This window comes from Aulonocara stuartgranti, assembly GCF_965226115.1.
Source record: "Aulonocara stuartgranti genome assembly, chromosome: 22".
Classification (NCBI taxonomy): Eukaryota; Metazoa; Chordata; class Actinopteri; order Cichliformes; family Cichlidae; genus Aulonocara; species Aulonocara stuartgranti.
The window spans coordinates 11929934-12181177 of NC_138957.1; the positions used below are offsets into that span (position 1 = coordinate 11929934).

At 42.1% G+C, this 251244-nt stretch overlaps 9 protein-coding genes and 3 long non-coding RNA genes across 33 annotated transcripts; 8 read left to right on the forward strand and 4 right to left on the reverse strand.

The window, feature by feature from the left end:
- Window positions 1-3972: 3972 nt before the first annotated feature.
- Window positions 3973-67156, reverse strand: rims2b (regulating synaptic membrane exocytosis 2b). 14 transcript variants are annotated; one of them, XM_082520758.1, is made up of 40 exons: window positions 66915-67156; window positions 66499-66668; window positions 61382-61414; window positions 61143-61244; window positions 60675-60885; window positions 53179-53348; window positions 51932-52112; window positions 51020-51254; window positions 50495-50776; window positions 42157-42224; window positions 41919-42038; window positions 41709-41808; window positions 41478-41601; window positions 41329-41375; window positions 41128-41216; window positions 41007-41042; window positions 40094-40224; window positions 39780-39951; window positions 32993-33152; window positions 32169-32192; window positions 30446-30514; window positions 30059-30194; window positions 28265-28372; window positions 26629-26676; window positions 26450-26515; window positions 26298-26357; window positions 20077-20186; window positions 14490-14999; window positions 14281-14322; window positions 13307-13345; window positions 12941-12967; window positions 12729-12751; window positions 12540-12637; window positions 10925-11071; window positions 10575-10756; window positions 10020-10155; window positions 9201-9313; window positions 8901-9002; window positions 7576-7715; window positions 3973-4727 (listed from the first exon to the last, which is right to left on the reverse strand). In XM_082520758.1, the coding sequence occupies exons 2-40, from the start codon at window positions 66651-66653 to the stop codon at window positions 4539-4541; spliced, it is 4785 nt and encodes a 1594-aa protein (XP_082376884.1). In that variant the 5' UTR covers window positions 66654-66668; window positions 66915-67156; the 3' UTR covers window positions 3973-4538. The 14 variants fall into 14 exon arrangements, with proteins under 14 accessions (XP_082376884.1, XP_082376885.1, XP_082376878.1 ...); XM_082520759.1 differs by having other exon boundaries at window positions 41919-42035; window positions 66499-67156; XM_082520752.1 differs by having other exon boundaries at window positions 66499-67156.
- A 3240-nt stretch (window positions 67157-70396) lies between these two features.
- LOC309698385 (uncharacterized protein) lies at window positions 70397-80128 on the forward strand. Of its 2 annotated transcripts, XM_082520784.1 has the most exons (3): window positions 70397-70475; window positions 70563-70706; window positions 78831-80128. In XM_082520784.1, exons 2-3 carry the CDS (start codon window positions 70667-70669, stop codon window positions 79787-79789), a joined length of 999 nt encoding a protein of 332 aa, XP_082376910.1. In that variant the 5' UTR covers window positions 70397-70475; window positions 70563-70666; the 3' UTR covers window positions 79790-80128. The 2 variants fall into 2 exon arrangements, with proteins under 2 accessions (XP_082376910.1, XP_082376911.1); XM_082520785.1 differs by lacking the exons at window positions 70397-70475; window positions 70563-70706 and adding an exon at window positions 73922-74087.
- Window positions 80129-83227: 3099 nt separating this feature from the next.
- jtb (jumping translocation breakpoint) lies at window positions 83228-96779 on the reverse strand. Of its 2 annotated transcripts, none has more exons than XM_082520787.1 (6): window positions 96494-96779; window positions 95887-96141; window positions 95755-95807; window positions 93714-93796; window positions 89015-89094; window positions 83228-84685 (listed from the first exon to the last, which is right to left on the reverse strand). In XM_082520787.1, exons 2-6 carry the CDS (start codon window positions 95973-95975, stop codon window positions 84529-84531), a joined length of 462 nt encoding a protein of 153 aa, XP_082376913.1. In that variant the 5' UTR covers window positions 95976-96141; window positions 96494-96779; the 3' UTR covers window positions 83228-84528. The 2 variants fall into 2 exon arrangements, with proteins under 2 accessions (XP_082376913.1, XP_082376912.1); XM_082520786.1 differs by having other exon boundaries at window positions 93714-93799; window positions 96494-96772.
- Window positions 96780-103255: 6476 nt separating this feature from the next.
- LOC309698383 (ubiquitin carboxyl-terminal hydrolase 37-like) lies at window positions 103256-110281 on the forward strand. 2 transcript variants are annotated; one of them, XM_082520781.1, is made up of 18 exons: window positions 103256-103330; window positions 103430-103602; window positions 103697-103782; window positions 105285-105365; window positions 105564-105619; window positions 105918-105990; window positions 106100-106183; window positions 106686-106741; window positions 106986-107042; window positions 107137-107268; window positions 107360-107483; window positions 107569-107720; window positions 107826-107925; window positions 108066-108142; window positions 108320-108428; window positions 109039-109096; window positions 109265-109422; window positions 109509-110281. In XM_082520781.1, the coding sequence occupies exons 3-18, from the start codon at window positions 103747-103749 to the stop codon at window positions 109512-109514; spliced, it is 1359 nt and encodes a 452-aa protein (XP_082376907.1). In that variant the 5' UTR covers window positions 103256-103330; window positions 103430-103602; window positions 103697-103746; the 3' UTR covers window positions 109515-110281. The 2 variants fall into 2 exon arrangements, with proteins under 2 accessions (XP_082376907.1, XP_082376908.1); XM_082520782.1 differs by lacking the exons at window positions 105564-105619; window positions 105918-105990; window positions 106100-106183 and having other exon boundaries at window positions 109509-110279.
- Window positions 110282-110744: 463 nt separating this feature from the next.
- Window positions 110745-122741, forward strand: LOC309698387. Its single transcript, XR_014274082.1, has 4 exons — window positions 110745-113527; window positions 114010-114159; window positions 119133-119200; window positions 119328-122741. It is a non-coding gene; the product is annotated as an uncharacterized lncRNA (long non-coding RNA).
- A 2567-nt stretch (window positions 122742-125308) lies between these two features.
- Window positions 125309-143896, reverse strand: LOC309698381 (ubiquitin carboxyl-terminal hydrolase 37-like). 2 transcript variants are annotated; one of them, XM_082520776.1, is made up of 20 exons: window positions 143683-143896; window positions 143051-143200; window positions 131803-131871; window positions 131531-131703; window positions 131351-131436; window positions 129768-129848; window positions 129514-129569; window positions 129221-129293; window positions 129028-129111; window positions 128472-128527; window positions 128171-128227; window positions 127945-128076; window positions 127730-127853; window positions 127495-127646; window positions 127290-127389; window positions 127073-127149; window positions 126787-126895; window positions 126119-126176; window positions 125793-125950; window positions 125309-125706 (listed from the first exon to the last, which is right to left on the reverse strand). In XM_082520776.1, exons 5-20 carry the CDS (start codon window positions 131384-131386, stop codon window positions 125701-125703), a joined length of 1359 nt encoding a protein of 452 aa, XP_082376902.1. In that variant the 5' UTR covers window positions 131387-131436; window positions 131531-131703; window positions 131803-131871; window positions 143051-143200; window positions 143683-143896; the 3' UTR covers window positions 125309-125700. The 2 variants fall into 2 exon arrangements, with proteins under 2 accessions (XP_082376902.1, XP_082376903.1); XM_082520777.1 differs by lacking the exons at window positions 131531-131703; window positions 131803-131871; window positions 143051-143200; window positions 143683-143896 and adding an exon at window positions 131086-131166.
- A 3388-nt stretch (window positions 143897-147284) lies between these two features.
- On the reverse strand, window positions 147285-170745 carry LOC309698382 (ubiquitin carboxyl-terminal hydrolase 37-like). Of its 3 annotated transcripts, none has more exons than XM_082520778.1 (19): window positions 170573-170745; window positions 153861-153929; window positions 153589-153761; window positions 153409-153494; window positions 151825-151905; window positions 151571-151626; window positions 151200-151272; window positions 151007-151090; window positions 150450-150505; window positions 150149-150205; window positions 149923-150054; window positions 149708-149831; window positions 149471-149622; window positions 149266-149365; window positions 149049-149125; window positions 148763-148871; window positions 148095-148152; window positions 147769-147926; window positions 147285-147682 (listed from the first exon to the last, which is right to left on the reverse strand). In XM_082520778.1, exons 4-19 carry the CDS (start codon window positions 153442-153444, stop codon window positions 147677-147679), a joined length of 1359 nt encoding a protein of 452 aa, XP_082376904.1. In that variant the 5' UTR covers window positions 153445-153494; window positions 153589-153761; window positions 153861-153929; window positions 170573-170745; the 3' UTR covers window positions 147285-147676. The 3 variants fall into 3 exon arrangements, with proteins under 3 accessions (XP_082376904.1, XP_082376905.1, XP_082376906.1); XM_082520779.1 differs by lacking the exon at window positions 170573-170745 and adding an exon at window positions 170189-170275; XM_082520780.1 differs by lacking the exons at window positions 153589-153761; window positions 153861-153929; window positions 170573-170745 and adding an exon at window positions 153144-153224.
- Window positions 170746-174873: 4128 nt separating this feature from the next.
- LOC309698388 lies at window positions 174874-181969 on the forward strand. Of its 3 annotated transcripts, none has more exons than XR_014274083.1 (3): window positions 174874-175205; window positions 176157-178335; window positions 180471-181969. It is a non-coding gene; the product is annotated as an uncharacterized lncRNA (long non-coding RNA). The 3 variants fall into 3 exon arrangements; XR_014274084.1 differs by lacking the exon at window positions 174874-175205 and having other exon boundaries at window positions 175519-178335; window positions 180471-180601; window positions 180690-181969; XR_014274085.1 differs by lacking the exon at window positions 174874-175205 and having other exon boundaries at window positions 175519-176245; window positions 178222-178335.
- Window positions 181970-186616: 4647 nt separating this feature from the next.
- LOC309699411 lies at window positions 186617-188754 on the forward strand. The gene is made up of 3 exons (XR_014274330.1): window positions 186617-186760; window positions 187028-187089; window positions 187306-188754. It is a non-coding gene; the product is annotated as an uncharacterized lncRNA (long non-coding RNA).
- Window positions 188755-194799: 6045 nt separating this feature from the next.
- Window positions 194800-208098, forward strand: LOC309698208 (uncharacterized protein; the record flags this gene model as incomplete). Its single annotated transcript, XM_082520508.1, has 3 exons — window positions 194800-195728; window positions 205181-205254; window positions 207911-208098. Exons 1-3 carry the CDS (start codon window positions 195019-195021, stop codon window positions 208096-208098), a joined length of 972 nt encoding a protein of 323 aa, XP_082376634.1. The 5' UTR covers window positions 194800-195018.
- A 2459-nt stretch (window positions 208099-210557) lies between these two features.
- On the forward strand, window positions 210558-214417 carry rpl14 (ribosomal protein L14). Its single transcript, XM_082520558.1, has 6 exons — window positions 210558-210650; window positions 211304-211405; window positions 211491-211585; window positions 211761-211860; window positions 213966-214019; window positions 214322-214417. Exons 1-6 carry the CDS (start codon window positions 210648-210650, stop codon window positions 214379-214381), a joined length of 414 nt encoding a protein of 137 aa, XP_082376684.1. The 5' UTR covers window positions 210558-210647; the 3' UTR covers window positions 214382-214417.
- A 2671-nt stretch (window positions 214418-217088) lies between these two features.
- Window positions 217089-236935, forward strand: LOC309699445 (SNF-related serine/threonine-protein kinase-like). The gene is made up of 8 exons (XM_082522454.1): window positions 217089-217330; window positions 220968-221336; window positions 221676-221894; window positions 222912-223158; window positions 231005-231146; window positions 232307-232519; window positions 232837-232971; window positions 234238-236935. Exons 2-8 carry the CDS (start codon window positions 221214-221216, stop codon window positions 235553-235555), a joined length of 2397 nt encoding a protein of 798 aa, XP_082378580.1. The 5' UTR covers window positions 217089-217330; window positions 220968-221213; the 3' UTR covers window positions 235556-236935.
- Window positions 236936-251244: the final 14309 nt, after the last annotated feature.

Genomic DNA, 251244 nt, shown 5'->3' on the forward strand with positions numbered 1-251244 from the left:
GCTGTTTATTTGTAAGGTGACGTTAGAGCTGTGAAACTGAATCAATTTAATCATTAAAGCTTAAATCACTGCATTTTGCCACAGATCAAAGTAAAATGAATTCGATTGATTGAACACAGGTGCTGAGCTGTCAACTGATCGGTACTTGGTGTTGGCTTTGATCAGGTAGGGGAACATGCTGAACTGATGTGGTGTATCCAAATGCATAGTGAGAGTGCACTGACAACACCTAGCAGAGGCCCCTAAGACTCCTACCTCCAAAAAGCTTTGATTGCATTCCAAGGGAGTCTGGGGACACAGTCCATGTGGATTCAGTGGACTCAGCCCTTTGTCACCAATACTGTTCATAGTTTTTAATGAACAGAATATCTGGTTTTGCCAGATGGTGGACAGTGGTCTCCGCTTCATTTGCCTTGGGATTTTATCTATGCTTTTTGCAGATGATGTGGTTCTGTTGGTTTCATCAAGCAGGTGACCTGCAGCTTGAGCTGGAGCAGTTCGCATCCGAATGTGAAGTAGTGGGAATGAGAATCAGCACCTCCTTGTCCAAGTCTAGGAGTGCCCAGGAGTCCAGGTCAGGTACGAGTTAATTTCCCAGGTGGCAGAGTTGAAGTATCTTGGGGTCATGGTCACAAAAGAGTGGAGAATGAAGTGTGAGAGCTACCAGTGGATTGGGGGCAGTGTCCGCAGTGACGTGGCTGCTGTATTGATCTTTTGTAGTGAAGAGAAGCGAATTTTGATTTACTCGTCAATCTATATTACTACCCTTACCTATGGTCACAAGCTCTGGGTAGTGACAAAAAGAATGAGATTGCAGATATAAACAGCAGACACTTGATTGCAGTTGTTGCTGCTATGGGTGGCCCAACCAGTCATTAGTTATAGGGAATCAGTCCCACTCATAACCACTGTTAGCAGTATCAAATGAATCACCTACAACCACTTTCCAAGTGCCTCACTACAATACTACAGAGTACTAGAAGTGTGGTGCGCATCAAAATATTTATATTTTATACACAGTGTATGCAACGACTGCAGCCTTTAAACTTGTGATTAAAATACTGTCTGCAAACATCAGTCCAGATGTCACCACATTACTTTTCTGATACTTCTAGCTAAAAGAACAGGGTGATTAAAATAATAGCTGTCAGTTCTCTCATTATTTATATTACTGCCCTCTGCCAAGATTGAAGAGGACACTATTGATTTCATTTTGTTTATTATTATTTATCTTTAAAATCTGATCGCTTAGATTTCTGAATCTAAAGAATGAATGCATTTAAATTAGGAACTGCACACCTAGCTTTTAAAAGTCTGGTAAAGTATGAGTACCGTTTTTAAGTGTTGTAACACCCTGTTAAAGATCACATAAGAAACACACCACATCTCATTTTATATAGTACATTGTTGAAATTATAAACTATATATTCCAGTTCCGCTTATCAGTCATTTTTCACTGATATCACTGATAAACCAGTTGTGAAATTCACCTGGAAATGTTTTTAACAAACTGTTTCTTGTTTTTGTACAATTTATCAGCAGCTGTGGAGAGATGTATTTGAATATCTTCTGTTCCACTTTTCCTAACCTGGAAATCCTGACAAGGACACAAACCTCAGTGCTTATCATAGACGTTACATCCTCCGTGCAGCAAATCCACAGAGAGATCAGTGATCGGAAATCTACCCCTTTATGGCAGCTAAAGTTTGCATTCTTTGAAAAATGCTGGATCATATATGATTTGTCTGAGACCTAAGCTTGTGGTGAACATGCCCCATCACACCTCTACTGACTTCACCAACAGTACAGAGATTCTGTGCTTAAGTAGAAGTACAAATACTTCTGTTAAAAATACACCAGTAAAAGTTGAAGTACTGATTTAACTTCTTTACTTTAGTAAGTAAAAGTAAAAACGTACAGGCTTTGAAATGTACTCAGAGTAAGAAAGTAAAAAGGAGTATGTTTCTATTTCTGTGCAAAGCTAACTGAATCTTGTGCTAACATAGTGATAAAATATTATCAGTAGATGGAAAAGAAACTTTAGTCGAACTTTTTTCATTCCGATTATGCTCAGCCTGAGTCTGAGGAAAAAGAATGATAATAAAAACTATATATCTATTTTCTGTTGCCAACACTGTAGAGGATGACTTTGCCTCTAAATAGGAAAATGTGTAAAGACGGGGGAACCCTGAAATTGGTTGTAACAGCTCGGTGTGGGTAAAGGAATCACAACTCACAATAATTTTTATTTCTATTCTTTTTGAATCTCCGCTACATTTGTTGTCACCTAACTCGGTGCACGGTGGCTGTGGTTTCATTGTCACTGTTCTTTACTTTAAACCTATCACAGTACAGTAAACTAACCAGTTTATCTTGCACTAACCTGCAGCAGTCCTCCTTAGTTTGATAAGTAAAAAGTAGTCAGTAAAAACTACTGAAGTAGAGATAACTGAAAATTGTACTTATGTTGCTACAGTAATGAAGTATTTGTCCTTTGTTACTTCCCACCTCTGCAAAGGATAACAGTTTGCCGCTTCTGGACTGTGCTGTGTGCATTAAGGAGGATGGAAGCTTCAACACTGAAGTTCACTGGAGGCCCAAACACACAGACAAGAACCTCTGAAACACAAACTTGTCCTAATAGGACATTGCAACACCAAGCAGAAAATCTTCAGCTGCAACTTCATTAACAATGTTAACAAAGTGTGGAGTGATTTCAGAACCATCCTGGGCCATAAGCAACAGAGCCTGTAAGGGACACAAAAGTGGGCAAATGAACTGGATCACTTTTTCAGTAGATGTGATCTGCCCCCTGTCAGGTTTGGCCCCACTGTGTAACTTCTAAAACCTTATGATGCTACTACAGCCCATGGGCTCAAAATTTGCCAGACACCAAATATTTGAACACTTCAGAAAGGAACGACTACGACGCTTTCTAAGATTTGAATAAGTACCATTACTTTGTAGCTAGTCACCAGGTAGCACAGCATTATATTCCAGGTACCCGAAATTAAGTAATCCTACAAACATTGTTTAGTTTCGGTCTTCATTTTTTTTGCCAGAAATTTTAGTCGAGTTGCCCGTTTTAGTTTTTTTATGTAAATCCCTCAGTCAGAACATGGCATATCATGTTTGGATCCAGAAGTGGCTAGTGAAATCAGACCACAAGAGGTGTATAGCAACACAGTGAGAATCGGTTTTGCAAACCAGTAAAGGCTCTCATCCCACGATGCTTTAAATCCTTCACCCGGATGCAGCTGGATCCAAACCTGAACTCCTACTCCAGCTATCTATTCAGTTCAGTTTTATTTATACACAGCTAAAACACAACAACAGTTCACCAAATGGAGAACGCTGACCCAGTCTTTTAATCCGAGTCAAACACCAGGGAGCCAAAAATCATGACTTTGCATCTCCATGACTTTGCATACAGGTAAACAGAGAGAATACAGAAAAGATAACAGACGTTATAACTCACCTGCTAATTGGAAGGTGAGTCAATCATTGGCTGCTCTAGTCTGCATGCCAAATATCATTGGGCAAGATACTAACCCCAAGTTGCTCTCTGATGCATTGGCGTGTGAATGTTAGATAGAATGCAATCAAGCAAAGAAAAAAGTGCTTGTGTGAATGGGGCATGTTGCAGAAAGCGCTTTGATTGCTCAAGTACAGTAGAAAAGCATTTAAGAACCAGTTTATGTAGCATTTACCCATAGAGTAGTAGGATCTTTTAGATACACCAGGGTCAGCGGTGCAATAGAACTTGTAGAACCTAATGAACTCTTGCTTCAGAAATAGTGAGTCAGCTACAGGCGAACTTTTAAAGACCCCAAAACATTTTAATGTGTAGAAGCTCACAGTCACCTTTGTAAAAATCACAGAACCAGTGTTCTCAGTAATATCATCAGAACCTTGTAAAACCAGAGTTATGTACCTAACTTGATCATAATGTCCTAAACAGAAACACAGAGATTGTTTAAGAATCTTTATTTTGAAGTTTTAGACAACATTCTCATGTTCTCACAGTCTGGCATGGTCTTACATATTTTCATGCTCTCACATGTTGTCATGTTTGTGGTTCTCATGTTCTTTTGTTTTCACGTTTTCATGATTTTACTGGTTGGTGTGGTGTTTTTCTTCGATGGAGTTTATGTTCTAATGTTTTTGTCATTCCATGCATAAACATAAAGAAGCCCCCTCTATGTTCCTGTGTCTCCATGAATACTATCACATAACTCAATCTTGTGGGTTCCTGACGTGTCTTTAACAGTCGTATGACTTCCAAGGAGCTGCTGTGATTAGCTGGCAGCTGGAGGTCACATGGCCACTCCTTTCTTTACCCAGCATCCTTTGTTGAGTGTCTCCCCCCGCAGTGGGCGGATCAGGAATAGCACCTTCCTCATCGTCCTAGTGACATCATCATGAATTGTCATCTCTGTGATGTCATCATGCAGCATGCAGCAGCAGAGGATTCTGAGACTTTGTTTTAGGGCCCATCCTGTAATGTGTCTATGACCAATCAGCCATGCCTCCTGATGCTAAGACTTGCTACCTTCTGTCTCCTTATTGGTCAACGGCGCCAACGCAGGATCCACTAATGAGGTGGCAGGAAACAGTTTGAACCAGCCAATTACCATATTGGACAGGTCCAGATCATCCAATAGAATCTGGGCAGCGCCCATGAATGATTTATGGTCCATCCGACCGTAGTCACCCCAGACGATGATCTGCAGAGAGAGGAGAGGAGGAGATCCTTAGTGACATCACACACATGAAGGTGTGTTTTTTTTCTTTGTAGATGACACTGTGAGTGTTGCAGCATTTTCCATAATTTTTTTTTCTTTGCCGTTTTCTTCATTGTTGTAGATATTAATTGTATCTTTCTGAGGTTCATTATCTAATGAACCTCAGAAAGATACGATTAATATCTACAACAATGAAGAACCTGACTCGAGACACCGAGTCAGTTTTTATGAACCATGGATACCAGTAGGTTTCCTCTGTTCTCAAAGTCCTCATGATCTCGGTCCCCATGTTCTTTTTAAACCTCCCAAAAGGCTGATTTTGTTTATCTAGACTTGTGACTTCTTCAGTCTCAGCTGACTGCAGTACGGGATCACTAAAGGTTTTCACTTAGGCAGAAGTTGTCCTTCTCTTCTGATTTGCCTGGAGCATTCTTTAAAGCCTTCCCAGCTTTGACAAATGTCCAGCTGGGATAATCACATTTACTTGGGGCCTTTTTGAAATGATTTTCTTCTGCTTCCCTGGCCACTGTATCTGTGGGGACGGTGTTTGCTCTGTGATTATGGTACACATCAACCTAAATATCCCCCGTTACTGATCTCAAAGTCTAAGAAGGCTAACTTGTTATTTTTCATGTGGCTCTGAGGCGACCATATCCTGGTGAACTTGATGTGTTTGTCCACTGAGACATTCTAACGCACTTTGGCAAGGATTGCCTAAAGCTAGTACCCGAGCACAAGCAAACAGCATGTAAGATGGCTGAATACAGAAACCACCAAGGATTCGGCCTCAGATGCAGACAAAACAGGATTACTTCTAAAAGTCTGCAAATTAGATCTTCAGTTAAGAGCCTCTGAGCTACAAAAGCAACAAAAATACACCAGAAGGCCAGCTGCTCAATGAATGGGTAAGACAAACATTTTTTTAATAATTTCCCCTAGGATTCAATAAAGTATTCTGATTCTGATTTTACCATCAACATGCTAAAATCAAAAGGGGAGTAGAGCCGACAAAGACTTACTATGGTTCTAGAGAATACCCTTCGAGAGGTGTTTGAATTCACTGAGAAGGCTCGTCTAGCACAGAATGTCCTCAGCGGCCAGAAGAGAGAAGGATGCCACACTGAGGGTGTGGACAAATCAGTGAAAGATTTGTCAATTTCTGACAAAAAATGTTATCAAAATCTTGTCAATTTGACAACTCACACAAGCGGAGAAAAACATCCTTGCAAAAAGGTTGAACTTTGCTGTGATGCCAAGACAAATCCCCCTAGTGGAACTGATCACAGCCACAGAATTAGCAATTCGAAGCAACAATATTACAGATGTGGACGAAAGTTTCGGCCTGTCTCAGCAATGCAAAGCCCCCAGCATCCAACATCAGCACGGAGGAGGGGAAGTAATGACAAAATTATCATCCTACCAGCAGATAAGGGTTAGTGCACGGTTTAGCTAAACTTGAAAGACTATCATGTGAAAATTTTGTCACTACTCACTGTGATAAAAATACTTATGAAACTCTGAAACGAGACCCAGGTAGTGGTTACAGGAAGATGGTGACTGAAGCAGTTGTTATTGTCACATACAATGTTCACTACTACAGGCAGAAACATGGGTATGCCATGAGTTACCCAATTTCATCTATTGTGGCCAACTTTTATATGGGGGAAATATAAAAGAGGGCTCTGTTATCCTACCCTGGAACACGACAAAGTAATTAGTTCAGGTATGTGGAATACACCTGGGTTAAAATCAAATCTCAGGATGTACCATAATTCACTGATTATGTTAACCTCAGTGGACAAACACATCAAGTTCACCATGGAGGATATGAAAATGACAGGCTAGCCAGCTTAGACTGTGAGATTTCCATCAGTAATAAGGGAAATTTAAAAGTTATTGTGTACTGTAATCCATTACATACAGATCAGTACTCATCATCCACTTGAGCACAAACTGAGTGTGATCAGGACACTAGAGCACAGACTAAACACCATCCCCACAGATGCGGTGGCCAGAAGAAGATCATATCAAGAAGGCCTTGAGTAAATGTGGTGATCCAGGAGAGAAGGACAACTGCTCCCTAAGCGAAAACCTTTAGTGATCAAGTGTCGGGAGTATTGGAACAGCTGAGATGCATTTTCTCTAAACACCACATCTCTCTCTCTCTGGGGAGCAGCTTTTGCTCTGACTTATGATTGCTGCACTGTTGTGCCAAAGCAGGTGGTCTCATTAGTAATATGAATGGAGCTTTGAGTGCAGGTAAGACATCAGAAGGAGTATCCAGAGTGCAGGATCGCCAGTGAAATGAAGGCCAAAGTAGATGGTCTTCAATTCTGGGAACAAGGATTACTCGAAAAGCACATAGTATGAACTGAAAGCAGGGCGGAGAAGGTGTAAATATACATACAGGGAGACCAAACGCCAACTGAATAACATCAAAGGCATGTGGGGGGGGGATGAAGTTGATTACCGGCCTCAAAGTGATCAGCAGCTGCGGGGGCAGTCTGGACAGAGCCAGTGAACTGAATCTGTTTTTCAACAGGTTCAATAGTGAACCCTCTGTTGTCCCTGCTCAAATAGTATTAATCTTAACACCCCCTCCTCCACTCAACTTGGACGTTCAGAACGCCCCACCCACATTCTATCCTAGATTCCTCTTCATACACACATTGCTATGACTGCTAGCCAGATGAGGAGTGGAGTTGCTTCAGCCTCTTTGTGTAGAGGCTGGAGCAACAAAAGAAGGGCTGCAGGCCCTGATCCCAGGGTCCTGTAATCCTGTGCTGTCCAGCTGTCTGGCATCCTGCAGTATCAGTACATATATAATTACCTGTAGAACTTTGCCCTCAGGGTTTTCTTCAAACTGCAGCTGTTGCTGATAAAGAGGGTCAAGGGTTTTCCTTGCCAGACGAGTTCTTCTCTTCAACAGACACTTTCCATTATCCATTAGATACACCTTCACATAAGGAGCTGCAAAACACACACACACACACACACACACACACACACACACACACACACGAGCTGTTTCACAGATCATAACCCATGACTACTAAACCTTTGTACTGCGATGGTTGTGTGCAGTAGTATTCAAGTGTGAAAATTTGTGGACTTCGCTTAAAGGTCGGGCCTGTGCCAGGAAACCAGCTAATTTAAGGGAATTCTGCAAAGATGAGCAGCCAAATATGCATCCAGAATTATGCTAGAAGCGTAATGATGGCTAACAAAAGCATTTGGTTGAGTTGCAACTTCCTAAGTTGCAATTTTCTGTCTGTGTGGATTATTAAAAATCCAAAATATATTAAAGATGTATGCTGTTCAATAATTCCACATTGGAAAAAATGTGGAATGATTGGAAAAGTTGGAAGAAACATTAAAAGAATTACCTTGACACAGAAACTTGCGACCAAAAATTACATGAAAGTAATGAGCGCTACTGAGAAAATTAAAGCATCGAAGAGGTTTTAATTTTCTGGTGATGCGTAAAACTGAAAAGCCCTAATACTTGTTAGCACAACACAAGTAGTTGTGCTAGCTTTCAGCTAAGCCCTTATATTATTAATGAGGAGCAGAAAGCAGTTCATCTTTGAGGAAGAATGAAGAACTCCAGCACTGCATGATCCACAATACAAGACACCTCCAAAAAATGTATATATATTTCTAAACTATTTCAGATTTATTAATCAGAAATGAGTCCATAATAAAAGTGTAGTCACACATCTCTGCATCACCACAGCTCAGGTTCATGGAGTTTCTTGTCTCAGATCTGTCACAATGCTCCAAGTATCTCAGATTAATATAGGTTCTGACTTTACATTTAACACTGACTTTAATAAACACCTTGTAAACAATGGCATTGTGAGCATTTCCACAAGTAACACAGTTAATGCGGAGCTTGAGTACGTGAAAGGTCAGGTTCTGAGAGTAAATCATGTTTGGGATCTTTTGCTCTTTGTACAGCTCAGCTGGAAGACAGAATTCAGGTTGTAACAAAGCAGCTCTCATCTGGATGAGAGACTGAATGAGATACAATACACGAGGCAGGAGAGAGCTGAGAGCAGCATGGAGGAACTGATTAAGTTCACGTTCTTACACTAGAGTGTACTAGGTAGAGTGTATTTGTAGTCAAGTGTGCATTGTGTATAGCTTTGTCACCTGGAGTGTTCTTGTTGCCTTGTTTACCCACAAGCCCCCGGGCTCGGATAACCTCCACGTCCAGACGCTCCTTCCTGTACACCATCCCGATCTGGATGTCACCTAACCAAAAGAAAGCCAATCAGAGGAGAGATTTTACTGAAACACAACCGCACGCTTTCATGGGCAGAAAGTGGTATTGTATTTTAATATGATTTATTAACACACACATTTGTCCAGATTACATAAATCTGAATTAATGAGTTTGTATGTTGGTAGGTTGAAATACATAAAAACAATGACATTTTTATTCATGCTAACCCATGGGGGGCGTGGCCAATGTCTGCCGTCCAGCCAGCTGGGCGGGGCCTAATCCTTCAAGGAAACCAGTGAACTGTTTGTCTGATGCAAGTTTTACTCCTGGAAATATAAGCCTGACCAGACAGAAAGAAAAAAAGAAAAAGAAAATATCCGACATGTTAGATGGCAACCCCAGGGAAATGGGAAGTGTTTAAGTTCAATGTGAGAATAAATACACATTAAAGGGGATTGACAGATTGAGGGGTAGAAAAAATAGGGAAAAGGGTGAAAGGGAAGACTAAAAAAGGAGGGAGTGACTAAATGAGCAATTAAAAAAGGAGGTTAAAAATTGCACTCAGGAAAAACTAAATTCAAAGTTCAGAGAGAAAAAAGTAGAAGTAGAACTGTAACTATGTAGAACTGCCTTCTTTCATCTAAACAATACTGAGTGAAAACAAGAAGCCTTCATTCCACTTTGTTCTAGCTCCTCTGTGTTTATATAGCACAGGTGCAGCACATCATATTTAGTCTTCCCTCTCCCTTAGTTTGTCTTTTGTCCTCCCTTCACTCCAAAAGGTCATAGCAGATGGCTGCCTCTCCCCGAACCTGGTTCTGCTAGAGGTTTCTTCCTGTTAAAATGTGGTTTTTCTTCCCTGCTGTTACCAAGTGATTGTTCACAGGGGGTTGTGTCATTGTTGAGTTTTTCCCTCTGCTATCACAGATTATTGCTATCATAAAGTACCTTAGGAAAACCCTTGCTTTAAATGAGTGCTGTATGAATAAAGTTTAACTAAACAGAGAATACAAGATAAAAAGAGTAGAAAGAGGAGTGATTCGTACGCTCCAGGTTTTGGGTCCTCGGCATCTGGGTCTCGACTCGGCTGTCTGGTGAAACGAGCTTTAAACTCGATGGCCAAACCGGTTTCAACACTTCTCTGAACGGGAAGTCTCACCACCTTCTTCTTCTTCTCTTCCTCTGTAAGGATGGAAGAAGAAAGAGAAAAGAAGCAGAATAAGTTGTTACAAGAGCATAAACAGCCAGAGACTAATCAGAGCCCTGGACAGGGTGCTCTGTGACTCATATTGGTTCTGTTCTGTTCTGTTTTCACTGGTTCAACTGGTTCCGTAATATGTTTGCTCAATTGCTTGTTAGTACCTAACTCATTTGGTCATAGTTTATTTTTTGGCTGATGTTCCTCTTTGGATTTTCATTCTGATAGTGAGTTTTTATTGAGACACTCTTGCAATGCTACTCAGATTCCCAGTTTGGCTAAAACACACTGTATGTCTGAAGATTCAATTCAGAGAAAACTTTGTTTATGGCAGAGTCCATGAAATAAAAGAAAAACAGCAAGAATTGAGGTTATATTTTTTAATGGTTAAACTAGGACTGACCCTCTGGGTTGAGCTGGGAGGCACTCTGACTCTTCTTTCCAAGTCCAACCATCCCCATCATCCTTGCACCGAAGCTTGAGCGTCGCTTCTTGTCATCATCGTCATCATCGTTTCTCCCCAATGAGCAAATCTCACCACCGACACTTGACGACTTGGTGAGAGGAGTGGCAGCTGCAGACACCCTGCAGGAGGAAGGACCACCACAATAATAAGTGAGGGAAAAGGGCCAAAACACAAGAGGCAGGGCACAAACACATCACAATAGCACAGAGAGGAAAAGGAAATGGGTAGTGAGGTAGCTGTTGCTATGACAACTGATTCCAACAGGAGGTCATCTGTTAATTTCTTACTTTGAAGGCTCAGGCTCCTCCTCCCCTTCTTCCACTGAGTTGCTCTTCTGCAGTGTATCCCCGCCTTCTGATGCCCCCACTATTTCCTCTGTTCCCTGCGAGCCCACCCCCAGCTCTGCTGACTGGCCCTCCAGACATTCAATCAGACTGTGGCAGCCAATATGAGAAGAGAAGAGTAGCATGCAGACAGAATCATGCAGAATGGTAAATGGACTGGTTCTTATGTAGTGCTTTTCTACTTTACCTGAGCACTCAAAGTGCTTTACCGTATATAACAACCTTCCAATAAGTAGGTGACCTACACCACCTTCTGAGCTACAACCACCCCATGGTGAAGGTAACACATGCTAACAAAAACGGGACTAAGCATTATGTATTTTCACTGATTTGAAACCAGCAGCAGAGTTAAACATTCAGAATGATGTGTTGTGGGAGGATTTACAGGACACATGCTTATGAGCGTGAACTGTGATTGTACACAGGATGAGAGTGAGCGGTTGATTTTAATATAGTTTACTCTGTATTATTCCTTTCTGACTCCAACAATCATGTAGGTGATATTTGAAACACATGTCAACTTAATATTTCATTTCCATTTGTGACAATACTCAAAATTTTGAGAAACTACCTGTATTAACAAATACAATCCGCTAGACTCTATTTAGCAATCTGACAATCTTAAAACCAGCAATCTGACCTCACAGAAAACATTTCTGGTCATTTTGTGTGAATTTTTGTGTTTTTAACAGGGATTCTAATCCAAACTGACCCATTAACACCAAATCCACACATTAACACAAACTGAATAATCAGCAGATGCAGCAATAGACAAAGAGGGTCACCTGCCCTATGAGCTAAACTTTCTGTTCTTATAAATGGAGTCTGGTAGAAAGTAAAAATTTCAATTCCTGTCTGAGAGCAGATAAAGAGGTGAACATTTTAAGTGTGTTGACTTAAATACACAGCAATTCTTTCAGACAAAATACAGTTTCTGTGTCTACTTGGGGGTATGCCCTAGACCCACCTGCAGCAGGACATACACTGTGCAGTTTGTGACCTGCACAGTGGAAGAAACAAGCTGGCATCTAGCAGTAAACAGTTTACTAAGTGAAACAGCACAAAGATGGAATATGTTCTAAATACTTTTACCTAAAAGCCACAAACATATTTAAAAAAATACTTGTTTGTTGCCATTTTCTTTTCCTTTTGCCCTCTGTTTCATAAAAGTGAATTTTCATGTTGCTTTAGATATCTTTCTGATCAGTAGACAAAGTCAACACCTTACCGTTAAAAATATATTATTACTTTGAGAAAAAAAACCCTACAACCCCACATTAGAAGAGAGCAATAAAACATTGGATGCCATCATCTGTGATTCATAATCTGATGAAAAGATTCAGAGAAATGTGTGCCCACAGAGAGCAGCTGCAGAGCAAACCCTTACATATTACTGAAATCCCTGCATGGATTCAGAAAGCTAAGACTTCCACTGAAAGGTCAGAGAAACAGGAGCCAGAAATACCATTGTGCTCCAACCAATCAGAAGCTGAGATTCTGTCTAGAAATCATGGACACTTTATTCTGTCTTGTCATCCAAGAATGGATTCCTGCTTACCCGATCTTGTGGACAGATTGAGTGTCAGAGGCGTTGGACATAGCTGAGACATCACTGATATCACTGTCTGATGACTTAAAGGAGAGATTGTCCTTCATCTATAGATGGAGGAGAAGAGGTAAGCAAGCTGTGGCACACACGTAATGTAGACACATATATATAAATAAAAGTAGTGTAATGTTTGTTTACCTTTGAAGGGTCCTTCAGTACACCTGTAGAGACAGAAGAGCAGCATTAGTCATAGTCTAGGTTGGTAATGTGTGATAGCAGGAAATGACAATAGATTTCACTTTTTTCTCTCTTCGGACAGCTTCAGGCTGCTGATTTCTGACAGCACAGAAGTTAGTTTCAATTCACAGCAGGTCAGAAAAAAAGATGAAGCTGACAGAAAGTGTGTGTACCTTCTCTGCCGGTTGGTAACATCTCCCCTTATAAAAAGATGGAAACAGAAGAATATCAACGAGAAACCACAGACTCCTCAAAGCACACAGAGCTGGATAGATTGACAGAAGACTAGATGGATGGAAAAACAGATGAATGGATGGACAGATGGCTGGTGGAGTGCTTTATGAATACATGGATTAGTCTGGTTCTTATATAGAGCTTTTCTACACTGAGGATTCAAAAGTGCTTGCGCAAATGGGTGAATGAGTCTAAAAACCAAATCCAAAACCAATCCACTTCAGTCTAACTAGATAACTAACTAGATAACACGAGCTAAACACTACATTTCTATATGTGGGTGTGGCTTAAGGTGGGCATAATACCATTGGCTGTTTTCTTCTGTTGGTCCTCCCATGTGACCTCTGCATAGTGCGGACAAAGAGAGGTGATTGGTCAGGCTACACTAATGCTCATACTCTAGTCAGATGACCCATCCAAACCAGCACCAAACCGCAGTGATATAAACACACCTGAACAGCAACATTTTGAGCAGGTTACAAATCTGAAATTTATCATCTGTTCTTGTCTTCTTTAAGTTTCATGTGGATGTTTCACGTCTCATCCAAGAGGCTTCTTTGGTTCTAAAAACCAAATGGTGGAGAGTCGCAGCTATTTAACCCTAGCAGGGGTTGTTGTCCCTTAAGAGAGTTGCTGACACACTATTAAGAATTTACCTCATCACATGAGCCAAGGTGTTAATAAAAAGAGATGGGTCATTAACACCCAAGGGAGAAACCAAAATAAGAAGGAGGACAGGACTAATAGTGGGTCATTGACTCTCTCAACAGCCCCCAATATTCAACTCATTTCCATTTTATTTATATTATGCCAAATCAAAACAGTTACATCAACAGTTACCTTCTTTATATTGTAAAGTAAACCCCTACAATAATACAAAGAAAACAGAGTGTAAAACTAGGGTTTAAACACCAGGGACTCTCTATTTGATTTTTAGAACTAAAGAGGCTGCTTGCTTTTCAAGTTCCTTACACTACAATGAATTGGATGACTGAGAACCTACACAGACATCATCTGTTGGTTTTACTGAGCCTTTGGGGGCAGTTACCAAGAAAATCTGTTTCTGACTGGAGATAAATGTTTAAAATTTGAATCATCATAAGATGCTCGTGATGGATCCTAGCCTGAGCTTAAAACCCCCCTCTCTCTTTCTCCACACAAAACTATAAATTTTCATCACCTAAATGCTGCGGCTATACTTATCTTCTTACAAACCCTCATAGTTTACATGGTGAGGATCACCTGACACTTCATTAGATCCACCAGTGACTGGACTTGCCTTTTCTGGTTCCTCCTGGTGTTGCTGAGCGCCTGTCCGGCTCTGACATGCAGGGTAATATGTGATGGCGTTATGTAAACAACATGAACACGTGAATCAATAAGTAATGATTATGATAAAGAATGTCTGACAGACATCTGACTAGAAGAATCACGCTAATTGTTCTGTTCTATTGGAGATGCATTGAATGTTAAACCTGATGTACACACCTGGAGTCTGTGGGGGTGGGACTGGTGATGGGGCGGGTGAAGGGGAAGGCGTTGGAGTTGGAGGGGGTAGGGTGGGTTCAGGAGGTGGAGGCTGAACTGGAGCAGGTGCAGGGGGTGGAGCAGGGGGAGGTGGAGCTACCAGTGGAGTTGTTTGTGCAGTTGTGGGTACAGTTGTGGATACAGCTGTGGATAAAGTTGTGGGTAAAGCTGTGGATAAAGTTGTGGATACAGCTGTGGATAAAGTTGTGGATACAGCTGTGGATACAGTTGTGGGTACAGGAACAGGTACCGGTGTGGGTAAAAATAGTGGTGGTGCTGCTGTAACTACAGGTGGGAGCACAGGTGCAGGAAGTGGCTGGGGTTGGGTGAGTGGGGGAGGCGGGGCTTGGACCCTTATAAGAGGAGGTTGTTGACTGACAGAGGGAAAGTGTTGTTTATGGACAGGGGCAGGGGGGTGATGATGTGGAGGGATTTTAGTTGCTGTTGCTGGAGCTGCAGTCATGGTCAAAGCTGATGGGGGGAAAAAAAAAAGCTGTGAGAAGAATGAAAACAATGACATGATGAATGACCACACGACCTTTTCCAGAAGCAAAATCACAGGAGTGACCTACTCAAACGGTATCCACCCTCTAACACCTGTTCTTAGAGGGTGGGTTCTGCTGGATGGATGCAGATCCTGATGGTAGCATACATATTCACTACCACTAGAAGGAACTCAGTCATGTTGAATTTCTCTATTATTATGCAGGCTGAAACCTGAGCCAATCCCGGCACAGAAACCTGGACCTGGTCAAGGGACTACATCTCTCAGTACTAACATGCTTTCACCAGAGGAATTGTCCCCCAAGAACCTTTGTGGAATCCTGTTATAGTAGTTTCCAGTAAAGGAGCTTGGGTCAGAGAGAAGTTCGGGAGAGACAATGTTTATGCCCCCAACAATGATACTTTGAACACTCTGAAGGTCCAGGAACTTTTGGTTGGAGCGTGCACTGCTATACACTATTTATTGGAATAGTTTTGTAGCCACAATTTTAAAATAATTCAAAACAATGTGCTGTTTTTGTCATGAGGTGGTCTACATTAACTGGGGTTGTTATCCTTTATTTTTGTTCATCTGACTGATTTATATTCTGTATTCACAGGACTTTAAGGTAAGGTGAAATTAGTCTTTATTTCACTGGAAAGTTCCTGACTGTGGAACAGTAATGTGAAGAGCTAGTCAAGTTTTTATTTACACATCTCAGCACTCATCTTTTATCGGCAGTGCCACTGAATCACTAAATTACTACCACTACAGGGGGCTTGTTATTAAGGAGTTACTACTCTAAGTAGGTAAACTTTCAGTTCATTACCTGTCTGCGCAGAGTCTAAAAAACAAACAAATCCATGTTAGATAGCTATGACCCTCAGTGGTCCATATGCGGGTGCTTACTGACTCCTAACCAGTGTTGGTCAAGTTACTTGAAAAAAGTAATCAGTAACTAATTACTGATTACTTCCCCAAAAAAGTAATCCAGTTACTTTACTGATTACTTATTTTCAAAAGTAATTAATTACTTAGTTACTTAGTTACTTTTTAAAAAGACGATTTACAACCTGAATAGGTGATAAAGCGATAGATATTCCAGCCCAATTCTACTTTTTCTACATAATCCATCATACAAAATGTAATAAAAATGGAAAAGTCTCTTTTTAAAACTTGTTTTATTCGTTTTAGTCTTTTAACTTTATGCATCAAGCAAAAATGTAATTATATGCAACATTCTCTGACTGGAAGAAATTTGTTTAACATTTAAACCTATTTTCTGCACATCCCAGCACATAAAATAATTTTTTTGTGTTTACACTCACTCTTTCAAATAGATGCAAGTAAAACACAGCAGAAAATAAATAAAGTCAAAGACTCAGCGGTCCTGTTGCTCTATTTTCACCTGTAAAGCAGGAGTAGGATAGGCGGAGGTTTACCCTGGTGCAGGTGTGCTGCGGTCAGTTGAAGAATCCGCGAGTTTCTCTGTGAGTTTCCCATTACGTCGTTGCGCACTCGGTGCTTGTTTGGAAGTTTAGGGTTTTTTTTCGCTGTAAAAAGAAGTTTTCTTCCCACGCACGATGGACGCTAATGTTTTTGTCACTTTTTATGGAATCAAACTCAAAGTAAGGTCAGTACTTCCACGCTTTAAACGCTGCACGTTCATACTCTCTCCCACAATCGATATGTGATCCACTGTTGATCTGCACACAGCTGTTGACACTAACGTCACACTTGCTTACGTCACTGTCATGAGACATTCTCGCAAAAAATCATGGTTTTAGTAACGCAGTAACACAGCGTTCCTACGGGAAAGTAACGGTAATCTAATTACCGTTTTTGCAATAGTAATCCCTTACTTTACTCGTTACTTGAAAAAAGTAATCGGATTACAGTAACGCGCCCATCTCTGCTCCTAACTATGTCATTTTCATTATTTGTCCCAGAAACCAGTGAACACTCTGTAGCTAAAGTAAAAATCTCAATGAATTTATTCAATTAATCATCTGACATAGATAGGAAACCACTGTTATATTCTATTCTATTCTTTTCTATAAGTATTTTACAAATATTATTTTATTAAAATGACAAAAATTCTTTACTGCCAGCATCTCATGCTTGAACTTTTCTGTGACACAGAATTCAAAACCTTTTGAATCAGTTAATTACGTTTTTTAAGTAACAATCAATTCATTAGCTTACTGCTGTTGTTCTGTGTCAGTAAATGTGCAAAATTCAGTTTAGATAGCTCATGGAAGGATAGGGTGCAGGTATTTAACAAAACCAGAGAAGAGACTGAAAGCAAACAGTTGCTATCAGCATTTTGTCAAACCCTGAATATTTGCTCTGGTTTCTTTTTAATGGGTTTGGGATTTCCCAGCTTGTGTCTCTAGGCATTTAATATAACACATATAGGTAGAGTCATAATTTATGTGAGACAGTTTTTGTAGCTTTTGTCTATATTGTATGCAACCACAGTGCAGACTCTCAGCTTTAATTTAAGCAGTTGTGGATTAACTATTTAGGTTTTCTACAGCTATCTTTATACACAGTTCTCCATTTTCAGAGACTCAAAAGTAAGTGAGGAAGCTGACAAGCTGTTTCATCACCAGGTGAGACCTGTTCCCTAATTTATTTATAACAAATAATGTAGACACAATATCTTGTTGATTTAAAGTGTTTGATTTACATTTTCACTGTAAATATGAAAATATTGAAATATGAGGCCCTGCCTGTATAATTGTATGAAATTAATTAAGTTAATGAAGATCTGGAGTTGAATTGGATTGAATTTGTATTATTTCACTAAAACTTTCAACATGAGGTTCAAATACATGCCAGTGTAAGTGAAGGAGGACATTGTTAGGCTGAAATACCCAAATGAACCAGTCAGGCAAAAACTTTCTTAAAAAGACTGAATCCACCGAGCAGCAACACCAAAAGACCACAGAACACAGAAGACCATGATGACAGAGTCTAGTCTAAGACCCGACTTGACAAACAGATGTAGACAAACAGGCACACTCAGACACAAACATGCATTCCCACCCTCATGCACACATATCCCAGATGGCGATTGTGTGCTGTTCTGAAGTGGGAACATGGGAGTGGGATGGTACCAACGACCCTCTGCCAGATAGCAACCGGTGTCAGCACAGACCCTCCCGAGAAACCTCAATGTCTACATATATTCAAAACTGAGTGATAATTGACACCAATTTATCTGTCGATCTCAAGCTCCTGTCTCCCATCACTCATGAACAAGACCCTGAGATACTCAAACTCCTCCACTTGGTGTAGAAACTTGTCCTTGACTCGGACTGGGAACTCCACCCTTTTATGGCTGAGGATCATGGCCTCCGATTTGGAGGTGCTCATTCTCATTCCCACCGCTTCAAACTTGGCTGCGAACTGTTCCAGTGCGAGCTGGAGGCCATCACCCGATGAGGCCAACAGAACTACATCCTCTGTGAAAAGCAGAGATGAGATTCTGAGACCACCCAAGTGAAAGACTTCTGCCACACTTCGATGGACACGGTTGAATGCCTTCTTCCATGACCAGGACAAAAACCACATTGTTCCTCCTGTTTCCGAGGTTCGACTAACAGCAGCACCCTACCATAAAATATCCCAGAGAGGCTGAGGAGTGTGATCCACGTATAGTTGGAACACACCCTCCGGTCCCCCTTCTTAAAGATGGGAACTGCCACCCTGGTCTGACAATCCAGAGGCCCCTGATCTCCATGCAACGTTTCTCCACAATGCAACATTGTAGAGGCATGTCAACCAAGACAGCCCTACAACATCCAGAACTTTCAGGAACTCAGGGCAAACCTCAACCCCCCTCCAGGGGCCGTGCAACCATGGAGTTGTTTAACTGCCTCAGTGACCTCACCCCGGAGATAGATGAGTCCTCCCCCTCGTCCCCAGACTGTGCTTCCGCCATGGAAGATGTGCCAGTGGGATTAAGGAGGTCGTTGAAGTATTCCTTCTACCACCTGACAATCTTCTCAGTCAAAGTCAGCAGGGCTCCACCCACACAATACAGAGGGCAGGTTTCTCTCTTCGAGGCACTCCAAAATCTTTTTCCTCTCCGAACTTCTCCTACACCCATGTTTTTGCTTCAGCCACTGCCCGACCCACTTTCTGCTTGGTCTGCCTATGAAGTCCCACAGGCTAACCAAGCCTGTTAGGCCTCATTCTTTAGCCTGGTGGCTCCCGTCACTTCTGGTGTTCACCACTTGGTTCAGGGGTTACCACCACGACAGGCATCAACCACCTTGCGGCCGCAGTTCAGTACAGCGGCTTCAGCAATGGAGGTGCTAAACATGGTCCATTTGGACTCAATGTCCCATTCTCCCTGGGAATGCTGTTGAAGCATAATAATAATGCTTCAACAGCATTCCCAGGGAGATAATGATTAATAATCATCATCATCATCATTGTTATTATTGTTATTATTATTATTATTAAAGCAGCTGTGGTTTTGTGTGTGCTACAATAGTTGGGCAGCTGGAGAATTACGCACATTGGAAAGTCAGTCAATAAAAGACGTGTTAAACTGCAATGCTACTGTTGTTGGGTCCTTCATTGCCACAATGGCTAGATGTTGATCTACTTAATTCTGATCTGCTGCTGAGTCTCTTTCACTTTGCTGAAAACACAAAACACACACCTGAATTTTACCAGTCTGAAGTCATAACTCTCATCAATTACTGCAGCATTCACGACTTGTCTCATTTGCAAAAGTGCTACAATTTTTATCCACTTTTATCATCGTCATCTGTCTGTGATTGGACTAGGCACCATTTGCAGTATTCATTATTTATTTTGTGTGAAAGAAGTTACACTTCATCCATATTCATACCCATTAGGAAATTATCTCAGACCTCATCTTGAAATTTGTAAAACCTCTATTTTTCTCTATTTTTTTAATAAGTCTGCAGGCTTGCCTTTATATAAAACAAAGTTTTGTTATAGGTGGATGGTGATGGGTCCATCAGCTGATTGGTTCAGAGATGCTTGGAGGTGCTGTTTGACTAATATCTCAAGTATACGCACTTCTGTCGAGAGCTCCTTTGGGGGGGACAGCAGGTAGCTGGCGTCCTCGGCGACCACAAATAGGCGTCCCCGTTGGGCTTGTCAAGGTGGAACCGCCTCCAGCATTAGCCCTGATGAAAAAATAAATAAATTCTTAAAAAGAAGAAGAGAAAGAAATTAAACAATCAAACCGCCATCCTGACAGGAGAGATTTAAGGTCAGATGTCAGGGATGACAGTCAGTTTGAGGTTCCCTCCATAGTCACAGATAGAGTTTGATCAGCATTTAGTCTGGCACTGTATTCAGTCAGTTAATGAAAAGTCTGCAGTCACTCCAGATGTTTTTGCTTGAGAAGCAGTAACAAGCAAAAGTTAGAGTGGACTCTTCTTGCACATGCAGCCACACCCAACTGTGATGTTACAGTGTCCTGAAGCATACCTGTACATCACACAACCAGGTAGGAATGTAAACCTTTGGACGTCATTAATTCTGTATAACTGTTGGAAAAAAATTATAACATGAACAGAAAGAATTCACACTTGAAACAAAGAGTGCAAGGCCCCATCACTGCTGAAAACCTGTTTGTAGCTCTAATATCTCTAAGACGTTACAAACAAATCTGTCTCTGTGAAATACAGATACATACAGCTGACCAACATCAGCTGCCACTGGGTGTGTTCAGAGCTGTGATAGAGGCAGCACTGTGATCGCAGACAGAAACCTCCCTGCTTAAATTTGGTACTTGTATGTTGCAGGCAATACGCCTGAGTGCCAAGCCCAGTTTGGAGGAAACTGAACATCCAACAGTTAGGTGTCAGAAAGTGAACAGAAATTCTTTAGAAGCACATGCAACACAACCATCAAACAAATGAACAACAACAACACAGACTAACTTGCCACCCAAAATAAAACAAAACAATCAGAATATAAAAGCTGCGGCCAAATATGAAACGTTCAGGTGTTGGTGATGTCACTGGGACATATGGTGGGGCTAAAATAAAGGCGAAAAATAAAACTGTTGTGGTCACCATTGAGTCAGAATTCATGCTTGTCTAAAACAAACAACCAACCAAATTAAAAAAAAAAAAAAAAAGAAAAAAAACATGCCCCAAACATGGAGATGGAGCTGCTTTCTAATTGGATGGCTGAGGGTCACCTGATCAGGGCAGGTGAGGGGGGAGCAGACCGTCCAGACCTCATGTGTGTGGAGTCAGATCGATCGGTTGAGTGTGAGCGTGTGTAGATGGGTCGGTCGGCTGAACGAGATCGGCTGTAGTAATCTCTCCGGTCCATCCCACGACTGTACCTGGACATCACCATGATAACTGTCACCTAGATTACTATGACAACCACTGCAGCTGCAGGACAGGTCAGTTATCCACGTCGCGCTGACGACCAGATCTTTGTCACATGTGGTGGACTGGGAGTCATGAAGTATAAGGCACTGAAGGCTGATGAAATGCCACCAGAGAAGAGGATGCTTTTATTTGGCACTGAATTTCCCAGAGGGCTTCAGTGAGACAGTAGAAAAACAGTGTTCCCTACATCTGCTCTACACAGTGTCAGCAGCCTTTCATTCTTAAGTCTCTTACACCTGAACTAGAAAATATTTTTTAAAAAGTTTTATTTGCTTTTGCTTATCTTCTGCTTGCCCCTTACTTACTTTTAATTTGAATTAATGAGGGCAATCACTTTAGATAAAATAATTATTGTGGGAGATGTTAGCATTGATGGCAAGTTTAGCAACAAAGCACTAAAATAAATATCAAAACCTGCAGTTCCTTTGAGGTCCAACAGAGGCTCCAGCAGTGAGTCAGTCCTCCCGTATTAAAACTTTACAACAGAAATAAACATAATTGCAGCCTGATACAAAAACTGGTCTGGTCTGTATAGATAATTTTCCCCTTCATAACCCCTTCATATGAGGAGGATGTTTTCATAACTCACCCGTTTAAACTGGCTTAAAATTTCCATTATTAGTGGCGTGGCCTCTTTGACTAACAGGTGGATGGCTGTAGCTGCTAGCTCCCTGCTAGACGTCATCTCAGCAAATCAGTCTCTGAACAGGACTCTGGACCATGTTTGTGATGTTGGAGCCTTTTGGAGCATTTTTAAATTGTATTATCTGACCAATAATATGGCTGCTGCAAGGTTAATGTAATAACAGACTGTCTAAGAAGTTTCAGCCCCACATTTGGTGAAATTCTAGGATTTCATTTTGATCTTTGATCTTAGTAATTAACAGGTATTTATGTCTAAGTCAGGGGTGTCCAAACTCCGGCCCGCGGTCCATTTTTAATTGGCCCACAAGTAATTTTATATATAGAATAGACTATGGCCCGCACTTCAACTTTTGCTTGAGTGTATTGCACTTCTTAGTCTGTGAAGGTTCTACATCATCGTAGTCAGATGACCTGAAGAAGCTTCTCGGATGAGAGGTGAAACGTCTTCAAGCAACTTAAAGAAGTCCAGACGCTTTTCTTTGCAAGCTCCTTTGATTGCACTTCTTAGTTTTAACACCAGGAGGAGCTACTGTTGATCAAGGCAGTTGCTCCACCAAAAAGGACAATGGTAAATGGTAAATGGCCTGTATTTATATGGCGCTTTACTAGTCCCTAAGGACCCCAAAGCGTTTTACATATCCAGTCATCCACCCATTCACGCACACATTCACACACTGGTGATGGCAAGCTACAGTGTAGCCACAGCCACCCTGGGGCGCACTGACAGAGGCGAGGCTGCCGGACACTGGCGCCACCGGGCCCTCTGACCACCACCAGTAGACAACGGGTGAAGTGTCTTGACAATCACAGAAGAAATTTAACCCAGGTTACTAAATATGGCAGAACCAAAGAAGCGAAAGGTAGAAAGTGAGTGCAGAAAATTTCAGACACGGTGGGAGAGTGAATATTTCTTCAAAGAATTCAAGGGGAAGTGTCTGTTTGATCTGCACTGAAACTGTGGCAGTTATGAAAGAGTATAATGTACGACGTCATTATGAAACCAAACATCAGGCCTATGCATCCTACACTGGTGCTGAGCGAGAGCAGATATTAAAGCAAAGGGTAGCTCTCCTGTGGGGTCAGCAACAGTATTTTTTTCGTGCTCAAATTGTCCAGGAAAAGGCTCCAATAGCCAGCTATGAGGTCGCCCAACTCATCGCAAGACATGGCAAGCCTTTTTCAGATGGAGACCTCATAAAACACTGCCTCGTTAAAGTCACCAAAATAATGTGCCCGGAAAAAGTGCAGAACTTCAACAACGTCAGCATGTCCAGAGATACAGTTGTGCGACGCACACGCACTGAAGACTTGTCAGCCAACATTAAACTGCAACTGTCTGATAAAGCTGTGCTTTTGATTTTTACTCCATCGCATGTGATGAGAGCACCGATGCCACAGACACCGCACAGCTGCTAATTGTTTTGCGGGGAGTGGACGAGAGCACTTTAGGTGAGTAAAAGATATATTCCACAGTACCCGTGTGTTAATGTGCGCATCAATTCTGTCACTACCCTGCTTTTGCAGACCACTTTCTTATATGCGTTTTTTAACACTAAGAGTACACACCGATGTGCACAGCGCACGCACACGCAAAATCAGCTGATCTCATCTGATGCACATCTGCTTCTTGATCAAGTGACATTTGTCCGGATTTTTGCCACGAGTGGCGACCAGCACCGCAGCTGGATGGCCCGATTTACATACCCGGCGCAGCTGATACTCACCAGAATAATTTACTAAAATTAGTTATTAAGTCTGTTATTAAGTCCAGTTCAGTCTGTTAATGTTGATAACGGTTTCAAACAAACGTTAATAGGTGTGTTGCTAAGCCTAATAACTTAAATAACAAGCTTGAAATGTACTCGTCCCATTTTCCCCTTTATTGTTTTTTCTCTGTAAATCTTCTGTCCAAGAAGAAATCTGAGGCTGCTGTTCTGAGAATGAGCAACCAAAGCTTTTTCTGAATAAATCAATAAAGATCCATTTATGGAAAGCTGTGATGAAGGCAGTTTTGTCTTTAATTATATTCAACAATATAACATATTTGACCACTTTTAAGTGATTTAATAATTAATTAATTAATACACTAAAGTTAAGGTTATATACCTAATTTCTAGTAAGTGGCCCAGCCCCTCCTATATTTTTATGTATGTGGCCCTCAGTGAAAAAAGTTTGGACACCTCTGGTCTAAGTGATGCTCCTGTACAGTCTTTGAATGCAGCTAGATAACCGAGCTAGCTAGAATTAGTTTATAAATGAGCACTTCATCCTTGAAATATGAAACAAAAAGACCAACAAAAATAAAACAAAAATCACAAAATAAAAGAAGGTTCAAGTTGAGTCCAAATGTGGACTCCAGAAACCAGTGGGTAAGAAGACAGCTACATCATAAACATAACTACTCTCATAATGTAAATAAACCAAGTCAAGTTTTAATTGCACTGTGGATCTTGTCCCGACATAGATCATAGAAATTTAGCATTTATGTCCTGAAAGTCATTGCACTGCGTCATCAGAGCACAAATGTTCATTTGACATTTCCCCGAAAAACATCATGATGATCCTTAAGATTTCTGGGAAAACATTCTGTGAATCGATGACACAAAAGCTGAACTTTTTTGGAAGGTTTGAGTCATGTTACATGTGACATAAAGCTAACATGGTGGCGGTAGTGTAATGATCTGCTGCTTTGTTGTTTCAGGACCTGTACAACTTGTTGTAATTGATGGAACCATGAATTCTGCTCTCTACCATAAAATCCTGTAGGACATTAAATCTCATTTAAATGAGATTAAGATGCTCTGAACTTGAACAGGCTGTTCATGCTGGAAAATCCTCCAATGTTGCTGACCTAAAACAATTCAGCAAAGCAGTGTGGGCTATGATTCTTTCACAGTGATATAAAAGACTCACTGCTCATGCAATTCTTGCTGCCAAGGTAAGCAGTTATGAGGTTTAGTGGAGAAAAATTGTTTGATCGGGAACATTTAAGTCTGACAAATATCCCCACCCCCCTCAAAGTACATTATATAACTTGCTTCATTCACACCCTTTCACACAAGCACTTTTTTTTCCCTGTGCTTTCTATCTAACATTCACACACCGATGAACACGTCAGAGAGCAACTTTGGTTTCTGTGTCTTGCCCAAGGATATTTGGCATGCAGACTGCAGAATCCTGGGACAGAACCACCAATATTGATTAGTAGATCGCCTGCTCTACCTCTTGAGCTACAGTAACTCCTAAAAAGAAATCAGGGGCTGATACTTTTTCATGACACTGTATAAAGTGTCAATTCACAACAGTTGGCTTAAGGTGCTTTATGCTGTAAGGTTGAGATGCTACAATATTAGAGAGAAACCCTAATAACCAGACAATGCCTGGTGAGCAAACACTTGGCAACAGTAGGAAAGAAAACCTCCCTTTTGACAAGAAGAAAACTTAAACAGAACCAGGCCCAGGAAGGGGTAGCCATCAGGCCTAGGACCAGGTTTGGATTAGGGAAACAGGCCCCCCATTTACTTTTAAGATAAGACTCAAAACTTTCCTTCATAATAAAGCTTACAGTTAGGGCTGTATGCTAAATCAGCTCGCCAAAGACTCAAATCAGGCCCGCTGGGTGGCTTTCAAAAATGTGAAGAAGGACATAAATTTTGGACATTAGCTGTATTTTGTCTGTTTGAGTCTGTCAATTAACAAAATGTTTCCATTCCATCAATCTGGGCAATGAGGTCCCAGAACTTTTTCTTTTATTTTACACATTATCTTACAATTTAAGCCCTAACAGTCGTGTTGACAGAATTCTTTCATTTACTTTTTTTTTTTATAAATGTAGAAAAACTGAGATTTGTTCTTGAAATTTGAATCCCTTTTCTTACATTAAAATATCTCAGGGATAAAATGTGTAGTTAAGTTTATTACATTATTACATAGTAAGGCGAATTTCAGTGGTCCGGCCCACTGAAGATCAAAGTGGGCTATGTGTTGCCCATGATGAAAAGTTTGACATCTTTAAATTAGAAGGAAGTTCTTCATTCTCCACTGTTGCCAAGTGCTGCTCACAGGAGATCATCTGATTGTAGGGTTTTAATCTCTTGTATAGTTTTACCTAAAAAATATAAAGTGATGTATTTAAAAAAAATGATCTGAATTTAATACATCTGTTCTTTACTGCCATAACTACTGGTCTGAATGTCCACCTTTCTAATAGTCAAACTGTTTAAATGTTCATCCATTTACCTCAGTAGTTCCTCATCGTAGGTGTCAGGCTCATAGGGAAAATCAGGGATGAAGTCCTGACTGAAGAACAGAAAGACGTCAGAACTGCAAAACATGATGAGTCTGAACCTGCCATCAACCTCTAACACTACATCCTAATTTCCAAGGCTCACCTGTAGTCATCACAGCTCCCATTGATGATGTGGTTTGTCCAGCTCTGGTTAGGGCCATTAAAATATCTTACACACAGAAAAGGATTACAAGACAGAAAAATACCCCACTTTCTTAGATCATTGCTTTTACTGTTGGTACTATGACTACTGCCACTGCTGGAATTCTGATAGAGAAGTACCTGTCATGGGAATCAAGTGAGTTGGCAAGCGACATCCTCCTCAATGGCCTTGTAAGTACACAGGGAGAAGCAGTGTCCAGTCAGAGAACCAGTCAGACCAGTACAACTGCTGTTCTACAACCAGTACTATTAACTGTACCACTAAGTGCTCTACAGGGACACTAAAACTAAATACTTATTATAACCTGGACCATAACTACTACTACAATCAATATAGGCAGTATAAGCAATACTACAACTCTAAGCTGTAATGTCAAAACCAGTTCAAAAGCAGAACTAAATGCTGCAGCACAAAAATATCTCTGTAACCCAGTACATCACCCAGTAAATTAATTTACTCCAACAAGATCTAACTGCTACTGTAGCCAGAAGCAGAACAACTAGTAGTAAAACATCAAAGAAAAGCACTAAATCTACTTCTAAAACCTGTACAAGGATCAGATGTCCAATCAAGTATGCAACCTGTTTCCTGATTCAAACCTGTTCAGCAGCAGCAGACAGGTGGGGTTTACCTGACTCTGACACACCTGCTGCAGTCCGACACCATGTTTACTGGTTATTCTTATTCTTATTATTAGTTTGCAGATAAACAATATTACATGATGCAGGGTGCATGCTGATTAGCTGATGTCCAGATGACTCACATTGGGCATGTTCCTATGTGTTACCTAGGGATGGGTACTGGTATCGGTTCTGACATAAACGGTAGTAACCAGACCGAAAAGCAGCGCACATTTTGGTGCTTTATTTTGGTGCTTTTTTCCCCTGAGATGTCACACACTTTGAATTCTAGCCAATCATTTTACCTTTCCAAGGATAGTAGGCGGGCCCAGGTACGTACGTTCTTTTAGAGCAGAGCTACAGATTAAAAATGCCCAAAGCGAAGCGGTCAAAAGTCTGGCTGTACTTCACAGCAAAAGATGCAAACTCAGCAGCCTGCAACAAGTGCTTTAAGCTGATACTGTGCAAAGGAGGTAACACCTCACCTGGCGACGCATAGCGGGGGGTTTTAAAGCCGAAAAATGCACCGTATTTGATAGCTTGCTGCAAGAGCTCACACCGAGCACATCTACTACAGGTGTGGTGCCTGTTATTGGACCCGGAGTTAGCAACATCCCCCAAGAACCCGAAGAGTACAGTCCTGGCCCCTAGCCCTGCCAGTGTAGCAGAAATGATGAGGATGATGATGCAGCAGCAGCCGTTCTTCTCTGCGTGAGTAGCTTAATGTTGTTCGTGTGTAATTTACGTTGAGTAGGCTAACCACGTTATTACATTAATGCATATAAGGTGAACTAGCAAACACCGTCGTAGTTACATGCGGCTGTCTTCTTGTTTGATGGCAGATACTCCCTTCACCCTGGCAAAAAAGGCTAAAATGACCAAAGAAAAAGAGGGAAACAGCTAAACATGAGAGGTTTTTGGACAAAGTTTGTGTGTTTTTTTTTAATTGTTTAAGCGCGGCTTCCAGCCAAGCGTGATGTCATAAATCCCCTATAGCTGCTGAAAAGGCTAACATTGTTATCTTTTTACAAAAAAACAGCTGAACATGAGAGGTTTCATGTTTCAAAAATACCGGTTTGGTACTGGTATCGGATAAAACCTAAACGATACCCATCCCTAGCGTTACCATAGTTACCTGTTCGGGGTGCTGTATTGGCTGGCATCAGAGAATGCTCGGCTCAGTTTGGAGCCCCGCAGCAGCCGCACCGCGTCCTCCCGATATAACGGGTAAAGAGGGTTATTGCTGGCAACCAGATGTCAAAGGTCAGAATGGCAAGAACAGAAAAGTCTGGATAAAATGAGGATGATGCCTTTAGGAAGACCACTTCCTGTCTGGCTTCAAAAGCTTATTTGTTTAAAAATTCAAGTTCAAAGTTCAAGATAAAAACCTGTGAGTCATATTAAACCTTGAATACTAATGATTACACTTTTAAAGCAGTAAACCAGTGACAAAAAATGCATAGCAAAAGAAACTGCCAGGAAAGGGAAGATAACAACTCATGTGAGTTTTATGGCTGCCATCATGCCAGACCAACATAACTTTAGCTTTGCTAATGTAGACATGAGAGCAATTTTGGATGGTGCTACAATTCTAGAGTGTGAAACAGCCGCGGACAATGCAAAGATTATTAGCTTTCTTAGAAAACATCTAAACAATAGGGAAGGATGTTAACACATTCTCCACACATGGTCGAAGTCCCTGAGGTGACCAACAGTCTGAATGATATCAAGGACAGTCTGGATTTTTGGAAAATGCTGAAAGAGTTATGAGAGCCAAAGTACTTGGTAGAATCCGTCTTGATCAAGCTCGTTTTATCCAGTCAAAAATTCTGTAGTCATAGGAACACTAATATATTCCTTCCTCTTGAACAATATGGATTTAGCTACTAATGTTTTGGGTTTATTAGGCTTCTATTTGATAATGGACTGGTACTTATGTAGTGCATTTATACTCAATTTGAGCACTCAGAGCACTTTCTATTACAAGTCTCATTCATCCAGTCTCACACACACATTCATTTAGTGCAACATTTGCTGAACATTTGGACTTCAGGTTGGCTGTAGCTTGAGAGGTAGAGCAGATCATCTAATAATTGTAAGGTTGGTGGTTGATCCCTGTCTGCTCTAGCCTGCATGCCAAAGCGCGTCGGGCAAGATACTGGAACATTCCGACGCGATCACTGCAGTCTGAATAGTAGGTAGAAAGCACGTCATAAGAACCACTTCGTTTATAATTTACAAGGAAATTTCAACCGACTGGAGTAGCTGGGGAATGAACCACCAACCTTTCGATTGCTCGACAACCTGCTCAACCCGATCCACAGCCGCTGATAATATAAAAACACTGGCATTATTTCCACAGCATTTTGACTCATGTAGACATACTGCACAGCTGCTGTTACCTGTTGGAGCAGTGATTTCCAAGGGATACAAATAGGACATATGCACTATAAGATAATGCTGCACACAGTAAATGATCACCTGGACAAAGTCTGAAGCACTTCATCAGACTCGATATCGCTTGAGAACAGCTGAGTTTTAATAGCCTAAACACGGTGTTACTTATTACAAACTTAATATTTGCATACAGTCACTCTTTTGGATAAGCTCAATAAGGATAGAGAAAGATGGAAATACATATTTATAACTTTATGGGGAAAGACCAATAAACTCACAATAAATTATCTCCAATAAGCTCTCACATGCAAGAATCTTTTGACGTACATGATAAGACAAATACTGTAGTTTGATTGCAGATTAAAGCATCAACTTGCTGTACTCCCAAATCTTCTCTGGTGGCATCTTTCCCTTTCTACCCTCACGTCCCATCTTGTTTTTCTAATTTTAGCTCTTCAGGTACCTTTTTTAGTTTCTTCTTCTGTTGTCATGTTTTGGGCCCATCTCAAATCCCCAACACACAGATACTTACCTGTGAGGAGGCGGCTGGCTCGGTGACCGTGACCTCATTCTGACCATGTCGGAACGGGAGCAGTGATTGGGAGAAATCACTTGCTCTGGCACTGAGAGGGTGGAGCTATGGAATTCGCGCCCATTCTGTCTGTAGTCTGCACACAGAGAAACAGAGCAGGAGTTCAACCATCAACCCTGACTCAGTTATTTTGTAATTTCAAGTTATGCAGTCACATTTATGTCATAATCCTCAAATGGTTTACCTTAAGCAGTTTGAGGAACTTATAAAATGATTAGATTCCCATTGTCTTACAGCAGCATGTTTTTAATCCACTTGAGCCAGTTAGTATTCTCTCCTGTATCCTTTAAAATGAGACTGCAGTGAATGATGGGATATGGAGTTTACCTGATATCACCCCAATGCCGTCTTCACAGTCATAATCTGAAAACTCGCTGTCACTGATCCTCTGAGACCCTGCAGATGGAGAGAGGGAGGACATTTAAGCCTGTAAGCAGCTCATCTGTAATCTTCTACAAGAAGGTCAACAAATCTAACACTCCAGACCGAACAGCCAGAGGACAAACCAGTTAACGCAGGAGCAATAAAAGACACATTCATCTGATATTACACACAGACTCCCTTAAACCTTTTACAACTCCTTGACCAGAACCTTTTCATCCACATCCACATCAGCCTTTAACAAATGCGTGAAATTTAACAGCAGTCAGAGTTTCGGACTGAATGCTGAAATTAATAATTTTCTGGCCACACAAAGGCCAGCATGTTTATACACAAATAAGATTTCTGCATTAGTCCCAAAAGTGAAGCAGAGTGGTCAGAGTTTGATGATAGGTGGCTGCATGAGAGATTAAGGTACTAGAAAGAGAACATTTATAGATGGCATCATGAGTGTGTATCAGTGTACCCAAATGAAGTCAACTTCCTGTTAAAGCATAAAAACATCCAAACAAAAGATCCAAGGAGGAAAGTAGAGATGAGTGTGTCACTTGCTCTCATCTTTTAAAGAGAAATGTGGAGCAATAAAACCCATCCAGCAAAGATCAGCTGGAAGAAAAATATAAAGAGCGATAGAACACCTGTGGGAATTTGAGCAGCACTGACCTCCTCCGTCCTGAGTCCATGCTCACGACTTTAACATGAGTCTCTCTGCAGAAATAAAGCTGGACATAACAACTGCATCACTGTTATAGAAATGATGCAGTGATCACTTCTGTTCTCTGATTTATTTTTCTGTTGTGAACTCCAGATCAGCGATGGGTCATATTTTGTTCCACGGGGCCATACAGTGCTATCAATAACATAAATGAAGTCCAACTCACAGGATAATTGAACTAAAACACAGTTACAGGTTACAATGGCAATACTGACAAAAAAAAAAAAATCTGCCTTCGAAATTAAGCAACATTTTGACCAGCTGTCTGATATGTACCACTGGTTAGGTCATTGTAGCCGTTCACCTGAGGATTTCCAACCATAAAACTCCTCATAAAACTGTGTCTTAGTTGTTGTTTTTTTGTTTTAAGAAGTTGAATTAGGCTGACCATATGTTCATATATTCAACATCCTACACCTAGAACGTCCAATTGACTCCTCCTGGTACAACATCAAAGATCTCCCACAAGAAGATCCAGAACTCCCTTGAGAGATTTACCAATAATCCATTGAACAGTCTGTCCAGAACCTTTTCATGCACAGTTTGACATGTCTTCAAGTATTATATGGAACCCAATAACCTTCTGGATGCACTCGCTCTAATCAATCATTCCAGGATCCAGGCAGCTAGTTCTGTTCTAGTCCCTCAAAGATCAAACCCTAATCATCAAGTTTTGAGTAGCTGAGGTACAAATATTTCAAGAACTACGTCTCCCATGATTTGGCTACATAATATCTTTCATGAGAGCTTTCTGCCTGGTAAAATAACATTTAATTGCATCACTATGATATGATCAGGCAGGGCTATATTTGTGCAGCAATTATCAATCAATGACTTATTAAAACTATAAATACTAAATAGCACTTGAAATGGATAGCTTAGCATCACACAGGGAAATGCCATAGAGCTCACTCGTGCATGCACACACACACACACACACACACACGTTTTTACCTGAGTTATAGTAATGACCTTTGTCTAGCAAAGCGTTGTGGATGATTTAAAATGAAGAAAAACAAATGAAACAAAAGAAGAAGAAGAAGAAGAAGACGTTAACAATAAAGCATAATAAACAAATAAAGAAATTAATGAGAGGACTGGTGTTGGATTGGATCTGCCAGAGGCCTGCTCTGCTGTGACTGGTTGTTAGGTTGTTGGACTAAACATTCACTGATGAAATAAGCCCAATCCAACATTCTTTCATTTTGAGCTCTTCTACAATTGACTTCAGGGGCATACACGTAGGAAGAGCCCAGCAGCAACGTGGCAAGCAGAGACCATCGTGTTAGTGAAGCAAAGTGACTGTATACCGAGGTTTTTTCTCCCTTTTTCTTTGCTACTACCCGCTGACTACCAACAGAAACAAAGGCTACCATTGATAGACATGTTAGAGGGTTTCAGCAACCAGAGGCTGGACTCTCCATTAAGTCTGCAAAAAGATGAATGTCAAGTTTTGGACTCCTTCACTCATTTGACTTTTGTCAATTTTTCGTTACAAATCTCAGAGTTCACCTTTCTTCTCTGACTCTATAACATGGTAAACCAGTTTGAACAAAACTTTAGCAACCGACTCATTTTCCAGTGATCAGAGCATGTATCAACTACAGTGAAATTACCAGTCCCAGCAGAGGAGAGCATCCCTCCAAATGATCCATCAAATAACATGTTGTTGTGTGAGGTTGTGACACAGGTTTGTTGTGTGTGTGCGCGTGCGTGTGTTTGTGTGTGTGTGTGTGTGTGTGTGTGTGAGTGAGAGAGAGAGAGAGTGTGTGTCTTACTCTGCAGCCTCCTGCTGCTGTGTGTGTGCTCAGCTTGCAGTCCCCTCCTCTGCAGGTAGGGGGAGGCTTTGGGCAGTGGCAGTGAGGAAACGTCATGAAGCTGCAGTTTGTACCAGTGAGGCTGATCGTCGAGCAGAGCAGACTCCATCTCTATCAGGATCTGACTCAGGAGAATGGATGCAAAACATACAGAGAACACTAAGAATATACAGAGTATGTAGAAAGGAGAACAAATAAAGAACTGGGAGCAAACACATGGACCTGTTTTAACATTTTCAGTGCTAATTAACACTAGAATCACAAAGGGGGTCACTTTGACCCCTTGGAATTTTCAAATTCTGTTAAATTAAAATTCCATCATCTCAGACTTCATGACTTTTCCGAAAATGTGTTTAATCATCTGTGAATTTAGGGGTGTGTGGGACAAGAAAAAAAAGATAAGATAAGATAAGATAGAACTTTATTAATCCCTCGGGTGGGTTCCTCTGGGAAATTCGACTTCCAAAAAAAGCACAGCAACGACCGAAGTTACAGTTACAGAATTGTTATATATATATATATATATATATATATATATATATATATATAAAAACACCCAGCACGCCCCTGCGGGCGGTTTATCCTTCAACCTCGGGTCCTCTACCAGAGGCCTGGGAGCTTGAGGGTCCTGCGCAGTATCTTAGCTGTTCCCAGGACTGCGCTCTTCTGGACAGAGATCTCCGATGTTGTTCCCGGGATCTGCTGGAGCCACTCGCCTAGCTTGGGAGTCACCGCACCTAGTGCTCCGATTACCACGGGGACCACCGTTACCTTCACCCTCCACATCCTCTCAAGCTCTTCTCTGAGCCCTTGGTATTTCTCCAGCTTCTCGTGTTCCTTCTTCCTGATATTGCTGTCATTCGGAACCGCTACATCGATCACTACGGCCGTCTTCTTCTGTTTGTCTACCACCACTATGTCCGGTTGGTTAGCCACCACCATTTTGTCCGTCTGTATCTGGAAGTCCCACAGGATCTTAGCTCGGTCATTCTCCACCACCCTTGGGGGCATCTCCCATTTTGACCTCGGGACTTCCAGGTTATACTCGGCACAGATGTTCCTGTACACTATGCCGGCCACTTGGTTATGGCGTTCCATGTATGCCTTGCCTGCTAGCATCTTGCACCCTGCTGTTATGTGCTGGATTGTCTCTGGGGCATCTTTACACAGCCTGCACCTGGGGTCTTGCCTGGTGTGATAGACCCCAGCCTCTATGGATCTTGTGCTCAGAGCTTGTTCTTGTGCTGCCATGATTAGTGCCTCTGTGCTGTCTTTCAGTCCAGCTTTGTCCAGCCACTGGTAGGATTTCTGGATATCAGCCACCTCCCCTATCTGCCGGTGGTACATACCGTGCAGGGGCCTGTCCTTCCATGATGGTTCCTCGTCTCCCTCCTCTTTCTTGGGTTTCTGCTGCCTGAGGTATTCACTGAGCACTCGGTCAGTTGGGGCCATCTTCCCAATGTATTCTTGGATGTTCGTTGTCTCATCCTGGACTGTGGTGCTGACACTCACCAGTCCCCGGCCCCCTTCCTTCCGCTTAGCGTACAGCCTCAGGGTGCTGGATTTGGGGTGAAACCCTCCATGCATGGTAAGGAGCTTTCTTGTCTTTATGTCAGTGGCTTCTATCTCCTCCTTTGGCCAGCCTATTACCCCAGCAGGGTACCTGATCACGGGCAGGGCGTACGTGTTGATGGCCCGGATCTTGTTCTTACCATTCAGCTGACTCCTCAGGACTTGCCTGACCCTCTGCAGGTACTTGGTGGTTGCAGCTTTTCTAGCGGCCTCTTCATGGTTCCCATTCGCCTGTGGGATCCCCAAGTACTTGTAACTGTCCTCTATGTCTGCAATGTTGCCTTCTGGTAGTTCAATCCCCTCAGTTCTGACTACCTTCCCTCTCTTTGTTACCATCCGACTACACTTCTCCAGTCCGAACGACATTCCAATGTCATTGCTGTATAGCCTGGTAGTGTGGATCAGTGAATCGATGTCTCGTTCACTCTTGGCATACAGCTTGATGTCATCCATGTACAGGAGGTGGCTGACAACTGCTCCGTTCCGTAGTCGGTATCCGTAGCCAGTCTTGTTAATGATCTCACTGAGGGGGTTCAGGCCTATGCAGAACAGCAGTGGGGACAGAGCATCTCCTTGGTAGATCCCGCACTTGATGGTGACTTGTGCTATGGGCTTGGAGTTGGCCTCTAGTGTTGTACGCCACATCCCCATTGAGTTCCTGATGAAGGCTCTTAGGGTCCCATTGATCTTGTACAATTCTAGGCATTCCAGTATCCAGCTGTGGGGCATTGAGTCATAGGCCTTCTTGTAATCAATCCAGGCAGTGCACAGGTTGGTCAGTCTGGTCTTGCAGTCTCGGCTGATTGTTCTGTCTACCAGTAGCTGGTGTTTTGCGCCTCTGGTATTCTTGCCAATTCCTTTCTGTGTCCCGCTCATGTATTGACCCATGTGCCTGTTCATCTTAGCCGATATGATGCCTGACAGGAGCTTCCATGTAGTACTGAGGCAGGTTATTGGTCGGTAGTTGGAGGGGACCGGTCCCTTCTTGGGGTCCTTGGGGATCAGGACCGTCCGGCCTTCAGTTAGCCATTCCGGGTGTCTCTCGTTAACTAGCAGCTGGTTCATTTGTGCTGCCAGACGCTCGTGGAGTGCAGTCAGCTTCTTCAGCCAGTAGGCGTGAACCATGTCGGGCCCTGGTGCTGTCCAACTCTTCATACTGGAGACCCTTTCTTGGATATCTGCCACTGTGATGGTTACTGGACCCTGTTCAGGGAGGTCGCTGTGGTCTGCCCTCAGATCCTCTAGCCACTGAGCATTGCCGTTATGGGTTGCATCCTTCTCCCATATGCTCTTCCAGTATTGCTCCGTCTCCAGCCTTGGTGGTGCTGTTCTCTTATTGTTCCCTTGCCACTGAGAGTACACCTTTGCTGGTTCTGTGGAGAACAGCTGGTTTATTCTCCTGCCTTCTATCTCTCTGGTGTACCTCCTCAAGCGGCTGGCCAAGGCTGTGAGTCTTTGCTTGGCAGTTTCCAAGGCCTCAGGTATGGACAGCTTGCTGTATTTCTTAGGCACCTTATTTGTCGCACCTTTCTGCAACTCCGTTAGTTGGCTAACCTCCCTCCGTGCTACTTTGATCTTGCCCTCTAGCCTCCTTCTCCATGGAGGGTACTGCCCCTTGTCGCTGTTCAACTTGTAGCCAAGCATCTCACTGATCACTGTTGCCGTATTGTAGATGACCTTGTTAGTGTCGGTAATCGTGGTTGTAGGTATTGCCCGTAGTGCTGCATTAACATCATCTAGCAGACCTTCTGAGGGTACTTCACGTAATCTTGGTAACCGGCTACGGGGGATCCAGGTTTCAAGCTTGGCCATGATCCTATTTTTCAGGTCAGTTCCTCTCGCACTCAACGATCCTTCTCCTATCGCACTTGGGGCTATGTACCCAATCTCGGGTGATGATATCTCCCCCCTGACCTGGCGTCCTGACTCCTCCTTGCCGTAGCATTTGTGTTGTACCTCGTCAATCTCTAGCTGTGAGAGCAGTCCCTTCTTTCGAATGTTGGAACACTGAGCTACTAGTTGTTTCGCCGTCATTGTGGATGTTGGGTATCGAAGAATCCATAGGTCCCTCATCCTATTCATGTAGCCCCTTCCGCCAGGGTTACTTGCGTAGTAGCATTCCAACAATGCCCTGTTTTCGTCTCTTGCCCACCGATGCCTTCTTGTTCCAGTAGCCCACTTTTCGTCAGGGTGCCCTGGTTCCTCAACACCTGACGCGGACCTTGTTGATCCGGGCGACGTCCGAGCCGGCATGCCTTCATATTTATCTGTCTCGCTCATGTCTGCGGTAGGCTTGCTTAGCATAGGGGGTCTAGCCTTAGGACCCTTACTGGATACAGACGCCCCAGGCAGGAATCGAACTTGCGATCCTCTGTTCCAAAGGCGTGTAGTCTAACCACTACGCTATCCAGCTGCTATATATCTATATCTATATCTATATCTATCTATATATATATATATATATATACACACATACACACACACACACACATATATAAATACAGAGACAAATATAAATAAAATATACAAAGGGGATAAATAGAATAAATAGGAATAAAAAATAAAAATACAAGTGAATTGCACATTTCAAGTATTGAGTCTATTGCACTGTTGACTATTTACAAAAAGTATTGCACAAGGTATTGTACAGTGAGGTGAAGAGGCACTACAGCTTAGTTGTTCCCCCCTCCTTTGTCCTCCTGTTTCCCCTCCCTCTCCCCTCCAGAGAGGAGTTAAACAGCCTGATGGCGTGTGGGACAAAGGAGTTTTTAAGTCTGTTAGTTCTTGTCTTGGGGAGAAGCAACCTGTCACTGAACAGACTCTTCTGATTCTTTACGATCACGATCACTTATATTCAGAACTGCAGAGGACGTTATTCTGACCCCAATAAGTAATGTAAGACAACAAGTCACACTGGGTTGCCTAGCAACATGCATCATTTATTGGTATTTTGATATGTAGGCTGCAATAAGATGAACCAGTGCTAGGGATCTATAGTTCAATAAAAACTGAATAATTACTGCAGGACTGAACAGTAGGAATGGATAACGGTATCCGGTGCCATTATTATCTAACATAAACGGTAGTAACCAGACCGAAAAGCAGCGCACATTTCGGTCCTTTTTTCCTGAAATGTCATACACTTTGGATTCTAGCCAATCATTTTACCTTTCCCAGGATAGTAGGCGGGCCCAGGTACATACGTTCTTTCAGAGCAGAGCTACAGATTAAAAATGCCCAAGGCAAAGTGGTCAAAAGTCTGGCTGTACTTCACAGCAAAAAATACAAACTCAGCAGCCTGCAACAAGTGCTTTAAGGTGATACTGTGCAAAGGAGGTAACACCTCGAATCTGATGAAACACCTGGCGACGCATAGCGTTTTCTTAAAAGTTGAGAAATGCACCGTATTTGATAGCTTGCTGCAAGACCTCACACCGAGCACATCTACTGCGGGTGTGGTGCCTGTTATCGGTTGATGATGATGGCAGCAGCAGCAGCCGTTCTTCTCTGGGTGAATAGCTTACTGTTGTTTGTGTGTAATTTACATTGAGTAGGCTAACCACGTTAGCCTATCGTCTGGCTGAGTGGTGCGACAGAAACAACCTTCTGCTTAACACTGAGAAGACCAAGGAGCTCATCGTGGACTACAGGAGGAATGCTGACCCACATCCACCCATCTACATTAAGGGGACGGCTGTGGAGCGTGTGAGCAGCTTCAAGTTCCTGGTAGTCCACATCTCCGAGGATCTCATCTGGACGACCAACTGCTCCAAGCTGGTCAAGAAGGCTCACCAGCGCCTCTTCTTCTTGAGGACTCTGAGGAAGAACCACCTGTCCTCAGACATCCTGGTGAACTTCTATCGCTGCACCATCGAGAGCATCCTGACCAACTGTATAACAGTCTGGTACGGGAACTGCTCTGCCTCGGACCGGAAGGCGTTGCAGAGGGTCGTGAAAACTGCCCAGCGCATCGCCGGAGCACCACTTCCTGCCATAAAGGACATCTACAGGAAGCGGTGTCTGAAAAGGGCTGGGAAAATCATCAAAAACCCCAGTCACCCATCACATGGACTCTTCACCCTCCTGCCCTCTGGGAGGCGCTACAGGAGCCTCCGGACTAAGACCACCAGGTACCGGAACAGCTTCTTCCCCACAGCTGTCAGACTCATGAACTCTGCCTCCTGACATCTGACCCACGTTAACACATGGACTGGACATACACACACACACACACACACACACACACACACACACTGGACAACTGTACCCTCAAAGACACAATAATAACATGGACTGAACCACCACTCACAACCACTAGCACTATATATAGCCTCTGTAGAAATTATCCACATATCTCACTTATCTTAACTGCACTACTGTATAATTCTGTGTAAATAATCATTCTGTACATACGATAATTTTTAATCCTACAACTGTTTATAACTTGCATAGTTCACATTTCTGTATAACTGTATAGCTCAGATTTCTGTATAGTTTTTCATACTTATATCCTGTTCATAGCCTGTACATACCTATAGTTATAGAATATTCATAACATACTTCATACCGTGTACATTATAACATACCATAATAGACCCATTTCTGTAATATACTTACATATCTATATTATTGCTAATATATATTGTAATATATCTATATCACTAAAGCACTTCTGGATGGATGCAAACTGCATTTCGTTGCCCTGTACCTGTGCATGTGCAATGACAATAAAGTTGAATTCTATTCTATACCATATATATAATGTTCTTCCTCTATCCCCCCCCCCCCCCCCCATCCCCCATTTTTGCACATGTCGAGGAGCGTGCCAGGTTACATTTCACTGTGTGTTATACTTGTATAACTATGCATGTGACAAATAAAGAACCTTGAACCTTGAACCTTATAGCTGCAGAAAAGGCTAACATTGTTATCTTTTTACTTAAAAACAGCTAAACATGAGAGGTTTTTGGACAAAGTGTGTGTTCTCCATTCTTTAAGCACCGGTTCGAGTACCGTTTAAGCACCGGCACCATTTCAAAAGTACCGGTTTGGCACCGGTATCGGCTAAAACCTAAGGCAAGGCAGAGTAGGTCAGAACTGAACTGTTAAAGGTTCTTAGTTTAATGAGTTTTCCCCATATCCTCTCCATTGTTCTGTATTGTTCATGGGTTCTCACCTCTCCCAAGAACTGGCTCTCCTCCTCTCGGACTCGAGCCTGGTCCCAGACTGTCAGCTCAAGCATTCGCTCTCTGAACTCACGTCGATGGACCGGAGAGTACATGAAGGTTTGGTTCCACCGAGGTTCCAATGACTTCTTCACTGTCTTTGTCCTCCGCTTACTCTTATCACTGTTAAAGGAGGAAGGTACAACTAACAGCCAATCACAGAGAATAGTCCACTACTGGTTTTAAAGGATATCAGAAGTTCTACAGTTTTACTTTTCAAGGAACCTCTAAGCCATAAAATACTGGTCTTTGATTGCTTTTTCACCTTCTATCTGGCAGGAAATAGATCTTGACGTATGGGTTCCGGGGTCGGCCGTCATCCCGAGCAGGAAGTTCTTTGGCTCCAAGAACGGTGACAATCAGTTGGTGGCCGACTTTATCATACCATAGCTTCACCTGTAGAATACCCACAACATCATCATTAGGACACCATAGTAATACAGAAGAAGCCTGGAGAACAACAAAAAAGGACCAAAGAAAAGAAGCTCCAGTCATCAGCAGGAGATACCCTGCAGAAAAGTTTTGTTAGCAGAGCAGACCGAAAGCACCTACAAATTCAAACAGACAATATAACCAATTACCAGCTGAGCCCAGTGAAACACCAGGTGATTGCTACAGAAAACCCAGAAAACCCAGTAAGATGATAACCAAAAGGGGACATGAAGAAAATTGTATCAACCCATAACTGTAATGGAACCCCAAGGAACAGCAACAGAGTCAGGACCCCTGGAAGGAACCTTAGAGAGTTTTTACAAAGCAAAAAGTAGAGGTACAAAACAGAATCACAAAACTGCAGGGGAGCCTTAGCATGAATACATATTGAAAAATAGTTATGGAACACAGCTAAAGGAGGCAAAATTCTTTGGAAGAGCAAAGGACCCTACAGACAAGAACAGTGCTAACAGAACTATACTGTAAAGTTCTCATATTTATACTACACTTTTCTACTCTTACCGACCGCTCAAAGTACTTTAACTACAAGGCACATTTTAGAACTGTCTCTAGCCACATAAGCTGAATCATTTACAACAACAATGGATACCCTCAGAACCACTAAAACCAGAAACTTGGAGTACTTTGTTCTGCTTCTTCTGTGATACATTTATCTACAGCCTAAAAGACTACACTACAGAGTAAATAAAGATGAACATGCACACGCCGTCCTTTTCAATTTTTACCTGAATCCGGGGAACCAGAGGTTGCCTGTCCACAGTCTGAAAACACACATCACCATGGAAATGCTATTAACTGACTGCTGAGTGGCTGTGTTCTGATGCAGTGCATGCTGGGTAAACTTACCGAGACCTGTCCAGACAGAACACTGGGGCTCATTGGAGATGTGACAGAGATGGATGGGCCAACTTTCTGAGAGTCAAAGGAACTGGAACCTGAACATTAAATAGACCAATTCTGAGTCAGCAGGAACTTTGTCCACTATCAGATCTATGGAAGTTCTTAATGAACAGGACAGATGTAGTTTTTGTTTTTTTATAGACTCACTGGAGTTCAGCTGGACATGGGCACTCTCTACTGATCTGGAAACATCTCTGAAGAACATAGAATCAGCAACAATCTGTTACTATGATGTCCTAAGAGAAGAGAACAACCTCAGAAATATTTTCTGCCTCTCAGCTTGATCAGAGACCCACCCTATTGGTCGACACACCACCAGCTCCACCTGTGGCTCTTGTTTGGAGTCCAGGATGATGTTGTAGACCTCATTAAATGTGGCTCCTTGAAGAACCCGACCGTTCCACTCCAGAACCTGATCTCCTAAAGAAGAAAAGATAACATTGTAGAGTCCATCTAATTCAGTTTTAGCAACCTCTGACTCAGTGAACAAAGTAACTAAGACCTATCAGGAAAATCAGTGTGTTTACCTGGTCTCAGGTGACCCACAGTGTCAGCCAGACTACCTTTCTTCACCTTAGTGATGAAAGCACAGAGACGACCAGACTCTGTCATCTTTCCACCGACAACCTGCAAACACACAGCACCAAACTGTATTATCAAAAGAGGAGAATGAAGAGAAGAATAGTGAAAGAAATAGTAAAAAGAAAAGGCAGTAGAACAAAGCAGAAGAAGGCCACCTTGAGTCCCAGGAGTGCTCCTGTATCTGCAGGAACAATTCCGTCCTTCATCCTCTTGTTCAGTAGAATTCGACCAATCAGACGCTCTCCATCCTTGGAGGGTTGCCATGTGACTGGCTGCTGATGAGTCACAATGGGAAACACATGGTTACTTAACAATAACAGCAACCAACAACAGTTCCGCATTCAGAACAGGGTTTGTTTGATGGATTACTGACAAGGCAGGGCGTCAACTCACCATAGACATGGGAGCAGGCTCGCCATGCCAGGAACCATGATCCCACCACTGACTACTGTCCATGTCTCCTAGCAACCAGAAGAGGTTAAAGGTGTTTTAAAACACATACACACATGTCTTTGGCTTGTAGGAGGAAGTGGGAGTATCCAGAGAGAAGCCACAAATGCACAATGTGAACCTGCAAAATCTACACAGGAAGAACTTTTGTGGGGGTCAATCTTTTGAGGATGCCAACGATCACATTGTTGAGTGAGAAGACAGATATTTGAAAGGAGTAAAAGAGGCCATCTATGTTCACTGTGAATGACCATCTTTGAACAGAGAGGATGGCTTATTACACCGTCTGCTATCTACAATGCATTCTGAGATCCTTCCCAGTCACACTGAGCCACGCCTTTCTTTACACCTTGTCTCATGTGATGAGGCACATGGTAAATGCCTCATTAACGACCCTTCTAAGGGACAACCCCGCTCTAGGGTTTAAGACCAATAACCGACGATAGATGGTATATTTGCCCAGGGGCAGACTTTTTGATGGGGAGAGCATATATTCGTGCATGGAGTGATTTGTACATTTAGAATTTATACATTTTGTTTAGAGGGAATATTTTACCTTCCTTACCTTTCTTTTCTACTTTTTGGACTATTCATTTATCTATTCATTTGAGATGCGCCAAATCTAACAAAAGACTTAAAGCTATGTTTGCTGGAAGAGACATTTTGATTTTTAACATACTTTTTGTTTAATTTTGTGTTTGTTGTTTGGTCGAGCGTGTACGACAGATAAACACTGGAATGTGTAAACAAAGTTATAGTGGCAAAACAAAGCCAGTTTCTCTTTGTTTTCCTTCCAACCATTGTGTGGATTTTAATTAAATAAAATGTTTGGTTTTTTTCTGAACATAGGTTACTGCCTTTCTTTCTTTCTGTTATGAGTTTGAGTAAATGAATTGCAGCATTTGGGCACACTCTGAGGAGGGTGCATTTGCTCGTAGCTGGAAGACGGTGCCGTTAAAACAGTTCTATTATTTTTTCCCTTGACTGCTTCTCTTAACTTTAACCAATAGTATTAGCAAAGTTACTCTTGGGCAAATAAATAAATAAATCGCTCTTGTATAAACGATTAGCGAAAGGCTCAGCCTATCGTTGATGGTCGATAAATTTTACCAGTTGCCCAACATCACCTTGGACTCTCCACCGTTTGGTTTTAGAAATGAAGAAGCCTCTCAAATGAAACGTCTTCAAAGAACTTTAGGTCCAGTTGAGGTTTTTTCCAAGCTCCTTAGACTCCTCATGACCTGCATGTAACCTACACAGACATCCTCTATGTACATTAACACCAACATGAAAATTGCTGAATAACGTTATCAATCAGCTGCTCAACAAGCTGAGGTTTTTGGCACCAATTATGGATCATCAACAGGAAGAATAGGAAGAACAGTTAACCTGCTGTAACCACACTTACTTACACGTCAATTCTCGGTTCTGGATGAGCAGAACAAAATGATGCGGCTGTAAACAGCCCATCCCTCAAAATAATCAAAATTTGATTTAAACTGTTAAAGCAGCAACTCTTCACATTAAGCAGAGCTGGTTTTAAGCAAACCAGGATGTCAATCATGTAGCAGCTCACCTGGTTCACCATCCATCACAATTCACAGATTTTGTCTGTGAAAAGAAAAATATGACCTTGAGTCATTATGGCCATTGGCCATTATGTGACCATAAGAAGTTTCACTAAAATCTGAACAATCCTCTAGGAGCACAATCGATTCTTGTGAATTATGGATGCACGGACTCTTCATTAGTCGTTAAAACAGAGGCACTAAAAATGACTGGTTAATAAACCTGAACAAATTCAACAATGGATAGATAAAAAATTAATTTGGTTTCAAACATCACCAGCATTGTTTTGAAAAGAATCCTTTGCAAAATGAACCCATGGACCTGAGCACAGAATGGATTTCCTCCTTTGTGCTGTATGAGGCTCCTTCTGCTTTTATTTCAATCTTCAGCAGTGAAATGCAGCTGCATCATCTTCACATTTGCTCTCTGAATGTTCCTCCTGGTCTTCATGTGAAGCTGTGCTGCATATGTGGACAAACATGCTATAGTCTGAATGCCTGAAGATACTTGACAAAACTAATCAGAACAGCCAAATCAGAACAGTAACACCAGATCACTGAAACGTCATATTTATCTCCAACAAAATGTCAAAACATGTTGATGTGTGTACTTGTAATCATAGTTCTCCAAGTTACATAGCTTTCAAATGCTTCACTCACAGGTCCGCCTGCACGCCATGAAGGACAAGGAGGAGGCTTCAGGTGAGCAAGAGGAAGATGAGAAAGAACCTGTAATCCATGTAGCAGCCTCTCCTCCTCCTCACTAGGTTTCTGTGTGCTGTTTGTCCCGAGCACTGCCTGCAGGTTGCAGAGCAGTTCATTCCTGTCAGTAATGAGATTATTGGAATCCAATTGTCAAGTGCATGTTTGTGCCTTCAGTACTTACAGTTAGTTTGGAGAAGACCCGAAGTTGATAGAGGGGATCAACTTTGGGGGACTACTGCTACATTAACCCCGCCCCCTTTCCCCCACCTTTCCACCAGATTAGAGTTGCTGAAACAGATGCCCAAAAATCCAGAAATTTTGCAGGTAATCACCAGAAGTCTAGCTCAGCAGCATAAACAGTCTGCTGGTTAAGGACCCCGCTGTATTGTGTGGTCACACACGAGCAGGTTAGTCTAGCGTGGCGTTCTCTCCTGCAGTCTGAGCTTCTATTCTTACATCTCTGCAGTGACTCTTGATAATCCAGACTCTCCTCTTTTAATCCTATTGAAGTAGAGCAAAGATGGTGATTTGGAGGTCCGACAGCACTAGAGCGGCAGTCTCATGCGCTCTAATCTGGATCAGATTGTCAAACGATGTCTCCAGGATCTTTCAGAGTTCTCCAGGAATGGAACCATCAATTTTGGTGGCGAATGTGCTGGTTTTTGTTTTGGTCTAGGTGTTCTCAGAGTGACGGTAGCAGAGATTCTGTGCTACTTAGTCTCTTCAAGATTTAAGGGGAGGAGCCAAAAGTCATATGAGCGAATCAGAGCTCATGATCTCTGACCAGGTGATTTGTGGCCCAGTAACATAAATGCAACAGATTAACTCGTCAGCATGATGTCTGATTTCCTGAGAGGGGCCATCACTTTTCACTACAGCACAGGTCAGAGTCACAGGAGCTTTAATAACAGAGAGCAACCCCTTCTGGACCTCTTTAGAGCCAGAACACATGACAGACCCTAAAAAGTACAATTTAACCAATATAATAATATAATGACCAAATCACAGAGAACCCTTCAAAGGTACAGAAATTATATCATAGTTATTCCATCCTCAAAACTTTCTAGAGCAGGGGCCGGCAACCCTAGGCACGCATGCCACAGTTGGCACGCGAAGGGTTAACTGATGGCACAACCATAGCTGGACTGGCCATCGGGCATTTGCTCGATGGGCCAATGATTTTTTTTTTTGTAACGGTATAAACAATGAAAGGTGGTGGATTGGACAGATGCTGGCCGGTGTGTAAAAATAACTCAGTTGTTTGGTGGTGGCTATGGTGGAGCTTCCACAGATTCAGTAAAATTAACAAGTGGTGGAGGCCAGCAGGTGGATGAGGGAAGGGGAGGCAGGAGGAGCAGAGACCCGAGGCGGCTGCCGGTCCGAGTGTCAGGTGAACTGAACTTCAGGTAAGAAGTTATGACCTGCAGTCTATCTGGGTCAGATATAAACCAAGTTTAGGTGGAGTTTATTTTCGTTGTGCTGACTTTTTACAGTCAGTTACAATAACTAGCTAGCATGACGGAGTTTCTATACAGCTGGGTCGGTGCTATGATGTTACTGATAGTGAACTTTATTTTATTCATAAGATTAGTTAGTAGAGTTGCCAACCGTCCCGTAAAAAGACGGAATCGTCCCGCATTCAGAGAAATTATTACGTGTTTCGTGTTGAGCTGAGAAGGGACGCAGTTTGTCTAGGATGGAAAAAGACACAAAGGTGGAGTTATTCTGTCTTTACGCTGCACAGCTGCCTCTTCTTCTCTCATTCTCTCCCCTGCCTCTCCTGTTGCTACTTTAATCATGAAACTGATCAATGATCAGCTGATCGGCTTTTCTCTCTTGTTTGTTTATTGCCCACTTTATGCCAGAAAGCGGAAACCAGCGGATGTCGCGCTAAACAACAGCAGCACGTTTAAGCTTGATCAGATGTTGTTAGAATTTATTTAATATCAATTTCTACTATCAGCTGAGGTTTGCTGGAGCCACAGCTGTAAAGCTGCTGGTCATGATATCGGTTTGTATATCTGGTGAGAGGGAAACATGAAGATGAAACTAGGAGATGTCCTTACTGAATCATCAGAGCTGAACAGTGATGGAGAAACAGGTTTACCTTTTAGGTGACATGAATGGGTTGAAGGGAAGTTATGAACTGTTTCTGAGAGACAAATAACACCAATATCATTTTCTAAGTAGCTGACAGCTGGTAACTGTGCAGGGGTGGATCTAGCAAAGTTTTGCCAGGGGGGCCAGGTAGGGCATTAACAGGGAGAGGGGGGCACAAAGAAATACTTTCTTATTCTCATTTAAAATGTCTGGCTGTTATTAAATAATTATCTGAAGCTTACAACCAAAGTTTTTATCTGACGTAAAATGTATAGAAATCATACATATACCAACAAGACTGTACATCACTGTCACAACAGCGTTTGTTTTCATTCAAAGGCTTTATGGCTTTAATACCTGGTGGGCCGGTCTTTAGTCAAAATGCCCGGGCTGGGTTTTTTTTTGTCCCAGTCCAGCCCTGTGCACGACACGCAGTGAATTAATCTGAGAAGGTGCATCAAAAAAATAAATGGCTGCGCCAGCGGTGCACATCGCAAATCAGCTTGCATAGACACATTAGTTGTGTCTCTTCTTAATGACGGTATCTTAGCTAACAACCCAAACTACCAGATTCAACTTGTAATTGGCTAAAAATAACTTAGCCTACTGGTGAGAGGGACATTGTTAGCTTTCCACATTCCAACACTTCAAAAGCTTCAGGAGCTTTCCGCTCAGCACAGCATCAGCACCACAGAGATACACGGATACATCCGTAGACTCGAGACAATGCATTTTTGGGACTTTCAGGTTTATGAATGGTTTATGACCAATGTTTTATTTTCTGAACAAACCAGAAATCTATAATGAGCAGCTAGATTTGTCTCGCATTAACTGGCATTAACTGGCTCAGTTAATGCAACAAACAGCTGGAATCCATAGCTGTGTGTTCATGGAGCTGCATTTTCACCTGCTGGACATCACTACCTGACAAGTTTAACTGTCTTGAACATTGCAGAGGCCTTATTGACAGTATTTTGCTCTACATATCTGTGTGAGCAGATTTTCTCTCACATGAGTGTCCTCAGGTAGCCGTCTGAATGCTGGACACTCTGAGACCTGTGTCTCTGAGTGGGAGACCAGAGATCATATTAACATGTGTATCTCTGTATTAACAGACATGCCATATTGGCCCAGTTTATTTTTCTTATCAGTGTTGTGAGGAGACCATAAATAGCATTTGTATTTTCTGTTGTACAGTTCATTTGCTATTATGGATAAAAAGTGTCTTCACACATTCATTCCTTTCTTTCTACTTGGGATTAGGGATATCTGGTGACATCTGCATCCAACTGACAGGGAGTACTCTTTTTTCTCTAACATCCATCACACCTTTCCCCAAATATTTCTAGCCTTTTAGTTTGGGATTCAATGAAGGCCTATCTCCGAGGACAGATTATTTCATACACAGCTAATATGAAGAGGGTAAACTTAAAAGAAGGGCAAGAATTAGCCGATAAAACAAAAGACTTAGTCCATCACTATGCACACAATAAGGACTCTGAGATCTTCAAGAAACGTACTGAACTCCAAACCAAATTTGAACTTCTTTCAACTCATGCTGTGGAGAGGCAACTATTAAAGAGTAGGAGTACATTTTTTTGTGCATGGAGAGAAATCAGGCAAACTCCTAGCTGACCAAATAATGGGTGTAAAGCCACGTCAGTGTATAACTGCCATTAACTCAGATGACGTGCTCGTTACTGATCATGCCAAAATCAATGACACATTCAGGGAATATTATATGAAGCTTTATTCCTCTGAATCTCCCACCAACCACTCACTAATCACAAATTTTCTTAAAAGCTTGGACTTTCCTGACCCACAGAGAGATCTTGGATGCGCCATTTTCCAAAGAAGAGATTAGCGCTGCAATTTTCTCTCTACAGTCAGGGAAGTCCCCTGGCCCAGACGGCTTTTTGGTAGAATTTTTCAAATCATTTGCCCCACAGCTTGTACCTCTACTCCACTCGGTTCTATCTGAAGCATTCACACAGGGCAAACTGTGCGTCATACAGGCCAATTTCGCTTTTGATGTGGACTTTAAGATCCGAGCTAAAGCGCTGGCCCACAGGTTGGAAAGGGTCCTGCCAGCAGTCATATCTGAAGATCAGTCTGGCTTTGTTAAAGGGCGCCACCCCTTTTTCAACATCCGACGCCTTCTTAATATCCTGCACACGCCGTCCAAGGACACTCCAGAATGTGTTCTTTCCCTTGATGCGGAAAAAGCATTTGACCGTGTAGAATGGAACTATCTATTTGCTGTGCTGGAAAGATTTGGGTTGGGTCCCAACTTCATCTCATGGATCAAGTACCTATACTTGTCCCCTGTTGCGTCTGTTTGCACTAATAGCCAGAAATAAAAACCATTCTAACTTAAACGAGGCACACGTCAGGATTGCCCCCTTAGCCAGTTGTTATTTGATCTAGCTATTGAACCCTTAGCAATGTTTTTTCGAAGCAGTAAACTTGTCCAGAGTATACAAAGAGGTCAAACTGAACACAAAGTCTCTCTCTATGCTGACGATTTATTGCTTTTTATTTCAAATCCAAATACTTCCCTACCGTCTATATTGTCACTACTCACGTGTTTCAGTCAAGTCTCTGGTTATAAATTAAATCTGTCCAAGAGCAAACTTTGTCTACTAAATGAAGAAGCGTTTCCAATAGGTTTGTTGGGTTTCCCCATCAAAGAGCAGTTCACCTACCTGGGTATTACAATTACAAGAAAGTATAAACAACTTCTTAAAGCCAACATTTTTACACTATTGAAGAATGTCAAACAAAGCCTTCAACAGTGGTCACCCCTGAACACAACTCTGGTCGGATGAATTAATTCAATTAAAATTAATATCCTTCCTAAATTCTCATACTTATCTTTACCAGTCTTCATCCCCAAGTCTTTCTTTATAACTCTAGATTCTATAATCTCCTCTTATATTTGGAAGGGTAAACGATCTCGAGTAGCTAAGATGCATTTACAGAAACCTAAGATTGAAGGGGGTCTGGCACTCCCCAACTTCCGCTTTTACTATTGGGCTGCCAATATTCGGTCCCTGACCTACTGGTTACAGTCTGGGGAGGGTGTGGGCCCCACCAGCTGGCTGGCAATGGAATTAGACTCAACTCAGGGTATTTCTCTTGCCTCCTTTCTGGGTTCTTCTCTTTCTTTATCCATTGACAACTTTACATCTAATCCGATAATTCGGCACTCCCTCAGGGTGTGGGCACAGTTAAGGAGACATTTCAATCTTAATAATTTTTCACTTCAAAGCCCCATCCTTTCAAACCACCTATTCCTCCCCCCAACTTTGGACAACTTGTTCCAGGTCTGGTTTAGAGCAGGTATTATTTTCTTTAAAGATCTCTTTATATATAATAAACTAGCATCATTTGATCAGCTGGCAGGAAAATACAGTCCTCCCAAAACTCACTTTTTTAGATACTTACAACTCAGAAATTTTTTGCAATCCCACCTCTCCAATTTTCCAGAAGCTCCAGCTGCTAATTTACTGGACAAGCTCCTTAATTTGCAACTATCAGGCAAAGCTGTAATGTAGCTGTAGTGGTGGTATAGCTAACTTCTGTGTGGTTTTTTCCCTCTTTTAGTTTTTTTTTTCTTTTTTCACGTCGAGAGGAAAACAATGTTCCAACATGAGAAGTTCTGTTTAGTATTCATTGTAAACAGCTTGTGTTTTCCGTCTTCTTTTTTTCTTTGTAAACTATATCCACAAATACTCAATAAAAATATTTTGAATAAAAAAAATAACCACTTGATCACGGGTCAGAGAATACACTTTTCTCTCTCGTGACCAGTGGCTGTATCATATCCAGCGCGACAAACAACTCTCAAGCAATGTGCACACATGTAAGAAAAATGATTGACTGGCTGTTAGCATGTAGCCACTTACTGTCAGGCTCATCAGGGCTAGTGTACTCAGGTGTGGTAACAAGATCCTCCTCTGAGCTGCTAAAGCTGCCAATCACGTGCATCTTCCCTACATGCCGACTCCTCTGTGCTACATTCTCAGTGGCTGGCTTCCTCTTCAGGGTTGAGCTTGGGTCCAGTAGTTGTTGTGATAATGGGCTGTGACGGGAATATGTTGGGCTTATGTGAGTGGTTGCACGGTCCACAGAGTATGACCTCTGACCTCCAGATTTGACCAATCCCAGAGGCAGATTCTGACGAAGAGCTGAGAATGAAACGAGTAAAACCGATCACAGCCTGCTAATAAATGGTAAATGGCCTGCATTTGTATAGCGCTTTACTTAGTCCCTAAGGACCCCAAAGCGCTTTACACTACATTCAGTCATTCACCCATTCACACACACATTCACACACTTGTGATAGCAAGCTACATTGTAGCCACAGCTGCCCTGGGGCGCACTGACAGAGACAAAATAAGATGTGAGTAGATGGGCGGACATGCCCTTACCTGAATGCCTCATGGTCAGGTGGTCAGGCTCTGGGGTTGCCAGGGAAACATCACTGTGGCGGCGCTGGTGGCGGACCCTGCCTACCTGAGCTAACATCCTCATGGTTTCTTCACTTGGTTGTGTCTTCACTGGGTATCGGGCAAGGTTTGGGTCACTACGGTACCGTGCCTGAAACTCCACTTCCTGTTGTCGCCGCAGCTCAAGCTCATCCTGACGTTGGTCTAGAGGGTGATCCTGAGCCAGGAGGTGAGAAAGGTGAACATTATCATCATCATCAGTTTGGTAAGCCCTGAAGCCTGCTATGTTTATCACAGCTCAACTGTCATTCATAGCACGACTTAACCATCAATAAATGAAATTAATTAAATCATTAAGAAAAAACTATTAAACTAGTGAAAAATAGTTAAAACATTTAATTAATTGCTTTTGGCAAACAGAATGGTTCTTTTATAGCACGTTGTGTACTCGGGGAGTGCAGAAAAATGCTATATGACAACCAGTCCATGTAACAAAGACAATCGTATGAATGAATTTAATGAATGGGTGTCAGTGGCATGTTGTATAAAGTCCTCAAACAGAATGAAAAGCGCTATATGCCTCAACATGCCTCATTCTCCCATTCATAGAAGCACTTTTTTAATACTATGCAGTGCTTTCTATCTAATATTCACACACATTCACACTCTGATGGATGCACTGGAGAGCAACTTTCCCAAAAGTTATTTGGAACGCAGTTCAACCTTTACACTAGCAGACCTGGTCAACCACCTGTGCAACAACTACTCCATTTTCTTTGTTGCATTTCATCTTTCATTTCTAAAGAAAATAAATTATTAAACAGCTTCCCGCATCAGATCAAATAATTTACAAGAAATGTGAGCAAATAAATGAATTTCACCTGTCAGACTCACCTGTGAGTACCAGCGACCTCGCCCATCTCTTATTGGTTGCCTGTGTGCCTGTAGCTCTTCCTCTCCGTAACCATGACAGTAGTGTGGCGATCGAGAACGGTTGTTCACAGCAAGGTCCGATGGTGAGCTAGGCATCCTGCTCCTCCTGCCATTATAGTACAATCCCGAGGGGCTCTGCCTCCTGTCAGTCACAGAGTGTGATCCAGTGAGAGTGGAGGAGGAGCAGATTGTCAGCCAGCTGATACATATATACCCACACTCTACACAGAACCAAAGCTTCAAGAACTGAGGAGTCTATTGTTAATAGTATTACTACTAGTAGCAGTATATGAAGTTCTTCCTGTTCAGACTTCCTTTTTATCGACCTGTTTCAAGGCTTTTTCACCTGTACTGTCAACTTTTTTAAAAGGTCTTCACTGTAATAATAAACTCATTGTTTAAGGAAAACTACATTTTGACTCCTGTTCTATGTTTACGGCCATAAAATCTCAACTCTGTCTGAGTTAAATTCTGTTACCAAAACCAGAACCAGCAGCAGACATCGATGCAGCATAGAAACATTTAAACTTTTCTCCAGCAGCTCCAGACAACATGCAGTGTTCACAAGCATCAAAATATCAAAGCACTGGTTAAACCTACTAACGGTGAAAGTGAATCCGATTTCTGATCAACAAAGTTTGAGTCTGTATCAACAGACATAAACAGACAACAACAGCATAAACAGACAACAACAGCATAAAGAAGCTGAGATGTGTACTTACATGCAGTCAGTCTGAGTGCAACCACATACACATTTAATTAAAGTTTTTACAGCTCTCCTAGGAATTTTGAAGCTTCATATTGACCAACACCTTGACACGCTCAGCAAGTTTATGACTGACATGGATCACACCGGAAGGCCCTCCCCCTCTCCAATCCCAGCAATACAGGAAATGACATCACTGCTGTTAGCCTGCATGCTGTATTTAGCACCAGCAGTAATCCTCTGCAAGGTACCAGATTATTAATCTGTTAATTTGATTACAGGATGTGTGTGTGTGTGTGTGTGTGTGTGTGTGTGTGTGTGTGAGAGAGAGAGAGAGAGAGAGAGAGAGAGAGAGAGAGAGATGGAGGTCACTCTCTAATTAAAAACAATCTCACTAATTAAAAGTTTAAATTTAAATGAGAAGCATGCAGGCACAGCTGACAGTTAAATGGCCTCAGGAACAAAAAAATGATAAATAATATAAACAATGAATAATACCCACCATTCTGCTGCACCATTACTCAAGGGCCCCGTGGCACCCAGTGGCCCATGTGTAGGTGGGTGGGGAGCCCTGTGTAAGCTGTAATTGATGGATAGCATTTCAGGGGAAAAGTCCCCTGACCGAGTGAGAAACTCCTGCTGCTTCCTGCACACATTGCACACCCACATCACCTGAAACACACACACCGAGTTTGTTTACTATAAACGCATGTAAGAGGCTGCTGTTGCCTGATTGGCTGGTTTTCCTCCTGATGTGATAGTTGGCATGCTTTACAGATCATGTGGTGTCTCCTGAGTTCCAAACAACCAAAGATGCACAACTTCACATATTTTCCAGAGATGATGCAATTATGTCATTAGTGGATGTTGATAAATGAGTTGCTTTTATTGAAAATGAACTTCTAGTCTTTCAGTTTAATACATTCTGTTAAATTTCCTGTAAGTTTATCTTTTTACACAACTTACATATTGAGAAAAACGGATAGGTTTTCTCTGTACTTAGATTTTCCTGCCATGGTGAATCCTGGGCCCTATTTCAGGAAGCCGGTTTAGTGGAAAAACTGAGTAAGTATACCCTGAGTTAACGAAAACTGGTTTTTCGGTTTCACAAAGCGAGTTCAGCTGAAGCCTGAGTGAGTCACTATGACGACACACGCCGTGAAGCTAACCTGCCCCCTAGCAGGTTTACTACAACTAACCCTGACTGTCTCCGCCCCTTTGTCGGAAACCTGACAGTAGGAAGTGTCGGACATGGCGTGCTCCTTCCTTGAAGAGCCAGTAGATCGTGAAGCCCAAATTCTCCGCAGAGCTCTCCGCCGGGAGAGAGTGATCAGAGCGCGTTTGGACATCTTATAATTTCCTGATGATTTTCTGTGCGAATGTTACCGTTTTTCAGCACAATCTATAATTTATTTTAATAACATCCTCAGGCCATATATTACGCATGTGACACATCGCGGACATGCTCTCAGTTCTGTACATATTATTTGTATTGCACTTCGGTTTTTTGCAAACGGGAGCTTTCTGTATAATATTGATGACGCTGAGCACGCTTCCAAGGCTACCGTCTGTCGGGCAGTCAGGAATGTTACAGTTGCACTGAAACGTCTCCTGTACTCGTTTGTGGTGTTCCCCGGTCATAGACCCACAAGATTTATCAAAGAGGGATTCCACAAAATTGCAGGTATCAGGGTGACCAAAACGTAATGTATGATGTGGTGATACTTGGACTACTACTTAAATTTTACATTTATTTTCAGGGTTCCCAGGCGTGTATAGATGGCACTCACATTCCAATCATTGCTCCTTCAGTAAATGAAGGAGACTATGTGAACAGGAAGTCTTTCCACAGCATCAATGTACAGGTACATAGTTCCCTGTAGCATTTCAAACTAACAAATTATTTCATTATAGTAATGGATGCTAATTCGTGTTCTCTGCACTGTGAAGATCATATCAGAATCAGAATCAGAATCAGAATACTTTATTGATCCCTGGGGGAAATTATTTTTTGTTACAGTGCTCCATTATAAACCAACATTAAGACAAGACAGACAATACGCTAACTAAGAATAGTACAATATATACATATATATACATACATACATAAGTCACTTATAAATAAATATTTGGAAAAGAAACATGTGTAGTTGTAGCAGCAAACAGTGTGTTAAGTGGATGCGTTGTACAGGGAGATGGCCACAGGCAGGAATGATTTCCTGTGTCGTTCAGTGGTGCTTTTCGGTAATCTCAGTCTCTCACTGAACGAGCTCCTGTGACTGACCAACATGTCATGGAGTGGGTGGGAGGTGTTATCCAACATTGTCTTTATCTTGGACAGCATCCGCCTCTCCGACACCACCTTGAGGGAGTCCAGCTCCATCCCCACAACATTGCTGGCCTTACGGATCAGTTTATTAAGTCTGTTGGCATCTGCGACCCTCAGCCTGCTCCCCCAGCATGCAACAGCATAGAGGATCACACTGGCCACCACAGACTCATAGAAAATCCTCAGCATTTTCTGGCAGATGTTGAAGGACCTCAGTCGCCTCAAAAAATAGAGACGACTCTGGCCCTTCCTGTAAAGTGCTGTGGTGTTTTTAGCCCAGTCCAGTTTATTGTCAATGTGTACTCCAAGGTATTTATAGTCCTCCACAATGTCAACACTGACCCCCTGGATTGAAACAGGGGTCAAGTGTTTCCTGGTCTTCCTGAAGTCCACGATCAGTTCCTTGGTCTTTGCCACGTTGAGCTGCAGATGATTCTGCTCACACCACGTGACAAAGGAGTCGACCACAGCCCGGTACTCTGTCTCATCATCCCTGCTGATGCATCCAACCACCGCAGAGTCATCAGAAAACTTCTGAAGATGGCAGGTCTCTGTGCAGTGGCTGAAGTCTGTGGTGTAGAGGGTGAAGAGGAAGGGGGAGAGGACAGTCCCCTGTGGTGCCCCTGTGTTGCTAATCACCTTGTCAGACACACACTGTGGGAGACGTACATATTGTGGTCTTCCTGTCAGGTAATCAACAATCCAGGACACCAGAGAAGCATATGTGATGCTGCCAACATTATCACAAATGTGGAAGCCAAGTGGCCAGGCTCTGTCCATGACTCACAAATATTCCGTGAATGTACACTGAGCACAAAATTTGGACATGGTGAGTTGAGAATACTTTAAAATATATAAAGACCAATTGCTTCAGGGACATTTGAACTGAAGTGTATCCTTCTGTCTTAGGAGAGTTCACTGGCTACTTGCTTGGTGATAGGGGGTATCCATGTTTACCCTATTTGCTCACCCCTTACGCTGACCCTGAACCGGGCCCACAGCAGCGATATAATCTGGCTAATTGCAGGACAAGAGCCAGAATTGAAATGACTATCGGAATGCTTAAGGCCCGGTTCCAGTGCCTGCAAAGACTCAGGGTCACCCCAGAAAGGGCATGTGACATTATTGTGGCATGTGTGATTCTTCACAACATTGCCACAATTAGAGGAGAACACTGTCCTTCTGAACCAAACATCAGCAGTGATCCAAACCATGAACATCCTGACCCTCCCACGGACATACAAGATGGAAGCGCAGTCAGAGACACCATATGTCACAATCATTTCTTTTGACCCATCACCTCAACATGTTGAAAGAAGAATAAACAGATTTTTTGTTCAACTGGCTTTATTGGTCGCCTGTATTTCCTGTACACAAAGTATTAAAAGATGTAAACCTCATAAAGTGTCTCTGTTGCTTCCTCCTCTGTAACAGCTGTCAATGTTTCTTCATTATTTTCCTGCAGTAAAGAAATAAACAACATTGCTGTTCTACTGTAAACTCATATAATCTGTGGAGTATTACTCACAACTGCATGTTGGTCTGGCTCAACAGGAGGCTGCACCAGATGCAGTACACCACCACCATCAACTGATAGAATATGAGGTTTATACAGGTCACTTATAACTTACAAGGGACCAAATGGCAATTAACAAACATACCAATCAGCTTACACTTCATTGTCATTATGCTCTCAAAGACAACCAAGGCTGAGGGAAGGCAAAATCAGTCGGAAAATAACTTCACTACAAAATAATCCATTATGGTAAAGAGTTTATCAAATGAATGTGTCGCACTGCAAAGGTGACTGTGAAGAAAGGATGTATACACATCATGTATTATTTTGAATTTACCCCTTATGTCGGCACTTGTGTCTTGCGGGGTTATTGACTCAGAGGATGTCCCCGCAGAGATGCCTTCGGCCACAGGGCGCCCACTGTTTTGGCTGAGGGCCAACTGCTCAGCCTCTGTGTAGTGGTGGTGGAGGACCCCCACCTGTTTTTCGGGCCTCCGCTTTTTTTCTGTTGGCTATAACGGGCCACATTTGAGCATACAGAGTAAGCAAATATGTACTTGTAATGTGCTCAGATAATTTCAATAAGTGCTTACAGAGGGGAAATTAATGTAGCCTCTAACTGCAATTGATTTACATAGGACAAACTGACCAAGCACTGTGGCTCATAATACAATTACACCTTACCTGTTTGGACTATATTTTTATATTTCATTTTTACTTGCTGCCAGGCACGTTTGGGGCCTGTTGGGTTGCACCTGCGCTCACATCACATCACAAAATAAAATGTATAAAATAACAAATAAAATAACATATGATAAAATAACATGTTAAATGGGTGGAAATCCCTAGATCAATGTTTAAATTAACACTCACGCATTGACTCTGTCAGCTATGTTTTGCCATGCATGCTCCCTTTCTTTTGCAGCTGTGGCTGCGTTACTTTTTTCCGCGGAATTTGTATGTTATCGGCATATGCTGCCATCAGAATTTCGGCCTCAAGCGCTGTGACATACATTGACCGCGCCTTCTTTCCCTCCGTCTCCATGGTGACTCGCTTAATCTGTGCTCCGCTTATCAGGGCTTTATGTATCCTCGTCCGCGCGCTTCACTTGGGGTTAAAGCAACTCCGCGTTGACTGAACTAATTGTTATCAGCCTTTCTGAAACCGAATATTCCGAGTTGGACAGTTCGGGGTTACTCAACCCTGCGTATCGTTTTTCACTCTGAGTTTTCTAAACCGGCTTCCTGAAACAGGGCCCTGGTATCAGAATTCACCATAGCAATGTGTGGCAACGGGTAAATGAAGAGTAGAGCTTCCATTTAATCCAGAGGAGCTGGAATATGAAGATGCATCAGTGCTGACATGATATTTACCGTAGAAACAGGAGGGGAGAAAAAAGTAATTTTAATCAAATACTGAATAAGATATAGCTACAATGTCTGCTCTTATGTTTCTGTCTGCTCTGGCTTCATGAATGAGAAAATGAGTCATATGGTCAGTCAGCTGGTTCATGTGCGGCAGGAGGGGAGAAGTCAGAGGGACCAGCCGCCAGAGAGCCAGTCAGGTTCACAGAGCTAAGTTTTTCCTGTTGTCAGCAAACAATTTAACAACACTTTATTGTTCTATAAGCAAGCAATTTATTTATAAGGCACTTTCAGACAACTCCCAGCTGAAAACAAAGTGCCGTACACTTGACATGCCTAAGAAACAATACATTGAATAACTTAAGAAATATAAAATACTAATTAGAATTAAATTAAAATTATAAATCAGCACATTAGATTAAAGGCAGCCAGCCAATGGAGTGAAGCCAGAATGGGAGTTATGTGCTCTCTTTTGCAAATTCTGGGTTAAAAGTCGTGCAGCAGCATTTTGAACCAGCTGCAGACGAAAGAGAAGAAACAGACTTACTACAAAATACAGTGCATTACAGTAATCCAAATGAGATGAAATAAAAGCATGGCTTACTGTTTCAAAATGTGGCCTGGATAAAATAGGTCTTACCTTTGCCAAGCACCTTAAATGATAAAAACTGGACTTGACAGGAGCCCTAATTTGAGTGTCCAATTTAAAGTCACTGTCCATCTTAAAACCCAAATTAGTAACAACAAGTTTAAAATGCCGGGGGTCCCAAATCAATAGCAGAGGGATCACTAGGTCCGCAAGGACCAAACACAATCTCCTCGATTTTTCTTGAATTACATTTTTAAAAGTTTAGGGACATCCAAGTTTTAATATCTTCTAGACATGCCAGAAGTAGTTTAATAGAGAAGGCATCTTTCTGCTTCAGAGGCAGATAAATCTGGCAGTTATCAGCATAACAGTGGAAGGAAATTCCATGCTTTTTAAGGATGGTTCCCAAGGGCTGTAAATATGATGAAAAAAGCAGAGGCTCTAGAATTGAGCCCTGCGGGACCCCAAACTGAAGAGCCGCAGAAAAGGACTCATACCCTAAAAAGTTAACACTAAGTTTGATCAGAAAGATAAGACCTAAACCCATTCAAAGTAGTACCACGAATGCCTGCAAGACGGTGTAAACGAGACAGTAAAATGTTGTGGTCTACAGAGTCAAAAGCAGCTGTTAGGTCAAGGAGGACAAGAACAACATGATTACCAGAATCACAGGTAGGGAAGATATCATTAAAAACCTTTAAGAGTGCTGACTCAGGATACTATTCTCATTTTTTCTTAAATCAATCAATTGGGAATGTACAATTTTCTCTAAGATTTTAGACAGTAAAGTCAGCTTGGAGATAGGCCTGTGGTTAGTCAATACAGTGTGGTCCAGGGCGGGTTTCTTAAGAAGGGGTTGTACTACTTCCTGCTTAAAATAAGCAGGGACTACACCAGACATTAAACGGCTGTTTATAATAGTAAGAACAGTCTGTGCGAGGCAAAATCTTTTTAAAAAATTGTCAAGGGACAGGATCATTTGGAGACAAACAGGGCCTCAGATGACCAACCACATCCTCTAAAAAAGAAAGAGTTACAGGCTCAAACTGGTCAAAAACAGCAGAGCAAGGGATCGAGACGGAGGGGTCAGATTCAGGGGCAGAGATGAGAGCCCACGTAGCTGCTATCTTCTCATTAATAAAAAAACCCAACACAAAATCCTTAGATAGTTTATGAGAGGCTTCCAAACAGCCACTTTGTGGAGCATTTAAAACTAAGTTGATGGAGTTAAATAACACACGTGGATTATAACTGTTGGAGGAAATTGTCTTGTATTAAAAGTATTCCCTTTTAGCCTCCTTGACTGTATCCTGATAGAGACACCACCAGTCCTTTAAGATTTGAAGAGACACCTGCAGTTTGTCCCTCTTCCATCTGCGTTCAGCTCTACAACACTGCCTCCTCACAGCCCGAGTGGTGTCATTAAACCACGGCTCGGTTTTAGCCTTGAGCTGCCTGGTTTTTAATGGTGCCACAGAGTCGAGAATAGCTTGGTAGGAAGATTCAAAGCATTAAAATCTGATCCTAAAACAAAAAACCTGCACTGCACCTGCTGACCTCGTATCAAATTTGTATTGAATTCTGTTTTTAGATTCTTTAAAAATATTTAATCACCAGCTAGAACATGTCTAGAGTAGGTGGCACTCATAGGGATCATTTTCTGTGGAAGAAGAGTCCCGTGACCTGCAAAATGCCCCTTTTAGATTGATCAGATGCTGCAGCACCATCCCTTTCATGTGAATGCACAGGTTAAATGCTGAGTTGATAATCAGCTTCGTGTGAACACTTATCCTGATCTCCAGTGTTAGGGTGAGTTGTGATAGTTGATGGTAGCAATCTTGATTTATACATAAGTGGGCAGATGACTCAAAGCAGTGACAGTGGTGCTGAAACTTTGTGAGTCTGATCTTAAGTAACATTTCCATTTTACCGTATCAAAGCAGAGCTACCTGAGGGACAATACCAAACGCATCCAGACCATGGCTGTATAAACATTTCATTTACCACTTATGAATTGCTGTTGCTTTTATGCACAGTATCCAGCCTGTGTCAATCAAATCAAAGCTAACAGTCTGACATTTAATCGTTTCATTTCAGACGATCTAGAGTTGTTAAACTGTCACTGAAAAAAATAATTAAACTGAAAATGACCCCAGATATTCAGCAATGTCCACAGCAAAAATGCACTCATAGACCAACCTTATTGGCTCTCAAGGAGACACGCCCCCCACAGCGGCCGCAGAAACGACTCTGGCAGTAGCAGCATGCTCGGCCACAGCCATCGGCAAACTTGGTCTTGCGACAGATCCCGCAGGTTGGAGACTCTGCCCGCGCTGTCTGAGCCTCTGGAGACTCCTCACCCAGCTTCTTCATGTGGTCTTTATACATCTCAAACTGCTGATGTAACTTCCTGTGAGGAGGAGGTTTTTAGAGAGAGGAGAGGTCAGAGGGTGACATATGCTAAACTTGTACTGAAGTCTAAAGGACCAGTGAGCTGGTCCTTGTTTGGTTCATTAAAGAGGCGAAGCCAGGCATGTACGATTGGATTTGGACCTTCAGTGTCAGACTGCGACATGATGAATAAACACAGCATCAGGTGTCTACCTGAACTGAGGCTCAGGTGAGACACAAACACCTGTGCTCAGGTAAGCCTCTGGGTTTACTCACATCTGCAGCTCGTTGTCTGTTGGACTTTTAACCTGCAGAACTTCGGACACGTTGGTGGCAACGTTACTGACCAACTGACTGAACCCTGAGAATGGATTCCACCTGTCCAGGTAATACACACAGTCAGCTGACAGGAAGCACATCAGTGGGTGGGAGGGGCAGCGTGGGACACAAGAAATAGCTTATTGAGGAAAAGAGGCGTGGCTAAGGGAGTGCACTCTGGGAGATGAGGTACTTACGAGGACGAGGGAGGTTTCACTTCCTCCTGCTCCCTGCAGACATAGACATGATGGCGATGATGATGATGATGATGATGATGTCAGTGATATAATTAATCATGGAATAATATAAAAACAAAATCATAACAGAAACAAACTGAAACTGAAGCTTTAAATTAGAGCCCTGCATTGGGACTGGGATCCCACCCAACGCAAATCTCGCAGGAGTGGGGGGTTTTAAGGTTGCCGTGGGCAACAGTTGGTCTCAAAATTGTTAGCAGGACGAAGAGTGCAACTGCTGTTGGTAACAAAATTCAGATTGGAGAGTCTAAAACTAAAGAAAAGAGTGGAAAGATGGATATTTGGAAAAGTTATAAAATAAAGAAAGTAAAGCGCTGGACATAAAGTGCCACATACACATGCATTAATCATAGCGCGTTTATAATGTGGTTCACGTGACCAACTCACTACCCCAGTGGGCAAGACATTACAGTTGATAGTACTGCAGGACAAAAGTGTTGTTTTTTTCACCTGTCTCAACCCAAGATTAACTGGATAATCAATTGATTGAAGAAAAATGAAGACATGGAGAGACGCTTTATTTAAATCCCTGAAAGTGGCGATGCCTCTCATAAAGGCTCCAGTTCGATAACATCTACATGCATCTTGTAGAGAATCCCTCACCTTCTGCTGCTGCCAGGACGAAAGCTTTCAAAAGCTACAGGTACTTCTGATCTAGGTAAATAATGCAGTGTGTAGGAGGTGAAGAGAAAGAAACTGTTTGTTGTTAAAGCAAAGGTAAGTGCTACATAGTTCGCTTAAACGAACTACCACATGTAAATCTTATATTTTGTTGACTCGTACATTTACAGTGTAGTGTCAGAAAAGTTCTGGTAGTATTAATTTGTCACATTATTATCATGTTGCTGTGGAGAAGCAGGTATTGGTGGGATTTGGCCTGTAAGGCACGGCTAGCAGATGTACTCACATGCCATACTCTACATCCTTCTGGCAGCTGTAAATAAATGCTGATTAGTGCATCTGATAGCACAGAAACTAAATGGCATTTTGTTTAAGTTAAATGTGCGGACGTTTGATGGATGGCTGGAGGGCAAAGGACTGAAGTACTGTTTTGCCCTCAAGGAGGGTGAGTCCTAGTAGCTCTGACATCATGTGAAAGATAAATATCAATAAGTCTGTGGGTGCGGGCAGGATTGGACACAGACGGACGGAGTGGGTGGTAATGGTCAGAAATTCAGAGGAAGAGGGATTTTAAAAAACAAAACAAAACAAAAAAAAACAGTCCCACACAGGGCTCTACTTCAAATAAGCAGAAACAGAATGAGACATCGAGCTGCTGAAACGGGATTAATTCAGTTCTCTTCTGCCACCACCAGGATGCGTCAGAATGCAACAACTCATCCAGTAGCACACACAGCTGAAACAGTTTGTTTGTTGGTTTGGCCAACCATAAAGGTAAACAAACCGAGCAAACAAACAAAGGATTCATTGAAATGATTTTATTAGTCTTCCTGTCACTTCACCAGTTCTTAACTGAAAATCAAACATAAAAGCAAAATGAACAAAATATGAATGAAACAATAAAATAAGTAAATGCACACGGTCAACAGTCATGATGCAGGCTTGGCCAAGGCCTGACATGATGTCACAGCAGCTCCATAAGAGTCCGCAAGCTGAGAGTCGGGAGGTCTGTGATTTATGGTCTAATCACATGCTGGCAATAAAATCATGAAAGTGTTGCGATGTCTGCCCTGTCCTGCCCTGAAAGGTTGGCAGCTGGTCTACAGTGTGTGCCATCTCTTTAACACAGCAATGTTTACATAGAAGTCATTGCTGATTGGCTCATACTTGTGACACACACCAAACAAACCACAAACAAAAAAGCAAAACAAACAAACAAAACTTTCAAAGCTAATCATGCTTGGGATAGGCAGTAAGTGACAGGCAATGTAGGGGCTTAAAACAACAAAAGAAAAAAAACATCCAACACACAGTGAGGACAGTAAGATGCTCGGTTTGACTTCACTGATGAAAGGGCCCACACAAACTAAACATTTTAAACAGACTAAAATAAAACTGTGTCAGATGTGTTCACAAAGACTGCTTTGAAACCCTTTGACCTCAGTGACTCTGCAGTGACATCTGGAGGCCACACGTGGTTACAGCACCTCACAGATAGCTACAGTCCTCAGACGGCCCAAAACCACCAGATGCTCTGATCCCTGTTAAACCACAAACCCCCTCATCCACCAAGCAACACCCACACTAATGGGATAACTGGATTTAGTCTGCAGTTACAGTAAACTCGAGAGACAGACTGTTAAGAACCAGCAAGCCTGTAAAACCTACAATATCCACCAGAAATACAGCAAAGCATTCTGGGAAAAATTCTGACAGACACTACTTATTCTACTGCAGCACAGCACTGTACAGAGAAACAGTGAAAACCAGCTCCATCTGCACCCTGCACAATCAAACTGAACACGCCAGTCCTCATTCTGTAGGATCTGTACTCATACCAAGCCTGTCTCAATTAGCTCAGTCTGCCACCGCTGTCTCATCAAAACCTCCTCGAACAGGATGAACCACACTGAGATGGCCGCAGTTCATTTGGAAGATTTTACATTAAAAACACGTCATGAAGGATTTGAGCAAAGATTCCAAAAAATTTCAACATGACATAAAAATGTGACTTAAAATTATTCATCTATTATCTGATGAGCTTTCACATTTATCTGGTGACCTTCTCGAGTGAATGTATAAACATTTACTGTATGTAGATCAGGACAACACTCTGATGTGTGAGGAGACACAAAAATTACAAACAACTCTTCAAGGATGCATTTATGGTAAATGGATGCTGGGTCTGCCGGAACACCTCCTCCAGGAGGCGCCCAGGAGGCATCCTTGTCAGATGCCTGAATCACCTCAACTGGCTCCTTTCGATGTGGAGGAGCAGCGGCTCTACTCTGAGCCCCTCCCGGATGGCTGAACTTCTCACCCTATCTCTAAGTGAGAGTCCAGCCACCCTTCGGAGGAAGCTCATTTCCGCCGCTTGTATCCGCGATCTCATTCTTTCGGTCACTACCTACAGCTCGTGACCATAGGTGAGGGTAGGGACGTAGATCGACCGGTAAATTGAGAGATTTGCTTTTATGCTCAGCTCTCTCTTCACCACTATGAGAACCAGTCTATAATAAATAACACAATAAAAGGCTGATTGATCATTACAAAAACATTTTCCAGTTACTGGTGAAACTGATCTGCTGAATGAACCAATGAACCTCTGTTTAATATGCAGATCACCAGCCTATTTGATTTTATTATTATGTCAAAAATGAAGACATTTCAGTGGACTGTGTTGCTCTGTGAAGGGGGGAGTATTCATTCCTTAAATACTGACTGCTTTCAGCAGAAAGTTCTAACTCACTTCAGTCTGTGCACCACATTCAGACCAGTTTGATCACTAAAAATATTTCCCAGTGACCTTCACATGGTTCCCCTTTATTTTGGTGTAAAGAAGTTTAATTTCATTCTAAAACATCTCAGAAAACACCAAAGAGGCAGAGAAATTATGTCACTTCCTGACAATGCTCAGGAAAAACAACCTGGGTCAAAAGATGCTACTGCTAATCTTTATGCCAGCACGCTAAAAGATTAGCAGTAGCATCTTCTGGCATATTTATATCACAGCTTCAGCAGATCAATGAGCACAGCTCAGAAGATAGCTGGCCACTCTCTGCCCTCCCAATCACATCCTTGTTCTCACCTGAAGGATCTGTTGTTCTCTGCCAATCAGTACAGGTCCCTCAAATGAAACTTAGAAACAGCTTCTTCTCTGTGAGCTCAATATCAACCCAATTAAAAGTGATCAGTGAAACAGTTCATCAATCAGCCTAACCTGACATACAGCAAAATTTTATAGGGGAGTGAATTAGATTAATGATTGCATTAAGCAGTTATTCTAATACCCACATAGCAAAATTGGTATGGCCCGGATCTGGCCCGCACAATGTGCTTACACATGGCCCACATACCGCAAAGAATGATGGCCCGCACAAGGCCAGTTGCAGACAAACTGGTGGTCCTGTACTGACCCAGAACAGTTTCAGCTCTGGCACTAGATGTAAGCCTAATGTGTACCTTAATCAAGCCATGTAATAACAACGTGCCGGAACATAATACTGCAAAGTAACATGAAGAACGATTCTTATAAAGTGCTTTTCTACTCTGCCGGATTACGGAAGGCACTGAACACAACATGCCACATTCACTCAATCACATCCTTTCTATCAACTGAGTACGTCCTAACTACATTAATACACATTCACACTCTTGACATGCAGATAGGAGAAGCTAGGGAGATTGAACCACTAACCTTCCGATCAGTAGGTAACCTGCTCTACCTCCTGAGCTACAGCCACCCAGTGGTAAACATGAGTAAACCTTCACTAGGTTTTGGATAAAGTGTACACTCACAAACCTGTCAAACCTGCATTTGAAATGTTTGCAACATGGGATTTGGGTCTTCAAACTAAAATAGGAAATTAGGAACATGAATAGTGCTATCAATGCCAGACTTGGCCCACATCTGGTTGGAATACACCCTGCCATGACACCAGTCAGTCAGAAGTGCCAGCTTGATGATAGATCTGGGCCAGACCCGTTTTCTATGAGCCTGGGCCACATAAACCAAACCACAATCGAGCCAGATACGGCATGCCATCACTTAAACAGTGACAACTATGCCAGGCCTGGCCCATATCTGGATGACATACCACTCAGCATGCCAGACGTCAGCCACTGCTGGCTGACGGTGATCCAGGCCAGACCAGCGTGCTGTGTGGGTATAACCATTTCTGATTAGTTTAATCGGTTTTGTTTTTAAGTAAACGCCAAATTTATGAGCAGCTTTTAAATCTTTACTTTATTTTATCTTCACTTTTTTTCTTCCGTTGCTGCCTGAACACCTGCAGTCTGCTTCTGCCACTGACGATCTGGAGAGGTCAACTTCTTAAACCTTCCTGCTGCAGCTGCTGAGGTTTTTTTAATTAAAATGCTCACTGATGCTTTTATTTTCTCTGAACACCAGCTGATTCCATAATCAATAATCTTACTTGAGCATGCTCTTTTCCTTCGTCTCCTCCTCCTTCTGCCTCTCCATCACCGACAGGATGATGCTGCGCTCCTCCTCCGTCAGGTGGCTCAGGTCCGGCAGCTCCGGCCCAAGCCCAGGCTCCGCAGCCAGTGCCGGTCCAGCCGGCCCGGACATTGTGTCTGTGGGCCGCTGGAAGAGAAGGTAGCGTCGGTCAGGCCAGAGCCACGTGACTGGATCCCGTCATCATAATCATAAATGATGATGTTAACGACGAAGGCCAGGGAGTGGCAGAGTGTTCACATTATTTTGTCCAGCTCCAGGTGCGTTCAGCGGCTCTGCTGCCGCGGCGAAGGCTCGAGGAGCCGCTCCACCTGCAGCTGCACCTCCATCAGACCATCCACCATTCACCACCATCCTCCTCCTCCTCCGGCTCACCAGCAGGCGCAGCGGCGTCCTTTTGCTCGCTACTCCGCAGTCATGTCGCCTCCGGGGTCAGCGGCGGTTCCGTCCCGCTCCTCCCGGCCCTGCGGCCCTAATACTTGGCCTTCTGTGGTCGCGGTGTCCCGCTGTGGTTGTACGGTGCTTCTCGGCGATAACAGGCGCAGGGGCGAGGAGGAGAAAATAAATAAATCTTCACATGACGGGGAGGGAGGGGGGCACGACGTGACGTACTACAACAAAGATCAGCTGGTCGGGCGGGGGGGAGGAGCTAAAGATAGAGCTGCAGAGGAAGCTACAAACAGCGTCATCAGTCAGTCACCCAGTCAACTGATGGATCGATAACAAACATATTTAATATTGTGAAAGAATAATGGTACAGCGTAGAGCTGCCACTCAGACAAAAGAAAGCGTTAGTACGTTATAATATTGATATTGTAAGAACCTAAAATGTTTTTGCTAAAACGTGATAATTATGTATACTTTAATAAAGTGATATTGTGTTGTTCAAACGTGAAAAGTATATTGTACTGATAGTATATTGAACAAACATGAAAAGTATAACGTTAGAAAAACAAACTTTTCAGGTTATAACGTGATATAGCTCTATTTTTCTTTTGCCTGGGTGGCAGCTCTACGCTACAGTAAGAGCGCATTAAAACAAATTAAAAAATACACCACTTTAAATTTAAAGTAGAAAGTGTAGAATTCATGAAATACAGGCCGTCTGTGAATTCTAACAGACATAATTATAAACGATAATACAGTGTAATCGAATCGAAAAGACTGTAGTGCTATGTAACACAAGTTATGTCAAAGTATATATTATATTATCTAAGACATTAACTTGTGATTTTTAAGCTAAGTGATATCTATTAAGCTATAGGTGCTGCTGTTTCTGCGTGAAAATTACGGTAATTAAATTTTAAAAAGAGGCATCATGCAGGAATTTGCAGTGAAAAGAGTCTAAGGAAATTCACTGTTCATTGGCATTGCGTGAAGGTACAGCTGTTTAGACAGGTCAACCCTAATCTGACAGTCAGTCATTATTCACAAGTTAATAAATATGCGATAACGACCCGGCAGCATAATGAACTGCCAACCTGGAAAGTCTGCTGCCAATGGGCAAACTGTGTTGTGTTCTTTTTGTGTTCAAATGTTGGCATAAATATTTTCTGTATGACAACGCTGGCATTATGATTGACTGGGTTTTATGTGCCTAAAGAAGAAAATGTGAAGAGTACTGTGCATATTATTTAAAGAAAATATGTTACAGTGTCCATGCCAAAGCTGTTTATGATTAAAGTTATAATAATCCTAATTATTCTGTATTTGTTCTTAATTATTTTAAAGTTAGCACCAAAAGCAAGGTAATTTTGTTTGTTTGTTTATTACTTTATCGTAACAATGCTTCTGTGAAACGCAATAAATCCTATATTGTTGGAAAGCCTGTTTATTTCCCCTTAAATGGTGCCACTTAGGGTTAGGGTTAGGGTTAGAAAATGCATTTGTGGGTTGCTTCGCAGAGTTGAGTATGTGGCCTGAGCCCATGAAAAACTTCTTTGCTAGAGTCAAACAGCTGATTTACTCTTGTTTATTGTTGTGTTCCAACAATATAAAATGTGTTGCCAAGAAGCATTGTTACAACAAAGAAGTAATCAGCCAAAGACAAATGTCCTTACTTTTTGTGCTAGGTTTATCAACAGCAATATGCTGTGACAGGTACAGAGTACAAGGGAGCACTGTGGTTTAGAGACTGAAGACATCACCTAGAGCGATGAAACACTACTCCCACTGAAAGTCCACTAAACCAATCCCAGTGCTCCCTGTTTTTACAAATCACACCCTAAGTCTATGAGTATATGACAGAAAAACATACACATTTTATTCTTATTCAAACACTAACAGCTGTTTGAATATAAATTAATCAGGAACTGATCAGTAATTATAATCTGAGATAAACATAATTTATGTAATTTCCTTAGGGATTATTAAGGTATTCTGAATCTGTAACAGAGCGCCATCTGATGGACAGCTGCATTTTTGATCATTCCATTTGCTAAGTCAGCTTCATGTTTTCACAAATAAGCTGGGAATGAATATCTCACTACATCTGGTGCACTCTGGATCAAGTGAAAAAGCTTTCTAAAGAATTTTAGAGATGAATGACTATTCAGAATTACCCTGGAATTTTGAACATTTATCTGAACACTCCAAACTCCAAACACTCCGCTGAAAGAGGCTCAGCAGCATATTCACTTCCTCAGTGTGGTCTAAAAGCCAGGTCAACTTTTACTTTTCCCCCACAAAGAAATAAAAACGTTCAGAATCAGATAATCTCAGAGGGAAACCGAGACTGAGGAACTCTGTTTCCTGTTTGGAATCTAAGGGTGTTTTCAGACCTACAAGTTTGTAAACTTGTAGCTTTTACCCATGGTTAGGTTTGTTTTCACACAGATAAAAATCCAAGTGAACTGCAAATGAACCAAATGTGTCACTACAAACCACATAAGAATGTTCAGTCTGCTTACTGGCCAGTTGTGTCTGTTCTTGGTCTCAGTTTATTCCGCACGTCCTTCTTGCCTTCCATATGTTCCTGTATCTCTTTTTTGTCTGTGGTTTATTCTATAGACTCATGTATGAAGTCAGTCTTGTGTGAACCTTCCTTCCTGCAGCTCAGCTTCAGCCACTGGATATGTCACTTTATGTTTGAGACTGTATGAAGAGTTTTCTGCAGATTAAGAAATAATCTGTGTGCTGAGTAATATGTCTTTCCAGATATCTTCCTCACTGCAAAAGTGGTAACTGAAGGGTTTAACAAATGATTGAGTAGTCAGATGTTTGTTCAGTACTGCATTCACTGTGAAACCTTTCTCACAAATGGAGTTTGATTTGCTTCTCTCCAGTCTGATTCCTCATGTGATATTTCAGGCTGTTCTCACACTCATGGCAGGAAAATGTTTTTTTTCTCTGGGTTCTTGGTCTGCACAGTCTGTCCGACCATTGTCCAGCTCCAGCTGCTCACCGCAGCACTTTTGCTGCTTTAAGCCTGACAGTCAAGTGAACTATTTGTTGCATGCCCTGCAACTGCTTTTCACCATGTGGATGGCCATTTGCCGAGTCATGTGCAAGAACCCTTTCTCACAGAACGGGCAAGTGAACTGGCACTCCAGTGTGTGAAGGGTCTTCAGATTGACAGATTGTGGTTGAATCAGGGCTGTGCAAATGACGAAAATATATTAGATGATAGACGATTATACTCATGTATTTTGTGCTGTTGCAAAAATTACCGTTTACTGCAATATTTTTCCATTGCTTTAGATCCGGGGTGGCAAACTCCAGGCCTCGAGAGCCAGTGCCCTTCAGGTTTTAGATGTCACCCTGGGTCAACACACCTGAATCAAATAATTAGTTCATTACCAGGCCTCTGGAGAACTTCAAGAAATGTTGAGGAGGTAATTTAGCCATTTACACATCTAAAAACCTGCAGGACACCAGCTCTCAAGGCCTGGAGTTGGCCACCCCTGCTTTAGATGATGATTTGCAATACTTTCCATGGTATAGTCACCACCCACCAAACAACAACAGATATGTGGAGGAGCTGAACAACATATACCTTTATGAGCTTAACTGTGCTCTTCACAGACTGGACATCTGCAGTTGTCGTTTGCAGACAGGCTGGTTTCCTAACAACCATACAGGAGCAGTAATGTTAGCTTAAGTCCTGAGGACAGCACCTGCGTGACCGCATGGAGTCATCTAGTGTGTGTTGCTATAGGATAATGCCAGGTAAGGCCCATATTTATTTCATTACTGATCATTTCATTTAAATGTATATGAGAAATAGTACTTTTGATGTGGTGATTATATAAACTATTCACTGAATTTACCGAAAATGCATTATATTGCGATATAGATTCTTATGTTATCTTATCTAAATGTAAATGCTGAGTCCTTTTTACACACTAAGGATAATTATGGAGTTCCACTTGGACCAATTCTGTTTACGTTATTCATGCTTCCCTTAGGCAGTATCATTAGATCGCATACCATACAGTTTCACTCGTATGGAGATTATATCCAACTTTATCTATCCATAAATCCAGATAACACACACCAGTTCGTTAAACTGCAGGAATGTCTAAAAGCCATAAAGACCAGTATGGCCTCTAGTTTTCTGCTTGTAAATTCAGATAAAATTGAGGTTATTGTATTTCATCAAAAAATCTTAGAAATCCTGTATCTAACCAGATGCTTACAATGGATGGTATTACCTTGGTCTCCAGTAACACTGTGAGGAATCTTGGAGCCATTTTTGACCAGGACATGTCCTTCAATGCACATATTAAACTATTAACTGAGAAGCCTCAGTTGAAAGAAACTGGTCTTAACAACAGAGCTAATGTGATAAAACAGTGTCAAAAGTCACACCAAGGTTCTTTGCAACCAAATGACAGTAAGAAACTAAAAGACCAATGGTGATGTTTTATCAGTCTCACAGGATGGGTTATCAAATAAAATAATTTCTGCTTTACTTTTGTTCAGGCTGAGGAAGTCAGTCTCATCCAATTTGGTTCCAATTTGGCTCTAGTCATTTACCAGCTCTTGCAATCGGCATTTGTTTTTAGACCATTCATAGCTGCTTTTTTTTGTCCTATCATGTTACAGCTAAATAATTACCAAAGTGTTCATTCTGTTCATCTGGACGTAGAGTTTTCAGTGGGAGACGGGTTAGGCATAAAGCATAGAAGCTATCCAAGAAAGGCTCGAGTCAGAAACTTTACGTTCTGCAGAATAAGCAAAGAAGGACCGAAGAGTTACGCTACAGGGCCCAAGAGTACATCATTCTCCATCTTGCAGTGCTGTGATTGCAGCCACTCCCCAACTCTCTGTGAATGGTACTTATGGCCATTAATCAATGATCACTGATCGGTCTTTAATCAGTGGTTGAAGATCAATAGTCATAACCATTTGCATATTAATGAACTGACCTCACAGCCCATTGTTCACCAGTGGTGGTGAATTTCAGTCATTGTGCAAATGTACTGTTTATAAGGTTGAGGAAACTTCCACTCGGCTGAGATGGAAGAAGTCACTTGGATGAGTGACTAAACGTTTCTCCCACTTAAAACGCTATGTCCAGATGAACAGAATTAACTTTTTGGGGTTTGCCCAGTACAGCTCTTTCCTCGCTTTGTATCCAATCTCTCTCTCTCCCTCTGTTTCAGTGCTTTTCCAGCAGGGACTTTCGCTATGTTCCCACATTCCATGATTTTGAATCCCTGTGTACTCAGTAAAGCTTTGTTAAAATTGCTGTCTCGATTGTGTCTGCATTTGGGTCCACTCCCATGTACTGGTTCCCAGGCCCCTTGACAACTGTGTTATTGCTTGCTCTAAATCAGGGGTCGGCAACCTTTCTGATGATGAGTGCCATCTAAAATTTCCTCAGAGGTCAATGTACCATATGGTTGCATTAGCAATCAATTTAATAACGGCCTATATTAACAGTTACACACATTTTGACAAAAGCCCAGCCCATCAGGTATTGTAACAGGTATGTAACAGCGCACTGCGGGCAACACGCCAGACAGAATAGGCTACACTAGGCTGGAGAATTGTCACTCGCCGCAGCGAGGTCAGACTGGCGTGTAAGCTGGCGAACGCGGGCAATATGCCAGGAGAACCCAGTCTACCACTCGAGCACGGCAGCTGGCTATCGCCGTGACAGAAACCCACGATATGCGGATGACGCTCCAGAAGGAAGTCGGAGCTGCTGGCTGGAGAGGCCGAGTCATAACAGATCCTCGCTTGGCACTGAGCAGTGACACAGTGCCAGGGAGAGACTTTTCGTGGCTGTTTTGATATTGCTCTCTCTCTCTTAACTGATCAAATCTCGCTGTGGTAGCAGCTTTAAACTCTGTATGACCCAGGATGATAGAGGGTGTCCAGTCTGGATCGCATTCCAGCATTTTGTATTCTGGTTTTCCTACAAAACACAACAAATATTAGCCCGCAAAGCCACAGTGAACAAAGCAGCATAGCGCAACAAATTTAATTCAAATCAATATAAGACTTATTTGTGACCTACATCAACAATGATGTTATGATTAATTACGTAATAACTATAACAGAAGACTTACCTTTGTGGAAATGCTTGGAGCAGACTAACATGTGAGCTGGAGTGCTCTGGAACGTTATATTTGGTCTTTGAATGGCTGCAATCCAGGCCATCCGTCGGCTCTTTGTTACTTCGGAAACATGGCTTGAACAATTTCTCTTCCACGACGGAATTCGATAAAGACTGATCTCTTTACCCGTTGGCTTCCCATGGCTGTCATGCGACCGGCTATTGCAGTTAATAATACTACAGCTTCTTGCCATTCTTTGTGTTTCTTTTTATCGCTGTGTGACTGTTTTCATGTGAAAGCCTGCGTGCGCTAGTACCGCTTGCCGCTCGTACCTACAATCCTTTGCGGTTTTACCCCGGAAATGACGTCACATTTTCAATCTCTATACACAAGAGGCTAATTAGGGGTGGAGACAGCACGGACAAATCAAGAGTAACAAGTAAGGGAACGCAAAACTTAATATAACATACAAGGTAACAAACATAGAAACCAGGACTAAGATACACAAAGTTGACATAGACAGAAGACAAAATATAGAGAGAGACATGACAGTCTGTGAGGAAACAGAGGAGTTAAAGAAACACAGAAACCAAAGTAGAGGAATAGAATGAAATATAAAATAAACCGAACAAAAGCAAGCAAGGAACAAAAGATATTTTATGCAACCAAGAAAAAAAACATCAAACATGTGAGTATGAAAATATCTGGATATAATAACCCTTTACTTTCATAAGTAAAAAGTATTAGCATTGTACTTGGTATCAGTGATACTGCATTTGACCAATTTTTGCAGTATGATGTACCAGTTGTTGTAATCACGCCGGAAACATACTTTTATTTCGCGTCATTGTAGCTTTATTTTTAAGTGTCCCGGAAGTAGTAACTGACACTTCAGAGGACTTGACCCACCCTCCGTTAGCAGATTGAACCGCAGAGCCAGAAAGTCCTCCAGAGTTCGGTTCTGTGGACAGAATAGAGGGGGCCTGACATAGTTAACCGCCGGATGTGGAATTAAAAGCGGAAATGGAGGCGAGAAGAGGAGGTTAGTTTAATTCCTGTTGCTAGAAACGGAGCTGCTAAGCTAACGTTAGCATCGTGCTAATTTCAGCTTTTCCTTTCTCTTATTTTACGTCACTTCCTCTTAGCTCCTACTTGCGTACATAGCGTACTAGGAGGAGAGCGGAGGACTGTATTAAGTTAGATCTTAACTGAAACAGTTCCTGACGCTGTTCTGACAGCATCGGTCCTGGTGCCAGCAGTTATCAGTTTCTGTGCTTTCTGCATTTCACTGGGCGTTTCTCAAGTACACAAGTACATACTCGCATTCTTGTTAATCCGGAGCCGTTTCTCAATATGCGTACTTTTGTGTGGTGGGGGTTCTCTGTCTTAATTAGCAGTTCAAACATTTCAGAATTAAACGAGCAGAAGACAGTGTTACAGAGTGTTTCGTGTAATAACAATTATAACAAGTCTAAGAAGATACCAAACAAGGAATAGAATAGAATTAAACTTTATTGTCATTGCACATGCACAGGTACAGGGCAACGAAATGCAGTTTGCAGCCATTCAGAAGTGCTTTAGCCATGATATAGATATATTACAATATATATTAGCAATAATAGAGATATGTAAGTATATTACAGAAATGGGTCTATTACGGTATGTTATATGTACACAGTATGAAGTATGTTGTGAATATGCTACAAGTATGTACAGGCTGTAGTGAGTACAAGCTATGTACAGGCTATGAACAGGATATAAATATGAAAAAAAAAACTATACAGAATATGAAATAAAGAACTTTACAGAATCTGAGATATACAGCTATACAGAAATGGGAACTACGCAAATTGTAAACAGTTATAGAATTAAAAATGATCGTATGATTATTTACACAGAACTATACAGTAGTGCAGTTAAGAGGCTATATAAAGTGCTAGTGGTTGTGAGTGGTGGTTCAGTCCATGTTATTATTGTGTGTTTGAGGGTACAGTTGTCGTGTGTGTGTGTGTGTGTGTGTGTGTGTGTGTGTGTGTGTGTGTGTGTATGTCCAGTCCATGTGTTAATGTGGGTCAGGAGGCAGAGTTCATGAGTCTGACAGCTGTGGAGAAGAAGCTGTTCCGGTACCTGGTGGTCTTAGTCCGGAGGCTCCTGTAGCGCCTCCCAGAGGGCAGGAGGGTGAAGAGTCCATGTGATGGGTGACTGGGGTCTTTGATGATTTTCCCAGCCCTTTTCAGACACCGCTTCCTGTAGATGTCCTTTATGGCAGGAAGTGGTGCTCCGGCGATGCGCTGGGCAGTTTTCACAACCCTCTGCAACGCCTTCCGGTCCGAGGCAGAGCAGTTCCCGTACCAGACTGTTATACAGTTGGTCAGGATGCTCTCGATGGTGCAGCGATAGAAGTTCACCAGGATGTCTGAGGACAGGTGGTTCTTCCTCAGAGTCCTCAAGAAGAAGAGGCACTGGTGAGCCTTCTTGACCAGCTTGGAGCAGTTGGTCATCCAGATAAGATCCTCGGAGATGTGGACTCCCAGGAACTTGAAGCTGCTCACACGCTCCCCAGCCGTCCCCTTAATGTAGATGGGTGGATGTGGGTCAGCATTCCTCCTGTAGTCCACGATGAGCTCCACGAGGAGCATAAGTTTATAGTTTTAATTGCTTTTATATTATGAGAATGCTGTACATTTTTAAAATATTGTCTGGTTTCATTTATAAATCATTGAAAAAACAGTTTTGCATTAGAAAAAGTGGATTTATGTATACGAAATTTAGCCAGTAAGATTAGTAAATTAATCAAATAAAATTTGTTTGTCCTATTTGCAGGGTAATCCAAAAAAAAAGCCAAACAATATTTTTCCATAACAGAGAAGTCAGAATAGAAAGAAAAGCACAACAAAAGTACAAAAATCTTTGGAGTAAACTCAAATGGGGGGGGGGGCTCAGTTGGGCAATGGAATATGTGGTGGGGAGTGATCTGCGGTGCTGCTGCAGGGAAGCCAGATGCACCTGCATGGCAGCTGCAATCATGTCTCACCAGCTTAAAGTCTGTATTGGGCCCTGTGTGTGTGTGTGTGTGTGTGTGTGTGTGTGTGTGTGTGCGCGTGCGTGCAGCCGTTTGTTTGTGAAACAGCAAGCATAAGAATAAAGAGGCTGAAAAGCATGAGAATGTGGACAGGCACCACCACCACCCCGGTCTGCCAATCCACAGGTACCACCCCCTCAGGGCGGACCTCATCCACCCCAGAGGCTCTGCCGCCAAGGAGTTGTTGAACTGCCTCAAGCCATTTCCGCACTAATAGGTTTTCGTTTGAAAATGCATCTTTTTCTCTCTGTTTTGGCTTTCCGTCAACAATGAGATGGCGTTTTTGGTCAAGGAAAGCTGAGGTTTTTGAAAATGCTCTCCAAAGTGGATAAATTTGAAAATGCTGTTTTCGCGTCACAGTGTGGACTGCAAAAACGGAGTCTTTCGAATATGATGATGTATTTTTGTCATATGATGCAGTCATGTGACCAATTCAACTAAGATGACGGACGGCATTTTACAGCAGTTGTTTTGTTTGCTCTCAATTTGGACAGCCCTATTAGATTAATATCAATTTGTACATGCTCCAGAAAGCTCTGGATAAAGTATTTGTCCTCGACATCTTACCGGAAAGTAAATAAACAGCAGACGGAAATGATGCAGGTCAAATTGTCTTACGTTTCACGCATGCGCAGTACAGGAATGTAGCATTTTCAATATGGATTAAAACAATTGAAACGTTTTCAAATTTATCCGGATTAGTGTAGTTATTAGGTTAGCTAGAGAGTTGGGATGCTGTGTAATACATGAATAAACCTAAAATACAATGGTTTGGACATTCTTTTGCATGTTTCCCTACTGTAGCGGTTTCCTCAAGCATACAGGACTCTTAGAAGGTACAAGATGACAACTTTGGAATCATATTTGTTTGTCAAAGCTGAACCCAGGGCAAACTACGCTAAATTAGCATTTTTAGCTAACAGCTACAATAAGCATAAAAGTTGCTGTACGGCTATCATTTGTTAACATGTTCTTATACATGTAATACATTTATTATCAACCTGAGAGTTTATCTGCAGGTCAATCAACATGACTTCTGAGGTCTTAATCCAGCTCAAGATGCTGTAGATTCCCGTCAGTAACAAGCTGGTAAAATGGAGTTCTATTAACCGGAACCAGATTAAGTCCCAAAAAACTGAATTTTGGAACTGAAATTGAATTGTAGAACTGAAACATAATTAGGGATGGGTATCGTTTAGGTTTTATCCGATACCGGTGCCAAATCGGTACTTTTGAAACGGTGCCGGTGCTCAAACCGGTGCTTAAAGAATGGAGAACACAAAATTGGTCCAAAAACCTCTCATGTTCAGCTGTTTTTTGTAAAAATATAACAATGTTAGCCTTTTCTGCAGCTATGGGGCATATATGGTATCACTCTTGGCTGGAAGTAGTGCTTAATCAATGGAAAAAACACAAACTTTGTCCTAAACCTCTCATGTTTAACTGTTTTCCACTTTTTCTTTGGTCATTTTAGCCTTTTTAGCCAGGGTGAAGGGAGTATCTGCCATCAAACAAGAGGACAGCCGCATGTAGCTATGATGATGTTTGCTAGTTCACCTTACATGCATTAATGTAATAACGTGGTTAGCCTACTCAACGTAAATTAGCTACTCACGCAGAGAAGAACGGCTGCTGCCACCATCATCCGTCATCATTTCTGCTACACTGGCAGGGCTAGGGGCCAGGACTCTCCTCTTCGTGTTTTTGGGGGATGTTGCATAACAGGCAACCCACCCGCAGTAGATGTGCTCGGTGTGAGGTCTCGCAGCAAGCTATCAAATACAGCGCATTTCTGGGCTTTTAAAAAAAAAAACGCTATGCGTCGCCAGGTGTTTCATCGGATTTGAGGTGTTACCTCCTTTGACAGTATCACAGTATCAGCTTCAAGCACTTGTTGCAGGCTGCTGAGTTTGCATCTTTTGCTGTGAAGTACAGCCAGACTTCTGACCGCTTCGCCTTGGACATTTTTAATCTGTAGCTCTGCTCTAACAGAACGTACGTACCTGGCCCCGCCTACTATCCTCGGAAACGTAAAATGATTGGCTAGAATCTAAAGTGTATCACAGCTCAGGAAAAAAAAGCACCGAAATAAAGCACCGAAATGTGCGCTGCTTTTCGGTCTGGTTACTACCGTTTATGTCAGAACCGGTGCCATCATGGCACCGGACACCGGTACCCATCCCTAAACATAATAGTGAGAAGTGAAACTGAAATTATTCGAGAGCTACTTTTTAAAGGATAAAATACAGTTTCAAAGAAAATTAATTCATTTTCAAAATATAAAATACAATTTCAATTTAATGACAATCTTTTTTTCAGTTTGTGGTGTAGCTGCAACATGATCAGCGTTATTGCTGTGTTTGACAGTAAACTCTAGTTTTAGCTTAGGCTATGTGTTGGTCTTCTGCTGCTCACCTGGTGTGGATGTTATCCTGTTGGTACAGTTTTGTGTAACCGTCTGCTTCTCTTGACCAAACCAGATGATTGTTGTTCTTCTTTAACTCCTTTGACATATTAGCCTTGTGTAATGTATGCTTATGAAATCTCATGATGTGAAACCTTTACAAGTCAATTTCATATGCTGTTAATATGTAAAGCAATCATCTCTTTATTTCTAACTAAAGAGTCAAACTCCAATAAACTGTCAATGTATAAAAATACTTGTAGTTTAAAGATAACGCAAGCTCAATATCTGTGTTTCAGGTTTACCTCCAGGCATCCGAAAAGTGATTGTTGGTGAAGAAGAGAGGCAAGAGTGGAGCTCCAGTCTGGACCAGGAGGACCCAAGCATTAAAGAGGAGCAGGAGGAAGTCAATATCACCCAGTTCACCTTTAGTGCTCTCCCTGTTAAGAGTGAAGAGGATGAAGAAAAACCTGGATCTTTACAGCCTCATCACAGCCAGACTGAAGACATTAAAGATTCTGTCGGATGGCCAGATCCTGATCCATATCTGCAGCCTGATGAGAAGACTTCAGACACAGATGTCAGTGATGCCGACTATGAGCAGCCCTGTGAACCTGCACTGCCTCAGATGCAATGTGACAATGATGAGAAACCATTCAACTGCTTTGTGTGTGGGAGAAAATTTGGTCATCGCAGAAATCTTAACAGGCACCTGAGAACCCACACTGGAGAGAAACCCTTCATCTGCTCTCAGTGTGGGAAAAGATTTGTTGACAGTGGAAACCTGCACAGACACGTGGGGATTCACACAGAGAAGAAACCGTTTAGCTGTTCTGAGTGTGGCCGAGGTTTTAAAGACAAGTCTACTCTAATGAACCACTTGAGGACTCACACGGGCGAGAAACCATTCAGTTGCCCGTTTTGTAGTAAAACCTTCACACACAGTGGCAGTTTGAAACAGCACCTGAGCATTCACACAGGAGAGAAACCCTACAGCTGCCCAGAGTGCAATAAAACATTCAGTCGTAAAACAAACTTGAAGACTCACATGAAGATCCACACTGGTGAGAAAAGTTTCAGCTGTGGCTTCTGTCACAAAACGTTTACTCGGAAGCATCACATGCAAGACCATCAGCGTGTCTGTCGTTCTGCAAACCGTAGACCATCCAGAAACCAAATTCTGATGCCTCGCCCTCTAAGCACTGGACTGGTAGTGCTTGTGTACCCAGCATCTCTTTCTAAAAGTACCACTGAGTGATGGAAACCATTGTGGCATCAAATGAGAGAGAGAATAAAGCCAAACCTCCGTAGGTGACCAGAATATGGCTTTTAGTGAAAGAGAAGATATTTGATCTTTTAAGTTGTTTTAGACTTCAAAGATCAAATGTCTTGAAAGTAGAGTTCCCGTAGTTTGTGGTGAAACGTGATCCATCTTTAGTAGTTTTGTTAGAGCTGTGTTTTGTGTGGTATGGAGGACCACAAGAGCCACGCGCATCGAAATAAATGATTCTGTGTTTAAATAATGAATTGTAGAACAAAATCTGCATTTGTAAATTCATTTTTGAATTCCAATTTAATAAACTGATTTTTAAAATGCTTTTTAAGTCTTCATTTCAAAAACATTTTCGAATTGCACTTTAATCAACTGCATTTCAAAATCCATTTCCCTTTCCTGTTTCCCGGCTCTTTAGGCTCCGAACCGGCTCTTCAGGTTGTTTTGTTGCTTTAATTAATTTATTATTAACAATAATATAAAATTATGCACAAAAGGAATTACTATTGTAAAAAAAAGAAAGTGGTTTTATTTATATATGTTTATATATATAAATATATACAGTGGCCCCTAGAGACAAAACGCGTACAAACTCCAAAACACATTTCTAGCATGAACTGAGCTTCCAAAACAGAGCTACCTAGATCACTTAAAGTACACAATTGAAAGCATGTGTGTATTGTTTGTGTATTTATACACAAGCATTCATATATAGTCAAATAATAAAAAATAAAAAAAATGTTCATTTACCTGTTATTACCACACACCAAATCCGGTCGTTGGTACTTGCTGGCTTGTGTAGCCACTAGGTAACAAAAGCTCAACACTGCGCCCAGCATCCTGGAGCACTTCTGTTGTGTTTTGTACGTGTTTTGAGTTTTTATGTGCTTCTGAGTTTTTAAGTGTTTTGGAGTTTGTACGTGCTTCGGAGTTTGTACGTGTTTTTACGTGTTTTGGATTTTGTACGTGCTTCAGAGTTTGTACGTGATTTGAAGTTTGTATGTGCTTTGTCTGTAGGGGCCACTGTAAATATGCTTTTATTTATTCACTCCACATAAAATGTAATAAATAAATCATACAAAAACCAACTATTCACATTTCAACTTTTAACTATTTAAATTTTCAGCTTTTTCCTTTTACAAATTTAAAGTGAAACAACACAAAACACTGCAAACCACAACACAATTAAACATAAATTATAATATGAAAACAAAAAGAAGATGCACATTCTCTGTCATATGGGCCTGCATGAATAAACTTTCTGAATCCTTTATCATCTTCAACTGAAAATAGTTGTGGATGATTACTATACCTTTATAATGTGACGTTGTTGTCCCTGGCACTCTTTCTCTCTCCCTCCCACTCTGTTCCTGTGCTATTGTGATTGTAACTACCGCCCCTCCCCCTTCTGCCCAGCGCAAGCACAAGGCTCACGTTCGGAGTGAAGCGGAAAAAAGTGAGAGAGAGAGGGTGAGAGAAAGGGGGGGGAAAAAACAAAAAAAAAAACCCCACGGCTCCCAATAAGGAGCCGGCTCGTGTGGTTCACTTCAAAGAGTCGGCTCTAAGAGCTGTTTGATTCGCGACCAACACATCACTATATTCTAACCCCTGAGGTTTGAAGAAGGAAGAGGAGAAGAGCGCAGAGAATCGCCCATCCTGGAAGATTAGTTGTTTAACTGTAAAGAATGTCAAAAGCCCCTCAGACAGAGGTTCTAGTCTGAGCACAAAGGTTAAAGCAGGAAACAACCAGAATAGGTGATCTGAGAATTAGCCTTAGTAATAGTCTGTTATTTTTATGTTATGACAATTGCCCAAACACAGCAGTCATCTCATATATGGTTAAAGGGGGACAGAGGGCCTAAGAGGGAAAAGAAGCATAGAGAACTGACACCTGGTGGGCAAAAAGGGTCTGTGTGTAATGTCTGGAGAGATGAAAATGGTAAATGGCCTGTATTTGTATAGTGCTTTACTTAGTCCCTAAGGACCCCAAAGCGCTTTACAGTACATTCAGTCATCCACCCATTCACACACTGGTGATGGCAAGCTACATTGTAGCCACAGCCACCCTGGGGCGCACTGACAGAGGCGAGGCTGCCAGACACTGGCGCCACCGGGCCCTCTGAACACCACCAGTAGGCAGCGGAAGTTGAAGTTGCTAATCCAAAGGTTAATCCCTAAGCCAACAGGAAAGGCAAATGGATTTTGAAATGAGTGGAATTGGTAATTTAAAAAGAATTTTGAAAATCTGTTTATTAAATTGGAATTCAAAAATGAATTACAAATGCAGAATGTATTCTACAATTCATTCTTTAAAGACAGAATTCTTTATTTCTATGCCAAACTCATAAAGATTAAATTTGCATAACGATCAAAACTAGCACCACTGGTTAAACGTGGGCCAATTGAGTGTCATCAGGAACAACACAGAGAACACCATCCCCACAGAGAAAGCTAGGAAAGCAGAAGAACTTCATATCAAGAAGCCCTGAGTAAATGTGGTTATCCTAGCTGGACATTTGTCAAAGATGGGAAGGCGCCTAAAGAATGCTCCAGGAGGGAAGGCCTAAGGGTACATCTTTCACTATTTTACAATGCTTTGATTGCAACCATTTCCCAACTCTCTGTGTATGGTACTTGCAGGCATTTATTTATAATCAAGAAAATTTGCATATTAATGATCATTAAACTGACCCCATGGCCCATTGTTAATCAGTGGTGCTAGTTTTGCTCATTATGTGATATTTCAATGTGATATTTATAAGGCTGGGGAAACCAGCAGTCAGCTAAGACTGAAGTCACTTGGACGAGTGACAAAACGTTTCTCCCACTTAAAACGCTACCTCAAGATGAGCAGAATGAACTTTTGGGATTGTTTTAATTATATTTGTGAAGGATACTTGATGCAGATGTAGATTGCTGAGCCAAATCCCTACGACAGCAAAGAGAAGAATTCTAGCCACAGCAAGGTCCCACTGGATGCATAAACCCGTGATTGCGGACAATAATAATAAAAAACCAGAAAGGATCACAGCCGGCTCTAGCATCCTTAAATAGTCCAAAGATATCCAGTTAGAGGGTGAACTGGTAATTCTAAATTGCCCATAGGTGTGAATGGGTCTTGTTGTTAGCCATGGCACAGAATGGTGATCTGTCCAGGGATACACTGCCCTATGGCTGGGAAAGGTTTCAGCCTCTTGTGACCATTAATTAAATAAGTGGAAGTGGATGGATGGATAGTTTTTCCAATTATTATTTGGAGAAAAAGAAATCTGAAAATGTTTAAAAAACAAACTGTCAGCTGTATGTGTATTGAGGATGAGGAGGCTATGACCTTTCTCACATTAACATGTGTCTACTTCTGTTACTGAACACAAAGCCACTCCTCTTTACAAACTCCCAAACAAATATAGACAAAAACAGAACAAAAACGGAAAATGTTTTATTTAGATTAGCAAATTTCATATTTCCACTTTAAATATCTATTGATCAACTATCAACTCCACATTCGTGTCAAAGGCCCTGCCCATCCAGCTACACAGGATGTGAAGCTTCAAAGAAAGGACCAGAACTCTGCTGCATTAAATTAAGTACTGAATAACTTTATTTAGGGATGTGAATCGAGAACCAGTTCTCAAAGGATGAGAGCGTGATGGTAAAGTGGAGACCACTTCAGGACAGAAACAACTGCATTATACTGTTAACAAAACTCCGGCAGCATGCTAACACTAAGCTAACAAGAACCCCGAGTGATGTTAAAGCTGAGTAAATGCTGACCCCAGCCCACACAACTTGCAGCCTCCGTTTTTACTGGTTCATGTTTCTAAAGTAGAATCACTTTAAGGTCTCTTTGTGAAAACCTTTAAGGTTTTCATCTTTGCTTTGTGCTGTCCACATTAGGATAGGGATTTGTGTTAGTGTGTCGGGCTGTAGCCTCAGGTTTGTATTGCTAATTATGATACAGTGTGTTGCAGATTATTTTACAGACTAACATGACAGTAACGTAACGAGTAGTATAACAAATGTCTTTCTCCTGGGTGTAATTAAGTAACGTACTGCATTACTTTTAAAATAAAAGGGTTCTGTGTAATATGAGCAAGAATGACTGAGTATTGACCCTAACACTGATCAAAACAATGAGAGGAAACACCTGCAACATGCACACACATTTGACATCTGAGCATGTAATAATTTTGGGTGACTGCAGTGTCTTTGATATGCTGCTTAGAGATGGTGGTGACTCACAAAGTGGAGCCAAAGAGAATGGATAAAGGAATCGATAAGGAAACGAATTTATAAGTGATATTAATAATGGAATCAGAATTGCAAAATTCTTATCAATTCTCATCCCCTAACTTTATTGATCCAAACGTTTTAGCAAAGAACCAAACAACCAGAAAAAAGGAAGAAAAAAAAAGAAGAAGGTGAGAGCTGCTGGTTACCATGGCATTGAAAACAGGAAGCAGAAACAATAGCCGCAATCCATCTTCTCCAATCTCATTAATTCTAATGATGTCGCGGACATGACTCCACCCCTTGACTTGACTGGTTCCTGTTTATCATATTTCTTAGGGCAGGGCATGTCAGCCATCCTTGTTTCTGTGCCAAGACTTTCTGTTTCCTATATTTGTTTCAAATTTAGAGTTAAGTGTGAAAACAGTCTCTGCAGGTCCATTTGCCCTCTACTGTTAAGACACCACTACAGTCATAGTTCTTGTCCAGGTATCCTAGATGGACTCAATCTGGCGACGGACCTTCTCAGAGGCAAGGCGGTCAAGTCGTCGCTGGCGGATGACAACGAGGACGGCGAAGAGGGTTGTCAGAGCCAACATGGCCGCCTCAAACTTCCAGAACAGATGTTCTTCCATGAGAACAGAGCGGCAGCTGAATAGGAGGAGGAAGAAAAATTAGTACCTTCATTGGAATAACGTCAGTTCCTGTAGTGACGATTAATCTATGGCTGAGGTGCATGCTCATCTATTAGCTGATGAGTCCATAAAGGGTTCAAAATATTCTGATGTGATGTGAAAGTTATCCATGAACCATGTGTAGCCTAGTCCATAAATGACTATAGCAATTAACTCTCTGGGGTCTAGGGTATAATTGGCCATTTTTGACTATTTTTGATTTGTCTTGTTTGGAATCATTCTTTTCAGCACAATTTCAAATGTCTGAATTTACAGTTATTTCATTTTGACATACTGTATTAGCACGATTGATCTAAATTAAGACAAAAAAGATCACATCAGAGTAGGGAAAAAAAAGTTATATTTTTCACTGTAAAAACCAAAGAAGAATGTTCAATGAATCATTTTCATAACTTGGAAATGCAAATAGTCGTAACAATAGAAATTGTAATTTTTTTAAAATTATGCACAGGTTTTGGAAAAAACAAAGTTATATGCAGCTATTTACCTAAAAATGCAGCCAAGGCCTCAGGCAGTTTTTATATAACCATTTAAAACTATTAACAGAACAATTAGGTGTTCTGCATCAAATAAGAAGGCACATAAATTAGTTGTACCAATCCAAAAAATATTTTCGGTCCAAATTAAGACAGAGGAGAACACCACATACTAGGGGTGGGTTTTTATAATCGATTCATCGATTAAAATCGATTCTGGCTTGGATAACGTAAAATCGATTCATTAAAATCCTGAATCGATTTTTTAATATAAATTTATTTTGTCCGAAATGCCAGAATCTCTGGTGACATCTCACAAAATTTCAAGAACCACCAAACAGTAAATGAGAGCAGGTACAGGGATTCTGCACATAGACTTAAACACACAGCGCGACCCGCGGATCAGAATCAGTTAGATGTCGCCTTTCTCACAGTCGGGGCTGAAAGCCGACAGCTCGCTGATCCGGGTCCGCGCTTTGTGTTCACGCCCTTTATGCGCTGATTCTAAAGCTGTTAGTTTGATCTCTCTCCAAACAATATTGACCGAACCAGCAGCAAAAGAAGATCCAAACGCTTCACATAAACATCGTCATGAATTCACTCTTTTACTGTTTAGCTTCCATTGCGATGCGCAGCTCTCTCTCTCTCCCCCCCCCCCCCCCACCCTCTCTCTCTCTCGAACAGTTTCGCTTTCTTCATTATTCGCTTGCTTGTTACACAAGTCTACTGTTGTTTACAGCGCTGTCGGCCGCTGTTTTTTCCCCTTTTACATTCTTCCGAAAAGAAAACCTCATTTCTGCTGTTCAATACTGAACAAATTTAAACTTTTTAATATTATTCAAAATGCAAAATGCTTAGCCATGTCTCTAATAAAACCGCTGTAACGTCAGAGGTAATGTTGATTAATTAATGGTTTTCTTTCGTTTTTGATGTACTGCAGAATATTTTTATAAAATCCCAGGCCAGGAAAATCACCTTCATGTTTTTCTGTGTTTTATCTTCAGCTACTTTGACACAAAGGCATCTGCTGTGATGCTCACACCTTTGATAAAGTCTTGCGAGTGTCAGCTTCCTTTTTATAGATCAGGGCTCTAGAGTGCGACCAATTTGGTCGCAAATGCGACCAAATTTCTCCATGGTGCGACTAATAAAAAATACTTGGTTGCACCGGTGCGACCAAGTAAAAAAAATACTTGGTCGCACCGGTGCAACCAAGTATTTTCTCGGAAAAAAAGTTTCAGCAACCCTGAAAGTCTCCGTGTGTTCAACAACAGGCACACATTATGCCCATGTCGTGTTCTAAACCAATCAGAGATACTCAGAGGCGGGGACCTCTGTGATTGGCCGTGGTCCAGATATTCCTGCAGACCTACTTGTGTTTACGTTTGAAAGTGCGGGCAGATAGAGAAGGGTGAGTAGCCCAGGTCAGAAGTGTATGAAGTTGGTATTGAGAAAATATGAAAAGAACAATTGATAACTTTTTCGTTAAGTTAAGGCCTGATCAGTCCAAAATTCTGAGCCAGCGCTCTGACACGGAGCCATCAACCTCTCCGTTTTTGTCAAACACTGGTCCGGAGACGGCATCAGAAAATGAGCCACATACGATCGACTCCCAGCCGGAGTCCACTGAAAGTAAAAGTGAGAAAATGTATAGATTTCGAATCGAGTGGCTTGACCAGTTTCCCTGGCTAAGATACAGCCAAGCTGACAATATGATGCACTGCATTTATTGTCGCGAGTGTGGAAAGACCATGGCCGGCAACACAGCATTTGTCACTGGTGCTAATACGTTTCGAATTGAAACGCTGAAAAAGCATACAGCATCGAGAAGACACATTATATGCCGCGATAAATGCTCTGCCAAAATGTCCCCGCTCCCCACTGCCTTTCAGCGGCAGGCAGGAGTAAACGGGTCATCGGAGGAGGCCGAGATGATCATTAAGTTTAACATCGCCTACAATATTGCAAAAGAAGAAGTTCCGTTTACTAAGTTCAAGTCAGAAATAACTCTTCACAGGAAAAATGGCTTGGACATAAACCCCACATACAGCAATGATGTTGCGTGCGCCCAGTTTATAGGCGTAATCGCTGACACACTGAAAAAAAAGACGTCAGTGGAAATTGCGAACAGTACATACATGGCCTTCCTGATCGATGGAGACACAGACATCGCCACAAAAGAATGTGTCATTGTGTACGCTCGTATCTTGCAAAAAGGAAGACCAGCGAATATACTGATTGGACACATTGAGGTCCAGCATGCCCATGCCCAAGGTAAGCCATGTCATGTCACGTAGCCTATGTATATGATTAATAATATTACGTCGTGTTACTGAATTAACCATATCTAGCATGTTCTTATCATTGAAAATTAAACATAGCAATAATACATGAATATAGAAACTCAAACTGAAAAAGACTGCATTGTAAACTCTTGATCTGATAAGTAAATGGTATTTTTTTTTAATTTGTTTAGGAATTTATGCTGCCTCAAAGAAAGCATTTGCTGCTCTTGGGGACCAGTGCAGTAACTGGTTGGATAAAATCATTGCTATGGGGGCTGATGGAGCTGCTGTTAATTTGGGCAGCAAAGGGGGTGTCAAGTTAATCATTTTGAAAGGTTGTTAGTTAATCATTTACAAATAAAAAAAAACATGAACATGTAAAACTGCGGTGTTAAGTAATGCAGTTTAAAAATTTGGGTACGCCTAACTTTTGTGCTTGTACGCCTAAATTTTGTGCTGGTGCGCCTAAATTTTATTTTTAGGCGCACCAGTGCAACCATGGCAAAAAGTTAGTCTAGAGCCCTGTAGATACAAAAATATGTAAATGTTCTGATCTGAATTATAATACTTCTGACTGTCAAAATTTCCCAGATTTAAATTGAATCGAATCGAATTAAATCGAATCGATTTGGGACCTTGTGAATCGGAATTGAATCGATTCTAGAAATCAGTGACGATACCCAGCCCTACCACATACCAAAACTCTGCAGGTCTGACAACAAGAGGTTTAATAAAAAACAAAACAAAAAACAACAAAACCATATGTGTGTGTGTGTGTGTGTGTGTGTGTGTGTGTGTGTGTGTGTGTGTGTGTGTGTGTGTACACACACACACACACACACACACACACACACACACACACACACACACACACACACACACACACACACTGACAAATTGCTGAAGTTGATGGTATTGTACAGTGATTCCAAAATGTCAATTTCAAAAAAATAAAAAAATAAAAAAGAGGTGTATCACTCATGTTGCTGTCTGCCTTTGGTGGCTTTTTTGCAGCAACTGTGACATTCAGCAGTCGTCTTATTGTTCTGACACACAAAACAAAACTATCGACTACACTACACACTAACTACACAAGACAACATGCCGTGGAAGAGTTCGGGTCTTAGGAGGTTAAATTTAGGTTTTGTTTAAAGGTATGTCTGCACATGCCAGTGTTATTTTTTTCACCTCTAAAAAGTAAAAAAGCTCTTCTTATTATTAAAACATCTTATTATTCTTGTATTAAAAGTATATGTTTTATCCTCTCTGAATTATATCCGTCTGTTTGTTACCACACTCACTGCTTTGTTTTCCTCCCACTATTTGGTCGGAGGGGCTAAAATGGCTCTTTTGATGTTGAAGGTTGGCGACCTTTATTGTTTGCTTGCTGTCATCCATTAGAGTATTTCCTTTAATTTAGAATGATCAGCTGCTCAGATTTTAGTCCTCCCACCTGTTGCTTGCATTCATCATGATTTTGAATGATACATGTCGCCTGTCTGGTTAATCAGGACCCAGACTCACCTTTTGTACTCCTCTCTGCTGGACTGGCTGCAGTTCACTCGCTCTACATAGCCTGTCAGTCTGCAGGCCAACTGTGACTTCTGAAAAACACACACACGGCCAATTAGATGATGCTTCAGAAAACAGAGAAGATTGATCTGTGCTTATGTATTTAAAGTTACATTTTAAATATGATGGAAAAAACTCATGTGGAGGTGTCTAATTTTTACTTTGATTCACCCAAAAGCCCATTTTTCATTAGTACCCATTCGGATGGAGTCACCAAAACACAACTCTGATTGGCTGGTTTTCCATTGCAATTGAGTAGAACCCAATATGTGTTTTCAACATCGTTTGTGGCAACATTAGGGCTGCCACAAACGATGATTTTGATAGTCGACTAGTCACCGATTATTTTTGCAATTAGTCGAATCATGCAGATTGTGCATCCATTGGACGTAAAATGTACAGCTTATTGCACCAGCAGCATCTGCTCTTATATAACTATCATTAGCTTACAGCTTTAAGTGTTTAAGGTATGTGCTAACTAAAAATAAAGACAAGATGATAGTTTGTTAAATGTTAATGAAATTTGCAGATTGTTTTGGTGAAATTTAATAAACTTCTTGCTATCTAAAATATATCAGGACACCGGAGTATATTCTCGAGCATCTCACACTTCTGATAATCAGCTGTCTGCTTGACGTTTATTCAGCTGTGTAAAAACTATAACTTTAATCTCAGCCAAACCGATTTACTCAGGAACAAATAAAACACTAAAAAAAAGCCAAACAATAACATTTTTAAGTTATCTAAGTGACTTATATATCACAGGGCTCTAGGCTAACTTTTTGTCATGGGCGTACCGGTACGCCTAACTTTTTAAAGTTAGGCGTACCGGTACAATAGTTAGGCGCACACAAATTTTATAATAATTTATATAATATAATGTGTTTTTCTGGATACACTGTGCTTTTTCAGCATTCAAAGATTGATGACACCGTGTCCGAGCACTGGCTATGAATTTCAGAAGGATCAGGCCTTAACTTAACAGAAAAGTTAGCAATAGTTCTTTTCCTATTACAGCTACATCCACTTCTGTCGTGGCTAGGCGGCTCACTAGGGCTGGGTATCATCACTGATTTCTATAATCCATTCGATTCCGGTTTTCAAAGTCCCGATTCGATTCAACTTAGCCTCAGACAGTCAGAAATATTATAATTCTGATCATTTATCAGTACTGACTTCATCAGAATTGTGAACATCACAGCAGATGCCTTTGTGTGAAAGTAACTGAGAATAAAACACAGAAAAACATGAAGGAGATTTTCCTGGTCTGGCTTTTTATAGCAGATAACCTTAAAAATATTCTACAATGTTCTGCATATAAAGTTTAAATTTCTTCAGTATTGAACAACAGAAAAAATAGGCTTTCTTATCCGAGGTCATTTAAGGGAAAAAAAGAAAAAGAAAAGAAAAAGACAGCAGCCGACAGCGCTGTAAACAACGGTAGACTGGTGGGTAATAAGCGAATGAATAATACAGAAAACAGAGATTGGAGACGGAAAACTGTTCTTGAAGTACAGAGAGAGATAGAGAGAGCTAGCTGTGCATGGAGTGGGATTTTAATAGTCGTGGAAGCAAAACAGCAAAATTCATGACGACATCGATCAAATGTGAAGCGCAGTTTGCTGCTTCTTTTGCTGCTTGCTCGGTGAATTTTGGTTGGAGAGACAAAACCTGCAGCTCAGAATCAGCACAAAAAGACGTAAACACAGCGCGGACCGGACGCATCAGGATCGCTAAGCTCCGACAGCGTGTCCGTCTACGGGCCGTCGGGTGAGAAAGCCGAGAAAGACAAAGTTGATTCTGATGCGTCGGTCCTCTGTGTTTACGTCTTTGTGTGGAATCCGTGTACCTGCTCTCATTTGCTGTTTGGTTGTTGTTGAAATGGTTTTGTGAGCTTTAATCTGACGTTTCTGGCAAAACACAGTTATATTTAAAAGTCATTCAGGATTTAATGAATTGATATCGCTTTATTCAAACTACTCACCTCCCACTTCCACCTGCACTTTCAACTGGACCACGGCCAATCAGAGAGGTCCCGCCCCTTACTATCTCTGATTGGTTTAGTCCACGATAGGGGCAAAATGTGTCTGTTGTTGACCACAGGGAAGGTTGCAGATTTTTTTTTTTTTTGCTACCCGAACAGTTGGTCGCACAGGTGCAACCAAATATTTTTTTAGTCGCACCACTGAAAAATTTGGTCGTATTTGCGACCAAATTGGTCGCACTCTAGAGCCCTGTATCATGTTTAACCTGAGTAGTGAAAGACAGCGGTGGGTTTGAAAACGATTTGCCGGGAGTCCGGTGTTCTCACGGGCTCTAGTGAGCCTTGCCCCCGGCTAGCTATCGAGCTAGTGGGTAACAGACGTCTCCGAAAACGTCGGAGCGCTTTTGAAAGTATGTGGTGTCTTGATAAACTGAGCAGATATTTGAGGTTTACACAGCTACATTCTCGTCTGAAAATATGTTAAACGTGTATTTTGTGACCCAGAAAGAATAATAAGAGTAATATCAAAACTAACTAGCTGCCGCCATTGTTGGAAACTGAGCTGGGCTGCGCTATGAATTCTGGGACAGAGCTTCTTCTTCGGGGTTTAACGGCAGCTGGCATCCTTGTACATGCAGTGCTGTCATCTTCTGTTTCAATCCGTTATTACACTCTTAAATCCTACTACTTCTGCGGCTTTTGTGATCTTACAAAGCTTCAAAAGACGCGTTGACTATTAAACGATTTTGATAGTCGACGTAATCGTGACTAGTCGACTAATAGTGGCAGCCCTACATAGCATTGCGTCCACGCTTCCCGTGATGTAATTAATATGTAACACGAACACTACAACAAAGGTAGACATCAAGGCCTGCTACTTGGTTTGTGGCTTTTCATCAGACTCAGGGGAGCACAGCGTTTTTTGTAGCCATTTCTCTCATTGCCAGGTTTCAAAAAGAGGTTGGTATGATTTTCTTGAATAAGGCTACATTCACACTGCAGGTCTTAATGCTTAATTCCGATTTTTTGATGAAATCCTCACACTCCTTCACACTACAAATAAAATGTGACAGCAAACGCGCTCTAGTGTGAACCCTCCAAGCGTCCCGCATGCGCAAAAAAAGACGTCACACACAATGCGCTCCGTTTAGACCCAGACCAAACAGCATTGTTTGACTGATGGCCCTGAATATAAAGACTTGTTCCAGACTTAACTTTATAACTTGAAGGAAAATTGGGAAACGTAATTTTGTTATTTACACATGGCCTAATAATTGTCCTTGTTGCTGTTTTAGAGAGGAGCGGTGCTTCAAAGGATAGTTGCAGATTTCTGTCAGATAGGGCTGCTCAATTAATCGAATTTTAATCTCGATTACGATCTGGGCTTTCAACGATCATTAAAAATGACTGAGCCGATTATTAGCCCCTCCCTCGTGCTTTACCCTCGCGCTGCTCCGTGTGGCAAATCGAGCGCACCTCTCTGCATTTCGAACATGTGTCACAACAATTAAGAGCAGCGGTCCCCAACCTTTTTTGCGCCACGGACCGGTTTATGCCCGACAATATTTTCACGGACCGGCCTTTAAGGTGTCGCGGATAAATACAACAAAATATAACTAGTACCGGTACCGAAAAAAAGAAAATTTATTCATAGCACACGTGAAAAGACCAAGGAAAACCGAGTAAACGATAAAAACGATAACAACATAACGCTGAAAATCGATAAAAACCCTGAAAACCATACATTTCACACCTGAGCCTCAACTCTCGCGGCCCGGTACCAAACGACTCATGCCCTGGAGGGACTTTCCGTGCCGGATACACGATGGACGGGTGGCAGAAATGGAGGGTCGTGTGCCTGGCGGGACTGTCGATCAAGGACGCTGAAGATATCTACCTATTCGGAACCATGATAACAGGGTTCTTGCTGATCGGAGCTGGCTTGGGCCTGGCTTATCGGAGAATTAGGAGAAATAGGAGCCCAGCATGAGTAGAGGTCTCTTTTTCCTCTTCTACTTTCCCATTGTTGTGTACTTTTTCAGTGTTTTTCTGTAACGCTGCCGATCTCCGACCTGTATTCCCATGTGATGTCTGTGTTGTGTGTGCAAGTCGGGGGGGGGGGGGGGGGGGGTCTATTCCACTGCGGGGCAACCTGCATGTGGCCAATAAAGCCTTGATTCATTCATTCATTCAAACAGCAGTCGCTTTCTAAAACATCAAATACAGTACACATACGAAAGTGACCCAGATCGGATTTGAAAATATCGGATTTGTGCTGTTCACAATGTCATACTATGATCGGATATGGGTCGCATAGAGTCAAAAAAGTCAGATTTGATGCGCTTTTGCCTGCAGTGTGAACGTAGCCTAAGACTCTCCTGACTCATGATGCCACTGAGCAGCCAATCAGGTAAGTACTAATGGAAAAAGGGCTTTAGGTAACTATTTAAAAAATAAATAAATAAAAATGTATTTTAAAATAAAATAAAATAAATAAATAAATAATTGAAACAAAACAAAAAAACCCACAAAAAAACAAAACAAAACAAAACACATGACCATCTGCCAGATAACTTCATCTGGCTGTCCGATGACTTGATCAGCTGATTTCTGAACAGTGGTGACCTGAGAGTTGACGCTGCCCTATGTGGGACTGAAATGACTCACAGTATTGAAGTCGCTGCAGCGCACGCACGCCTCCGTCACCACAAACTCCTCCAACAGCCAGCAGGGGGGGGCCTCAGGCTTAACTGCTGCCAGGACAACAACAATATGTTATTGGCTGCATATACTTTGTGTGTGTACCTGGAAGTGAAATTATTATTATTATTATTATTATTATTTTTGCTGTTGGATTAAAACTAGTGAACCTGTCACATGACATGACTTTGTTTCCACAGAATGAGTTCTTCAACAGTTCTTTAAAAAAAAGAAATCTTTAATTAAAGCAACACTTTATGCTGTTAACAAAGAAGGAAGAGGCAGGAGGAATCCATTTAGGGATACACATAGAACAAATGGGATTTCTGGTTAGCTCAGCGAGGTATACAGTCAAGCCCATAATTATTACTACCAGATTCTAGTGTGTAACTGTTCATATAGAGTGTTATAAAATTTATTGCTAATGCAATCATATGGCACATTGACTTCTGAGGAAATTTTAGAAGGCACTCGTCATCAGAAAGGTTGCCAACCCCTGGTCTAGTGCATAAAAAGACATAACACACAGCGCGGACCTGGCACATCAGAATCAGTGAGATGTCGGCTTTCTCACCCGACATCTCACTGATTCTGATGCATATGGTCCACGCTGTCTTTACGTCTTTGTGCGGAATCTTTTTTCCCTCAAACGGCTGGTCGCACTGTTGCAATGTAGGATTTTTTTTTTGTCACACGATTGAGAAATTGTGTGTGACCAAATTGGTCGCAGTCTAGAGCCCCGGATTAGGTTGCCTGGTACATGGCCTGAAAAAGAGCTCTAAAGCATTAGGTCCATGTTTTACAGCGGGGATGGGGTTCTAAGGGTTGAAGGCTTCTGATCTTTTTAAAAACAAACAAACAAATAAACAAACCAAATTAAGGAAACATCATTGTGGCCAAACAATCCAATTTTTGTTTCATCTAACACAGAAGACCAGAAGTCTTCTTCTTTGTCCAGATGAGCATTTAGCCATGTAGGCTTTTGTATGCCTCTCTGGAGAAGTGGCATTATCCTTGGTCTCTCTAGAAGTTGATTCTGTTCATTTGGACGTAGCGTTTTCAGTGGGAGAAACGTTTTGTCACTCATCCAAGTGACTTCTTCAGTCTCAGCTGACTGCAGGTTTCCCCAATCTTATAAACAGTACATTTGCATAATGACTGAAGCCAGCCCACTGAATGAACAATGGGCTGGGAGGTCAGTTCCTTCATCATAATTATGCAAATTCTCATGACCATTGATCAACAACCACCAGCAGAGCACAGATTCACCAGGATGATCTTGGTAATGAGCCTTGGATTCTTTTTCACCTCTCTCACTATCCTCCTGGCCAGCACAGGTGTCACTTGGCTTCCGACCATATCCTCTGTGATTTTCCACAGTGCAGAACATCTTGTATTTTTTAATAATAATTTATACTGTAGCCACTGGAACTTGAAAACATTTATATATGGCCTTGTAGCCCTTTCCTGCCTTGTGAGCAGCCACAATGCACAGCCGCTGGTCCTTACTGAGCTCCTTTGTCTTAGCAATGACTATCCACAAGCCAACTGCAGAGAGCTGCTGTTTTTCACCTGTTGAGTTGATTAAAACATCTATTCCCAATTAATCAGGGTAATTAGGATGCTTTATAAGTGCTTGGACTATTTGGAATAGTATAGAACTTTGGATTTTCCCAGAGACTGTGACAGTTGTGAAGGGTATGAATAATTTTAGACGCAACACTTTTTGTAAATAAAAGCTGAGAAATATTTTTTTTCTACAATGATGCCACTTGTATGTCGTCTTATTATATTTTAATATTTTAGGAGAAGCCTGTGTCATTTCTGGTAAAAGAAAAAAAAAAAACACATGCTGGTTGAATAACAGTAACTTTAAGTCAGAATTTGCCAGGGGAATGAATAATTATGGACTTGACTTTAATACAGAAAGAACAATAACTGCATTTTTTTTTAAAGCAAGCTAACAAAACATAGCTCTAAAAACAGATGACAAGAGTTTGAGACATACCTGTAACTGTTCCTATAGATTTCTCCTCATTCAGCAGAGCTGATCCGAACACCCTGAACACATGAACATTTTTGAAAGTCATATGACTTTACCACAGTGCTGCCTGCAGGTTTGGATGACCTCTGAACTTACCTGAGTGACACAAGACCCCAGAACAGGGCATGCAGTACAAGGACGCGTGGGCGGCAGCAGGCGACAGGGATCCGACAGTCACCCTCCATCAGTCTGCTGCCCCAGCACCACAACGCCGTCGCCACGCTGTCCGCTTCCTGACCGGTTATTGAAAAATTATGATTCGTGGCCGAGTGCTATCAGTCCAAGCTGTAGTCAGTCTTTTACCATGATGCTCACATTGATCAAAGCCTTAAGGCTCCACGCTATTGAGAGCTGAAAAATCAAACATATGTCACTTTGCTAATCGATAATCAGAGTGCAGATGATCACAGTTCAGTGTATTTAATATAAGAGTACACAGCCTAATTACTATTTGATTGGATGATAAAATTAATCATCCAATAAAACAGCAACAAACCTAATCAATAAATGAGTAATGAGCAGATTCATTAACACAGACACAGCAATATTTCACTCAGCTGATCATTAATAACCCATCAATAACTTAAAAAAGAGCTAATATCACACACTTTAAGCGGCTTACAACGTGATTTTCTTTGTATTGAGCAGTCTGCTAATGCTAACAAGTTGCTAACACGTTAGCAATACCGTTAGCTCTACTCACCGCGATCTCTTAAAAAACACACCCGCCATATTGGACTCAACGCAGGGAAGCAGAGAAGAGGAGCCTAAACATCAGAACCGCCGATGATTCGACACTGCTGTTAAATAAAGCGCAGAGTTAGCGGCGAGCAGCTGAAGTCCATCGATTGTTGTTACCGGATTCACACAGACAGGTTAACCACGACACTCACAGGCAGCACTTCCGCCACAGAGTTCACTACCCGCAAGGATAAAATGCTCCCAGGAAAAGCGTCTGTTATATTCATGTAAATACAATAATATATATGCATGCATGTGCCCCGGGAGAAACGCACTAAACATTTTTCGCTAGGTTTTTTAAATAAAGTTTACGGACTGTAAAGATTATTGTCTTTATTTACGTCCTATTGTCTCTTAAACCTTTTATGTAAGTTAGGAACCGTTATTTTGAAGGGCAGAGTGCAGGCGCAGCCTCATCCTGTTTTGCTAGAAATTACACGTAGATTTAAACGTCATCATTCTCTACCCATCCTTTTTTTTTTTTTTTTTTTTTTAAATATTAAACTTTATTAAGAAACAGTATACAGAACATGTATACTATACAATCAGAACAAAATTAACATATGCCAGGGGGTGTAATACAAAGAATTACAAACATTCAAATAATTTGTAATTACTACAAATAGTAATAGTTTTCATAGCCTTTTTGTTAAGTGATCCACTAATCAATTTTATGTAACATAAAACATCATTATAGTAATCTTTAAAATTAGGTTTTTTGTTACTGTATTTGCATTTGTGAAACCCCTGTAAAAAATCTATAATTAGGTTATTTTTTTGTGGTCTACCTGTCCTTGAGGGCCATCTATCAGTCCATTCATCAGGAGTCATATTCCAATCACCACCCATTAAAATGTATTCCGTAGGGTATCGACCTTTACGTTCAAAAATATTTAGAGTTAAATCTTCTAACATAATTTTATTTTGACTTTCATTATTATATCCATAAACGTTGACTAAAATGAAAAACAAACTTTCAACTCTCATTACAGCAATCAACCAATGACCATTCAAGTCAGTCCGTTGTAGTACAAGATCCCCAGGAAAGTTATCGAATAAAATTGCTAAAACCCCCCGACCTCGATGAGCCATGGCTAAACAGGATTTTGCTTGTTTGATACCAGTCATAAAACTACCCATCCTATAATTGCAAAGATATTGTGGTTTAAATTACATAGGGCAGGTCGCTGGGACTTTATTAAATCACCTTCGGCAACCTTATGGAGTAATAAAAGAATTTTAATTGGAGGGACATCGGTTGACTGGTTACAGTGCCGTAAAGCAGGCATCCTTAATGTATCAGATTTATTTGACTGTGGGACTAAATGTTTTTTAAGCTTTGATAAAATTGTAGAGTTATATAAGTTGCAGCGTAATCAATTCTGGAGATATGTCCAAATACATAGTTCATTATCGAAGTGGCTGGGAACCCCTTTGAGTTGTCCTGTGGGCAGCCCTGTGGAAGTCCTGCTCTCAAGATCATCCTTGGGTAAAGGCATTACCTCTAAGATTTATCACTTATTGCAAGAACGGTCAGCTGACCCTCTCCTTAAAGTTAAGGGCTACTGGGCCCAGGACATGGCATTGGACATATCTTCAGTTGAATGGGATTCATGTTTTCAAAATATTAAAAATTTATTTTGCGCCTTGGTGTGCAAAAACCAAGGCGCAAAATAACTGCCCATGAACTGAGAAAAGTCAAGCGTGCAGCTGCCAAGATGCCACTTGCCACCAGTTTGGCCATATTTCAGAGCTGCAACATCACTGGAGTGCCCAAAAGCACAAGGTGTGCAATACTCAGAGACATGGCCAAGGTAAGAAAGGCTGAAAGACGACCACCACTGAACAAGACACACAAGCTGAAACGTCAAGACTGGGCCAAGAAACATCTCAAGACTGGTTTTTCTAAGGTTTTATGGACTGATGAAATGAGAGTGAGTCTTGATGGGCCAGATGGATGGGCCCGTGGCTGGATTGGTAAAGGGCAGAGAGCTTATTATGAACATGGTAATAAATCTGGTCAATTTCTAGCAAACCAGCTAAAAACAAATAAAGAAAAAACAACTATATGTGCTGTTCAAGATTTATCTGGGAACACAATATATGAACCGATACAAATAAACAACATTTTCAGGGATTTCTATAAAACGTTGTATTCACCACAAATAAACCCATCTAAAAAAGAAATTGATCAGTTTTTGGACAACATAACTCTTCCAAAATTATTAGACACTCAAGCAATGGCACTGGATTCACCACTGACACCAGGTGAACTCCAGGAAGCCCTGATAAGTATGCACAATAATAAGGCTCCAGGTCCAGACGGCTTTCCTGCAGAATTCTACAAAGAATTTTTCTACAGAACGTTGTTGGAAATCAAAGAAAAGGGCAGACTTCCATCAAATATGAATTCTGCAAACATTAATCTCCTGCTAAAACCAGGCAAAGACCCTGTATATCCCTCAAGCTATCGTCCAATATCCCTTATAAATGTAGACCTTAAAATAATCTGCAAAGCTCTCTCAAAGAGACTGGAGAAAATAACCCCCCTCTTAATTCATCCTGACCAAACTGGTTTCATAAAAGGTAGGCACTCATCAACAAATACACGTAGATTACTTAATTTGATAGACTACTCATACAGTAAAAACCTAGAAACTACAATATTCTCTTTAGACGCAGAAAAAGCATTTGACAGAGTTAACTGGAAATTTCTTTTTGCAACTTTACACAAATTTGGTTTTGGATCCTCTTTCATCAACTGGTCAAAAATATTATATAATTCCCCAACAGCTTGTGTCAGAACAAATGACCAGACATCCTCCAGCTTCTGTCTCTTGAGGGGCACCAGGCAGGGATGCACACTCTAAACTTTTCAGATTGGAGTGGTAAAGGAATCAAATATTTAGAACATATACTAGAAGGAACAGAATTTATTTCATTTGACAGACTAGTTACACAATATGGGATCAACAAGAAAAGATTTTTAGAATATCAACAAATTAAATCCATAGTAAAAAAGAAATTTTAACCCGGTCAAGTTGAACTACAAACACCACCAAGTGTGGTTCAATTTCTTACTCTTAAAACCCCCAAATTACTATCCAAAATATATAGAATGCTTTCTAAAACAGATGAATCAATATCACTTCCTATTGCAAAATGGGAAGTGGATTTATCAGTTAACTTAGACCTAAACTTCTGGTCTCAGACTTGCTTAAAAACCTTTCATCTAATCAGAAATCCCAGTCTTCAATTAATTCAATACAAAATATTACATAGAGTGCACTATACAGGTCATCGGATGTTCAAGATGGGCTTTACGCCTACCAACAACTGCTCACACTGCCAAACCAATTCACCGGACAATTATATCCACGCTCTTTGGTTCTGTCCACCAGTTCAGAAGTTTTGGCGCGAGATATGTGAAGACGTATCAAAGTGTCTGAAATGTAACATTCCAACTTCCCCCTTAGTGTGTTTGTTGGGCAGCTTAGATAATGTCACTTCAGAAAAGAATATAGCCCATATGGTTTTCACTGCCCTATGCATAGCCAAGAAAACAGTCCTCATGAACTGGAAAAATAAAAATAATCTTAATTCTAACCAATATAGAAATTATCTATTAGATTACATTAGTCTTGATACAGCCTCTGCCACCACATCAGATCAATTGCTCTGGGCTCCTTTGATCAGCTCCATCACCTAGTGGGGGTGGGGGGTCATAGTTTGGTCCCGCCTTCACTGTTGTGATTGGTGTGGGGGTAGGGACAGGCCTAGGGCGTCAGGGGGTTCCCCAGAGGCATCTTCCTTGGGGGGCTCAATCCGGGGTAGCGGTCATGTCCGGTTAGGGGCTCTGTTGGCTCTCGGGTGACTGTTTCCTCGTGGCTGCGTGCAGCGGGGCTAGGGGAGGGTCTGTGCTGACGGACGTGGGTTACTGACCTGGTAGCCTGGCTGCCCCTGGGTGGGTCCGGGATGGGCGTGAGGTTCTGGGTTGGGTGGACTGTCCCGAGCTCTGTGGAAAAGGGTAACACCACCTGGGTCTGGGTGCAGTTCCCCCCTCCAGGGGCAAGGGTACCTAGACCCGGTTCGTAGAGTACGCTTGGGGAGTGTGATCGTGTGTACAGCGTCTCTTTATGTCTGTCTCCACGTTGGTTGAGTGTGGAGTAAGTGCATATGAGAGCATGAGGGTGGGAATGGATGTTTGTATCTGTGTGTGCCTGTATGTCTGTGTCTATATGTCAGGTTGGGTATCAGGCGCCACCTCTCTGAGGACATCTCAGGCCCTCCAAGGTTTGGAGGCCTATCTCCCCCCACCACCACTTCCCCTGCCAGTGGCGGACTCCCTCAGACATCGGTGCGTTGGTGGTTCTTTGTGTCCGGGGATGGGCGTCCAGGTACACACCGGCTCACTCCTTGGCGGCCGCTTGTCGGGGCCTGGAGCCTGGGGCTCGCTCGGGCCACTTCGGAGGTGGGGTGCCCCCGGCCTCTCGGCCTGGGGCTCGATCACTCAGGCGCAGCTGGCTGCCGGCGGAGCACACGGGCGCGTCACTGCAACTCCCCCTGGCTTCTGCTTCGCGGCTGCTGAGTGAACCCTCATCCGGGACTCTCCTCAGCTCTTTCTGGGACAGTGGCGCAGCTGCCCCTCTGTTGGTCTTCCTTGGTCTCTTGTGTTCTGAGGGCCTCTGGATGTCTGGAGTTTTGATCTCCTCCATACCTGCTTCATGCCCTGGGGGACGGGGCTGTGGCCCCCCCACACCCTCTAGCAGATCATTACATGAAGGAACCTTTTAAAAAAACAAGCGCGTCCATGCTCACAGGTGTACACACGGGTGATCACACCCACAAACTACACCCTTTTTGGCTCCTACCTCAAAGCACACTGTGTTCTGTTGATCTTATGTGCTGCACAATAATGTTTAATATTTAGTATTTACTGTCATATTCCCATATATCATTGTGATGTTGTTTATTCTATTACTCTTGTTCTCTTCTGCTTGTTTTCCTTTTTCTTTCTCAACAGGTGATCGATATATGCATTTTCTTTTTCTTTCTTTTTTTTTTCTGCTCATTCTGTTGGTTTTTGGTTTTTGCCCTTCTCCCCCGTCCCTCTTCTCAGCTGTTTCTCTTTCCCTCTTTCTTTCTCCCCTTCTTTCCCCCAGTCAAGTCTGTCCCGTATTCAGTAAGTGAAAATAAAATAAACAATAAAAGGTGAATCAAATGGACCATTACGGCAAGGCTGGGATGGTCAATTTGGTAAAGTAAATCCGTTGGGCATCTTTCTTTGCCTTTAGACAATAATTCTGATGGCAAAAGAGCCAAACGGGACAGGCAAAAAAAAAAAAAAAAAAAAAAAAAAAAAAGGTAAAGGGCAGAGAGCTCCAGTCCGACTCAGATGCCAGCAAGGTGGAGGTGGAGTACTGGTTTGGGCTGGTATCATCAAAGATGAGCTTGTGGGGCCTTTTCGGGTTGAGGATGGAGTCAAGCTCAACTCCCAGTCCTACTGCCAGTTTCTGGAAGACACCTTCTTCAAGCAGTGGTACAGGAAGAAGTCTGCATCCTTCAAGAAAAACATGATTTTCATGCAGGACAATGCTCCATCACACGCGTACAAGTACTCCACAGCGTGGCTGGCAAGAAAGGGTATAAAAGAAGAAAAACTAATGACATGGCCACCTTGTTCACCTGATCTGAACCCCATTGAGAACCTGTGGTCCATCATCAAATGTGAGATTTACAAGGAGGGAAAACAGTACACCTCTCTGAACAGTGTCTGGAAGGCTGTGGTTGCTGCTGCACGCAATGTTGATGGTGAACAGATCAAAACACTGACAGAATCCATGGATGGCAGGCTTTTGAGTGTCCTTGCAAAGAAAGGTGGCTATATTGGTCGCTGATTTGTTGTTGTTTTGTTTTTGAATGTCAGAAATGTATATTTGTGAATGTGGAGATGTTATATTGGTTTCACTGGTAAAAATAAATAATTGAAATGGGTATATATTTGTTTTTTGTTAAGTTGCCTAATAATTATGCACAGTAATAGTCACCTGCACACACAGATATCCCCCTAAAATAGCTCAAACTAAAAACAAAAACTACTTCCAAAAACATTCAGCTTTGATATTAATGAGTTTTTTGAGTTCATTGAGAACATGGTTGTTGTTCAATAATAAAATTATTCCTCAGAAATACAACTTGCCTAATAATTCTGCACTCCCTGTAGATTTTTCCAGTTATACAAAAAGATGGATTATTTTGGCTCTTACTACGGCCAAACGGGTCCTGCTAAGACATTGGCGGAAAAAGAACCCCCCCTCCCTATGAAGAGTGGCTAAAGACAATGGCTAAGTTGGCGTCTTACGAAAAAGTGACTTATGGTTTATTAGACAAATTGCATCAATATGATTGTATTTGGTCCCCCTTTACAAGCTGGCTTTCTGTAACTTGAAGAACAGAGGAGTAATGACAGAGTGGTGGTGTGGGAATTGGTGTGCGAAGAAAGAATAGGATAACTTCCCTTTGTTTTGTTTTGTTGTTGTTTTGTTTTTGTTTGTTTGTTTTTTAAACTATTTATTTATGTAGTTATCCTTAAGCTCTGTTATTGAAGTTTAAAATGAAATAAATAAAAATTGTTGATGATAAAAAAAAGTTTAAACTTCAAAGCTCATGCATGCATGCACATCCAGTGCTCAGTGTCTAATTGTGTGTTTGTGTTTTTACCTTTTTGCAGTAGCGCAGTGAAACATTTGGGCGGTGGATAAATAATGGAAAATAAAATTCAGACTACAGACAGCTTCAGGTGAGTACACGTGGTGCACAAGGACCAAAGCTCACCTTCTCAACCTGGACAAAATGAATTATTTTACACTGATACTGTAAACTTTTGTTTGTGTGTCAGGTTTCCATACATCGGAAACAGCTGCTGCATCTGTAATTCTGTCCGTCCCGAGGAGAGTCCACACTCTACATCCTTGGCTCACCTATAATGACGCACAGGTGCTGCACACAACTAGATCTGCAGCTTGTGAGGAACAGCAGCACTCAGCCTACATCCTGTTTTACAAGATTAACGTAAGAAGACACAGCATCTCATCCTGAAGTGAGAGAATGGCACGCCAGCTGCAGCCTAATCCAATCTCTCTTCTTTTCTTTTTTCGGTGCCCAGACACCCTTCAGTTTCATCATGTCATCCCTAACAATACAATGTAGAGTTGGATGGAGGATGAAGACAGCAGAGAGCAAAAGAAACAGGTAAGAGCAGACAGGTAGTCAGAGTTAACAAAAACTTTTAAAGCCAGTGTAGCTTCTGTTTTGAACACATTTATTGATGACAATTTTACATAAATAAGCAGTGTGTTATACTGTTATCAGATGTGGAGTCTCACGAACCACTTTAATAGTGACTTGTGTGCCAAATACTGTTTATTTGTCTTAGTTACAGATAGTGAAATAAAAATGGAACGAGAAGCGTAGGATTTTGAATTGATACCATTGGTGCATCTACTAAAGTTCTGGGGTCAGTTTGAATATCAGTGACCTTGACCTTGAGTTCAAGTTTTCTGAAAATCTTGTGAATGCTACAACTCTGTGACGAGAAGTAAGTCTCCTAGGTCTTTAAATTTGTATATAGGTGAATCTAGTAGGAAGCTGAAGGGTTGCACTGCGGGCCATCTGTAGAGGTGTAGAGTCAACAACCTGTCTGTGAACGTGGACAAAACAAAAGAGATTGTTGACTTCAGGAGAGCACAGTGGGATCACTGCCCACTTAACATGAATGGATCCTCTGTGGAGGTCGTCAAGAGCACCAGATTTCTTGGTGTCCACCTGGCGGAGAACCTCTCCTGCTCCCTCAACACCAGCTCCATAACCAAGAAGGCCCAGCAGCGTCTCTACTTCAAGCAGAAGCTGAGGAAAGCCCATCTCCCACCATCCATTCTCACCACCTTTTACAGTGGGACTAACAAGAGCATCCTAAGTAGCTGCATCACTGTCTGGTATGGTAACTGCAGCGTATTAGATCGCAGTACCCTACAACGGATTGTGAGAGCAGCTGAGAAGATCATTGGAGTCCCTCTCCCCTCCTTATAACACCCGCTTGCTAAAAAACCCCACACAGCCTTCAAACACACTCTTCACCCTGCTGCCTTCTGGAAAGAGGTCCCAGAACATCCGGGCCCTCGCTACCAAACTACGGAAAAGTTTCTTCCCACAAGCCGTCAGACCCCTGAACACTCAGTGACTGCACTGGCACACGCACACCTTCACACATGTCACTACCAAGCACTTATCTGCAGTATCTCACACTCATACACATACATACAGACACCAAGTTACTTTTGCACAATACTCAGCATTTTGCACATTTCCATTGTCTTGTGTCTGTATCGTCCTGTTCTGTCTAGTTTTGCACTGTTTTGTCTTGTTTATTTTTGCAATTTATGCACACTGCACTTTATGTAGTCCTGGGTTTGTCCGTATATGTCATATATAGCACCAGGGTCTCGGAGGAACGCGGTCTCATTTCACTCTGTACAGTACCTCTGCACGTGGTTAAAATGACAATAAAAGCCACTTGACTTGACCTGTTTTTGTAGCAGTTGCTTGGAGACGAGCACCATACAGTTCAAATGAGCATACATTCCAAAATATGCAAATGAGCCCCATACATCATAATGCTGATGTTTGCTGTTCAGGGTATGAACGTTCTATGCTGAAAGTTTATAAATATACAACCTTTGACTGCTTGTTTTCAGTTGAACTTTTGCAAAGCTGAGGAGATTTTGGCTGCGATCACATCAAGTCCAAAGATGTTTAAACTTCTTTTTCACAGAAAGGTAAGTTTGAAGAGACTCGCAGCACATTTCTCTGAATGTTTTCTTATGGTAAATAAGCATTTTTGAAACTTTTAAGGAAGCTTCTTGGATGATTTCTGTAAAAACTGAATTTTGAATCCAAATGAAGGATATTGTATTTTCTTACCATATACTTTGTTTTATGCCATTACTGATGTTGCTTTTCTTGTTTCTAAACAGAAATCACACAAACAAAACGTGGCAGAGAAGGAAATTCCTTCTACGTCTCATCAGAGGTAAAGAAATGCGCCGCTCTTTAATGCTGCTGGAGATATTTATAGCAGTGGTTTAGTTGGAGCTCTTTTATTTCCCTTTTATTGGTGTTTTGTATTTACATCTTTTTTACTACTTCTAGTCTTGTCTATAATTTCTATTGATTCAGAGATTAGCGTTTGAAAATGTAGAGTGTAAATGTACAAAATACATGATTTTGTTCCATTACAGTTATTAATTTTTATCTGCAATCTCCAGCATGTACTCCTTGTTAAAAATTTCCACTTTGAAAAATAACATTTACACTTTTGTCCTCATCAGCATCCCGGATGCTTCTGTTGCTGAAAATGGTCAAAAGAAGAAGAGAAAATGGAGACACCTCTGCTGTTCCTCGGTTTGCTTTTACACGAAACATATGAAATGCACATTCTCTTTAAATTGCACTTGTTAATTTAAAGTGACTTTACTTTTTTAATAAACTTATGTTTGTTCGTCCTCTGCAGCAAACTGACAGCGATGCAGAGGCAGAGAGCAACACTGTGAAGACACAAAAAAAGTGTCGCTGGTTTCTTTTTAAATTCTGGAAGGTATGTTTTATGGAAAGAGTCACTGTCATCAAGCATTTACTCATCACAGTTAAATGCGAAGAATTAAGAGTAATTTAGCACATCCATGTCCTCAAATTAAGTTCAAAGATGTTTAAACGTTTTTTTTCTTCACAGAAAGGTAAGTTTGAAGAGACTTGCAGGATGTTTCTCTAAATATTTTTTATGGTAAATAAGCATTTTTGAATCTTTTAATGAAGCTTGATGGATGATTTCTGTAAAAACTGAATTTTGATCAGAACCAAATGAAGGATTTTGTATTTCATAGGACAAACTTTAAAACTCAATTTAAAGCATGAATAAATTGTTTTTAATTTATTTAAAGATATTCCTATATATCTGCTTCATGAGCTGACAGCTCACTAAAGTGATAAATAATATGAAATAATACCAAATTTTCTAACTGGACACTTTTCATGGAGAGACTCCCTTGGTATGTTTGTTTTATGCCATTACTGATGTTGGTTTTCTTGTTTCTAAACAGAAATTACACAAACAAAACGTGGCAGAGAAGGAAATTCCTTCTACGTCTCATCAGAGGTAAAGAAATGCGCCGCTCTTTAATGCTGCTGGAGATATTTATAGCAGTGGTTTAGTTGGAGCTGTTTTATTTCCCTTTTATTGGCATTTTTCTTCCACCTTGTGTATTTACATCTTTTTTACTACTTTTGGACGTCCTCCAAAATGTTTCAACTTCAAAGCTCATGCATACATGCGCATACACTGCTCAGAATCTTGACATCTTTCCTAATTTTGTGTTTGTGTTTTTACCTTTTTGGAGCAGTGTAGCATGCGGTGGGAAAAAAATAGAAAGTCAAACTGGGACTATAGACTGCTTCGGGTGAGTACACGTGGTGCACAAAGACTCACTTTGTCAAAGTGGAGAAAATGAATTATTTTACACTGATACTGTAAACGTTGCGCGTGTGTGTCAGGTTTCCAAACATCGGAAACACCTGCTACATGAACTCCTGCCTGCAGAGCCTCCTCAACATTGAGGAGTTCATAAGAGACATCAGGCATCAGGGGGTTTTGTGGAGCACAGATCCAGAAGCTCAGCTCTTAAGGTGCGCTACGTCAACCTTCTACTTTCTTCAAAAACCTGAAGAACAAAGAGATCTAACAGCAGAAATGTCTGTTTACCCTTCCTTTCTACAGAAGGCTTATTGATGTCAGGGACTGTCACGAGTCAACAGATTATGGCCTTAAAGATCACCACCTAAGAGCTTTTAAGAAGGCATTCAGCAGTCAAGCTCCTGAATACACCGGCAGTGCACAGAAAGTGCGTCAGCTATTTGGACATTTCGTTTTTTGCTTTACCTTCTGATTTTGATGTACTGTTTTAAATCTCTCTGCTTTTCTTTCAGGACGCTCATGAATTCCTAACATTATTCCTCGATGAGGTCAAAAGGCTCACACCTCACCTGGAGAGGAACGCAGCTCTCCTGGGCCAAAGTTATAGCTGCCCAGTAGAAGACCATCACATTTTTAAAATGGAAAACATGAGGACATGCAAGAGGTAAGCCTGTCTTTCAGAAACGCAGAGCTGGTTGCAATATTTTCATATACCTCTTTTCCACGTACCTGATCTTTACTTTAACTACGTTACTCCTGAAATGTGTAGCTGCGGTCACCAATCATCACAGCAAGAGGAATTCACCAGCTTGTCTCTAGACCTTGTTCCAGAGGGGTCTATTATAAACATGTTAGAGACATACTTGAAGGTAAGATCACAAATTCCAATAGAGTTGTCGTATCAGCGATCTTAACACACCTTTTTTGTTAGTGTTTGTGTGCATGTGTGTGTGCATATGTTGAGATTTCTTTCTACCATAAAGCCTGTCTTCTCTGTGCTGTTGTTCAGGAACAAGAAATAGAATTTCGCTGTGATTGTGGAGGGACGGCCTCAGAACTGAAGTCGTCTTTTGATACACTGCCAAGGTGAGTAAGGTCACATCAGAATTGATCGACTGACCAGGTTTCCAAACTGTGGCGCATCAAATATCAGAGTTCTTCGAGACAATACTTGAGCAGTCGTTTTCTCCCATCTTCTGTTTGTGTTTGACACTCATTCTTCTTATTTTCTACCTTGTTTGTGTTTTTTTTCTTTTCTGCCAGAGTTCTGATCTTGCATCTGAAGAGGTTTGGCTTTACACAAACCTACAAGATTAAGAAGGTGGATGACCCCGTCAGGCTGCAGAGGGACTTGGTGGTGCCATCCAATCAGGTAAAAACAGACTGCAGAACGTCTCAGGCTACGTCCACACTAGCCCGGATAGATTTGAAAACTCCGTGTCCGCACTGGCGTTTTCAGTCATTTTCAAATAGTTGTGCGTCTGCATTGAAACGGCCGAAAACGCTTACGTTCCAGTCCTGCGCATGCGCAAAAGTGAGTGAGAATTACAGAATTTGAAGAAAAGCTATCCGGAGCATGTACAAACTGATATTAATCTTTTTTAGGGCTGTCAAAGTTGAGAGCAATCAAAACAACTGCTGTCTAATGCACTCGGCTTATCTTTGTTTAATTGCTCACATGACTGCATCACATGACCAAAATGCGTCATCGTTTTAGAAAGTCTGCGTTTTCGAGTGTCCACACTGCGATGGGACAACTCCGTTTTGAAATGTATGCGTTTTCGAGAGCGTTTTCAAGATGCTGTGTTTTTCCTTGAGGAAAACGCCGTCTCGGTGTGGACGGGAGGTCAAAGCGGAGAGAAAACGATGCGTTTTCAAACGAAAACGCATTAGTGTGGACGTAGCCTCAGCAAATCAGCTTAATTATGGCACTGATGTGAGACTTTATGAAACTAACACTCTTTGGATTTGTTCCTTCTCAGGGTGGTGGCTGTTATAGTCTTTGCAGCATCATCAGTCATTATGGAGGCACAGAGTCAGGTAAAACAACAGACTTGTGACAAACAGAAAATGAAACTTGCTACTTTTCAGTGAAGGACTCACACACAAAAGCTTTTGATGTTCTAAGAAGCACTAAGTCAAAATCACTGTTTGCTTGAATCAGTTGACTTCCAGAAGTTGGATTCATTTGTCTTAATGTGATTTCAGGACACTACATCTGTAGTTCTGTCCATCCTGAGGAGAGTCAGCACTCTACATCAGATCGCTGGCTCACCTATAATGACGCACAGGTGCTCCACACAACTGGATCTGCAGTTTGTGAGGAACAGCAGCAGTCGGCCTACATCCTGTTTTACAAGAGAAACGTAAGAAGACACAGCATCTCATCCTGAAGTGAGAGAATTTTTAAATGTCCTGTTACCTTGTTAACCAGTTTTGTCTTCATTCTCAGTTCTGAAACAGGAAATGGAAGGAAGGAAGGAAGTTAAGGTCATCATCATGCTGAGAAGGAAAAGCAGTCGTCCCAGCCCACCATCGCACACTGGAGGACAAGTATAGGTAAGTATTGCCCTCAGGAGGGAGGGTCCTGCCAGAGAGCCTGGTCCTCCCAAGATTTCTTCCTCCAGGAGGGAGTTTTTTCTTGCCACCGTCGCCCCACATTCACTGGTCTCATCAGCAGGGACATTTTTAACCTCCTAAGACCTGAACTTTCATGGCATGCATTTTTAATTCCTCTGTGCCATTTAGGTTGATTGGGACCCGATGAAGGTAAAAACCAAGACATCAGATTCGGACTATCTTTTTTTTGTTTCTCAAAAGAATGAGATCCACATATGAGGACATTCATTTTAAATTTCGATTGAACAGTGGCAGTGTCATGTCCTCCCTCATAAGTGGATATCAGGTTTTTGAAGAGCAAAATTTTGTATTTTGGTCTAGACAACCCAAAATGTTATGTCTACATATGTGGACACCAGGTCCTAGGAGGTTAAAACAAAATCTACTAGAGATCGTCCTTTTCTGGACCAGTGTTTGGCTTGCTCTCTGGGAACAACAAATTAGTGCTGTCAGCGTTAACGTCATTAGGTAAAATGACGTTAACACTGACAGCACTAATTTGTTGTTATTATTATTAATATTATTATTAATTTATTTGTAAAATAAATTAAATTAAAAAAAACCAAAGAAATGATTTAATTCTTTATTTTATTTTGTTTTATTAAAATCAAAATAACAACAAAAACAAAAATAACTAATAAAAAAATATTAAAAGTATTCAGCAGTGTTTTGTGAATCTTGTAATGAGCCTTAGTTAAGTTGATGTCACAGAAGTTTCTGAATCATTTAGATTGTTCAACAAACTGATTCACTCAGGTAAAGATGGTGAGCTGGAGCAATGGTACCCTTGGAGTTCAGTTTAAGTTTTCAGAGAAATATTCCCTCGATCAGTTGCAGCTTCTGCTTTTAAATAAATGATTTAGCTGCAAATGTTTAGCTACAGGTAGCAAAGTCCAAAAGTGACACCAGCCAAACATGCAAAAAATGCAAGATGGTGGTGCGCACAGATACAGCGGCTCTATGCTCTCCACTTACCCAATTTCACTGTGCAAGAAACTGCACAATGACAATAAAAAGCTCTAAGTCTAAAACAGTTTCCTGTCCAGTAAAATTGGGCAATTATTCGCTCCAGAGTTTTATCCTACTCCAGGTGAGCAGCCATCGACTTGTAATGAGCCAGCTAAAACAATAATTTCTCAGTGGCTCTTCTGGCACCAACAAGTGGGTGTGTTCTTCCATCGTGCAAGTGTCACGACACACTGAACATGGTCTGAACATGGATTTTCCCTCGATATGTCTTTTCCACCAGTACTATGGGGTATTTGTGAATATCCATGACTGACCCGGCCAGGTGGCCAGCTGGTCTTTGGACAGGGTCACGGCAGTTTCAAGGTTCAACAAAATCCCTTTCACTGACAGACTGAAGGAAAGCTCCTCAAAAATGGAGGGTCTTCAAGCTCCTCAGTGGCAGGAAAAGGTTTCCCGGACCCAGTGTTGTATATTTGTTTCCCAAAAGATTGAACTAGTGGAGAGAAATCAGGTTCTGAAACCATCCAGAGGACAAAGTCTCCAACTGGTTTGTGGAAGTCCCGTTTCTCCAAATTAATCAGCGGGTGAAATGTCTCTTCATGGATGGTTTTGATTCTGTTGTTATTCACGAACAAAGCCGTCAAAGCAGCATATGAAAGAAAGTCATCTTTCATTGTTGTCTCCAGCGTGTTAAAAGAGAGATCGAGCTCAGTGATGAGTTTTGAAGCGGCTGCAGGGACTTCTCCAAGGTTTTGGCTCGAACAGTCGAAGGATGTTGTTCACAGTGGTGACACTGTTGACTGGTGATTGACAAGCACTGAGATACTAACATGACAAACACAAGAAACATCATGACTTATTCTCCTGAGTGCCTGCAAAACACAAACACAAAATCAAACTCAAAGCTTTTCTCTCAGATGCTGGTGTGGCACAATCTAATGATAAAAAAGGTCATGCTAACAGCTTTTGGAGCACAGCTGCACAAAATAACAGCTTTTGGAGCACAAAATGCATTACAGGTAAACCCAGTACCCAAACATGTTAACAAGGATAAAGAAAAAATCTGAAACAAAAGCAGGTAGTGTGGTGATTTATGTTGTGAGGATGCTTTCACTCCCATCAAAGTCACCCAGTGTTGAGAACCCAAATGAGCCCAAAAACCTCAAGTGGCTGCAACCAACAGCGAACGTCAAGAAGTGGATACTTGCATGTTGAGCCAGAAACATGCAGAAAACCCAAAAGAGGCAAGACAGCACATCTTGGTCCCACTCAGGCAGTACGAACACCTGGAAAGAGGAGCCCACAGTTCAGACCCAAGGTCACTGGTAAGGACACCAGCCAGTTATAAGTCTAGTTTTAATTTTCATTTTAGTGTTATGGCCTTTCTAAGGGTGGCCAGACCATAATATAAGGGTGATCCACCCCTGTCTGACCCCAAGCAGCACATCACACAACCAGTACAATTTTGATGGTGATTTTTTTTCACAGTGATTGAATTCTAACAAAGGAAAGGAGCGAACTATAGCTTCGGGGTGGACCCCAAAACAACAAACAAAAGGGACCGTATCTAAAGGATGTACAAAACTTATTTATGAAAAGAATAAAACCAAATGACAATGTCTTATCTCCCTAACTAAGAAAAACATGAGAAAAGGGTAATCAAATAAAAAGGCAGTCCACCCCTACATGCTCCTGTATAAAGAGACGGGTAACACAAAGCCTGCAGGTTGAGGTCCATGGCGGTGTCATCTTATATGTTGTCTCCAGGTCATTAGCCAATCTGTATGGGTCGTCCCATGGATGCACCAATCACGGAAAGGCACCTGCACACTCAGATTTACATATGAGACAACATTACGACAACAGTCGTAACATTAACTAAAAATGTTTTTCACCATCTCGTTTTAACTTCTGGTTTAGCTTCAGCTAACTAAAACTAAATGGACCTTGGAAATAATCACATCTTAATAGAGTGAACCATAGACTGTATAAAAGATAGGACCATTGCAACTTGACTGCAGCACTTCACCCTTTCACATAGTCCCAGCTCTTCTCTGTCATGTTTTATGGTGCTGCAAATGTCTTCAGTTGGTGAAAGGTCTGGGCTGCTGGTGTCTTGTTGTGCTTGCTATGCATCCCTGACTCGTTTCTTCTTTCTGCATCAAGTAAGGAATGTAGTGAAAGTTCCCAAGAGGTTAAAAACAGCACTGAAAAAATGCCATCAGACCTGAGTTGGGACACTTGGATTATGGAGCTTCTGGACCAAGAGAGTGGATGGGAGCATGTGTTTAACAAGTAAGAGTATAACGTCCCCCAAAATGTCCCTAACTAAGAAAAACATGAGAAAAGGGTAATCAAATAAAAAGGCAGTCCACCCCTACATGCTCCTGTATAAAGAAACAGGTAACACAAAGCCTGCAGGTTGAGGTCCATGGCGGTGTCATCTTATATGTTGTCTCCAGGTCAAGGAGACAACATATAACATGGATAGACAGACAGATTTCAAAATAGCCAGCTGGAATGTTAAGGGGTTGAATAACGGGATTAAGAGGAAGAAAATATTAACATATCTAAAGTTATTGTAACCCACCTAAAATTTGCCTCATGAAAATGAACTGCTGTTCCCAAAGAATGTCAGTAGGTGGCACTATGAGATTGTTTAGTGCTTGTGAACTTGAGTTGAGAACTGTAGAGAAGGAGAATAGCGCTAAGGCTACATATGCTGGTCGGAGCTACTCACCGAGTTTTTCTTTAATCCTTGTTCAAGAAAAAGGTTGTGTGTGAAGACACAAATTGGATTTTACTTTTCCGCTTGTTGGGAAGCGCGGACACTTTTTGTTGGTGCTGATGTACCTCTGTTTTTGTGTTGTTTGTTCATTTCCGGTGAGTTGACTAACTGCGCTAGCATAGCAAGCTAATCGTTAGCTAATCATTAGCTTAGTATAATGTAAATTTCATGTGTTCCTTTTAAGTGCTGTATTATCTTTTTATTTCTTCACTTGTGAATGTTTTAAACCAATCGGAAATATTTCTTTGGAAGCTAGTAGGTAAGTTTTATTTATTGTAATGAGATGATAAATATGAGCAGTCTTTGGCTAAATAGTACTGCGACCATGTTTTGCACTTTCCTCGTGCATCAGTAATGTACATTCTCTCAATTCATTGGATTGATGTGACTGCTGTTCACAAAATATGAGATTTGAGTTAAATTTGTATGATGTGGAAATTGTTTTAAGGCTCTTTGATTAATTTTATTATTGATTGCATTAAGTCGTTATATACAAAGCGTGAGAGACATTTGGTCACTAGTGTTAATTAAGTTGTTATATGATATTCATGTAAAATATGTTCACTGCCCTGTGCAGGTTGGTTTTTTTGTTGGAGTCTAAAGTTGCGAGCCAGGATTCCGGATCCCCAGCTGCGATGCAGGAAAGATTTCCAGCCTACTTAAAGTGACAACTGCGTGACTTCTTGACAGATAAGCTTATGAGATCTCAGAACAATACGCTACCCGGGTAGTACTACTAACATTAACACTATACTCACACACCTGAACTGAAAAGAACACTGAACTCTGAACTCTAAAACTGAATACACAGACTGACAAATAAGATAAGATAAGATAACCTTTATTAGTCCCACACGTGGGAAATTTGTTTTGTCACAGCAGGAAGTGGACAGTGCAAAAGTTATGAGGCAAAAATTAGAATACAATAAGAATAAATACAGTACACAACTGTACAGAATAGAATAAAATAAAATACTATATACAGTAGAATAAAATAAAATAAATATACAATAAGATAAAAATAGAATACAAATACAAATACTATATACAACTGAGTAAAAATACAACGATGACAGAAAGGATTATTGCACTTAGTATTATTGCATATGTATGGATGTGTGTGCTTGATCAGTTAAAGTCTTTATTATGGAGTCTGACAGCAGTGGGGAGGAAAGACCTGCGAAATCTCTCCGTCCCACACCGTGGGTGCCGCAGTCTCCCACTGAAGGAGCTGCTCAGTGCTGTCACAGTCTGCTGCATGGGGTGGGAGATGTTGTCCATCAGGGATGACAGCTTAGCCGCCGTTCTCCTGTCACTCACCACCTCCACTGGGTCCAGAGGGCATCCTAGAACAGAGCTGGCCCTTCGGATCACCCTGTTCAGTCTCTTCCTGTCCCCAGCAGAGATGCTGCCGCCCCAGCAGACCACGCCATAAAAGATAGCAGAAGCCACAACAGAGTCATAGAATTTCTTCAGGAGTGGGCCCTCCACTCCAAACGACCTGAGTCTCCGCAGCAGGTACAGCCTGCTCTGCCCTTTCCTGTAGAGGGCGTCTGAGTTATGAGTCCAGTCCAGTCTATTGTTCAGATGAACACCAAGGTACCTGTAGCTGTCCACAGCCTCAATGTCCATACCTTGGATGTTCAGTGGTTGCAGTGGAGAATGCTTGTGCCTGCGGAAGTCTACCACCAGTTCCTTGGTTTTACTGGCGTTGATCTGGAGGTAGTTCAGCTGGCACCAGTCCACAAAGTCTTGGGTCAGACCTCTGTACTCCTTGTCGTCCCCATCAGTGATGAGGCCGACTATTGCAGAGTCATCAGAGAACTTCTGCAGGAAGCACTGGGTGGAATTGTGGGAGAAGTCTGCAGTGTAGATGGTGAAGAGGAACGGAGCCAGAACCGTTCCCTGTGGGGCCCCCGTACTGCAGACGACCCTGTCCGACACACAGCCCTGAGTCCTCACATACTGTGGTCGGTCGGTGAGGTAGTCCAGGATCCAGGTAGTGAGGTGATGGTCCACTCCAGAGTTCACCAGCTTGTCCTTTAGAACCGAGGGAAGAATGGTGTTGAAGGCACTGGAGAAATCAAAGAACATGATTCTCACAGTGCTTCCAGCAGTCTCCAGGTGAGCGAGGGAACGATGTAGGAGGTGAATGACGGCATCATCCGCTCCAATGCCAGGCTGGTAGGCAAACTGAAGTGGGTCCAGTGATGAGCTTATTAGGCGCCGAAGCTGAGCCAGGACCAACCGCTCCAGGGTCTTCATCAGGTGGGATGTCAGAGCCACCGGCCTGTAGCTGTTGAGGTCCTTGGGGCGTGAAGTCTTTGGCACTGGTACAACACAGGAGGTTTTCCAGAGCTGGCTCAGGTTGAAGAGGTGCTCCATCACCCCACACAGTTGGTCCGCGCAGGACCTGACGACCCTCGAGCTGATGCCATCTGGGCCCGCTGCCTTCTTGCCATTAATCCTCCTCAGTTCCCTCCTAACCTGGGTGGTTGAGAGAGACAGGCTGGAGCCTTGTGTTGAGTGTGTATTGGATGCTGTTGTTGGGGGTGGGGGGGAGTGAGCAGGGTGAATAGAGGAGGTGTGAAGTGTCTGAGGTGGAACAGCAGCAGTGGGGGTGGGTGAGTCTGCAGCCGATGTTGCAGACAGCCTCATGGTTGAGTCAAATCTGTTGAAGAAATGATTCAGTTCATTTGCCCATCTCACATCCCTCCCAGGCAGAGAGTTCTGCTGTTTGTGGCCCGAGATGGTTCTGAGGCCTCTCCAGACTTCACCAACGTTGTTTTGTTGAAGCTGGTTCTCCATCTTCTGCCTGTAGCTCTCCTTCCCATTCCTTATCAGTCCCCTCAGCTCTCTCTGCACCCTTTTCAATTCCTCTTTGTCTCTGGATTTGAAGGCCCTCCTCTTCTGCTTGAGGACGGTTTTAATTTCTGGGGTAATCCAAGGTTTGTTGTTGGAGAAACACCGTACAGTCCTGGTAGGTACAGTGTTATCCACACAGAAGTTTATATAGTCAGTAATGCATGTAGTAAGGCTGTCGATGTCCTCACCAAATATGGACAATTGGAACTGTTGTGAACTGTTGAATGACTGTTTTTGGTTTGTTTTGAATAAATGTTGACTGTTCTTTGAGCTGTGTGTCATTCGCGCCTTAGTCGATTCCTAGACACCATAAGCCTAAGATCCTAACTTTCTCTACATTCAGTAGTGGTAAATTATCGTGTGTTACATTATCAAGAGTTGATATAGCCTTTATTCAAGAAATGCACACGTGTAAGTCAGAAGCCTTAAAACTTAAATGTTCCTGGGTAGGTAAAGTCTTTTCCAGTCCTGGAACTGGTAAAAGTAGGGGAGTGTCGGTTCTGATTCATAAAGCAGTTAGCTTTACTTAAACAAAAGTAATAACAGATAAGGAAGGTAGATTTATATTGGTTTATGGACAACTACTGGACACACCAATAATTTTATGTAATATCTATGCACCTAATGCGGACATACTCACCTTTTTTCACAACCTGTCACAGTATCTTTTGGAATTAGAAGGTGCACAAATAGTGGTAGGAGGAGATTTTAATCATATACTGGATCAAGACCTAGATAGATCACTTCCTAGGAGAGGCACAGAGGGTAAATCTGTAGTTGCCATAAGGCAGATGACCTCAGATTTAGGTCTGAATGATATTTGACGGACAATGCATCCAGAAGGCAGGGAATATTCCTTTTACTCTCCGCCTCATAATGTTTATACTAGAATCGACTACTTTCTTATTTCTGAAGCCTTAGTGAATAACTCTATAGATTCAAGTATTGGTAATATAGTATTCTCGGACCATGTGCCAATTTTTCTATGTCTTGGAAATATTTTACAGATTCCTCAAAGCCGCAGATGGCATTTAAATGTGTCCTTAATTAAAGACTCTGGGTTTATTAAATTGATAAGCGATGAAATACAATTTTACAAACAGACAAATAATCGAGAGGACACTACATTGGCTACTTGGTGGGATGCTATGAAGGCATACTTAACCCTCGTGCGCCCTGGACCAAAAAAAAAAGGGGGGGTCCCGCAGACCCCGGCAGCACGGACCCAGGTCTCGTCGCGAAACAGGGCGCCGGTTCACGGTGGGGACAGATGGGGGTCAGGCGGACCCCCAGCTATAGCGGGTCTCGTCACACCGTCGGACAAAGGCACCTAATTGGTTGTAACCCTCCATCGATCGCGTAAGTTACGATGGCAAACCTTGGGGTCTGGAGGGAACCCAAAGTGCCACGGCAACAACTCTCAACTTCACATCATCATCATCATCGTCTCCTTCTTGAGAGTGTTCGCGTACACCGGCCTCAGTGAGGACCTCGGACTCTCCGTTCCTCCTCGACCTCCTTCCTCCTCCCCCGTTCTCCTGCTCCCCGCAGGCGAGCGCTTAGCCGGATGGGCCTTGGGTTGCGCGTAAATGGGCCTAAGTGAGGACCACGGGCTCTCCGTTGCTCCTCGTCTTCCTTGCTCCTTCTCTACCGTTGTCATGCGCCTCACTAGTGAAAGAGAAGCTGTTTGGCCTGCCTATTACGCGAACACCATCCTCCATTTATGCTCCTCGCTAGTGTATGCTTAGGTCTGTGGAGGGCCGGTTTCGCGAACATCCCTTTCGGTGAGGACCTTGGGCTCTCCATTGCTCCTCGTCCTCTTTGCTCCTTCTCTACCGTTGTCATGCGCCTCGCTAGTGAAAGAGAAGCTGTTTAGCCTTCCTATTACGCGAACACTGACCTCCAGTTGGACCTCGGACCCTGCATTGCTCCTCATACTCCTTGCTCCCTCTACATCGTTCTCAAGGGCCTCGCTAGTGAAAGCGCAGCTGTTTAGCCTGCCCATTAGGCGAACACCGCCCTCCGTTTATGCTCCTCGCTAGTGTACGCTTAGGTCTGCAGATGGCCGATTTCGTGTACACCCCCTTCGGTGAGGACCTCGGGATCTCCGTCGCTCCTCGTCCTCCTTGCTCCTTCTCGTTCGTTTTCATGCGCCTCGCTAGTGAAAAAGCAGCTGTGTGGCCTGCCTGCCTATTACACGAACACCACCCTCCAGTTGGACCTCGGGGTCTCCGTTGCTCCTCATCCTCCTTGCTCCCTCTTATCGTTCTCAAGTGCCTCGCTAGTGAAAGAACAGCCGTTTGGCCTGCCCATTATGTGAACACGGCCCTCCGTTTATGCTCTTCGCGAGCGTACGCTTAGGTCTGCGGAGGTCGGGTTACCTGAACACAGCCTTCCGTTTAGACCTCGGACCCTCAGTGTCTCCTCATCCTCCTTTCCCTTTTTTTTAAAACATTTTCCTCGCTCTCACGCGCCTCGCTGGCGAGCCCTTAGCTTTGGGGAGGGTGGGTTTCGCGAACACCACCGTCTGTGAGGAACCCAGTACCTCCTTCACTCACACACACACACACACACACACACACACACACACACACACACACACACAGGAGGCAGTGAGGATTAGGAGGTTGTTGCTACGCCTGCGTTGCGAAACCAGGGCTCATTGTGTGTGCGCCCAGAGGAGCTACGGGGGAAACACATGGGACAACCAACTAGTTTGGGGCCATGGTTTATTCAACATGTATTTTCAGTGTGGTTTAACTTGCTAATCTTATCTGATATACTTTCCTTGAATGTGCCTTAATTCACCTCTTTTTTTCTTTCTTCTTTTCTTAGCTTACTGAAAATGTTGGCGACCAAAGGCCGGATCCAGGGATGTGTGCTGCTTGTGCTACTGGCGTTATGTGGGCAAACTGCTTGCTGTCAACATCAATACAAAGATAACAAAAAAATAGCCTAGTGTAACGTAGTGTTTTATGTTTTTTTTTCTAGAATGATTCAAATGTTACTATCATTTCCCCAACCCTGCAGGCTCTGCGACCCGTGAAGAACTGAGACTCCTTCTGGTCGGTAAAACAGGATCGGGAAAGAGTGCATCCGGAAACACCATCCTGGGGGATGCGAACGCTTTCAAAGAAGACGTTTCGCCTGAGTCTGTCACCGACGGCTGTCTCAGAAAAGAGGCAGAGGGCGAAGATGGAAGAAATATCGCTGTGATCGACACTCTGGGGCTGTCTTTTGGATGAAATTGATGAAATGGTGGATTTCAATGGAGGAAACCACTACACCAACGAGATGTATAGGGCGGCCCAGAAGAAACTCGAAGGAGAAAGGCTGAAGAGGAGAAAGGAGGAAGAACAAAGAAAAAGGGAAGAAGAGGAGAGGATCGAATTGAAGGAGCGGTGTAAATTCTTCCGCCTCGCTTCCCTGGGATTATTTGGCACAGGAGCGTACTTTACATCTTATGTTCTCATAGGGCTCGGTGGAGCCCTTGGATATTCTCAGTTAAAGACGCCGAGCTTGATGGTTGGGCGTCTTCTTTACTCGTCGATACCGTGAAAACTGCGTAGGTGTATCACCTACTCGACCTAGTGATCAACGAGTACCGCACCGAAGCATGCAACGGGTGCAAGACCAATCACCCCAGCCAGAGACAACACGAGTGTCTGCGAGTCTTGGTGTCAGGGTCCCTGTGCCTACCCAGTCGGCTCAGTATGGCTACATATGTTTTTCATTTTGTTCCTGCTCTCTCCCTTCCTCTCTTTCCCTCCTCCCTCTGCCAGGGCGGAGCTCACCTGTGGGCTTCTGCCCTTGGTCCATGCACCTGGTCGCCATCACGCACCTGTGGCTCGTTACGAGAGTGTTCCAGCTCCTTTATAAGACGGCAGCTCTGTGTTTCTCGTCGCTGGACCGTTGCCGATCCGCATTCCCTGGACCAACCCCTGTGTTTCCTGAGTGATTGAGTGTGCGAGGAGTGGAGTACGTCATCGTGTTTTCTGTGGAGTGTGGAGAGGAGCGTGAGGAGTGGACGGAGTGCGTCTGGACTTTCAGCGTCTTTTCCCTTTGTGTGTGGACCCCCGGAGCCCGCCTTCCCCCTCACCTCTGTAAATAGATCACCTGGTGTGCTGTAATAAAGATTCTTGTGTTTCCCAACTCAGAGCCTGCGCGTGTGTCCGTTCCATCCCGCTGTGACACTTGGAGGATGACTTTTATGCTGAACATTATTACAGCATCAGGAAAAGACTCCTCATGCCGCGTTTCATTCCTTCCATTCAACGTCTCCTGATCATGTATTCACAGCCACCGAAGGCGCTGTACAGCACCGAGCACCTGAAACACGGACAGTTTGTTGATATTGTAATCAAAAATACAGCCCCGGGGGGGAGGGGGGGGCATTTTAAAAACGCACCCTCCCTATTGCGCATGTCCCTAAAAGGTATGGCCTTCCAGATTGCCTCAGTTGTATCGTGAGTGTAATTTCAAATAAAATAAAACTCAGAAGCGTCTGTGTGTTGTATTCTTCTTCTTATTATTATTATTATTCTTATTATCATTATTGTGATTATGCTTCATTTTTATGTACTGGGGTATCAATGACCCCCACGCTGCCGCAGCAGCTTCTGTGCGTGGCCCCCAAGTGCTACATTTTCTTTCCCGATCCCCTGACGAACCCATTAGAATCGCTCTGGGGCACTCTTCGACCCCAAATGATCGTTCTGGTTTTTTTTTCATTTTCATTCACCTGTCTCTACTGAGGGTGGGGTACTTTGGGACCCCCGGGGTCTGGGGCTGCCCCGAAGAGGAGCACAAGGGTTAAAGCCGGTCAAAGCGGACATGCTCCATTTTGCGTAACTATTTTTAAATCCCGGTAGCACTGCAACCACGTAAGCTAACGCAATAATTTTTTTTACATATGAAACCGGAGGAGTTGTACTTACATCTGATGCCATCAGCTTGTCCTCGGTCACGGTTTCCTTCCACATATAGCTTTGCAAAAATTGCATAAAAAGCACTTGCAGCAACAAAAACATAATATTCCAGAAACACGCTTTGCCGATCCGATCAGCTGTTTGTAACACTTCCTACGTCCATCAGCGTGAACTGTCGCATGTCCGCCATGACCTGCCCGAAACCGGAAGAGACGTCATTTTGCGGAAATGTAGTTTTTTACGATCGGGGCCTTATGAGCCTATATTTGTGTTTTTAAAAGTTATGTTTGAGTTTATGACTTTCTGTGTCGTTTCTGGGATGCTTAGGACTCATATTGCACTGCTGGAAATAGTTTATTTTGATGCATATGCTGTTATTTTGCAAATTTGCATTATAATATTTATTTTCGTTTTTCCTGCAGTGTATAAAAATTGGTGTATTTCAAAAATAAAACTATGAAGACACTTAAAATAAATTTCCTGTGGTGGGAAACTAGTTTGTGCAACTTTTTTGTATTTACAGTTTTGAGGGATAAGCCTCTTAAATTTCTCTGACTAGAAATATATGTTAAAAAAACAAAAACAATTTTCAATTTTTTTGTAGTTTATTGCACTTTTTTGCTATTTGTGTAATTACTGTGCACCTAATGCAGACATATTATTAAAGCTTGGGCTATAATGGTTGTATTGATGTATAGCAACTTGAAATGCTCCCAAAAATGGCACTACAGCATGAAAAAATATAAGCTCTGGCGGACTTGGTTCTATGGTAGGTCTTAAAGGGTTAATTAAGGACACATTTAAATGCCATCTGCGGCTTTGAGGAATCTGTAAAATATTTCCAAGACACAGAAAAATTGGCACATGGTCTGAGAATACTATATTACCAATACTTGAATCTATAGAGTTATTCACTAAGGCTTCAGAAATAAGAAAGTAGCCGATTCTAGTATAAACATTATGAGGCGGAGAGTAAAAGGAATATTCCCTGCCTTCTGGATGCATTGTCCGCCAAATATCATTCAGACCTAAATCTGAGGTCATCTGCCTTATGGCAACTACAGATTTACTCTCTGTGCCTCTCCTAGGAAGTGATCTATCTAGGTCTTGATCCAGTATATGATTAAAATCTCTTCCTACCACTATTTGTGCACCTTCTAATTCCAAAAGATACTGTGACAGGTTGTGAAAAAAGGTGAGTATGTCCGCATTAGGTGCATAGATATTACATAAAATTATTGGTGTGTCCAGTAGTTGTCCATAAACCAATATAAATCTACCTTCCTTATCTGTTATTACTTTTGTTTCAGTAAAGCTAACTGCTTTATGAATCAGAACCGACACTCCCCTACTTTTACCAGTTCCAGGACTGGAAAAGACTTTACCTACCCAGGAACATTTAAGTTTTAAGGCTTCTGACTTACACGTGTGCATTTCTTGAATAAAGGCTATATCAACTCTTGATAACTTTAGATATGTTAATATTTTCTTCCTCTTAATCCCGTTATTCAACCCCTTAACATTCCAGCTGGCTATTTTGAAATCTGTGTCTATCCATGTTATATGTTGTCTCCTTGACCTGGAGACAACATATAAGATGACACTGCCGTGGACCTCAACCTGCAGGCTTTGTGTTACCCGTCTCTTTATACAGGAGCATGTAGGGGTGGACTGCCTTTTTATTTGATTACCCTTTTCTCATGTTTTTCTTAGTTAGGGAGATAAGACATTGTCATTTGGTTTTATTCTTTTCATAAATAAGTTTTGTACATCCTTTAGATACGGTCCCTTTTGTTTGTTGTTTTGGGGTCCACCCCGAAGCTATAGTTCGCTCCTTTCCTTTGTTAGAATTCAATCACTGTGAAAAAAAATCACCATCAAAATTGTACTGGTTGTGTGATGTGCTGCTTGGGGTCAGACAGGGGTGGATCACCCTTATATTATGGTCTGGCCACCCTTAGAAAGGCCATAACACTAAAATGACAATTAAAACTAGACTTATAACTGGCTGGTGTCCTTACCAGTGACCTTGGGTCTGAACTGTGGGCTCCTCTTTCCAGGTGTTCGTACTGCCTGAGTGGGACCAAGATGTGCTGTCTTGCCTCTTTTGGGTTTTCTGCATGTTTCTGGCTCAACATGCAAGTATCCACTTCTTGACGTTCGCTGTTGGTTGCAGCCACTTGAGGTTTTTGGGCTCATTTGGGTTCTCAACACTGGGTGACTTTGATGGGAGTGAAAGCATCCTCACAACATAAATCACCACACTACCTGCTTTTGTTTCAGATTTTTTCTGTATCCTTGTTAACATGTTTGGGTACTGGGTTTACCTGTAATGCATTTTGTGCTCCAAAAGCTGTTATTTTGTGCAGCTGTGCTCCAAAAGCTGTTAGCATGACCTTTTTTATCATTAGATTGTGCCACACCAGCATCTGAGAGAAAAGCTTTGAGTTTGATTTTGTGTTTGTGTTTTGCAGGCACTCAGGAGAATAAGTCATGATGTTTCTTGTGTTTGTCATGTTAGTATCTCAGTGCTTGTCAATCACCAGTCAACAGTGTCACCACTGTGAACAACATCCTTCGACTGTTCGAGCCAAAACCTTGGAGAAGTCCCTGCAGCCGCTTCAAAACTCATCACTGAGCTCGATCTCTCTTTTAACACGCTGGAGACAACAATGAAAGATGACTTTCTTTCATATGCTGCTTTGACGGCTTTGTTCGTGAATAACAACAGAATCAAAACCATCCATGAAGAGACATTTCACCCGCTGATTAATTTGGAGAAACGGGACTTCCACAAACCAGTTGGAGACTTTGTCTTCTGGATGGTTTCAGAACCTGATTTCTCTCCACTAGTTCAATCTTTTGGGAAACAAATATACAACACTGGGTCCGGGAAACCTTTTCCTGCCACTGAGGAGCTTGAAGACCCTCCATTTTTGAGGAGCTTTCCTTCAGTCTGTCAGTGAAAGGGATTTTGTTGAACCTTGAAACTGCCGTGACCCTGTCCAAAGACCAGCTGGCCACCTGGCCGGGTCAGTCATGGATATTCACAAATACCCCATAGTACTGGTGGAAAAGACATATCGAGGGAAAATCCATGTTCAGACCATGTTCAGTGTGTCGTGACACTTGCACGATGGAAGAACACACCCACTTGTTGGTGCCAGAAGAGCCACTGAGAAATTATTGTTTTAGCTGGCTCATTACAAGTCGATGGCTGCTCACCTGGAGTAGGATAAAACTCTGGAGCGAATAATTGCCCGATTTTACTGGACAGGAAACTGTTTTAGACTTAGAGCTTTTTATTGTCATTGTGCAGTTTCTTGCACAGTGAAATTGGGTAAGTGGAGAGCATAGAGCCGCTGTATCTGTGCGCACCACCATCTTGCATTTTTTGCATGTTTGGCTGGTGTCACTTTTGGACTTTGCTACCTGTAGCTAAACATTTGCAGCTAAATCATTTATTTAAAAGCAGAAGCTGCAACTGATCGAGGGAATATTTGTCTGAAAACTTAAACTGAACTCCAAGGGTACCATTGCTCCAGCTCACCATCTTTACCTGAGTGAATCAGTTTGTTGAACAATCTAAATGATTCAGAAACTTCTGTGACATCAACTTAACTAAGGCTCATTACAAATTTCACAAAACACTGCTGAATACTTTTAATATTTTTTTATTAGTTATTTTTGTTTTTGTTGTTATTTTGATTTTAATAAAACAAAATAAAATAAAGAATTAAATCATTTCTTTGGTTTTTTTTATTTAATTTATTTTACAAATAAATTAATAATAATATTAATAATAATAACAACAAATTAGTGCTGTCAGCGTTAACGTCATTTTACTTAATGACGTTAACGCTGACAGCACTAATTTGTTGTTCCCAGAGAGCAAGCCAAACACTGGTCCAGAAAAGGACGATCTCTAGTAGATTTTGTTTTAACCTCCTAGGACCTGGTGTCCACATATGTAGACATAACATTTTGGGTTGTCTAGACCAAAATACAAAATTTTGCTCTTCAAAAACCTGATATCCACTTATGAGGGAGGACATGACACTGCCACTGTTCAATCGAAATTTAAAATGAATGTCCTCATATGTGGATCTCATTCTTTTGAGAAACAAAAAAAAGATAGTCTGAATCTGATGTCTTGGTTTTTACCTTCATCGGGTCCCAATCAACCTAAATGGCACAGAGGAATTAAAAATGCATGCCATGAAAGTTCAGGTCTTAGGAGGTTAAAAATGTCCCTGCTGATGAGACCAGTGAATGTGGGGCGACGGTGGCAAGAAAAAACTCCCTCCTGGAGGAAGAAATCTTGGGAGGACCAGGCTCTCTGGCAGGACCCTCCCTCCTGAGGGCAATACTTACCTATACTTGTCCTCCAGTGTGCGATGGTGGGCTGGGACGACTGCTTTTCCTTCTCAGCATGATGATGACCTTAACTTCCTTCCTTCCTTCCATTTCCTGTTTCAGAACTGAGAATGAAGACAAAACTGGTTAACAAGGTAACAGGACATTTAAAAATTCTCTCACTTCAGGATGAGATGCTGTGTCTTCTTACGTTTCTCTTGTAAAACAGGATGTAGGCCGACTGCTGCTGTTCCTCACAAACTGCAGATCCAGTTGTGTGGAGCACCTGTGCGTCATTATAGGTGAGCCAGCGATCTGATGTAGAGTGCTGACTCTCCTCAGGATGGACAGAACTACAGATGTAGTGTCCTGAAATCACATTAAGACAAATGAATCCAACTTCTGGAAGTCAACTGATTCAAGCAAACAGTGATTTTGACTTAGTGCTTCTTAGAACATCAAAAGCTTTTGTGTGTGAGTCCTTCACTGAAAAGTAGCAAGTTTCATTTTCTGTTTGTCACAAGTCTGTTGTTTTACCTGACTCTGTGCCTCCATAATGACTGATGATGCTGCAAAGACTATAACAGCCACCACCCTGAGAAGGAACAAATCCAAAGAGTGTTAGTTTCATAAAGTCTCACATCAGTGCCATAATTAAGCTGATTTGCTGAGGCTACGTCCACACTAATGCGTTTTCGTTTGAAAACGCATCGTTTTCTCTCCGCTTTGACCTCCCGTCCACACCGAGACGGCGTTTTCCTCAAGGAAAAACACAGCATCTTGAAAACGCTCTCGAAAACGCATACATTTCAAAACTGAGTTGTCCCATCGCAGTGTGGGCACTCGAAAACGCAGACTTTCTAAAACGATGACGCATTTTGGTCATGTGATGCAGTCATGTGAGCAATTAAACAAAGATAAGCCGAGTGCATTAGACAGCAGTTGTTTTGATTGCTCTCAACTTTGACAGCCCTAAAAAAGATTAATATCAGTTTGTACATGCTCCGGATAGCTTTTCTTCAAATTCTGTAATTCTCACTCACTTTTGCGCATGCGCAGGACTGGAACGTAAGCGTTTTCGGCCGTTTCAATGCAGACGCACAACTATTTGAAAATGACTGAAAACGCCAGTGTGGACACGGAGTTTTCAAATCTATCCGGGCTAGTGTGGACGTAGCCTGAGACGTTCTGCAGTCTGTTTTTACCTGATTGGATGGCACCACCAAGTCCCTCTGCAGCCTGACGGGGTCATCCACCTTCTTAATCTTGTAGGTTTGTGTAAAGCCAAACCTCTTCAGATGCAAGATCAGAACTCTGGCAGAAAAGAAAAAAAACACAAACAAGGTAGAAAATAAGAAGAATGAATGTCAAACACAAACAGAAGATGGGAGAAAACGACTGCTCAAGTATTGTCTCGAAGAACTCTGATATTTGATGCGCCACAGTTTGGAAACCTGGTCAGTCGATCAATTCTGATGTGACCTTACTCACCTTGGCAGTGTATCAAAAGACGACTTCAGTTCTGAGGCCGTCCCTCCACAATCACAGCGAAATTCTATTTCTTGTTCCTGAGCAACAGCACAGAGAAAACAGGCTTTATGGTAGAAAGAAATCTCAACATATGCACACACACATGCACACAAACACTAACAAAAAAGGTGTGTTAAGATCGCTGATACGACAACTCTATTGGAATTTGTGATCTTACCTTCAAGTATGTCTCTAACATGTTTATAATAGACCCCTCTGGAACAAGGTCTAGAGACAAGCTGGTGAATTCCTCTTGCTGTGATGATTGGTGACCGCAGCTACACATTTCAGGAGTAACGTAGTTAAAGTAAAGATCAGGTACGTGGAAAAGAGGTATATGAAAATATTGCAACCAGCTCTGCGTTTCTGAAAGACAGGCTTACCTCTTGCATGTCCTCATGTTTTCCATTTTAAAAATGTGATGGTCTTCTACTGGGCAGCTATAACTTTGGCCCAGGAGAGCTGCGTTCCTCTCCAGGTGAGGTGCGAGCCTTTTGACCTCATCGAGGAATAATGTTAGGAATTCATGAGCGTCCTGAAAGAAAAGCAGAGAGATTTAAAACAGTACATCAAAATCAGAAGGTAAAGCAAAACGAAATGTCCAAATAGCTGACGCACTTTCTGTGCACTGCCGGTGTATTCAGGAGCTTGACTGCTGAATGCCTTCTTAAAAGCTCTTAGGTGGTGATCTTTAAGGCCATAATCTGTTGACTCGTGACAGTCCCTGACATCAATAAGCCTTCTGTAGAAAGGAAGGGTAAACAGACATTTCTGCTGTTAGATCTCTTTGTTCTTCAGGTTTTTGAAGAAAGTAGAAGGTTGACGTAGCGCACCTTAAGAGCTGAGCTTCTGGATCTGTGCTCCACAAAACCCCCTGACGCCTGATGTCTCTTATGAACTCCTCAATGTTGAGGAGGCTCTGCAGGCAGGAGTTCATGTAGCAGGTGTTTCCGATGTTTGGAAACCTGACACACACGCGCAACGTTTACAGTATCAGTGTAAAATAATTCATTTTCTCCACTTTGACAAAGTGAGTCTTTGTGCACCACGTGTACTCACCCGAAGCAGTCTATAGTCCCAGTTTGACTTTCTATTTTTTTCCCACCGCATGCTACACTGCTCCAAAAAGGTAAAAACACAAACACAAAATTAGGAAAGATGTCAAGATTCTGAGCAGTGTATGCGCATGTATGCATGAGCTTTGAAGTTGAAACATTTTGGAGGACGTCCAAAAGTAGTAAAAAAGATGTAAATACACAAGGTGGAAGAAAAATGCCAATAAAAGGGAAATAAAACAGCTCCAACTAAACCACTGCTATAAATATCTCCAGCAGCATTAAAGAGCGGCGCATTTCTTTACCTCTGATGAGACGTAGAAGGAATTTCCTTCTCTGCCACGTTTTGTTTGTGTAATTTCTGTTTAGAAACAAGAAAACCAACATCAGTAATGGCATAAAACAAACATACCAAGGGAGTCTCTCCATGAAAAGTGTCCAGTTAGAAAATTTGGTATTATTTCATATTATTTATCACTTCAGTGAGCTGTCAGCTCATGAAGCAGATATATAGGAATATCTTTAAATAAATTAAAAACAATTTATTCATGCTTTAAATTGAGTTTTAAAGTTTGTCCTATGAAATACAAAATCCTTCATTTGGTTCTGATCAAAATTCAGTTTTTACAGAAATCATCCATCAAACTTCATTAAAAGATTCAAAAATGCTTATTTACCATAAAAAATATTTAGAGAAACATCCTGCAAGTCTCTTCAAACTTACCTTTCTGTGAAAAAAAAAACTTTAAACATCTTTGAACCTAATTTGAGGACATGGATGTGCTAAATTGCTCTTAATTCTTCGCATTTAACTGTGATGAGTAAATGCTTGATGACAGTGACTCTTTCCATAAAACATACCTTCCAGAATTTAAAAAGAAACCAGCGACACTTTTTTTGTGTCTTCACAGTGTTGCTCTCTGCCTCTGCATCGCTGTCAGTTTGCTGCAGAGGACGAACAAACATAAGTTTATTAAAAAAGTAAAGTCACTTTAAATTAACAAGTGCAATTTAAAGAGAATGTGCATTTCATATGTTTCGTGTAAAAGCAAACCGAGGAACAGCAGAGGTGTCTCCATTTTCTCTTCTTCTTTTGACCATTTTCAGCAACACAAGCATCCGGGATGCTGATGAGGACAAAAGTGTAAATGTTATTTTTCAAAGTGGAAATTTTTAACAAGGAGTACATGCTGGAGATTGCAGATAAAAATTAATAACTGTAATGGAACAAAATCATGTATTTTGTACATTTACACTCCAACTAACATTTACACTCCAACAAGAGCTCCAACTAAACCACTGCTATAAATATCTCCAGCAGCATTAAAGAGCGGCGCATTTCTTTACCTCTGATGAGACGTAGAAGGAATTTCCTTCTCTGCCACGTTTTGTTTGTGTGATTTCTGTTTAGAAAGAAGAAAAGCAACATCAGTAATGGCATAAAACAAAGTATATGGTAAGAAAATACAATATCCTTCATTTGGATTCAAAATTCAGTTTTTACAGAAATCATTCAAGAAGCTTCCTTAAAAGTTTCAAAAATGCTTATTTACCATAAGAAAACATTCAGAGAAATGTGCTGCGAGTCTCTTCAAACTTACCTTTCTGTGAAAAAGAAGTTTAAACATCTTTGGACTTGATGTGATCGCAGCCAAAATCTCCTCAGCTTTGCAAAAGTTCAACTGAAAACAAGCAGTCAAAGGTTGTATATTTATAAACTTTCAGCATAGAACGTTCATACCCTGAACAGCAAACATCAGCATTATGATGTATGGGGCTCATTTGCATATTTTGGAATGTATGCTCATTTGAACTGTATGGTGCTCGTCTCCAAGCAACTGCTACAAAAACAGGTCAAGTCAAGTGGCTTTTATTGTCATTTTAACCACGTGCAGAGGTACTGTACAGAGTGAAATGAGACCGCGTTCCTCCGAGACCCTGGTGCTATATATGACATATACGGACAAACCCAGGACTACATAAAGTGCAGTGTGCATAAATTGCAAAAATAAACAAGACAAAACAGTGCAAAACTAGACAGAACAGGACGATACAGACACAAGACAATGGAAATGTGCAAAATGCTGAGTATTGTGCAAAAGTAACTTGGTGTCTGTATGTATGTGTATGAGTGTGAGATACTGCAGATAAGTGCTTGGTAGTGACATGTGTGAAGGTGTGCGTGTGCCAGTGCAGTCACTGAGTGTTCAGGGGTCTGACGGCTTGTGGGAAGAAACTTTTCCGTAGTTTGGTAGCGAGGGCCCGGATGTTCTGGGACCTCTTTCCAGAAGGCAGCAGGGTGAAGAGTGTGTTTGAAGGCTGTGTGGGGTCCTCCAGCAAGCGGGTGTTATAAGGAGGGGAGAGGGACTCCAATGATCTTCTCAGCTGCTCTCACAATCCGTTGTAGGGTACTGCGATCTAATACGCTGCAGTTACCATACCAGACAGTGATGCAGCTACTTAGGATGCTCTTGTTAGTCCCACTGTAAAAGGTGGTGAGAATGGATGGTGGGAGATGGGCTTTCCTCAGCTTCTGCTTGAAGTAGAGACGCTGCTGGGCCTTCTTGGTTATGGAGCTGGTGTTGAGGGAGCAGGAGAGGTTCTCCGCCAGGTGGACACCAAGAAATCTGGTGCTCTTGACGACCTCCACAGAGGATCCATTCATGTTAAGTGGGCAGTGATCCCACTGTGCTCTCCTGAAGTCAACAATCTCTTTTGTTTTGTCCACGTTCACAGACAGGTTGTTGACTCTACACCTCTACAGATGGCCCGCAGTGGAACCCTTCAGCTTCCTACTAGATTCACCTATATACAAATTTAAAGACCTAGGAGACTTACTTCTCGTCACAGAGTTGTAGCATTCACAAGATTTTCAGAAAACTTGAACTCAAGGTCAAGGTCACTGATATTCAAACTGACCCCAGAACTTTAGTAGATGCACCAATGGTATCAATTCAAAATCCTACGCTTCTCGTTCCATTTTTATTTCACTATCTGTAACTAAGACAAATAAACAGTATTTGAGACACAAGTCACTATTAAAGTGGTTAGTGAGACTCCACATCTGATAACAGTATAACACACTGCTTATTTATGTAAAATTGTCATCAATAAATGTGTTCAAAACAGAAGCTACACTGGCTTTAAAAGTTTTTGTTAACTCTGACTACCTGTCTGCTCTTACCTGTTTCTTTTGCTCTCTGCTGTCTTCATCCTCCATCCAACTCTACATTGTATTGTTAGGGATGACATGATGAAACTGAAGGGTGTCTGGGCACCGAAAAAAGAAAAGAAGAGAGACTGGATTAGGCTGCAGCTGGCGTGCCATTCTCTCACTTCAGGATGAGATGCTGTGTCTTCTTACGTTAATCTTGTAAAACAGGATGTAGGCTGAGTGCTGCTGTTCCTCACAAGCTGCAGATCTAGTTGTGTGCAGCACCTGTGCGTCATTATAGGTGAGCCAAGGATGTAGAGTGTGGACTCTCCTCGGGACGGACAGAATTACAGATGCAGCAGCTGCTTCCGATGTATGGAAACCTGACACACAAACAAAAGTTTACAGTATCAGTGTAAAATAATTCATTTTGTCCAGGTTGAGAAGGTGAGATTTGGTCCTTGTGCACCACGTGTACTCACCTGAAGCCGTCTGTAGTCTGAATTTTATTTTCCATTATTTATCCACCGCCCAAATGTTTCACTGCGCTACTGCAAAAAGATAAAAACACAAACACACAATTAGACACTGAGCACTGGATGTGCATGCATGCATGAGCTTTGAAGTTTAAACTTTTTTTTATCATCAACAATTTTTATTTATTTCATTTTAAACTTCAATAACAGAGCTTAAGGATAACTACATAAATAAATAGTTTAAAAAACAAACAAACAAAAACAAAACACAACAACAAAAAACAAAACAAAGGGAAGTTATCCTATTCTTTCTTCGCACACCAATTCCCACACCACCACTCTGTCATTACTCCTCTGTTCTTCAAGTTACAGAAAGCCAGCTTGTAAAGGGGGACCAAATACAATCATATTGATGCAATTTGTCTAATAAACCATAAGTCACTTTTTCGTAAGACGCCAACTTAGCCATTGTCTTTAGCCACTCTTCATAGGGAGGGGGGGTTCTTTTTCCGCCAATGTCTTAGCAGGACCCGTTTGGCCGTAGTAAGAGCCAAAATAATCCATCTTTTTGTATAACTGGAAAAATCTACAGGGAGTGCAGAATTATTAGGCAAGTTGTATTTCTGAGGAATAATTTTATTATTGAACAACAACCATGTTCTCAATGAACCCAAAAAACTCATTAATATCAAAGCTGAATGTTTTTGGAAGTAGTTTTTGTTTTTAGTTTGAGCTATTTTAGGGGGATATCTGTGTGTGCAGGTGACTATTACTGTGCATAATTATTAGGCAACTTAACAAAAAACAAATATATACCCATTTCAATTATTTATTTTTACCAGTGAAACCAATATAACATCTCCACATTCACAAATATACATTTCTGACATTCAAAAACAAAACAACAACAAATCAGTGACCAATATAGCCACCTTTCTTTGCAAGGACACTCAAAAGCCTGCCATCCATGGATTCTGTCAGTGTTTTGATCTGTTCACCGTCAACACTGCGTGCAGCAGCAACCACAGCCTCCCAGACACTGTTCAGAGAGGTGTACTGTTTTCCCTCCTTGTAAATCTCACATTTGATGATGGACCACAGGTTCTCAATGGGGTTCAGATCAGGTGAACAAGGTGGCCATGTCATTAGTTTTTCTTCTTTTTATACCCTTTCTTGCCAGCCACGCTGTGGAGTACTTGGACGCGTGTGATGGAGCATTGTCCTGCATGGAAATCATGTTTTTCTTGAAGGATGCAGAAGAAGGTGTCTTCCAGAAACTGGCAGTAGGACTGGGAGTTGAGCTTGACTCCATCCTCAACCCGAAAAGGCCCCACAAGCTCATCTTTGATGATACCAGCCCAAACCAGTACTCCACCTCCACCTTGCTGGCATCTGAGTCGGATTGAGCTCTCTGCCCTTTACCAATCCAGCCACGGGCCCATCCATCTGGCCCATCAAGACTCACTCTCATGTCATCAGTCCATAAAACCTTAGAAAAATCAATCTTGAGATGTTTCTTGGCCCAGTCTTGACGTTTCAGCTTGTGTGTCTTGTTCAGTGGTGGTCGTCTTTCAGCCTTTCTTACCTTGGCCATGTCTCTGAGTATTGCACACCTTGTGCTTTTGGGCACTCCAGTGATGTTGCAGCTCTGAAATATGGCCAAACTGGTGGCAAGTGGCATCTTGGCAGCTGCACGCTTGACTTTTCTCAGTTCATGGGCAGTTATTTTGCGCCTTGGTTTTTCCACACGCTTCTTGCGACCCTGTTGACTATTTTGAATGAAACGCTTGATTGTTCGATGATCACGCTTCAGAAGCTTTGCAATTTTGAGACTGCTGCATCCCTCTGCAAGATATCTCACTATTTTTGACTTTTCTGAGCCTGTCAAGTTCTTCTTTTGACCCATTTTGCCAAAGGAAAGGACGTTGCCTAATAATTATGCACACCTGATATAGGGTGTTGATGTCATTAGACCACACCCCTTCTCATTACAGAGATGCACATCACCTAATATGCTTAATTGGTAGTAGGCTTTCGAGCCTATACAGCTTGGAGTAAGACAACATGCATGAAGAGGATGATGTGGACAAAATACTCATTTGCCTAATAATTCTGCACTCCCTGTACATCAGAAATTTCTGTGGTTATACCAAGTATGGACTGTTTTGGTGAGATAACAAATCTCCTTTTTAAAACACTGAAAATTACCTCCATTATATTTTCCCACCAATCCCGAAGTGCCGAACAGCTCCATAAGATATGTAAAATCAAAGCATTTTGACCATCACATCTCCAACATTCGTCCGTAGAGGCCAGGTTCCATTTATACAATTGTTGCGGTGTTCGATGCCACCTATGGATTATCTTAAATTGAATCAATCTACTGCCTGTTTCTTTATACATAGTATTAATATTTTGAAAACATGAATCCCATTCAACTGAAGATATGTCCAATGCCATGCCCTGGGCCCAGTAGCCCTTAACTTTAAGGAGAGGGTCAGCTGACCGTTCTTGCAATAAGTGATAAATCTTAGAGGTAATGCCTTTACCCAAGGATGATCTTGAGAGCAGGACTTCCACAGGGCTGCCCACAGGACAACTCAAAGGGGTTCCCAGCCACTTCGATAATGAACTATGTATTTGGACATATCTCCAGAATTGATTACGCTGCAACTTATATAACTCCACAATTTTATCAAAGCTTAAAAAACATTTAGTCCCACAGTCAAATAAATCTGATACATTAAGGATGCCTGCTTTACGGCACTGTAACCAGTCAACCGATGTCCCTCCAATTAAAATTATTTTATTACTCCATAAGGTTGCCGAAGGTGATTTAATAAAGTCCCAGCGACCTGCCCTATGTAATTTAAACCACAGTATCTTTGCAATTATAGGATGGGTAGTTTTATGACTGGTATCAAACAGCTCCCTCCAAGGAGAAATACCGCCATTAACTTCCGTCTCTATATGGGACCAGATGGGTTTAACTGGTGCAGTAGGTAACCAAGCTCTAAGTTGTTTCACGTTCATCACCCAATAATACCATTGGAAATTAGGCAATGAAAAACCTCCTTGTTTTGCACTCGCTTGAAGTTTCTTAATACTTAAACGATGTGGTGAGCTATCCCAAAGAAACTGCCGCATTAAAAAGTCTAGATCTTTGAAATACTTATCTGGAATGTGTAATGGAATATTAGGTAAAATATAAAAGATCATGGGTGCAGTCATCATCTTAATACAACTAATTTTACCCCATATTGTGAGACACACTCTGGACCATCTACCAAATTCCATTTTTATCCTTTCAAACATTGGCTCCATATTTGCTCGAACCATCTTAGTGTAATCCGAGGTAATTTGTATCCCCAAATACCTCAAACCATTCACGGACCACAGAAACTCCCTGTCACGGCGAGTGAGATAAGCCGTATAAAAATAATAAATGAGGATCCAATCGCAGGCAGTAGTGGAGGAGTGAAGGTGGTTTATTGGACACGAAATAAATATAGACAAACAGCAAATGGAGCACAAACTAAACTAGACTGGAGACAACTAAACTACTGAATACGAACCGGAACTCAAACATGAAGCAAGGTGGACGACGGTACAAGATGGTGACGGCAGGGAACACACGGATGAAACATGGTGGAAAACACAGACAGACCAGCAACTACAATGACAGAGGACACGACTTAAATACACACAGAGAAACACAGGGGAATTACACACAGGTGGTGGACAAAGCTGGGAATAATCAACAAGACTAGACAGAGGTAAAACTGAACACACTCACATGGGACGCAGACCTTCACAATAAAACAGGAAACGAGAACACTACACCAAGACGCAGACCTGACACTGAGAGACAGACAGAATGACACATGGAACCTGAACTAAACTAAACGTGAGATACAACCGAGAACAAATCCTTAAACATGAATAAACAGAAACATAGAATTCTAATAATAATAATAATAATAATAATAATAATAATAATAATAGGGCAGCACGGTGGCACGGTGGTTAGCACTGTTGCCGCACAGCAAGAAGGTCCTGAGTTCAATTCCAACATCAGGCCGGGGTCTTTCTGTGTGGAGTTTGCATGTTCTCCCCGTGTTTGCGTGGGTTCTCTCCGGGTACTCCGGCTTCCTCCCACCGTCCAAAGACATGCAGCTTGTGGGGATAGGTTAATTGGATAATCCAAATTGTCACTAGGTATGAATGTGAGTGCGAATGGTTGTCTGTCCCTGTGTGTTGGCCCTGCGACAGACTGGCGACCTGTCCAGGGTGTACCCCGCCTCTCGCCCTATGACAGCTGGGATAGGCTCCAGCGCCCCCCGCGACCCTGAAAAGGACAAGCGGAAGCGAATGGATGGATGGATGGATGGAATAATAATAATAATAATAATAATAATAATAATCATAACGCCCAAAACCACAACAAACATTCAAAAATAAACTAATCAATCAAAACTCAAAATACTGGGTCGAAACTGACCCAGAACCATGACAGTACCCCCCCCCCCCCCCCCCACCTCCAAGGGCTGGCCCCCGACAGCCCCAAACAAAAAGACAGCAACAAAACAGAGCACCAGACCAGGGTGGGTGGAGGGGGTCAAGGAAGGAGGGTATGAAACCAAAAACAAGGGGCTGAAGCCCAACCAGATGAAGGCGGAGGTGAAGCCGGACCAAACGAAGACGAGGCAGGGCCAGACGAAGGCGGAGCCGGACCAGATGAAGGCCAAAACCAGTCCAAAAACACAAGAAAACAGTCCACGAAAACAGATCAAAAACAAAACCAAACTAGAGCTCAACAAGAGTCTAAGAAAAGTTCAGGGGGTCGACAACACAAGGACCAAGACAGTTCTGGAGGCCGGCCGTGCACACGGCAACGGCGGCGACGGGCAAACAGTTCTGGAGGCCGACCGTGCACACGGCAACGGCGGTGATGGGCAAACAGTTCTGGAGGCCGACCACTTGGAAGGCAGTGGCGGCCACTGAGCAGGTCCGGAGGTCGGCCGCGATGCCAGCGGCGGCGACGAACTCTTTCCGGAGGCCGTCCCCGAAGGCCATGATGCCAACTTAGAGGCCCGGAAAACGGCCGGCAGAGGCGAGGCAGAACGGGTCGAGCTGGCTCTGATGGCGGTGTGGCAACCGCAGGACCAGACGAGGCAGGACCAGACGAAGACGAGGCAGGACCAGACGAAGGCGGAGCTGAAGCCGGACCAGATGAAGGCGGAGCTGAAGCCGGACCAAACGAAGACGAGGCAGGGCCAGACGAAGGCGGAGCCGGACCAGATGAAGGCACGGAGGCTGGACCAGGCGTGGATGAAGGCACGGCAGCGGGACGGCTGCGGAACCAGACAGTGGTGATGCTGCAGGCAGTGATGCTGCAGGAGGTGATGTGGATGCAGGCAACGGTGTAGAAGCCACAGGGGATGATTCAGCAGGTGGTGGCTAAACAAACTTCCCCGGACCGTCAGCAGACGTGAGGATGTGCTTGCTGGGTCCTCCAGGACCCCCAGCAGACGAGGCATGGTGCTGGGTGGGCTCCTCAGACCCACCATCTGACTTGGCTTGAGGCTGGACGGGCAACTCGGGCCCCCCAGCTGACGACAGTTGAGGCTGGCTGGGTTCTCCCGAACCCCCAGCTGACGACACTTGAGGCTGGCTGGGCTCCTCAGGCCCTCCAGCCGACGAGGCAGGATGCTGGCTGGGTTCACCTGAACCCCCAGCTAACATGGCTTGAGACTGGACGGGCCCCTCTGGCCCTCCAGTGGAAACAGACACTGAAGCAGCAGGCACGGAGACCTCTGCCAGTGTGGACACTGGCTGGGACTGAGCAGCACAGTGGCTAGACTCAGGCAGCAACAGTGGGATGCAGTCCTCAGAGGGCTGAAAGTGTTCCCCAATACACTCAGCAGAGGACGGAGGCGGACGGGTGAACTCACTTGAACTCTCAGGGGGTGCTGAGAGCTGAGACTGTTCTGGTGAGTTCTCCGGTGAGGCTGCTGGCGCTGGCGTCTTGACCTCTAGGGGTCCAGAGTTGGCTGGTGACTGACACCCAGCCTCTGGGGAGGCCCTAGAGGGAGCAACTGTCTCTGACATGGCCAGCTTAAGAGAACCAGCAGATATTGTGGTGAAGTGTGTTCCCTGCTTTGAATGAGATAGTGAGGATGGTGGCTGAGTAAACGAGCGGACAGACAGCTGAACTGGTGGCGACAGAGCAATAGGCAGCGAAGCGGCTACAGAGTGACCTACAGGTAGCGGAGACGACTGTAGTGGAGTTGTAATAAGTGGTGGAGTGGGTGACTGAACTGAGGGCAGCGCGGCTGCTGACTGAACTGAGGGCAGCGCGGCTGCTGACTGAACTGAGGGCAGCATTACAGGCCTGGCATTTGACTGGGATGGAAGTGAGGATGGGACAATGGAGCGGACACGGTCATAAACATGGAACGAGGGTTCAGAACAGGCAGTCTTAGAAGCTATGGCCATGGGTGAGAAATCATTGTTATCCTCAGTAGAAACACAAAAAATTGCGGTAGCGGCGGGGGGGTGTAGGTGAAGCTCGTGGAGAACGAAACTCTGCACGAGCGGATGCAGAGAGTCCAATAGCCAGGGATAACCGGAAATAAGGTGTTGTAGGTTGGCTTCCACAGTGTAAAGAGAGGCGTCTCCCTCATGCTCTAACCACTGGTTAATTAATCTAGAAGCAGAGTCGATAACGGCCTCCCGAAGCTCCCTGGGTGGACTGAATGCCGCTGGATCCATAGCTGGCTGGTGCGTACTGTCACGGCGAGTGAGATAAGCCGTATAAAAATAATAAATGAGGATCAATCGCAGGCAGTAGTGGAGGAGTGAAGGTGGTTTATTGGACACGAAATAAATATAGACAAACAGCAAATGGAGCACAAACTAAACTAGACTGGAGACAACTAAACTACTGAATACGAACCGGAACTCAAACATGAAGCAAGGTGGACGACGGTACAAGATGGTGACGGCAGGGAACACACGGATGAAACATGGTGGAAAACACAGACGGACCAGCAACTACAATGACAGAGGACACGACTTAAATACACACAGAGAAACACAGGGGAATTACACACAGGTGGTGGACACATCTGGGAATAATCAACAAGACGAAACAGAGGTAAAACTGAACACACTCACATGGGACGCAGACCTTCACAATAAAACAGGAAACGAGAACACTACACCAAGACGCAGACCTGACACTGAGAGACAGACAGAATGACACATGGAACCTGAACTAAACTAAACGTGAGATACAACCGAGAACAAATCCTTAAACATGAATAAACAGAAACATAGAATTCTAATAATAATAATAATAATAATAATACTCATAGCGCCCAAAACCACAACAAACATTCAAAAATAAACTAATCAATCAAAACTCAAAATACTGGGTCGAAACTGACCCAGAACCATGACACTCCCAACTGTTTAAATAAAGTATGGGGGCAGTGTCCTGACATAGGCATTGCCTCTGATTTATCCCAGTTGACGCGATACCCTGAAAGCAGCGTAAAGCTTTCTATACATTCTAATAGGGCTGGAATTGACTTCCCAGGCTGGGTCATAAGTAACAACACATCATCTGTATATAATAGAAGCTTATGTTGACTATTACCCATCGAAATTTCAAATATATTTACATTATTTCTCAGTTTTTGTGCCAAAGGCTCTATAGCAATTACAAAAAGACCGGGGCTAAGGGGACAACCCATTTTTGTGGATCTCAGTAAAAGGAATAGGTCTGATATGAGCCCATTCGTCAATACTCGCGCTGAAGGCGAATCATATAATATCTTTATCCACCTAATAAAATTGTCACCAAAACCAAACTTTTCTAATGTCTTAAACAGATAATCCCACTCAACACAATCAAAAGCTTGTGCAGCATCCAGCGATAGGGCCACTGTTGGATATACTGAATCATATACATAATTTTGCAAATTAACCAACCGCCTAATATTATCTGAACCATAGCGGTTTGGAACAAAACCAGATTGGTCTGCATGAATTATTTTCGCCATTACTACTTTTAATCGACCCGCTAAGACCTTTGCCAAGATTTTTTGGTCAGAATTCAGCAAAGATATGGGGCGGTAACCACTTGGGTCTAAAGGGTCTTTCCCAGTTTTAAGAATAAATGTTATAAGTCCAGAGTGCATTGACTGAGGTAATGAGCCTACTTTGAACGCCTCATTATAAACATCGAGCAACAGGGGACTTAACATATCCTCAAATGCTCTATAGAAATCCAATGGTAACCCATCTAATCCTGGAGCTTTATTAAGTGGCATACTGTTAATTGCACGGGTAATCTCCTCCACTGTAATTGGAGCATCTATAATCTGCTGGTCAGTAGTAGAAAGCTGTGGCAGGTTTAAATCAGTAAAGAATGCTTCGAATTTCTGTTCATCTAAACTCCCTTGTGTAGAATAAAGATTATTGTAAAAGGCCCTGAATCCATCATTTATATGTCTAAAAGAAGTTAAAATAACCCCATCTGATTGTCGTATGCCTGGGATATGGTTCATACTGTCTTTCTGTTTAAGACGGTATGCTAATAAACGACTCGGCTTTTCTCCCATTTCCCAATATGCTTGATTAATGCGAAATAAAGCGTATTCTGCCTTTCTGTTGTACAGTACATTCAACTTATATTTAACTTTAACAATTTTATTCAACGTAACTCTGTCTTTTGTATGGGAATGTACTGCCTCAAGTGCCTTTAATTTGGCTTCTAACGTAATGATATTCTTGTTAGCTGCCTTCTTTTTAAAGGAAGCGTAAGAAATTGTCCTCCGCCTTAAGTATGCCTTCATAGCATCTGTCAATGGAAAATTGTATTTAGTAGTCAGTATAATCTTTTAGTGATATAAGTTTGCATATGGTAGAATACTGCTTGTAGTTATTTGTATTAGGAAATATTTAACCATGTATGCTTAGAGGCATATAATTAATTGTGTAGTGACAGGATGTGTGATCTCTAACAGGCTGCAGGCTTGGTGTGCACCCCAGGAATGCACCCCCACGTCCTGGGAGCATGAGAGGTTGCACCTTGTTTTATTGTTTTAACATAGCTATGTCTGTTTTAGTCTAAGTGCCTTTTGTTTAGATGAACTGCTGGACTTCCCCACCGTGTTATCTAGGGTGAACCATCTAGGGTGGGGGAGACTACCCTCTTTGTGACCAAGGATGTACCTTTTGTGCTTTTATGTATATGACCCTTTGACAAGCAGTAACACACACACACACACTGAAGTATAAAATAAAGACAAGGGCAAAGCTCAGCGCGAGTCTCAGTCTGGAGGCTGCCCTTGCTAGCAAGAAGTTCTGTGTGTTTCTCTTCTCTGAGTCTTTACTGAAGAAGTGTTTTAGAATATTTTCCCTAACAGCATCCCACCAAGTAGCCAATGTAGTGTCCTCTCGATTATTTGTCTGTTTGTAAAATTGTATTTCATCGCTTATCAATTTAATAAACCCAGAGTCTTTAATTAAGGACACATTTAGTATTTAGTATTAGTATTTATTTATTTATTGTCATTGTCAAGAACAATGAAATTGCGTTTGGGGCTTCCATACAACCCAAAAAAAAGAAGAAAATAATAAATACCCCTTAAAACCCAAGTGTACATATTTAACCCAGTGTGACTCCAATGCAATAAGACAATCCTTAGCAATAATGTTCGTAGAAATTCAGACAAAGACCTGAGAAACATGACAAAATACAACAATGCAACCCATTCAATATTATTGTACTGTGAGATATGATATCAGATATGATAGTTATCTATTTAAGAAAGAGGGGGGGGGGGGCAGGAGGGGGAAGAGAATAAAGATATGATGCACCAATGCAGACCAGTTCATTCCTATCTGCGGCTTTGAGGAATCTGTAAAATATTTTCAAGACATAGAAAAATTGGCACATGGTCCGAGAATACTATATTAGATTAGATTAGATTAGATAGAACTTTATTAATCCCTCGGGTGGGTTCCTCTGGGAAATTCGATTTCCAAAAAAGCACAGCACCGACAGAAGTTACAGAGTTACAGAATATTTTATATATATATATATATATATATATATATATATATATATATATAATACACACACACACACACACACACACACACATATATATATATATAAATACAGAGACAATATAAATAAAATATACGAAGGGGATAAATAGAATAAATAGGAATAAAAATAAAAATACAAGTGAATTGCACATTTCAAGAATTGCACATTTCAAGTATTGAGTCTATTGCACCGTTGACTATTTACAAAAGTATTGCACAAAAGGTATTGCACAGTGAGGTGAAGAGGCACTACAGCTTAGTTACCAATACTTGAATCTATAGAGTTATTCACTAAGGCTTCAGAAATAAGAAAGTAGTCGATTCTAGTATAAACATTATGAGGCGGAGAGTAAAAGGAATATTCCCTGCCTTCTGGATGCATTGTCCGCCAAATATCATTCAGACCTAAACCTGAGGTCATCTGCCTTATGGCAACTACAGATTTACTCTCTGTGCCTGTCCTAGGAAGCGATCTATCTAGGTCTTGATCCAGTATTTGATTAAAATCTCCTCCTACCACTATTTGTGCACCTTCTAATTCCAAAAGATACTGTGACAGGTTATGAAAAAAGGTGAGTATGTCCGCATTAGGTGCATAGATATTACATAAAATTATTGGTGTGTCCAGTAGTTGTCCATAAACCAATATAAATCTACCTTCCTTATCTGTTATTACTTTTGTTTCAGTAAAGCTAACTGCTTTATGAATCAGAACCGACACTCCCCTACTTTTACCAGTTCCAGGACTGGAAAAGACTTTACCTACCCAGGAACATTTAAGTTTTAAGGCTTCTGACTTACACGTGTGCATTTCTTGAATAAAGGCTATATCAACTCTTGATAATGTAACACACGATACTTTACCACTACTGAATGTAGAGAAAGTTAGGATCTTAGGCTTATGGTGTCTAGGAATCGACTAAGGCGCGAATGACACACAGCTCAAAGAACAGTCAACATTTATTCAAAACAAACCAAAAACAGTCATTCAACAGTTCACAACAGTTCCAATTGTCCATATTTGTCAGTCTGTGTATTCAGTTTTAGAGTTCAGAGTTCAGTGTTCAGAGTTCTTTTCAGTCTTTTCAGTTCAGGTGTGTGAGTATAGTGTTAATGTTAGTAGTACTACCCGGGTAGTGTATTGTTCTGAGATCTCATAAGCTTATCTGTCAAGAAGTCACGCAGTTGTCACTTTAAGTAGGCTGGAAATCTTTCCTGCATCGCAGCTGGGGATCCGGAATCCTGGCTCGCAACTTTAGACTCCAACAAAAAAACCAACCTGCACAGGGCAGTGAACATATTTTACATGAATATCATATAACAACTTAATCAACACTAGTGACCAAATGTCTCTCACTCTTTGTATATAACGACTTAATGCAATCAATAATAAAATTAATCAAAGAACCTTAAAACAATTTCCACATCATACAAATTTAACTCAAATCTCATATTTTGTGAACAGCAGTCACATCAATCCAATGAATTGAGAGAATGTACATTACTGATGCACGAGGAAAGTGCAAAACATGGTCGCAGTACTATTTAGCCAAAGACTGCTCATATTTATCATCTCATTACAATAAATAAAACTTACCTACTAGCTTCCAAAGAAATATTTCCGATTGGTTTAAAACATTCACAAGTGAAGAAATAAAAAGATAATACAGCACTTAAAAGGAACACATGAAATTTACATTATACTAAGCTAATGATTAGCTGACGATTAGCTTGCTATGCTAGCGCAGTTAGTCAACTCACCGGAAATGAACAAAAAACACAAAAACAGAGGTACATCAGCATCAACAAGCGGAAAAGTAAAATCCAATTTGTGTCTTCACACACAACCTTTTTCTTGAACAAGGATTAAAGAAAAACTCGGTGAGTAGCTCCGACCAGCATACGTAGCCTTAGCGCTATTCTCCTTCTCTACAGTTCTCAACTCAAGTTCACAAGCACTAAACAATCTCATAGTGCCACCTACTGACATTCTTTGGGAACAGCAGTTCATTTTCATGAGGCAAATTTTAGGTGGGTTACAATAACTTTAGATATGTTAATATTTTCTTCCTCTTAATCCCGTTATTCAACCCCTTAACATTCCAGCTGGCTATTTTGAAATCTGTCTGTCTATCCATGTTATATGTTGTCTCCTTGACCTGGAGACAACATATAAGATGACACCGCCATGGACCTCAACCTGCAGGCTTTGTGTTACCTGTTTCTTTATACAGGAGCATGTAGGGGTGGACTGCCTTTTTATTTGATTACCCTTTTCTCATGTTTTTCTTAGTTAGGGACATTTTGGGGGACGTTATACTCTTACTTGTTAAACACATGCTCCCATCCACTCTCTTGGTCCAGAAGCTCCATAATCCAAGTGTCCCAACTCAGGTCTGATGGCCTTTTTTCAGTTGTGTTTTTAACCTCTTGGGAACTTTCACTACATTCCTTACTTGATGCAGAAAGAAGAAACGAGTCAGGGATGCATAGCAAGCACAACAAGACACCAGCAGCCCAGACCTTTCACCAACTGAAGACATTTGCAGCACCATAAAACATGACAGAGAAGAGCTGGGACTATGTGAAAGGGTGAAGTGCTGCAGTCAAGTTGCAATGGTCCTATCTTTTATACAGTCTATGGTTCACTCTATTAAGATGTGATTATTTCCAAGGTCCATTTAGTTTTAGTTAGCTGAAGCTAAACCAGAAGTTAAAACGAGATGGTGAAAAACATTTTTAGTTAATGTTACGACTGTTGTCGTAATGTTGTCTCATATGTAAATCTGAGTGTGCAGGTGCCTTTCCGTGATTGGTGCATCCATGGGACAGCCCATACAGATTGGCTAATGACCTGGAGACAACATATAAGATGACACCGCCATGGACCTCAACCTGCAGGCTTTGTGTTACCCGTCTCTTTATACAGGAGCATGTAGGGGTGGACTGCCTTTTTATTTGATTACCCTTTTCTCATGTTTTTCTTAGTTAGGGAGATAAGACATTGTCATTTGGTTTTATTCTTTTCATAAATAAGTTTTGTACATCCTTTAGATACGGTCCCTTTTGTTTGTTGTTTTGGGGTCCACCCCGAAGCTATAGTTCGCTCCTTTCCTTTGTTAGAATTCAATCACTGTGAAAAAAAATCACCATCAAAATTGTACTGGTTGTGTGATGTGCTGCTTGGGGTCAGACAGGGGTGGATCACCCTTATATTATGGTCTGGCCACCCTTAGAAAGGCCATAACACTAACTAAAATGAAAATTAAAACTAGACTTATAACTGGCTGGTGTCCTTACCAGTGACCTTGGGTCTGAACTGTGGGCTCCTCTTTCCAGGTGTTCGTACTGCCTGAGTGGGACCAAGATGTGCTGTCTTGCCTCTTTTGGGTTTTCTGCATGTTTCTGGCTCAACATGCAAGTATCCACTTCTTGACGTTCGCTGTTGGTTGCAGCCACTTGAGGTTTTTGGGCTCATTTGGGTTCTCAACACTGGGTGACTTTGATGGGAGTGAAAGCATCCTCACAACATAAATCACCACACTACCTGCTTTTGTTTCAGATTTTTTCTTTATCCTTGTTAACATGTTTGGGTACTGGGTTTACCTGTAATGCATTTTGTGCTCCAAAAGCTGTTATTTTGTGCAGCTGTGCTCCAAAAGCTGTTAGCATGACCTTTTTTATCATTAGATTGTGCCACACCAGCATCTGAGAGAAAAGCTTTGAGTTTGATTTTGTGTTTGTGTTTTGCAGGCACTCAGGAGAATAAGTCATGATGTTTCTTGTGTTTGTCATGTTAGTATCTCAGTGCTTGTCAATCACCAGTCAACAGTGTCACCACTGTGAACAACATCCTTCGACTGTTCGAGCCAAAACCTTGGAGAAGTCCCTGCAGCCGCTTCAAAACTCATCACTGAGCTCGATCTCTCTTTTAACACGCTGGAGACAACAATGAAAGATGACTTTCTTTCATATGCTGCTTTGACGGCTTTGTTCGTGAATAACAACAGAATCAAAACCATCCATGAAGAGACATTTCACCCGCTGATTAATTTGGAGAAACTGGACTTCCACAAACCAGTTGGAGACTTTGTCCTCTGGATGGTTTCAGAACCTGATTTCTCTCCACTAGTTCAATCTTTTGGGAAACAAATATACAACACTGGGTCCGGGAAACCTTTTCCTGCCACTGAGGAGCTTGAAGACCCTCCATTTTTGAGGAGCTTTCCTTCAGTCTGTCAGTGAAAGGGATTTTGTTGAACCTTGAAACTGCCGTGACCCTGTCCAAAGACCAGCTGGCCACCTGGCCGGGTCAGTCATGGATATTCACAAATACCCCATAGTACTGGTGGAAAAGACATATCGAGGGAAAATCCATGTTCAGACCATGTTCAGTGTGTCGTGACACTTGCACGATGGAAGAACACACCCACTTGTTGGTGCCAGAAGAGCCACTGAGAAATTATTGTTTTAGCTGGCTCATTACAAGTCGATGGCTGCTCACCTGGAGTAGGATAAAACTCTGGAGCGAATAATTGCCCGATTTTACTGGACAGGAAACTGTTTTAGACTTAGAGCTTTTTATTGTCATTGTGCAGTTTCTTGCACAGTGAAATTGGGTAAGTGGAGAGCATAGAGCCGCTGTATCTGTGCGCACCACCATCTTGCATTTTTTGCATGTTTGGCTGGTGTCACTTTTGGACTTTGCTACCTGTAGCTAAACATTTGCAGCTAAATCATTTATTTAAAAGCAGAAGCTGCAACTGATCGAGGGAATATTTGTCTGAAAACTTAAACTGAACTCCAAGGGTACCATTGCTCCAGCTCACCATCTTTACCTGAGTGAATCAGTTTGTTGAACAATCTAAATGATTCAGAAACTTCTGTGATATCAACTTAACTAAGGCTCATTACAAATTTCACAAAACACTGCTGAATACTTTTAATATTTTTTTATTAGTTATTTTTGTTTTTGTTGTTATTTTGATTTTAATAAAACAAAATAAAATAAAGAATTAAATCATTTCTTTGTTTTTTTTTAATTTAATTTATTTTACAAATAAATTAATAATAATATTAATAATAATAACAACAAATTAGTGCTGTCAGCGTTAACGTCATTTTACCTAATGACGTTAACGCTGACAGCACTAATTTGTTGTTCCCAGAGAGCAAGCCAAACACTGGTCCAGAAAAGGACGATCTCTAGTAGATTTTGTTTTAACCTCCTAGGACCTGGTGTCCACATATGTAGACATAACATTTTGGGTTGTCTAGACCAAAATACAAAATTTTGCTCTTCAAAAACCTGATATCCACTTATGAGGGAGGACATGACACTGCCACTGTTCAATCGAAATTTAAAATGAATGTCCTCATATGTGGATCTCATTCTTTTGAGAAACAAAAAAAAGATAGTCTGAATCTGATGTCTTGGTTTTTACCTTCATCGGGTCCCAATCAACCTAAATGGCACAGAGGAATTAAAAATGCATGCCATGAAAGTTCAGGTCTTAGGAGGTTAAAAATGTCCCTGCTGATGAGACCAGTGAATGTGGGGCGACGGTGGCAAGAAAAAACTCCCTCCTGGAGGAAGAAATCTTGGGAGGACCAGGCTCTCTGGCAGGACCCTCCCTCCTGAGGGCAATACTTACCTATACTTGTCCTCCAGTGTGCGATGGTGGGCTGGGACGACTGCTTTTCCTTCTCAGCATGATGATGACCTTAACTTCCTTCCTTCCTTCCATTTCCTGTTTCAGAACTGAGAATGAAGACAAAACTGGTTAACAAGGTAACAGGACATTTAAAAATTCTCTCACTTCAGGATGAGATGCTGTGTCTTCTTACGTTTCTCTTGTAAAACAGGATGTAGGCCGACTGCTGCTGTTCCTCACAAACTGCAGATCCAGTTGTGTGGAGCACCTGTGCGTCATTATAGGTGAGCCAGCGATCTGATGTAGAGTGCTGACTCTCCTCAGGATGGACAGAACTACAGATGTAGTGTCCTGAAATCACATTAAGACAAATGAATCCAACTTCTGGAAGTCAACTGATTCAAGCAAACAGTGATTTTGACTTAGTGCTTCTTAGAACATCAAAAGCTTTTGTGTGTGAGTCCTTCACTGAAAAGTAGCAAGTTTCATTTTCTGTTTGTCACAAGTCTGTTGTTTTACCTGACTCTGTGCCTCCATAATGACTGATGATGCTGCAAAGACTATAACAGCCACCACCCTGAGAAGGAACAAATCCAAAGAGTGTTAGTTTCATAAAGTCTCACATCAGTGCCATAATTAAGCTGATTTGCTGAGGCTACGTCCACACTAATGCGTTTTCGTTTGAAAACGCATCGTTTTCTCTCCGCTTTGACCTCCCGTCCACACCGAGACGGCGTTTTCCTCAAGGAAAAACACAGCATCTTGAAAACGCTCTCGAAAACGCATACATTTCAAAACGGAGTTGTCCCATCGCAGTGTGGACACTCGAAAACGCAGACTTTCTAAAACGATGACGCATTTTGGTCATGTGATGCAGTCATGTGAGCAATTAAACAAAGATAAGCCGAGTGCATTAGACAGCAGTTGTTTTGATTGCTCTCAACTTTGACAGCCCTAAAAAAGATTAATATCAGTTTGTACATGCTCCGGATAGCTTTTCTTCAAATTCTGTAATTCTCACTCACTTTTGCGCATGCGCAGGACTGGAACGTAAGCGTTTTCGGCCGTTTCAATGCAGACGCACAACTATTTGAAAATGACTGAAAACGCCAGTGTGGACACGGAGTTTTCAAATCTATCCGGGCTAGTGTGGACGTAGCCTGAGACGTTCTGCAGTCTGTTTTTACCTGATTGGATGGCACCACCAAGTCCCTCTGCAGCCTGACGGGGTCATCCACCTTCTTAATCTTGTAGGTTTGTGTAAAGCCAAACCTCTTCAGATGCAAGATCAGAACTCTGGCAGAAAAGAAAAAAAACACAAACAAGGTAGAAAATAAGAAGAACGAGTGTCAAACACAAACAGAAGATGGGAGAAAACGACTGCTCAAGTATTGTCTCGAAGAACTCTGATATTTGATGCGCCACAGTTTGGAAACCTGGTCAGTCGATCAATTCTGATGTGACCTTACTCACCTTGGCAGTGTATCAAAAGACGACTTCAGTTCTGAGGCCGTCCCTCCACAATCACAGCGAAATTCTATTTCTTGTTCCTGAGCAACAGCACAGAGAAGACAGGCTTTATGGTAGAAAGAAATCTCAACATATGCACACACACATGCACACAAACACTAACAAAAAAGGTGTGTTAAGATCGCTGATACGACAACTCTATTGGAATTTGTGATCTTACCTTCAAGTATGTCTCTAACATGTTTATAATAGACCCCTCTGGAACAAGGTCTAGAGACAAGCTGGTGAATTCCTCTTGCTGTGATGATTGGTGACCGCAGCTACACATTTCAGGAGTAACGTAGTTAAAGTAAAGATCAGGTACGTGGAAAAGAGGTATATGAAAATATTGCAACCAGCTCTGCGTTTCTGAAAGACAGGCTTACCTCTTGCATGTCCTCATGTTTTCCATTTTAAAAATGTGATGGTCTTCTACTGGGCAGCTATAACTTTGGCCCAGGAGAGCTGCGTTCCTCTCCAGGTGAGGTGTGAGCCTTTTGACCTCATCGAGGAATAATGTTAGGAATTCATGAGCGTCCTGAAAGAAAAGCAGAGAGATTTAAAACAGTACATCAAAATCAGAAGGTAAAGCAAAAAACGAAATGTCCAAATAGCTGACGCACTTTCTGTGCACTGCCGGTGTATTCAGGAGCTTGACTGCTGAATGCCTTCTTAAAAGCTCTTAGGTGGTGATCTTTAAGGCCATAATCTGTTGACTCGTGACAGTCCCTGACATCAATAAGCCTTCTGTAGAAAGGAAGGGTAAACAGACATTTCTGCTGTTAGATCTCTTTGTTCTTCAGGTTTTTGAAGAAAGTAGAAGGTTGACGTAGCGCACCTTAAGAGCTGAGCTTTTGGATCTGTGCTCCACAAAACCCCCTGACGCCTGATGTCTCTTATGAACTCCTCAATGTTGAGGAGGCTCTGCAGGCAGGAGTTCATGTAGCAGGTGTTTCCGATGTTTGGAAACCTGACACACACGCGCAACGTTTACAGTATCAGTGTAAAATAATTCATTTTCTCCACTTTGACAAAGTGAGTCTTTGTGCACCACGTGTACTCACCCGAAGCAGTCTATAGTCCCAGTTTGACTTTCTATTTTTTTCCCACCGCATGCTACACTGCTCCAAAAAGGTAAAAACACAAACACAAAATTAGGAAAGATGTCAAGATTCTGAGCAGTGTATGCGCATGTATGCATGAGCTTTGAAGTTGAAACATTTTGGAGGACGTCCAAAAGTAGTAAAAAAGATGTAAATACACAAGGTGGAAGAAAAATGCCAATAAAAGGGAAATAAAACAGCTCCAACTAAACCACTGCTATAAATATCTCCAGCAGCATTAAAGAGCGGCGCATTTCTTTACCTCTGATGAGACGTAGAAGGAATTTCCTTCTCTGCCACGTTTTGTTTGTGTAATTTCTGTTTAGAAACAAGAAAACCAACATCAGTAATGGCATAAAACAAACATACCAAGGGAGTCTCTCCATGAAAAGTGTCCAGTTAGAAAATTTGGTATTATTTCATATTATTTATCACTTTAGTGAGCTGTCAGCTCATGAAGCAGATATATAGGAATATCTTTAAATAAATTAAAAACAATTTATTCATGCTTTAAATTGAGTTTTAAAGTTTGTCCTATGAAATACAAAATCCTTCATTTGGTTCTGATCAAAATTCAGTTTTTACAGAAATCATCCATCAAGCTTCATTAAAAGATTCAAAAATGCTTATTTAACATAAAAAATATTTAGAGAAACATCCTGCAAGTCTCTTCAAACTTACCTTTCTGTGAAAAGAAAAACGTTTAAACATCTTTGAACTTAATTTGAGGACATGGATGTGCTAAATTGCTCTTAATTCTTCGCATTCAACTGTGATGAGTAAATGCTTGATGACAGTGACTCTTTCCATAAAACATACCTTCCAGAATTTAAAAAGAAACCAGCGACACTTTTTTTGTGTCTTCACAGTGTTGCTCTCTGCCTCTGCATCGCTGTCAGTTTGCTGCAGAGGACGAACAAACATAAGTTTATTAAAAAAGTAAAGTCACTTTAAATTAACAAGTGCAATTTAAAGAGAATGTGCATTTCATATGTTTCGTGTAAAAGCAAACCGAGGAACAGCAGAGGTGTCTCCATTTTCTCTTCTTCTTTTGACCATTTTCAGCAACACAAGCATCCGGGATGCTGATGAGGACAAAAGTGTAAATGTTATTTTTCAAAGTGGAAATTTTTAACAAGGAGTACATGCTGGAGATTGCAGATAAAAATTAATAACTGTAATGGAACAAAATCATGTATTTTGTACATTTACACTCTACATTTTCAAACGCTAATCTCTGAATCAATAGAAATTATAGACAAGACTAGAAGTAGTAAAAAAGATGTAAATGCAAAACACCAATAAAAGGGAAATAAAAGAGCTCCAACTAAACCACTGCTATAAATATCTCCAGCAGCATTAAAGAGCGGCGCATTTCTTTACCTCTGATGAGACGTAGAAGGAATTTCCTTCTCTGCCACGTTTTGTTTGTGTGATTTCTGTTTAGAAACAAGAAAACCAACATCAGTAATGGCATAAAACAAAGTATATGGTAAGAAAATACAATATCCTTCATTTGGATTCAAAATTCAGTTTTTACAGAAATCATCCAAGAAGCTTCCTTAAAAGTTTCAAAAATGCTTATTTACCATAAGAAAACATTCAGAGAAATGTGCTGCGAGTCTCTTCAAACTTACCTTTCTGTGAAAAAGAAGTTTAAACATCTTTGGACTTGATGTGATCGCAGCCAAAATCTCCTCAGCTTTGCAAAAGTTCAACTGAAAACAAGCAGTCAAAGGTTGTATATTTATAAACTTTCAGCATAGAACGTTCATACCCTGAACAGCAAACATCAGCATTATGATGTATGGGGCTCATTTGCATATTTTGGAATGTATGCTCATTTGAACTGTATGGTGCTCGTCTCCAAGCAACTGCTACAAAATACAGGTCAAGTCAAGTGGCTTTTATTGTCATTTTAACCACGTGCAGAGGTACTGTACAGAGTGAAATGAGACCGCGTTCCTCCGAGACCCTGGTGCTATATATGACATATACGGACAAACCCAGGACTACATAAAGTGCAGTGTGCATAAATTGCAAAAATAAACAAGACAAAACAGTGCAAAACTAGACAGAACAGGACGATACAGACACAAGACAATGGAAATGTGCAAAATGCTGAGTATTGTGCAAAAGTAACTTGGTGTCTGTATGTATGTGTATGAGTGTGAGATACTGCAGATAAGTGCTTGGTAGTGACATGTGTGAAGGTGTGCGTGTGCCAGTGCAGTCACTGAGTGTTCAGGGGTCTGACGGCTTGTGGGAAGAAACTTTTCCGTAGTTTGGTAGCGAGGGCCCGGATGTTCTGGGACCTCTTTCCAGAAGGCAGCAGGGTGAAGAGTGTGTTTGAAGGCTGTGTGGGGTCCTCCAGCAAGCGGGTGTTATAAGGAGGGGAGAGGGACTCCAATGATCTTCTCAGCTGCTCTCACAATCCGTTGTAGGGTACTGCGATCTAATACGCTGCAGTTACCATACCAGACAGTGATGCAGCTACTTAGGATGCTCTTGTTAGTCCCACTGTAAAAGGTGGTGAGAATGGATGGTGGGAGATGGGCTTTCCTCAGCTTCTGCTTGAAGTAGAGACGCTGCTGGGCCTTCTTGGTTATGGAGCTGGTGTTGAGGGAGCAGGAGAGGTTCTCCGCCAGGTGGACACCAAGAAATCTGGTGCTCTTGACGACCTCCACAGAGGATCCATTCATGTTAAGTGGGCAGTGATCCCACTGTGCTCTCCTGAAGTCAACAATCTCTTTTGTTTTGTCCACGTTCACAGACAGGTTGTTGACTCTACACCTCTACAGATGGCCCGCAGTGCAACCCTTCAGCTTCCTACTAGATTCACCTATATACAAATTTAAAGACCTAGGAGACTTACTTCTCGTCACAGAGTTGTAGCATTCACAAGATTTTCAGAAAACTTGAACTCAAGGTCAAGGTCACTGATATTCAAACTGACCCCAGAACTTTAGTAGATGCACCAATGGTATCAATTCAAAATCCTACGCTTCTCGTTCCATTTTTATTTCACTATCTGTAACTAAGACAAATAAACAGTATTTGAGACACAAGTCACTATTAAAGTGGTTAGTGAGACTCCACATCTGATAACAGTATAACACACTGCTTATTTATGTAAAATTGTCATCAATAAATGTGTTCAAAACAGAAGCTACACTGGCTTTAAAAGTTTTTGTTAACTCTGACTACCTGTCTGCTCTTACCTGTTTCTTTTGCTCTCTGCTGTCTTCATCCTCCATCCAACTCTACATTGTATTGTTAGGGATGACATGATGAAACTGAAGGGTGTCTGGGCACCGAAAAAAGAAAAGAAGAGAGATTGGATTAGGCTGCAGCTGGCGTGCCATTCTCTCACTTCAGGATGAGATGCTGTGTCTTCTTACGTTAATCTTGTAAAACAGGATGTAGGCTGAGTGCTGCTGTTCCTCACAAGCTGCAGATCCAGTTGTGTGCAGCACCTGTGCGTCATTATAGGTGAGCCAAGGATGTAGAGTGTGGACTCTCCTCGGGACGGACAGAATTACAGATGCAGCAGCTGTTTCCGATGTATGGAAACCTGACACACAAACAAAAGTTTACAGTATCAGTGTAAAATAATTCATTTTGTCCAGGTTGAGAAGGTGAGCTTTGGTCCTTGTGCACCACGTGTACTCACCTGAAGCTGTCTGTAGTCTGAATTTTATTTTCCATTATTTATCCACCGCCCAAATGTTTCACTGCGCTACTGCAAAAAGGTAAAAACACAAACACACAATTAGACACTGAGCACTGGATGTGCATGCATGCATGAGCTTTGAAGTTTAAACTTTTTTTATCATCAACAATTTTTATTTATTTCATTTTAAACTTCAATAACAGAGCTTAAGGATAACTACATAAATAAATAGTTTAAAAACAAACAAAAACAAAACACAACAACAACAACAACAAAACAAAGGGAAGTTATCCTATTCTTTCTTCGCACACCAATTCCCACACCACCACTCTGTCATTACTCCTCTGTTCTTCAAGTTACAGAAAGCCAGCTTGTAAAGGGGGACCAAATACAATCATATTGATGCAATTTGTCTAAAAGGTTATTAAGAATGCAAAGCTGCAATTTGTGCCGTCAAACCCCAATGTTAAGACGTCGTCGCATGCTAAAGTCAGTGACCATGGCTATGCTAGCACTGAAGCTGCCAACGTGGGCTTAACCCTTGTGCTCCCCTTCGGGGCAGCTCCGGACCCCGGGGGTCCCAGAGTACCCCTGGGTCGCATTTCACAGGCCGCGCATCAGGGTTGGCTCCCGCGCCCCGTACACCCACGTTTCCCTCCCTGGATGCCACTCCCGTTTCAATTTTTCTCCTAGTTTCAGGCAGGCTCTATCATGTATGGAACGCCAGGACTGCCATAATGAATTAATTAAATACACCATTAAATAATTAATTAAATGTGTCAATAATTAATTAAAATTGGAATTAATTAATTAAATAAATAGTTATGACACATGTAATTAATTAATTATTGACACATTTAATTAATTATTTATGTATTTCACATTTTAATTAATTATTGACACATTTAATTAATTAATTATTGACACATTTAATTAATTATTTATGTATTTCACATTTTAATTAATTATTGACACATTTAATTAATTATTGACACATTTAATTAATTATTTAATGATATATTTATTTATTTCATTTTGGCAGTCCTGACGCCTGGCTCTCGTCATGAAATAATTTTATCTGTCAGCCTCACCCATCAAACTCAGGGGGCGGGGTTAACGCTGCCCATGCAGCTTCTCTAACATTTGATTGGTTGCCGTGCAAAGTAAGTCAAAACAGGTCGATCCTAGATAATCGATTGCTTGTGTAGACTTGGGGCAGCCAGTTATCCCAGAATGCAGATCAAATCACAGGCCGTTTTTCTGTCACCAGCTACACTTTTAACAGTGTTTTAGCCGCGAATGTCGGTATGTCTGGTCAGGTTGTCAACATAGAACATGTTTGCAAAAGTGCTCAGATGTTTTCAGAGATTTCACTAGCTCTGCTAACAGTTAGCATGCAGAGTGCACCGAGGGGGTACATTAACCGGTTTGTTTACATATTCCACTCTCCGTGTTCCACATGTTGCATTCGCAGATTCTCATTTTCACCGAACGATCGTCTCTTTCCGCCTGGTCTTGTGTCTCTGTGCTTCTGTAACATAAAGAACGAGCTGACATTTTTCTCACGAAACCAGCGATCAGCTCAGCAGACCCTCAGTTTACCTGCATGCATCCTCCTCCTCATCTGTCAGCTGTTTAACACCTGCTGCTAATTCAAGAAACACGCCTACGTTACCTGGTGATAGTCACAGTTTAACTGCACAAGATAAGTAAATATAGTATTTTCCCCGAGCGCAGAGCTGCTGGAGCTTGTTTCCTTACAGAGCACTTTATAGGCGAGCCAGCTTTATCAGCGGCTGATGTCCAATCACCGGCACACAGCTTTCAAACCTCAGCTGAGTTTTAGCTCTCAGTGGTTAAACGCTGGACTTCATTCACTCAGGTTCTGTCTGTCGGGTCACGTTTACTTCGCTGTTTTATTTACAACTGAGCAAATCGGTTTGGCTGAGGTTAAAGTTACGTTTCATAACTGCATAGTTTCACAGACGTTTAATGGTTCACTGGCACATGTGTTAGACTGAACTATCATCTAAATATCATCTGTTTTTTAATAGTTATTCAACTGTATTCTAAGCACCAGCTGTCTGTTAGAATGTGATTTTTTTTCTCTCTCTGTTGGCAGAGGTATAAAAATGCGCAGGAAAATCTGACGTGCATGGCAAACTTCACCGACGATATTTAGGGAGGAATAAACACACATCAAACATAAATGAACCATTTGCCTGTCTCCATAATTGAGAGCATTTTCTCTTCTTATGTCAACACTCTCTCTCTCTCTCTTTTTTTTTTTTTTGCTTTTTCGGTCATGTTATGTTTACCTGTCAAAGGCTTGTTACAAACTATGAAACACATTGTGCAGACTTCTGGATGTTAGAAGAAAACGAATACTGCTCATGAATGAGACTAAAGGCAGGAAGGTGTCCTTTAAAACTAAACATGTTAATAGGACCTCCCTGTTTATATCATAGTTTATGATATAGCACGTGTATTTCAGTAATAGCCTGCTGAGGCCACTATACGTGCTGGCCTCATATCAAATGTGAAGGCAGACTGAGTCTATGTTTGACGTTTGTTTATATCTAATCTTCCTTTTCAAACATTTAAACAGCAGCGAGTCTGCAGCTGAGGGAATACAAATTCAAATTGTCGGAACAGGTTTGCTCGTTTCTTGGATTCATTTGGTGATTTATTAAATGTATAACTGTGTGGTGGGGCGTGGTCTGCGGTGCCGTGCAGGGAGGGCGGACGCACCTGCACGGCATCCTTAATCACGCCCGCCTAGTTAAAAACACGGGGACTGAAGGGTTTGGGGGTGTTGTGGTGTGGTGAGATGTAAATAAAGATGACTCTGAACGTTGCTCCGTGGTCCCGCCGTGTCTTATTCACGCCACATTGGTGCCGAAACCCAGGAGGCAGCACGGCGGGTCCATATCGGAGCCAGGGAATGGAGGAGCTGGCCCAGAGGGTGGCCGAAATGGCGGCCGCCCAGCGGGAGCAGGCGGCGGAGGTGCGTCGCCAGCAGGAAGAGCTGCAGGACCAGTCCGAGCGGCACCTGGAAAGGATTGGGGAGCTGGCGGCGCTGCTCTGGGCGCCACCCCCACAGGTGTGTCCCGAGGACAGTGAAGCGGTGGAGGAGCCGCGTGAGGCACCTCAGCAGCCGGAGGTGGCAGACGAGGCGCGCGGGGATCTGCGCCTGCCGGAGGAGGGGAAACAGCCAGGTGAAGGGCTGCTCCTGCCGGGAGTGGTGGATGAGCCGCTCCAACCGGAGGCGGCAGACGAGGTGCGCGAGGGTCTGCGCCGGTTGGAGAAAGAGGAGCTGCACGAGGGGCTGCTCGAGCCGGGAGTGGCGGCGGAGGGAGCAGTAGTGACGGAGGAGTCGCGCTATGGGCTGCTCCAGCAGGGAGCGACAGCGGTGACGGAGGGGCCGCGCAAGGAGCTGGAGGTCCCAGTGCCAGGGGAGCTTGCTCGAGTGGAACTGGCGAGCGAGGCGGGCGCCACGCTTGAGATCGCCGTGCTCGCCAGAACGGCCTCACCACCACCAGAGGCCTGTACACGCCACACCTCTGCCCAGCCACCTGTGAGCTGGGGCTCACGCTTGTGCCGGCCGCGCCGGGTGCACCTGTCACGTGTCCGACTTCCGAACCAGCTTTGCCTGCGCCGCTGGATTCGCGGGCGGCCGCCTGAACTCGCACCTCCCCGTCGCTTGGCCGGGGCCTGGGGGTGCCAGCTGTCCGGGCTGATTCCCTCTCCCACTGGCGGTGGGGGAGTAGGTTCGGCCGGATGGCTCCCCGGCCTCAATCGGGCGATGGGGGTATGTGGTGGGGCGTGGTCTGCGGTGCCGTGCAGGGAGGGCGGACGCACCTGCACGGCATCCTTAATCACGCCCGCCTAGTTAAAAACACGGGGACTGAGGGGTTTGGGGGTGTTGTGGTGTGGTGAGATGTAAATAAAGATGACTCTGAACGTTGCTCCGTGGTCCCGCCGTGTCTTATTCACGCCACAAACTGTTATTCTAATCTGCTGCTGAGTCTCTTACACTTTTCTTTATGCTGTATATTTTCACGTCTCTGGAATAGTTGGCAGTTAGATAGTCAGCTGGGAAACTTTGTGTTAACTCATGGAGCTGAGGATATCGTGGATATGCTGACCTCGCTGCGTGGTGTACAGAGCGAGGTCAGCATGATTAATATTCACAATAAAAATATTAGCCGAACATCATGAAGTCTGTATGTGTTTCATAGTGTCGAACAACCTTTGTACAGTTAAAGCCAGCAGTTACTACATGACGGAAACACCAACGTTATCTCTTTTATGTGTTTATACACAGGTCACGCTGATTACTGAACAAAAACCCAAAGATCAGATGTTAAACAGATTTATTTGCTCTCTCTCCTCCTTAAACATGTTTTTAATGTTAGTTATAATTCAGAATTGGCGACTGAAACACGTAGGACACATAAGAACATCAGGAAATAAAACACCGATAAATATAACCTCAGTAAAAGAAGTCAGCGGGGGTTACTACAGCTGTGTACCGGGGCCTGCGCTTTGTCGGTGGGATTGCTTGTGAGGCGAGCGGGTCTATCCCACGCTTTGCCGTGAGACTGGGACTACATCTCCGAAATCATCGAAACACTTTTGCAAAGAGGCTGTATCTTGACAAACCGACCAGACACATGAAGATTAAACCACTACATTCTCGGCTAAAAAAATATTAAAACTGTATTTGGTAACACACAAACAGGGTTTTTCAAAGCTCAGTTCTGTTAGCTTCCACATGCCGGTTGTTGTGTGCTAGAAACAATGGCCACCAGGCCAAAGCAATGGTTTAACCCCGCCCCCTGAGTTTGATGGGTGAGGCTGACAGATAAAATTATTTCATGACGAGAGCCAGGCGTCAGGACTGCCAAAATGAAATAAATAAATATATCATTAAATAATTAATTAAATGTGTCAATAATTAATTAAATGTGTCAATAATTAATTAAAATGTGAAATACATAAATAATTAATTAAATATGTCAATAATTAATTAATTAAATGTGTCAATAATTAATTAAAACGTGAAATACATAAATAATTAATTAAATGTGTCAATAATTAATTAATTACATATATCATAACTATTTATTTAATTAATTAATTCCAATTTTAATTAATTATTGCCACATTTAATTAATTATTTAATGGTGTATTTAATTAATTCATTATGGCAGTCCTGGCGTTCCATAATCATGTTCGTCCATGGGAGGCCGCTGTTAATTGGGACACGGCCTACGTCAGCTGCTGTTGAAATCAGGTGATAGACTATGAGCACGTTAAAAAAAAAAAAAAAAAAAACTATGTGCACGTTAGCATATGCTACTTCCGGTGCGGAAACTCCTGTGGGGAGCTTTGTTTCCGGTGTCCTATTCGCGCTTTGTTTACGGTCCAAAACAAGTTAAGAAAATGAATGAATCAAGCCGCGATTTACATTTCTATAGATGTCTTGGGCATTTACCCAATATATCTGTAAATTATCTTCATCGACTTGTTGATTTTTTCACCCGCGCCTCAGAGCAAAAGAGAAAAGGGATTCAAATGTTATATTTCTCAGTATCTGTAAACAGCTGTCCCTCGTTTATCGCGGGTGTTATGTTCTAAAAATAAGCAGCGATAGGTGAAATCAAGTAGCCAATTTTATTTTTTGACAGTGCAAAACGTTTCGTCGACATCCACTGCACTTCAGAGTCACACTGCTAGTGATCGATGCAGCGATTCTGTACTGTACAGGAGAGACGTCACGGAGGAGATCGTCTGCAGCGATCAGGACACAAGGTGACGTAAAAAAAAAAAAAGCATGCAAACTTGCGCTAAAAAATCTGCGAAACAGCGAGGTGAAAGGTGAACCACGTTATAGCGAGGGACCACTGTAATTTGGAAGGTAAGTCACAACATACCCTTCGTAAATACTAATGTATAGAAACCCTTACCAGCAATCGTTCATTTTTTGTGTGGCTTTTTTTCACGGTTTGTTAACATGTTGTGTAGGTGTGTACTTGACTAGCTGATATTAACATAACGGGGGGAAACATCTGGTTTGACTATTTTTCACCTGTAGTTTGAATGCTGAACATTTGCCTGTTTAAATCACAAGACCAGTCACTATACAGAGATGTGCTTCTGAATGTGGACGATGTGTCTTCTGCTGCAGTGATGCAGTTCTGCTTGTGTTGAGTGACGTAAACAACTGAAAATGTGGTGCTGGTTGGTTGCGGTGGCCTTCTCACACAACCCAAATGCATCTGTGATTTGGAAATATATGGGTCTAGGTTGCTTGTGCCAACGTTTGTGGTTCCTGGGCAAAAAGATGAACTCATTGTGGGGAGCAATGTGATCCGGCCCATCATTCAGAAGATGAAGGCTGATACAAATTACTGGGAGCTTATTAACTCCAATTACACTGGCACTGATTGTGAAGACTTCCTGCAGTTGCTGAGTTGTATCTCACGGTGGTCTGCTCCTGTGATGCCAGATAAAGTAGGTACAGTCAGGTTGCGGAAGAGTGTCACTCTCCTGCCACAAAAATAATATGTAGTTTGGGGAAAGCTGCCAGCTTCTGCCCTTGTGTCTCCAGAAAGTACTGCCATTGTGGAACCCACGTCAACCCGTTCCACTCCAAAGAATATAATGGTGGGGAACATTATAACACCCATGTGGGGAGATCGTTGGGTCCCTATGAAAGTCCTTAACCCAACAGAGAGCCCTGTGACACTTCGTCGCAATGCTAAGACTGCGGATGTCTTTCCTTGTATTGCTGTAGAGGACCTGCCCATCACTCAAGGTCTCTGCGAGACTCTGACTGACCAGCATACCAGTTTTTTTTGTATTGTATTGTTGTATCTTTATTTGTTTCAGACATATAAAACAAAAAAACAATATATACACACTACATATATTTTCATTTACAGATACGAATATATATGTAGATATACACACACACACACGTATGTGTTCAGATAAACAAAAAAATAAAAATAATGAAATAAAACAAAATCGTCTGACATAATGTAACAATGTTTGGTCTGAAAAGGAGTAGGAAGAAGTATGAACATACTTATTAATTCCTACCCCTGCTCAACATCTTATTGATCCCACATAATTCACCTAATTCCCATCATCACATACTCCACACAATACACGAGGAGAACCTATATAAACATGGCTACCGTGATTGATATAATTTGGATATAATTTGATATTTTTATACATACAATGGGTGATCATCTTTATTGGTATCATATTCTTCCAAAATCAGTTTTCGAAGTATTTTCATGAACTTACTAATTCCTGAGCATTGCTGTAGATCTATAGTAAAACTATTCCACAGTTTTACCCCATAAATAGTGACACAAAAGGTTTTAACCTTTGACCGTGCTTTAAGAATCCTTAGATTCAATTTCCCCCTCAATTCATAGTCTCCTTCTCTGTCATAGAACATCCTCTGTATATTTCCTGGTAACATATTGTATCTGGCCTTGTACATAATTTTTGCAGTTTTATATTTTATAAGATCCATAAACTTCAGTATTTTTAATTTCAAAAACATGATGTTAGTATGGTCTCTAAATCCTGCTTTAGTAATCATCCTGGTTGCTTTTTTTTAAATTTTACATATTGGTTGAAGTGCAGTTTTATATGTGTTTCCCCAAATTTCCACACAGTATTCCAAATATGGCAATATAAGTGAACAATAAAGTACCCGGAGTGATTTGGAAGGCAAAAAATATTTAACTTTACTCAGTACGGAGATGCTTCTTGACAGTTTGGCTTGTATATGCTTTATGTGAGGTTTCCAGCAGATTTTGTTATCTATTATCACACCCAGAAATTTTGTATCCGAAACTTGCTCTATTTCAACATTGTTTACTAATAATTTTGCTCCTGCATCTTTTTTACAATTTCCGAATAACATAAATTCCAAATTTAATGATAGCTTATTTCTATCAAACCATGTTTTCAGTTTAATCATTTCTTGTGTGACAATTTCCAAAAGCTGCTGTGAATTCTCTCCAGCACAAAAAATATTTGTATCATCTGCAAATAGAATAAACTGTAGTATATCTGATGTTCTACATATATCATTGATATAGAGGATAAACAGCTTTGGTCCCAATACTGACCCCTGCGGAACTCCACAAACAATGTCCATACACTCTGATTGATATTCCCCAATTTTCACAAATTGCTGCCTGTCTCTCAAATAACTCTTTACCCATTCTAACACCACTCCTCTAATGCCATAGTACTCCAGTTTATCAAGTAATATGTCATGATTAATTGTGTCAAAAGCTTTTTTTAGGTCAATGAAAACACTAACTATACATTGTCTTTTATCTATATTGTTGGTGATATTTTCGATCAGTTCCATTAATGCCAATGATGTTGATCTATTTGATCTGAAACCATACTGACTATCCATTATTATTTTGTGTTTATCTATAAATTTGTCAAGTCTATTACTAAAGACTTTTTCCAGTATTTTTGAAAATTGAGAAAGTAGAGAGACAGGCCTATAATTTGTGAATTGGTGTCTGTCACCATTTTTAAACAGTGGTGTTACTTTAGCTGTTTTCATTTGTTTTGGGAATGTACCAGTTTGTAAGGACAAATTGCAAATGTGTGTTAAGGGTTTGGAAATGCCCTCTATCACTCTCTTAACGATTTCCATATCAATGTCGTCAGAGTCTGTAGAGTTTTTTAGATTAGATTAGATTAGATTAGATTAGATTAGATTAGATAGAACTTTATTAATCCCTCGGGTGGGTTCCTCTGGGAAATTCGATTTCCAAAAAAGCACAGCACCGACAGAAGTTACAGAGTTATACACACACACATATATATAAATACAGAGACAATATAAATAAAATATACGAAGGGGATAAATATAATAAATAGGAATAAAAATAAAAATACAAGTGAATTGCACATTTCAAGTATTGAGTCTATTGCACCGTTGACTATTTACAAAAGTATTGCACAAAAGGTATTGCACAGTGAGGTGAAGAGGCACTACAGCTTAGTTGTTCCCCCCTCCTTTGTCCTCCTGTTTCCCCTCCCTCTCCCCTCCAGAGAGGAGTTAAACAGTCTGATGGCGTGTGGGACAAAGGAGTTTTTAAGTCTGTTAGTTCTTGTCTTTGGGAGAAGCAACCTGTCACTGAACAGACTCTTCTGGTTGTTAATGGCCGTGTGCAGAGGATGCCCAGCATTGTTCATAATGTCCATCAGTTTCTTTAATGTCCTTTTCTCTGCCACTGTCACCAGAGTGTCCAGCTTCATGCCGACCACAGAGCCAGCCCTCCTGATCAGTTTCTCCAGCCTGCATGAGTCCTTCTTTGCTGTGCTGCTCCCCCAGCACACCACAGCATAGAAAAGTACTCCAGCAACCACTGACTGGTAAAACATCCTCAGGAGCTTCCTGCAGATGTTAAAAGACCTCAGCCTCCTGAGGAAGTACAGTCGGCTTTGGGCTTTTTTATACAGGTGCTCTGTGTTGCATGACCAGTCCAGTTTATTGTCCACCCACAGCCCGAGGTACTTGTACTTGTTGACCACCTCCACCTCCTCCCCCTCTATCTGAACCGGCAGTGGACCTTCTCTGGACCTCCCGAAGTCCACAACCAGTTCCTTAGTCTTTGAGGTGTTGAGTTGCAGGTGGTTTGTGTGACTCCATGCGACAAAGTTCCTCACCAGACTTCTGTACTCCTCTTCCTGATCATTCCAGATACACCCCATGATGGCCGTGTCATCTGCAAACTTCTGAATATGGCATAATTCAGAGTTGTAGCAGAAGTCAGAGGTGTACAGGGTGAAGAGAAGAGGGGACAGCACAGTTCCCTGTGGTGCTCCTGTGCTGCTGACCACAGTGTCAGACGTGATGTCCTTCAGCCTGACGTACTGTGGTCTGTCGGTGAGGTAGTCGGAGATCCAAGCCACCAGGCAGGGGTCCACCTCCATCCTGTTCAGTTTTTCTTGAAGCATACAGGGCCGGATGGTATTAAAGGCACTGGAAAAGTCAAGAAACAGGATCCTGACCGTGCCTTTTCCCCCATCCAGGTATGAGTGGGCTCTGTGTAGGAGGTACAGGATGGCATCCTCCACTCCGACACCCGCCTTGTATGCAAACTGTAGTGGGTCCTGGGCATGTTGTACCTGTGGTCGGAGGAGGTTGAGGAAGAGCCGCTCTAGAGTCTTCATAAGATGTGACGTCAGTGCCACCGGTCGGAAGTCATTCAGCTCATTGGGCCGGTTCTTTTTGGGGACCGGGACGATGCAGGATGTCTTCCATAGGGCGGGCACTCTCCCCAGTCGCAGACTGAGGTTGAAGACTCGTTGTAGCGGCTCCCCAAGTTCAGCAGCACACGCCTTTAGCATCCTAGGACACACCTTGTCTGGGCCTGCTGCCTTTCTGGGGCGAAGCTTCCTCAGTTGTCTCCTGACCTGATCCACTGTGACACTGGGAGATGTTTGGGCAGAGGGGAGGGGGGGAGATGTCTTGCTGCTGAGAGAGGGATTGGAGGAGGGGGGTGTCATGGTGTCAGGAAGGGGGGAAGCGAGGGAGGTAGGAGAGTGGGGATTGGACTCTGTAGTGAAGGTGAGGGTGGGGGGGTTGTGGGCTGGTCAAACCTGTTGTTTGTGATTTCCCAACAATATCAATGATTTCCATTTCTTCCACCACCGTTAAGAACATTGAATGAGGATTGCGGTCAATGAGTCTAGTTTCTTTCTCTACAGAATCTGTTATATCAGGAATTGTTTCAGCCAAGTCTGGCCCAACACTTACAAAGAATTTATTGAACTCATTTACCACATCTCTCATATTAGTAATATTTCTATCATTATTTGCGAAATACGAAGGATAGTCTGCCTGCCCCGAGCCCTTTTTGATGATGGTATTTAATGTTTTCCAGATCCCTTTAATATTATTTTTATTCATAATCAGTAATTTTTCATAGTATTCCTTTTTACATGACCTTAAAATACTCGTTAATTTATTTTTATATTTCTTGTATTTATTTTCAGCTTCTGTACTTCTGTTCATTATAAATTCTCTGTATAAGGTATTTTTCTTCTTACATGCATTTTGCAATCCTCCCTCATCAGACTCTGTGCCTGACTCTGCACAGCTACTCAAAGACGCTGGGTTGGCTGATATTGACATTGAGGGCTGTGAAGTGTCAGATGGGTGGAAGAGGAAATTGGTGGGGCTTGTGTTGACTTACCAAGATGTGTTCTCTAGAGACAAACTGGACTGTGGTGAGGTGAAAGACTTTGTCCATCATATCCACCTCACTGACGACCACCCTTTCAGGCTTCCCTATCACAGAGTACCCCCGGCTCACTATCATAAGTTGCGAGAGGTGCTGTCAGACATGGAGATGAAAGGCATCATCAGTAAGTCCACCAGCAAATACGCCGCACCACTGGTAATGGTTTGGAAGAAGTCAGGTGACTTGAGGATATGCACTGACTTCCGCTGGCTCAATGCCAAAACCGTTAAGGATGCTCACCCACTGCCCCATCAGGCTGACTGCCTTGCTGCCCTTGGTGGGAATGCTTTCTTCAGCACCATGGACCTCACATCCAGGTTCTACAACATTCCCCTCCATGAGTCTGACAGATGGTACATGGCTTTCACTGCACCTCTTGGCCTGTATGAGTACAACAGACTTCCCCAGGGTCTATGCAACAGCCCAGCATCTTTTATGCGGATGATGCTCAGCATCTTTGGTGACTTGAACTTTTCCAGCCTCCTGTGTTATCTTGATGACCTGCTGGTGTTTGCACCTTCAGAAGAGGAGGCCCTAAAATGTCTCGAGATTGTTTTCTCTCGCCTGAGGACTAGCAATCTGAAGCTGACGCAGAAAAAATGTCACTTTCTCAGACGCTATGTGAGGTTTTTGGGTCATGTCGTGGATGCTGGTGGTGTCTCGGTTGATCGGGATAAAGTGAGGGTTATCGCCAGTTTTCAGAAGACTGACCTTATGGATGGTGACGGTCGCACCCCTTTTCAGAGGAAAGTGAGATCCTTCCTTGGCATGGTGATGTTTTACCAGCATTTCATTCCAGGGTGCTCTCATATTGCAAAGCCACTCTTTGCTCTAACTGCCGGTCAGAAGAGGACTAAAGGCTGCCATGGGAGTCGGAAACCTGGAACCTTTCGTAAGCTCACCCCTCAAGACTGGACTCCTGCTTGCGAGAAGGCATTTGAGGGACTCAAAGGTGCACTCCTCAGCTGTGCGGTGCTGGCACATCCTGATTTTGAGAGGCCATTCATCCTTTCAACTGATGCTTCCATGGATGGGCTGGGTGCTGTCTTATCCCAGGTGCCAACTGGTGAGGAGAGAGCAAGACCTATAGCCTTTGCTAGTAAGTCTCTCAGCCGCAGTCAGGCCAAATACCCAGCACACCGGCTTGAATTTTTGGCTCTGAAATGGGCTGTGTGCGATAAATTCAGCCACTGGCTCAAGGGTCACCGGTTCACTGTCTGGACTGATAACAATCCTCTCACATACATTCTGACTAAGCCAAAGCTGGATGCCTGTGAACAGCGTTGGGTCTCTAAGCTTGCACCATACTGCTTTGAGATCAAATATGCTCCTGGAAAGCTGAACATCGTGGCAGACACCCTGAGCAGGGAACCATTTGTGAGGCCTTTGGCCCAGCGCCTCCTGTCGGAGCCTTACTTTGAGCTGCTAGAGCAAATCAGTGATGTGAAAGATGCCAGTGTCCAAGATGCCTTCCGTTTGACCTGTCAACCTCAATCGATACGCAGTGCTCCACCCTCTGCTGTGCTTGATGTGTCTCTGTCAACTGATGACATGCCTTCCCTCTGTGAGTGGGAGTCTGCTTCTCGCCAGCGTGCAACATCCCTCGCTGGTCACCTGACCTCCATTAGTCCACCTGACTGTGATGTCTTTCATGCGCTGTCCCATGCTGATCTCCTGTCTCATCAAACAGGGGATCTCCAGAGTAGCCCGCTATGTTGAGCGTAAGCGCAGACCCAACAGGTCCCCATTTGTCAGAGCACCAACATATGTTGCTGCTCCTGAAACAATGGGATTAGCTCACATTCCTCAATGGTGTCCTCTACAGAGTTGTGAGGGACCCACTGGCCAAACACAAGAGATTCCAGTTTGTGGTACCTGACTCCCTAAAACAAGTGGTGCTGTCTGGCATACACGACAATGCTGGTCATCAAGGTCAACCTCGCACACTCACACTCTCCTTGGCTTGTCAGCGTTTCTTCTGGTATGATATAGAGAAGGATGTGCGCGATCATGTGAGAAATTGCCGCAGGTGTGTTCTCAGCAAGACCCCAGAGCCAGCAGCTAGGGCCCCGTTAGAAAGCATTAAGACCTGTGCTCCACTGGAACCTGTGTGCATTGACTTCTGGTCAGCTGAGGACAGCAACAACAAGTCTGTGGATGTCCTTGTGATTACTGACCACTTCACAAAATTAGCACATGCATTCCACTGCCCGGATCAGACAGCTAAGAGAGTTGCTAAAAAGCTCTGGGATGGATTTTTCTGTGTGTATGGCTTCCCTCAGCGCATTCACTCTGACCAGGGAGCTAGTTTTGAGAGTGAGCTGCTTGCAGAGCTTCTGGTTTTGGGTGGTGTTGCCAAATCCCACACTTCACCATACCACCCCATGGGTAATGGTACCACAGAGAGATTTAATCGCACCCTTGGAAACATGTTACGGTCCCTCCCCCCCCCAGATGTAAGCAGAAATGGCCGCAGATGATACAGTCCATAGCGTTTGTGTATAACTGTACAGCACACGAGACCTCCGGCTTTGCGCCATTCTACCTGATGTTTGGGAGGGTCCCAAGGTTGCCAATTGACCTCATGTTTCGGGATGTCCTTCATGATGACACCATTTGTGACTATGATATCTATGTCAAGTCACTGATGGATGACCTGTGCTCTGCTATGCTCCAAGCCAAGGAGCACATCACGATGGAGCAGAGACACCAGTCTGACCAGTACAACAGAAAGGTGAAGGGTCTGCCTCTATCACTAGGGGACCAGGTGTTGTTGGCAAACAAGGGAGTCAGAGGAAAAAGGAAGCTCTCTGACAAATGGGGACCTGTTGTGTACACGGTAGTCGACTTGGATCCTGCTCTTCACATCTGCCGTATCAGAGACAAAGAAGGTCATGAGCGTGTGGTGCATCGCAACCTGCTCCTTCAAGTTAACTTTTTGCCCTTGGATACAACATTGAACGACGATCCTGCACATCCTGCTGTGAGCGTTGTCAGTGGCCCCCCTGAGTCTGACCTGGATGGGTCTGTGACATCTTTTGGGGACACAGGAGCGTACCTCCTGCCACCCGTACTGTGGATTCCGTCTCCAGCATTGGCGAGTGTGATACCGCACACTATCATGGATCCATCAGCAATCCGCCGCTGACCCAGTCGAAGATGGCGTTCATGAGACCCCTCCTATGATAGGTGCTCCTGATCTTGGTGGGCTGGCTGGTTAATGTTATAAGTGTGTAGTATGTGTGTATCATAAATGTGTTTTAGGTGCCCTAAATGCTAGCATGAATATTAGGGCTGAACGATATATCGCATTTGCGATAATATCGCGACATGATCAAGTGCAATTTTCTAACCGCAAAGGCTGCGATTATACTGCAATTATAAGGCTGTCCAAATTACTACCATATCCCAGAATTCATAGCGCGGCCCAGCCAAACTCCAGTTTCCAGCAATGGCGGCCGCTACTAAGTTTTAAAATTACTCATACTAATCTTTCTGGGTCACAAAATAAACTTTTAACATATTTTCAGGCGAGAAAGTAGTTGTGTAAACATCAAATATCTGCTCGGTTTATCAAGATATCCCATATTTGCAAAAGTGCTTCGACGTTTTCAGAGGCGTCTGCTACCCACCAGCTCGACAGCTAGCCGGGAGCTCGAGGGTTACTGATGCGGCCGAGAACGGCACAACTCCCAGCACATCATTTTCAGATCACCGCGGAGTTTCGCTGCTCGGGTTAAACGTAATATATAAGTCACTTAGACAACCTAAAAATGTTATTGTTGGGCTTTTTTCAGTGTTTTGTTTGTTCGTGAGTAAATCGGTTTGGCTGAGATTAAAGTTATTAGATTAGATAAAATAAAACTTTATTAATCCCCCGGGTGGGTTCCTCCTTGGTTTTCACACAGCTGACTAAACGTCAAACAGAAAACTTATTAAACAGAAGTATGAGACAGTCGAGAAGTTACACCAGTGTCTGGTTATATTTTAGATAGCAAGAAGCAGACGGCCGAGTTTATTAAACTCCACCGAGACAGCGGTGACGCTAATCAGAAGGCTAGACCGTCCAATTTCACGCCTTTAAATTTTAAAGGCGTGTTTGTGTGTGTGTTTATACAATTGCTATTATGTTTGCACTTTATGTGTAATGTTACTGACTGCAGAGATCAGTAAGATGTGTGTATTTTTTATTTATTAGTTTTATTTATTTAATATTATTTTTTAATTGAATGACTGTCTAGTAGTTCACAGATGTCGAAAAACTGAGTGTGGTAAAGCCACTGATTTTTTTTATGTATATTTCTGCAATCTGCACATTGTACTGACTTTCATTTTAATGTTTACACCAGGGTTCCTTGTCAGCACTTTATGCTCAGATGTTTGTAAGCTAAAAATAAACTATTGTGTATGTTCAAATATACTGTTGTGATTGAAGAAGTTAAATAAAAATGTCAGTCATCAATTCATGCATCACCTCATGTCATCATAACAGAGGTCTGTCTTCCAGGAAAGAACAGTTTAAAATTAATGTAATATAGTATTGGCCATACTATATGATGTATTGCTTGTCTTTGTTTAATAATACAGAAGACAAATACCTTAAAAAATAATCGCATATCGCATCGCAATCGCAATATTGGGGCAAAAAATCGCAATTAGATTATTTTCCATAATCGTTCAGCCCTAATGAATATATACTCCTTGCTAGCTTGGAAGTTGTGGTGGGTTGAGCTAACCCTCTTCCCTACTGTTTGTATTTGGTCGTAGAAGCCGGAGTGGGCAAATTATTTACTTGGAGGCCTTTCTTTCTTTTACCTTTTTTATCAGGTATGTTGGATTTCATGTTGTTGTTGTTTTTTATCTTATGTCAAATATGTTAAGGACTAGAAAAGCGCTATACAAATGCAGGCCATTTACACTCACTCTTTTAAATAGATGCAAGTAAAACACAGCAGAAAATAAATAAAATCAAAGACTCAGCAATCCTGTTGCTCTATTTCTCTATTTGCTCTATTTCACCTGTATAGCAGGAGTGGGGCAGGCGGAGGTTTGCCCTGGTGCAGGTGTGTCGCAGCAGTCAGTGGAAGGATCTGGGAGTTTCTCTGTGAATTTCACATTACCGTGGCAGCGTACTCAGTGCTTGCTCGGAAGTTTAGGGGGGGGGGGGGAGTTTCGCTGTAAAAAGAATGTTTTCTTCCCATGCAGTGAACAGCTAATGTTTTTGTCACTTTTTACAGAATCAAACTCAAAGTAAGGTCAGTACTTCCACGCTTTAACCCTTTAAAACCGGTCAGAGCGGGCACGCTCCGTTTTGCGCAACTACTTTTAAATCCCGGTAGCACTGCAGCCATGTAAGCTAGCAATAATTTTTTTTGCATATGAAACCGGAGGAGTTGTACTTACATCTTATGCCATCAGCTTGTCCTAGGTCACAGTTTCCTTCCACATATAGCTTTGCAGAAACTGCATAAAAAGCACTTGCAGCAACAAAAACATAATATTCCAGAAACACGCTTTGCCGATCCGATCAGCTGTTCATACCACTTCCTAGTTACAATAGACGACAGCGTGAACTATCGCATTACCTGTCCCGAAACCGGAAGTGGCGTCATTTTCGCGGAAATGTAGTTTTTTACCATCAGGGCCTCATGAGCATATACTGGTGTTTTTAAAAGTTATGTTTGACTTTATGACTTTCTGTGTCGTGTCTGGGATGCTTAGAACTCAAATTGCACTGCTGGAAATAATTTATTTAGATGCATATGCTGCTTTTTTGCAAATTAGGACTATAATATTTGTTTTCGTTTTTCCTGCAGTATATAAAAATTGGTGTATTTCAAAAATAAAACTATGAAGACACTCAAAAGAAATTTCCTGTGGTGGGAAACTATTTTATGCAACTTTTTTGTATTTACAGTTTTGAGGGATAAGCCTCTTAAATTTCTCTAACTAGAAATATATGTTAAAAAAACAAAAACGATTTTCAATTTTTTTGTAGTTTATTGCACTTTCTTGCATAACTAAAACCGATTTAGAGTGCTTTATTTAGCTGTGTAAGGTAATAACTGAAAATATGAAATAAACACACATGTAAGCTAAGACTCTCTAAAAAAAACAGCATTGTTGTTCGGCTTTTCATTTCGCCATTTGTTCATTCACTTGAAGAGCAAGTAACATAATATAGGTCAAGTGATCAGTTTGATATCAATCTTTTGTGATACACCGTCATATTTACATTATTTGTCCAGTATGAAAAATTTGCTTTGGTACCTGGTCAAACTCAAGCTCTCTTCTCTCTGCCAGTGCACTTCTCCTACAGCAAACTCGCAGGCAGCAGCTTCTCTCCCCGCTTCTCACTCACATGTGTAAGTGTTCAGAGTTCATCTTTCCCAGCCAAGAACAAGACACCGTCCTCCAAGAGAAGTGGACTCAATGGCTGAGCAGTTGTCCAGCTTTGATCCAAGGTTGTCCCTGGTTAAAATTCTGCACCTGGAATTCAAATCCCTGAGGGAATCGTGGAGTTGTGTCAGCAGCAGGTGGAAACTGAACAGGCCTGATCCGTCTGAACACTGAACCTGAAGTCTCTGTGGCCACAGTCAGAGCTAGTTAAGTTCTCTCAAAAGGAAATGTGCTTCAGTGCTACCTTTATTACCTCTTTTTGCAGAGGAGACACTAAAGCATCCTTTATGAGAGGAAGTAATTACATTCCATAATTCATAGCGATGCATTATCAAACCATTAATGAAAACCATCGACAAAAGTGATTCACATCATATCAGTGTTGATTATCATTATTCCTGTTTTTCATTTCAGTGAAGTGCTGATATGCTTTCAATTTTGAACATCATGCTGATGGAATGAAATCGGATTTGTGTGTGACTTTGCATGAACAACAACATTTATAAACTCTCTGAATCCAAATTATAAGATCTATTACACGGATCAAAGTGTGTTTAGGGTCCGCTCCAGTTTACTTTGTATGATTAACATCTGCATTATCATATATTATTCACCACACTTCTTCTTTCTTCTTTATAAATTCTCATTCACATCAGAAAGTAGGCATTTTTTTTATTCAAACATTCCTTGATATTTAACTTTCACAATGTGTTAAAGCTTCAGTCTGTATCATACTGTGTGTGCTATGTGAAATATTTTAATCTAAACAAAAAAAAACTCTTTACAAAAAGTTTTCTCATATTTATTAAAAAGCATTATCACTCAGAGGCTGTGGAGAAAGAAATGTGAACACCTGGAACCCCGCGGGCACTGACACAGCTGACCTGAATGACTTGTCTGACTCCGCCCCCAACAGAACTTCTCCAAGTTACACTGAAAATGAATCACAGTGGACACTCAGGTGGCATGCTTTATTTTGAAAGGACTTGAGTGGTTCTTCCCTGAGGTGTCAGTTTATTTTTACCAGGACAGTGACTCTGCGTCTCTTCAAACGCCGACAAAGTCCAGGAAGTCGTCTGAAGATGTTTTCCTTGACAGCTGAGGCGATGTTTGAAGCATTTACCTGAGAGATGACACATATTAAAGGTGTCTTATTCTGCTTCATATTCCATGTTTTTTAATCAGAGACTCTGTTAGTGTATCTTGGCATGATTCACAGGACAAAGTAATGATTCTTTATCTTATTCTAGGACTTGGTGCAGCCCCTCAGTTCATACTCTGTCTAAATAACAAGTTTTAGCTCTGCCTCTTCAATCTAATCCAGTTATAAACCACATTTAAAAACTATAAAGTTCGCAAAAGTGCTGTACATAAATATAGGGAGGTCACACAATGAGAATATAATAAAAATACAAAATGTAAAAAAGTTGACACACCTACATAACAAACACCAACACATGACTGTAAATACAAGCAGAAACAATCAAATTAAGTATTCATCTTTCACACTGTGCTAAAAGAGTAAAACTAGAGACAATTTTTTTCCTGGTTGGTGAGCTTCAGATAGCCAGCAGAGGGGCAGCCAATTGGTGCTAAAACCAATTATGGAGACGACGTTGACCATAAAAGGAAATCTGTTACACATTGATTTCAGTGTGCAATTAAAGTAGAAAAGTGTTTGGATCAAATCTATTACTTATTGATTTCTTTATCTTATTTGAAACTGTGCTTAATCAGCGGTGGAAAGTAACAAAGTACAAATAGTTTTCTTGCTGTACTTGACTAAAATTCTTTCAGGTGTCTGTAATTTACTTGAGTATTATTTTTTCTGATAACTTTTTACCTTTTCTCTCTTCAGTTTAACACAAATATTTTAACTTTCTGCTTCTGACATTTTCTAAACAGGCTTTTATTTACTGTGTCAGGAGTAGTGTCGTGGATGAGAGAAGGAGGACCCAAACACTGGACTCACAGGCAGGTAGGTGAAGGTGGATGTTTATTGCCGATGGAGTGAACAAACAGTACAGAGGTAGGAAATGGCTGGCTGGCTGACTGACTGAACGAACGAACGAACGAACGAACGAACGAACGAACGAACGAACGAACGAACGAACGACCGACTGACGAACTGAACATACAGACGACATTAACATCAATGACACGACAGTGAACGAGTAGAAACAGAGGGCTTAAATACACAGACTGATGAGGATGATAATGAGAGACCGGTGAGTACACAGCTGAACATAATCTGGCTAATGACACAAGACGAGCAACACAGGAAAAGCAGGAAGTGAGCACATGGAAGTGGCAAAATAAACTGAACATGAACAAAACCGAAAACACTGGATCACCGACCCAGGAACCCTGACAGTACCCCCCCCCCTCCCCCCTCCACAGGCTGGCACCCGACGGCTAAAAGAGAAAAAAAAACAACCCCAGAACAAAGTGGACTTGAACGGCCTCTAACAGCATTCAAGGTTCAAAAGAGGATAAAAGGGAATAACACTGGAAAATAATTTTAAAGTTACTATGAGCTCAAGAAATCACAGCAAGCACACAAGCTGTTTATTGTGAACTGTGTCTGTGAAGTTAGGATTTTTTTAATATTGTGAAACATCATCATAATAATGGATTGCATTTATATAGCGCTTTTCAAGACCCTCAAAGCGCTTTACAGTTCCACTATTCATTCACTCTCACATTCACACACTGGTGGAGGTAAGCTACAGTTGTAGCCACAGCTTTCAAACTTTTTGATTAAACTGTATTCTGCACACCTGGTAGCCACCTGGAAGCCACCTAAAGCTGGATTGTTAGACCATGTGGCACTAACAAGAATAAAGTACAGAGCCATGAAAGAGGCAGAAATGTTGTTACTGCACGGCGTCAACGCGTTAGCGTCGTCCAGTCCCGAGCCTTATCTCCTACAGTCTTAGAAACACAAAACTCAGCTTGTTATTTGGTGGTTTTGAAACTAAACTTAAACAGTCCTTTTTAGCTGGTACTGAAACTCAGCTCTCACAAAAAGAAATGGCAGTATGGTGTACATTTTAGGACATCCGTCAGGTCTCAGACAAAAAGCTGTCAAGTGTCAGGTCTCAGACAAAAACTCGTCAGGTGTCAGGTCTCAGATGTCAGGGCCTCAATTGTCAGGACTCAGGTGTCAGGTCCCAAAAGTCAGGTCTCAGGTGTCAGCTCTCAGTTGTCAGTTCTCAGGTCTCAGGTGTCAGAACACAAGCTATCAGACAGAGAGAAGCCTCCTTCAGGTGGCGCTGTTGTCAGGTCCCAGCCAATGACTGTAACAAACATGGACGACATGACAGCGTCAGTAGTTCATACGATGCTGTTTTATGTTCAAGGGGTCTCCTTTCTCATACGTTTGATTCTAATTACATTACATAATGCTGTGAAATTGGGGTGTGATGTAATTGTAACAGCTTTGACTGGAAGCTGCAGTCACGCACAAACTTACGTATCTCTGTTTGGGAATGGGAGATAGAGCGGGGGTGCAGACAGGAGCTCCAGCGTTTACGTTACAAAACCATGACGACTGTTTTAATCTGACAGCCTGAGGTGTTCTTCAGTATACTGGACTACCCGACAGAAGGACCCGGCACCCCGCTGCACTTTTTCGGTAAGTTAAACGTGTTTGTAAGCTTATCCGTAACCACCGTTCTTAGCTAGGTCCTGAGACCTAGCTATAGTGATGTTCGATTCGTGAACGAATCATTCAATACTCGATAATTACTTTACTGACTCGTGAATCATGATTCACAAGCGCAACTGACTCAATGACTCATCTCTGTTGCTGTTAGCAAACTAATTCCATTAGTAGAAATATATCTAGCTTATAATTAAAATTGTGGGGAGAAAAAACAACAGCCAGTTTCTTAACAAAAACATCTCTGCTCTGAACTGGAAGAAAAAACCCTGAGTAGAAGCTCACATCAAGACAATAGCTCCTCGGTTCACAGTAGCATCTCTCAGCAAACATGCTAACAGCACATTTGAGTTACCCCTCCCTTGCTGTGCTGAATCGTAGCATAAGCGAATCACTCAGGACTCACTCACCCCCTCCCTCCTGGCTCACAGCTCAAACGAGTTGAACGAATCACTGACTCACTCACCCCCTCCCTTCCTGTGCTGAATCGTAGCATAGACGAATCACTCACTCACCCCTCCCTCCTGGCTTACAGATTCTTCTTCTTCTTGGTTGGCAACCAGTGTTGCCAACTTAGCGACTTTGTCGCTATATTTAGCGAGTTTTCAGAGTGAAAGCGCGTATTGCTTTTACTCTCAACAAGCAGCAGGTGCTGTAACGCAGTCAGTTCTTCTTTTACTCTTTTACTCTGTGATGGCCAAACCTGTGGCCACACTCTAAAGTCGGTAACTTTTGTATTTTCATTCTTCATTTGAACATAGTAATATATTTTAGTTGCCAATAACTTTATTGATTGGTTTGGATACATTTGTTCTATTTGTAAGCGCGCACATTTAGTTTACTTATGTATTCATACTACTTCATTTCTTTGCTTTCTGACTAACTTTTGTCTTTTTATTTCTTACCTGCCATCATCCCTGGGAGTTGCTGGACAAAAGATGGTAGCCAGGGTTTGAAACCATTAAATATGAAGGAAGATAATTGGACCACACCACCACTTCCTGCTGAAGGGGGTAATGTGTGTTTTGTTTACTTTAAAAACAAAGTATTTGTATTTAATTAAATATTTGAGTTTAGGGTTTAATGGGGTTTTTGATTTTCTTCTTTGGTGTTTAGTTTATTAATACTGCATCGTTTGTGATTTATGATTGTGTTTGTTTGCTACCCCTCATGTGTCACAATGGTCTGATCAGCCATTATATATACCCTTGTATGTCATTTCATGTTAGGTCAATTATGTATGTTTGTAGCAGTCATTTGGTTTGTTAAGTTTGCAGTCGTTGCCTGAGTTCAGTTTTGTTTCTTTGACCTCTTTTATGAGCTCAACATTTATTACTCTTGTGAATATAATTTTTGGGGGTTAAATAAATGGAAACTATATTTTTCTAATAATTCCTGGGACGACTCCTGTTTTTCAACTCGGTCCATCACATACTCTTATGCTGTTTTGTGGATCACAAGGTTTAAAACTACTTATAAACACACACACACAAAGTAACTCCACCAGAGTGCCTATTTCGGGTCACTTTTGCCGGTCCAAGCCCAGGTAAAGGAGCAGGGTTGGAATTGTGACATTAAAAAAAAAACAATAATTGCTAAAAGAAATTTAATTTGTAGTTCTAAATAAACTCTAAATGCATCTAGGACATTTTTTACTCACTTTATGTCTCTTCCACGATGTTATTTCTCTCTCCAACAACATAGGTTACAATTAGATTAGCATGACCAATTATGCAAATTAGGCGATGACGTCATTTAGCAACTTCTAGCGACTTTTAGGACAACCAATAGCGATTTTCCTTACTGAGGAGTTGGCAACACTGTTGGCAACCAATGTTAAGGCGCATTACCGCCCCCTGGCTCACAGCTCAGTGCACATTTAGATGAGAAAATATATATTTGACACATTTAAGGAAAATATTAATAAAATAAAATAAAAAATAAATAAATGTTCCCTTTAGAATTTTTTTTGCTCTATAAAATAGTTGTTTTCTTTTACAATCATTCGTCTTAGCAGTAGGATTTACATTAAAAGAGAAACAAACAAGTTTGAGTGAAAATATACATTTTTGCACTCTCTGGTTAACTGACTCAGTGACTCAAATGACTCAAGAAATCTGATTCACTTTGGTGAGTGACTCATTAAAACTCGATTCAGTAAAAAGAATCGAATTTACCATCACTACCTAGCTAAGATGAGCACTCTGCTGTCAGGGAAACTTGTTTTGTAAAGTCCGTTTAGCTCTTTTAGACTCAGGGGGTGAACAGAATTTGATTGACAGCGGTCTGGTACGTCTTCTCGGTATTAAAATGCGACTTCTAGAGGTCCCTGTTTCGGTTTTTGCCCTCAATGGTCAGGCTTTGCCCTCAGTCACCCATGAAACGGAACCTGTCTCATCAATTCTCTCGGGCAATCATCGCAAATTTCTCCGTTTTTTTGTTTTCGCGTCCCCTGATTCCCCTGTAGTCTTGGGCTATCCTTGGTTCGAGCGCCACAATCCCCATATCAACTGGGCCACCCGTTGTATAGAGAGTTGGAGTAGCCACTGTTTGTCACACTGTCTGCGGTCTGCTTTACCTCCCTCTGCGGCCGGTGCTCCCGAATCGACACAAAAAGATTTGGACCTGTCGTCTGTGCTGGAGGTCTATCATGATCTGAGGTCAGTTTTCAAACGTCGCGCTCTGTCTCTGCCTCCCCACCGGCCATATGACTGTTCTATTGAATTGTTGCCTGGAGCTTTGCTGCCTACTAATCGGCTGTACAACCTCTTCAGGCCGGAGAGGGCTGCCATGGAAGCCTATATTACGGAGTCTCTGGAGGCAGGCTTGATTCGGCCGTTCTCTTCACCCGTGGCTGCAGGGTTCTTTTTTTGTAGGGAAAAAGGATGGATCTCTCAGACCTTATGTTGACTATTGTGGACTTATTTCCATCACTGTGAGGAATAAATATCCCCTTCCACTGCTTTCTTCCACCTTTGTTCCGTTACAGGAAGCGGTTGTCTTCACTAATTTGGACCTACGTAATGCGTATCACTTGGTATGCATACGTCAGTGGGATGAGTGGAAGACGTTAAACACTCCGCTGGGACATTATGAGTATATGGTAATGCCATTTGGACTGACTCTGATCAATGATGTGTTGCGGGACTTTTTGAACCATTTTGTCTTTGTCTATCTGGATGACATTCTCATTTTTTCCCGATCACTGGATGACCACGTACAGCAGGTGCGCTGTGTATTACAGTGGCTTCTGGAAAATAAACTGTTAGTGAAAGCTGAGAAATGTGTCTTCAAATGCGGGGTCAGTGTCCTTTTTGGGTTACGTACTGGAAAAGGGACAGCTCAGAGCCGACCCCTGTAAGCTTGAAGCCATTGTGAGTTGGCCGACCCCTTCCACACAATAGCAATTGCAGAGGTTTCTGGGATTCGCTAATTTTTATCGGCGGTTCATTAAGAATTTCAGTCGAGTTGTGCTTCCGCTTACTAGTTTGACATCTCCTGCTCGTGTTTTTCAGTGGACGGCGGAAGCCGAACGGGCTTTTTCACGGCTTAAGGAGCTGTTTTGCTCCGCTCCCGTCCTCGCCCACCCCGACGTGTTCAGACAGTTTGATGTTAAGGTTGATGCTTCCGATACCGGCGTGGGAGCCGTGCTGTCTCAGATTTCGCCGGACGATGGGCATCTCCACCTGGGCGCTTTTTTTTTGTTTTTTGTTTTTTTGCCTGTTCCGCTTGGATCTTTAGCCATCAGAATTGTTGTCTGAAGGCCAAGAAAGATGCCAATCGGCTTTACTTTACCAATTGGATCATCATGGCCTTGCCATATTGGTCCATTTGATTGACCTCATAATTATGTATGTCCGCCATGTCCGCGCGCATCCTGCATTGGCTGCACACTGTGCGCTTTGCCTGTCATCCCGGCATTTATCGTATGGTGTCTTTGTCGAAACGGTCCTTTTCGTGGCCTTCGTTGGAGAGGGATGCGCGCGAGTATGTTGTGGCTTGCGAAGTTTGTGCGCGTTCTAAAAGCCGTCACCAGGCGCCTTCTGGGCTTTTGCATCCCCTGCCCGTCCCCAGTCACCCGTGGTCGCACATCGCTGTGGACTTCGTCACAGGGCTGCCGCGTTCCTCTGGTCACTCGGTCGTCCTTACCATCGTGGATAGATTCTCCAAGGCTGCCCATTTTGTTCCCTTGCCTAAACTCCCTTCCGCCCTTGAGACTGCTCGCTTACTCGGTGTTCATGTTTTTCGGTTGCATGGGATTCCCCAGGACATTGTGTCTGACAGGGGACCTCAGTTTGTGTCACGTGTGTGGAAGGGGTTTTGTGCTGCCTTGGGGGTGGGGGCGAGCCTCTCCTCGGGCTATCACCCACAGTCTAATCGACAAACTTAAAGGACGAACCAACAACTGGAATCCGCGCTCCGTTGTGTGGTTTTGGCTAATCCTGCTTCCTGGAGCTCTCATCTCTCCTGGATAGAATATGCGCATAACTCTCTCACCTGTTCTGTCCCCAGTTTCTCTCCGTTTGAGGTTTGTTTGGGTTATCAGCACCCACTGTTTCCTTCTAAGGAGGCGGAGGTTGTGGTCCCAGTGGTGCAGGACCACCTGCGCCGCAGCAGGAGGATTTGGCGTCAGACCAAGGCGGTGTTGCTTTAGACTGTGACACGAGCTCACTGTACGGTGGATCGGAGGAGATCCCCTGCTCCTCTATAATCCATGGGACAGAAGGTGTGGCTGTCGTCTGCAACTGTTCCTTTGAAATGTATGTCTAGAAAGCTGGTGCCCCGTTTTCTGGGTCCTTTCACTATTCAATGCTTCATTAATCCTGTATGTGTCAGACTGCAACTGCCCGCTTCCATGAGGATTCATCCTACTTTCCATGTTTCCCAGCTCAAACCTGTTTCTCGCAGCCCGTTGTGCCCCCCGTCCGATCCCCCCCCCCTCCCCCGCCCGCCGGAGTAGTGGATGGCATTTCTATCTATTCAGTCCGGCAGCTACTGGACATGCGCCGCTGGGGCCAGGGCTTTTAGTTTTTGGTGGACTGGGAGGGGTACGGGCCTGAGGATCAGTACTAGATTCCGAGTTCGTTTATTGAGGACCCTGATCTCATTGCTGACTTTTACAAGAGACATCCTGGTAAGCCATTCCGGGGGCCGCCCGTTGAGGGGGGGGGGGGGGGGACTATTAGGAGTTGGTAGGGTTTCTCTGGTGTGGTGTCATGGGTTTGCTTCCTTTTTCAGCACAGGTAGGTGGGACGGTGTCTCACAGGATGCTGTCACACCGGTGGTACATCAGACGTCATTTGATGGAGCGTTATTTAGGAGCAGCGCGACAGACATCTGGTGTCGGAGTATTGTTGCCTCCCTGAGTGGTAACGTGTTTGTTAATCTCTGCGGTGTGCACTACAGCCAACCCATGTTTTGGATTTTGTCTGCTTACCTGTTGTCCTGTATCCTTAGCCGGATCCATCACCCGCTTGCCTGTCAGCTGCTGGTAAAGCCGTATTTCCGGGATCACTTCAAACATCAATCGCATCTTTACCTTCGCATCCTGGAGATTCTCGCCCAAACCTGTACTGCCAGTGTGAGAAGTGAGCTCTCCAACTCTCCCCATGTTTATTGCCGCTTTTTACTGATTGTTTGGTATCTCCAAACCGTCCAAAGACATGCAGCTTGTGGGGATAGGTTAATTGGACAATCCAAATTGCCACTAGGTGTGAATGTGCGAGTGAATGTGAGTGTGAATGGTTGTCTGTCCCTATGTGTTAGCCCTGCGACAGACTGGCGACCTGTCCAGGGTGTACCCCGCCTTTCGCCCTATGACAGCTGGGATAGGCTCCAGCGCCCCCCGCGACCCTGAAAAGGATAAGCGGAAGCGAATGGATGGATGGATGGATGTTTGGTATCTTCCCCTAAAATTTCGTTTTCCTTTTTCTCGTAGATCAACCCTGTGTGTGCCGATTATACCTTTCCCTCCGAGTGCGTGTCAGCCCCCTTTCCTGGTTTCCCTCTGTTTATTTATCACTGTACATAATCTCCCACCCTGTGTAAATAATCCAGACACTGTAAATAAAGAGCACTTTCTGCATTCCCTGCGTTTGTTCTGCCATAGAGTCCATTCGTTCAGCCTAACAGACAAGCCCTGGGAATCTTTAAGAGAGAATGTGCAACTAACTTTCTTATGTATGTCTAATTGTGTGAAGTTGACACATGGCAAGGGCCATGTGGCAAACGAGGATTTTCTGGGGAGGCTTAAATTACAGGTGGAAAAAGGTAAAGTGATGGAAGAAGAAAATGAGATGCAGATGCAGACTGAGGCTATGAGAGAGGCGACAAGAGGATCAGTGAGGGGTGGAGACCACCTCCAGCTGACGACCCGCAGAGAGCTGTACCACTGGGCTTCCTAGAGAGCATCAACAGGAGATGGTGGACAACAGAATGGTTATCTGAAGGATAAGGGGAGCATGCCAAGCTCCAACCGAAAGCACAGAGGAAGTTCAGGGATGGCATCATGATTCTGTAAACAACACAGAAAACAGATGCTATGGCGGTGACAGGAACTGACTGACGGCAATTTCTCAAAGATTATCACCTAATGTTTTTTCGCTGTGCCATACAGAGGTTGACACTCTACAGAGGGTCTTCCTTTGTGTCATTGTTGTTGTCATTTGCATTATGAACACTTCTACAAGACTGCTGCTGAAATTTTGAGCCATGGACGTGGTCATGACTCAACAGGAGGGAGCAGCATAACAGCAGTAAAACAACTGGATCCAATTTCCTTTTAAAAATAACATTGCTGAAAGATCAACATGGATTCACCAGAGTCACTGCAAGAAGATCACGCACCTTGACGCTGAGCCCGAGTCCAACTACAAAGGGGGAAGAAAGCCTCTAGGACCTTCCATCTCAAACCCGGTGAAGAAACCAATGACTCCCTTACCTTTAGTCAGCAACAAGGATGACAGCGTGGCTGAAAGTATTCCTGTTCGTGACGACAGCTGAAGCACTATGGGACCGAGGAAGCCACACTCAATAACCTCATGGCTATTCTACGAACTTTTGGTGGCAGATGATGAACACCACGGCGCACCTTAACAACAAGATGGACTGCTACGTATGTGCCCACATGCCACTATCCACTCACAGCTCTGGATTATGGCCGTATAACATTCTTGCTAACCGCATCCCAAGGTGGGGTGTGTAAGCTAATTGGTGAGACATGTTGCACATTCATTCCAGACGAATACTCCACTGGCAGCAACATCTATGAGGACCTACAGAACTTAACCGTGCTGCAAAGGCATGTGGCAGACCACACACCATGAGCCTCAACACAGGATTGGCTCGCATGGCTGACTTCTGGACCTTGGTAGCACATGCTACTGTAGATTGTGACCCCAGTATTTGTTGTTTTAGTTCTTATGTTTATTGCTGTGACCTGTATTCTCCCCTGCATAAAAAGCATGATACAAAGGATGGTGACTAATACCTTTATTTACTACACATTTGCCCAGGAGGACCCAAAGAAGGACATGGAAGATTGCATTTAAATGAAGTAAGCATTGAAAATGCACCTGAAAGTGATGCTGTACTGATAATTGAAAACACAAGCTTTTAAAATGTAAAACAGGAGGGAATAATGTTAGCAACCTACAACACATACATTAAACCTATTTAAAAAGCTACACATTGCCATTTAAAAAGCTAGAATGCTTTTGTTTGCTCCCGAACCCAACAACAAGATCATGTTGATCCAACACATCTCTTCCTTAGGCTGACTGAACTGTGGGAGCACACTGCCTCCGATCCAGAGCTACAGAAACTGAGCACTGTCACAATGAAGGCCTGGCCTTGCAGACAAACTCAGCTGCTCACAGAAATTCGTGAATACTACCCATATCAAATAAACTCCCCCTTGAAGATGACATTGTCAAGAAAGGCCTGAAGACAGTGATCCCAAAGTCTTTACAAAAGGATTAAATCACTGTCCTCCACAGAGGGCACCCAGACACAGAAGCTACTAAACGCAGGGCCCATGCTATCATGTTTTGGCCCACAATAACTGAAGATATAGGGCAAGAAACAATTGCGTGTCCGGTGTGCAACAGTACCAGGCCACATAAACAAAAAGAGCCACTCAAGCTCACACACTAGGTTCTCCAGCTGAAAGGCTCATGTCAAGGCAAACATGCACTATCATGCAACATCTGCTGGTTCCCAGGCCCAAAAGCAACACAGCTGTTAAGACAAGCCTAGTTCATAAGCGCCATGCACAAAAGAAATGCTATGACAACTCCAGCAGACCACTCCGTCCCCTCGTGCTAAGTGAGGTTGTGAGGATGCAAACGCATCATGGACATGACTCCTTAGGGACTAATAAGAAATCCAGATCATACATTGTCCAGTCAGGAGGCGGAGAGTATAGGCGGAACTGCAGGCATGTCCTCCCAGTCCCTGAAGCACCACCACAACACAGAGATTCCCACGATGACTCTACCGTGGTCCAACCATCAACCGCCTGTTCCCCAGAGCACAAAGAAAACGAAATCCATGGAAACTACATGTAACGTGATGTTGACAAGGTCAAATGTTAAATGTTTACTATATTCTTACCAATGACAGTTCCAGGTTTGAAGTGAATAGTTAATGTCCAGGCTATAATGTTGTGGATTAGAATCTGTTGTTTATACAGTCTTAACCTAAAGAAAGGGGACATAGAACATCTGACTGGTATTGTTTAATAATGGGGGTTGAATAGGGTCCCGAAAAGCGCTATATAAATGCAATCCATTATTATTATTATTATTATTACCTGTTCAGAATAGTGCACTGCGCATGCATGCAGTAAGAAGACGCTGGAGTCAAGCTGCTTGCATGTAATGCCTGCTCAGTTACCCATTAAACAAAGCTTGCAAGGAATCACAAATCCAGCGTCTTTACTAAACATCAAACATTGTCCTTTGAGATTTTAACATAAGACTGAGGATGATATAAGACTAAAGATTTAAACAGTTTTAGATCCATTACACTCACTGAGCACTCTACAGCCTGGTAACACATAAACTTTAAATAAAAACTAGTGTAATTTGTTCTTTTCATGTAATAACATCGTTCACATTATGATCAACAGCTAGATTCACAGTTAAGTAAACCTAATGAGGGAGACCATCAGGACCAAGCTGGGTTTCCTGGGTCCAGAGGTTTGGAGAAACTTCCTCCCTTTCTTTTATCACAGCTGTCCTGTGCCAGATGTTCTGTTGACCCACTGAGAGAGGCATAATTTCAGAAACATCAGAAAGACTAAAGCTCATTGCATAGATCAATGATCTTCACCATTGATCTCTACAGCTCCCTCAGAGGGAAATCTTCAGAGCTTCACTGTTGGCTCGCTCCAGAAAATGGATAAACCAAGTTTCATGAACAAGCGTGATGGACACCTTTGCTTTGTGTAATGTTAGAAGTACTCAGATAATCTTCAGAGGCTCTGGACTTTTACATAAAAATATTATATTCAGTCCTGTAGAAAGTTATATATTTAAATATACATTATCCTGTCTGGTTACTCTGGAGCTGTACTTTTTCAGTTTTATGTCAGTAAAGAAGTTCAATACCGTACTTCAACTTTTACTGAAGCTTTATTTTAACACAAGTATCTGTACTTCTACTGAAGTAAATATTGCCTGTAAATTTGCCACCTGTGGTATTAATCTGAATAATACACTTCTGATTTAAGTCAAAATCAGAGCTGACTTTGGTTGCAGCTGATTAGCTCAGTGTCAGGGTTACTGGTTTTCTTCCCAGCTTGCATTTGTCCTACCTGCAGAGGGGGAGTTCCAGGACTGAAGTTAGGTAAATGGCTGTCAGCTCTCTGCAGAGAGATGCAGACCAGCAGCAGAAACACAGAGAATTCACTAAGCTTCATCTACAATTTCATCAGGTGATTAATAAATCTTGACAACCCACAAATGCCTTGTCTTCTTCTGTGAAAACAAAAGACTGAAGCAGACAATAACTGAAGAGAGATTCAGTAATCCTCTTAGCCTGCTTTAAGAGTCACATGACTAGAGGATGACATCACACTGACGCGCCAATCACTGATGGACATTTCACTGTTACTGCATCACAGTCACTGATGGACCTCTGACCCCCTTATTAATCAGTTGCCTACAGAACATCTGTTTAAATAAAGCTTTATTTTAGAAAGAGGCTTTATATGAGGCTCCTTTTTTCCAAGAAAGATGTACAGGTCTTTTTCTACACAGAACCATACACCTGTGTGTACCTAGGTGTATGTTTTCTTTCTTATTGGTGTTTATCTTTATTTGCTCTTTGCTTCACTGCATAATTGTAATGAAAATCAGTAATTTTCATTACTTGCTGCAGCCCACTTCTGTTGCTGAAAAAAAGTGTGTAAACTTATTTTAAACTAAAACATTTTTAGTCTTACTTAGACCTTTTCAAGAATCCAGGGTTGTAGTTTTTGTGTTGAGCAGGAGTTCCTATCGGCTGTAACAGTGAACTCGTTGTATCAGCCCCTGAAGGAGTTTCAAATTATCTAACATAATAGATTTGGCCCACTGCTGTCTCGGGGAGTGAATGGTGAATGGTCACTGAAGGCAGCAGTGACTCTGCACACTTAGATCTATTTTGGACTCGGACCACTCCTACCGTCTGCTATGAAATTTATCTCAATGACTGGACTTCACTTCAGTTCTGCTCTTAAACCAAGAATGTTACAGGACTCAGAGCAGCTTTGAAGTTAATCTCCAAGAATGAAGGGACTAACTGTCCCACAAACTCAGAATACACCTAACATTTAGAAATTTCATGTACCATAATTATAATGTTGCAGTGTTCACACCTATTTACACACAAGGCAAAGTGTCATCAAGTATTTAAAACTATGATTTATTGGTGACACAGAGCAGACTGATCAGCTGAACACATACAGTCTTACAGATTTACACTGAATTATGTATTACATAGTATCAGTCAGAATGTTTTTATCATTGCACTCTGGCTTGTTCACTAATATATTTCTTATCAGGTTTATTGATTCCTCCTTAACTAAAACTTACTCTCTGCAGTAGGGGGTGGGGTCTTAAATAACTTTCAGCATTAGAGACAGGGGCGATTTTAGCCCATTTTTAGGGGTGCTTAAGCACCCCCAAAAGGAATCAAAGCACCCCCAAAGATTTCTTACTTTTTTTGACAATATTTGCTCTTTGTGTGACACATTACTAAAAATATAAAAAGCATACAGTACTGTACTTGTTTGAGACGTAACATTTTAACAACAAAAGTATAGATAACCCCCCCCCCCTCCCAAAATGGTTTGTTCCAGCTCTCCCCTACTCTGGCTCTAGCGCCGTTGCTGCCAGAGATGGTGGCTGAGACGCAGCGGAGTGGAGGTTTAAGTGCCTGGCTTAAAACAGGACATATTAGCTGCATTTAACCTTCAGTTACTCTTTATATAGTTAGGTAGGAGTCAGACCATGTTTCTTTTTAGCTGAAAAGCATTACACCAGGTAACCTGCAGTGTTGAAAACGTGTTTTCCGACAATGTTAGCTACCCTACAATCCGTCCTGCTCTGTAGTAAAATCAGCGACATTTGACCGTCCTGTTGCTAACACTGAAATGTATACAGCCTATTTAAAATCTAAAACTTAAAATTGTCCGCAGCCTACCTTTGGTTACCACTGTCCTGTTTGAAATGGATACTAACTAGCTAACTGACTGAATGCCCATTAACCTTATAAACTCCTGGTGTGTGTGTGTGTGTGTGTGTGTACAGAGAGACAGCCAGGTTCATAATGGATATAAGGAAGTTTTTCCAAAAAAAGGAGCCACATTCAGGTAAAAGTGTAAAATCAAATGATCCGTCATTCAAGAATAATGTTGGATCAGTGTTTCAATGTTTATATCTTTTATTAGATGTTCATGTGGTTATTTGCCTTTTTGTTGAAAGTAGACTGAGAGAAGACTTTTTGTTAGTGATCTTATTAGAATTTTTTTCATATTAATGTAATTTTTCATCTAATTGAATACAATCTATTTGTGTATGATTGTCAGTCCAAAGAGGGAGAGAGGAAAGAGGGAACATGAGGAGAAAGTACAAGGTCAGGAAGAACCAGGTAAGAAAACAGACAGGGAACAGTGACAGGCACAACAGAAACTGTTAAACTGACAAAGAGAAAAAACCTGATTTTACTCACACAATCTGGAAGTTGTGTCCTCCCTATATTAAAGCTGCTATACAGAATCTGCAAAACAAACTGGGTTGAAACATTTTTGACCCTCTTTAACAACATTCCAACATAACATTATCATTGATTGGGGAGATTAAAATTAATGATATATTTTTATGTGGTTCAGCCACAACTCTACTAAAACCTCAGCCGCAGTACATACATTACATTTGCACTCTATCAGAAAGTGCCAAACAGCCCTGGTGGAGTGAGGAGCTTTAAAGAGAAGCAGATGCTCTGTTTATATTCTAAAAATGTTTTAAGCTTGTTTCAAAGATTCTGTACAGCAGCTTTAAATGTTTTCCAAAAGCACACATACACTTAACTTATCAGTGTTTCTCAAACATTTTACAGTGTGTACCACCTGAGAAAAATGTCAAGCTCTCCTAAGTACCGCTATGAAAGCATGAAAGTCATAAATCTTACAACACAAAATTAGTATTATTAAATTAGTTTCTGCAATAAAGATTTTTTTCATACATTGTATACATTCTACCACAGGCAAAGTTGCCTCCATTTTTATAGTTTTTATTAATATTTTGTAATAATTTATTTGTAATAATTTATTCTGTTTTGGGAGTGTTTTTTATGTATTTGTATTATATTATACATACACATTAAAAGTGAATATCTGTCCAAAAAATGCACTCAGTTTACTTTTTACTCACAATGAGCATCATTCATTATTCTCCCCCAGTAATTAAGGTTAGGATATGTATTTTTTTCTATCCCAATCCATTCTTCTTTTGCAGCATTTAAATAACCCTTATCAGATTTGATGGTTTTGTTACAGACTTTTCAAAAAAGTGTTTTGCTTTTCTTTCACAAATGTGGGGATTAAATTGTGTTAAAATGTACAAAACAGTGATGTCATGTTTTGTGATGAGGACCCAGGGACAGAGAGACTTGATGAATTTAAGAATCTTATGATTTAATAAAGAAATTTGCAGACTTGCACAGAGATGGTAAAATTATGATGACTGATAACGGAGACGAAGATAACAGACGATGAGGACAGGGAGGAACAGGGGTTTAAGTGCACCAAGGAGACAGTCAGAGAGAACTCGGGACAATATTTAAGGATGCAGGGACTGACAGAGACAGGTTTATCTTGCCTGGCTGGGCAGCTCTCTGGGTGCTCAGCACCCCCAAAGTTCTGATCCTAGAACCGCCCCTGATTAGAGATGAAAAAAAAAAAAACACGACAATAAACCCATTAATTGATCCATTAATTACTTGCACATGGTGTTACTATTGTGCTCTGGATCTTCTGGCTTCACAGAGTAACATGAGAAGAAAAGCAGTTCTCACACTCTGAAGGCCAATTCCATCTTCTCCATCACTTCCTCTTTAAAGCTACTCTACCCACCAAGCACCATCCACCATCAAATCAGGAGACTGGTGATTATTATATGAGGTAGTGAAAGTTTGTTTAATTAATGTTGAGGCTACAGATGAATCTTTTCTATTCTGTGTGGATTCACATGTTAACCCTCAGGTCAGACTTAGAGCTGAATGTTTTTCCACATTCTGAGCAGCCAAAGGATTTCTACCATGTGTGAATCCTCAGGAGTTGTTTCAAATTTCCAAAGAGGCCAAATGTCTTGCCACACAGGGCAACTGAGTGGTTTCTCTCCTGTGTAGCTTTTTTTGTAGTGATGGGTCGGTCGCAAACGAAATGGCTCTTAGAGCTGACTCTTTGAAGTGAACGATGCAAGCCGTGGGGTTTTTTTTTCTTTCTCTTACCCTCTCTCTCACTTTTTTTCGCTTCACGCTGCACGTCACTCTTGTGTTTCTGCTGAGCAGAGACGGGAGGGGCGCAAACATAGCTGGACTGGCCATCGGGCATACCGGGCATTTGCCCGGTGGGCCGATGGTAATTTTTCGTTTTAAATGGGCCGATGTTTTGTTGTTGTTGTCTTTTTTTTCCGTAACCGTGTAAACAGTGAAAGGTGGCGGATTGGACAGATGCTGGCAAACGTGTAAAAATAACTCAATTGTTTGGTAGTGGCTATGGTGGAGCTTTCACAGATTCAGTAAAATTAGCAAGTGGTGGAGGCCAGCAGGTGGATGGGGGAAAGGGGAGGCGGAGGAGGAGAGACCCAAGGCGGCCGCCGGTCCGACTGTCAGGTGAAATGAGCTTCAGGTAAGAAGTTATGACCTGCAGTCTATCTGGGTCAGATATAAACCAAGTTTAGGTGGAGTTTATTTTCGTTGTGCTAACTTTTTACAGTCAGTTACAATAACTCGTACTGCGTACTAGCTAGCATGATGGAGTTTCGATACAGTTGGGCGGGTGCTATGATGTTACTGGTGAACTTTATTTTATTCATAAGGTTAGTTAGTCGAGTTGCCTATACCTCTGGTATTCAGAGTTAATATTACGTGTTTTGTATTGAGCTGAAAATAAACGCGATTTGTTCTGTACTTCAGCTACAATAAAAAAAAAGACAAAAAGCTGGATTTATTCTGTCTTTATGCTGTCAGCTGCCTCTTCTCTCATTCGCCCCCCTCCCTCTCCTGCTGCTACTTCAATCATGAAACTGATCAATGATCAGCGTTTCTGCCGCAAGTCCCGTCTCTCTTGCTTGTTTATCTCCCGCTTTGTGCCAGAAAGAGGAAACTAGCGGAGGTCGCGTTAAACAGCAGAAGCACCTTTAAACTGACAGCTGGTAACTGTGCAATGGCGGGTCTAGCAAAGTTTTGCCAGGGGGGCCAGGTAGGGCATTAACAGGGAGAGGGGGGCACAAAGAAATACTTTTCTTTCTTATTCTCATTTAAAATTTCAAGCTTTTAACAAATAATTATCCGAATCTTACAACCAAAGTTTTCATCTGATGTCAAATTTATAGAAATTCATTATTGTACATAGTAAGTTTTTTTCAGGGTCCCAACATAATTACTTCAGAAGAAAGTACTGTACATGATGCCAGTATTTTCCCACATTTTCTAGATACTGTACTAGTACTTTGTGTAAAATGCCATCAAAAAGTCAGTTAAGTTTTATTCTTTCTCACCTGTCTTTCTGTCTCCATTCACTTTTTAAAGGTTGCCATGTTAGAAAAAATATTTTGCCCTGCCATGCTGTTTATTGATATGGTAAATAAATAGTTTATGAAAATATCACTAAATCTGTCAATTATTATTTTTAATATTCAGTAATGGTCATGTCTTACATCTAGTCTTTTCTGTCTTAATGTCAGGTTTCCACCATATGTTGTAGATAGTTCAGGAAGTTAACTCAACCAAGCAGTCTTTGGGTTTCGGCTAAGTACTGTTTAGAATACCAGAATGGGGAGGATGGTGTAGGTTTAAGTTTATTAGATTGATACATATGTACCAACAAGACAGTGTACATCACTGTCACAACAACGTTTGTTTTCATTCAAAGGCTTTATGGTTTTTCCTGTAATACCTGGTGGGCTGGTCTCTAGTCAAAATGCCCGGGCTGATTTTTTGTCCCAGTCCAGCCCTGCGCTTAGGCACCGTGTTTCCTGCCAGGTAAGCGACGCTCAGCAACGTGGTGACGTCATTCGGGGCGACTGGAATCGATAAGGGAATCGTTTGCAAAAATGGCAAACAATTCCAAGGAATTGAAACAGTGGGAACCGGTTCTCAACAGGAACCGGGTTTCGATACCCATACCTATTAGTGACCAGTGTTGGTCAAGTTACTTGAAAAAAGTAATCAGTAATTAATTACTGATTACTTCCCCAAAAAAGTAATCCCGTTACTTTACTGATTACTTATTTTCAAAAGTAATTAATTGCTTAGTTACTTAGTTACTTTTTAAAAACACGATTTACAACCTGAATAGGTGATAAAGTGATAGATCTTTCAGCCCAATTCTACTTTTTCTACATAATCCATCATACAAAATGTAATCAAATGGAAAAGTCTCTTTTTTAAAACTTGTTTTATTAGTTTTAATCTTTTAACTTTATGCATCGAGCAAAAAATGTAATTATATGCAACATTCTCTGACTGGAAGAAATTTGTTTAATATTTAAACCTATTTTCTGCACATTCCAGCACATAAAATAAATAAATAAATATATGTATATATATATATATATATATATATATATATATATATATATATATATATATTTGTGTTTACACTCACTCTTTGAGATGCAAGTAAAGCACAGCAGAAAATAAATAACATCAAAGACTCAGCGGTCCTGTTGCTCTATTTTCACCTGTAAAGCAGGAGTAGGGCAGGTGGAGGTTTACCCTGGTGCAGGTGTGCCGCAGCGGTCAGTGGAAGAATCCGCGAGTTTCTCTGTGAGTTTCCCATTACGTGGTAGCGCACTCAGTGCTTGCTTGGAAGTTTAGGAGTTTTTTTGCTGTAAAAAGAAGTTTTCTTCCCACGCACAACGGATGCTAATGTTTTTGTCACTTTTTATGGAATCAAACTCAAAGTAAGGTCAGTACTTCCACGCTTTAAACGCTGCACGCTCACATTCTCTCCCGCACTCGATATATTATCCATTGTTGCTCTGCACACAGCTGTTGTCACAAACGTCGCACTTGCTTACGTCACTGTCATGAGACATTCTCGCAAAAAATCACGGTTTTAGTAACGCAGCGTTCCTACGGGAAAGTAACGGTAATCTAATTACCGTTTTTGCAATAGTAATCCCTTACTTTACTCGTTACCTGAAAAAAGTAATCGGATTACAGAAACTGAGAAAACCACTGATAAAGGTATCAGTTTAAAAGGTATACATTGCCCCGTCCTTCAGTTATCGCATAAGAACATTTTCAGAAAACTTGACCTCTGACTTTTACCTTGAGGTTGAGAAAAATCATAATTACTTCTTTCTTGAGTTATCACATTCACAAGATTTACAGAAACCTAAAAAGTGCTTCAGTAAATATATTGTTATTGTGCAGGAGCATCACAAGCATTTAAGTTTTTGAGAAAAACATGTCAAATTGTGAATGTGAGTATGAGCACACAGAAAGGAGATGATAGTGGACATGAACAAGAAGAAGAGGCCTCGCCAGCCGCTGTTTATCCAGGAGAATGAAGTGGAGAGGGTGAGCAGCTTTTGGCACCTCAGCTTTCACATCAGTGAGGACCTCACTTGGACACTGAACACCACACAGCTGGTCAAGAAGGCTCAGCAGCGGCTGTATTTCCTGAGGAGGCTGAGGAAATTTGGTATGTTGGCCAAGATCCTCAGCAGCTTCTACAGCTGCACTGTGGAGAGCACATTGACCAGCCGCATCACTGCATGGTATGGCAGAACTACTGCTATGGATCGCAAACGCCTGCAGAGAGTGATAACAACTGCGGAGAAGATCATCAGGACTCTGCTGCCCTCTCTGCAGAGCATCTACCATCGCAGAGTCCAGAGGAGACCTGCCTCCACCCACAAAGACCCCACACACCCTCAACACGAACTGTTCACACTTCTGCCCTCGAGACGAAGGTTTAGAAGTGTGAAATCCAGAATGTCCCGACTCAACAACTCCTTCAGCCCCACTGCTATCAGACTCCTGAACAGCTGACGTAACTCAACTGCAATTTGCACAACAGGGGACGTTGCACACTAAGTTCATTTTGCACATTAAGCTCCTTTGTACATCCATCTACATTGACATCTGCATACCTCACTTGTCTACACTTATTTTTGTACTTGTGTTTTTATCTTTCGTTATTTTTATCCTTATTTTTATCTTTATTTATCTTCATATTTTTTCTTATTTTTATACTTATTTTTATCTTGTTCCTTTAACCCTTACCCTAACTTGGCATTTGCGTATGGACAGGAAAGGAAGAATTTCATTGCACAGAGAAATGCTATTTCTTCTGTATACATGACAATAAACACTCTGAATCTTGAATCTTTGAACAACTCGCTCGAGGAAATGACACACAGTCAGGATTTCTTTGATTCTTTATTTAACGTGAAACATTGCCAGCTTGGGGAAAAAACACAGGGTGATCCTGAGATTTAAGGAACAAACAGCAGCTTCAGATAAGACTTTCTGGTAGCTGAGATCAGCACCGTGTTAAGGACAAACACTTTGACCAGACTTTTGTGCGTGTACATTTTTATCCACAAAGTTCTTAAAAGGGTGCAAAACCCATCAGAGTATGGATGACATGTAACAGTAAAAGACACAGAATTTTAGGTTAGATTTAAGATTTCCAACAAAGACATAACACAGCCACAAAAATAAAAGGGTTAAAGTATTTAACAAAAAAATCAAAATGATCTTTAAAAACAGCTGTTTGTATCAAGTTATGTCACATTTTCTCAAATAAAATTAATATAATAAAGTAAAATAGACATTAATTCAAATAAAAAATTAAGTATAAAATATAAGAAAATGTTTGGTTTGTAGTGCCACCTTTTGTGTAGGAACACATGAGTAAAAATGTCATTGATCCAGCGTTGATGAGTCATATCAAGAAGTCAAAGCCTTTATGCCTTAGACTTTATGGACGCAGCTTTTTGTCGTTAATTTCTGAACTCTTGTGCTGCTTTTCCCTAACTCAGTAAGCCGTTGTAGAAATGACAAAATAAAGTAAATAGTGCACAGCGTGCGGTTGCTTTTTGTTACCCACTGATCACCGGTTACAAGTTGACTTCTTAAATTAATCTGTTTTTATTATTATATCAAACGTCATGTATCTGTTTTTGTCTCATCTCTCGTGCAAATTTCAGACAGGTGCTTTAAAAGCTTCACCTCAATGCCGTGACCCGGATTCGAACCGGGGTTGCTGCGGCCACAACGCAGAGTACTAACCACTATACGATCACGGCTGGTCAGCTGCAGACTGAAAGTCCATGTAGTCAGTCACCTCCAATCCACAGGAGTCCATTTTAAACCCACTAAGCAGGACTGTACATTTTAAGTTTGACACGCTTAGGTCGTATCAACATTAGAACTACAAACATTTCGTGCTTTTCACTGCCAGTTACAGTCTGGATCTTGCTTTTTTTTTCTTATTTCACCGTAAAAACTGGAATCTGCGTGTAACAGCTGACCTGCACGATGTGCAGAAGAGCACCAAAATGTATTTACGGTCAGACCACACGAGGTCCCTGTGTTAATGCAGATACTGTTACTGTGCCACGTGCGTAAATGTGCGCACCGTAGACACAGAGTTTGAGATCGATATGAAGGAAAAAACACAATAAAGATTGCAGATGATTATTTTCTGACCAGCCGTGATCGTATAGTGGTTAGTACTCTGCGTTGTGGCCGCAGCAACCCCGGTTCGAATCCGGGTCACGGCAGAGTGGATATGATTTCATTTTGGGGAGCTTCACACTTTAAGTGGTGACTAGTTGTTTGTGTGCGTTTCCATTTTTTGTCTTTTGTTCTCTTCTCACTCTACGTCCTGAGTACTGAGTCAGGATGTAGAGTGAGCACTCAGTACAGGTGTTTTGAGGCAACGAGTTTCCAAACATTTTTTAAGTTCTGGGAACTGATTAGACAAACCGTGGGTAACACAGGAAGTCAAAGCTGTCCTCAATATGAAGAAGAAGGCTTTCAGGAGCAAGTGAAGGAGGAGATGAAAGCAGCACAGCGGGAGGTGAAACGCTGCCTGAGGGAAGCAAAGGACACCTACAGGAGGAAGGTGGAGCAGAAGTTGGAGAGGAACAATATGAGGGAGGTCTGGAATGGTGTGAAAACCATCACAGGCCACAACACCAAGAAAAGCACAGTGGGGGGGACTGTGGAGAAGGCAAACGAACTCAACAACTTCTTCAACAGGTTTGACCAGCCCACAACCCCCCCACCCTCACCCTCACCTTTACTACAGAGTCCTCTCCCCACTGTCCTACCTCCCTCGCTTCCCCCCCTTCCTGACACCATGACACCCCCCTCCTCCAATCCCTCTCTCAGCAGCAAGACATCTCCCCCCCTCCCCTCCTCCCAAACATCTCCCAGTGTCACAGTGGATCAGGTCAGGAGACAACTGAGGAAGCTTCGCCCCAGGAAGGCAGCAGACCCAGACAAGGTGTGTCCTAGGATGCTAAAGGCGTGTGCTGCTGAACTTGGGGAGCCTCTACAACGAGTCTTCAATCTCAGTCTGCGACTGGGGAGAGTGCCCGCCCTATGGAAGACATCCTGCATCGTCCCGGTCCCCAAAAGGAACCGGCCCAATGAGCTGAATGACTTCCGACCGGTGGCACTGACGTCACATCTTATGAAGACTCTAGAGCGGCTCTTCCTCAACCTCCTCCGACCACAGGTGCAACATGCCCAGGACCCACTACAGTTTGCATACAAGGCGGGTGTCGGAGTGGAGGATGCCATCCTGTACCTCCTACACAGAGCCCACTCACACCTGGATGGGGGAAAAGGCACGGTCAGGATCCTGTTTCTTGACTTTTCCAGTGCCTTTAATACCATCCGGCCCTGTATGCTTCAGGAAAAACTGAACAGGATGGAGGTGGACCCCATGTACCGCCGTTACGTATTTAAAATACAAAATATGAGTAACTGTATTCCGTTACAGTTACCGTTTAAAAGGGTGGTATTCAGAATACAGTTACTTTGTTGAAATAAATGGATTACACTGCGGTACTTTCCTGTTTCATTTTGTCGCGGGTCAGGACTGTTTGGGTTTTGTTTGACAGCTACGTTCTGTTGTTCCAGGCGGCAGCGTTACGGTTGCCATGGTTACAGGGCGACGCTCTCTCTCTCTCTGCGACTGTGTGTTTCCTGGGTGAGAGAGCGCCTTTTCGTTGTTGTGCTAAGCTAACAGGCAGAATGCTACAAGCATAGCTCTAAAGAATGTAGCATCATGGGCAGTGTAGTCCGTGTTGCAGAGAGAATGGACTGCCATACACGTTATGGGTCTGTGAGCGCGAGGAGGGAGAAAAAGGGGAGTGGAAAGGTACGAGTTGTCATCGAGGAAAAACGGGAGCTGGAAACATGTAAATATAATAATAACCACTGCAGCCAAGAAGAGTGCCTGACGAGCCCAGTTGTAAGTAAGCTATTAAGACTCGACTGTACACCGTGTTCGTGTTTTCCTCCGAAAACAATAAGTTCCGTTGGAGCAGTCTTTCAACGCCTCTCTCTGTCTGTCGCAAGAAAAGTTGACCCACACAACAAAGTAAAGCTATTTTTCGGCTACCAGCCGACAGGGACCCCGCCGTATTAGTCAGAGGTCCCTTTACTACAGTTCGGAGTCGCGGACCTTCAGTAATAGTAATAAATCACACAGCAATAGTACATTCACGTTGTTGTAAAAAGCATGATAATATATTAAGTAATCCAAAGTATTCAGAATACGTTACTGTCATTGAGTAACGTAACGGAATACGTTACAGAATACATTTTGGGGCATGTATTCTGTAATGGAATACATTTTAAAAGTAACCTTCCCAACACTGCGACTACCTCACCGACAGACCACAGTACGTCAGGCTGAAGGACATCACGTCTGACACTGTGGTCAGCAGCACAGGAGCACCACAGGGAACTGTGCTGTCCCCTCTTCTCTTCACCCTGTACACCTCTGACTTCTGCTACAACTCTGAATTATGCCATATTCAGAAGTTTGCAGATGACACAGCCATCATGGGGTGTATCTGGGATGATCAGGAAGAGGAGTACAGAAGTCTGGTGAGGAACTTTGTCGCATGGAGTCACACAAACCACCTGCAACTCAACACCTCAAAGACTAAGGAACTGGTTGTGGACTTCGGGAGGTCCAGAGAAGGTCCACTGCCGGTTCAGGTAGAGGGGGAGGAGGTGGAGGTGGTCAACAAGTACAAGTACCTCGGGCTGTGGGTGGACAATAAACTGGACTGGTCATGCAACACAGAGCACCTGTATAAAAAAGCCCAAAGCCGACTGTACTTCCTCAGGAGGCTGAGGTCTTTTAACATCTGCAGGAAGCTCCTGAGGATGTTTTACCAGTCGGTGGTTGCTGGAGTACTTTTCTATGCTGTGGTGTGCTGGGGGAGCAGCACAGCAAAGAAGGACTCATGCAGGCTAGAGAAACTGATCAGGAAGGCTAGCTCTGTGGTCGGCATGAAGCTGGACACTCTGGTGACAGTGGCAGAGAAAAGGACATTAAAGAAACTGCTGGGCATCCTCTGCACACGGCCATTAACAACCAGAAGAGTCTGTTCAGTGACAGGTTGCTTCTCCCCAAGACAAGAACTAACAGACTTAAAAACTCCTTTGTCCCACACGCCATCAGACTGTTTAACTCCTCTCTGGAGGGGAGAGGGAGGGGAAACAGGAGGACAAAGGAGGGGGGAACAACTAAGCTGTAGTGCCTCTTCACCTCACTGTGCAATACTTTTGTAAATAGTCAACAGTGCAATAGACTCAATACTTGAAATGTGCAATTCACTTGTATTTTTATTTTTATTCCTATTTATTCTATTTACCCCCTTCGTATATTTTATTTATATTTGTCTCTGTATTATATATGTGTGTGTATGTGTGTGTGTGTGTGTATATATATATATATATATATATATATATATATATATACAGTGGGGCAAAAAAGTATTTAGTCAGCCACCGATTGTGCAAGTTCCCCCACCTAAAATGATGACAGAGGTCAGTAATTTGCACCAGAGGTACACTTCAACTATGAGAGACAGAATGTGAAAAAAAAAAATCCATGAATCCACATGGTAGGATTTGTAAAGAATTTATTCGTAAACCAGGGTGGAAAATAAGTATTTGGTCAATAACAAAAATACAACTCAATACTTTGTAACATAACCTTTGTTGGCAATAACAGAGGTCAAACGTTTACTATAGGTCTTTACCAGGTTTGCACACACAGTAGCTGGTATTTTGGCCCATTCCTCCATGCAGATCTTCTCGAGAGCAGTGATGTTTTGGGGCTGTCGCCGAGCAACACGGACTTTCAACTCCCGCCACAGATTTTCTATGGGGTTGAGGTCTGGAGACTGGCTAGGCCACTCCAGGACTTTCAAATGCTTCTTACGGAGCCACTCCTTTGTTGCCCGGGCGGTGTGTTTTGGATCATTGTCATATTGGAAGACCCAGCCTCGTTTCATCTTCAAAGTTCTCACTGATGGAAGGAGGTTCTGGCTCAAAATCTCACGATACATGGCCCCATTCATTCTGTCCTTAACACGGATCAGTCGTCCTGTCCCCTTGGCAGAAAAACAGCCCCATAGCATGATGTTTCCACCCCCATGCTTCACAGTAGGTATGGTGTTCTTGGGATGCAAGTCAGTATTCTTCTTCCTCCAAACACGACGAGTTGAGTTTATACCAAAAAGTTCTACTTTGGTTTCATCTGACCACATGACATTCTCCCAATCCTCTGCTGTATCATCCATGTGCTCTCTGGCAAACTTCAGACGGGCCTGGACATGCACTGGCTTCAGCAGCGGAACACGTCTGGCACTGCGGGATTTGATTCCCTGCCGTTGTAGTGTGTTACTGATGGTGACCTTTGTTACTTTGGTCCCAGCTCTCTGCAGGTCATTCACCAGGTCCCCCCGTGTGGTTCTGGGATCTTTGCTCACCGTTCTCATGATCATTTCGACCCCACGGGATGAGATCTTGCGTGGAGCCCCAGATCGAGGGAGATTATCAGTGGTCTTATATGTCTTCCATTTTCTGATGATTGCTCCCACAGTTGATTTTTTCACACCAAGCTGCTTGCCTATTGTAGATTCACTCTTCCCAGTCTGGTGCAGGTCTACAATACTTTTCCTGGTGTCCTTCCAAAGCTCTTTGGTCTTGGCCATGGCGGAGTTTGGAGTCTGACTGTTTGAGGTTGTGGACAGGTGTCTTTTATACAGATGATGAGTTCAAACAGGTGCCATTCATACAGGTAACGAGTGAGGGACAGAAAAGCTTCTTACAGAAGACGTTACAGGTCTGCGAGAGCCAGAGATTTTCCTTGTTTGAGGTGACCAAATACTTATTTTCCACCCTGATTTACAAATAAATTCTTTACAAATCCTACCATGTGGATTCATGGATTTTTTTTTCACATTCTGTCTCTCACAGTTGAAGTGTACCTCTGGTGCAAATTACTGACCTCTGTCATCATTTTAAGTGGGGGAACTTGCACAATCGGTGGCTGACTAAATACTTTTTTGCCCCACTGTATATATAATATTCTGTAACTGTAACTTCTGTCGGTGCTGTGCTTTTTGGAAATTGAATTTCCCAGAGGAACCCACCCGAGGGATTAATAAAGTTCTATCTTATCTTAGACTGTAACATCAGCGCTGTGGTCGGCATGAAGCTGGACACTCTGGTGACAGTGGCAGAGAAAAGGACATTAAAGAAACTGCTGGACATTATGAACAATGCTGGGCATCCTCTGCACACGGCCATAAACAACCAGAGGAGTCTGTTCAGTGACAGGTTGCTTCTCCCCAAGACAAGAACTAACAGACTTAAAAACTCCTTTGTCCCACACGCCATCAGACTGTTTAACTCCTCTCTGGAGGGGAGAGGGAGGGGAAACAGGAGGACAAAGGAGGGGGGAACAACTAAGCTGTAGTGCCTCTTCACCTCACTGTACAATACCTTTTGTGCAATACTTTTTGTAAATAGTCAACAGTGCAATAGACTCAATACTTGAAATGTGCAATTCACTTGTATTTTTATTTTTTATTCCTATTTATTCTATTTATCCCCTTCGTATATTTTATTTATATTTGTCTCTGTATTTATATATGTGTGTGTGTGTGTGTGTGTGTGTGTGTGTGTATATATATATATATATATATATATATATATATATATATATATATATAACAATTCTGTAACTGTAACTTCGGTCGTTGCTGTGCTTTTTTTGGAAGTCGAATTTCCCAGAGGAACCCACCCGAGGGATTAATAAAGTTCTATCTTATCTTATCTTATCTTATCTTATTTTATGGCTTTACCGCCCTCTTGTGGCAAGATGTGATCATGTGTTTCCTTTGCTGAATTATTTGTCACTTAATGCCTTTAGGCTGCACCGATTGACTGATTGTCCACCTGCTCCAACTCCTTATGAAACACGTGTGTAATTGAATAATGATTGAAACTCTAATCATTATTCTGATGACAGTACAAAACTTGACTTTTACCTCGAGGTTGAGGAAAATTCTAGTTGTTTCTTTCTTGCGTTGTCACATTTACAAGAATTACAGAAATCTAAAAAGTGTTCCAGTAAATATGTTGTTATACTGCAAGAGCATCACAAGCATTCAACATGAAACCTTCCCAGCTTGGGGAAAAAACACAGGTGATCCTGAGATTTAATGAAGAAACAGCAGCTTCAGATAAGACTTTCTGGTAGCTGAGATCAGCACCGTGTTAAGCACGAACACTTTGACCAGACTTTGTGCGTGTACATTTTTATCCACAAAGTTGTTGAAAGGATGCAAAACCCATCAGAGTATGGATGACATGTAACAGTAAAAGACACTGAATTAAAACAAATGTGATTGAACAGAAGATTTCCAACAAAGACATAACACAGCCACAAAAATAAAAGGGTTAAAGTATTTTAAAAGATTCAAAATTAAGATAAAAACAACTATTTGTATCAAGTTATGTCACATTTTCTCAAAAACAATAAAAGTAATAAAGTAAAATAGTTATTCAAATAAAAAAATTAAGTATAAAATATAAGAAAATGTTTGGTTTGTAGTGCCACCTTTTGTGTAGGAACACATGAGTAAAAATGTCATTGATCCAGCGTTGATGAGTCATATCAAGAAGTCAAAGCCTTTATGCCTTAGACTTTATGGACGCAGCTTTTTGTCGTTAATTTCTGAACTCGTGTGCTGCTTTTCCCTAACTCAGTAAGCCGTTGTAGAAATGACAAAATAAAGTAAATAGTGCACAGCGTGCGGTTGCTTTTTGTTACCCACTGATCACCGGTTACAAGTTGACTTCTTAAATTAATCTGTTTTTATTATTATATCAAACGTCATGTATCTGTTTTTGTCTCATCTCTCGTGCAAATTTCAGACAGGTGCTTTAAAAGCTTCACCTCAATGCCGTGACCCGGATTCGAACCGGGGTTGCTGCGGCCACAACGCAGAGTACTAACCACTATACGATCACGGCTGGTCAGAAAATGATCATCTGCAATCTTTATTGTGTTTTTTCCTTCATATCGATCTCAAACTCTGTGTCTACGGTGCGCACATTTACGCACGTGGCACAGTAACAGTATCTGCATTAACACAGGGACCTCGCGTGGTCTGACCGTAAATACATTTTGGTGCTCTTCTGCACATCATGCAGGTCAGATGTAACATGCAGATTCCAGTTTTTATGGTGAAGTAAGAAAAAAAGAAGCAAGATCCAGACTGTAACTGGCAGTGAAAAGCACGAAATGTTTGTAGTTCTAATGTTGATACGACCTAAAAGTGTCAAACTTAAAATGTACAGTCCTGCTTAGTGGGTTTAAAATGGACTCCTGTGGATTGGAGGTGACTGACTACATGGACTTTCAGTCTGCAGCTGACCAGCCGTGATCGTATAGTGGTTAGTACTCTGCGTTGTGGCCGCAGCAACCCCGGTTCGAATCTGGGTCACGGCATTGAGGTGAAGCTTTTAAAGCACCTGTCTGAAATTTGCACGAGAGATGAGACAAAAACAGATACATGACGTTTGATATAATAATAAAAACAGATTAATTTAAGAAGTCAACTTGTAACCGGTGATCAGTGGGTAACAAAAAGCAACCGCACGCTGTGCACTATTTACTTTATTTTGTCATTTCTACAACGGCTTACTGAGTTAGGGAAAAGCAGCACAAGAGTTCAGAAATTAACGACAAAAAGCTGCGTCCATAAAGTCTAAGGCATAAAGGCTTTGACTTCTTGATATGACTCATCAACGCTGGATCAATGACATTTTTACTCAAGTGTTCCTACACAAAAGGTGGCACTACAAACCAAACATTTTCTTATATTTTATACTTAATTTTTTTATTTGAATAACTATTTTACTTTATTACTTTTATTGTTTTTGAGAAAATGTGACATAACTTGATACAAATAGTTGTTTTTATCTTAATTTTGAATTTTTAAAAATACTTTAACCCTTTTATTTTTGTGGCTGTGTTATGTCTTTGTTGGAAATCTTCTGTTCAATCACATTTGTTTTAATTCAGTGTCTTTTACTGTTACATGTCATCCATACTCTGATGGGTTTTGCATCCTTTCAACAACTTTGTGGATAAAAATGTACACGCACAAAAGTCTGGTCAAAGTGTTCGTGCTTAACACGGTGCTGATCTCAGCTACCAGAAAGTCTTATCTGAAGCTGCTGTTTCTTCATTAAATCTCAGGATCACCTGTGTTTTTTCCCCAAGCTGGGAAGGTTTCATGTTGAATGCTTGTGATGCTCTTGCAGTATAACAACATATTTACTGGAACACTTTTTAGATTTCTGTAATTCTTGTAAATGTGACAACGCAAGAAAGAAACAACTAGAATTTTCCTCAACCTCGAGGTAAAAGTCAAGTTTTGTACTGTCATCAGAATAATGATTAGAGTTTCAATCATTATTCAATTACACACGTGTTTCATAAGGAGTTGGAGCAGGTGGACAATCAGTCAATCGGTGCAGCCTAAAGGCATTAAGTGACAAATAATTCAGCAAAGGAAACACATGATCACATCTTGCCACAAGAGGGCGGTAAAGGCATAAAATAAGATAAGATAAGATAAGATAGAACTTTATTAATCCCTCGGGTGGGTTCCTCTGGGAAATTCGACTTCCAAAAAAAGCACAGCAACGACCGAAGTTACAGTTACAGAATTGTTATATATATATATATATATATATATATATATATATATATATATATATATATATATATATATATATATATATATATATATATATACACACACACACATATATATAAATACAGAGACAAATATAAATAAAATATACAAAGGGGATAAATAGAATAAATAGGAATAAAAAATAAAAATACAAGTGAATTGCACATTTCAAGTATTGAGTCTATTGCACTGTTGACTATTTACAAAAAGTATTGCACAAAAGGTATTGTACAGTGAGGTGAAGAGGCACTACAGCTTAGTTGTTCCCCCCTCCTTTGTCCTCCTGTTTCCCCTCCCTCTCCCCTCCAGAGAGGAGTTAAACAGTCTGATGGCGTGTGGGACAAAGGAGTTTTTAAGTCTGTTAGTTCTTGTCTTGGGGAGAAGCAACCTGTCACTGAACAGACTCCTCTGGTTGTTTATGACCGTGTGCAGAGGATGCCCAGCATTGTTCATAATGTCCAGCAGTTTCTTTAGTGTCCTTTTCTCTGCCACTGTCACCAGAGTGTCCAGCTTCATGCCGACCACAGCGCTGATGTTACAGTCTAAGATAAGATAGAACTTTATTAATCCCTCGGGTGGGTTCCTCTGGGAAATTCAATTTCCAAAAAGCACAGCACCGACAGAAGTTACAGAATATTATATATATATATATATATATATATATATATATATATATATATATATATATATATATATATATACACACACACACACACATACACACACATATATAATACAGAGACAAATATAAATAAAATATACAAAGGGGATAAATAGAATAAATAGGAATAAAAATAAAAATACAAGTGAATTGCACATTTCAAGTATTGAGTCTATTGCACTGTTGACTATTTACAAAAGTATTGCACAGTGAGGTGAAGAGGCACTACAGCTTAGTTGTTCCCCCCTCCTTTGTCCTCCTGTTTCCCCTCCCTCTCCCCTCCAGAGAGGAGTTAAACAGTTTGATGGCGTGTGGGACAAAGGAGTTTTTAAGTCTGTTAGTTCTTGTCTTGGGGAGAAGCAACCTGTCACTGAACAGACTCTTCTGGTTGTTTATGGCCGTGTGCAGAGGATGCCCAGCAGTTTCTTTAATGTCCTTTTCTCTGCCACTGTCACCAGAGTGTCCAGCTTCATGCCGACCACAGAGCCAGCCTTCCTGATCAGTTTCTCTAGCCTGCATGAGTCCTTCTTTGCTGTGCTGCTCCCCCAGCACACCACAGCATAGAAAAGTACTCCAGCAACCACCGACTGGTAAAACATCCTCAGGAGCTTCCTGCAGATGTTAAAAGACCTCAGCCTCCTGAGGAAGTACAGTCGGCTTTGGGCTTTTTTATACAGGTGCTCTGTGTTGCATGACCAGTCCAGTTTATTGTCCACCCACAGCCCGAGGTACTTGTACTTGTTGACCACCTCCACCTCCTCCCCCTCTACCTGAACCGGCAGTGGACCTTCTCTGGACCTCCCGAAGTCCACAACCAGTTCCTTAGTCTTTGAGGTGTTGAGTTGCAGGTGGTTTGTGTGACTCCATGCGACAAAGTTCCTCACCAGACTTCTGTACTCCTCTTCCTGATCATCCCAGATACACCCCATGATGGCTGTGTCGTCTGCAAACTTCTGAATGTGGCATAATTCAGAGTTGTAGCAGAAGTCAGAGGTGTACAGGGTGAAGAGAAGAGGGGACAGCACAGTTCCCTGTGGTGCTCCTGTGCTGCTGACCACAGTGTCAGACGTGATGTCCTTCAGCCTGACGTACTGTGGTCTGTCGGTGAGGTAGTCGGAGATCCAAGCCACCAGGCAGGGGTCCACCTCCATCCTGTTCAGTTTTTCCTGAAGCATACAGGGCCGGATGGTATTAAAGGCACTGGAAAAGTCAAGAAACAGGATCCTGACCGTTCCTTTTCCCCCATCCAGGTGTGAGTGGGCTCTGTGTAGGAGGTACAGGATGGCATCCTCCACTCCGACACCCGCCTTGTATGCAAACTATAGTGGGTCCTGGGCATGCTGCACCTGTGGTCGGAGGAGGTTGAGGAAGAGCCGCTCTAGAGTCTTCATAAGATGTGACGTCAGTGCCACCGGTCGGAAGTCATTCAGCTCATTGGGCCGGTTCCTTTTGGGGACCGGGACGATGCAGGATGTCTTCCATAGGGCGGGCACTCTCCCCAGTCGCAGACTGAGGTTGAAGACTCGTTGTAGCGGCTCCCCAAGTTCAGCAGCACACGCCTTTAGCATCCTAGGACACACCTTGTCTGGGCCTGCTGCCTTCCTGGGGCGAAGCTTCCTCAGTTGTCTCCTGACCTGATCCACTGTGACACTGGGAGATGTTTGGGAGGAGGGGAGGGGGGGAGATGTCTTGCTGCTGAGAGAGGGATTGGAGGAGGGGGGTGTCATGGTGTCAGGAAGGGGGGGAAGCGAGGGAGGTAGGACAGTGGGGAGAGGACTCTGTAGTAAAGGTGAGGGTGAGGGTGGGGGGGTTGTGGGCTGGTCAAACCTGTTGAAGAAGTTGTTGAGTTCGTTTGCCTTCTCCACAGTCCCCCCCACTGTGCTTTTCTTGGTGTTGTGGCCTGTGATGGTTTTCACACCATTCCAGACCTCCCTCATATTGTTCCTCTCCAACTTCTGCTCCACCTTCCTCCTGTAGGTGTCCTTTGCTTCCCTCAGGCAGCGTTTCACCTCCCGCTGTGCTGCTTTCATCTCCTCCTTCACTTGCTCCTGAAAGCCTTCTTCTTCATATTGAGGACAGCTTTGACTTCCTGTGTTACCCACGGTTTGTCTAATCAGTTCCCAGAACTTAAAAAATGTTTGGAAACTCGTTGCCTCAAAACACCTGTACTGAGTGCTCACTCTACATCCTGACTCAGTACTCAGGACGTAGAGTGAGAAGAGAACAAAAGACAAAAAATGGAAACGCACACAAACAACTAGTCACCACTTAAAGTGTGAAGCTCCCCAAAATGAAATCATATCCACTCTGCCGTGACCCGGATTCGAACCGGGGTTGCTGCGGCCACAACGCAGAGTACTAACCACTATACGATCACGGCTGGTCAGAAAATGATCATCTGCAATCTTTATTGTGTTTTTTCCTTCATATCGATCTCAAACTCTGTGTCTACGGTGCGCACATTTACGCACGTGGCACAGTAACAGTATCTGCATTAACACAGGGACCTCGCGTGGTCTGACCGTAAATACATTTTGGTGCTCTTCTGCACATCGTGCAGGTCAGCTGTTACACGCAGATTCCAGTTTTTACGGTGAAATAAGAAAAAAAAAGCAAGATCCAGACTGTAACTGGCAGTGAAAAGCACGAAATGTTTGTAGTTCTAATGTTGATACGACCTAAGCGTGTCAAACTTAAAACGTACAGTCCTGCTTAGTGGGTTTAAAATGGACTCCTGTGGATTGGAGGTGACTGACTACATGGACTTTCAGTCTGCAGCTGACCAGCCGTGATCGTATAGTGGTTAGTACTCTGCGTTGTGGCCGCAGCAACCCCGGTTCGAATCCGGGTCACGGCATTGAGGTGAAGCTTTTAAAGCACCTGTCTGAAATTTGCACGAGAGATGAGACAAAAACAGATACATGACGTTTGATATAATAATAAAAACAGATTAATTTAAGAAGTCAACTTGTAACCGGTGATCAGTGGGTAACAAAAAGCAACCGCACGCTGTGCACTATTTACTTTATTTTGTCATTTCTACAACGGCTTACTGAGTTAGGGAAAAGCAGCACAAGAGTTCAGAAATTAACGACAAAAAGCTGCGTCCATAAAGTCTAAGGCATAAAGGCTTTGACTTCTTGATATGACTCATCAACGCTGGATCAATGACATTTTTACTCAAGTGTTCCTACACAAAAGGTGGCACTACAAACCAAACATTTTCTTATATTTTATACTTAATTTTTTTATTTGAATAACTATTTTACTTTATTACTTTTATTGTTTTTGAGAAAATGTGACATAACTTGATACAAATAGTTGTTTTTATCTTAATTTTGAATCTTTTAAAATACTTTAACCCTTTTATTTTTGTGGCTGTGTTATGTCTTTGTTGGAAATCTTCTGTTCAATCACATTTGTTTTAATTCAGTGTCTTTTACTGTTACATGTCATCCATACTCTGATGGGTTTTGCATCCTTTCAACAACTTTGTGGATAAAAATGTACACGCACAAAGTCTGGTCAAAGTGTTCGTGCTTAACACGGTGCTGATCTCAGCTACCAGAAAGTCTTATCTGAAGCTGCTGTTTCTTCATTAAATCTCAGGATCACCTGTGTTTTTTCCCCAAGCTGGGAAGGTTTCATGTTGAATGCTTGTGATGCTCTTGCAGTATAACAACATATTTACTGGAGCACTTTTTAGATTTCTGTAATTCTTGTAAATGTGACAACGCAAGAAAGAAACAACTAGAATTTTCCTCAACCTCGAGGTAAAAGTCAAGTTTTGTACTGTCATCAGAATAATGTTTGGAAACTTGTTGCCTCAAAAAACCAGTACTGAGTACTCACTCTACTGAGCCGGTGTCCTACACTGGCTCTCGAGGCCTGGAGTTCCCTGCCCCTGCTTTAAAGAGAAGAAGCAAGAAGCACAAACCTCCAAACAGGAAGTGGTGAAAGGTGTTCCACATGTCTTGCAGGGCTTCTGGGAATTTCCTCCTCACGCCCTCTTGAACATGTCCTCTCAGAGTCTGAGCAGACTCTCCACCAGTGTCACAAAGACCCTTTTGGATCGAGTCTTCAAAACTCTCACAGCAATGGAGAAAAGGCCGTCTTCTCCCGCTCCATCAGAAACGACACAGTCCAGACCATCCTGACAAAAATCTGAGAGAAATATCCACAAGAAACTCTCCTCAACAACATTGCAAACTTTGCACCAGTTCTGCTCACTACAATCAGACTATCAGACGGGCATCTGTGCCACCCTCCTGGGAAGAGCTGATGAGAGCCCCAATCAAGGGGTCACCCAGCAGCCACGGAGCAGAAGCCAGAGGGGGCTGCAGTGATGTGCCCGCGGTGTGCAGTGATGTGCCCGCGGGCTCTGCCGGAAGTCAGCTGTGCCAGAGTAGACCGAGCCCCAGCCCCAGAGCCCGCAGAAGGGGCCCGACCCACCCCGATAGCTAACTGAGAACAGGGGTGTGTGAAGACCCCATAACTCCCTCCGTCTAGCGCAGTGTTGCTGCACGCTGTTCTAAAGCAGCGGTCCCCAACCCCCGGGCCTCGGACCGGTACTGGTCCGTGAGTCGTTTGGTACCGGGCCACGAGAGTTGAGGCTCAGGTGTGAAATGTATGGTTTTCAGGGTTTTTATCGGTTTTCACCGTTATTTTGTTATCGTTTTGATCGTTAACTCGGTTTTCCTGGGTCTTTTCACGTGTGTTATGAATAAATCTTCTTTTTTTCAGTACCGGTATTAGTTTTATTTTGTTGTATTTATCCGCGACACCTTAAAGGCCGGTCCGTGAAAATATTGTCGGGCATAAACCGGTCCATGGTGCAAAAAAGGTTGGGGACCGCTGTTCTAAAGTGCATTTAAAACATGGGAGGGCATGGTGTTGTTAACAGGACATATTGCCATTATTATTTTTAAGAGAATCTGAACTTGTTCTTACAGCTAACATATCAACAACAGTAACTGAAAAAGGTAAATGAAATAAAAAAGTTTCCAATAACAATAACAATGCTCCACATCTTTGTTTTTAAGAGTCCACATATAAGTTTCCAGATAGCAGGATTTTAGTGTTTGAGTATTCTTCAGGACTTAAGAATATTAACAAAAGGAGCATCTTCACGCCACAAAGCTGATCAGAACCACACATGTCTTCCAACATCCACAGATCTGTGTTTTACAATTAAGAGGAAGTTTGCATGATGTTTTCCAAGTGCTCAAATCCTCAGAGGCCTATTTAGGAATAGAGTTGTACTGATCCAACATGAAAAAAATATCAGCATAAATGGCTGCATTACAAAAATAGTTATTTAGATAAAACATAACTTTAAATTTTCATTAATGGTTGCTCATGCATATGTGAAATAGAGTCCCAGATAATTTGGTTTATTTATTTCTAATTTATTACTTCAGCCAAAGTTAAAGCTTCAGTGGACAAAAGCAATTTAATCTTTCACAATCAAGCTCTTTTAAGTGCGAAAAGGAAAACCCAGCTGGGTAACTGCAGATTACCCAGCTGGGTTTTCAGTACCTGACCAGAAAAATGTTGGATGTAAATTACATCATTTAAATAGCTGCATTACTGGATTGTGGCATTTCTTAGGCATATGTTAAAAGCGAGAGTAAAACAATTTCTTAATAATTTTTACATCACAAATACGTTAATGTAGTAGAGAGAAATTATGCAGGTCACAGCATAAAAAAGTAAAATCTAATTCCCTGAACTTAAAAAAAAAAAAGGAAACTCATTGCCTCAAAAAAATTGTTTTCTCTACTCATGTCATTATGAGTAGGCCTCAGTTCCCTGCTTTTCAAGAATGGGGGTTTAATGAATTAAAAGAATTTGTGTGTCTTGTCAGTCACAAAGTAAACATGCTCTTCTTTTATTTTTAACTCTAAACATTTTATTAAATAGGACTTTATCCATCTACAGGCCGAGAATGCCACACAACATGAAGGGGATCAGTTACGTTTCACACTCCTTTTATTATAAATAATCAAATTGTTACATGTTTAAATTTACAAAAAAAAAAGTCAAAATCAGTGTGTTAATGCTAGCTTATTTTAATAAACACAGCTGTCATATAACAAAGTAGAGTGGCACTAGGGGTGGCACATGCCACCCCATGCCAACACAGTAGAGCCGCCTCTGATATCTAGGACAGGTGTGTGTCATGGTGGTCCATAGGCAGATGTCAATAAACACTATTCTACTACTTCCAAGCACTTTACAACTTGTTGTCTAATGTGTGCCTTTCGATTGATTTTGTATTTATGTATATTTTTTTGTTTTGTTTTGAATAAATTTCTCCTGTGTGCTATTTATTCTTGCACCTAGTATTTATATTTTAATCCGGCAGAGGTGGTGTGGAGCACCCAACATTTGGTTGTACATGTACAATGACAATAAAGGTCTATTTTATTATATTCTATTCTGTTCTATTCTTTTCTAAGTAGGAGAATGATACGCGGGTAAAGCAAACACCGTAACAATTCCGAAAATCTTCAAAGGGATGAAGCTCCTTAATCTGATGCTCTTCTGTTACGCTTTTTATAACATTGTAGTCTATGTCTGCATTTCGGAAAACGCATGAAAGTTTCTCTGTCACTTCCAAGTGACTCCGTCACTGCGCATGTGCCAGAATGAACCGGAAGCCGTATGTGCGCCAGGCGGAAGCTCTAACGTCCTTTCTGCTCCCGGACTGCCATCATGGTGAGTTCGCCATGAAAGTGTCAGAGATTTAATATCTTTTTTTAAATGTAAATATGTAATTGCTGTGGGAAAAAATGGGGCCGTGTGTACTTTTAAGGCACTAATACACACATCTATGAGGTTTTTGTACAGTACTGTGTCAGTTTTGCGTTTTTAATGAGGTATTTGTAAGATGTCGGCAGTTCCCCGCAACACAACGTGGTCTATCAGGCTGAGTGGGCCTGAGAGCTGAGAGGGGAAGCACGCTCAGTTCGTAGACTTAAATCGCGTAACATAAATCTCGCTGGTTGGGCGTAGTGTGATTTTTAGGTAACTTATAAAAAACTGTTAAACGCACCCTTGTGTTCGGTGCCTATCGTAGTTAGCAGAAACAGTGGCTAGCTGACGTTAGCTAATTGGTACAATGCATCGCCGGGTAGTCACACAGTCTCCTTAAATGCCCCTTATATATATATATATATATATATATATATATATATATATATATATATATATATATACACATAAAGGTTTTCGTATGTTCTATTTTTAACGTTAAATTTATTTAACAAAGCTTGTAAAGCACCTATCTAACCAAACAAAAGGTGCCCAGCTTCCTCCTCAGCCTCTCGGCACTCTGGTGAGCAGTGCTCTGCTCTCTTTTTCTGCTCCAGGTGTTCAAGCGCTTCGTTGAGATCGGCCGTGTGGCCTACGTCTCGTTCGGACCCCATGCTGGCAAGCTGGTGGCCATCGTGGATGTCATTGACCAAAACAGAGTGAGTGCTCTGGATTATAGCTGGTAGGTCAGTGTGGGCCCCTACATTTGACTTATTGATGTGAACTGTCTTTTGTGGTTTCTAGGCTCTTGTTGATGGTCCCTGCACAGGGGTGAGGAGGCAGTCCATGCCCTTCAAGTGCATGCACCTCACAGACTATGTCATCAAAATTCCCCACAGGTGAGTGTGGATAGTGATCATATTTAGTAATGGATATTCCAGCTATGAACGGGGCTGTAGAGCGCCGATGGGAGCAAGAATCTGGTTGTGTTTTGGTGCTGCTTTAGGTGTATATAATGTGAAACAGTAATGATCACCCATGTTATCAGTACTTAACATTTGTGGTGGTCCACAGTGCTCGCCAGAAGTTTGTGAGGAAAGCCTGGGAGAAGGCCCAAGTCAACGAGAAGTGGACGGAGAGCAGCTGGGCCAAGAAGATCGAAGCAAGACAGAAGGTAAGGCCGTGTTTCACTTTCTAAAGTTTTTAAATTAGTGTTATGGGAGAAAGGGGGACACTTAAACACTGAATTAAATAGTCTTTAATATTGTTTTAATGGCAAATCCAAAATAGTTTTGGAGGGGGAGAAAAGGAGGACGCGGATGTGAAAACCCATCATTAAACATCTCACGTCTGTCTGCTGGGTTGATAGATGTGATTTCATTATTTGTGATTTATTGATGGTGAAGACATAATCTCATTAAACGTGTGACCAGTGTGGTCTAAGATGCTGCTTTCTTGCAATATGATTCCAGTTGTTTGTTGTACTTGTCTGTTCTGATGTTTGCAGTGGTAATGACTTCAGTTGGTGGTGGAAGCTCACCACCTTATCAATAGCTGTAGAAAATACTGAACTGGTTACCACATAGTTCACATAGACCAGTCTGCCAGCACCAGTTTCATACAAAACTTTTTTTCAGTCAAATGAAGCTATACCACATACAATACACAAAGAAAAACTATCACAGTATTTTGGGTGGTACTTACAGAACTGTTTCCAAAAGGTTCACGTCTGAAGACATAAGATTACACAAATGCCTCTGAGGGTTTAACAGCAATGTTGTGATACCTTGTAGTAGAGCAGGGCGATATGACCAAAAATATTTATCACGATATACATTTGAAAATTTGCGATAACGATATAACTGACGATATAATTGACACCAGACAAAATACTTTACAACTCCACAACTTTGATGGGGTTTTTTGCACTAATAATGTATTTTCACTTAAACAAGCAGCTGTTTTTTATGTGCATTAAAGTTATATAAAAACGTAACAATGCAAATTCCTTGCTGACAGTTTAACCAAAATGCATTTCGAGTGGAAACTGGCCGACATATCCTCAGCATAACCATGTATAATATCCACAAAACTTAAAAAGAGGTTATACACACACAATACGGTAATATTATGTTGAAGCACAGTACGTATCACTCCGCGAGGCGCCTGCCTAATATAGCTGTAATGCTCTGACATTCCATCAAGCGGTGCGGCTTCGTAGCTTAGCAAAGTCGTACTGAAACATTTGACAGATTTTCGAGCGCCGTGTGTACGACATGAAATCGTTTCGAGGTCAGTAAACACAACCAGAGTTCATACATAAGGCACACGGGATTATAAGGGGCACTGTCGATTTTCAGAAAAATCAAAGGATTGATTTTAAGTGTGCCGTATTTTCCAAACAACACGGTAATAACGACGGCCCGCTAGCATGCTGTACCAAAAATAGTGCTTTGTTGTGTATCTGACGGACGAAAGCTAAACCAGTTCCACACCACTGAAGCTGCAGAATTTTTACAAACAAATTCTGGTTCATCGGTTTCATTCAACGATCCGCTTTCGCCCTTCTTATTCTCCGTCGCCGCCATGTAAACATAGGAACTGCGCATGCGCGTTTTACCCATGTTCTATCGCGATATTTCATTTTCCTATCGTTGCCCAAAATTACACTGGTATTACCGTGAACGGTATGATATAGCCCAGCCCTACCTTGTAGCTCACTTAGTGTGCACCTTAGAGGTTAAGGTCGGATCTGTCATTACTAAACAAAAGTTAAACAAAATTGCTGTGTACACTTCATTTTTGCGTGACTGTGTAACAGATTGTTCTAGTCTAGTTGGTCACAGCAATGCAGAAGATTATATATATGGCGACATATATAAAATGGGTTCATTACTAGGACAAATATCTTCAGTGCAGATTGGAATTACTTCAAATGCTTAAAATAATCGACAGTACGATGAATCAAATGTGGCGAGCAGAGTATTCACACCTTAACCAAAGTTCATGAAGTCTCAGATCCAGAACAAGGATGTCTCGGTGAGCCTGAGAAGGGTTGTGGAAAGTATCTGCCCTTACTTTCTTAGACCCCGGAGCCTGTGATGGGAAAGGTTTCGAGCCTGGTGGAAGTTGTTGTGATGGAGATTCAGTGTTGGTACTTGTGTTTTACTTTCACCTGTTTGGCCGTCTGCCACAGCTGAATGGATTCTAGTCAGTCACACAAAAAAGCAAACCACCCCCAGGCGCTCTCTGACCCTTGCCTCTTGGATTTCTTTGCAGAAGGCCAAGATGTCTGACTTCGACCGCTACAAGGTGATGAAGGCCAAGAGAATGGTAAGTGTGGCAAAAACACAAAATGCCTCAAATATGTGAGCCAAGTAAGCAAGCAGAGTGGCTTCAGATTATTCCTGAGGTTCAAACACTGGAACCCTCAGCTCTGATATTTCCTGCCTGTTAAACATGCTCTTTGAGGCTGCACTGTCACTATATACACACATGGTTAGAGCTTCTGAGGTTAGTGGATAGTGATTTAGTTAGTGATTGTGCCAGTAAGCAGGGTGCAGGTCAGTAGTGTTTATCCTCCAGCAGTCACTGAATATTTTTTAATGCATTCTGTTTTGTTTTTTCCTTTGCAGAGGAACAAGATCATCAAGCATGAGGTGAAGAAGCTGCAGAAGGAGGCTGCAAAGAAGTGAACAGTTTCTACAAAATAAATGTCCTGTTCAATTGTTCTCCTGTTGTCTTCTCTTCTTTTATCATCAGATTGAAACTGCTTTAGACCTTTAAACCTGAGCTGCTGGTACATAGAAATACCAAAACCCAAATTTTGATATGAGGACATTATCCCTAAAGTTTCCAAAGCTTCTGTGAACTCAGAAAAGTAACTGATGTAAAAACATAGAGCAAAGTAATAGAGTAAATGTTCTTAAAGTATTGGGTAAAATTTGTAATCACAGCTTATTTGAAGCTTTGAGACGGGATGTCTACAACACAGAGTTGGCTGCTTTCATAAAGTTATTTTTTTTGTCATTCTAATATCTGTGCTGACCACCTTAAATTAAATATTTCATCTGGGCATATGGCCTCCTTTACAGTAATGCTTAAAGTACTGAAATGAACAACCAAACTTTAAACTTAAGAATTCAAAATAAAATGTTTTTTTTAAAGATCAAAGATCCATAATATCCAGGCTTGTGTCTGTAACCAAGCTGGAGTCATAACACTGTTAACATGAGCAAAATGCAGGATGTGCAGGACTATAACTGTTACAGTCAAATATATATGGACCTGTGAGCAATGCCTAAGTTTGTTTTACATTAAGCTGATGCAGGAACATACTTGTAATACACAGTGGTGCATAAAAATGAAGCAGAAAGCAGGAAATGAAGTGTTTGTGTAATAACTCATAAGGAGCCCATCACAATCCCTGTCAATGTATTACAAACTATAAACATTCCAGCGACACTGGTGTAATCACTATAAGAGTAATAAATGTACAAAAGGTCATTTCTGCCCAGTGTACTTTAATCTGTATATGTCTTACTTATAGGCCATCTATTATACCTGGGATCAAGGTTAACCTATCCAACCACACTTAATATGACAACTGACAGTCAACTAATCATTTAACGTAAATACTTCCGTTTTTAATTACTCTGTGCTTCCTAATTTAGCCTCAACGTGTCGCTAAAGTGATCGTTGGAGTGTAAGGCAAAAAAAACCAAACAAACATAAAAACCGAGCGCCAAGAACCATTTTGTCACTTGGCCACTAGATGGCAGTCTTGGTTAATCTTGGCTGATGTAGTGGAGCATAGCCTCTTTGTCTCTTCATATTTACTTAAAAACAAGTGATAGTTTTTCAGATGTTTAAATCTGAGCCACTAAATGCAAAGCTGACGTGCGTCATTTTGCTCAGTAAATCATTTGTTTAAATAACTGTTAGCTGTGAGATGTTTAGTATGGTAATTATGTGGTAAAGCACAGAGCAGCTTTGCACCAATTCTTTGAAACAGATTCCCTACTTTTATTTTTAAAGAGCTTTTTTATAGCGCTCCCCAGTCCTGGCTGAAATAAGCCACCATTTTGGGAGATGCTGTCATCAGCCAAACAGGTTCCTCTTCAAACCTCAGAGAGGAGCTTGTAAATATTACATAACAGCGCGCTTGAACGTCTCCCAGCTGGTTGGGTGCACAGAGCAGGGACACGGAGATAATGCGCCCGAGGACTGGAGGAGGCCTGCAATCGGTCCGATTCACAGCTGCTCTGGTTTTTACAGTATCATTAAAACACAAATAACGATGATAACGAGCCTTTGTTCTGTTTTGGGGCCGAGCCGCATTAAACATCCCGGGATATATCTCACCCTGAAAGCGTTAAATGACTAATGCCGGGCTGTAGAGCAGGAGCACAGGTCAGTTAATAAGAAATGAGATAAAGTATATTTAGTGTTGTTATCGTGGGCCCGATAAACACGCTTTTCTCTGAGCGTAGCTCTGACGTCAGAGATGAATGGTACCAATGCGCAGTGATCATGGAGCCGTCATTTACCCGTAACAAGACCGGAAACGCTCTCTAATGTCTTTCAAAATAAAACCAAAGTAAAGCTCCATTTTACGTCAGGTTTCCTCTTTATTTCCATTAGAACAACAAAAATCGGAGGCAATGTTCAACATCTGAAGGGAGACAATAAAAAAGAAAGATTTCTGTTAATGGTATTTTTTTTTCTTTAATACTTTGTGAAATTTTAAAGAAAAAAACATATTTTTTGTTGTCATGCATTTTAGTACGTCACATATCTATAATGCAAAAGGATTAAGCACGTTTGCTGACTTGTCCGTGTGAATATACTAGTTTAGTTGCCCTGATACAGATTTCTTCCTCAAAATATTATCAAACTTTGTAAGATTTTGAAAAAATTTAAATAAAAAAAAAAATAGCGAGAAAAACCTGCAAACACTCGAGCCCCAAACTGTGCCAAATCCAGAAAGTTCAATTCAAATCAGATTGACTTATATGGCGCCAAACCACAACAACACACACCTCGAGGTATTTTATACTGTAAGGTACAATAATAGTGAGAAACCCCTAAAATCAAACGACCCCCTTGCAGAAGGGACTTGGGAAGGGACAGTGTTTAACAGGAAGAAACCTCAGGCAGAACCAGACTCAGGGAAGATGAGACGGGATTAAAAAAACACATTAATCTCTGGGGAGAGTCAGAGAATGAACTAATGAAACTATTAAATGTATTTTAAATACATGTATCCGAGTGATTATTATTTTCCCGCAGTTTTTGAATATGTTTTTTAAATTCTGTATTATTTGTTTATCTATTTTCGCACATTTCCCACACTAGTTCCTTTACGCTTTTATTTTGAAAGCCACACGCCCTCGATCGGCCTGCCCTCTGTGTTTACTTCACGCAGCTGAAAGCTCGGGGAGGGAGAGAGATCCTGAGTTGACAGTGTGACACATTAACACGGGGACTCGCTGGAATGATCCGTGGCCGGTGTGCTGTCCTCGGTACCGGGATTTTCACTGAACTGCGGTCTCGTTAAAACCTTGCGGCTCACCGTCCGGAGCCCCGCGCGCTCCCGCAGGTGTAAATGTGCCAGAATGGACGCTGCTTCAGATTCCTCTGTGGTGAGTAGGACTGCTGTAGTTGCGTGCATGCATGCTGGTGGTGTTTTGAGGAGGGGGGGGGGGGGGGGTCTTGTGTAGTAAAGGTGTGTTAAGTCAGCTGGGCCTCCTTTGGGTTTGAGCTGGGGGGCACTTTCCCCTCACTGCGCATCTTTCGGGTATCATTTTAGCATGCTGCCCGTGTCCGCTCGCCTCTCGTATGTGCGCCGTTTGCGCAGGCTGCTCTTCTCCGCACTGTCATGTTGTTGTGGATGCAGCCAGCAGGCATGTTGACAGTTGGCTGGTCCCATATGGGCAGTAGCACCTATGCGGGTGTAGGAAAAAAATAAAAATGTGAGAGATAAAAGGCAGGGTGGTCATCTAACAGCTTTAACACAGAAAACCGCTGAGATTGATGAATCCGGTGTGAGGGGCGCATGAAGTGTTTCCCGTGGTATAGGGAAGCTAGTTTACAGGGATGGAACTTTATTATACACCTTCAATAACATACAGAGGAGACATGGAAGTGCGGGTTACAGAGCTGAAGGAGGCTCATGGTGTTGTAGTGTACTTCTTATATGCATGGGGGATTGCTGGCACTCTAATGTTCCTGTTATTTCTGTATTAGTTTGTTATAAAACCACTGTCATTTACTGGCACAGCAGGAACATAAAAACGAAAATTAATGCAGATAAAGTAGAGCATCAGGGTCAGGGATTTATCTGAGCCGCGTTGGAGGTTAAATTGCGTGTCTTTGACCCTGAAGCAGGAACTCTTTACTATCAAAGAGTTTGCATGTGAACAATGGTGCTTATATTTAGCCTATTGGTCTATACTTTAATCAAATGTACCAGGAAACTGATTTTACTATTAACCATAGATTTGATGACCCCACACCCTCTTCCAGTTTATCTCAAGTCTCACAGGCTGGGAGTCTGGAGCAGCAATTATAACAGGTCCTTGGCCTCATAATCTGCGTATGTGTACTTTTGTGCACGCAAGTACACACGCGCACGCAAACCTTGTAAATCAATACTCCACCATCACCTTGGACCGGTTACACAACCAATGTCTTTGCATGCATGACTGGTATACAGTTGTACAGTATGTTCACATGTCGCAGAGACTAGAGGGATGGCTGGCTTTGTTGTTAAAAAAAAACAAACAAAATAAAAAAAAAGAGAGCAAACTTCACCAAAAGTGCATTTTTGTACCTTGTTGTTGTTTCCATCACCAGGCGTTAGACTGGTCTCAGTCTGCTGAGATAAACATGAGGTCTAGATTTAGATGGGCTAATGTCAACGCCCAGGTTTGCTTATCAGCACACAGCAACGCACATTGACCTCACCTAACTTGCCCTATCATCAGACGAGTGCATCAGTGTGTGCGCTCTTGAGAGGACTGTGTGTGTGTCTGTGTGTCTCCTTTCTTTTCTTCAGTGTCTTGAAGCATTAACACCTACATGTTGTCGTTGTCAAAGAGGCAAAGAGTTCAGCTCTGTTGATATTACTTTGCGTCTGTGTGTGTGAGTGAAAGAAAAATCAGAAAGATGAAGATGTCAGCCTCCTATTATAAGAAACATGACTCACTCTTTTCTCACAGGTACATTTCTCCCAAAAAGCCCAAAGAGCGTTTTAGGCTTTCATAGTCTGATTTAAGCAACCGCAGACTGCTACTAGGTTAGAGCGGCTTTTATTTAGCTTTTCTTACTGTATTTAGTTGATAGGTGTGTCCCCTGACAACACCTGTTTGGAAATGTGTTGTCTTTTAAATTCAGGTGAGTTGGACACACCTAGGCGAGGATCAGTACACAGGAATGTTCTTGGCCTGCAAATTGTGTGTTTTGTGTCGTCGCCATGCTCCTGGTATGCAGGTTCTTGGAAGCGGAATGGCATGCCTCCCCTGCAGGCATTGTTTCGTAACCCAGGGCCGTGAAGCAACACACTGCATGACGAGAGAAGCTTGTGGCAATCGGAGCAGGGGCGTCTGACATAAGCGTATCAGAATTTGAGATGAACTAGTTTAGTTTGTCATCTTGGGCAGGCAAAAGGTGACAGATAGAAAATCAAAATGTAGCCTGTACAGTATCATTCCTGAGCTAATGTGAATCAGGAGAAATAATTGAGTGGCTTGCTAGAGTGACGGAAAATGATGTGGCAGATGCTTTAATCTTTAATGAAGTTTGTAAAATTGTAAAAAAAAAAAAATTTGGTGGTTAGTATAACAGATGGACACCGCTACCGTGAGGTAACCCATTAAAATTTAAAGTCTCTTCTTTGCTTGTTCTGTAATATAAAACTCAATTAACATATTGTTTGAAAAATAATGAAAGTCTCAAAATAAGCATTTTTGCTATAACCATGTTGGGTTTTTTAATTTAGTGATTGGAAGATCTGACTGGGAAACCCAGCCCAGAACATATGTGCAATCCTCCGTTGTGATCATGATTTCCAAAATGAACTTACTGTAGTCCAGTCTCTCATTGGAGTTGCTCGATAAAAACCAAAATGAGATCATTTTAATGATCATTTGGATTTGAATGAGACTCTAAACTAATCAGGAAAAGTGTTTCCACAAGTCAGGGCTCAGGGAGTTTTCCCCCATTGACTGCTGTAGGACCAGAAGTCTTTTTGCAACCACTGGGTTTCCCCCCTGGTGGTTATTAAATGCCACTTTAAGGCACTTCCTTGTTGGCTTTTTAGGCACAATTTCTTACAATATGTAAAAGGAAAAACAAAACAAAGAAATAACCTAATTATAAAAAATAATACAAGTTTTTTGAGCCCTTAAAATAACAGTGCATATGTCCTAGCCTTTTATCCTGCACAGCACTGAGACAGTAAATGCAACTCAGAGTAGGTGTAGTGTTTGTCTGTTGGCCAAAAACTACATGTATGAATGTAACATACAAATGTGAGTCAAAACATGATCAAAAGTCAATCTCCAAATATCCTCTCTGAATATAAACTTGTCACTATATTTCCTAATGTACTGTGTTGGGTTCTCCATATTTTATTGCTATTTTCTGTTTTCATTTTTAAAAATTTCATAGCAAATAAAGACACTTAAAAAAAAATTGATATTATAAATGTAGTTGATTTTGCTGTTTAGTTATACCTTAAAATATGTCAGTCTGTTAGTTTTTTTTCTGACTCTGGCAGACAGCAATCCCATAGTCTATAATAGAATATAGAGTTTTGGATAGGATGGGCTGTTGAACACTCATGGTCTCTGCTTGCTGTTCCCTGATGTTACTCTTAGTTCAGAGTTATAATTTATCCAACACTAGTTTATGAACAAATACCTACAAAGCTAATGATATTGGTTTTAGTTATGCTTTGTTTTGTTTTTTTTGCACAATGAGATGCTGAGCATGACAAACCACGACTCTTCAAGTTTTCTCCAAGCACTGTTAAAGATAACCTTACATAACAACTGGACTTTAGACTCTTGGCTCACTCTCTGCAATTCGAGCTATTATTATTATGATACTGTGCCTTGGTCCAGCTAATGCCAAAGTAATGAGCAGTAATGGTGAGCAAATATTAGTTCATCAGACAGGTTCATGATCCATTGTTTAGCAGAGTAAGTGACTATTATCATGAGTGGCTGTGTTTTGGTTTCTTGTATCTCTTACTGTTTTCCCCGTTCTCACCCTCAGATCATAGCGAAGTGGGACTGAACTGAGTGGAGCACTCAAAACCCGAAATATTTGCCACAACCAGTTGAGTATCTTGCTATCAAATCTACCACAAGGAGATCAACAGTTAGCCCAGAATTAGCTCAAACACCACCACCACCACCAACCTCACGTACGTTCAGCCTAATCAGGAGAAGATGAAGGACTGACAGCCGAAGACCGGCAGGTGACAGAAGGCAGCTCCGACCTCCCCATCCGCCAACCGCCATGGCGGGGCTGAAGCGCCATCATGATGGGAAGATTGCAGGGCTGTACGACCTGGACAAGACGTTGGGTCGTGGACACTTTGCTGTGGTCAAACTGGCCCGCCATGTATTCACTGGAGAAAAGGTATGCTCATCCAAGTCCGTATATGCAAGTTCAATCATTTGTTGGCAGTTACTAGATTTCTTCACTTTGAAAAAAAAGTTAAAAAATACTTTTAAAGACGTCACCCTTGTTCTTAGAAACAGGCATACCAAAGAAGGGTGACTGGGAGCACTGATGAGACTAAATATTTCTGATAGTGTGATTCTGTTCTTGGTGGACATCAGAACATCTGTACTAGCTCTACTAAGCACCTCTAAGTGAAGATAATACAGTCTCACTGTTTCTGTGCAAGTGCTTCAACAGCTGCTGACGTTACCAGCGCTGCTATTGTTCTGATCAGTTCTAACTTCTGTCTTTCAGGTTGCGGTGAAGGTGATCGATAAGACGAAGCTGGACCCGGTTGCACGGGGTCACCTTTTTCAGGAGGTGCGATGCATGAAGATGGTGCAACACCCCAACGTGGTACGCCTCTACGAGGTCATCGATACAGCCACAAAGCTCTACCTCATCTTGGAGCTGGGCGACGGAGGAGACATGTATGACTGCATCATGAAACATGAAGGAGGCCTCAGCGAGGAGGTTAGTGGGGCTAATGAACATGCAGAGGTGTCCTTCATGCAGTCTACCAAACCTTGAGTTACTTCTTTGTTTCTGTACTTGATCTTGGGTACTTGAAGAAAGAACCTTAACACATTAATTTAGTTTATCTGGAGATGGGAAGGGAAGCATTTTTTAAAAGAACAGAATTTGGTTGCATTGGTTTGGTTTATTTCTAGCTAGTATAAAAATGTGAGGAAATATAGTGAAGAACAGTTCAATGGTAGCCAGAAGCATTATATATGCAGATACTTGGAAGTTAATAAATTCTAGACATAAGTAAGCAACAGTGATGCTGAAAGCAATAACACTGTAACTAAAGGAGGGCAAAAGGGGTCTTTATTCCATATTTAGCGGCGAGTTGAACAAAATTCCTTTGCAGATGCAAATTTTGTTTATCACAACATTGCATACAGGCAACATATGTTCAATGTGACATGTGAAAGAAAGATGATAATCACATTTGTAATAAATCTTTTATAAAAACATATAGTTGTTAATAATCACTGTATGTTTGACACTGGTTGTTCAAAGTTCCCTTCATATTTTCTTACGTGTTTAAGAAGAGATGGGGTCGTGCCTAAAGGAAATAAAAATTCTTCATACAAGCACCTCTAAAACTCACTAACTGCATAATAGTTATGTTGTCTGTTTTATCAGAAAACAAAAGTGGAAAAACAAAGTATTTGCCATGTTTCTGCGATCGTTGATTAGCTATTCCGGTCTTCTTGCTAAGCTAGCTAGCTACATGTACTTTCTGGCCACTTCAGAAAAACAGGAACAAGTTGCAAACACCACACTAACATTAGCATTCTGTTGGAGTTAAATATTCAAGTTCGAGTCAAATTTTCCCGCTCTAATTCTGCAGATCCTGACTCTTTATCTATTCCAAACTTTTCTCAAGCTAACTCTTGCTAACTTCTTTTTAGTTTGCTGTTTGTTTTCTGGGTTTTGGAGCATTTTTATTGTATTTTTTTACATTTGTCTCTCCTCTTTAAGGTGGCCAAGTGTTACTTTGCCCAAATCGTCCATGCCATCTCCTACTGCCACCGGCTACATGTGGTGCACAGGGACCTGAAGCCTGAAAACGTGGTGTTCTTCGAGAAGCAGGGTGTCGTCAAGCTCACTGACTTCGGGTTCAGCAACCGGTTTCAACCTGGGAAAAAACTAAACACCTCCTGCGGCTCACTGGCCTACTCAGCGCCTGAAATACTGCTGGGGGATGAATACGACGCTCCTGCTGTGGGTAAGTCTGAAGAAGTGACAGAGAGTAGCTGCTGGGGTACATCTGTGGTGATTTATTTTAGTTCCTACAGCTTTAGCTTTACTAAAACAGGACACCATCTGAGTTGTTAGTGCAGTGTTGTATCAAGCAGCAGCTCACATTCACATTCAATCACTGTCTCAGCTGTGATAGCTCTGACCAAGCTATATGGCCTGCAATGGTTTGTAAGGAACCTGTAGACCTGCTTGGCACACTGCCGGTATTATCAGGCAGCTGATAGAAGGAGAGGAGCTGTTCAAAGTTCAGAGCATGATAGCATACCTTGAAGCCTGGAAATGAGATGATCCACAGCCCTGCAGTCCTGCACCTGCAGTTTATTTCTGTCTGCAGTTTGCTTTCATTTGCCTCTCTGTGAATAACAAAATCTGATATCAGATCGGGCTGAAATTGGTTTCTCAGCACTCTCTTCTTCTGTAATTGGAGCGCGCACTCACCTCAGTGTCACCACCACCACCCCCCAACACCCCACCCCAACATCGTCTCTCCCATCAATGGTGCTTCCAGTTCTTGCTGCTGAGGTGCAGTTAAGATATTGAATTATATTGTAACGGAAAACAAATCAAACATAATTGTGCAGAGTGAGGGAAAAGAGGGCAAGAGAAAGAAAGGGAAGTAAGAGGGAAACTGACAGAGCGAGAAAAAGGCATCAGGAGTCCCTCTGTCTACAGATGCCTCTCTGTCAGGAGCAGGAGAAAAGAATTTTCTGTTTTTCTGACTGAGTGGATTTGCAGTGGCTATTTTCTTCTCTCTGCCTTCACTGCCTCTCACTCTCTTTTGTGCCAAGCGGCGTCCATATTTTGAAAGCAATAATAGTCTTATTTGACTGCGCGTGTGTGTTTTCGTATGGATGATGTGTGAGTTGCTGAATGTGTGGGGCCTGTCTGAGCACTTGTTAGTGGACATTTTGCGGCGTGTGTGTGTTTGTTCTCTGGACCGTGCATACTGCCTGTGCACTATTGCTCATTCAGCTGAGATGATGATGTTTTGATTGCAGGGATTATCCACCCAGCCGGGATGTAATATTGTGTGATTGTATCAGCAGTGCTGTCTGATGGGCGAACAGGCTAAATGGAGGCCAGCAGTCCTGACGTTCAGGTCTTTGAGGAAACCTGGGCTGGGATTACACTGCTGCCAGGCTACCTGCTGACAGTCTGTAGGGCAACTGAGCTTTTCCGGTGACTTGCCATGTGGCGGTCGCCCCAGTTTGTTGCAGAGATAAGAAGCTGTCCTCGCCTGGCTTTCTCACTTCGGGCCTGCTTGGCATTGGTTTTTGTTTTTTTTTCAGGAAGTGCTGAAAATATTTTGAGATTAAACATGAGTCAGTCCTGCAGATTGTGCAGAAGGAGCCAATTTGCAGGAGGCAAACACTCCAAGCTTCAAGCAAACCACACAAAAACTATAATTATTTATAAATGATGTCACATTGCTTCAAATTTAACTTCTTCATCTCTTAGCTCTCACAGTTTTTCATTAGAGGTTAGTATGCTGTTTATTGTTGCTTGTCACTTAATGAAATATCAGAACATAGTGAAAATGCCCATCAAACCTTACTGCTGTATAAATGTAACTAACAATCACTCTGTATTTAAAATACTTGTTTTTGTCACTCAGTGTAGCGATTTCAGCCTTAAGTTGAAAAATGAATGGGTCATGGCAGACTAGAAGTGAAATTAAAAGGAAAATTGAGACCCAGATATGTGCGCGAAACTGTATTCTTCTATGAAAAACTTAAAATGATTTTGTTGGACAAATGAGTCCTCTCTGTAAATATTCTTCGGTGTGTGGGCTCCCTCCTTTTTGTCTTCAGTAAATGGAAAGTTAAATATACAGTGGGGCAAAAAAGTATTTAGTCAGCCACCGATTATGCAAGTTCCCCCACCTAAAATGATGACAGAGGTCAGTAGTTTGCACCAGAGGTACACTTCAACTGTGAGAGACAGAATGTGAAAAAAAAATCCATGAATTCACATGGTAGGATTTGTAAAGAATTTATTCGTAAATCAGGGTGGAAAATAAATATTTTGTCACCTCAAACAAGGAAAATCTCTGGCTCTCACAGACCTGTAACGTCTTCTGTAAGAAGCTTTTCTGTCCCCCACTCGTTACCTTTATGAATGGCACCTGTTTGAACTCATCATCTGTATAAAAGACACCTGTCCACAGCCTCAAACAGTCAGACTCCAAACGCCGCCATGGCCAAGACCAAAGAGCTTTCGAAGGACACCAGGAAAAGTATTGTAGACCTGCACCAGACTGGGAAGAGTGAATCTACAATAGGCAAGCAGCTTGGTGTGAACAAATCAACTGTGGGAGCAATCATCAGAAAATGGAAGACATACAAGACCACTGATAATCTCCCTCGATCTGGGGCTCCACGCAAGATCTCATCCCATGGGGTCAAAATGATCATGAGAACGGTGAGCAAAGATCCCAGAACCACACGGGGGGACCTGGTGAATGACCTGCAGAGAGCTGGGACCAAAGTAACAAAGGTCACCATCAGTAACACACTACAACGGCAGGGAATCAAATCCCGCAGTGCCAGACGTGTTCCGCTGCTGAAGCCAGTGCATGTCCAGGCCCGTCTGAAGTTTGCCAGAGAGCACATGGATGATACAGCAGAGGATTGGGAGAATGTCATGTGGTCAGATGAAACCAAAGTAGAACTTTTTGGTATAAACTCAAATCGTCGTGTTTGGAGGAAGAAGAATACTGAGTTGCATCCCAAGAACACCATACCTACTGTGAAGCATGGGGGTGGAAACATCATGCTATGGGGCTGTTTTTCTGCCAAGGGGACAGGACGACTGATCCGTGTTAAGGACAGAATGAATGGGGCCATGTATCGTGAGATTTTGAGCCAAAACCTCCTTCCATCAGTGAGAACTTTGAAGATGAAACGAGGCTGGGTCTTCCAACATGACAATGATCCAAAACACACCGCCCGGGCAACAAAGGAGTGGCTCCGTAAGAAGCATTTGAAAGTCCTGGAGTGGCCTAGCCAGTCTCCAGACCTCAACCCCATAGAAAATCTGTGGCGGGAGTTGAAAGTCCGTGTTGCTCGGCGACAGTCCCAAAACATCACTGCTCTCGAGAAGATCTGCATGGAGGAATGGGCCAAAATACCAGCTACTGTGTGTGCAAACCTGGTAAAGACCTATAGTAAACGTTTGACGTTTGACCTCTGTTATTGCCAACAATAACAACAATAACTGTTATTGCCCTATTCTCTCTCGGGCCAACACGGAGATGCTGATGCATGCTTTCATTACCAGTCGCATTGATTACTGTAATGCCCTGCTCTCTGGTCTTCCTAAGAAGAATATTTCAACTTTACAACTCTTGCAAAACTCGGCAGCTCGTGTGCTGACGAAGACCAGAGGGCGGGCCCACATTACACCGGTTTTAGAATCGCTGCACTGGCTCCCCGTGTGTTTCAGGATCGATTTTAAAGTTCTTTTACTGGTTTTTAAATGTCTTAATGGTCTTGGGCCTTCTTATCTCTCAGATCTGCTTTTACCATACGAACCCTCGCGGACCCTGAGGTCCTCTGGTACTGGCCTTTTGATTGTCCCTAAAGTCAGGACACATACTCACGGAGAGGCAGCTTTTCAGTGGTATGGTCCTCGTCTGTGGAACAGCCTGCCGGAGGAGCTCAGGGCCGCAGAGAACGTACATGTTTTTAAGAACAGGCTCAAGACCCACCTTTTTAATTTAGCTTTTACTTAGCGTTTATTTATTTTATGCTTATTTATTCTATCCTGTTATTCTATTATTAATTTAGGATTTACCTAATATTTGTTTGATTTTATTCTTATTCATTTTTTAATCTTCTTATTCTATTTATATTTATATTGTATCCTGTTCTTATTTATTTTATCATTTTACCCTATATATATTGTATTGCGTCATATCTCCAGTGTTTCCTCGGAGGGCGCTCTCTGCACCGGGGCTGTTATTGACCGTGGCTGCTGGGTCTCTCGGGTCCTCTCAGCCTGGCTGGGGGGCTCCTTTGCCTCCCTCCTGCTGTGTGCCCAGCCTGGAGGCTGCGGTCTGTGACCGGCTCCCGGTGCAGACGGCTCCCTGTTATAGTGTTTCCTCACTTGGCTCATGCGAGCCCAGCCCAATTTTTACTCTTTAAGTGTGCGCGTGTGTGTATGTGTGTGTGGGTGGGGGGATATATGTGTATTGAGAGTGTGGGGAGTGAGTTGGAGGGTGGGGTGGGCTGCTTTTAACTATGTAAAGCACTTTGTGCTACATTTTCTCTGTATGAAAAGTGCTTTATAAATAAAGATTGATTGATTGATTGAACAAAGGTTATGTTACAAAGTATTGAGTTGTATTTTTGTTATTGACCAAATACTTATTTTCCACCCTGATTTACAAATAAATTCTTTACAAATCCTACCATGTGGATTCATGGATTTTTTTTTCACATTCTGTCTCTCACAGTTGAAGTGTACCTCTGGTGCAAATTACTGACCTCTGTCATCATTTTAGGTGGGGGAACTTGCACAATCGGTGGCTGACTAAATACTTTTTTGCCCCACTGTAGATTTCCTCTTCCTCTTCATGAAGCACAACCTACACCTAAAAAAGAAATAACTTACCTAATAGTGATTATTCTGGGTACATGCATACTTCAAAGCATATCTATGCTTAATGACCATACATAAATGGAAATGTTTATTGATTGATTGATTGATTGATTTAGAAGAAGATGTTGTATAAAGATGAGTAGGACAGGATGCTTGAGTTGGCCCACTCAGTGTTCAGGGTTAACCCGGTGAAGACAGGACTGGTTATCCTGTTGGTTATCATTGTTAAAACGGTGTTCAGGGCAGCAGAAAGGATGTTTACACTGCCAGCTGTCACCAATAAAGAGTCGGCGTTGTTAGCGAGAGAGATGCTGATGTGCGCTGACGCGAACAGTGTTATCCAGAGATGTGTGAGCCATCTGGTTTATAAATAAAGTTATCGAGGAAGGAAGTTTGGCCGACCGCTGACGCAAGTAATGAGGGAGCAGGGTCGCGGTTGCTAGGATACGTTGGTTGGGGGTAAGGTGGCAGTGGGGGCTGCAGCAGCATTTGCTCCCTCCATCAGCAGTATGGAGCACTCTTTCACTGCCTCAAAGCAATAAATCCTCACCACCCACAGTAAACTGCCACATTTACTCCACCAGATTGAACTCTCCTGCGTATCCTGGCAAACTGGAGTGATATGAAGACGTATCACCAGGGGTCCCGAGCACTGTAAACCCACTTCCAATCTGTTTACCTCCTTTTTTTGGGTCTTCTCAAACTTCCGAGTTAGAAGAGCACAGGTTTTGTTCAGATAGTAATTGTAGCATGCTGTACCATGTGCTGTTCCTTTGAGAAAACCATGGACTGTATATAAAAGGTGGACATAGCTACAGCGACATCACCCATTGCTTTTGCACTCCCATTTTAATTTTTTTTAATTATTATCTTTTTACGGTTTGCTTTTTTGTCTTTTTTTTTTAGCTAGAAATTGGCATATTTGGGCGCGAGGATTGAGTGCTAGCAAGCTCGTTTAGGACCTAGCTACCTGCTATATAGTCACACAGGAACTCACAAAATGACTGCACTGCAAAAGCTGGTTTTATTACATTTATCATCACCACTCTTGTCTAAGTTCTCAGTCATGCAGGTCATGATAGTCTAAGGAACTTGGGAAGAAAACGACTGGACTTCTTTAAGTTTTGTCCAAGAAGCTTCTTCAGTTCTAAAACCAAATGGTGGAGAGTCCCAGGTATTAAAACCCTAGTGGGGGCTGTCCCTTAGGTGGTGGTTGTCCCGCTATTAGTCATGTGTGCCATCACATTAACCAAGGTGTGAAAAAAGCTGTGGGTCTTTACCACAGATCAGCTAGATCAGCTAATGCAAGATGTGAGTGGGGGTTGAGGCACCTGAGAAGGAATTTTAAGACTCCATTGTAGGTGGGAGACAGTTGGTGTTGTAAGCCATGCCCACTGATGAATGATGGTTGTTCACAGTGGTCATAAATAGCCTCCTTTACTCCTCTTTCAAACCATTTGTCTTCTCGGTCAAAAATGGAAACATTGCATAGCATCTTCGACCTCTGCTAGGATTTAAATACCTGAGACTCTCCACCTTTTGGTTTTAGAACCGAAGAGGTCTCTTGGCTGAGCAGTGAAATGTCTTCAAAACTTAAAGAAGCCTAGCTGCTTTCTTTCCAAGTTCCTTAGGTCACCACTCTTCTAAACACTGATGTAATGCCTAAACACTAATAGTGAAAATTAGCACCTAGCTAGCTAACAAACACAATGAACTAGCTAATGAACAAAGAGTATCTCATAGCTGACAAGGGCCCAAATTTATCTCAGGAAAGTCTAAAAAGTAATCTAAAAGGAGCGAACAGCTTGCAGCTTGTTCCACAGTTGCTAGTGACATAAAATAATTTATTTCAGTTTGAAAACCAGATGCTAACTAGCATCTCTTTAGCTTTCATAATGTGACTTATTTCAAAGTAAAATGGAACATGTTTGTGGGGTTTAATGTAGATGTGGGCAGATCGATCCAAATATCCACAGTATCAATACTGTCGATATTGTACTGATATCATATTGATATCCTATCCTCCAAGTTCAGTATTTGGTTTACCTAATAAATTTGTTTTTTCTGGAAATGAGAAGATGCCTTTTTGTGTTGACTGTCATATCTATTTTACTTACAACCTATTGATTGCACATTTAAACAACACATGTCGACCCGAAGTGCTTTAAAGACAGCACATTTACATTTCAGGTCCAAAAAAACACAGTTTCAAAATGCATGAAAAGCAGAAATGTGTATTTTGTTGTTTAAACGAATTATTGTAAAAAGTAAAAACCTCAGTAAAATTGCAAATTGATGATGATTCATCTAATCATGACACAATGGTCTCACCTACATAAGCTGACTTTATAAGTTAAAAATATCAGTATCAGTTTTGGTGTTGGCAATACTGGCCCTGTATTTTGTGGGTATCGGATTAATGTCAAAATTTGAAGTGTCGCACACAACTAGTTTAATGGTCAAATGCATTTTATAGATGTGTGATTAAATCATTTTATGGTTAAGAAATGATACAGGTGCTAAATTAAACCTGGATTTTGTGTTTTTTACTTAAGTCAATCTTAAGAGCAGACAAAGCTCACTATGAAATTTGCTGAAAATGGGTCAAAACCGTGACTAAGACCGAGTCTGCTTGCTTTTATGTCACAGCCTCTGCTCGCAGTCTGTATATGACAGCAGAATGTGTGTCAGTGGACCATCCTGCTGACCCGAGCAGCAGTGGAAGCCCTGAGCAATAAAGTTGCTCTTTTGAATCAGACCAAGAGAAGCGTTCCATAAAATTAGCATTTGTATGAAGCTTTGAGGGATGAACACGTTAACCCACTTTCCCTGGACGGCGCGTTTGTGTGGAAGCGCGTGCACCAGTGTAAGTGTGAGCATGACGCTGGCGGCAGGCAGCAGCACTGAGCTTCATCCTCGGTTAGACAGATGTGTCCTAAGCTGGCACACATTCATGGAAATGGCTCTGATCGAATATGATTCATGCTTCATTTGAACTTGGGGAAGAGACAGCTCTTGTTTTTTGTTTTTTTTTGGGGGGGGGGGGGTTCTTCTTTATCTAGGTCGCTAAGCAGACAGAACATGCGGGCTTCACTTAGTTGATCAGTCATCTTTATTTTCTGGCCTTCTTACAAAAACAACAGCTTTTTTCTGACCGTAATGACTTGTTCATTATAAACTGACCACATTCTCTCTCTGTGTCTCTGCAGATATCTGGAGTCTGGGCGTGATCCTCTTCATGCTGGTCTGTGGTCAGCCCCCCTTTCAGGAGGCTAATGACAGCGAAACGCTCACTATGATCATGGACTGCAAATACACGGTGCCGTCGCACATCTCCCATGCATGCAGAGAGTAAGTAACAAGCGCACGCATATAGCTGCAAAGATGGACAGAGTACTCTGCAGGTGCTGCATATTTCATGTTTGTAGATGTGTGAAGAAAAGAGAGCAAAGAGAGAGGTGCGGTCTCCCTTCGTTGTCCTGCTTTCACTCAGTGCTGCAGTCAGCTGCTCCACCAGAGATGCAGTGCTGCGTTAAGTGTATCTAATGCACCCTTTAAAATTGGACTTCTATTTTTAACATTGTGAGGGTTTAACGATGAGTCAAAGCAGAGCTGGGCGAAATAGTTGCAGAATACATTTTGAACGGCTGAAGCTTTGCAGACACATACTGTTAGTGAACATGGCTTCATTGGGTCAGGTTGACTTTCACAAAGCACCCCAAATATTGGCACGTAGCCCAGTTTTTGTGATGTTTATTTGAACCCTCATCCAAATCTATTGCCAACGTGGGCCTGATAAAACAGCACTTCTACCTATTTGTTTGGGGGATTTAGCCAGTGGATTTAGTATATCTTGCTAAGCCAGAGTGCAAAAAATAAATAGCTTGTATGCAGACCCAAACAGGGTTCTTTCAGTACTGCTACTGTTTGGAGGAGAAACACGTGCAGTCAGATATCATAAGCGCTAACTTCTAATCAGTCTAGATTAGGTGCATTGATAATTTGCAAGAGAAAACGCATCGCTTCATAATCCTGGCTCGTTTGTTAGCTGTGCGGCTAGCAGCTGAATAGGCAACACCCTGTTCCACTCGTGTGTAGGTGTACAGCATGCACAGTTTGTTGGAAGCTCTGCATGCTGTACACCTACTTGTATTACAGGCCTGGAGGCTTGAACTCGTGCCAGGAGGTTAGCTGTTAGGTTAGCTGATAAAGATTAATAGCCTACTGTTGCTATGAGCTATTTTACACATATAAAAACAATAAGTACTTAGAAAAAGAATAAAGAACCAGACAAATGAGATACCTTAGTTCTGTCCCATCTGTAAGTCTGTTCGGTAACATGGCCAGGTTTGGACAAAACCCTGCAACTGTAATAAATTAAAATTTTCTATTACCATCCATTCTTATTTCATTCATAACACCAGTTTCTGCCTTTTAAACATTCCTACATCAACGACCAGCTGTTTCTCTGGTGTGTCAGGAGTACTTACCTCCACTGTGATTCCCTCCAGTCTTATAGGCCACATGCTGCAGAGAGACCCCAAGAAGAGAGCGACCCTAGAGCAGATTGAGAGCCATCAGTGGCTTCAAGGTGTCGACCCCTCCCCAGCCACAAAGCTGTCTACTCCTCTGGTGTCCCATCGCAGCTTGTCGGAGGAGGAGCATGGCTCCATCATCCAACGCATGGTGCTCGGGGGCATCGCAGACAGAGACGCCATAACTGAGTATGTGTCCCTCTCTCGTACAATCACACATAAGTAAAAATCAATGCAAAGCTGTTCTATCTTGTGTAATCTCCGAAAATTCGTCATGGTTCACTCGTCCCACTGAAGTGTAATTGAGTGTCTTCAGCAGTTTAATTGGCATTAACAAGCAGCTGGCAGTCAATCCTGAGCTGTCAAATTAAATCTCCACTCCCGTCACTTCCCTTTTCCACTCACGGGTGGGGTGAGGCATTGATCTGTGTTCCATATATGTGTGTGCGCGTGCATACTTTTGTGCATTTTGGACCTCAATTTGATTTCTGTCTCCTCCATCACAGGGCTCTGGAGTCTAACCAGTACAATCACATCACAGCTACCTACTTCCTGCTGGCCGAGAGGATGCTGAGGGAGAGACAAGAGAAGGAGCAACACAGCCAGACACGATCACCCAGCCCCAGCAAGGCCCAATTCAGGTACACACACACCCCAGCGCACATACACAAACATTTCCTGAGACAGACAGAATGCTGCCTCTGCAGTGCTGCGTACTGTCAGTTTACGCAAAACAAGTCTGACAGAGGATGGACAGACGGAGCCCTTTTTTTTTCAGCAGGGATTGAAGGACACACTGAGAATAGAAGAGAGGCTGCAGATCAGCAACACTGTGAGGGATGTGCTACCAGAAATATCCTGCAACAGAACAAAAGCAGCGTCTTTTTATTTTCTCTTCTGAGAGACTGAATCTAACATTGAAGATTTAACTATGAAGTTACACTAAACCTCTAAAATAAGATAATTTTATATAATTCTATGAAAATATTAAGTAAATGAGATTAGAAGAAAAAAGTAATATAGATTAAAGAATAATCTCACTGCTTGTTTTGTGGATTCGACATATTTAGCTCTATTGTCTTGCATCACAATTTTAAGGCCAGTCAGAGTTGGAGAGGAGCATCATATTTCCCAAAGTGCCTTCAACCATCTCTCATAAATTCCTAGCAATATAGCACTGAACTTAAATTCAACCACTCCAACAGAATTAAATATTAACAGCATGGCCATTTACCACTCTTATTCTAATGTAGGATAAATGGAGAAAATAATGTGGCTGTTACCATTAGAGAAGTAAATAATTCAGCATTTTGAGAAATTTTCTTTGAGTCTCAGAACAAATCAGTGAAGCATAGCTAGCGGCTTGTTAGCTTAGCTTGGTGTAAACTGTTAAAATACGTAAAATAGTGAGTAACACGAGGTGGAAGCGAGTCATTAACAAACACCTGAAGATCAACATTTTATACATGGTATCACTTTTTTACATTTATATGGTTTTAATGCATGCACAGGTTTTAATTAATGCACAGAGCCTGGAGCCAGTTAGCAGATAGCTTTGGTTTGAGATTATAAATATAGAAAATTGCTAACTTTTGATAAATTGGTAGCTTACGGTATATTTGTGTACTTCATATATCTTATATATGCTATAAGGGGGTTTATTAGGAATCTTCAGTGTTTTATTTAGCTTTATATTTTTAGTTATGTTATACAGAACCAGGCTAGCTGCTATAAGTTTTTATGCTAACCTTTCTAGCTGATTACAGCTAGGTATTTACTCTATTTATTTATCAGTTTTTTTGTCTCTTGAAAAAAAAAAGTAAATGTCATTTTTTTGCCACCATTGAAATAACTTAAGAATCGTATGTAATTTATTAATTCTCAACATTGTATTTGTTCCTTTGCAGGCAGTCTTGGCCCACCAGAGTGGATGTTCACCAGGATGTCAGCGATGGTTTAGGGGGTCCAGCTATCTCCCACCCTGGAGGGCCGCAGTCCCCTGCCCGTAGTGCTGAGAGCCTCCACAAAGGCCCCAGGCCTAAAACAGCTCTTCTAGATGTCAGCCAGCGGCAGGAAAATCACACTCTAGCATCCAGCCAGCAGCAGCAGGCGCCACAACAAAACCAGGAGAGAGGGCTCAGACCTCTGGCAAAGCCCCACTCCAACCCCCTTAGGTTGGGCTCTCTTTCTTCAGTGGGTCCTGGAAAACCTCGGAGTCCCAGCCTTTTCAGCGTGGAAGAGGATGAGGAAGAAGATGGGGCAGAAGACAAATGTTTGCCCCCCTGTACACTGCCTTCTCAAGTGGTGCTTCGTTGCAAAGCTTCCTCCTCATCGTCGTCTTTGTCCGGTAATCGGCTGACATCTCGTATGAGTGCTCCAATTCTCAACCAGATCCACGAGGAGGATAAGGAGGACGAGGAGGAAGAGGAAGAGAGCAGGGAGTTGCAGGGACTTGGCCCGCCCAAACCCAGCCTCAGCCTCAATCTGAACTCTAGGATACCTTCACCTTCAACACTCATGTCCTCACCTAAAACTGTTGGTGCACTGGCACCAGTTGCCACGTTCACTCCTAGCTCAGAGACTAGCGATGATGATACAGAAAGTCACTATAAACCTGACACAGCAAGTCTAGATGAACATGGGGTTGAGAGAGGAGGGAGGAAAGAGGATGGAGAGAAAACGGGGGCAGGACAGGACAGTCCTTCCAACTGTGCCAGTCCTGGATCAGGGTCAGGCCAAGGTAAAGGCACAGCCAAGGCTGCCAGCGGTCTGGTGGAAAGCCTAAAGCTGATGAGCCTGTGCCTAAGCTCTCAGTTCCACAACTTAACGGGGGGAGGAGGGGGAGGTGGCGGAGGTGTTGCTGCTGGCAGTGCCGGCAGTGCTGGTGGAGATGCCCAGGACCGTCCCATGTGGAGAATGTGCATGGGCGGATCCACTGGTAGTTTAGATAAGGTCTCGCTCCTGGGTGGCCCCTCGCCCAGGGGCAACCTGTACCACCAGCCCCCGCTGGGAGACGCACTGGCAGATCCACTGCTGGAGGGACCCTGCTCAGGCCGATTGAGGCTGGGAGAGCTGGACCTGGCCCGGGAAAACCACAGAAACATGAAGAACCGTGTGCTGCAGATGCCTCTGAGCGACAAGACTCTGTCCGTCAACATTCACCGGAGCCCCAAGGAGGGTCTGCTCTGCACGCCAACCCCACACAGCTGCTGCCAGGTCATCTAGAGCACACCTCCCATGTTCCTCCGCTCATATTCCTGCGACCATTATTATTCTGCTTTCATTTCAGTGATGTCACCACATGAATGCGCATTGTTTTTGCATTTCTATTTCTTCCCTTTTGTTTTGACACGCATTGGTGAATAACTGGGAGGTCCAAATGCCAAAAATTGCACATTTAGAGACAATAAGTCTCCACGGAGGACACTGGGTGCAATGCCAAGTATGTGAAGCACTTTCAGCAGATTCAACAAAACATGGAAGGGGGGGAGGTCCTAACCGGCAGGTGTGTTTAAATGATGATACCGAAGGTGCTCACACTTTCACACTCTTAAATACCGTATGCGCACAACATTCACACCGTCAGCACTCTGGTAAGCCGAAGGGAAAGCTGTAGATTTTTTTTAAAGTATCATGTTACATATCATCTTTTTGTTGTGTTTTGATGCTGTTTTTTAATATAATTTTTAAATTATATTTTGGACATTTTATCTTTTTTTTATTTTAATGCTTTGACTGAAAGAGTTAAGTGTTTTCACTGAAACAAGGACCAATACAGGGTGAAAATGATGACGGTGGCACACAATATTTTGTAGTCTTATCACTGTTTTATTTTTCTATCTCGAACATGCTCTATAGAAAAGGAAATGCACACTCGCTCGTCAAGTCTCTGCAGGTGAACGGCAGAGTTTGTACATATGTGAATATACCTAGCAGTACTCTGTACCTGTAGTATTAACGGTAATGTTGTATTGCGGTAGAAACCTGAATACTAGATCCTAACGCACCATTGTTCGTCATTCCTACTGGATATCCAAGGTTTTGGTTGAACCCAGAGCTCTAAAGCTGTTTAAAGAGATCAGAAATCTCCACCGCCACATAATCAAATTATTAAATGTGCAATGGCAGCTTTTTAAAGTGAAGTGGCCCTGTTTCTATGTCCAGTGGAAGGAAGAAAAATTTAAAACTGGGGCAAACCCAAACCATGTTCATCCCGTAGCTGTCCAGGATCACAGTAGCCACTGTTGTAGCGTATTCCAAGACAACAACAACAACAATCGAGGGGTTTAAATGGAAAACAACAACACCGCCCCTTAAAGTGTCAGCCTGTGTAACTGGATGTGTGACCCACCCCTAGCGGAATATATAACTTGACAGTGCATGTGTTTTTGCTGTAGCAACCTTACTCTTAACCCACTGAGGTCAAGCCACCTATTGTATCTACCTAAGTAACAGATTCAAATGGTCACTTTACTGTAACCTCACAGCAATACCAGCGACTGCAAAATGTACAACAATAATATATGTGCCATAAGATCTGTCTTGAGCATATTGTACTGTATGTATATGATAGAGATCTATTAAAATAAAATGATGTGAATGGAGTCTCATGTCTGTTTCTCGAATGTTGTAAATGTTTTCTCTTTTGCCATCAGTGTATCAGAGGTTTAAAGCACAGGTTCTATATATAATAGCCATGGTGATGTCACCCGTTGGTTAATGAGGTCTAAAAGATATTGTCTTTATTGCCTAATGGCAGTTACTATAAACCTGATTCAGCAAGTGTGGTTGAATGTAGTTTCTGAAGTAAAGTTTTTAAAATAAGTTGTCTATGCACAGCCAAACAAGCCATGATTTTCAGTCTTTTTCTAATTTTATTGTCATCGACTTTAACATTTAACATGCTAACTGAAGCCTGCAGACTCTGAGCATTGCACTGTGTGATCTTGGGCTGAATTTGCTGGGACATCCACTCGTGGGAAGACTGTGACATTGTGTTAACACACCTGAATGCTCCAGACATGCAAACTGCTAAAACCTCTTTTATGATTATGCTCACACTTGCCGATGATCTGTTAGTCAAGTAAATTTGATTAGCAGCACCTGGCTAGTAAGGACGGACTTAGTTTTTCAGCAGACTGCATAAAGTCCTGTGAAACATTGTTTCTTTTCATATAATATATGTGAGGATCCACTTGGGTCCATGTGGCAGACATTTTCTCCTCACAGTGAACACAGGGCTCTCTGCGGAGATTTCTTGTGCCCTCCAAATGACTGCAGACTCTTTCAGGCTGACTATCCGGCTTTAATTTTAAATATTAAAAGAATACTACTCATCCATTGTATATATAGCCTCCTGCATTTTCTCAAGCATAATCCCTATCAAATGTACTCCCAGTGGGCCAGTAAAAATAAACACTTGTGTGAAGCAGGACTTGAAACAAAAATTTGACAAAGTCTTGAGCAAAGTGTGTATACATGCAATCAATCATGCGAACAATAGGGAAATTTTCCACTCGGCCTCTGTACAAGCATCAGCCTCCAATGCTGAACAATGAAGCCAACAAGGTTGTGGCAAAACTGCAGTTCTTCTAATGACCACTTGAGTCTCACTCCAAAAGGGAGACAACCTGTGTTAAAAATGACCAAATAAAGCTTGAAAGCTTGTGTTTACTGCCTGGTATAAAGGCTTGGCTACTGATGAGCCATAAAGTTACATGGATTAAATATGACATTTTATTTATTTGTTTTATTTCAGTCACTCACTTGGATCTCTCTGCCATGGGGCATTTTAAACGAAATTATCTGACAAATTACATGGCTAGCTTTGTGGTATAGGTGGTATAGCCCGTCCAGGAAGTCTGGGTTTCAGTCAGTCAAATTATTGCATATTTTTTATGAATATTTTGTTTTTTAGGAAAGCTCACTAGCCCTAGGTGATAACTTATCTCGGCCACCCTTTGTCCAAATATGGTCATTTCTGGGTCCCAGAAATAAACATGCCCCCAGCCAGAATGATAAGACTGATGCTTCAAAAATGCAGACTGAAAAAGCCAATGACTGATCTCCATCTTTTAGATACAGTTCATGCTTCTGTACAGCGTTGCTTCTTTTTTTTATTATATTGGCGAATTGGCGACCTCTGCTGGTCATCAGAAGAATGAATATTTTAGACACTTCTTGATGCATTCTCAATCATCCAGGAAAGTCAATCTCCAAAAGTTGATTCTGTTCATCTGGACGTAGCGTTTTGTGGGAGAAACGTTTCATCACTCATCCAAGTGACTTCTTCAGTCTCAGCTGACTGCAGGTTTCCCCAATCTTATAAACAGTACATTTGCATAATGACTGAAACCAGCCCACTGAAGGAACAATGGGCTGGGAGCAGAGGCGGTCCTAGCCTGTTTGCCGCCCTGGGCGAACACTCCCTATGTGAAGTAGGTGGAATGAAGACACAGTTCCAAAAGCAAACACACTTGGTCGATGCTGAGAGTGGTCCTGTTGCTGAGGTTGGTGTCATCCTGTAATCTCTTATGGACTACCTCCAACGCTTCCGTGACTGGGATGCAAGTGAAGAGAGATGTAACGTCGTACGAGACCATGGTTACATCTGCCTCCATAATGACATCTCTCACCTTCTCAACAAAATCCAGGGTGTTCTGGATGTGGTTTTCAGAGCTGCCCACCAGCGGGTTGAGGATTGAAGCCAGAAACTTGGAGATGTTATAGGTGACAGAGTTGATCAACTCTGTCACCTATAACATTGTCTTCATTCCACCTACTTCACATACAAGGGTCAGTTCTACAGGCAGAAACATGGGTGTGCCATGGGCTCCCCAGTTTCACCCATTGTGGCCAATTTGTACATGGAAGATGTAGAAAAGAGGGCTTTGCTATCCTACCCTGGAACACCACCAAGCCATTGGTTCAGATATGTGGATGTCACCTGGGTGAAAATCAGGTCTCAGGACGTTCCACATTTCACGGATCACATTAACTCGGTGGACCAACACATCACGTTCACCAGGGAGGATATGAAAAATGGCAAGTTGGCCTTCTTAGACTGTGAGATTTCCATCAGGAATGGGGGACATCTAAAAGCTGACATGTACCGTAAACCTACACATACACATCAGTATCTAAGGTTTGACTCTCATCATCCACTGGAGCACAAACTGGGTGTCATCAGGATGCTACAACACAGAGCGAACACCATCCCCACAGACATAGAAGCAGAAGAACATCACATCAAGAAAGCCCTGAGTAAATGTGGTTTCCCAGCTGGACTTTTGTCAAAGCGGGAAAGGCACCTAAAGAAAGCTCCAGCCGATCCAGCAGAGAAGGACAACTGCTGCCTAAGCGAAAACCTGTAGTGATCCCGTATGTGTCAGGAGTATCGGAGCAGTTGAGACGCATTTTTTCTAAACAGATGCGATAAAAATCGATGGTGAATGCACTGTTTGGCCAGCGCTGTGCTTCACGTAGTACTTATTTTTATGACTTTTGCCTCCAAAGCTGCCAAACCAAGTCGACTGTGGTTTAATCGTTCAGTTTTAGCACGTGTTCCACTTTTCACACATAATTTCTCCAAGGTAGGTGATATAGCCTAAAGTGCCACACCATAGGACGTGCACAATTGATGCGACATGTTTTGTGCTTGTTATCTGATGTCTAGAAACAGAAAGAACAGGGAGTTCTGTCTCTGTGGAAGAGGCTTGATTCATCAGAGTAGGCCTGTGTGCGCTAAAAATTGTCCCATTGTGTTTATTTTCCTGAACGGCCACAACCCCTCCACAAACACAGCAGGGAGTTGTAATCTCTGCAACATCTGGGCTACTGTTCCACATCAGCCAGCTGTGAGGAAATCAGATCAGACCAGATGAGCTTTCGGGTCGATGAACCCGTGCGACCCACAGGCTCAGACACACAGACACTCATACACTCACGCAGTGATGCCAAGCACAGCAACAGTGACACACGAACAAGCTGCCACAGCAGCCATGTAGGACAACGTACACGCAAATGAGCAGGTGACAAAAATGTCATACGGGTTTTTTTTTTAAAAGAGTGAATGGATCGACGAGGAGAGTGTGCCAGAGTGAGGATGTCACGTGTGCACCGAGGCACGTGCCGGATTCATTCCTATCATCCACCCACATTGTTCTCAGCAGTGAGAGACGTCACTGCCATCTGATTTCTCTCAATATCTTTCTGTATATTCAAACTCTATTAGTTCCTTCACTAGTTTGTTTTAATATACTGAAATCACTAAACATCTAGAATATGATAATCATGATGTAGAGGCCAAACTTGAATGAGTTTTTCAAGAGTATATCGGGGATCAGCCAGGCTGACTTGCTGAGAGGAACTATCTACACTAACAGCAGCAGATAGATTATCTGGTGATAACCTGTGACTCTTTGTAATGAGAGTATTCCCCATCCTTGAAGCTGAAATGCTAAACATTTAGAATGGAAAAAAGACTGAAAGGGTCTGCTCCTAATGATGAACAGCATTGCCAGAATACACCCCCCCCCCTTTTTTTGTAGCACATTTCTTTCACAGCTCACAGTGTCATTTCTTGGCTGCAGCAAGCACTCTAAGCGCCAACTGTACTTTACCTGCCCAGCACTAAACAGCAGTCAAACTCAGTTAGCCACCAGCTTGTGAACAGTGTTAACTTAGTGGAGCATGCAGCTACTAAAGAGACAGATATTTCTCAACAATACAGAGCTAAAAGGGAGTAATTATTGAATTTATAACCATCAGATGTGGGTCTATAACTGCCTCCACATCTGGGGTGCAATACATCGAGGCGCTTCCAGCTTATTGTTTCATTAGTATTAAAAATACATCATTGCACTTCTAACATGAACTGTAGTTTGAGTGGTGTAATACATCACACAAGCTGACACAGCCAACAGCTCATTCACACCTTCGTATGTTTGTTTCTACACTCTCTTGTTAGCTTTCTGCACATGTGATCACTCAAGAAGTGTCTGAAATGCACACTTTCGGGTTTAATTAAGGAGGTTTTACAAATATTTTTGCATTAACAATTTAGGAATTTACAGTTACTGTACACAGTCTCCATTTTCAGAGGCTCAAAGTAATTGGACAATTCACCAAAGAGCAGTTTCACAGCCAGCTGAGGCTTGTTCCTTTTTTATTTCATGACAGCGGGACCAGACATAATACCTGAAGTTGATTTTTTATTTTATAGTTTTTTACCTTCATTTCACTTATGAAGCTGAAAGACATTTGAGTGCAAATGAGACTGAAAAACCAAAATAAACCCATCAGAAAAAGAGTAAAAACCTTAGTAGAGGCCAAATCAGCAATCTGGCACAATCTCAAAAAGAATGGCCACAAAGCAACATCAAAAGGCCAGAATGACTTAACGAAAGGGCATGGTGACAGAATCATTTCCATGGAGAAGAAAAGCAACTTCACAACATCAAACCAATTCAAGAACACTTTCTAGGACATAGGAGTATGTTAGGAGTGAGGTCATTCACAGCAAGGTACAAACCACTGGTTATACTCGAGAGCAAGAAGCCTGCACTGCAAAAACAACTAAAGAGATTCTCAAGGCAAAGAATTGGGATGTTCTTCAATGGCCAAGTCAATCTCAATCCAACAGCACATCCTTTTCAGTTATTAAATACAAACCCGAAAGCAGAGAGACCCCCAAACAAGCAGCAAATAAAGAGGGGTCGAATAAAGGCCTGGAAGTGCATCTCAAAGAGTAAAACCCAGACATTTGGTGACGTCTGTTAGATCTACACTTCAGGGAGTCATTGCCAGCAAAGGGTTTTCATCTAAATATTATTTTAAAAATCCTTACGTATGTTAGCTTATCAAATTATTTTGTGTCTCTGGAGGACTGTGTATGAAAATGGCTAAACAGTATGTCCATCATAATGTAAATGTTTTGTTAAACACATTGAATTTAAGCTGAAAGTCTGCCCTTTGTTGAATGTGATTTTGAACAAAACAATTATGGAGCTAAGTGTGTAAAGTCTTGATTCAAAGCAACAACAAAACACAGCAGTCAATTGATTACTAAACGAGTCGTTCGGTATGGGTGTGGCCGTGTGTTTTTACGATGTACGGTCTCTGTGCGGCTTAAGCTGCAGACTGAAAGCTGTATCTGTCAGCGCAACATTTAATCTGACTGTCAGAGGAGCTGAATGGTGAGGCTGAACTCCTGCCACCGAGCTGTCAGCGGAGCGGCTGATAAAACTGCTGCAAGAAACAAAGTCCCTCAGTACACACACATGCACAGACGCACAACGCAGCACACAATTTCTGTGAGCCAGACGGACACCTCTTAGGCTAAGTGCAGCCTGCTGAGACACTGCACTCCTCTGTTATTTTGAAACTTAATTTCTTTGTGACTATTTCCAACCAGCAGCACACACACACACACACACACACACACAGTTAATCTCTGAGTACACACACGCTGTTTTGCCATCTTTTTTTATCTGACATTGAGAGTGATGTGTTTGTGTCTGTGTATATGTGTGTGTGTATACTTGCTCAGCTATCTTTGTGGGGACCAGTTTCAGTTTTCTACAGCACTGAGCAGTGGGATTTAGGTTAGAGTTAAGCCAAAGGTTTGGGCTAGAGAATGTCTTACATGACATAATTTTACAGTCTTATACAGTTAATGTCGTCACAAAACTAACCACGCAATCGTGTTTGTGTGTGTTCATTTGATAAGTGTATTCATAGTTTAGCAGTTTTGTTTGCTCATGTCAACCATGCAAATTCAAGGACTGCCAGGCAGGACAGGCAGGAGGGAGAGCGAGAGGGGAAAATTCAATCTGAATCAATTAAAGGCAAATTTCATTAGCCGTGACAGCATGGAAAAGGGGAAACGGGAGGAAATCGCTACTGAGAAAGAAAACCTATCACAGATATTACACAGAAGGTGCCACAGGCATTCTCGCAATTTAACAACAAATAAACCTGTGAAACTCAAATTTTATGAGCAAGAAACAGAGGCGCTAACAGGATCCAGGAAATTTATGTGGGGGAAGCTACATTGGAAGCAGAGATAAGGCTCTAAGTGTTGGAAGAGCAGTCCAAAGATGCTTAGAGTTGGGTTGACGATGCAGATGTTACTGTTTGCAAGGACATCAGTGGGGATGGCAGACCTCCACTAGAGCCACATCCTGTTGGTTATGAAAGCTGTTTTAATTGATCTTAACTATGACAAAGGCCTGTTGGATGTTACCCAAACCCACAGAGAATTCTCAACCCGAAGGCAGAAATTCTGGCAAGAAAGCCCTTTGTGTCTGAACATAATTAACAATAGTAGCCTGTGGTCTGTTTTCACACATGGTATAAAGAACCTGCAGGGGAATGATAAACACTCATTGTTCAGTTTTAAAGTAGAACTCCACTCATTTTACAAACCCAGGCCAATTTATTAGTCATGGTGAGAACTAAGCTGTGCATAAAACAGATATATAAAGTCTCATGTGCACCAGAGAGGAGTGCAGCTCGTGCTAAGAATCAAGCTATTTTTAAAAATATAAAACTTTATTTTTAGGTATGATGTTTGGAAGCAAATTCATAGACTGTGACGGCTGTAGCCACTCAGGGTTACCTGTTGGTTGTGGACTCATTTGAGGCCTCAAGTTCTGCATTTTGACCATTGCTGCTTTGCAAGTGGATGTGCCATTTAAAGGCTGATCTGATTGAGAAACACCGGAGGACGCTGCATGCAACTGGTAATTGAAAAATTACCAACTCCAAGGCATGCCCTAAATGATAAATGATAACCCTGCCATTTGTTGTAGTTGTTGACTTGCTTTTAGATCTTTATTGAAGACAGAGTGTCTGTGGACAGTGAAGAGACAAACGAGAGCAGTGTGACTGAAAGATGGTGAAATGATCGCTAAAACTAAAAAAATATAGAAGAGTTCAAAACTGTTTCTTCATCAAAGCATTAATTTAAAGTAAAATTGCATTAAAGAGATTGAAACTTTTCTTGCATCAGTTGACAAGTGCACTATAAACCCTTACATACTATACTATTCATGCCTTCACAGTGTAGCTCCGGTCAAAATCTATGCCAAAGTTTGAACTATAGGTTGATTTACAATGTTTAAATAGTCTGCTTTCTGAGCAGTGGTAGGAACCCTAGCATGTGTGGGATTTTCACATGTGTTTTCCACCCTCATTATAATCTCATGACTTTCCCGACTCCTCTTTAAATATGTGTTTTAATCTCAGTTGGCTCAGCGTAAATAGATTACGTTTTTAAATATATTTGCATTCATATAGTGTTTTTTAGTCTTAGTGGCCTCTCAAATAGCTTTTTACAAGTCAAGGTTTAAACAGTTCATCTGCCTCTCGACCGTGGCATCTTCTGACCTCCACAGAACTGCTTTTCCTCATGTTCACCATACATGATCGCTAGTGTGCTGTTTTACTCTTCCTGTGTTTTGAGATTTCTCCATGATCCTTCAAAGACCATCAAGTGCCTGTCTCCATGGGAACCTGGGCACATGGGGCGGGAACACAGGCAGTTCACACGACAGTGTCAAAAGTTCCCCTGAACTGTGTCACTACTATCCAATAGAGCATATCACAGACATGACACATGCAGTTTCACAGTTTCAAGTTTTACTAAAATCACAGTTTTTCTCGTTTTGACCTGTAATTGTGAATAAAATCCAGGACAAATGAATCACACACTTACATGGATGAAATTTGACCTGGAACAGCAAAAAGATTTGTTATTGTTACAGCAATCCAATGTCATAAATGGACACATTTGACCCAAACAGTATGTAAAGGTTAAATGGCTTTGCGGTTGCAATGGTCGATGTTCATAATAAACATGGATTAAACCTGAGGCCAGAGGCCCCACCCACCTACTGCCAATCAGAAGAAAGCTTGTTTGAACCAGGTATCGGGAAAAAATACTCCACTAGAGTCAAAGTATAAAAATATGGAACTGGAATTGGGCATGATCAGTCCCCTTATGCAAGTCAAGGGCATTTTAAAGTGTATATACGTTTACTTCCCACTGTGTTAGCCATACCTGTTATCTAATATCTAAAGCCAATGTCAGCATGCCAGCAATTTAGACATGTAGACATGGTCAAGATGACTCCAAAAACCAGTTTTGATTTCACAGGCTTACACTCAATATTATGAGTGTTTATGTTAACTTCTATTTTACTACTTTTCAAAGTTTTATTTTGCCCTTTTCACTGCCTAAGGACACTGTACACCTGCATAGGTTTTTATCTTCTGTGTTAAACACATTGAGTTTGATGAAATGTATATAAATAAAACTGACATTGTCATTGCTAAACATCAAACTGAACATCAGAAAGGGAAAGAAAGAAGACTTTGAACATAGTTTTGTTGTTGATGGCTGATGGGTCGGTCTGAGTATTTCAATAACTGCTGATCTACTGCAGAAAATATCCAGTGAGCAGCAGTGAAAATACCTTGTGGATGTCAGAGGTGAGGAGAATGGACAGACTGCTTCAAGCTGATTGGAAAGCAGCAGTAACTCAAATAACTTCAAGGTGTGCAGCCTTCCTCTCCTGTCAGCTAAGAACAGGAATCTGAGGCCACATTTCGCACTGGTTCACCAAAATTGGACAACAGAAGATTGGAAAAGCACTGACTGGTCTGACGAGTCTCGAGTTCTGCGGCCACATTTAAAAAGTAGGGTCAGCATTTGAAGTAAATCACTTGAAATCATGAAGCCATCCCACCCCACATCAAAGGTTCAGGCTGTTAATGGTGGTGTAATGGTGTGGGGGATATTTTATTGGCACACTGTGGGCCCTTTAGTATCAGCTAAGCATCGTTTATAAACCACAGCCTACCCAAGTATTGTGGCTGACCATGTTCTAATGGCTGTTTCCAGCAGGATAACACACCATGTCTGAAAGCTCAGATCATCTCACACTGGTTTACTGAACATGACAGTGACTTCACTGTACTTAAAGGCCTCCACAGTCACCAGATCTCAATCCTTAGACACATTACCTTTGACTTGATGCTACCATTTCAACATGGACCTAAATATTTAAGAAATGTTTCCAGCACCTTGTTGAATCTGTTCTTGAGCTAAAAAGAGAGTCCAACCTGTTAACTGTAGCAAGATGTACCCAAGAAAGCAAACGGTGACCAGTGTATAGCCCTCTGAAGTATGTGATTTGCTGTTATTTATCAGGGTGGGTAAAGAAAGCTTAGCTGTGCTTTGAAATCAAAGTAAACCAGCAGCTGGGACGGGTGTGGAAATCTGCTTGGTGACAGGAAGTAGCTCTGAGTCCAAATTTAGTTCTGCAGGATCAATAGTTTCGGTGAAGAGAGATAAATTACCACCTCTACAGGATTTTATGAATCAGTAGCACTGCTACTTCAGCAGCAGTCCCAGTGATGTCACTGCTGATGATCCTTAATATAAAAAGTTTTAATGCCTCTTTGGATTCTATTCAGTCCTTCTGCGAGATGAAGAGAAGTCATCACATCACCAGCTTTTGTGCCACACGCGTGCAGAGAACAACCATCCAGATGGCAAACTCGGGGCTCTGGCTCTGTTAGTCTTCCCTGAAGCGCTCAGTCAGAATTTAAGTGCTGAGATCATTAAGCTCTGGCGCTTTCCATGTAACGTGAGAGCCGCGATGTGCTGTGAAGTGCTCTCGCTGCATAAAGGCTGAGAACATTATGGAGTTCTGGGGAAAAAATCAGAGCACTCTTCAGATCTTTGATATTTCAACTCCCTAGACAGCCAGATAGAAAGAAAGGAAGGAAGATATTACCTTTTTTTATTCTACACTGATTTCACTCCGCACAATCTTTTCTGTTGTGCAAATGTCTGTCTGGCTGCTACTTCTGTGGCTAAAAATAAACGCCCGGACTGTAAATATCATCAGTCACCGATGGGCTAACTATTATTGTTCGGATTGTTCGGAGGGGAGTGGAGCTGCCTGTGAATGATGTGAATGATGCATGCATCTAATTACATTGTTTGATTGCCACATGAAAAATTAACTTAATTGTCTGTCAAAGTGGTGATTGATGCATTTAGCTAAGCAGATGTTTTGGACTCCTGGAAAACTGTCTGATGGATTAACTGCACATAAAAAAAAAAAGAAATGTATGCAGAAAAGTGTTCGAGCATTGAGCAAACTTACAGCTGTGCGACCCGGAAATAGTCAGAATAATATGCAACATTACTGCAGTCTTGTAAATAAATGAAACACCAATTTTCCTGATGCTTTGGCAGCTCCAGCCTGTGTGTGTTTCTGCTGATTAAAGCGACACCGAGAGCCGATGGCTGGCGGCAGCAGTGGCACAGTGTGCACTTCTGTAGGCGCACACCTTTTATGTGCAGTTATTTCAGGCCCTCAGGCTTTCAATTATATCCAAACCCAGTATGAAAGCTCCTGTCACTTCTCTCACTTGTTTCCCTTTTTTGTAATGAAATGATTTCATGTCCATGTGACTGAGTGGGTGACAGAGAGAGACAGAGACACGATGAGTAAGCCTCCAGGTCTATTAAGCAAGTGAGGACAGTGGTCTGTGCTCATGGTGTGTGTGTGTGTCCTCAAAAAAAAAAGCAGTGCACGTGGAGCCCCTGCTGAACGGTCCTCGCTTCTTTGATGATGAGCCATCCGACGTCTTCAAGAAAAACAAACAACCCATAATCACCCCGTCCAACCACAGCATCGCTTCCTGCAGGTCCACAATCTAAACGACTCCGTCTCTGTGGCTACCCTGTTGCCAGGAGACAGTTCGGGTGGGCCGGGTTGATGTCTTAGTAATGATGGAGACGGGCAGAGCTAACAGAGGGGTTACATCGGTAAAGGCCACGGTGCTCAAAGCTCAGAAATAACATTCAAATAATCTCCTGCTCAGTCTAGTGAAGTTACTGAGCAGGGAAATCTTCTTCCCTTTCCCATGCTGAAGGTGAAAGTGCCAACTTTCACCTTCAGCATGCCGCTACAGCATTAAAGTTTTCTTGTAAACAAAATTCAGGCTATACTTTATATTTAGCTTCTAATCAAAGATACGGGGTCACCAAAACAACCCTGACTCATCAGGGCACGGACACCAGACCTCTGTGGGGTGGTAGATGGCGCCTCCGTGAATCATCTTTGCACAACGTTGCTTATGCTTAATAAGATCTGTGGAGTTTGGGGGACATCTTGATTCTTTGTCCTTTAATTTCAGTGTTAAACAAGCCTTTATGAAGCCGCCTTTTCCATCTGATAAAATATCACCCAAATTAGTGATGCGGAAAACTAGTCAATGCATTTCTTACTTCTAAATTCGATGTGTACTTCCTTGTTATCAGGTCGTCCAAAAAGCTCCCTGAAGAGTGATGAGTCCTAACAAGGACTTTCTCCTTCTATAAAAAGTCTTGAATAACCAGACATCATTATATCTTAAAGATCTCACAGAACCATATTAATTGAAAATAACTGGTGGTGGCAGGTGGCTGCTCCTCCTTGAGCCTGGTTCTGCTGCTGGTTTCTTCCTGTTAAAAGGGAGTTTTTCCTTTCCACTGTTGCCAAGTGCTTACTCATAGGGCTTTCTCTGTATTATTGTAGGGTCTTTACCTTACAATATAAAGCAGCCTGAGGTGACTGCTGTTGTGACTTATAGCTATATAAATAAAACTGAATGATTAATCATGCTTGTATACAGGGAGTGCAGAATTATTAGGCAAGTTGTATTTCTGAGGAATAATTTTATTATTGAACAACAACCATGTTCTCAATGAACCCAAAAAACTCATTAATATCAAAGCTGAATGTTTTTGGAAGTAGTTTTTGTTTTTAGTTTGAGCTATTTTAGGGGGATATCTGTGTGTGCAGGTGACTATTACTGTGCATAATTATTAGGCAACTTAACAAAAAACAAATATATACCCATTTCATTTATTTATTTTTACCAGTGAAACCAATATAACATCTCCACATTCACAAATATACATTTCTGACATTCAAAAACAAAACAAAAACAAATCAGCGACCAATATAGCCACCTTTCTTTGCAAGGACACTCAAAAGCCTGCCATCCATGGATTCTGTCAGTGTTTTGATCTGTTCACCATCAACATTGCGTGCAGCAGCAACCACAGCCTCCCAGACACTGTTCAGAGAGGTGTACTGTTTTCCCTCCTTGTAAATCTCACATTTGATGATGGACCACAGGTTCTCAATGGGGTTCAGATCAGGTGAACAAGGTGGCCATGTCATTAGTTTTTCTTCTTTTATACCCTTTCTTGCCAGCCACGCTGTGGAGTACTTGGACGCGTGTGATGGAGCATTGTCCTGCATGAAAATCATGTTTTTCTTGAAGGATGCAGACTTCTTCCTGTACCACTGCTTGAAGAAGGTGTCTTCCAGAAACTGGCAGTAGGACTGGGAGTTGAACTTGACTCCATCCTCAACCCGAAAAGGCCCCACAAGCTCATCTTTGATGATACCAGCCCAAACCAGTACTCCACCTCGACCTTGCTGGCGTCTGAGTCAGACTGGAGCTCTCTGCCCTTTACCAATCCAGCCACGGGCCCATCCATCTGGCCCATCAAGACTCACTCTCATTTCATCAGTCCATAAAACTTTAGAAAAACCAGTCTTGAGATATTTCTTGGCCCAGTCTTGACGTTTCAGCTTGTGTGTCTTGTTCAGTGGTGGTCGTCTTTCAGCCTTTCTTACCTTGGCCATGTCTCTGAGTATTGCACACCTTGTGCTTTTGGGCACTCCAGTGATGTTGCAGCTCTGAAATATGGCCAAACTGGTGGCAAGTGGCATCTTGGCAGCTGCACGCTTGACTTTTCTCAGTTCATGGGCAGTTATTTTGCGCCTTGGTTTTTCCACACGCTTCTTGCGACCCTGTTGACTATTTTGAATGAAACGCTTGATTGTTCGATGATCACCCTGGACACAGTCTGTTTGACCTGCTCCCCTCAGGCAGGAGGCTCCGGTCCATTCGCACCAGAACCTCTCGCCATAAGAACAGTTTCTTCCCCTCTGCTGTTGGACACATGAACAATAACCATATGACTGTACCCGCCACTAACACATGACCCTACGCTGTGTCACTGCATCATTCTATGTTTGGCACTGATCACCACCTGCACTCATGTATATATCTTTCAACGTAGCACTCTTAATTCTTATCCCTACTTTTATTTCTTTCCATGTCTATTTAAGTGCTATTTATGACAGCATGTTTGCACTGAAGCACCGCAGCAATTTCCTAATGTTGTAAACCTGCTCAACATTTGGCAATAAACCCCATTCTGATTCTGATTCTGATTCTGATCACGCTTCAGAAGCTTTGCAATTTTGAGACTGCTGCATCCCTCTGCAAGATATCTCACTATTTTTGACTTTTCTGAGCCTGTCAAGTTCTTCTTTTGACCCATTTTGCCAAAGGAAAGGACGTTGCCTAATAATTATGCACACCTGATATAGGGTGTTGATGTCATTAGACCACACCCCTTCTCATTACAGAGATGCACATCACCTAATATGCTTAATTGGTAGTAGGCTTTCGAGCCTATACAGCTTGGAGTAAGACAACATGCATGAAGAGGATGATGTGGACAAAATACTCATTTGCCTAATAATTCTGCACTCCCTGTAGACTCAGGCTTCCTGGGGACTTCCCATGATGCACTAAGCACTTGAACTCCACTCTCGGTGCATTTATATGGTATCCCATCGTCTGCCTATCAAAATGACTTTTCTCTCTCATAATTTGTATTTTTTTCTGATCGCTGTGCTCTTTTTTTCTTCTCTTCTTTCACTCTCCCATCTTAAAATGGAAATCTTCTTCCCTTCCTTACACTGTAGGATCTGTATGTTTCAATATAAAGCAAGTTGATAAATAAAATCCCTCAATTTAGCTCAGTG

Excerpts from the sequence above, each read along its gene's own strand:
- rims2b (XM_082520758.1), bottom strand. The coding sequence starts at position 66,653 with ATGTCCGGGCCGGCTGGACCGGCACTGGCTGCGGAGCCTGGGCTTGGG. Across the intron at positions 42,039-42,156 it reads AGCCTGCTCCCATGTCTATG|CAGCCAGTCACATGGCAACC; the intron begins GTGAGTTGACGC and ends GTGACTCATCAG. Across the intron at positions 26,516-26,628 it reads TCACTTGATTCCCATGACAG|ATATTTTAATGGCCCTAACC; the intron begins GTACTTCTCTAT and ends TCTGTGTGTAAG.
- LOC309698385 (XM_082520784.1), top strand. The coding sequence starts at position 70,667 with ATGGAGTCATCTAGTGTGTGTTGCTATAGGATAATGCCAG. Across the intron at positions 70,707-78,830 it reads TTGCTATAGGATAATGCCAG|GTTTACCTCCAGGCATCCGA; the intron begins GTAAGGCCCATA and ends TCTGTGTTTCAG.
- jtb (XM_082520786.1), bottom strand. The coding sequence starts at position 95,975 with ATGGAGGGTGACTGTCGGATCCCTGTCGCCTGCTGCCGCCCACGCGTC. Across the intron at positions 95,808-95,886 it reads TGGGGTCTTGTGTCACTCAG|GGTGTTCGGATCAGCTCTGC; the intron begins GTAAGTTCAGAG and ends TCATGTGTTCAG. Across the intron at positions 89,095-93,713 it reads GCTGCAGCGACTTCAATACT|AAGTCACAGTTGGCCTGCAG; the intron begins GTGAGTCATTTC and ends TGTGTTTTTCAG.
- LOC309698383 (XM_082520781.1), top strand. The coding sequence starts at position 103,747 with ATGGAGGATGAAGACAGCAGAGAGCAAAAGAAACAG. Across the intron at positions 106,742-106,985 it reads CCTTCTACGTCTCATCAGAG|TGTAGCATGCGGTGGGAAAA; the intron begins GTAAAGAAATGC and ends TTTTTGGAGCAG. Across the intron at positions 109,097-109,264 it reads TTATGGAGGCACAGAGTCAG|GACACTACATCTGTAGTTCT; the intron begins GTAAAACAACAG and ends ATGTGATTTCAG.
- LOC309698381 (XM_082520776.1), bottom strand. The coding sequence starts at position 131,386 with ATGGAGGATGAAGACAGCAGAGAGCAAAAGAAACAG. Across the intron at positions 128,228-128,471 it reads CCTTCTACGTCTCATCAGAG|TGTAGCATGCGGTGGGAAAA; the intron begins GTAAAGAAATGC and ends TTTTTGGAGCAG. Across the intron at positions 127,854-127,944 it reads CCAGAAGCTCAGCTCTTAAG|AAGGCTTATTGATGTCAGGG; the intron begins GTGCGCTACGTC and ends TCCTTTCTACAG.
- LOC309698382 (XM_082520778.1), bottom strand. The coding sequence starts at position 153,444 with ATGGAGGATGAAGACAGCAGAGAGCAAAAGAAACAG. Across the intron at positions 151,091-151,199 it reads GACACCTCTGCTGTTCCTCG|CAAACTGACAGCGATGCAGA; the intron begins GTTTGCTTTTAC and ends CGTCCTCTGCAG. Across the intron at positions 149,366-149,470 it reads AACATGAGGACATGCAAGAG|CTGCGGTCACCAATCATCAC; the intron begins GTAAGCCTGTCT and ends TGAAATGTGTAG.
- rpl14 (XM_082520558.1), top strand. Across the intron at positions 211,586-211,760 it reads GTCATCAAAATTCCCCACAG|TGCTCGCCAGAAGTTTGTGA; the intron begins GTGAGTGTGGAT and ends GGTGGTCCACAG. Across the intron at positions 214,020-214,321 it reads TGATGAAGGCCAAGAGAATG|AGGAACAAGATCATCAAGCA; the intron begins GTAAGTGTGGCA and ends TTTCCTTTGCAG.
- LOC309699445 (XM_082522454.1), top strand. The coding sequence starts at position 221,214 with ATGGCGGGGCTGAAGCGCCATCATGATGGGAAGATTGCAGGGCTGTAC. Across the intron at positions 221,337-221,675 it reads ATGTATTCACTGGAGAAAAG|GTTGCGGTGAAGGTGATCGA; the intron begins GTATGCTCATCC and ends TCTGTCTTTCAG. Across the intron at positions 221,895-222,911 it reads AAGGAGGCCTCAGCGAGGAG|GTGGCCAAGTGTTACTTTGC; the intron begins GTTAGTGGGGCT and ends CTCCTCTTTAAG.